The sequence below is a fragment of the Sabethes cyaneus genome, chromosome 3 (assembly GCF_943734655.1).
Source record: "Sabethes cyaneus chromosome 3, idSabCyanKW18_F2, whole genome shotgun sequence".
NCBI lineage: Eukaryota > Metazoa > Arthropoda > Insecta > Diptera > Culicidae > Sabethes > Sabethes cyaneus.
This window is the reverse complement of record NC_071355.1, coordinates 251,077,322-251,365,679: the sequence shown is the minus strand read 5'-3', so window position 1 is coordinate 251,365,679 and position 288,358 is coordinate 251,077,322. Positions and strand designations below refer to the sequence as shown.

Genomic DNA, 288,358 nt, shown 5'->3' with positions numbered 1-288,358 from the left:
GTATGTATTACGCTTTTGTTGATTTTGTAGATGAACCCTGGCGAAGAAAATAGCAACGGGTTTAAAAGTGCCTTGGCGCAACTGCAAGTCGTGGGAAGTGAGTATATCAGTTTTTGTATTATATAAATTAATCCTATAGCCTATGGTCCTATTTTCACTGCAATCATCCATATCTTCAATAAATGGCTATATTAACCATGTTTCAGGGTATTTTGTTTGAAGCATAGCTGAAACTTACCATTTGATCATTTTATTTCGTCGGCATATTAAAATTAAATGCAGATTAATTCATGAGAACTTTTAATTGTGATGCACATAAAAGTTACTTAGTAAATTTAAAAAACCAGTTCAATTTTTCTGGGGGAGCTTAAACACTTCTAGGGGGGGCTTAGCTCTCCTCCCTAGTTACGCCAATGGGTGCCCCTACCCTATAGTACACAATTTTTCAACAGTTAAATAGTCGCCTCTATTCTACATACCGATCGGACCCGGATCCGATCAGAAATTCGCTTCGATCTGATCGGAATGTAGAATTGAAGCGAGTGCATTTTTAATAACTGTTAATTATTTGTGATTGTTGTAATATTTTCAGCTTACAATACAGGAGCAAAACGCTAAAATCAACTCCCAGAATGAAAAGTTGAGAGATTCTGAAAAAAAAACGAGTCACAAAAAGAACACGTTTCGAGACATATACACAAAAACAAAAATCTGCACAAAAAAGCTGCTGTGGTTAGTTTGTTTTTATTTTAATCGATTTTATTTATTTTAATATATATATTAAATTTTATTTATAAATTATTACAAAATTTCCAGGACCGTAACATCGCAGTTTTGCGGAGGGTGTTAAACCTGGTCCAATTTGATGTCTGTGTTAGGGAAGTGTGCCTGAAAAAATGACAAAAGTTCTTTGTTCCAACAGATTGTGAATTCTTTACGGCGAGACGATTAAACCTAGACGAATTTGATATCTGTGTTGGAAAAGTGTGCTACAGCTGTAGTGTTTGGTTATAATATGATTTTGTATGTGTTAAAATGGGATTGGATTGGTAAATTCCCTTCAACGTAGGAGAACCATTGGTAATAAAAATAATCTTTAATTTATGTAAGGTAGCAGGAAAGCAATAGTTTGTGTTTTTTATTTTATTTTATTTATTTATTTATTTATTTATTTATTTATTTATTTGCGTACTGTCTTCAGCTTAATGCTGTTCAGACTAGATTCAAGCTTGTATGTTAATATTTTGTAAAACGGTGGTTCTACAATTGAAGAAGGGACGGTGAGGCCCCCTCCCCTCACCTTTCTGCTCTTTCCCCACCATTCCAAAACAAATTTTCATTACTTTCCCCTACCATCCCTTCATCAATTGTAGAACCGCCGTTTCAAAAAAATATTAAATTATTATGGCTTGGTATTAACAAAAAAAATTGATGTTTTAAACTTGTTTTGTAAACCGTAATTATCTAGGTTGTCCGGTTTGGTTTTTCGTACTAAAATTTTCACAAAAATAGTTCATTACGTGAACTTTGAATTCTTAAAAAAGAAAAATGTACTATTTTTTTGTTGATTAATTGTTAAATATGCGACAAAAATGTTCATAAACTAAAAAATTTAAAATAAAAATCAAGGCATATTTTCATCGAAAACTTCAGTTTTAATAAAAACTAAAAATTCGGATCGATATACGAATTCATGTGGAAATTTCGAGTGGCAGTTTTATTTAATTTAAATTATAATTTTTTTGATTGTAACCCAATTTGTTGTCTTAGTATGATTTTACTTTTTCAGTAAAATTGGTGTATCGTTTTTGTGCTGTTTTATACGTTTTATACTTGAATCCCAAGGCTATCACGATTTTCTCTGAAAGCAGTACGTTCTAGTTTCAATTTCACCTTGACGTTATTTTCATCATCTTCATTTTGAACTGCGTCGCCAGTAATTAATAACACATGACAGCGAATTTGAAAAAGAATCCAAGACATCTGTAGTTTTTCTATTCAAAATATATCAAACTTAACGGTGATGAAGCTTTAACAAATTTAGAAGCTTTTATCCAGATAAAATATTAGCTGTAATTTCGACCACCACAGCGAATGCCACTCCGATACACGTGCTGCTCTCCGGAATTCCACCGCCGCTGGGAGAGCACAAACCAACGTGCTTTCGGAGCGTACACCCGAACACCCGGTTACTCACAGCATCATCCACGGATCAGCTGCTTCTCGCTGAACACGCTGCTCGGTTCGTTGGTTACCAGGGGCAACTATAACATCCCATCCGGGGGATAAGCGAAGCGGGGATTTATTTAATGTGTGTTACCATCGAACACAGTAAATTACATTTTGGTTGTTTTACGTATATCAGCTCGACGGAGGGGATGGCATGGCACGGCATGGCTGGGCTGTTGGGATGTTATTGCTATCACGGAGATGGTAGCTTTTGCATTGCTCCGTTCCGTTCGGCTCACCCTGCTGCCGTACGTACGTACATGTGCTTATTAATAGCCAATTTGGAATGCTAGTTAAATCAGCTCGAACCGACCGGCCGCTTTGCGGCTGGCATAGAATTTGATGCGGCCGCAGGATCGGATAATCAATGGAACTGAAGAGTGGAATATGTTTGCGGCGGCTTGTGTGATGCGATGGAAGTGGCGATCGGGCATACGCATTATTGACCGCGAAGCGAAAAGAGGTTGCGTAAAACCCAAATATCATAACCGGCGGAAAAAGGATCGGAACAGTAGTGTGGGCGGATTCGATGTTAGTGATGGGTTTTTACCCGTGTTCCGTGAGATGACCGTCGGGCTCTCCGGTTAGGGTGGATTTGGTTTCGATTTATCTGCTGGTTCAGAGATTGCATCTTATCCCTGGAAACTGGTATCGGGCCTGGCATGGTCGGCTTATCCTAATAAGCTCCTTTTCGACACGATATATAAATGGGTCTGGTTGGATCGAATCCTGTTATAGCAACGGCAATCGGTAATCTTAACGCTTCATTGTCATTTTTATCATTGAATTATGATCAGATGATTAAGGACGTATAGATTTTGCACGTTGGCCTCGATAAAAGTGATATTTCTATTAGTTCACCTTTTTCACTTTAACATCATAACAATATTAATTACCTCACTGAAATAAATGTTCGAGTTGAGATCAAGTGTAAAAGTGATGATAAAACAACATTAAGGTAAAAGTTTACCTTAATCGACTCTACTGCACCTGTAATTCACTTGAACTGCAAAATTAACCAAGAGAAATTGAGTGGAGGCGCATTGTTATTTGTGACAAAAGCTACTAGAAACTCCCCTTCAATCATGCATGCATTCTCTTTGATGACTGGATTGTCAATTTTAGACTGTGAACAATGACAATTCATACTGAATACCTAGCAGCATAATTCCAGTGGCATTAAAATGTTTAGTACCTACCTAAGTTGAATTCCGTCGCACGAAAATGTTTATGTTCTGTTTTAAACTCAAAATTTAAATAACATCACTCATAAACCTGCACATGAGCTCATAAAGTATGTGTTCTATGCCACAGTGATACCAATTTTACAGCCCTCGCAGTACTTAATTAGAAATTAATTAATCCTTGCCATAATCCGCAACCGGTCGCGTTAATGTTTCGTCATTTGCATATCGCGTGAACAAGGAGTTGTTTATTTTCATCATCATATCGGGTTGATGCAATCAGTAATCAGCTCACTGAGCATGTTTTGAGAAAATAACAAACCATTTGGGAGAGCAGAAAGTTAAGCTGCGAAATTGTTGCTTCCGCTTTTGGGACACGGGTTAAGTAACCCTGCCAGCTGCGGCAGAGCCGCAATGCCTCACCACAAATGAAAGCCGCACTGGGTGAAGAGCTAAAATATCGTTGCCACTTGCCCTTTTTTTATTTCGGCCTTGCGATGTGCAGCCGTATTGTGCTCGAGATTTCTCGAGGAGTAAAATATTAATGCGGAAAAGCAGCGTAAAGCGAGAAAAAATCTGCCTGGGAAATGAATAATGATTGCTGTCATCGGAGGGAGGCTGCAGCCAGCGGAGGCTGAACGAGAAAAAAAGCCATCACCTGGTGCCAGTAATAAAGTGCAGAAATGACTTGACACGGGGGGATAACAACTTGTATATGAAGTAGCGGGAAAGAAATAAATGGAGAAAACGAAACATTTGAAAAGTATATATTCAGAATGACATATACGTACGGTTCGAAAGCAGACAAGCATATGTTTGGCGTAAATTTTTGATAGTCTGTTCAACTTTAACAACCCCGTCAAGCCGGTGACCTTTTCTTTTGTTACAATTGTTATTTTTATTGCGCAATTTTTGCACTCGTTTCAATGGCAAAATCGGTGTTTGCAACAATTTATAATAGGCAGCAATTGAATGCGACCTGGCCCTGTCACCGAAACGTATTCAAATTATAAGCAGTTGAATAAATTGCTCTCAATTTTTCCTGCTGTGAAAAATCAGCGGTGCTTTTGAACAGTTTTTTGGTTGAATGAAACAGCGATCTGAATCCATGTAGTGGTGTGCGCTGAACTTTCTTAAAACTAGTTTCAAATGGTTAAACTTACTTTGAAAATGTATTTGATAAATTTGAAGAAGATGCTGAAACCGTTTTTCTGTCAGAAAGGTAACCAAAACCAACCAACTCCCACGCCAATTTTTCCCACCTCTATATAAACGCAAATGATCGACCGAAAAGAATCACTTCAGTTGGTGCTTTAATTTATATACTCGACCAAAAACCATCTGGCAGACAGGCAGCCATGATGAACTGTAGCAAAGTTCGTCCGATTGTAGTCCTTTTTGTAGTTGCGTTGCTGTGTGCTACGCTCGCTGCTGCTCAGTTCCGTGAAAACTGCACCATTATCAACGGTCAGGTCAGTTAGGCGTTCGATGTGAAACTCCTTTCTGAATGATTCACTATTCTTAAAAACTTTTGAGCTTTTGATCGTAATTGAAACAGTTCAACTGCACACAAGTGGATGGGACGGTGTTCGGTGCAATGGGACCCGGCGGAATGGGACTCGGTGGAATGGGATACGGCGCAATGGGGTACGGAGGAATAGGATACGGCGGAATGGAGAACAGATTTCCGATACTACAGGGCCCACGTCACGATATTTTTAAAGTATTCCTAAAAGCAGACGAAAAAGAAAAAAACGGATGAAAATTTTGTGATGCAACTTGGCTTTTAGTTTTCGCATTTTTTCTGGTGAATATAATGAAGTCTGTTGCACCGTTGAGGTGACCCTTTAGGTTTAGTTTGTCTGGAAACCATGAATTGTGTGCTTTACGAATCATAATTTAAAGGTTAAGATCAGATGCAGTTCCATTACGATTAAATAAAACTGTATATAAGAATTACAATGCTTATGGTTTCAAATTGTTACGATCTCTGCTAAAAAATATCACAAAACCGATTGACAGAATAAACATAAAAAAATGAGTATTGTGCTCTTTGTATTAATTTTCAGAACTATTTTTATCTTAAAATTGTCGTAGAATTTAAAGCTAGATAACAATCAGTTCTGGCCATATACAGCAATAGATAGACCGAAATTGAAAAATATGCCGACTTTCTGTGTTTGTGTGTTTGTGCCTTTCTCAGATAAGACGATTTTTTTTGTCGGAAGGTTTGACCACTGCGACCATCATTTTGATCTATTGTGGTATTAAGACGGTTTCATACATCGTTATTTTCATCATCCTTTTTTTTAAATTCATTGCTATGAACCTCAACAAAAGCGCTGTTTCTTCACGCTTTCATGGTGTGAGGTTGAAAGAAATCCTCATTTTGTTTTCGGAAAAGTAGGTGTGATTCATTAGAATTAGGATAGCTTTAATTTTCCCACAAAACTTCAGGGGCTATTTTCTCCAATAGCGCTTTTTTCAAAAGTATAAAGAAAATGTATTTATATTAGTTCTACGATGGTTGGCTTAAGAGTTACCAACTTTTAGAGAATCCGAAAAAAAAATTGTGTCTAATTTTCTGGCAAACTAGGAGGTCTAGATATTTTGAATATTGTTTTCCTTAAGTAACCAAAAGATATTTTTGAACGTCTTAGTAGAATCGTGAATATGAGTAAAAGGAATTTTATTCCATTTAATTCTACAGCTATCACAAATTACTAAAATAATTACACGCGAGTGATCCGAAAACAAACCTCGGATTCAGATCACAATCTGAGTATAGCAGAATGATCATTTTATAAGCTATATCACACGTGACAAGCCAATAGCAAATTGGTCTTATCTATTTCTTACAGTAGCTTTATCAAAGCATTACAGAATCTATCAGGTTTTATAATAGTTTAGTACAAGCGAATTTTATCTTAATCTTTATGTTTATCAATAACAGTGCTGAAGAAGACTTGAAGAAACACCCACAAAACTGCCTTTTTAATAACTGTAATTCTGCTTATAAGCGGTTTTAAATGATACTTGATTCCCGTTTGAAAACGACATTTTACAATTTCTTAAAACTTGACAATAGCTTTGACGACTTTCTTCAGCATGATGAGTTTATCTTAACATTAATTAAATAATTATCTAATAGAGATAATAGAGAAGAGATAATAGAGAAAAGAGATAATCGAGAAGAGAGATAAAAGAGAAAAGAGATATTAGACAAGAGAGATATTAGACCAGAGAGACATTAGAGAAGAGAGTGAAAAATTTAAAGTAAATGCTTTAGAAGTTGACTAAATATCATTAATCAACGATTGCAACCATTTTATGTTTAAAAAGTCCGACAAGAGCTATCCGTCCGGTGCAAATAACTTATTGACACCCTGCGGTAAGACGTAGTCCTCCGGCAATAAAAATATTGTTCGAAACCACATAATTTTTTTTTTATGAACATACTCAGGGCATCATTTTTTCGTCATTTAAAGCATGTATGCGGAAAATGATTGATATTTAAGCATATTTTGGGCAGAGAAATATCTTGTGTTGCCAAAAACGGATACTTTTGTTGCTAAAATCGAGGCATGCCAAAATCGAACCATGCCAAATTCGAAATCCAACTGTATAAGAGAACAAATATATTAGAGTACACATATTAGAAAAGAGTAATATTAAAGAAGAGAGTTATTAGAGAAAAGAGATAAAAGAGAGGAGAGATAACAGAGAAGAGAGATAATAGAGAAAAGAGTTATTAGAAAAGAGAGATATTAGAGAAAAGAGATGATAGAGAAGAAAGATAATAGAGAAAAGAGATATGAGTGATTCTCGTTCAAATGGGGCCACTGACACGAAGTCTTCAAATATTGAAACTTTTGTACTTAATGCGTTAAAAATGGTTAACAATTAAGAATTACACTTTTAATATCTCGAAACAGTGAACCTCTTCGCCGTTTCAAAAAGAGTTGAATTTTGAGTAAACCTTAACATCTATGTCATGTGATATTTGCAATGAAAAAACTAACAAATGGCCCGGTTCTATAAAGAAGAAGAACAAGGTTTTCAACTACAGTAAACAAATTTTTGGCGGCCATCTTGGATTTGGTCGCCATATTCGATTTTATCAAAAAATCGCCGTTTTCACCGTTTTGCACCCCCAAGCGATTTGCATTTGAAAACCACCATTGGAAAGTTGAGAAAAAATGCTACAAGAAACATTCATAAAATTAGGTGTGCATTATTATTATCATAATGAACCAATTATCTGCATCAAGATTCACAATTTTCATATAATTATTTTGATATCTCCAAAATTTGCTATGAAATAAACTACAAACGGCACAGTTTAGTAAAAAAGAAGGATAGGGCTTTAGAATGGAGTGAAAAATTTTTTGGTGGCCATTATGGATTTGGCCGCCATGTTCAATTATTTAAAAAAGACCTCCGTTTTCACCATGATCTCTCTAATCGACTTTAATTTGAAGACCAAATGCTATAAGAAACATTCATCAAATAAGATCTGCAGTCGCATTAAAACTAAACAGATTGACGGATAGCCCTAAAAGTAAAACAGAAAAAGAAAAAGACAAAATGACGAGAAAACGAACGAAACGTCTCAAAAAGACGACAAAAATATGACATGAAGGTGATAGGCGATGAACCACGAAAAGGCGATACAAAACGACAGAAAGATAACAATAAATCACGTAAAGACCACGTAAAAACACAAAAACGCGACGGAAAAACAGCAAAATTACAGAAAGGCGACAGAAACACGACCAAATGTCGACAAAAATCAACAAAAAGACGACAGAAAAATAACTGAAAAACGAATGACAGACGATAAAAGCCGACAAAACGACGACAGAAAGACAACACAAAGATGGCAGAAAAATGACAAAAAGACAGTCGAAAAGTCGTAAAAAACGGCAGAAAGACAACCGTAAAACGACAGAACAAGCAGTTTCACAAAAACGACAGAAAAATATCAAAAATAAAACAGAAAGATAGCAAAAAGTAGACTAAAAAAAACTGAAAAATATGACAGAAAAAGTAGAAGAAAAACAATGAAAAATTTACTAAAAACAACAGAAAGTCGATAGAATGGTGATGACATATAAAAAGATGACAAAAAACAACAGAAAGGCCGTCCAAGAAACCTACAAAAGACAACAGAAATGCGACAAAAAGCGATTAAAATTTGGAGCGTCTTAGTAGAATACTAATAAAAATTAAATAAAATTAAAAACACTGAAGTCGCTTTTTACGCGGTTTGTTTTTTATTCAAATTTCGGAATTTACGCGGTTTTCCCGAGCAGGAGCAAAGAGCAAAACAATATCAAAATGTGTTATTGGAAATCGAATAACTCATATCAAAATTTGGTCTTGTTTTGGCTGACATAGTTGGTAAGATAACAAAAAATAATATCAAAATTTTACTCCTTTGAGGCCAAAAGAATAACTACCTGTGTTATTTGAATAACAAAGTAATAACTTGACTGTATTCAGAGTTTAGAATAGCATATTTTAGTATTATTAAGGTATTGAATAACAAATGCAGTAGTATATAAGATATTAACAAGTCATCTTATAAAATATTTATAATCTACAATCTCTTTAATCAATAAAAAAAAATGTATGAAATATATCGAATGTCATTTTAAGGGCAAAATAAGATATGATAACAAAATCAGTTATTAAACTCATCTTACAACCACTGTTTTAAATATCTACTCAATAACAAAATGTGTTATCAATGTATCTCCAAATCTATTCAATAACAAAATGTAGTATTATAACACAGTTTGATATTGTTTTTATATTATTTTGCTCTTCACTCCTGCTCGGGTTCTTACGCGAATTTCGTAATTTACGCGGATGTACTCAATTAGTCTATTTTTGCGCGTAGTGTCGAAAACCACATAATTTTATTTTACGCGAATTTTTGGTTTTTTACGCGAATTTTGAAATTTACGAGGTTTTTTTACGCGAATTTCGGAATTTACACGGGACGTGTCCTTCGCGTAAAAAGCGCCTTGAGTGTAAAAAGAAAACTATTCCAATTAAATTCTCCTATCTACTTTTTCGAGTTCGAAAACAGACACTGATGAAGCCTGCAAGTCGTTGGCGAAATACGTATCTGGCGCAAAAATATAGATAGTGGAATTTAATTGGAATAGCTTTCTTTTTATTTAACTTCAGGGAACAAAAAGACGACAGAAATACGACAGATATATGAAAGAAATATGACAAAAAGATGACAAAGAATAAACGACAAAAGACGATGCAAAACGACAGAAAGATGACAAAAATTACAAAAAGGCGACAGGAAGACAACAAAAACGATAAAAAGAATGATAGAAATATGACAGAAAGCCATTGAAAAACCACAAAAATTCGACGGTACAAACAGAAAAATGACAGAAAGACGATAAAATACAGAAAGACCACCAAATTCCGACAAAAAGAAACAGAAAGATAACTGGAAGATGAAAGAAAGAGGCCGACAACACGACGATAGAAAGACAACGCAAAGATAATAGAAAAACAATAAAAACAGTCGGAAATATGCAGAAAGACAACCGGAGGAAGATAGAACGAAGATGCATGACAAAAAACAACAAATAAATTACAGAAAAATATTAAAAAATATTTAAAAAAGAAAAGAAAGACGGTCGACCGAAAGATGACAAAAGGCAATAAAAAGACTATAAAACGACGATAGAAAGAGAACAAATAACGACAGCAAGGTGATAGAAATATGCCAGAAGAAAGGACAACTGAAAAGCAAAAGAAATATGATAGAAAGGCAATGGGCAACAGTAAAAGCTATATAAAAATGATAGAAGAAAAACTACACAAATACAACAGAAATACAACGAAAATGAGTCGATGAACGTAAGCGGAGGAACGAGAATCGAGACGTGTGACGATAGGGAAAAGAGATGAAAAATTAGCAAGATGAAACACGAAACAAAAGGGATATAAATAAAAGGGAGTTCGGGAAATCTAAATCTGACTACTTTTAATGTGATAAGAAATAGTTTCTACAAAGTAATTTTTCCGTTTAATAGATTATAGGTATAAATGAACAGCACCTACTCCAAATGAATATGAATTGATGTCATGATACTGTAAAAGTGATAGCAAATATTTGCAGTACACATAAATTAATTTATGTTACATAGCCGCCAATTTGCGTCAAAGTGCTCAACAGTTGATCCGTTAAACTAAATTCCAGGTAAGACGAATGTTTCCAATGACAATATTTTAGTGTCTTTTGTGAATTATCAATCCTAACTAGATGGGACAGTGTTATTTTGCAAAAATAACAAATAAATAATAATTCAAGGCCCTCATAACAATTTGGTCAATAAAAAACATAATAAGTTTGTGTGCAGGAGATGAAAAAACGAACCTTGATGAATAAACTGAATAAGCTAAAAAACCTGAATTACAAAAATAAATTGGTTTGGTTGGATTGGAAACTTGTTTTCCCCCTTTTTCAATTTTATTGCCTTATAAAAGCACTAGATAAATTTTTTTCAGATACTTTCCAATAGGTAGTCAAAACATAGTTTTTAATGGCATATGTGACAAAATATCGGAAAAAACGTACAGCGCGATATAATCAACATTACGCTGCCAAACAAACTCAATTTTCTTCGTGGGACGGAATCATGCAATCACTCCGGAATTCAACTTTCAATCGACTCTCTAGTGATAGGTAGTCATTGCGATGCCTATTTGATACTCGAGAATAGTAAATAGACTAGATGAACCTGGTAGGTGGGACAATTTCACGGCTGGTTTAACTTGGAATGCCGCACTTGTTGAACCGTAATTTTTAGTAGTGAATAACCCTAGTTCAAAGACGTTACAAGTGTGGAGCACAATTCAGTATTACAAAATTAAAAACCAAAAGCAGAACCATCATAATGTTTTCTGATGTTTTGTCCAAAAAAAAAAAACAATCACAAAACCCCACACCAACAACATGTGGCACAACCGACGAGGCCACTCCACCGAAAGGCCAGATGAAAAACTCCCCGAGTTGAAATAATAGAACAATATACAACCTACCTAGCATACCGTGGCATGGCGGTGGTGCGGTGTTTTTGTTTTCCCTGACCGTCCGTCCGGCCATCTATTAGGCCCATGGCGAGCCCCAAGCGCGGTGGTATATAAACAACGGTTCACCACACGGGTTTCGGTCAAATAAACTCTCGACTCTCATTCCTGCTAGCAGGTGGTATCACGCGGGCGCCCGAAGATTCGAGTACACTTGTGCTAGGTGTCACCTCATCCGAAAAGTTAGTAAATCACACGGTTTCTGCTGGCTGGAATTTTGGTTAAGCTCTCCATATTTTTTATTCTGCAGATTTTCTGTATACAGTTGAAACAAACAGCGGAAACATGAAGCTCAGTTTTCCATTTGTGGCACTGCTGTTGCTTGTGGCGGTCTGCGCAGTGGCCGTTTCGGGACATCACAGAAACTGCACCGCCGTCAGCGCGAACGGCACAGCGGTTGGTGACGACAACTATTCTTATTTAGCATATCAAGTTTCAGTGTTTGTTTCCGTTTTTTTTCGTGCTCTCTAGATTCCGTGTCCACCACGAAACGGAACCCACAGAGAACATCCCGGTAGAATGCCGCTCGAAGGACGTCCCCTAACAACCGTGCTGGTTGATGAGACGGAAAGATCTGAATCACATTGAAAAACGGACGCTAACGGACGAGCTTTGGACAAACAGACCTGCATCGAATTATTGACCTAATGCTAATGGAGCGCGGACATTTGTAATCGAGCATTTTTCGGGATTTTTCTATTACAATATTTGTTAATATTACTGGTGCTGGTTAAGTTTTCTGTAGGGTTCAGTGAAATATAAAAATGGCTTTTAGAAATTAGCATGTTTATTTGAAATCTGAACCCATTAGAAGATACATTTTCTGAAAGAACGTTAACTGGAATAGTTATTCTGTTATCCACTATATTTTTTTAACTCTGTCCTCTTCTGTTATACATTGAAATGATTTTACTAAAATATATTTGACAATTTTGCATTATTCTATTTGTTATCAAATGTATCTAAGTTTTATTTCTATATTTTCATTTTTTTTGTCTCGTATAGTAACGAGGTGGATTTAGCTTATTTTTAGTGCTGATTTTTGGTAATTTTTGGTATCCGGCTATTCTTTTTACTTTCAGCCATAGACCCCCACTAGGAACTAGCATAAAACTTTTCGTTTCAATTTCCGGTGGTACGATGCACTTTTCACCGATCGAAAATTCGAAATTTTTCAACAGATAAACCAGCCCGATGCGAGCTTGCATCAAACCAAACCGATTGCCTATGCACTTCCTGCGACCCTCGCCGAAAGGTGTCCATGCGTACCGGTGACGTTTCTCTACCTCTTCCGGGCTGAAACGATTCGGATCAAACTCTTCTGGATTCGGGAAAATGTTCTTATCGCGATGAATTCCCAAGACCGGAACAAAGAGCTTGGTTCCTGCTTCGATTATGGTGTTGGAATCCGGTAATTGGTAATCCTTTTTGGCTTCACGAATATGCACGGGAACGGTAGGATACTTTCGCAGAGCCTCTGTAATAAAAAAAAATTGAATTGGCGATAACCGTCAAGAAATCAGAACACCGACCGGTTAGTACTTACCGTTAAAAATTTGGTCTAGATATACCATGTCTTTTATGGACTCGTAAGTTAGTTGTCCATCGTGTTGTCCAAGTATATCCTGAATATGCTTGCGACACTGTATTTGAATGTTATTATTCGACGCCAGTTCATAGAGTGTCCAGGTCAACAGTGCCGAGCTGGTCTCAAACCCAGCAGCGTAAAAAACATAAGCCTGAGCAGCAATCTCGTTGAACGATAGCGGCTTATCATCACCATAAGGCTTCAGATTGATCAATAACTCCATAAAGTCCTTTTCTTCATCCTTCTGTTTGTTTTGTTTTTCCCTTTCTTCCTCTTTCTTCTTTATACGATCGATAGTTTCTCGGACGGTTGTCATAAAAAAGTCGGCAACGTCTGGTTTAGTAGTTTTTACTCTGAACTTCCTTGCCAATCCCGGTAAAACATTTATGAGGCATCTTTTCAGTTTGTTTGAATTCGATTGGAAAATTTTCCTTCCCATCTTGCGAAACATTACGTCTGGGTCCTTTATTGAATTGCACTCAATACCGAATGCACACATTCCTATGACGTCTGTCGTGTACCGCGCTAACAGATCCTTCATTTCCAATTCACTCTCGTTATTTACATTATTATTCATAAAATCATAAAGCTGCCCTGCGGCTGCCACGATCGTCGGAAACATCTTATCAATATTTCCGGTAGAAAATGTCGGTAACAGCTTATTTCGGAGAGCTCTCCACTTGTCTCCTTCCATATTAAAGAGGTGTGCCGAAAGTGGATCGTCTTTTTCATTATAGTACTCTCCACGGTTTTCAAAGTAATCGAAGTCTTTCGTTAATATGCGCTCTAAAAAGTCCAAATCGGTCACAACGGCTACAGGTCTCATATAGTAATAGACCCCACCGAAAGGCCCCCGGCCTTTCAGGGTCAGTTCATGGTAGAAACGTTGGAACATCATGCCAATCGATTCCGTTCGGTGCATGTTACCAACATTGCCGTAGAATAATTTCGGTGGAAGATACGGAATTCCCCGATCGACCCAGTACCGGTAAGTATCGCGCAGGAAAACATAGATGGACATTGCGACACATAATAACAATGTCACGGAACAGATCCAGTCCGAATCTTTCATCGCCGCCCGATTTGATTGTTACACTTTTGTTTTGAGTTGCGTACTGTTCAGTTACAAATAGAAGACTGATTGTTCCTATTGTTCCGGCCAGCAGCGGTAAGTTATTCGTGTCCTAACGGACACTGTTTGACAGTCGACTTAACGAAGAGCGCTCTATTGATGATAGTTTCGATGGATGTGCGTGAGGAAAGAATCAGCATACAAAACACGACCACATTGTTTGGCGTAGGACTACGTTGGTTTCGGTGGCATAATCCTAATGGCTGCAGCTAAATATTTACAATCAATCGAAGCAAAAATCTTTAAAACAAACTAGGAAATTAGCTCAACAGAAACATGCAAAAACTGTTTTCTTCAGTTTTCAAGAAAATTTTGCGCATCTAAAAGGTGTCTTCTATGATTTTTCGGCTCAAGGCTGTCCACGATAAAATTGCAACACGCTTAAATTGCTTTAACTTTTTAACCGTTCGTTGGGTCAAATTAATTTAAATTTTAAGTGCAGAAAATGCAAAGCCTGAGAGTCTCAACGGTTTATCTCTAGGATATTTGAACAAAATTTCTTCACATTTTCCGTATTTTGTTTATCTAATCAGCGTGACTTGTTGCATCGCTCTCCCACGTCTGTCCATCACAGGATTATTACTTCTTTTGATGTTACTTTATGGCCGACACTATTTTGCACAGCTTGCGTTTAAGCAATGGTAGGGGATCCCTCTTCATGGCCAACAGGATTGATGTTTCGGCTATTCATTAACCAGCCAAAAAACCTTCGGGTTTCCACCAGAGGCGAGTGTATTTATTTGACTAAAACTGACCTGGACGACCGAATCAACTCCCTGCAACTATTTGGGTCGTCATTCACCGTATTCCGTTAGGACCGTAGTCTCTGCAATAGCAATAATTCCAGCTTCGGTGGTGTGTTGGTTGCTGTAGCGCAGTGTCATCCCAGCTCTGTCATGGAAACTGTGAATGGTAAAAATCTGGAACAAAAATTGTGTGAAGGCTACTGTTAGAGGCACGACCGTGTTACTGTGTGGCGTATATATACCTCCTGATCGCAGCCAGATCATCGACGTAATTGAAGAACATATCTCTTCTGTTGGTGAGCTTCATAGAAAATGCGACGATAAGGATGTTTTATTGGTTTGTGGTGTGATTTTAGTCAACCGCGACTTGTTTGAAATGTTGACTCGAATGGTATTTCTACTCATCCTTCTTTAGCTGGCGCGGCGTTAATAGACGGCATGAATTTTTTCAATTTACGCCAAGCAAATTTCCAAAAAAATCACCTTGAACGTACGTTGGACTTAGTGTCATCGATTGTTACCTGAGGGTAGCATCGCCCCGCTACTTCCTGTCGACCCTCTTTCACCCACCCTCTAAAACGATCCTACTCAGCAGGCCCCGATTGAATTCTTGCTGTCGTTTTTAATAAATGCGCTTCAACAAATAATTTGCGCAAGGGAAATTTTCCGGAATATGGAAGCAATCTTTTATGTTTCCGGTGCTGAAATCTGGGGACCGGCAGAACGTTAGAAATTACTGTGGCTTCACTAGTCTGTCGGCTGGCTCCAAGCTATTCGAGATTATAATGAGTGGCGTTGTTCTCTACCGTACAAAGAATTACATCTCTACTTCTCAACATGGATTCGTCCCCGATCGCTCCGTTTTTGCTACAATTTACTTCGTCGTGTACATCGATCGCGTGTATATCGAACGTATTGATTACAAGATTCTTCTGTGTAAAATATCGCGACTTGGTGCTTCTAGTCGATTCGTTGAGTGGTTGAGTTCGTACCTATGCAGTAGAATGTTACGCTTTAAGCCCGGCGCATTGACTAATAATTCAGGAGTACCACAGGGAAGTAACATGGGACCCCTGTTATTAATGCTCTTAATAATGCTACAAATTGGTGTATGCCGACGACCTTAAATTGTATCTGGTAGTTCGAACCATACATGATTTCCATCGTCTGCAAGACATGCTGAATGTCGAAGAAACCGGCTCGTAATCAGTATTACCATGTGTGAGGTCATGACGTTTCGCCGCATTTTAAAGCCAGTGTAAGTGATAAGTCGACCGTGTAAGTGATCTCGGTGTTCTTCTTGATGTAAAGGTCACTTTTCACTTACATCACGCCGCATTGAGCCTCACGCCAGTTTGGTTTTATCTCCAAAATCGCCCGCGGTTTCTAAGATCCACGTTGCCTGAAAGCTCTCTATTGCTCTCTAGTTCGTCCAATACTAACTGCAATTTGGTTTGATTTCCACATCAGTTGACCTGGAATTTGCGGATTGAGCGTGTTCAAAAAAGGTTTGTCTGACCTGCATTACATGAACTTCCCTGGCGTGACCTCGTAAACATGTCATCGTATCCGGATCGAGCGCCGTCGAAAATAACAACAAGCAATTTTTATAACAAAACTGATCAATGGTAATATTGATTCACCGACACTTTCCTGAACTTTCGCGCATCTCAACGTACTCTCCGTTCAACTGGCATGCAACAAACCACTTGCCACCGCAAATCGTTTGGTTATCAGGAACCGATTGCCGCATGTATTAGGACCTTCGAAATGGTTGAACAATTGTTTAATTTTAATGAATCAACGCAGAAATTTGTCGCGAAACTAAAAGGATCGAATATCTTATAACATTGACGCACATTTATTAAGATTTGAAAAATTAAGATAAATGTTTTGTAAGAAATAAATGAAAGACCCAGTTGAGATTCGGAGCTACGATGACTGGCTTGTTAGACCAGCATCATACCGCAGAGCTAACTGGACGGACGAGCAGTTTCAAAACCTGAGGCGATCTGAAATCAGAAACTCCACTTGTGTCTATGTACATTTCTGTTAAACTGAACTTGATGAATTTACTCAGGCAGTATACCTAGTTTCATTTTTTGTATGGTCATTACGCTATTGTAGTTTATTTGTTGTTTCACTGACATCCATTGGAGCATAACGAGCATAAGAGTTATTGGTGTCAAAATGGAGTAATATGACTGATTTTACATATATTAATTTACTCCAAAATATTAGATCTGTTTATTTGACACAATCCTCCGTACTTTATAGCTATCTCTTTTATTACATAATCGTCATCCCTGCATTACATTCGTCTCCCTGCACTCCGAGATACTTGCTATCATTCACTCTCTCAATTACGTCTCCACCTATTCTGAGTTCGACATTAGAGTAAAGAGGGGTAAAAGTGCGATGCGGGTAAAAGTGCGATTCAGTGATTTATCGGTGCAAATTCCGAGTAAATTTTCTACATTGACATGGATGGACGACTTTGACAGCTTGAATCTAACGTAAACTTTGGTTGCTTACGAAGCATAGTTGCTGAGCTATGTGCAAATCTTATTTTAGGGTGGTTTTGATGTAATTTTTCGTTATACGGCAAATACGATTTCAACAGGAGGATATTACTTGTTGAATATTTGTAGCAGCGTTTTACATCACTCACATATCTGTTTTGAAAATATGGCGAAAATAATTTACAAAATATATTTCGCTTTTCCGTAATTTAGTCAAGCCCCGTCAAGCGCCTAGCGGGGTAAAAGTTCGATTCACGAACGGGGCAAAAGTGCGATTCATGGACGAGGCAAAAATGTAAAGCTAATTATGTACAACTTTAAGCAATATATTACAGATACTAGAAATGAAAGATCTGCAGAAAACTTTGTGCTCTACAGATGTTGGCCGAAGAAAAACAATGTGTTTCCGCTGATGAAACAAAAAACAAACGTTTGGAAAAGTTTCGATCTAACGGACGCTGCAATACACCAGCGCAAAATAGAAAAGGTGCAAATTGAGAATATTCCTTACCGAAACATAACGCAGATTAAAGATAATATGGTTTTGTTAGCTACTGCTGGGCTAATTTCGAGGATTCTAGCTTCGAACTTTTGCCCCGCGGTATTCGCACTTTTGCCCCGCTAGTGGGGTAAAAGTGCGAATCTACACTTGATCAGAAGAAAGAAGAATTTATTTTGTAAAACACTATTACCTCAGATGATTTATAATTGAGTGTGAAGACATTGAGCTACTGCATCACTATAAAATATATTATGTTGTTGTCCTTCTTTATATCTCACGAAAATTGATGACAACTTCAAACATCGCACTGATGCCCCGCTCTACTCTATTAGCATATTTCCTTTTTCAATCATGCAGCAAAATCTAGTTAACTTTGGCAGGTTCTGTGCTACCTGTAGGTTATTAGTTATAAGTTTACAAGGAGATCAGCGCCAATTGTGTTCAAGTATGGCTACAAAGAAACAGTTATACCGCGAGTAACAGTGATATGGAACTTAGGATTTGGGGTTTAGGGTTTAGGGTTTTATTAACTTGAATTTAGTACAATTTCATTTCGAATTTAGAAAATTCTCTCTTATACGAACGTCTGAAACAATGAGTTATAATTCAATTTTTACTATTTTTAGCTAAATTTACGTTGCATATAAATAGGGAAAGTCGAAAAGTCGAAAGTGGTTGTTTAAGAATTACTACGAAAAATTTTCCATATTAATACGATAACGATAAAATCTTATTTTATTTTCTCTACTCTGAGCCACAGACCTCCTTTTGGGGCCACTATGAAGCTCTTGACGTCAAATTCGAGTGGAACGGTGCACTTTTCACCGATCGAAAATCGGAAATTTTTCAACAGGTAAGCCAACCCAATGCGTGCCTGCATCATACCGAACCGAAGCCCGATGCATATTCTGGGACCCTCGCCGAAAGGAGTCCACGCGTACGGGTGCCGTTTTTGTACCTCTTCCGGGCTAAACCGTTCGGGATCGAAACGGTCCGGATCGGGGAAAATATCCGGATCACGGTGAATGCCAAAGACCGGGATGAACAATCGTGTTCCGGCTTGGATCACTGTTTTTGAATCCGGCACCTGATAGTCTTTGCTGGTTGTACGAAAATGTACAGGCGCTGGTGGATACTTTCGGAGGGCCTCTGAAATAAAAACCTGAATTGAAGGAAATCATTAACATAATTGTTTTGTATAGGTTGCTTACCATTTAAAATTTGGTCCAGATATTTCATATCCATCACGGATTCGTAAGTCATTTGTTCGCCGTGTTTTCCAAGTACCTCCTGAACATGTTGGCGTCCCTTCGTTTGAATTTCTTGATTCACTGACAGCTCGTAGAGCGTCCAGGTTAACAGTGTCGAACTGGTCTCAAAGCCCGCAATATAGAATACAAATGCCTGAGCAGCAATCTCATTGAAAGAAAGTAGGTCACCGTCACTTTTATGCTCATCTGGAGATCTCATCTGAATCAGTAAGTCCATAAAGTCGTTTCTTTGAATATTATTCTTCACACGATAATCGATGGTCTCTCGAACAGCCGCCATAAAGAAATTGGAAACCTCCGACTTTGTAGTCTTAACTCCTAACTTTAGTGCTAGTTCCGGAACAACAGTCATCAGGAATCTGTTAACTTTGCCGGTTGATGATTGGAACAGTTTCCTTCCCATCACACGGAACTGTGCATTCGGATCCTTCATTGAATTGCATTCAATACCGAAAGCACACATTCCTATGACATCTGTCGTGAATCTCGCCAAAAGATCCTTCATTTCCAACTCACTCTCTTTTTTAACATTTTCTGCCATGAAGTCATTAAACTGCTTCCCAGCTGCCACGATAGTCGGAAACATCATTTTCATTTTTCCCGAAGTGAACGTCGGTGATAACTTATTTCGGAGAGTTTTCCACTTGCTTCCTTCCAGATTGAACATGTGCGCCGAAAGTGGATCATCCTTTTCGTTGAAGTATGTTCCACGGTCATGGAAAAACTGGAAGTCTTTCACGAAGATACATTTTAACAGCTCCAAATCGGTCACCACGGCTACTGGTCTGGTGAATAAATAGGCACCGCCGATTGGGCCTAAACCCTTCAGCTCACGGTAAAACCGTTGAAACATCATGGCAAACGATTCCGTCCGGGACAGCGTTCGACTATTGCCGAAAAATAATTCCGGCTTAACGTGTGGGACGCTCCGATCGGCCCAGTACGAGTGCTTCTTGTCCAGGTAGAAGTAGATGGCCAGACAGATCATCACCACCGTGATGATCGCGTCCAAAATTTCCATCGCGCTGCTGTGTTAATCGTTCAATTGGACCGGAAGTAACAAATTGATTGCTCCACCACGCACCGCCGTGAGTCCGCTTTTAGCCGGCTTGTTTGTTATTGTTTTGGTTTGAGTTGAGTTGAGTTCACTGCTCGGCTACGAATGTGTGACTGACTGCTCCGCTGAATGCTGGTGCTGATTATATCAGCCGCGAGAACAGGGAACCCCGGTACCTATCTAGGTGACTGCGTCTGTCTGGTAGAGGCAGATTAATCTACAATACAGTGACAAAAGTTGACAGGCAATGATGACGGTTCGTTTTTGTTGTGTTTTGATAGAAGATGTTTCTATGTCTAGATTAGCAATGGCACTGGCATCGCTCTATTAAAACACATGATCGAAAAGAGATAATAGGCGTTGGAAGTAGATTGTTAAAAGATTTAGATAAGCCTGAATTTAATTTATTTATGATGTGTCGTATCTAGAGGTTAATTGTGTCTTGTATAAGATGATTCATTTTTGAACAAGTGGCATACTAGGGGCACAGTTTATTTAGAATACAAACTAATCTCGTGTTAACATGCTTTTCAAGCGCTGTGTAAATAATAAAAATGTTTTATTTTCACCCGCGGAGAAGTGGAACCGGTAACGCACGCATATCACCAGTAAATCACATTGCTCTCATAATCAAGGAATGGCGATGCATTAGCGCCATTAAACGCATTGATGATAATAATTTACCATAAGAGGAAGTAAGGAACCGTTTCTTTAAATATGAATCTGCGAGACATGCAAATATCACGTTAGATCTGTTCTGTGTTTTTAAATTTATTTATTTTTAAATTAAAATGTAAATGCCTATCGGATTTCCTTGTCAATTAGCTGTGTTGTTAACACTTTGCCAAGCAAACTATTTTAACGGGGGACCCCACTCTGGAAAGTTGGAAAAATCTAATTGTATTTGCAACATTTTCAAGACACTTATACCTTCAGAAAGTTCATGCCAAAAGGGTCAAGGCCTCAACTGGAGTAGTAATATAAATCAACTTCTAAAAATTGACAATAGAAGAAACTGTTATGTTTTATTATCAACATATCAACAGAAGTGGCGCCACGGACTAACGAATCGCCTAAACTAACGAAATCGAGCAATTGTTTGAACGTGAACGAGGAACGGACGTTACAAATTTACCCAGGTTGAGCACCCTAGCTTGGATGTCAAGACTTGGATAATGAGACTATTACGCGTATCCTAACAAAGATTTTAGGATAAGTTACATTTTCTATTTTAGGTCGTCATATTACAAAACGGATAGCAATTTTTTTACAGGCTATGTGTAAGAGTTAACGAATTTCAATATTTAACAAGCAAGAATAATTTAACTAATATTTATGCATGGGGAGGATGTGGCATCCTGGCATTTATACTATTAGAGGCAGCGCCGTAGCGTGCAGTTGGTCAGACTGGCCCCCGCCAAGGGCGCTAGCTCTAGGGGGCGCTAAAAACGACCTGAACCTCAATAAGGCACTCTTGAGTGTAGCGACGTACCGGATACTGGGAGGTGTACGGATTATGTATAACAGTCTAAAAAATTATAAATTTCAAAGGAACACTGATGAGTGGCAAATCGGGTCTTCGCCAAGGCCGCCATAATGTCACGCTACGATGCACTGATACCAGGTCTAGAATCTATTCCAAAACCTGATAAAAAATGTAAACCAAAACATGGTCCACTTTCTAGTCCAAATCTGTTCCAATGTTTGTAAAACAAAATTTGACAAAAAAAATGTGGTCCACGGTACAGTCCAGGTCAAAATATGGTCCGGATCCAGAATCTAGTTCAAAATCTGATCCAAAACCTGGTTTAAAATCTGATAAAAAATGGGGTCCAAAATCTAATCAAACATATAGTCCAAAATCTAGTTTACAATCAGGCCCAGCTTGAGAATCTAGTCCAAAATTTGATACAAAATCTGGACCAAAATCTGATTAAAATGTGCTGCAGGATCTGGTCCAGGTTCAAAATTTGCTCTAGGTCTAGTATGTGGTTCAAAGTCTGGTCCTACATCGGATGCAAAATCTGATTAACAATGTGGTCCTAAATATTATTCAAGACCTGGTCCAAATTTGATAAAAATTTGGCCCAGAATCTGTTGGAGGTCCAACATCTGGTTCCAGTCTTGAATCTATTACAAAATCTAATTAAATATACTGTCCAAAATCTTGTGCAGAAGCTAGTTCAAATCTGTTTCGAAATTGTTACAAAATCTGATGAAAAAAGTGGTCCGCAATCTAGTCCAGGTAAAGAATCTTGATCCAAAATCTGGTTGGTGGATTAAAATCTGATAAAAAATGGGGCCCAAAATCTGGTTTATAATCCATTCAGAGTCTGGACCCTAATTTGACGCTAAAACCAGTTCAAAATGCGATTAAATAAGTGGTCTACAATCGAGGTAAGGTCCACAAACTGGTGCTGGTCTAGAATTTAGTCCGAAATTTGATAAAAAATGTGGTCCAAAATATTATTCAAAATCTGATCCAAATCTGCAGATCTTGTTCAGGTCCAGTATCTGATCCAAAATCTGATCAAAAATGAGGTCCAAAATGTGGTCAAAATGGTGTCCAAAGTCTTATTCAAATTCTGGTCCACATTTGACAAAAATGTTGTCCAAAATTTAGTCTAGAATCAAGTCAAAATCTGTTCTAAAATCTGAAATAAAAGTTGATAAAAATGCGGTTCGCAATCTGTTACAAAATCTGGTTGCTGGTTCCAAATCTGATCAAACATATAGTTCAAAATCTAGTTTTTAATCTGGTCCAAAATCTGATAAAAATGTGCTGTAGAACCTGGTCTTGGTCTAGTATGTGGTTCAAAATCTGATCCCACATCTGATCCGAAATCAAAAATGTGGTCCAAATTGTTATCCAAAAACTGGTCCAAATTTGATAAAAATGTGGTCCAAAATCTGGCCCAGAATCTGATGGTCTATCATCTGGTTCAAGTCCAGAGTCTGATACAAAATATGGCCAAAACCTAATTAAAAATTTAGTCTAAAACCTGGTTCAGAATGTAGTTCAAATCAGTACCAAAATTTATTACAAAATCTGGAACAAAATTCAATAGAAAAAAGTGGTCTGCAATCTAGTTCAGGTACAAAATACGGGCCAGGTTCAGAACTTGCACCAAAATTTGGGTGGTGGATTAAAATCTGATGATCAACAATGTAGTATAAAATCTGGTTTATAATTCCGTCCAGTTTCAGAGTCTGGACCCGAATTTGATTGATGTTTTTGGAAATTAAATAATTTAATTTACGAATTTGATGCAAAATCTGGTCTAGAATCTAATCCAAAATTTTATAAAAATGTAGTTCAAAATATCATCAAAAATCTGGTCCAAATCTGATAAAAATATGATCCAAAATCTGGTCTAAATGTAATAAAAATATTGTCCAAAATTTGATCCAGAATCTGATGCAGGTCCAGAATATGGTCCAGACCAGATCTAGAATCTGGGTCCAAAATCTAATCCAATCCTGGTCAAACATCTGATCAAAAATGTGCTTCAAAATTTGGTTTAGAATCTAGTCCAAATCTGTTCTACAATCTGAAACAAAAGTTGATCAAAAATGTGGTCCAGAATCTAGTTCATATCTGTTCTAAAATTTGTTGCAAAATTTGGAACATAATCTGATAAAAATGTGGTCCAGAATTTCGTGTAGGTTCAGAATCTGGTTTGTGGTTTAAAATCTTATCGAAAAGAACACAGATTTAGGAAACGAGGGAGCGCTAAATCTAGTCTTAGCCAAGGGCGCCACAATGCCACGCTACGGCTCTGATTAAAGGATTTGCCTGTAATGTCTGTTTAGTTGCCGGGATCGTGAAACGGTACAGAGAGTAAGAATCAGAGTGAGTTGGCAACTCCCCGTGTTAAATAGGGGGTCAGTCAGTCAGTCGTGAGATGGTGATCAATCAAGATATCAGAGCATCGTCAAATCATCGTTATATTCTGAATATGCCACTGCCACTGCTTGCCGATCTTTATGAGCCGGTAGAACAAATGCTTGATAAGCTAAGTAACGTAACAGTTAACAATGACCGTTACGCCACATGGTAACCGACTTTTGGGTACCACAATTGAGCGCTAGTAAGTTACAGTAACTGTAGTTGCAACAAGACGGCGGAACATGTCACACTGCGCTTAAAACAATTAATTCATTGAAACCTTTGGCGAACGAAACATTTCGCGTGATGAACCCATCAGTTGGCCTCCAAGATTAACGCCATCGGACTGTTTTTTGTTCATCTGGCTTACTCTGGTAACCTTGGAAGATGACATTCGTTGTGCTATCAACAATAGATGACCTCGATTGTTGCAAAAATTAATCGAATATTAGATTTCCTCCAAACCAGCCGTGGGAACCAGCCGTGTCCCTAGAAATCATTCAATTGAAAGTGGCAACGGGGCCAAGTTCTATGGTTCCTTAAAACAGTCCTTGATCTCAGCTTGGATACTACTCGCATTGACGAAGACATTTTAGGGACTTCCGTAAAAAACTAATAACAAAACCACTGTGATTTTTGCTTATCAGCTTGTGATGCATGTGATGCACTCTAAAAACAAGGTTATTTAATCATTGTCGTACCTCGAGGTAGAAACAAAAAGTCTTATCTCAAATACATTTCCCAAATAATCTGTTTTGAGGCCACGGAGTGATCTTGCGGTAACATTTAAAATGAGTTGGGTGCAAAGTTGTCCACAGTTTTATCTGGATCGCGTATATTGTCATTTATTGTTTATTGTTATGATATCGACTGCCCCGAGTTGCTGAGCCGTGCTCCTATAAACGTGCCTCCAAGGTCTACCCCCGCTAGCCTCATTTCCTCCAGTTTCCTGTGTACTGTACTCAACATGCCCAAAAAAATCCGTTTAATGTTCGTTGTTGAGAGTTTGACAATATCTCAGGGTGCTGAATTGAGATCAGTTTCGTAATACAGTAATCAATCTAAACCAAAAGTACACTCAGGCAAATTTTGATCGCTAGAATATAATTACTTTTTTTTATTGCAATGTCATGGGAAATAGAAAACACGTGTAAATCAATACCAGAACACACTGGTAGTTTATCGCCACCCATTGATAGCAGTTGTTATGTTGCTCACTGCTCATTTCTCACCAGCTACCTCATCAAAACAAACCGCTCCAATTCTGCTTCATGCTCTAAATTCGTAACACAACAGTGTTTGCGCTGCGTGCGTTCAAAACATAATAAAATGCAAAGTCACGATGAGTCCTTTCAGCAGTTTACGACCCATTCTGCAATAGGTACTGCAAACTTTGCTCCACCACTTGCACAGTCACCGCGATAACAGGTTTCCTGATCCGGTGGCTGGTACTACATAAAACCAGTACTGACATCCTCCGGAACAGTCAGTCTTAGATTTTTAGCTGAACAGTACGCAACTCAAAATAAATTTCCACTTCCGACCGTCTCAGTTTAACGATCAGCACAACAGCTCAGCGATGGAAGCTCTGGACGGAATCATCACTGCGGCCTTGATGTGCCTCGCCATCTATTTCTACCTGCACCGGAAGCACTCGTACTGGGCCCGGCGGAAAATTCCGCATCTTAAGCCGGAGTTTTTCCACGGTAACAATCGCCCCATGCACCGGACGGAATCGGTTGCCACAATGTTTCAACGTTTCTACCGTGAGCTGAAAGGCCTGGGACCATTCGGTGGTGCTTATTTGTTTACCAAACCGGTAGCCGTTGTGACCGATTTGGACTTGCTGCGATACATCTTGGTTAAAGATTTTCAATACTTTCATGACCGCGGAGCGTACTACAATGAAAAAGATGATCCACTTTCGGCGCACATGTTCAATCTGGAAGGAAGCAAGTGGAAAACTCTCCGCCACAAACTATCGCCGACGTTCACTTCCGGAAAAATGAAAATGATGTTTCCAACGATCGTGGCAGCTGGGAAGCAGTTTAATGACTTCATGGAAGAAAATGTAAAAATCGAGAGTGAGCTGGAAATGAAGGATCTTCTGGCGAGGTTCACGACAGACGTCATAGGAATGTGTGCTTTCGGTATCGAGTGCAATTCGATGAACAATCCCGATGCAGAGTTTCGCGTGATGGGAAGGAAAATTTTCCAATCGAAGACAAGCAAAGTGTATCGATTCCTGATAACCGCTGCACCGAAATTGGCACGGAAGTTAGGAGTGAAGGCCATAAAACCAGAAGTTTCCAATTTCTTCATGGCAGCCGTTCGAGAGACTATCGATTATCGGGTGAAGAACAATATTCAAAGGAATGATTTTATGGATTTATTGATCAAGATGAGATCTCCTAATGAGTTTAAAAGTGATGGCGAGCAGCTTTCCTTCAATGAGATAGCTGCTCAAGCGTTTGTTTTCTACATTGCCGGGTTCGAGACCAGTTCGACTCTTTTGAGTTGGACACTTTATGAACTGGCATTGAATCAGGATATTCAAGCGAAGGGTCATCAGCATGTTCTTGAGGTACTTGGAAAACATGGTGGACAAATGACTTACGAGTCCGTTATGGATATGAAATATCTGGATCAAATTCTTAACGGTGAGTATTAAGCTGTGAGCTGATGGAGAAACCGTTTTCCTCAATGCAGTTGTTTATTATAGAGGCCCTGCGGAAGTATCCTCCCGTTCCGGTGCACCTTCGCATTGCTGCGAAGGATTACCAATTACCGGATTCGGAAACCGTTATCGAAGCAGGAACACAACTCTTTGTCCCGGTCTATGGAATTCATCGTGATCCGGAAATTTTCCCGGATCCGGAACGGTTCGATCCGGACCGGTTTAGCCCGGAAGAGGAACAGAAACGGCACCCCTACGCGTGGACACCTTTCGGCGAAGGTCCAAGAATATGCATTGGCCTTCGGTTCGGTATGATGCAAGCTCGGATAGGGCTAGCTTACCTGTTGAAAAATTTCCGATTTACGATCGGTGAAAAGTGCACCGTTCCACTGCAGTTTGAAACGAAAAGTTTCATACTAGTTCCTAGGGGAGGTCTATGGCTGAAAGTAGAAAAACTATGAGATTATAGATTAGGCCTAAGGATTGAGATATGTAGTATGTAGGGTAGTTCTGTGTTAAATTTGCCTAGAGTTTAATATAATATTTATTCACTGAAACAGCATACAACGTGTGTTTAAATTTTTCATTCTATACCGTAATAGCTTTGAAAAGATTAAAAATTCTGGACTGAGGCACTGAAGGGTTGATACAACGTGACATACGACTTCGTACGGGACAGGTTGCGACTGTTACCAAAAAATAATTCCGGTTTAACGTGAGGAACCGTCGACGATGTGTTAATCGTTTAATTGATCGGAAGCGAGAATTATATTGCTCCACCGTGAGCGGTTCAATGGCTTTTAACCGGCTTATCTGTTATTGTTTTGGTTCGGATTAAGTACTGGCCAAGCTGATTATATCAGCCCTCAGAACAGAAAACCTGTTATCTAGCTAAATGACTGTGTTTGATGGAGACAGATTAATATACAAAACAGTAGCAAAAGTTGAAAGGCAATGGTGACGGGCAATTTTTTGGTCTATTTTGATAGCAGTTGTTTTAAACTCTAGATAGTGCTTATTTACAGAGGAAATAAAGTTTATCGGTAGGAAGTAAAATAAAATTCCGCGAGATGATTCACTTTCATGTTTGCACACAAGCACTGTGTCATCGTGTGACGAAAAATACTAGCTGACCTGTTGGTCTACACCCTAAGTGAAGTGGGCGCGGTTTGTTTAGGTTCGGTGAGTAAAAAAAAGTGCGCATGCCAGCTGTTACATCATAGACTACGCGCACCTCTTAGTGACAATACGTTAGTTGTTGATAGCTTTCAGGTGGGACGGTTTGATTTTTCAACCGAAATTGGTGGAAAGCCGAACAGTTATTAAATATATTTATTTTTAAATTCAGTGGACGATTTGTTTTATTTACGCCAACGTTTCGATCTTTGGTTTAGATCTTCTTCAGGGCTTAAAGTTTAAACCGTCTTTGTCTAGTAACATTTAGCCTATAGTGTTGTCTGTCTTTGAGTTTGGATGTATAATGGTTCGTTTGTCTATAATGTCTAAAATATGTTAATTGTGTCACAAGTTCACTCATTTGTAGCTGTTTTTGATCACGATATTTTAACTCTTGGTTTGATTTTTCCTATTGTATTGCCTATTCGCTGTTTTTATTCTGTTTATTTTTATTTTATTTTGTTTAATACATTTATCTGACAGTATCTTAAACAAGGTCATACAACAAATATTCATAAGCCATCATTTCTCAACAATCTTTGAACAAATATTCGAGTAGCTTCTCCAAACTCGAACAGTTCTTCAACTCAAATGAATATCCGGTTGTATGCTGTCATCCTAAGTAGCAATTTGGGTTTTATTACACTCTTATGTTGGCATTTAAGACCAAAATTGGCCTTGGAAACCGCCACAAGAGTATAATAAAATTCACATTGTTGCTTGGGATTGGTTCATGGTACCCAAACGAATTTAGAAAGCGGCGTTGCTTGCTGAACTATCCGGTGCCCCGTTCCAGTGTATACACTAGATACCACTGGATACCAAGTAAAAGACAACATTCCCGTTACGGAGTAAGATTTTCTGATCTCTAAGGGCAATACGAATAAATCGTCTTTGGATGCGTTCAATTCTTAGAATCAATCTTAGATATTTTCAAGCAAAGGACAGACAATACCAAGATTTCAAGCAGAGTTCAAGGCACAATATAAACAGTGGCTTACCCAGGCTGGGGCACACTGGAGCACGTGCCTTACCTTCTCTTTAAAATTTCCTATAAAACAAAATAATTTCTGGAACCCAGAAGGTCGCAGTTTTTAGTTTAATCTGCCACTGTTTTTGCAATAAATAAATAATCCCTATCCAATTTTAAAGCTTTTCAAATTCAATTTCAAGTCCGATTTCAAATCCAAGTTTGAAGTTCAATTTAAAACCAATTGAAATTCATTTTAAATTTAAAATCTTATATTAAGTTAAGTAACAAAAACTGGACAAACGGTTGTATCCTGTTTCTAAAAGGAAAAGCACTCGCTAGAGAGAGAGAGAAGAAAACGAACGTAAAATCGTGCAACAAAAATGGGAGGGAAAACGTGACGTAAAAAGAGAATGAAGTGGAAAACGAGAAACGAAAAAATAGTAAACAAGAACGGGATTGTAAGGAAACCACGAGACTAGAAAAGCGGAATGGCAGGCCTGAAAATGAGGTAAAAGGAAAAACAAAGGACGAAACACGGATCAGAAAACAGCAAAACAAGAGGAAAGTCTGACCTGTAAAGGGTAAGAACGGAACAGAAATAGGAAGAGAAGGAGGACTGCAGCAGGTAGAAAAAAAGAAAAACAAGAGATAAAAGGATTGAAAATGTGAAAAATAGAGGTTAGACGGGATAGAAAAACCAAAAAAAATGTTACACGAAAGGGGAAAAAAAGGCAGAGAAAAATAAGAAAAACAAGAAACGGAACATAAAACAAGAAAAATTGAAAGGGAAAATAAGTACACACAAGTCGCTTTTTATGCGAAGGATACGTTCCGCGTAAATCAAAATCGCGTAAAAACACGTAAAATGAATCCAAAACTCGCGTAAACAAACTTTGTGGATTTCAACACTACGCAAAAAAATTGATTAAATTGAGCACATCCGCGTAAATTCCGAAATTCGCGTAAAACCGCGTAATTTCAGAAATTCGCGTAAAAATAAACCTCGTATTTTCCGAAATTTGCGTAAAAAACAAACCGCGTAAAAAGCGACTTCTGTGCACATGCACAGTGAAGAAGAAAAAGAAAAACCGATAGATGAAACGAGGAAAACGCAAAAAAGAAGTCAAATGGGAATAGGAAATGGAACTCGAAAAGAAGTAAAGAAAAAGAGGAAAAACGGAATAAACAAAAAGGTATAACTCCCTACAGAAAGAAGAAAAAAGGAAGGTTAAAAAGGAAATTCGGCGAGCAAAGGAAACAGAGAGCCAACAACAGAATAAACGTGACAGAAAAGAATAGAAAACGGAGCATCTAAAAGAGGAAAAACGGAACAGTTGAAGATGGAAAACGAGAAGGCAGAGAGTTAGAAAAAGATAAAAGCCGGAAAAGAAAAAAGGAAAAAGGTAAGAGAAAAAACTGAACATGGGAAAGTAAATTTCAAACCTATTAGTAGTAAATAAGAGGGCAAACAGGACTAAAAACAAAAAAAAGAATAAGACAGGAAACGAAGAAATACGGGACAGAAAAAAAGAAAAACGAAATAGAAAGAGAAAAGATAGAAGAAAAAGACGCAAATTGAGCGCAAACATTAAGTAACCGGTACAGAAAAAAAGAAGAAGAAAAATTAAACGAAAAATGGAAAACCGGGACTGGTAAAAAGAGAAAACGGAACATAAAAGAAGTAAACGTGTTTGAGAGCAAGACGAAATAAGTATGTCAATCCTAATTTCAAGTAAAATTTCGTGTCTAATTTCATGTCTATGTCCCAATAAAAAAATTTAATGTTCAATGTCAAATTCAATTTCAAGTCCAATTGCATGAACGATTTTGACCTCAATTTCAAGTCCAATTTAAACACTGATTTCAAGTCCAATTTGAATCCAATTTGCGGTCAATTTCAATTCGAGTTCAATTTCCAGCATAATTTCAAATCATATTTCAACTTCAATTCTATGTTCAAGTGCAACCCTAATTCAAGGCCAATTTCAAGTTCAATTTCAAAAGTAAACTTCATTTCTCTTTCAGGCTGGTATTTTTAGTAGAAGACTTGCCATCATGTGATTATTCGATTGTTTTTTCATAACAAATCATTCTTTTGAAAGGTTGGGGCCCCACCTTTTGTTTATTGCTGGACCCTAAAATTTCTTCCGATTTTAGCGGTAAATCCTAGCCCAACAGCATGATTTGGAAAGAATAGCAGAACGGTGAGCGTTGAACATAATTTTAGAGTCGAGAGCTCTACCCTCCAGATAGTAATTTCATTTTTATTGTAATTTCATTTATATTGAGTTATGGGTGCAATGGAACGTAAATATCTCACATTTTGCTATGCTCACTATTAGGTAGCTGAACTTGCACCAGTTCACAAAGGCATCTAACATTTCTTGGAGCTAATAACAATCCACGGTGAGAAACAAATTAAGATCGCCAGCATTGATAATTGTGCATGCGAGTTCTAGTAGAATATCTACATCGTCGAAGAATAATATGAACAATAAAGGACCCTTATTGCTTCCTTGAGGAACACATAATGTTAATCAAGTCAAATCAATAATTGCTGCAAGGCTCCCAAACAATACTTTTTCCGCAGAACACCAACTTGTGCTTTTTTTAAGTTGCTTGATGAAAAAGGAGGTAAAATCGCGTGGGTTAATATACCAATATATTCTTTGGCAGGAATAGAACTAAACTTGCGTTTCGAGTTGACAAAACTCCAAAAAATAAAAAAAAAACTCATAATTCAGCAAGCATGCACAACAGCAATGGGTATTTGGTGATGCTTGGTGGATATGCCTAAATCTGGAATTGGCAATACTAACGACCGCAACATCGGAATACTATACCGAAAGTGCTGAAGTGAAAGTCACTGGTAGGTGCAGACAAGTTGTTATTTACAAGTTTTATCATCTAAAAATGATTAACATTATTTTTTTTAAGTTGTTTGATGTATCTACTAACGTAAAATTCTCTACAATAATTTAGGCCACCTTTTTGTTCCGCATACTCCTTTGTGCGCTGGTGCAAGTTACCAAGGAATTGCGATGGATTAGCACCATTGGACGCTCTGCTGGTGGTTCACCTGACTGTAGGGGGAGGAAAGAACCATTTATTTACCTATGACTCTGTGAAATATACAAATATTAAGACAGATGTATTCGAATGTACTTATTTTCTAAACTAATTTCTATAGAAATTTTCACAATTTGAATTTATTTGCACAAACAATAATTTATGTTGATAAACAAGATACATAATCATACATATACATGTACATTTCACATATACACACATGCACAGAAATGCTCAATCACGATGAGTCTTTTCTTTATTTACAACCATTCCGCAGTAAGTATTGCCATCTTGCTCTACCAAGCGCTCAGTCACCACGATAAGGGATTTGTTGATCCAGTTACCGATATAATCAGCACTGTCATCCACCGGAGCAGTCAGTCGTGTTTTTGTGGCTGAATAGTACGTAACTCAAAACAGTTTATTAACAATTATATTTTCACTTCCGATCAGTTAAAAGATCAGGAACAGCGGCAATGGAAGTTTCAGATGGAATCATCTCAGTGGCATTGATTTGTCTCGCCATCTATTTCTACCTGCACCGGAAGCACTCGTACTGGGCCCGTCGGAAGATTCCGCATCTTAAGCCGGAGTTTTTCTTCGGCAACAATCGCACATTGCATCGAACGGAATCGCTTGCCACGGTATTTCAACGTTTCTACCGTGAGCTGAAAGGCTTGGGGCCATTCGGTGGTGCTTACTTCTTCACTAAACCTGTAGTCGTTGTGACCGACTTGGACCTGTTGAGGAATATTCTGGTTAAAGACTTTCAGTACTTCGAAGACCGTGGAGTGTATTACAATGAAAAAGATGATCCACTTTCGGCACACATACTCCATCTGGAAGGAAACAGGTGGAGGACCCTCCGGAACAAGCTGTCGCCGACGTTCACTTCCGGAAAAATGAAAATGATGTTTTCGACTATCGTGACCGCGGGAAAACAGTTTAATGACTTTATGGAAGAAAATGTTAGGAAACAGAGTGAGTTGGAAATGAAAGATCTTTTGGCAAGATATACGACAGACGTCATAGGAATGTGTGCTTTCGGTATCGAGTGCAACTCGATGAAGGATCCCGATGCAGAGTTTCGCGTGATGGGAAGGAAAATTTTTGAACCGTCGAGAAGCAAAATTGACAGATTTCTGATAACCGCTGCACCGGGATTGGCGAGAAAGTTAGGAGTGACTGTTACAAAACCAGAAGTTTCCACTTTTTTTATGAGAGCCGTTCGTGAAACTATCGACTATCGCGTGAAGAACAATGTTGAAAGGAATGACTTTATGGATTTATTGATCAAGATGAGATCTCCAGATGAGTCTAAAAGTGATGGTGAGCTGCTTTCCTTTAATGAGATCGCTGCTCAGGCATTTGTTTTCTACATTGCCGGGTTCGAGACCAGTTCGACTCTTTTGAGTTGGACACTGTATGAAATGGCATTGAATCAGGACATTCAAGCGAAAGGTCATCAGCATGTTCTTGACATACTCGACAAACACGATGGACAAATAACTTACGAGTCCGTAATGGATATGAAATATTTGGATCAAATTCTGAACGGTGAGTATTAACCTGTGATCTAATCAGGTAAAAGTTTTCGTCATTTAGTTGCTTGTTCTAGAGGCCCTGCGAAAATATCCTCCTATTCCTGTGCATTTTCGCGTAGCAACGAAGGATTACCAATTACCGGACTCTAAAACCATTATCGAAGCAGGAACGCAACTCTTTGTTCCGGTCTTTGGAATTCATCGTGATCCGGAGATTTTCCCGGATCCGGAACGGTTCGATCCGGACCGTTTTAGCCCGGGAAAGGAACAGAAACGTCATCCCTACGCATGGACACCTTTCGGCGAAGGTCCCAGAATATGCATCGGCCTTCGGTTCGGTATGATGCAAGCTCGCATAGGACTAGCTTACCTGTTGAAAAATTTCCGATTTTCCATCGGAGAAAAGTGTACCGTTCCAGTGGAGTTTGACATGAAAAGTTTTATACTAGTTCCTAGGGGAGGTTTGTGGCTGAAGGTAGAAAAACTGTGAGATTATAGTTTTAGCTTTAGGATGGTCATCGTTGTTAAATATTAAATATTATATTTATTCACTAAAACAAGGTACACTTTCTTCTACATAACTTTCTTCTACATCCGTTGTAAACGAGATTGTGTTGGAAAAACTTCGGTTTTTGCTGATGAATACCAACGTCTCTGTGAAACACATTGTTTACGAGGAATTTTAATAAGTTTGGATTTATACTCTTTAAAGTCTTTTGTCTGAACATTCAATTAGCCTCGCTAAGTTTTTATAAAATATTTAAATACGCTCAGGTTCATATACCAACTCGAACAGACATGCCAATAAAACTACTTGATCTTCTCTGCTCATTAAAGTTGGTCATAAGTTTTCAATACATATTTTCTTTTCTTTCATATCGATTACTTTTTTTTTTTGGAAATACTTCATGTGACAAATAAAAAATTTTATGAACTCAAAAATCTTGAAAAAAGTCTTGGGTAAAAGTGAGGGGTATGTCCAACTTTGATGAGCGTAACAAAACTTGATGTTAGATTATGGATTACCAGACGGCTTAGTGGTATATTTGGTTAAATTAATACGCTCAACTAGAGATTGACAGCATTAGCTCTTGCCTCGGCTGTGCCTTTCCGAGAACACAGAAGGGGACTCCGAATCCTGGTCAGCGATTCGTGGAGTGGGCACAAAAGGCTTTTTTTGGCTTCCGAGTCCTAGTGCGTTGTTCATATGAAGGAGATTTCGGATGTATGGTTTGACCTATACACAAAACGTACCTTTTGAAGGGGGTGGTTGCCGTTAGCTGCACGTTAATTAGTTGTCCGGTGAATCTGTGATGTAAGTGAACGGCCCACCGGCGCGCCCTCTGCATGTCAAAATGCCAAACGTCGACCGTTTTCACCATCTCACGCAATCTGATTTTAAGCTAGCTGTACATAGTTAGGCCCTACATTCACACACAACAATTAAGGTTACCGACGAACGGTTACAAGAGCTGTGAGTTCGACTCTCACCTTCGCTTAGTCAATAGTTTCAGTTTAAGGTCAAGTTTTTCAGCACATCTAATTTTTCATTTTTCACATGAAGCATTTACTTTTCCTAAAAAAGTAAATAGCTAAGCTACTTATTCCTTGTTTCGCAAGAGAATCTGCCTCTTCGTTTCCGTTCAAGCTTTCGTGACCCGGAATCCATTGAAGAACTGCACCAATTGATTACAGGTAATTACATATTTCACCGGTTAATCTATCCCATCGCTTGTTTGAATGGTGCGACTTTAATAACTTGCAGGCTGCAAATGAAACAATTAGAATTACAGTTCTTTCTGGTTCAAGTTGTTCTACCTCGTTAGGTGCCTCCCGAATTGGTAGGAGTTCTGCAGTCATGCTGCATGAGTTTTGCTCGAGTCTGATGCTAATGCTGACATTGTTGTCCTCCTCGTAGATGCCAATTCCACATCCTGCTTCAGACCTGGAAGTTTCTGTAAATACTTTTCTCCATAACTGAAATTTAGTGTTTATGCCTATATGCATTGCATATATTTCTCATAACTATGGTATTCATTTATTTTTGTTTATTGGATAATCCTCTATCTGAGCTATTATTTCAATGGTCTTAGAGTTTTCTATTTGTATGTTTTCGTAAACTTTGGTGACCTCTACGCTATCCATATTGTTAAAATTAAATTTAACGGTATCAATATAGACCTAATCCATATAGGAGTAGTCCGTAATACACTTCGAGAGAATATAAGATACTGGAGAGTATTTTCAGCACGCTACTAAACTCAACCCAAATTTCCCTTTTTTGCTACGCTTTCCCAAATAAAAACTTCGCCGCTATATAACAATACTGAAACGAATGTAGGCTTTAATGTGTCATAATTCTTTCTTTAAAGTGTAAGTAGTTTGCTATTTTTCTGCTACTCCACTAACACGTTAAATTAGGCCGAAAAAATAGAAGCAATCACTTACGTGTATCCGCTTTCGATGATGGTTTTGAAAACACTCAATTATGTTCACGTTTACTTATTCTAGAAATTAAATAGCTGTTAATACGGTATTACAGAGCAATTCTACTTTCTATCACGGAGGAACACAAAAATTTCCCTCTGATATGAAAATATATATCAATTTTCATTCACTAGCTAAAAACTACAAGGTATACATCCTTAGCGGTTGTACAAAAGGGTGTCGTAGGACTATATCAGATCTTCAGATCAAAGACTAAGAGTGACTTTGAAAATACATGGACGGGGGTTCATAAGTACAATTTGAGATATAGAAATTTCTTTTAAAAATCACTTGTTTGCATCATAAAGGTCGAAATGGTTATGAATTATCCTCCTACCACAGGGGTGAAGGGTCTCAAACCATCATAAAATAAATAAATTCATGCTTCCAAAAAAAATTCACACGTCAAATTTGGTGCCATTTGCTTGATTAGTTCTCGAGTTTTGAGGAAATTTGTGTTTTATTTGTATAGGAGCCCCCCCCCCCCTCTTACACCCCCCTTAAAAATGCTCTCTTACCCCCCCTCAAAAATTGCTGGTCATTTTATCTATCCAACGACATATAAATTGTTCACTTTCGTTCAGTAGTTTAGTAGTTATTAACATTTGAAGCCTTTCATTCAAACGTTACACTTCTATTTTCGTTTTCACAAAGTACTACCTAGTCCCAGTATAGTAAACAAAGACGTAGTTCTGCGTCAAAAAAAAACAGGTGCTCCATCAAATATGCTAGGCAGATGCGCCTGGAACGCTTCTACCATGTTGTAATAGCTAGTTTTTAAGTGACAACTACTTGCTTCTGGTGTTAGAGTATATGGACGTTTTAATGTACACTAGCACCAGAAGCAATCTGTTGACACTGCAAAACCACAACAAACCTGACGTAGGACTACGTCTTTGTTTACTATCTGGGACTGGGTAGCACTTTGTGAAAACGAAAAGCGAAGTGTAACGTTGGAATGAAAGATTTCAAATGCTAATAACTACTAAATCACTGAATGAAAATGAACAATTTATATGTCGTTGGAAAGATAAAGTGGCCAGCAATTTTATGGAGAGAGCGAGAAAGCAATTTTATGGACGGCGTAAGAGGGGGGGCTTCTATACAAATGAAACACAAATTTTCTCAAATCGAGAACTAATCAAGCAAATGGAACCAAATTAGGCATGCAGGGGTTTTAGAAGGTAGGATTTTTTTTTCTATGGTGTACTAAGCTCCCTTCCTCTTCTAAGGGGGGGGGTTTCCATACAAATGGAATACAAATTTTCTCATAACTCGAGAACTAATCAAGCAAATGGAAACAAATTTGGCATGTCAGGGTTTATGGAGGTATGAATTTATTTTATGATGGTTTGACACCCCTCACCCCTATGGTCGGAGGATAAGGACTGTCATACAAATAGAACAGAAATGTTTGCGTATGTGCCATATTTTCTGCTATGTAACAAGCGGTAAGCTGTGAAAGTAAACTAGTAAAACCTTCTCGGAGCAAGACAGTGAATCGAAGCCGTTAACTTTCATGCCTCTTGCCATTCATGTCAAAAGAGAAGGGCATTCGAATTTCGTATTTGCGATGAACGTGCTTTGGCCTTAATATTATTTGTAACCAATGGCCCTTTTAAAGGCCACAAGCGAGTAAAAGTACGATTATTGAAATATGTCGAGCTACGCATAATCATATTTAATACAATAATCTGTGGGCTGGTCATTCATTACTATTTCAACTTTTATGATACACACAAGAGATTTTAAAAGAAATCTTCTATGTCTCAATGGCTGCAGGCGTTGTACTTATGAACTCCCGTTCACGTATTTTCAAAGCCACCATTGCATTCAATGAAGAATTGAATCTGAATATTCCGCTCTTCTTTTTTAAACAATGGCACTCATAGATTCTTATAAACATATAGTCCTACGTCACCCATTCGTACAACCCTCACGGCTGTATACCTTGTAGTTTTTCAATTAGATCTAGCTGGTTTTTGATAGACGATAAGCTTTTGATAAGTCCCAACAATATGCCAAAAATCAGCTTTATTGTTAATTGCGCAACTAAGAAACTACGGTGGGCGATCGCGCAGTAGCAATCATTGAGTTTTTCGGGGGATTGCTTTATACCTGCTATGGTCTGTATCATACAGGTGCCTTCGGCCTGTCGTAAATTTAAACAACAATAAAAATTGGGCCTAAAATAGTTGCAGGAACTTCTTCATTTCTGGCGAAATTTGAGTTATATTTAATAGCGTTTTACTAAGACCAAAATGCATTCAAATATTCGGTAAATGTTATTTTACTAATTGGTATAAAAATCTTGTCTCGAATAAATATAATTTTAACGTATTTCCTGAATATTGTTCAGGCTACCGCTTAATGGACCGAAAATACCCTCCGGTACCCTACCTAAAATTGACTAGTGCTACAAGTCACATAAAATTTTTAGAATGCGATTTCGTCGCCAATCACTAGAAAGAAGAATGATTGTGGCCTGATGAAATTCTTAGTCGTACTATAAACTCTAAGAAACAGATAAAACGAATATGTAACGGGGAACGGGCTTCAAATCACATTGGCTTGATAAAATAATACTAATAGAAGTACAATGGAAATGGATACAAAATTACCATTTCACTATCGGTTCCGGACTATCCAGTATCCGCTTTTGGGGACATTTTTGGATTGCAAGGTAATTCATCTGCTCTGAGTTACCCCGTTTTACGGTTCATTATAAATACCGGGTACCGGATTATATGCGACTAACACCTCATTGTACTTCCATTATTGTTATTTTACCAACGCGATGTGATTTGCGGTGCCGCATGGTGAATTATCTTAAAATCCAAAAATGTCCCCGAAACTGGCACCGGATGTTCCAGAACCGATGGTTAAGTTACCATTTGGCTTCTAAATGACACTGTTTACCTTCCATCAGTATTATTTTATTATGCAAATGTGATTTGATATGTCGCATTATGAGTTATCCTAAAATACAACAACGTCCCCAAAAACCGGGTACCGGATGTTCCGGAACCGATAGTGATGTGGCCATTCGGGTCCAAAATGTCCCCATTGCATTTCCACTAGTCTTATTTTATCAAGCCAATGTGATTTGATGTGCCGCAAAATGATTTACCTCACAGTATAAAAATGTCCCCGGGACCTGGTGGGGGGTGTTCCGGAACCGACACAGAAGTGACCATTAGTCAACAAATATTCCCTAATATACCTTGGGTGCCAGGTTTTGGCCATACCTTTCAAACGAGGTAAAGAAAACGATTCAGATTGAAAATGGATGAATGAAAGCAATTTCAAAACTTGGGTCGTTTTCGACTTCCATGCGTAATACGTAATTTTTTTGCTGTGGCACTTCTAGATGTCGCTGAAAGCTGAAACTCCCCCACAATGCTAGTTTTCCAAAGTTAGGAAAAGTCAGAAAATTTCAAGCCTCTAGCTCGTTCCGTTACTGAGTATCAAGCTTTATAAGTATGCCGATGACTCGAAAACGACCCCAATGCACTAGGAAGGTTAAACGCATGTCATCTGTCTATCACAAATCCAAAAGAAGCATTTTTGACTAAATGCTATATTCGAACTAGATTTAGACCATTTGCGTATTAGAGGAATACTCAAAAAAATCTCACCCAAACAAAACATTTTCTGATAGCCCACGTGTTATTTGCATTTTTTAGCAAACTCATGCGCGAAGAAAACATATACTTCTCCGCAGCGCACTGACATGACGGCCAGGTGTAAATCATAAACAGAGCGTCCAACGGCGCTAATTTATCACCCATGCTTGATAGCAACCATGATGTGATTCACCGCTCGCTGCTATTCGCAATACTCATGCTTTGCTAAGCAGCTCCCACTTCGCGTCAGAAGCAGACCAACGGACAGCACCTTTCGTGGCAAAGCTCTACATTAATGATACAACAGTGCTCACGATGCGTACAATCAAAACATAAAAAAATGCACCGTCATCATTGCCTTTCAGCTTCTGTCACCATTCGCCGCCGTAGAGTAGATGAATCTTGCTTTGCCAATCGCACAGTCACCGAGATAACGGGTTTCCTGCTCTCGGGGCTGATACATAACCATCGCCGGCATCCACCGGAGCAGTCAGTCAAACATTCGTAGCCAAGGAATAAGCATCTCAAGATCAAAACAATAACAAACCAACCGCACCAAGAGCGTGTTAAGCTCCCACGGTAAAGCAACCAACTTCTTCCTTCCGGTCAATTAAACCATCATCGGAACAGCAACGATGGAAGTTTTGGACGGAATCATCGCTCTGTTGATGATTGGCCTCGCCATCTATTTCTACCTGAACAAGAAGCACTCATACTGGGCCGATCGCAAGGTTCCACACCTTAAGCCGGAATTTTTCTTCGGAAATGGTCGCACGATGTCTCGAACGGAATCGGTTGCCAATCTGTTTCAACGTTTCTATCGAGAGCTGAAAGGCCGCGGGCCTTTGGGTGGCATTTATTTGTTCACCAAACCAGTAGCGATTGTCACCGACTTGGAACTGTTGAAGTGTATATTCGTGAAAGATTTCCAGTACTTCCACGATCGCGGAACGTACTACAATGAAAAGCATGACCCACTTTCGGCGCATATGTTCAATCTGGAAGGAAGCAAGTGGAAAGCCCTCCGAAATAAGCTTTCGCCGACTTTTACTTCGGGAAAAATGAAAATGATGTTTCCGACGATCGTGGCAGCTGGAAAGCAGTTTAATGACTTTATGGATGAAAATGTTAAAAAGAATAGTGAGTTGGAAATGAAGGATCTGTTGGCACGATTTACGACAGACGTCATAGGAATGTGTGCTTTCGGTATCGAGTGCAACTCGATGAAGGATCCCGATGCACAGTTTCGTGTGATGGGAAGGAAAATCTTCGAAAAACCACCAGGCAAAATTAATAGGTTCTTGGCAACCACTACACCAGGATTAGCCAAGATATTAAGAGTAAAGAGTACAAATCCTGAAGTTTCAAACTTTTTCATGGCGGCTGTTCGAGAGACTATAGATTATCGTGTGAAAAACAACATTCAAAGAAATGACTTTATGGATTTGTTGATCAAGATGAGATCTCCAGACGAGCTTAAAAGTGAAGGTGAACTGCTTTCATTTAATGAAATTGCTGCTCAGGCATTTGTATTTTATATTGCTGGATTTGAGACCAGTTCGACACTGTTAACCTGGACACTCTACGAATTGGCATTGAATCAGGATATTCAAGCAAAGGGTCGCCAACATGTTCAGGAAATACTTGGAAAACATGGTGAACAAATGACTTACGAGTCCGTATCGGACATGAAATATCTGGACCAAATTCTGCACGGTGAGTATGAACCTCTGATCCGACTAACAAGTGGTTGTCATCAATGCAGTTGCTTATTCTAGAGGCCCTTCGGAAATACCCTCCCGTTCCTGTACACTTCCGTGAAGCATCAAAGGATTACCAAGTACCGGACTCTAAAATCGTTATCGAAGCAGGAACACAACTGTTTGTTCCGGTCTTTGGAATCCATCGTGATCCGGAAGTTTTCCCGGATCCGGAACGGTACGATCCGGACCGTTTCAGCCCGGAAGAGGTACAGAAACGTCACCCGTACGCGTGGACACCTTTCGGCGAGGGTCCCCGTATTTGTGTTGGTCTCCGGTTCGGTATGATGCAAGCCCGAATCGGGTTGGCTTACTTGTTGAAAAATTTCCGCTTTACTATCGGTGAAAAATGTAGCGTTCCGTTGGAGTTTGCCGTTAAAAGTGTTGTTCTAGCTCCGAAGGGTGGCTTGTGGTTGAAAGTGGAAAAAATATGAGATTATATTGTTGGTTTTGTATTTTAGTTAAGATAAAATTGTACATTTATTTATTAAAATAATCTACATTAACTAAAAGCGAATTCGTTACTGGTGAAATTTTTCTGTATCTGTTTGCTCAATGCCGTTTCCTCAAAAACATTTTCGAAAGACGCGAAATTGATCCGAGGACCTCAGATTCCGAGGTCTAAATAGTTGAAGGGCAAGTTTCGACAAATTGAGTTAACGCCTAAACCTATTTAACACTGCTTTCAGTTGGATGTTCTTTTTTGGGGAAATGACTGAATTTCTTCTTTAAACTTGCTGGACTGAATCATGAGCTTGATGGATCTGTGTCAGCCACCATACATGTTATTTTAATAAAATTTATGATGAGCCATATCTCTTTATCCTTACCCTATCCCCCAATCCTTGCAGTTTCCTACTTAAAATGCTCTTTCCGCAAACCCTAGGAGTATGTAAGACTTCGGGATGATTGTACTGCTTCTCTGTAAGCCTGCCTTTCGAATAGCATCCTCCAATGCAATGTTGAACAACAAATTTGATAGCCCGTAAGCTTGCTTTTAACTATCTAACGTCATCTTATCCGCTATTCTGATGTTTTATTTTGAGCCACCAAGGGCAGCACGTGTCAGCCTAATCAGTTTTGTTGGACAACCTTGTTCAACCATAATCCGTCTCAGCTCTTTCTGTTTATCTGAATCGTACGTCGCCTTGAAGTCTAAAAAATAGATGGGGAGTCTGCAAGTTGCCTTCCCGGAATTTATCGAGGATTTGTCGCAAGGTGAACATTTAAATCCGTTGTGGAGCATTCCTCCCGAAAAGTGCACTAGTATTCGCCAACAAAGGTTTTCTTCGACGGCCTCAGTCCGGCAGAATTCAGGAGAGTTATGCCTCGATCATTGCTGCATTCGAGTCGATTACCGGTCTTGTAAATAAGTATATGAGACCTTCCAACCCGCCCGTAGTAAGTTTCGCCTCAGTCCATACCTTTAGTATAACCTAGTGGATTGCACAATACAGTCGTTCGTTCCTGGCGGGCATGCCGTCCTTTCCAGCTGCTCTATCGTTTTTCAAATTTCAAGGTCAATTTTAAATCCAAATCCAAAAGTCCAATTTCGCGTTTGATTTGGCGTCCAATTTCAAGCCTAATTGTAAGTGCAATTTGCAATCCAACTGAAGTCCAATTTAATGTCCCAATTTAGAGCGAATTTCACGCCCAATTTAATTACAATGTTAAGTCCACTTAAAGGTTCAGTTCTAAATTATATATGACTTATCCAATCCAATCCAATCCAGAGACCAATTTCATGTCTGATTTTAGGTTAGATTTCAATTTCAATTTCACGTTGATTTTCAAGTCCAATTTGAAGCCCTTTTTCAAGCGCATTTTCAAACCCAATTTAATTTCGATTCAAGTCCAATTTTTAGTTCAGTTTTGAGTCCAACTTTAAATGAATCGTCAAGTCCACGTCGATGTTCAAATTAAAATCAAAATTCTAATCTAATTTCAAATCCAATTTTAAGTTGAATTTGACTGTAAATGGAACCTTCATGGTGGACCTCGAACGTGCTTTGTTCTCTTGTTGTAAATTTTACATTGATGCTGAGCAGCATGGATTTTTTCAAAAAAAATTGGTTACCACTAATCTGATGCGGTTTGTTTCTCGCTGTATGCAAAGCTTGGACTCCAGCGGTATGAAATGGGGAATGCGACTAGAAAGAAGCGCCCAACATAGCCATCTCAAGCCCCTATCTAGCGCCTCCACGTGGCCACACCTGGAAATACTTCAATTTGTATAATTGAGTAGCCAAGCTAGGAGGTGCGGGGTCGTGCGGTTTTCAGTTCCTAACCGTACAAATGTAGTATTATATGATTTAAACTAATATTTTTGGCAAATTAATCTATTTTCAGAGAGCGAAGTAAGGCGCTATATCCTTGGCCAATTGCAGCTTGGCGTCTGGTCTAAATACCATTAGTTCATCCCTGAGGGTCCGGAGTATCACTTAACCTTTATTAGCAAAGATACTCCCAACGACTGTAAATAAATTATTATCTATGTATATGGGAAGCGTTTAGTACGGGAGGTCCACGCTTTCTTGATTTCAAGGAGTTTAATGGAATTAGGTATTTTCTCTGATTCCACTTGATTCCTTGGAATTCTCTCTGCGGTACATGCTGCGCAGTTGGCCTGGCCGTTGACAAGAAAAATGATTGATTCGAGTAATCGTTATTTTCCAGGATGCCTTCAAGAATTGGTTGCGTTAGTGTGAGATTAGATTAGATTAGATTAGTATGCAAAGCTTGGACTCCAGCTTTCCAAACGATACTATCTATTTAGACCTGGCCGCTGCTTTCGACCGTGTAAAACGCTAACTAATACTGTTAGTCAAAATGAAGCGACAAAGGTGTTTCGACGAACGCCACCTGCTGGTTTAGAGCTTACTTGACTTGTCGAAGTGTATGTGTCAAAGTGGAATCCACAGTTTCCAACTGCTTCTCCAATTGATCTGGAGTCCCGCAAGGCAGCAACCTGGACCCGCTTCTTTTCTCCAGGAATACTTGAATAGTTTTATCGACTAGTGTGCCGCAAAGTGCTCAACGTTAAGTATTGACAAGTGGAACATTGCATCTTTTTGTCACAAGCGTGCGCCAATCAAATATAACTACACTATTTCCGGCGTGATACAGTGTGTCAAATATTTTGGAGTCTTATTAGATAACTAGTTAAGCCCGAATGTTACGATCTGGAAAATATAAATGTCTGTTCAGAATTCCGAAAACTGCGGATACATTCCACTGGCCAGTGTTTGCGAAGATGTTTAATCTTTGTATTAGTTTTTTGCGTTCTTATATTGCATAATATAGCTCTAAGATGTTGTACATAAAAGAGTCATAGCCGTAAACTGAAACAAATAGCTTTTATGGTCGTATTGGATTTTATTTAACTGAATAAAAACTTCTGGCTGTTTGCAACATTTATGTAGTCTGACTAGAATAAAATGTTTCTTAGAAAATTTTTGATCGATTGCTATCATTACCTCATTTTTTAAAATTTTACGATTTGGTGCGGTCTGATTTAACACCGACCATCTGATATCGCGACAAGCAATCGAGTTGAGCAGGCAAGTCAAGCAGTCGAATCAAGCAATCGAGTCTAGCAGTTGGGTCGAGCAGTCAAATCAAGCAGTCTAGTCGAGCAGTAAAATCAAGCTGTTCAGTCGAGTCGAGCAGTCAAGTCGAGCAGTCAAATCGAGTAGTCTAGTCGTGCACTTAAGTCGAGCAGTCGAATCGAATGGTTTAGTCAAGCAGTCGAGTCAAGCGGTTAAGCCGAGCAGTTCATTCGTGCAGTCGATACGAGCAGTTCATTCGAACAGTAGAGTCGAACGGTGTATTCGAGCAGTTGAGTCGAGTAGTCCATTTGAGCAGCCGAGTCGAGTATTCGAGTCGAGCAGTTGAGTCGAGTAGTCCAGTCGAGCAGTTAAATCGAGCAGTTAAGTCGAGCTGTCAAATCAAACATAAGTCAAGCAGTTAAGTCGAGTAGTCAAATCGAGCAGCCTAGTCGAGCTGTTGAATCAAGCTGTCAGTTGAGTCGAGCAATCAAATCGAGTAGTCTAGTCGAGCAGTTGAATCGAGCAATCGGGTTGAGCAGTTGAGTCGAGCAGCCGATTCGAATAGTCTAATCGAGTAGTTGAGTCAAGCAGTTCATTCGAGCAATCGAGTCTAGTTGAGTCGAGTAGTTCAGTCGAGCAGTGGAATCAAGCAGTTGAATCGAGCAGTTGAGTCGAGCGTCGAATCGAACAGTTGAGTCGAGCAGTCTAGTCGAGCAGATAAATCATGCTCTCCAGTCAAGCAATCCAGTCTAGCAGTCGAATCGAACAGTGCAGTCGAGCAGTTCAATCATGCAGTTAAATCGAGCAGTCGGGTCTAGTAGTAAGTCAAGCAAATGTGTCAAGCAGTCGAATCGAGTAGTTAAGTCAAGTAGACCACTCGAGCAGTTAAATCGAACTGTTCAGTCAAGCAGTCAAGTAGTTGATTCGAGCAGTCGAATCGAACGGTTCAGTCGAGCAGATCAGTTAACCAGTCCAGTCGAGCAATCAAATCGAGCAGTCTAATCGACCAGTCCAGTCGAGCACGAAAGCTACAAAAGCATAACGTCCTACCAGGGGCCTGTTTTTAGTTGCCGATAAGCCTCTTGAGACGTCCTATCAGAGACCTGGTTTTCGGTACAGACATATGCCTCTTATATAAATAGATTACATAAATAGATGAGCTGACATTCAGGAACCACTATGGCAGCATCATATCCCGGCTAACCGCCACCTAGAATTCATCTTTAAAAACACTGACGAGTTTCACGATTCTTATGCCTCAAATCGCTTTACTGCTCCCTTGTCATATCAATCCTCGAAACGAATTCCGTTGTATGGTGCCCATTTTTTGCAAGTTGGACGCGCTTAGTCATCTACCGTGGAGAGATCCGCTGAGCCTGCCATCGTAAGAAGTTCGTTGGCGACTTCTTGGCATCCTGTCTTTGGAATCGAGACGACGCATTGGCCAAGTAATTTTTGCCGCGAAGTTATTATCCAATCGTTTCAATGTGCCATCGTTTCAATGAAATGTTTGATATGTTTGACTTCAATGTGCCATTCAACATTTTCCGTGAGCGCCTAGTTAATGTTTTTAGTAGAAGATAGTTACTTTGTTCTTTCAGGCTGTGAGCCAGATGAATTTTTAATAAACAAGTGCGGAACCAGCGATAAGTTTTTAACTTTAAAAATTCAGGTTAGGGTAGAATGAATATTATTAGCTTAATTTCAACGGTTTATAATCGTTAATTTAATAACGATAATATCTGGTCAATTTCTTGGTCAATTATTCAAGCTGGCATCACTTCATTTCCACGCTCGTTGCCTTGGTTACGTGTCAACAAACGACTGCCGTGAATTCGCAATAGCATTCGAAAAGAATAGTTTTTCCCGTCAACGGCGGTAAGTCAAAGTTTTATGTGCATCAAATTAACTTTTGCGAGTGCATCGACGAGTGGATGGGTCGAAAAAAATATTAATTGAAAAATCGACGGCGAAAAAGGTGAAAATATAGTGATGAATTTTAATTATGAACAAATTTCAGTTTTTAATGAAATTTATGGCCCAAACAATAATACAATTCATAGAGTTGCAAAATCTTCTTACTGCTAGCAGGTTAGTAGAACCAATATTGCTTTGTGATGGTTTGCTGAGGCTTTGGAAAAGATATTGGGTCTCATACTGACTGCCATAAATATACTCTGACAACCTTGCCATTAAATTATCATTAAAAAATATTTGGATCCTGACATATGAATTTTCAAACCAGGTGATCAGGAATATCAACTCTTTTGGTCGTAACTCAAGAATAAACAATAACGCTATTTTTAGGGAAGTTTTTACCACTAAATGATTATGACATAATTTTCCTTAAAGTTTTTCTCTGCTGTGGAAAAACCTTTAGAAAAAATATTTCCAGAAAATATTTTCTGTAAATTGTTAAAAAAATTCAATTACTTTTCATAAAAGGATTTTCTACGATGCCTAATCATCGCATTTGAGACTAAATTTTTGAAAAAAACAATGTTTGAGGAAATAAAAAAAAAATCCTTTGAAGTTTTCTGGGAAAACAGAAGACCTTAGATTTTTTAAATATTTTAAATAATTTAATGAGTACATTAACTGTGCGCGTCCACAAAAATTCATAAAAATTTGTGTTCCTTCGACCCAAATCTGACGATAATTCAGCAGATCTCGAATCAATACCGCGAACACTAAATTAAATGGTCGTACTTACTAAAGTTAACTTATATCATCAATCTCTCATTCCCGAAATCGTTTCCAAAAATCGAAAATCGTTTCCAAAAATTTCATTTAAACATCAGCCATGCTTTGTTTCGCCCGTTCTTCCTCTGTCTATCAATGAAACTAGCTTGTAAGGCAATCTAAACTATTATTGCTCAAGATGAGAATCTCACTAGCTCTAAACAACTGTAGGCGGTAGAGCATGTGATGAATGAACACACGCGAAAAGCTCGTGTTTAATGAATGTGACAAAATAAACCATCCATCAAGTGAATGTGTATCGAAACTGCACAATGTATTGGTGATGCGGGAGTTTCGTGACTAGGGTGGTTTGATAATAAATATTTCTATATAAACAACTTTTCTTAAGGTAAATCTTCCTGCATAAGAATATCTCACAGTTCCATGTCAAGGATGACCGGTCACGGATGGTAGACTTTGGTTTCTTATTTTATCTGATATGAATCAGATCCAAACCAATTCACGGTGTCGATCAAAATCGGTTCTCAAATCATAGAATAAGACTCGCATATCATCCTCCAAAGATTGTCAAGTGACTGATGAACCGTAGCGCAATGATTCACTACGCTCGAGCAATCAATCTAGACTACGATGCGTGCGAGAGAACCCCCCTGAAAATTACTCAGAAATTCCCACCCAACCGAGAATGACAATTCATTTTTTCACTGATTCGCCTTATCGCAATCATCCAAAACATATTTATTATTACAAGCTCACATGAACCACTTCAGTTGTCGTTTCATCGCCGGTAACGATGTTTCTCGCGTTGCTGCTTGCTGCCTTCGGGCTTCTGCTGGCCTACGGCTACTATCGTGTGAAAAAGCTGATCAACTTTTGGGCCGATCGAAATGTGCCCCATAATCCGATGAACTTTGGCAAGAACTTGAATCCTGCCGTTCACATGGGTAAAAAACTGCAGCAATATTACCACCAGTTTAAGGGCCGGTATCCATTCGCTGGCATTTACTTCTTTATCAACCCGGTCATGTTAGCAATCGATTTGGAACTGCTGAAGTGCATATTCGTGAAAGATTTCCAATACTTCCACGACCGTGGAACGTATTACAATGAACGGGATGATCCGTTGTCTGCCCATTTGTTCAACCTGGAAGGCAACAAGTGGAGAAACTTGCGCATGAAGATCTCACCGACGTTTACTTCGGGCAAAATGAAAATGATGTTCCCGGTGATGATTAAAGCGGGTAAACAGTTTAGTGATTACATGGAAGAGAAGGTAGGAGTGGAAAGTGAACTGGAACTGAAGGATTTGCTAGCGAGGTTCACTACGGATGTGATCGGAATTTGTGCTTTTGGAATCGAATGCAACTCGATGAAGGATCCGAATGCCCAGTTTCGGCAAATGGGACGACGACATTTCGAGGAGCCGAGAAATCGTCTGAGGGATACCATGTGCTTGGTTTTACCTAGGCTTTCGCGGTTTTTGGGCTTGAAGATGATCGTTCCGGAGCTGTCGGAATTTTTCATTAATGTGGTTCGTGAAACGATTGATTTCCGGGTTAAAAATGATGTTCAGAGGAATGACTTCATGGATCTGCTGATTGCGATGATGAAGAGCGAGAATCCAGACTTAGGGACGCTTACGTTCAATGAAATAGCAGCACAAGCGTTTGTGTTTTTCGTTGCCGGGTTTGAAACCTCGTCGACAACGATGACCTGGGCTTTGTATGAACTTTCGGTCAACCAGGACATTCAGAGCAAAGGCAGACAGTGTGTGGAGGAGGTTTTGGCAAAACATAACGGGCAGCTAACCTACGAAGCAATTATGGAAATGACCTATATTGATCAGATACTGCAAGGTATGTTTGACCAAAGTTATTTAAAGAATTGCTTGATTTTCAATTATATTTCATATTTCAGAAACTCTTCGAAAGTATCCCCCGGTACCAGTTCATTTCCGAATCGTAACCAAAGACTATCAGGTACCGAACACAAGTACGGTTCTCCCAGCGGGAACCAACGTCATGATACCGGTGTATGCTGTTCACCACGATCCGGAAATATTCCCAGATCCGGAACGGTTCGATCCGGATAGATTCACAGCGGAAGCCATTGCACAGCGTCATCCGTACGCTTGGACACCGTTCGGCGAGGGTCCTCGAATTTGCGTTGGCATGCGTTTCGGCTTGATGCAGGCTCGAATCGGGATGGCGCTACTGTTGAAGAGCTTCCGATTCAGCACCGGAGAAAAATCTACGGTGCCACTTGATTTTACACCGAAAAGTTTTATTCTCAGTCCGGAGCAGGGCCTCTGGTTGAAGGTGGAGAAAATTAAGCAATAAGGGTACCGATGTAATTACCTTTTCAGTATGGTTTCAAATAACTTTAAGTTAAACTGATGTTTTAACGAATTATATTTATTGATTTTCAGTTTACTTGTTTTCGATTTGTTTCTTCTGGTAGGTTGGTTATCTGTTATGTTCTCTGCTTGGTCGTATATAAAAATAGCCCTTTTCGTTTTTGACCAAATGTGAGGTGAATATCAGCTGAAAAAGCTGAACTGTCCGCAATTTGGGAGTATTGTCTCGAAATAGGTGCGACAGGGCCCACCTACATTATTCCGGTCGCCCGTTACATTACAAAATATTGAAATTACGCAGCTTGGAAAAGCGATAAGATAAGCCTAAAGTGTAAGAATGCCGACTAAATGAACATATGAATGACTGGAACCACACTTGCACTAATAACATTTTTAATCGATTGAGAATAACCAGTTAAACATATGTCACATTCTTATCTGCGTTGCACGCTGTGGCACCGGAAGATATCAGTGCATTAAAGCTAATGAACGTTCGTGCAGTTGGAAAACGGCAATAGCAAAATCGTGCATTGTTTATGACGCTACGGGACACCATCCACACTACGGAAATCAGCTCCTATTTCACCAAGTTCCTGTCAAAAGGTCTCCTTTAGTCACCTATCAACAAGACTAGCCATTTGATGAAACTGGAATCCGTTTATATAGTAAAAATGGTTGTTGGTTAAACATTCTCTATGGTTATATAACAACCTGCATGCTTTTCGTTTGATAGTCAGTGGGAGGGTATGTTCAACTTAGTTATAAATTCACCCTATTTTCCTTTTCTTTTGCTAAATAAATACTTTTCCGATATAAATTTCTAGCCAGAGCCAAAGCTACACAACAGTATGGAAGCCTAAAAATAAAAAATAAGAAAACTTATCCAATTTAATTCTACTATGTGTATTTTATTCACGACAGATACGTATTTCGCCTACGATTTGCAGGCTTCCTCAGTGTCTGTTTTCGAAGTATGGAAGCTGGCATCTATTACTCCTATACATAAAAGTGACTGTCGGTACAATGTAGAAAACTACAGAGGCATTTCAGATTTGAACTGCTTGTCAAATGTGTGAAAAAATAATGCATCACTCGCTTTGTACCTCTGGACGAAATATCATCAACGAGTGCCAACATGGTTTTGTAAAAAATCGTTCCATCACCTCGAATCTAATGTCTTTTTCAACTAAAGTACACAAGAGTATCGAAGAACGTCATCAGGTAGATGCAATTTATTTCGATTTCTTACAAGTTTTTGACAAGATGCCTCATAAACTATAGCAATTAAAAAAATGAAACGCATGGGTTTACCGGATTGGATTGTCAATTGGATATCGTCATACTTGACCGATCGTAGTGCATTCGTTAAATTACATGGAACCAAATCGCTCTGTTTCGGAATCTCCAATGGAGTGCCTCAAGGCAGTATATTGGGGTAATTAATTTTTGTACTGTTTGTAAATGACATTTGTGATTGCTTGAAATCGGAAAAGTTACTGATAGTTAGATAATCTCAATAATCAGATGTTCCGGACAGTCAAATCGTCGCATAATTTCAATGCTTTGCAGCGGGACGTGACCGCTATTCAACACTGGTGTGATATTAACGGTATGGCGGTGAATACTTCGAAATGCAGGGTCATCTCTTTCTGTCGCTTACGAAATCCGCAGCATATTACTTACCGACTTGGCAAGGCACTGACTGTGTTAAAGATTTAGGGGCGACCGTTGAGGGCAAAATGAGATTCGAAAAACACATAAGCACAACCATCTCTAAGGCCTATGCCATTTTAGGTTTGATTAGAACGAATGCGTCAGACTTTTAAGACACATACGCCTTGAAAACGCTGTACTGCTCCTTGGTTCGAAGTGTTCTAGCCACTGAGCATTGTCGTCGGATTAAGAGTGTTCGATGTTCTTTCATAAGGTTCGCACTTCGACGTCTGCCATGGCTAGATTCAGTACACGTACCTGAATTCGAAAATCGATGTCAGCTGATCAATCTAAGCCGGTGGTGCCCAGATATAGGCGTGATGCGGGCCAAATCAAATCGCCTCATGAGTCCGTGGGCCGCAGTGACCTCTGGCCATTCTTGCGCATACCAAAATATAAAATAGGTGGCAGCAAAAGCTGATCAATCGTAAGCAACGGTAACGGCGGATCCAGCAGTTGCACACGGCTATTATCGTTGATGAAAGCTAGATCAAGAAGCCTTCCATTTGAAAAAGTTCAGTTGATAAAATTGATTCGACAAGGACAGTTTCCTGTTCGCACGAAGCATTAATTGGCAGCATACAATTCAAATCCTCATCGCGTGTCCAACATAAGTGCGGAAGATTATAGTTTTCAACCACCAAAACTAAATTATGATCGCCCGCAAGATCGATCAATTTTTGCACGCATAATACATGCTATTCATATAACGCGGGTTCACTGTTCGGTGGCAGATAGATCAAACAATCAAATCAAAATCCGGCAGTGCAATTCGAACAATAAGTTGCTCCAGCTGATCATTACCTGCGACACAAACAGCAGTGCTACGAAGTTCTTCATTCACAGCAATGAGAACTCCTCCGCCGCACCTGTGCCAGCTGGTCCGTTCATTTCTATCGCACCGATAAATGTTATAGGGTAAGTTAACCATTAGTGGACCAGTTAGTATTTGAGTAGTTTTCTTCAACGAATTATTAAGAACTGGTAACGCTAAACACGTGGCCGATGGCACTTACAATACGAGCAACTTTCGATTAAGCCTTAAAAATATCAATTTATGTTGAAAATCTCTATATTTTACACATTTTTTAAAACTGATTGTAATGTCCGTTTTCCTTTAATGGACCTTGTGGTTTACAATATGATAGTGACCGGGTCCATTATAGGAATTCCAGTGTGTTTTGCACGAAAAGGGTCCACTAAAGGCGACATTTCGCATTATTAACCATAAAATTGACCCTTACTTGTTGAAAATGTCGATTTTATGACATTAATCATTAAATTCTGTAAAAATTTTATAAACTGAACTGTGTAATATGTTTACTACTTTCTGTTTCATATCATAAATCCTCGGAAATAAGAAGCACAAGCTAATAAATGCCGAAACTGTACCCGAGGTCCATTATAGGTAAAGGGTCCACTATAGGTTAACTTACCCTAGTTGTGTGCAAGTTCCGAATTGCGAATATCGTTGTTTAACCAGGTTTCTGTAAGGGCGATGACGTCATAATCGCATTGGGACAAGGTTAGCAGTAAATCATTTGTTTTTGTGCGAATCTTACGAACATTCTGCTGATAGAGAGTGAATGAATGTAGGGCGGGAATGATCTGATCTCATCTGTTTGGGATTAAAGAGCGATTGTCACGGCATGACGCGCTGTTGTGTAAAAGTGGTTCTTTCGGAGATCGTTCGTTGCTAGCAGCAGAATATTCCGTGCGGTGAAGAGTAGATAACGATAAAACTTGATTGTTTTTCAGACAAGTATGCGAGTGCAATCAGCAAAATTCACATTACCAGTAATTACTCCTTTGATTGTTGCTGTCATGTACTTCCAGGACGCATTGCCCACAGTACTAAGGGAGTTCTCCAGCCACACGCCCAAGTCCAGTTTTCTGGCACTACCTGTTTATATCTTCATCTAGTTCCCGATGGATCCAGCCAACAGAGTCATCCAGGTCCTTCGGTCGAAGATCGTGACGAGATCTCCCGACAACCACTTTCAGGAAAGTGCGATGTAGTTTTGAACAATATAGAAGCCCTTGAGTTCCGGCTCCTAGCTAGCAGTCGTGTTGTTTTTCCCGCATTCAGTTCAGGATCTCCACGTGCAAAGAGTACTTTTTCGGAACTCTCAACATACATCATGAGATGGCATGAGAGCGTACTATCAGAAAGTGCGAGGTTTAAGAACTACAGTATACGACCTGTTCCTTGCATCTAATGACTGCAGCTATGATGTAATCATATTAACTGAAACTGGATGACAGCATCAATTCCTTTCAGCTGTTTAGATCAGCCTTCAACGTTTATCGATGTGATCGTAGCTCAAAGAATAGTCATAAAAGCTCTTTTGATTGTCGTTGCTCAACAGTTACCTAGTTTGATGGTCGATTTAAACCATGGAAATTGTCTCGAACAAGTCTGTGTTTCTGCTGTTATCAAAGGCACGAAATTTTTCCTTGTAACAGTTTACATCCCTCCCGATAGAAGCAAGGTAGTCAGGTTCATGGACGAGCATATCCTCCTGATTCGTGAATTACGTGAGAAAGGGGCTTCTGACCACAGATCATTCATTTGCGGTAATTACAACAACACAATTCCCTCCTGCTTCCTGCTGCTAGTGCTGCTGTGGTTGATGGATTCGAATCGGTGCACTTAAAACAAGTAAAATCACTGAGTAATTTCGTTGGACGATCACTCCAGCTCGTTTACTGCCTTCATGTTCAAAAGATCCCTGTGATTGATTTGCGCAATATCTCCACTGCTTCCCGTCAATACTCACCATCCTCCACTGGATTTATTCTTGCCCATAGTGGTACATCCCGTTGACGCTCTAGCTACCCATGTTTGAATGGCACTTCTAAATTATCGTCGTATAAATTTTGAAGCACTTGATGAACACCTTTCTTCCATGCATTGCTGCATTGTTGAGCGAGCAGGACGTGGATGATATGCAACTGCAGTTTTGCAATGCTGTCTGCACTGGGCTGAACGGAAGTCCACCTAGAGTTAACCTTCCTTTAACCCCTGCCTGGAGTAATAGTGACTTGCACAGATTGAAATTAGTAAATAACACCGGTAAACAAACGCGCATTAAAACATGTCAGTGACGCTTACGGTAGGCTGAATAGTGTTTTCTACAAATCCTATGTACTGCGGGTAAAATTGGGTTTACGAAATAATCCTAAAAGCTTATGGACATTCGTAAACTCCAGCAGGAAAAGCTCTTTCATTCCTTCTAGTGCAGTGTGATCCCGGGTGGCACGGAATCCTCAACAATTACCGAATGTTGCGAATTGTCTGCCGCTTTTTTCTTCTCTGTTCGCTACTGGCTGTACTACACAATCTGATGCTGAAATAGCCGCGTCGGATGTTCCTGATGGTGCTGTTGATCTGGATATTTTTGGAGTCACTCCAGGTATGGTTACTGCTGGTGCCAAGAAATTAAAGAGCACCTACTCACCTAGTTCCGATGGTGTTCCAGCTATTATTTTTGTCGAAGCGCTACTGCTCTTTCCCTGCTCTTCAGCTGGATTTTAAACAAATCGCTAGAGTAGTGGAAGTTTCCTACGCTATGGAAACAGTCTTACATGTTTCCTGTATTCAAAAAGAGGGGAAAACCAGACGTAAGGAACTACAGAGGCTTTACAAGTCTTTCTGCTGGATCAAAGCTTTTTGAAATCATCGTCAGTAGTGTAATTCTCAACAGCACCAAATAATATATTTCAGTAGACCAGCATGGTTTTATGCCGGAACGCAAATGGATGCTGTGTACACAGATATTAAGGCCGCGTTCAACATGATGGATCATCTCAATACTCTTGCACGAGCTCTCTAAACTTTGTGTATCTGATAGACTGACTTCGTGGTTTAGCTCATATCCTACAAACCGTATTTTACGCGTCTACCTAATAATTTTCCCCGCTACGAAGACCGATGCCAACTTCTTGATAGAGAGTGATCGGAAGATTCAACAAGCGACTTTTGTGGCTAAACTTTCCAATACTGAGCTTGATGGCCTGGTTTTGATGTCTCGCATTGATTTTCGTTAGATTTGTCAGATAAATCGACCAATATACAATACAATACAAACAAAGAGATCCAATCCCAACAAAGAGGGATCCAATCCAAAAGATCCAATCCCAACAAAGAGGGAAGGTCCAAATAAATAAAAGGAGTTGCGTTTCTCTCGCATTTGAACCAAGAGCAGTTGCCCAGCTAACAATTTCGTTAGTACCTTTCAAGTGCAATGGCATAAAACGATTTACATATATTATTATTAAGCGGTATGTGGTGCAGAATATTCATATGAACATACTAAAGTGGAGGAGATATACATACTTTCACCCGCGAACAAAAGACAATTACGACAAAAATTATTCTCATGACGATTTATCATCGTGTTTCTAACGACTTTTTCTAAAGGCGAAAGCTACAATGTACCTACATACATTAGTCCCTCGATCGATTAAAAATATTACTACAGGCCGGACTCGATTATCCGGGGATTCGATTAACCGGGGATTCGATTATCCGGGGATTCGATTATCCGGGTTTTTAGACTCAATTATCCGGGTGAAAAAAAAAATTATTTTTTTTCAATGATTTATTTTAAACCTGAATGTTATAGTTTTCATGCTACATGATGATTCCAACTTGATAAGTATTGATACACTCCCTAAAGCTACAAAATTCCTTTCTTATATTCCTTTTATCGGCGAACAAAACAAAAATAAATCCTACGATGATGGAATCAATTTTTTTACTTAAACATCATCATCATCATCACCATTACCATCATCATCATCATCGTAATCATCAATAAAAAAAATTGCAAAAAAGGAATTTTATGGCTTTAGGGGAGATTGATCAATAATAAAAAAACGTTTATAATACCTAAATATTGAAAAACATAGCAAACAAAAAATAATATTGTACCAAAAAAAAATTATCAGTGGAAAAAATCGTAAGAAAGGAATTTTCTGACTTTTGGGAAGATAAATCAATAATAAATAAAACATTTCTGATACCTAAAAGTCAAAAAACTTGATATGCCTAAAAAAATTTTGTACCAAAAATGATGATTCGATTATCCGGGTGATTCGATTATCCGGGCTGAAAATAAAAATTGTCACCCGGATAATCGAGTCCGGGCTGTATTAGCAATGCAAGTGTGATAGTGGGCATAAATGCATCGATTGTTTGGAGTTATTTTCCGCGCAATTTTGGGATTCCGCAATGTCGAAAAATTACCGGAACAATGAGACTAATCCCTTTAGGACTCATTTTGTGCGATAATTCAAAAATTCTTAAGTGATTAGAAATGGGAATTAATATTCATCAAGTCAGAAGTCATCGAAAAAATTTCCCATAAGACTATCTTTTATATGCGGAAAATCGGAACCAAGTTAAAAAAAATCAATAAACAAATTTTGTTAAAACATTAGTTTCAGCTAGAGTTCTTTAAAACCACACTAAAAAGTAATAATATCGATACCCTCATTGTTTAATTTTCTCCACCTTCAACCAGAGGCCCGCTTCTGGACTGAGGATAAAACTTTTCGGTGTAAAGTCGAGTGGCACAGTAGACTTTTCTCCGGTGCTGAAACGGAAACTCTTCAACAGTAACGCCATCCCAATTCGAGCCTGCATCAAGCCGAATCGCATGCCAACGCAAATACGAGGACCCTCACCAAATGGCGTCCAAGCATAGGGATGACGCTGTGCAATCGCTTCCGCTGTGAATCGATCCGGATCGAACCGTTCCGGGTCTGGAAATATTTCCGGATCGCGGTGAATGGCAAACACCGGTATCATAACGCTAGTTCCTGCCGGGAGAACAGTATTTGTGGTCGGTACCTGATAGTCTTTGGTTACGATTCGGAAATGAATCGGTACCGGGGGATACTTTCGAAGAGTTTCTGAAATATATTAATTGAAAATCAAGCAATTCCTCTAACAACTTCGGTCAAACTTACCTTGCAGTATCTGATCAATATAGGTCATTTCCATAATTGCCTCGTAGGTTAGCTGTCCGTTACGTTTTGCAAGAACCTCCTCCACACACTGTCTGCCTTTGCTCTGAACGTCCTGGTTGATCGAAAGTTCGTACAAAGCCCAGGTCATCGTTGTCGAAGAGGTTTCAAAACCGGCAACGAAAAACACAAACGCTTGTGCTGCTATTTCATTAAACGTAAGCGACCCTAAATCTGGATTCTCGCCCTTCATCATCGCAATCAGCAGATCCATGAAGTCATTCCTCTGAACATTATTTTTAACCCGAAAATCTATCGTTTCACGAACCACATTAATGAAAAAATCCGACAACTCCGGAACGATCATTTTCAAGCCCAGAAACCGCGCAAATCCGGGAGCAACCGAGCACGTCATATCCCTCAGACGATTTCTCGGCTCCTCGAAATGTCGTCGTCCCATTTGCCGAAACTGAGCGTTCGGATCCTTCATCGAGTTGCACTCGATTCCAAAGGCACAAATTCCGATCACATCCGTAGTGAACCTTGCCAGCAAATCCTTTAGTTCCAGCTCACTTTCCGCACCCACCTTCTCTTCCATGTAATCGCTAAACTGTTCGCCCGCTTTGATCATCGTCGGGAACATCATTTTCATTTTGCCCGAAGTAAACGTCGGCGAGATCTTCATGCGCAAGTTTCTCCACTTGTTGCCTTCCAGGTTGAACAGATGGGCAGACAGCGGATCGTCTCGTTCATTGTAGTACGTCCCACGGTCGTGAAAGTATTGGAAATCTTTCACGAATATGCACTTCAGCAGTTCCAGGTCGATGGCTAACGCCACCGGTTTGATGAATAAGTAATGACCGGCGAATGGATACTGGCCCTTAAACTGGTGGTAATATTGCTGCAGTTGCTTACCAAAATGAAGTCCCGGTTTCAAATTCTTGCCAAAGTTCATCGGATTATGTGGTACATTTCGATCGACCCAAAAGTTGACTAACTTTTTCACACGGTAGTAGCCGTAGGCCAGCAGAAGCCCAAACGCAGCCAACACCAGCGCGAGAAACATCGTGACTAGCGATGGAACGACAACTGAAATGGTTCATTTGAGTTCCTGATAATAAATATACCTAACTTGGATGGCTGGCGATAAGGCAAATCAGTGAAAAAATGATTGTCATTCTTGTTGGATAGGGAATTTTGCTTTAGTTTTGAGGGGGTTCTCTCCTATTACAGTCTAGCGATGTTGGTGAATGACAACTGGCTGGTCGAGTGTTACCGTGAGTCATTGCGTTGCGGTTCTTCAGTTAGTTGACAGCCTTTGGAGGATGATATGCATGAAACGGATTCTGTGATTTGAGTAGTTGATGAGTTGATGCGATTTCGAACTTGATACAACACACTCTGGCCTGATGCTGATTCAATGGTTTAATCGCATTTAGATTCTATGATCTGTCAAGCTTGAAAATTGGTATTCAACGGGATTGATAACAGCATCAACTAAAGGATTTACCAATACGGGCGATACATTTTGATATCGAAGTAAAATGCAAAAAATTTGATCAGTTTTTTTCTCGTTGACTTTATTTGGCGGGAAACGTTATTTAAAGTTTCTTTATTAACTAAAACTGCTTTGTTGAGTAATGTATTTGAGTAACATTTTCTGAAAATAGTGAAAGATGAAATTTTCCCATTTCAATTTAGTTAATTAGTTTATTATTCCGAAAAATACGCTTTTCACCGGAAATTTTAGGTTAGGTTGTTTAAATGATTACCAAGACTTTTTTGCGCTGGTGCGTTCTAGCAGTCCAATTTTTGATGACTTTGTGCAGTATAAAAGTTCAGTTTATGGTATGTATACATATGATACGTTTATAAGCATTTAGCGTGCTTCGTATGGTGAAAGAGGAAATGACTTAATCTTGTCCACTGTCTTCCCCTTATTCCTAATCTACAACCATTAGCGCAAAGGTATTGTATCGAAAGAAGAATGGTGAGTTATGCTTGTTCTCTTTTATATCATTCCTGGTGGTTGCAGCCACCGTCGTAGGGTGCAGTTGGCCAGAATGGCCTCGGCCAAGGGCGCTAGCTCTAGGGAGCGCCAAAAACGGCCTGAACGTCAGTAAGGCACTTTCAAGTGTAGCAAATACTGGATATAGAGAGTTGTACGCATTATGTATGACAGTTTAATTCAAAAACATAATAGACTCCGAAGGAACACTGGTTAAGGAAATGAGAGGGTGCCAAATCGGGTCTTCGACATGGCCACTACACTGTCACGCTACGGCTCTGGAACCTCTGGGTTCAAAATTTGATAAAAAAAATGTGAACCAAAACATGGTCCACAATCTAGTCAAAATCTATTGCAAAATCTGGAACAACATTTGATAAAAAAATGTTGTCCTCGATATAGTCCAGGTCCAAAATATCTTCCAGATGCAGAATTAAATCAAAATCTGATCCAAAGTCTTGTTGGTGGTTTGAAATCTTATAAAAGATATGGTCCAAATGTGCTCCAGGCCAATAATCTGGTCCAACATTTGATCTAAAATCTAACCAAAAATGTGGTCCAAAATATTTAATTATTCAAATCCTGGTCCAAATTAGCTAAAAATGTGGTCCAAAATTTGGTTCAGAATATGATGGAGGTCCAACATATGGTTCAGGTCGAGAATATGGTTCAAAATCTGTCCAATATCTAATCAAAAATACAGACCAAAATGGGATCCAGAATCTAGATAAAATCCGTTCCAAAATTTGTTACAAAATCTGGAACAAAATTTTATTAAAAATGTGGGCCGGAATCTAGTCCAGATCCAAAATGCGGTCCAGGTCCAGAATCTGGTTCAAAACCTGATCCAAAACCCGGCTTGGTGGTTTAAAATCGGTTCAAAAATGTGGCCCACAATCTGGTTTGTATTCTGGTGAAGTTCCAGATTCTGGACCCAAATTTAAATCAAAATCTGGTCCAAAATCTGATAAAAATTGTGGTCCAAAACCAGGGCAAGGTCCGCAATCTGATCCAGGTCAAGAATCTGATCCAAAATTTGAATAAAAATGCAGAATCTGATGCACCTCCAAGATCTGGGGTGACATAGCGATTCTCGTTTCGAGTAATTTTGGTTCGTTTCGTCCATTCGTTTAACGTGGTCGAAACGAACCAAAATCACTCGAAACGAGAATCGCAATGTGACCCCTGGTTCATGTCCAGAATATGGTCCAAGTTCAGAATCTGAGCAAAAACGAGGTCCCAAATGTTATCAAAAGTTTGGTCCAAAATCTTGTTCAAAATCTGGTCCAGACTAGATCTAGATTCTGGGTCCGAAATCTAATCCAATATCTGATTCAAAATCTGGTTAAAAATCTGATCAAAAATGTGGTTCAAAATTGGGTCCAGAATCTAGACCAAATCTGTTGCAAAATCTGAAACAAAAGTTGATAAAAAATGTCTTGTACGATATAGCCTAGGCCCAAAATATAGTCTAGATCCGGAATCTGTTTCAAACCATGATCTAAAATTTGGTCGGTGGTTTAAAAACTGATCAAACAACTGTGGCCCAAATTCTGCCTCTTGTCCAAAAAGTGGGGGAGTAAAAGTGTTTTTTTTTTGTGAAGAACGAGCATTGGATGAACATTGGAAACTGCCCCAAGAAATCTGATCAATCATGTGGGTCAAAATTTGATTTACAACTTGGTCTAGTTCTAGAATCTGGTCTAATCTAGCTTTAGTGCAGAATGTGGTCCAATAGCTGATCAAAAATGTGGGTCTAGTTAAAATCTGTTCCAAAATTAAAAATTAAATCTAAAAAAAAAGTGTAGGTCCTGAATTCAGTCCAAGTTCAGAATCTGGCTTCGCCAAGGACGCCACAATATCATGCTGCACATCAAAATACATCAAAAAGTTTTGTTTCTCACTTATGCTATGTGCATGTGTATATGGAGATGATAGTATTGGATTGGATGATAGTAAAACAAAATTAGGTGTTAGACTACTTCATAACAACATAAATATGACCAAAGTTGGGCCATGATATGATTTTATTAATTGTTAAAGATTGCTTATGGATAATTGGATTGGATCTCGTTTTTTTCGGAAAATATTTTCAAATTTAACTGTCTGTGAAATAACCAAAAGACAACTTTTATGCGAATATTGAGTGACGAGAAACAAGTTATACATCTTGTATAACTATATAAAACATTACACACATTTGAAGCAAAAATCTAACTTTAACCTCGCGTCGACCGGTTTCGAGCCTTATATAGTTCATCATATGGACAATGCCGATGTCCTGTTTACTGTTTGTACTGTCTACGAGCACAAACTCTTAGGAAAGATTGAAAGGAATTTAACTTTCAACGCGTTTAATGTCCCGTAAGAGTGATAAGTGTTGTGACTTGTCATTCAATATTCGCTTTGTTGTGTTCTCTCACGTTGGCACTGAAGCTAAAAATATGAAAACTGTTATATTAATTCTCTTTTCGTTGTTTTTTTTGTGTTAGAACTTTTATTTTCTTCATAACACGTGAAAACTTAATTCGATGAGTTTTAACATTTATTTATTTATTTTTCATTTCAGGCAAACTTCTAGGATATTTTTAATCATGGTAAGTTAGAACCATAGCTTCCCAGATGTCTAGAAAATAAAATAAAATCCTCGCAGAAATCAGCTTTCTTAATTAGTTTTAACAATTTATAAAACATTTATTCTTCATCGACTTCCACCTGGCATTGCCAGGCTCAAGATTGCAATTTCTCCACCTTCAACCACACGCCATTGGCCGGTCCGAGAATGAAGTTAGTCCTCGAGTACTGCACCGGTATCTGCGTTCGATCGCACACCGTAAACCGAAAACGTCTGAGCAGACTGGCCAATCCGACGCGAGCCTGAATTTGTCCGAAGCGCATCCCGATGCAAATGCGTGGTCCCTCGCCGAATGGCAGGAAGCAGTACGGATCGCGCTTCGCCACTTCAGTCGCTGAAAACCGATCCGGATCGTACTCTTCCGGATTCGGGAAGTAGTCCGGATCGTGATGCATGGCATAGGTCGGAATCATAATCTTATGGCCCTTCCGAATGATCAGGTCACTGTCTGGCAGTTGATAGTCCTTATCGGCGTTGCGTTCCAAAATAGCAACCGGTGGATGTTTGCGAAGTGTTTCTGTAAATTAAACGCGATAAGCTCTACTGCAGATGGAAAAACGAATGATAATACCATTTATACACTGGTCGAGATAACCCATGTTGGAGACAGCTTCGTACGTTAGATTGCCATTGTTGGCGGCGAAAATGTCTAGAACGCAGTTGCGTGCCTTTTCCTGTACCTCTGGCTGGCGTGCTAGTTCGTACAATGTGTATGTCATCGCCGTTGATGAAGTATCGTAACCAGCGGTAAAGAAAATAAAAGCCTGAGCAGCAATCTCCTCAAAAGAAAGTTTTCCAATTTCCTCCCCAGCATCCTCCAGTCGACCCGTGTTTTTCAATCTCAGCAAAAGATCCATAAAATCGCTACGAACAATGTTATTCCCTTCCCTGTACTGAATTGTATCCTTAACCACTTTGGAAAAGAACGAAGACACATCCTCGTGCAGTTGTTTCATGCCAAGAGCATTCGCGTACTTCCGGAAAGCTTTCATCAGATACACAACCAGCGGCGAATGAGGCAGCTTGTCGAAGGCGAGCTTCCCGTACCGTCGGAACTCGTTATCAGGATCGCGGAAACTGTTGCACTCAATACCGAACGCACACGTTCCAATAACATCGATCGTGTACCGCGACAACAAATCATGCATCTCAACTTGATTCTCACTTTGTATTGCCTCATTTAGATGATCGCAAAACCGCTTACACACCTCCACTACGAAGGGAAAGGTCATCTTGATTTTGCCACTCGTGAACGTGGGCGAGAGCTTGTTTCGCAAAGTCTTCCACTTGTGGCCCTCGATCGCGAATATGTGCGCCGATAGTGGATCGTCTTTTTCGTTGAAATAAACACCCCGATTAGGGAAGTAATTGAAATCCTTCACCAGCAGTGTTTTGATCAGTTTCACATCCAAAATGTACAACAGCGGGGAGGTCAACATGAACACACCTCCATACGGTACGCCTTTTTCTTTGAAGTAGTCATAGTGCCGTCTGGTGATCGGAGCGATATGTTCCACCTTACCCAAGGTTTTGAAATTTCCGTACGGAAACTCCGGTTCAATGCATTGCACTCCACGATCCTTCCAGTAGTTGAAACGTTTTTTAATCAACAAATAGGCCCCGACTAGAAGCCCTACCACGAGCCACACCAATCCCAACAACGCCATAGTTGGAATGGAATCTCTTCGCCACAGCAGATAATAGCACACTGATCGCTGCCTACAGGCTGCAGCATTTGAACACCGAAGAGGACCGGTTAGTTCAAGCTTGGCTGAAGTTGTGTATGTCTCGCCTCTCGTTGACTCTGCTCGGGCTCGCTCTGAACCTACTCAATGGAACTTGTTAACCATTAATGTGTTAGGGCTACAGTTAACTGTTGTTTTGTACGGTTTATTAGTTGTATTTTTTTCGATACCAAATCTTCTTTATTTATTACTTTATTGTAAGCACTTTAACACGAATATTGTCATTTGTTTTTGTTTTCAAATTTACAACAGCATTTTGCCAACTGCAAAATACTTGACTGTATTCTGCGTGTGGAGTTGGTTTTTATAACAGAGTAGTGGTTACACATGCTATAGCAGGTTGTTTTGGTTTGAACACATTTCCGAGCTGCTGATAAGATGCTGGCAAATCTCGCCGAGTAAATTGCTTGTAAATGTTAACTCTTTTTCGATTGTGTCGGTACGAGATTCGCAACTAGGCCACGGTAACGCTGTCGTGCATAGTCGTCGCATTTGATTTCGTGAATTTACGGCGTATCTCTAATGCTATTTAGATCCTATTTTTACAAAACAATTTCCAAGCTTCTATCGATTATTTTTTATAGTTTCTTTTTCTCATTACAATGTTATGGAATGAGTACATGTTTAGTCTCAAATGTGAAACATCCCGATAAATGCATAACACCTGTCAGATTCATAACTGATAAAGCAACCGGCATACAGTGGTTTCAAGTCAAAGCGCAGCGACTTGCCAGCGAAGATTATCTCTTACAAGATTGTTGTTAACCGTCTTAAAAAATAAATACTCAAGCATGTTTTGGCTTCGCAAATCGCAAACAAACGCACAAAATAAGTATGTATTGCCAATTCATTGTTCTGCGAAAAACAAAACATCTTTCAACCACACCGGTCAACAATATAGTTTGTAGTTTGGTACTTAATAAATTTGTAGGTCTTCTTATCAAGAAGAATACGAGCTAAGATATCGCAATCAATGAAGTTACCATGATCAGCAGTCATTATTATTATGCCAGTGTTTGGTCGTAACTTCCTGAAATCATTCCAGTTCCTTGACTGATTCATCAACGCTTATTTTCATGTATACAACATCATACTTCAAACTTTGATCACTTGCGGTACCGTCATCCGACGGCAATTTGATCACGTTTTGTAGAGAATTAATAACATTTACTTACGTCATTTTTAATTTAATTTATTCTTAATTATTTTTGAAAATATGTTGATTTTGCCATTTCCATTTCCAGCAGTTGTGCTGGTGTTAATTTATTTTTTGTAAAATTTTGAATTAAACACGATGGTTTAAGAAATATATCGTGAAAACTACCCTAAATTTTGTCAGGTCATAGTATTTTCATAGCATAGCATAGCATAGCATAGCATAATGTATCATCAGAGTATAACTAAACGAAATTATTTTCCGCAAAAAACCTAGGTGTGTGTTTTTAATTTAATCCTCGGATCGGTAGTTTTTACTATGGTTTTTCTTTCTGTGTAGAAGCATTTCATAGAAAATTTTTTTAACTTCAAACGACACCGTATTCTGTCGTAATTTTCTCTTGCGTAACCTTAGATTAAATTCTTTTGCATAATGTAGCACTGAGAGTAGCTCAAGCATCCCCCTTTCTTGATTAAGGAGAAGTTTAAACTTATATCAGAACATGCCCGAATAATTCTCATGTTTAGTAGAAATTTGCGCTTCATTTGTATGAGAGCCCCCCTTCCAAAAGTGGGGGACCCCTCCCCCAAACAAACTATCATAGAAAAAAATCCTGCCTCCAAAAACCCCCACATCTCAAATTTGGTTCCATTTGCTTGATTAGCTTGAGAGTGGTGGGTTCAAGTCCTATCTGCTGGGCAGTCAATTTATTTTTCATAGTTTGCATATCATTTTTCCCAGTTTTTCCAATGTTCGTTCGTCACAAAAAAATTCATTTAGGGAGTAAGAAGTAAGAGTAAGAAGTACAAATTAACGTGACCAGTATGTATAAGTCAATATCAAAAATGATAAAAAAAATAAGTGGTTGGGTTTCAGTAAATATTTTTAAGGGCCATTTTAAGTTCAATTTCATGCAGGGATGGCACGATCACATCTTAGCCCAGCAAAATTTGACAAAGGTGTGTATGGAACATTTGTAGAATTAGTTATTATCTACAATTTTGCTGAATTAAGTTTTGCTATATCTTTTGTAGTTACGCGCCGTTCTCTTAGTCACTAAAGAGGTACTAGCATTGTAGTACCGTAAATACAAAAGATACAGCAATACTTTATTCAGAAAAGTTGTAGATAATAACTAGCTCTTCAATCGTCCTATATGTAACTTTTTCAAATTCTGCATGACTGAGACGGTACTGTGAAATGAATGCGAATTGAGTCAAAGTTATTGTGCCATCCCTGATTTCATGTTCAAATTAACTCCAATTTGATGCAAAATTTCATGTTCAATTTCAAGCGCAATTTCCAGTTGAATTTAAACTTCAACTTTAAGTTCAACTTTCAGTTCAATACGGTGTAGAGCTTCAAGTCTGAATTGGTCCATAATTAAGACCAATTTTATGTCAAATTTTATGCCAATGTAAAGTCCACTTGCAAGTTAAATTTTAATAGAAATTTAAAGTTGAATTTTGAGACGAATTTCTGCACTAATTTAATTTCTGTTTCATCCTCAATTGACATCCAATTTCATGTTCAATTGCTTGTTCCATTTCGAGTCTTATTTTATGTCTAATTTCAAGTTCAATTTGAAGTCCAACTTCCAATTTCATTTGAAGTAACGCTATATTGGTCCAAACCAAAGTTCAATTTCAAGTTAAATGTTATGCATGATTTCAAGTTTAATTCTCAGCCCCATTAAGTCTTACTACATCTAAAACATCAAGTTTCATTTTAGGTAAAATTTTAAGTTTAATTTCGAGCTCAATTTTAAGTGCTATTTCTAGCTTAATTGACAAGTCCAGTTTCAGCAAAAATTTAAACTCAATACTTTTATGAAAAGGGAGGAAGTGTTAGTGGCAGTTTGTTTGTGGAGCAATAGCAGGTGGGAATCGCACCCACGCTTTTTTGGTTGCCGGCCTAATGTTTTAATGACTACTGCCGCACCCTTATATTAGGTAGTCTAATATCTACTTACTTACTTTACCAGCCGAGAGCCGGGGTGGATCTTGTCGTATCAAGAATTGCTCTCCATTGCATCGGTTCTTGACAACTCTTCGCCAATTCGTTGCGCGTCTCGACACACGCAAGTCGTCTTAAACCTGGTCGAGCCATCGGGCCCCTCTATTCCTAGTGCTGGTGGGGTTCTTGAAGAGAGCGGGTTTCACTGCACAGTCGTCCGGCATCTTTACAATGTGGCCGGCCCACCGTTGTCTCCCAACTTTCGCCAGGTGTACGATGGGAATCTTTCCAAGTAGTCTAATATCTAATTTTGGTTTATTTTCCCAATTCTATCATTCCAGACATTGATGGTAGTAATCACTAGACTTGCCGGTGCGACGTTGGCAACAAGACTGCCTGTTTCTACCGCACTGACCGAGTAGATAACAGTCTATCTTCTCGACGGCAGAAACAAACAGCATTCATGCAAAAAATAATATTCTCGCCAAGACGAGTTCATCGATTCAAATAAATCTTTTCTTCGCAGATCTCCAACCACTGATTATGAGGGTGCGGCAGTAGTTTAATCAGTAAAACATTCGGATACCATTCGGTGTGAGCGTCATCTGCCATCGCACAACCCAATATATTGTTGGTTTATACATCGAAATTTTCCAGTTCACCCAATTAATCATTCTTCGCATCAGACACTTCCTCCCTTTCCAAAACAGAGTTTACGTTAAGACTGCGTATAGAGTCATCTACAAGTAAAAGAGACAAATTAAAATGTTAGTCCGATTTTATGTCTAATTTCAAGTTAAATATCGTGTCTCATTTCAAGCTCCGACTTTAAGATCAAGTTCAATTTTAAGTCGACTCGAATTGTACTTGTTGACACAAATTTGAATCCAATTTTAATTCCAGTTTCAAGCCGAACTTCTAATTCGATTCCACACACTTAAAAAACTCGGCAAAATTTACCGAGATTTGGACAACCGAGCGTTCGGTGAAAAATGGTGGTGCATATCGACGTTTATGGATCTTTACTAACGTTTTGTATCATAAAAAATTTCACCGAACGCTCATCTGTCCAAATCTCGGCCAAATTTTGCCGAGTTCGGTGCTCTTTTTAAGTGTGCAGGTTTTTAGGAATTTAAATCCCATTTCCAATCTAATATCAAGTCCACAGTGCCCAGGCAGGGGTACGTGTCTTGTATCTGTGAAATTTAATGTAAAAAATAATCCTCATGGTAAGTCCAGAATTTCTAACCTTATCGTCCGGTATTTTTGTGTTAAGTTAATTAATTAATTAATTAAGTAAAGTAAATATGAACAACCGTTCATATTAATGCACCAGGGATGGAAAATCAGTGATTTGAACAAATCTGCGAGTTATCGCCACACGCACAGATCTGTACATTTCATGACAAACAGTGACTCTTTAGCCTTAATCACAATGGTTTGCTTTCTTATTAATTCTCGCAGTCGATCACAGTGTAACAATTCACCTAGCTGTGAGAAAAAGAGTAACTCGTGTTGTTTGTATTGAGACTCATGCACTGCACACAACCGATCATCTGTGTTTGTTATATTTCTCAACACAATCAAGGAATGAATATGATCTGATCTGATGTTTGTCATAATCTGTACAGATCGCAACAAAGTATTTGTCGCTTACAAGTATTGATGTCAATGAATCTGAATCTGATCGCTTCTATGCTCTTGATCGCTAGAAGTGATATTTTTCCATCACTGGTCCTGATAAAAGACATTGTACATACTTAACTTAACGAAAGTTATTACAATCACGAGGATGCTTATTTTACGAGTTCTGATGAGACATAGTTCTTAAGAAGTAAGCTATACGTGCAGCAATTTTTCAAATTTTCTTCTAACCTTGCTTTTTTCGATGATTTTTGAACATCCATTAGATTGAATTTGTCTCACCTTAATGGTGTCCTCTGCCAATTTGGAAATTAAAAAAAAGTAAAATTGTTGCTTTCAGTACTACTTTTTCATTACTTCTTTGGGGACAGGCATAGCACATTTAAGGCAACAAATAATCATTGATCCTAAACCGATGGTTTAACGAACTTTAGAACCTACATTTTTAATACAAAACTAGCTGATTACCCGATCTCCCCTACGATAAAACTGAACCTTGTCGTGGTGTAGGGCTTTTTAACTAATCAGTAAATGAACAGCGGTCACGTTTACTTCTGAATGTGGGTATATATCAAAATACTTTTGTGATTTCAAGTGGGACTCGGGGTAAAAATTTACCAAATGTGATTGTTGCGTTGTTCAGAAAGTGCTTTTATTCCGCTTAAGAATAAGGCCAGCATGGGGATCTCTGACAATAGATGAAGTTTTCTGGGATTCATCCTTATTTATCACAACTGTCACAAATATCTCCGAAAAATGTCGGATTGATTGAGTTGGTCGGGGGCTTAGGGTTAGTAAGGGGATGTAAGCGGGATACCAGATCCGATTGGATGCCGAAGGACCACTCTGTAATGATTACGGGTAATAGCACTTCTTAGGTAGCAGATGGGAAAATTAGGTCAATTCGTGTCGCGTGTTCGAGTTTCGGCTAGGCGGTGCTGCTAGATAGAGTAGGATTTTTGCACTGGCCCCGTGGCTGTCCTGAGCTCTGATGGCCGTCCGCGGGCTCTGTCGATGGGAAGGGGTCGAGTCTTAAAGAGACGTTTAAGCCCAGAGCTTTACAGCACTTTGGTCTCGAGGGTTGGAAGGCGGGCGAGTCTCTATATTTTGAAGCTTCTGTCGACTACCGCGAACGTCCAGCTTGTGCTGCGCTCAATTTACTTTGTATCGTGGGAATGCACTGTGAATACTAAGGGGATGAAAGATTAAATTTGCCCTGATAAGTTGATAACCACTAATGCTCCGAAATTTGTTTTACCTATTGGTTCATTTGTGGTTGTTTGTGTTGGAAAACTGAAAGCGGGCGCGCGGTTGAAGACCGGTGTCAGGCGGGGCTGACGAACTCTCCACTTCTTCACTATACCACATATTGCAACTCGAGTGGTACAAAAAGTCCAAAGCACATTTACAAATTCGATCTATTATTTTTCTTCTCATCATCATCATTATCATCATCATCGTCATCATCATCATTATATTTAAAATATGACATTCCGGCCTTTGGCAGAGAGATCTTAGAGTCAGTTCGTGGAGTCCGCGCAGGGCCGAAACGCCTCCGCCTGTGGGTATAGGCGTGACGGCTATGCTTGGGGCTCTACCTGTGTTTTAGTGGGCGCCAGTGCCTGTCTCGTCAGGTAGAACTGATGTTTGAGGTCTCCCTGACACTTTGTTGACAACACAAAAGGGCCCAGCGCAGAGTTTTATACGCTATTAAGCGACCAGTTGGATAACCCGAAAAAAAGGAAAAAAAAAAAAGGAAAACTAGCTGATTACCCGATCTCACTTGGGACCCCTGCGGGTCACTCAGTCACTTGTACATCTGCTTTTGTATCGAAAACTCTCATAATGCAAGAAACAAAACCCTGTTGTTAATTTGAATATGTCTTCTTCCTTTGTCAGTTCCTCTCACGTTGTCCCCCAACCACTTGTAAATCTGTCTTCTTCTCGGTAATCCCTATAAATGGACACGAAGCCGTTTTTTACGTTTTTGAAACTCTTCCTATTTAATGACCACCCTATTTCCCCTTTTAGAAATAGAACAACTTGTACAACTGCTATCGTTTCAAATGCAAGAGAATCGCACCCCTTTACTCATTTTAACCTTTCTCTCCCCTTGTAAGAGACCGTCTTCCTTCTTTTGTCAACCCCCCGGCATAAAAGAATCATGCCAAAAAACATGTGTTTGACAAACGACGTTTGATGAAAAACAGTCCAGTAGTTCCAGAGCTATGGCGGAACATACATTCACACTCACGTTCCGTGTCCTGTCCCTCTACATGTTAGTTGCTTCCTAGTCAGCTCCCCCTTCTGTCACGTAGCTAATTATGCATAGGTTTGCTCAATGAAAAATGCTGGAAATGAAACAAAGGTTTATTTACCATATATTCCTCCTCGGTGGAACCACCCTCTTTTCTCAAAGTCAGTTGCACAACTGCAATCGATTTAAATGCAAGTGAAACGCGTTCACCCCTTTTGTAAACTTCCCAGTGCTGATTCCCTTATGTCAAGGAATATGTGTTCCAAGTTTGGAGGAGATCGGTCAAGGCGTTCTGGAGTTATTGTGAAACATACAAACATACTCCCGCTCACTTTTATATATAAATGTGCCAAAAGATCATCGTTTTTCCAAAACGAACAGTTCAGCTTTAATCGGCTAATGTCCAGTTATACGCCATGGTTGTATAATAGAGATAAATTTACACAGTAAACAAACAAACAGACAAATTTACATTATCATTTTATTGAATTAGTAGGAACTGTTTCCATGTTTTACGCTTTCTGTTATCGAAGTACTTGATTTAACTTAATTTAACATCAAGAAAGTCGTTTTCTGTTGGATGGAAAATTGAAATCATTTCTAGACAGTTGTAAACTAAAGCAATATTTAAAAAACAAAATAACAAATTCACATCCTCAAATTTTTTCTACTTTAAGCCACAGACCACCTTTCGGAGCCAATACAAAACTGGTCACGTCATATTGCAGCGGAACGGTGCACTTTTCGCCGATCGCAAATCTAAAATTCTTCAACAGGTAAGCCAATCCGATGCGAGCCTGCATCATACCGAACCGAAGACCAACGCAAATACGAGGACCCTCTCCGAAAGGTGTCCAAGCGTATGGATGGCGTTTTTGCACCTCTTCCGGGCTGAAGCGATCCGGATCAAACTGCTCCGGATTCGGGAAAATTTCCGGATCACGATGAATTCCATAGACCGGGATCAAGAGACGAGTTCCTGTTTCGATGACTGTATTGGTGTTTGGAACCTGATAGTCTTTGGTAGTTATACGGAAGTGTACAGGAACAGGAGGGTACTTTCGGAGGGCCTCTGAAATAAGTAACAAAATATGAGTGATTAGTTGCTCCATTCATAAGATGAAACCTACCGTTCAGAATTTGCTCTAGGTATTCCATATCCATTATCGATTCATAGGTCATATTTTCACCATGCTTCCCAAGTATATCCTGCACGTGCTGGCGACCCTTCGCTTGAATATCCTGATTTACTGCCAATTCGTACAGAGTCCAAGTCAGCAGGGTCGAGCTTGTCTCGAATCCAGCTAGGTAGAATAGAAATGCCTGAGCAGCAATTTCGTTGAACGAAAGCAGCCCATCATCACTTTTAAGCTCATCTGGAGATCTCATCTGAATCAGCAAATCCATAAAATCATTTCTGTGAATGTTGTTTTTCACACGGTAATCGATTGTTTCTCGAACGGCTCCCATAAAGAAGTCAGATACTTCCGGATTCACAATCGTAACTCCCAATTTTCTTGCCAATTCCGGCATGGAGGTCGTTAGAAATCCTTTCACTTTGCCACTCGGTTTAAAGATTTTCCTTCCCATCACGCGAAACTGTGCATCGGGATCCTTCATCGAATTGCACTCGATACCGAAAGCACACATTCCTATGACGTCTGTCGTGAACCGCGCCAGTAGATCTTTCAACTCCAGCTCACTCTCTTTTCTAACATTTTCTTCCATAAAATCGTTGAACTGCCTTCCAGCTGCCACGATCGTCGGAAACATCATTTTCATCTTGCCGGAAGTGAACGTTGGAGAAAGTTTGTTCCGCAGTGCCTTCCATTTGTTCCCATTCAAATTGAACATGTGCGCCGACAGTGGATCGTCTTTCTCATTGCAGAAGTTTCCTCGGTCATGAAAATACTGAAAGTCTTTCACGAAAATACGCTTCAACAGTTCCAAATCGGTCGCGATGACGATCGGCGTGGTGAACATAAAAATTCCACCGAACGGGCCCAAACCCTTCAGCTGCCGATAGATCCGTTGAAACAAGTCTGCAGCCGATTCTGTCCTTTGCAAGGTGCGGCTGTTGCCGTAGAAAAATTCCGGTTTTAGGTAAGGTACCTTCCGATCGGCCCAGTAGGAGTGCTTTTTGTTCAGATACCAATAGATGATGAGCAAGATCATCACCGCAGCGATGATTCCGTCCAAAACTTCCATCGCTGCTGGGATGGTGGTATATTTGAACGCAAATTAGCGGATCAATTCCCGGTTGGTGGCTGGTTTGTTGTGGTTTCAATTTAAGTTGCGTGCCGTTCAGCTACAAATCTGCAACTGATTATTCCGAGGGATGCCGGTGTCGGTTTTATCAGTCACGCGAGCACGAAATACTTTATCTTGGTGACTGTGCGATTGACCAAAAAGATTCATCCACGGTACTGTTGAATGGAAACAAAAACGGAAAGGCAATGGTGATGGAGCTTTTTTTCGTCGCAAGCTTTCCAACGGAAAAGAATCTGAGTTGCTTGATAAATGGACGGATGGACAAAAACACACGCAGCGAAGTGGGCGTGATTTGCTTTGGTTCGTCCTGGTCAGAAATGATATGACTAGGCCAAAAGCAAGCAGTCAATCATTGCGTTATCGTCGGTGAGGCTGAAATGAATTTGTGAAAATTTTTGCGACACGTGAGCTTCTGAATAATACGCAAATGATTTTTTTGTTTGGATTGATTGCATCTCAAAGCAAAAGTCGATTTTGTGGAAATGATTGACATTGTCAAGTCACAATATTTTATTTAACCAATAAGAGTCCTATTCTCCTTGCTGTTAGCTAGAAATCAAACAAAACAACAAAAGTAAAGCAGCATACACATTAAAATTCTAACAAAATAGAATGTCTATATAGCCACAGTCGTACGGACTACGTGAGTTTTTCCACCCGCAGCCAAAGTCCTCCTTGCGAAGTGAGAACAGCACTGCCGGGGGCAATTTTCAGCGGTACCGGCATTTTACTCGCCAGAGTAAAGCGAAAGTCCTTCAACAGATAAGCCAACCCCACGCGGGTCTGCATCATTCCGAAACGCATTCCGATACAGAGCCGAGGTCCCGCGCCGAACGGAATAAAGCAAAACGGATCGCGACTAGCCAACGCATCGGAAGCGAATCGTTCCGGGTCGAACTTTTCCGGTTCCGGGTAGTAATCCGGATCGTGATGAATGCCATAGATGGGCACAACCATGGTCGATCCTTGCTCGAGTGTTATGTCGCTATCGGGAATTCGGTACGGTTTGGAGACCATTCGTGATATTATACTTATTGGGGGATATTTTCGTAGTGTTTCTGTTGGGAAGAGAAAAAATTATGACATCTTCACCCACTTATCCACAATAAACACCTACCATTAATACATTGATCGAGATAGGGCATATCTTGAACTGCATCGTAGCTTATGCTTCCGTTTCTCTGAATGGAATCAAGTACGTCCTTGCGAGCCTTGTCTTGAATTTCAGCATTCAAAGCAAGTTCATACAAACAGTAGGACATTGCTGTTGAAGAAGTCTCGAATCCAGCCAAAAAGAACACAAAAGCTTGAGCAGCTATTTCTTGTAACGTGAGATTTCCTACTTCTTCATCGGTTGACCCCTCCGATGCTGTAGGTTTCGCGTTCTTCAACTTAATAAGCAAACTCATGAAATCGTTTCGTTCCACGCCATTACGTTCACGATACTCGACCGTACTCTTTACGACGTCGTAGAAAAATTTAGTCTCGGTTTTGTTGAAAAAAGAAACATGAAGAGCACGGGCAATGGACCGAAACTGTTGTGCCACCATAATTTTCAACATCATCCAGAAACCGAACTCGAAAACTTTCTTGCCCATTCGTCTAAACTCGACGTCGGGATCGAACAAACTATTGCACTCTATTCCGAAAGCACACGTTCCGATCACATCCGTGGTGAATCTTGCCAGAATGTCTTTCATCTCGATGTCTTCTGCCTTTATCGCCTCACGGGTCATGAGTTTACTCAGCTCTACTGCCACCCCGGTAACAGTTGGAAACATCATTTTCATCTTCCCGGACGAAAACGTTGGCGCCAGCTTGTATCTCAAATTCTTCCATTTTGTCCCATCAATTGCGAACAAATGAGCAGACAGGGGATCATCCTTCTCATTGTAATAGAACGAACGGTCATGAAAATATTGAAAGTCCTTCACCAGCACGGTTTTCACAAAGTCTAATTCCAACGCGATGACCGCCGGTTTTGTGTAGAAAAACATACCTCCGAAAGACCGTCCGCTACCTTTCAGTGCCGCGTAGTGACGTGCCATGACCGAGGAAATGTGCCTCTTTCGGCCCAGTCCAAGCAAATTACCAACGGGAAAAATCGGTTTCACAAACGGTACTCCACGATCCTTCCAGTACGAGTAACGTTTCCGAATCCAGAATGTTAGTAGAGCAATCACAAGAAGGACGAGATAAAGAATCATCGTGGTAACGGGTTGTTGGCGAGTTTCTTTTCGGACACTGAATGGTTTCCACCGACCCGGAGCTGATTTCGAACTAGATTTGCACGTGCCGAACACGTGCTGCTTATATTTAAAGAGTTTAGCAGCGGAATCGATTCTTTTTTTGTTGTAAATCTTTTGGCCGGCATCTTAATGCGCCATTCACGCAACAAGCAATTCAGTTCACCCGTGCTTGCTACGAGTTCTATTGGACTTTAAACAAGCTCCGTTGGATTTAAGTTGATGATTTTTGCGATTGTCTGTTTTGCTTGCTTTAATAAAATTAATTCCAATATTTTTATTTTTTATCTTGCGATTTCGGAAATTCAAACTGAAGTGCCCAAAAATTATTATTTTGTGAGAAATTCTCGTTGAAACGAGGACCACTTCTGACACGAGGTTTTCAAATATTGAAACTTTTGTACTTGATAAGTTGAAAATGGTTAAAAAATGAGATTTACACTTTTAATGCCTCAAAACAGTGGACCCCTGGTTTATCAATGGTCCCGATAGAAAAATAAGTTAATTTTTTAGTATACCTTGACATTTTTTAACATTGCGTAACATAACAAATAACAATGACATAATTCTCTGAAGAAGAAGAATACGACTTTCAAGTGAAGTGAAAATTGTTTAAACGGCTATCTCCGGTTTGGTCGCCCTGTTGAATTTTATCAGAACTCTAGCTGACCCGGTAAACTTCATATTGCCACAAATTAAACTGTGCTGTACAGAAGGTCTCGAATGATCTTTGTCACGATCTCTCGAGTTTTGCAAGTTTCCGGGAGTTCAACCTTAGATGATTCATTTTGGCAGTTACGTAATTATGAAACCATGGGTAGTTTAATATACAAATTTTCAATTTTTCCTCACAGTAAAGTAAAAAATATCTCCCACCATTACTACGCCTGATAAAATAAAGCTGATAAAGCTAATAGTGTTTAAATATTCGCTTCCGAATCGTCTAGTATTGCTATAAGTAGTTTTAGGTGATTTTTGAGATATGCAAAAATTTCTGTTTTATTTGTATGTATAAGCCCTTCCAGAAAAGGAAGGGGTCTCAAACCATCATAGAAAAAATTCCTGGCTCCAAAAACATTTATGTACCTGCCAAATTTGGTTCCATTTGCTTGATTGATTCTCGAGTTATACAGAAATTTGTGTTTGATTTGTACGGGATCCCCCCCCCCCCCTCTAGAGAGGGAAGGGGTCTCTAACCATCATAAGAACCATCATAAGGCCCCTAAAACCCTGCATGCAAATTTTCACGCCGATTGGTTCAGTAGTTTTCGAGTCTACAAGTAACATACAGACAAATTTATAGGTATTCATTTTTATAGGTATAGATTGCCTTATTCCTCTTGAGCGCACCCACCAGTTTTTATTCTAGAATCGCCATTCGAAAGCTGAGAAAAAATGTTATGAAATACATTTATCAAATCAAGAGTGCAATGACACCGACTAAATGAAGCGACTACTTATCTTAAGCAGGGTCCTTACTCAGACCCCTTTGTCTCTCAACCACTTGAACATCTGTTATTTTAACGAAAATTTTCATAATGTAAGAAACAGTTTTTCTTGATTTGAATGTGTCTTCTCCCTTTGTCATCTACTCTCCTGTTGTCCCCCAGCACTGTAAATCTCCTTCAGAAATCCCCTCGTATCATTCAGCCATTTTTACAACTGAGTAATTCTCGCTGAAACGGGGCTTTCTAATATTGGAAGTTTTGCGCTTAATTGGTTGAAAATGGTTAAAAAATAAGAATTACACTTTTGATACCTCGAAATAGTGGACCCCTCGTCATTAATTGTTAGCATTTTTTCTCAGCTTTCCGATAATGGTCTTAAAATGAAAATCGGTTGGAGGGCTCATGGTGAAAATGGCGATTTTTTGATAAAATCCAATATGGTCACCAAATCCAAGATGGCCGTCAAAATTTTTTTTACTCTATTTAAAAGCCCTGTTCTTCTTTACAAAACCGGGTCATTTGTTAATTGTTTCATGGCAAATTTATGAAATATCACATGATACAGATCTCAAAATTCAACTTTTTTTGAACCTGTTAGGCCCCTTGGCGAATGAGGGGTCCACCATTTCGAGGTATCAAAAGTATAATTCTTATTTTTTAACCAGTTTCAACCAATTAAGTGCAAAAGTTCCAATATTTGAATACCTCGTATCAGTAGTGCCCCGTTTCAGCGTGCATTACTCAACTGCTATCGTTCCAAATGCAAAAGATACGCATCCCTCCACCCATTTGAACCTGTTTTCCCCTTTCGTTAACCACCATACGGTGATTCTTTTATGTTAAAGAACATGTGTGCCGAGATAAGACACCGTTTAGGTGTTCCAGAGTTATAGCAGAACATACACTCACAGACTAACAGACGTAACACTGAAGGCTCATTCCATCACCAATAAAAACGATCATTTCAAATGTTCATTTAAATCAAGACGCAAACAACAGTTGTTGCGCGAGAATGCCGCTCGCTTGCGCTAGCGCTGTTGTCAGTTAATATACAAGCAAATTTATAACATTGTAAATTCATATCGACTCAATCTGCTTAGCGCGGGTGACCTCGAGGCCAGGTGATTCTAGTGTTTTTTCCAAGTCATTTAATTTAATGAATGTTTCTTATAGCATTATTACTGGTGAGCTTGAAATTGACATATTGTTTGTATTTCTTTATGAATAAATAAGTGGATCGAGCGCAGCAAACTCACTTTAAAGTGATGCAGCTGTGAGTAGTTTACCAAACCAGGAACGTTTTCGGCAAGTTCGATCCATTTTGGAAAATATCCAACGATTTATCCGACCTTGCAACAGGCTTTATCAATTAATAAATTGTTGTATTTATTTGCTCGCATCAAATAGATGAAATTCTGAACAGTTGGACAGTGATATATCTATAGATTAATAAATATTGATGAAAAACTTTCCAGGATCACAATTTTTCCACCCGAAGCCACATACCACCCTCGCTGGAAAGTACCGGTCCACCGGCAGCTATTTTCAGTGGCACCGCTGTTTTGCTCGACAGGCTGAACCGGAAATTCTTCAGCAAATAAGCCAACCCAACGCGAGCTTGCATCTGTCCGAATCGCATCCCAATGCAAATGCGTGGTCCCTCGCCGAACGGCATGTAACTGTACGGGTTTCGTTTAGCCACCTGTTCCGGCGTAAAACGATCCGGATCGAACCGTTCTGGATTTGGGAAATATTCCGGATCTTGCTGAATGGCATACAGGGGAACAATCACTGTTGAACCTTTCTCCAAAGTAACATTAGTGCCGGGAACTTTGTACGGTTTGGTTACTAGTCGAGTTAGCGTGGTTGCAGGCGGATACATGCGAAGTGATTCTGAGAAAAAAAGTGAATTAGATTTGTGATCGGAACATATGTAACATTATTGGCTGGCAAATGAGTGAACATGTGCAAATATATCACCTCTGTTTTCTAACTCCTATCTCTACCTCCACGAGGTGCCGGCTGGGGTACGGTAGCCAAAGTTGCGCACCTGGTGGTGCGCAACCTTGGTTGTCGTATGCAGACAGAGAAGGTGGAACACTCGCCGTGTGGTTTCCGGCTACCTAATCGTGCAGTTCGGCGCAGGATTTTCGGAGGGCGCGGCTGCGGGGTGTGAGCACACCGGGAGAGAGTTATTTTCTCAGCTGGCTTAGCACAGAGAGAGAGAGAGACTCTTAATCGGTCTGTTTTACACAATCTGCACTTACGCCCTTTGGCGGTTGGTGCCGAATTGTACGTTTGGGCAAAAATTGAGCCACGGGACCTGATCCTGCCGGGAGTCGGCAAATCAGGTGCCCCTAAGTCAAGGTCTATCTCCGTGCCGATGACTGAATGGCTGGAGGGGTGAAAACATGCCAGTCGCGAACGGAGTGCTTTGGGCATCTTGCCCCTACTGTGCCATGCGGGGCTCTGGTACGGTCGATCTTTGTTGTCCCTTGCGTTTCGTGGGAACAGCATAGTAGTCCTGCCCAATTTCCCTTATGGGTTTTACGCCAAGTGCGTTCTGGCCAACTTAATTGGCTTCGCTTACAATTTGCTGTCTGATCTGTGTTGGAGATTGTTTGTGCATATACTCCGCTAGTCAAATAGTTAGAGTCGCACAAATAAATCTTCAACACAAACGGGCAGCAAATTTGTATTTATGCGAAAAACTTTTTAATGGCTCTGTCACCATCGCATTGGTCCAGGAGCCATATTTTCGCAAGGGGTACTTTCATTCGACGGATATTGGAAACCAGAACTTTGCTGTTTTCAGCAAAACTGGTATGACAAATCCTCGTTTGATGCCCAGGGCATGCATATTGTTGCATAGGTCAATTAGTGCATGCCTTATCTCTGAGTTGACTACTCGAGATATTTGTGCAGTCACAGTAGAACTCGTCGTGGATGATGTCCATAGGCGCTATGTCTACTGTTCTGCATACTTACCACACGATGAACCGTCTCCCAGCGACGATTTCAGAAATGTGGTGAGATACTGCCAATCTAGTGGGCTTCCGCTCATTGTAGGCAGTGATGCCAATGCCCATCACATCATTTGGGGCAGCTCGGATATCAATCTGAGAGGCTCTGATTTGATGGAATATTTGAGTGGTACCAACCTTGGAATACTCAACATTGGCAATTGTCCAACTTTCATACGAGCTGGTAGAGAGGAAGTGTTAGATATAACACTCTGCTCTAACAGGATCAGTCATGAGTTGGCACAATGGCATGTTTCAAATGAGACACCAATATCTGATCATTGCTTTATATATTTTGATCATTTGGGTGTCTCCTTGAACGCTGCAACATTTCGCAATCCGAGATTTTCTGACTGGGAACTCTTTGAGGAGGAACTGGCGACGAAATTTCAAGGATTCGAACCGACGATTGAGTCATCGATCGACTTGGATGTGGCTGTAGATGTCACAACATCTTTTATTGCGGAAGCTTTTGAAGTAGCTTGCCCACTAAAAACTATTAAAACGACTAGAGGAACACCATGGTGGAACTCTCATCTCGCGGAACTAAAGAAACGATGCAGGAGAGCCTGGAATAGACGTCGGAGGGATGGCGTGGAGCCTTTCAAGCAGGCCCGGAAAGCCTATACAAAGGCTTTACGATCTTCAGCACGCACGAGCTGGCACAGGTTCTGTAGCAACGTTTCCAGTTTCGGCGAGGCAAGTCGACTTAATAAAATACTGTCAAAATCGAAAGATTATCAGGTTAATAACATTCGAAGTTCGAACGGTGAATACTGTTCGAATGACAATGAAATCCTGGAATGTCTCTTTTATAGTCACTTTCCGGGCTGTGTGGAACCTGAAGTTCGAAACGATCCAGAAATCGTTTTAGGTGGCTTAGACTCATGGGCTTTTGCTCGGAGACTTGTCACAACTGAAGCGATTGAGTGGGCCGTGAACAGCTTCTCTCCATACAAATCTCCTGGAACAGATGGAATATACCCTATTCTACTGCAAAAAGGATTCAAGTACTTCAAACACATTCTGAGAAGGATGTTTGTGTGTAGTATTGCTATTGGGTACATCCCAACTCAATGGCGTGAAATAACCATTAAGTTTATTCCTAAAGGTGGACGCGCGACATACGAGCAAGCCAAAAGTTTTAGACCAATCAGTCTAACGTCTTTCTTGCTTAAATCACTTGAGCGGATTGTTGATCACCACATCCGCGAAACAAGCTTAGTAGAAGTTCCTCTTCATTCAGCACAGCATGCTTATCAAAGTGGCAAGTCTACAACCACTTTATTACATGATGTGGTGGATAAAATTGAGGTTGCTTTTTCACAAAAGGAATCTTGCTTAGGAACTTTTTTGGATATTGAAGGCGCGTTTGATAACGTATCTTTCGCTTCCATTTTGGAGGCTGCTCGTTATCATAATGTGCCTTCAATAATCATAAAGTGGATAGAACAAATGCTTAGTAACCGATTGCTTTTTTCGTCCTTACGGCAAGCAAGCATTTGGAAGCAAAGTGTTTGTGGATGTCCACAAGGTGGCGTTCTCTCGCCTCTTTTATGGAACCTTGTGGCGGACGGCCTATTGAGGAAACTCAATGGTCTAGGCTATCCGTCATATGGTTTTGCGGATGACTATCTCATCCTTGTAGTTGGAAAGTGCATAAGCACATTATTTGACTTAATGCAGCAGGCACTACGTGTCGTAGAAACGTGGTGCCGAGAAACTGCACTTTCGGTAAATCCGAGCAAAACATCTATCGTCTTATTTTCAAGACGTAGAAATACCAATAGAGCTCGCGCTCTGCGCTTTTACGATTCGGATGTTGATGTTGTGAACGAAGTGAAGTACGTGGGGTTGATTCTCAACTCCAAGCTTGACTGGTCCACAAATATTGATTTCCGAATTAAAAAAGCGTGCATGGCCTTTGGGCAATGTAGACGAGCAATTGGCAACTCTTGGGGGCTTAAACCCAAATACATACACTGGTTATACACGGTCGTTGTCAGACCAATACTGGCGTATGGTTGTCTTGTATGGTGGCAGAGAGGGGAAGTTGTGACTGTCCAGACAAAGCTAAACCATCTTCAAAGGATGTGTTTAATGGCAATGTCTGGTGCATTTACTACAACTCCTACTGCCGCCCTAGAAGCTATTTTCAATATTAAACCTCTACACTTCCACCTGAAGCAAGAGGCACTAATATGTGCTTATCGACTACACGCGATTGGCCTTTGGCAGTCTGTGGACGGTTCCACTGGTCATACTCGACTGTGGTCGCAAATTGTTGCTGAGGACAAGTTTGCCCTTGCTCCTAGCGATGTAACGCTCATGCGTACTTTCCCGTATAGGACTTTCTCAAGTGACTTTCCTCCTAGAGAGGATTGGATGTCAGGCTACATGGAAAGGAAAATTTCCGACTATGTGGTCTGTTATACCGATGGTTCCTTGTACGAAGGTCGCGCGGGTGCTGGTGTTTACTGCCGTGAGCTGGAATTGGAGGAATCCTATTCGTTGGGTAGTTACTGCACCGTTTTTCAAGCTGAAATCTTTGCAATTATGTGCGGAGCTCAGTTTGCACTTCAGAAAGAACTGATAGGCAAGATTATCTACTTCTGTTCTGACAGTCAAGCCGCTATAAAAGCCCTTTGTGCGGCTAATTCTAAATCTAAAACAGTCATCGCCTGCCACACCCAATTAGAAGAACTAAGCATTCTAAATGCCGTTCATCTGGTTTGGGTTCCTGGCCATTCTGGTATAACCGGAAATGAATGGGCTGATGAACTAGCAAGATCTGGAGCAGAAAAGTCGGTTTTCGGACCGGAACCTGCTTTACCAATTGCGGCATGTTGGATAAAACAAAAGATTCGATCTTGGTTTTCATCTGAACATGTACGTTATTGGGAAAATCTTGAAACTTGTCGTCAAACGAAAAGTTTCATTGTTAAGCCTTGTGAGAAGGTTGCGAAATTTCTTTTGCAACACTCAAAGGTAAATTGCAGTATTCTTGTCAGATCACTGACTGGTCACTGCAGACTAAATTATCATATGGCTACGATTCAGCGAGCTGAATCGTTTCATTGTAATTTATGTGAATCCGACTACGGTACACCATATCACGTAATTTGCAACTGTCCTGCAGTAGCACAATTGCGTCATAGGATCTTTGGATCCTACGTCTTAAATGAATCGGATTTTAGGAAACTAAAATTACGAGACATTTTGATGTTCCTTACCGAAAGCGGTATTGAGCTATAAGCTCTTATTTATCATGAGTATACCCCCCAGGGGGTGTACTTTTGATAAGTTAACTACCAAGGATTGCAGTATCCCCTCGGGGGTACAAAAATCTCTCGGTATATATATGTTTGTGTTTGTCCAAATTCCTCATCCACCCCTTCCTATTCCTCCTGTTTTCCTTCCCGTCCTCATCAGGTAAATGATGACACGGGCAAGATGGGCAAGGCACAAATCTTCCACATGATTGTGAGGAACGTGCTGCTCGAGCCAAAGATGCTGATACCTGATACCTGAACATTACGAAACGTACCACTAATGCAGCGGTCCAGCATTTCCATATCTTTTATCGCTTCATATGTAATTGAACCGTGTTTATGGATTGTCTCAATAACATCTTTACGAGTTTTCTCTTGTAATTCCGGATTCCTTGCTAATTCATATAAGCAAAACGACATGGCTGTTGAAGAAGTTTCAAACCCAGCTATGAAGAAAACGAACGCCTGTGCTGTAAGCTCTTCCAAGCTTAATGTTCCGGAAGCGTTATTATTCGTGGCACCTTCCTCCAACGACTCTGCGTTTTTTAGCTTAATCAGTAAACTCATGAAATCGTTTCGTACAATATTGTTTTTCTCTCGATATTCGACAGTGTTTTTAACAGCACCTAGGAAAAATTTCGAAACATCGGGATCAATAACTTTTACATGCAACATCCGGGCAATGTTTCGGAATTGTGTAGCCAGGAAAAACTTGACCATCCTTCCAGCTCGGACTGCAAACACCTGTCGACCTATTGTACGGAACTCAGCATTTGGATCTCGTAAACTATTACATTCCAATCCAAAGGCACAAGATCCAATGACATCCGTGGTAAACCGAGCGATGAAATCTTTAATCTCAAGCTCCTCACTTTTCACGACTTCTCGGGAAAGCGTTTTTTGAAATTCATCCGCTACGGCCATTATCGTCGGGAACATCATCTTCATTTTTCCGGAGGTAAACGTAGGAGTAAGTTTGGCTCTTAAATTTTTCCACCTCACCCCATCCAGCGCAACTAAATGCCCGGTAAGGGGATCATCTTTTTCATTATGATACAAAGCACGGTCGTGGAAATGCTGAAAATCCTTCACCAGCACATTTTTGATTAAATCCAAATCCATGATCATCGCGACGGGGTTGATGAAAAAGAAGATTCCGCCCATCGGTCCACGCCCCTTCAGTTGCTGATAACACTTTTGCAGGACCTTTGAAACATGCTCCTTACGGCCCATGTTTTGAAGATTCCCCAAAGGAAACGATGGTTCCACATAAGCTATGCCCCTTTCCTTCCAGTACGCGTACCGTTTGCGTATCCACAGCACGGCCGCCACTATCACCAACAGCACAGCGTAGAGCAACATTCCGACCTTGTTCCTGCAAAACACAACTCGAAACTGATTCCGACCGAGAGGTAGTGGTTGTTGTTTACAGTAGTCCCCCCAATAAGGACGCTAATAGGGACCGCGTTAATGGAAACCGTGTTAATGGAGTCTATGTAGCATATGGGAATTGACTTAATTGGTTCCAACATGGAATAACTCGTGATCCTGACCGTATAGACGGTTGGTGTCTTCGACAAAGTTGTTCAGTACATCAACGGGTTTTCAATAGATAATAGTATTGCGGAATTGTCTCACAACGTGGCGCTAGCGTATATGTAATATTTTTGTATAGGCTGTATCTGGCGCTGCAGGCTATCTAGAAAGTTGCGGCCTTCGGGAAGGTTGCTCAAATGACTGCCACCTTCAAGATGGCATGGGAAAAAGCGCAGAACTGACTCACTACGTGGCGCTAGTGTATATGTAATCCTCTTATGCAGGCTGTATCTCACGCTGCTGACTATCTAGCAAGTTGCGGTCTTCGAGAAGGTTATTCATATGACTGAGACCTTCAAGCAGGGATGGAAAATATTGCAGAATTAACTCACTACGTGGCGCTAGCATATATGTAAACTTCTTGTATAGGCTGTATCTTGCGCTGTTGACTGTCTGGAAAGCTGTGGCCTTCGGGAAGGTTATTCATATGACTGCCACCTTCAAGATGGCATAAAAAATATTGCAGAATTTCTTCACTACGTGGCGCTAGCGTATATGTAACATTCTTATACAGGCTGTATCTTGCGATGATGACTATCTGGAAAGTTGAGGTCTTCGGGAAGGTTGTTCATATAACTGCCACCTTAAAGATGGTATGGAAAATATTGCAGAATTGTCTCACTACGTGACGCTAGTGTACATTTAATCCGCTTAGGCAGGCTGTATCTCGCGCTGCTGGCTATCTAGTAAGTTGCGGCCTTCGAGAAAGTTATTGCAGAATTGTCTCACTACGTGGCGCTAGTGTATATGTAATCTTCTTGTGAAGGCTTTATGTTGCGCTGCAGTGAATACAAAATATCTGATAAAACCATGCAACCAATTCACATTCTAATAATAAGTTTAATAAAGCTTATACAAATTTGTAAAACAGTTTATGCCCTACTAGCACAGTTGTTATAAACTAGTTGTGGTAACCGATTAATGACTGATTTCAGTCATAAATAGGTTGCAGCAACCAGAAGTGACGAAAGTGTGCTACTTAGGTGTCCTGGTCTGGAAATTTTTTTGAAGAGGGGGGCAAGAAAAAGATAATAACATCAGACCGTCAATAACTAAACAAAAAAGAAAAAAACCAGTGTTTATTTTTCCATATATTAAAAATTAAATACAAAAATTTTGTACATTACTTAAATTTTTGTTGAAACCTAACAAAGCAAAATTTTTCGACTCATCCTGGTAAGCATCCTGGTAGAGATGAACCAGTTTCATAATAGTGGTTCAACGGTAACCACGAAATAGTATCGTGATCTAATCATCTTTTGAAAATGGCAGTTTAGGTCCCTACAACTTTTTTACATGGAACGCATCTGCTCATCGGCGTGCCCAGAGGTGGGGCTCCGCAATTGCAAATCAATGCTGACCTTTATGTTTATGCTATTATGTTCAGCATGCTTTTTTTTAGAAGAAACTCGTATATCTCCCACAGTCCTCGCAAAAATAATCCATCGGGTTAGTCTACCATCTATCCGTAAATGCTACTTCCTAAATGGCCAGAAAAATCTCACCGTCATTTGAATAACCTTCTCGAAGGCCGCAACTTAGTATACAGTCAGCAGCGCGTGATACAGCCTGCTTAAGAAGATTACATATATGCTAGCGCCACGTAGTGAGGCAATTCTGTAATATTTTCCATCCTTTCTTGAAGGCCTCAGTCATATGAATAACCTTCCCGAAGACCGCAACTTTTTAGATAGCCTGCAGGGCAAAAGACAGCCTGGTTAAGAATGTTACATATACACTAGCGCCACGTAGTGAAGCAATTCTGCAATATTTTTCATACCATCTTGAAGGTGGCAGTTTTATGAATAACCTTCCCGAACACCGCAACTTTCCAGACAATCAGCAGCGCGTGATACAGCCTACTTAAGAAGATTACATATATGCCAGCGCCACGTAGTGAGGCAATTCTGCAATATTTTCCATCCCTTCTTGAAGGTCGCAGTCATATGAATAACCTTCTCGAAGACCGCAACTTGCTAGATAGTCAGCAGCGTGAGATACAGCCTGCATAAGAGGATTACATATACACTAGCGCCACGTAGTGAGTCAGTTCTGCGCTTTTTTCCATGCCATCTTGAAGGTGGCAGTCATTTGAGCAACCTTCCCGAAGGCCGCAACTTTCTAGAAAGCCTGCAGCGCCAGATACAGCCTATACAAAAATATTACATATACGCTAGCGCCACGTTGAGAGACAATGCCGCAATACTATAATCCAATGAAAACCCGTTGATGTACTGAACAACTTTGTCTGAGACACCAACCGTCTATTAGGTCAGGATCACGAGTTATTCCATGTTGGAACCAATTAGGTCAATTCCCATATGCTACGTAGACTCCAATAAGGACGTTCGACCGCGTTAATGGAATCACTCGAGACCGTCCTTAATGGAAACGTCCTTATTCGAAACCGCGTTATTCGGGGGACTGCTGTATATTGCACTGTTATCTTTTGTCGAGCAATGACTCTTCAAAATTTGACTTTGCAGCTCAAAAAAAAAACTTTTCGCTATGATTTATTGACGGTGATGAATGACAAATCGACGATGAGCGTGCTCTCCAAGTGTATCGGAAGCATTTTATTAGATAAGTCATCTGATAGTTAACTGATTATTCCCAAATTCAGCACACGCTTGCAATTTAATTTGGCAGTTTGGCGAAAAGTGAGGGCTATGATAATATGATTCTAGGAGCGTCCACTAAAATGCAAAACCGACACAGTGTCGGCGACACTATCAGCCATGAAAGGTCAGTGTGGTTATGCGTAACCACATAAATAGAATAATTGCCCAAAAATAGCTCCAGCTTCAAATTCAGTTATACATTAAATTTTAAGTCTTGCTTCAAGCCTTATTTAAGCCTGATGTTAAATCCAATTTAATTCGAATTTCAGAACAGAACAGGAACGGTTAAAACGGGGGGTGTTAAAATGAAACGTGACAGAAAACGAGGAAAAGCAGGACCTAATAAGAGGAAGAACGGAAAAGACGAAACCGAAAAAAAGAGAACGGATGAAACGATTGAAAAGTAGTTCAAGAGGGTAAAATGTCGAAAACCAGGACCGAGAAATAGCCTGAAGACAGAAGTTTTCGGAGCGTCTTAGTAGAATACGAAACCTCACATTAAAGAAAAGAAGAAAACTTTTTCTGAAATGAAGCCGTAGGCGAAATGCGTATCCGTCGGGAATAAATATACATACCTACTAGAATTTAATTTAGAAAAAGTTTCCTTCTTTACTTTAATTTCAGTGTAAAGACAGATAAAAACGGATAAAGACCGGACAGAAAATGACAAAATATGCGAAATAAAAAGGAAAAAACGGGCCTGAAAACAAGGACAAACAGAAGGATGAAAAGAAAAACAAGAGGAAAATCAGGACTGAAAAGGGCAAAAAACGAATAGAAGTACGGAACAGAAAAAGAGGAAATAGCAGTTAGAAAATGGACAAAAGAGAGAGAGAGAAAAGCGGAGAAAACGAGACAAATAAAGTGAAGACGGGACTGAAAAACAAAGGTGACAGAAAAGGTGGGGAAATGGGAAAGAGAAACAGGGAAAACGGAAAAAGGGGTCGAACGAAATATGAAAGGCGAAAGATGAGACACAAAACAGGAAAATAAGACCGAAAAAGAAAAAAAACGATTGGAAAAATAGACCAAAGGAAAAGGTAAAGCGAGAGAGAGAAAATGGAAGATTAAAAATCAAAAACCGCAGAGCAACGGAAAAAGGGAGCCAAAATCAGTACGTGTAAATTACGTGTAATAGAAAAAAGAAAAAACAAGGCTGATGCTTCGAAAAAACGTACAATGGCACAGACAAAGACGAAAAGCTCAAAGGAAAGGAGATACAAAGAGAAAGCGATAAAAAGTTCAAACGAAAAAGAAAGAAGAGGTGAAGAACGGCACGATTTCCTTTCCGTTGGAAGGAAAGTAACAAAAAAACGAGTGAAAAATAAGAGGAAAAACAAGAGTGAAATTAAAAAATGGGACAGGAAGTGAAGAAAAACGGAACAATCAAATATAAAATATAAAAGGAGAAAGACGAGACGCGAAACGGAAAAATGGGAAAAATAAAGAAGAAAACACAGCAGTGGCAAAATAAAAACGGTGGCAAAAATGAAAAAAGAGCGAGTGAAAACAAAAACCAAGACAACGCACAGTGGGCAAAAACCGATCGAAAAAATGGAACTTTTTGTTGCCGCTATTTTTAAGGGATAAAAAGTAACTTTTCGTATGTAAAAAATCACGAGAAATCAATTCGTGATGGTCTCAACGCGCGGAAATGACGGAAAGTAGCCTATTTTGCCCCATTCACCCCAATTTTTAATAGTTTTGAAAGAATCATCTACAAACTCTTTCTAATTTGAGATTCTTAGGCAAGAAAAAGAAGAATAAGGTTAGGAAAAACGTATGTGAACAATTTATTTATTTTATCAGGAAATACGTATATCAACCATTTATTTACATTTATTTTTTGTTTTAATACAGCATAACTTAGAATTCTGTTTTGCTCCATTTTACTCAAAGTTTTTGTACTACAGGCAAAATGCCAATTCGATACTTTTACCAAAGTTTTTCAAGAAGCTATGCCTGTTGGGAAGGTTGAAAAAGTCAAAAGAGCGAACGACGATCAAACTTTTCTTAAAAATGTCGTGTAAGGGAATGTTTTGCCTTGCTTTACCCTACAACTTGTATTGAAATCTGAGAAAGTATTTATAGAAAAACGAGCAACTGTGAAAGTGCTCCGATTTCTTTCAAATTCAATTTTCCCAACAAGCATGACTTCTTGAAAATGTCTGGTAAAAGTGTCGAATTGGCATTTTGCCTGTAGTACAAAAACCTTGAGAAAAATGAGGCAAAACGGACTTCTAGATTACGTTTTATTACAATAACATTGTTTCCTAACATTCTTCTTCTTTTCCTTGCCTAAGAATCTCAATTTAGAGAGGTTTTATACATGATTCTTTCAAAACTATTAAAAAATAGGCGTGAATGTGGCAAAATAGTCTACTTTCCGTCATTTCCGCGCGTTAAGACCATCACCAATTGATTTCTCGTGATTTTTTATGTAAGAAAAGTCACTTTTTACCCCTTAAAAAAAGGCGGCAACAAAAAGTTCCGTTTTTTCGGTCCGTGCTGCCCACTGTGCAACGGTACAGAGAAGGTAAAGAACAGAACAAAAAGTGGAAAACGGAACTGGAAAAGAGAACCATAACAGGTAAAACGTAGTGGATGTAATCCCATGCGGAACTGTTGGTGATGGAAAGCTAGGTATACATAGGACAAACAGGCAGAAAACTGGAAACGCGAATTACACAAGAACGACGCAAAGAAAACAGAAGCAAAATTGGGACTGTCCCAGCATACAATACAAGATAGACATCACTTTAATTTTGATGATACGCGAATATTAGAACGAATTGTTAATTAGGAGAGCAGGCTGGTAGCAGGGATGTTCCAGATCAAAATCCTCGGTGAGGATAAAACCGTGAACCTACAGAGTTTTCGAACGAAATTTCCGTCAGCAAAGTCAAATGGGCAAAACATCTCGTTCGAAACAAGTCGAACGAAATAAAGATTCATTCGAAATACAGAAAAGGGGTGCGAATGTTTGGAATTTTTAACCTAATCGGCTGGTATTATTATGATAAACAGGAATACTTGATTTGTCCAGGTTAAAACGTCTGGTGCCCCACCTTTTGATTATGTCTGGAAACGCTAGTACTTAGGACGCTAACAACCCAAAGTCGGTCTCCATAAGCAGACAGTTTATGTTTATGTAATTTATATTTTATTGCACTTTTGTGAAGATATTTAGGAGCAATTTTGTGTATAGGTCAATATCTATTTTTCCCATTCGCAGAATTGCCTGACGTAAACTGCGAAAAAGCGGCAACAATTTAAATCTGTTTTCTACCCTCAATGATAGATGTGTAGGATTATATTAAATGCTTTGGAATGTAAAAGAAAGATCATTTATTAAACCAATCATTGTTCTTTCATTAGATAAAAGAAAATCTATACCAAAGTACATTTTCCACAATATCGTTATAGCACCGATTTATTGGGCTAATTTATGCTCATAAACTTATTAATTCTCGTTTATAAAATCGTTTAGTAGTATTTCGGCACATCTGTGCTATATGAACTTATGATTCTGTTTGTCAATAACTGTTATGCAATACAAATCATATAAATTTAACAAACAAAAAAAAAGCTAATAATTCGGAGATTAAAAAATTTAAAATATAATTTAAAACATATCACAGTTTACCTCCACTACGCTACTTTTTCCAACTTCTCCACCTTCAACCACAAACCACCCTCCGGTGTAAGTACTGCATGCTTCGGGGAAATAACCAACGGCACAACGGATTTGGAGCATTTGGAAAATCGGAAATTTAGCAGCAACGTAGCCAGGCCGACTTTGGTTTCCATAATTCCAAACCGAGCCGCAATGCAGATCCGGGGTCCCTCTCCAAACGGCATAAAAGTGAACGGTTTCCTCAGGGCACATTCCTCTGCACTGAAACGCTCCGGATCGAAGCGTTCCGGGTCGGGATAGTACTCGGCATCGTGGTGAATCGCGTACACCGGAACCATCACGTTCATTCCCTTCTTGAATACCACATCGGAGTTCGGTACGGTGTAGTCTTTCGTCACACTGCGCAATAGGTTCGCTCCGGGTGGGTATTTTCTGAGAGATTCTGCAAAAAACCGGTTTGAAAAAATCAAGATTTTTTTTCCTAATTACACATACCATTAATACACTGTTCAATGTAATCCATATCCATCAGTGCTTCATAGTTCAAGCCTCCATGCTTCGCGACGGCCTCTCGCACGCACTGTCGGGCGGTATCTTGCACGTCCTCGTTCAGAGATAACTCGTACAGGCAGTAAGACATCGTTGTGCTGGACGTCTCGAAGCCACCCAGGAAAAACACGAAAGCTTGCGCAACCACTTCGTTGAGACTCAGTGTACCCACCTGTTCGCCGGAGTCATCCAGTTCCCCCTTCTGTTTGAGTTGAATCAGCAAATTCATAAAATCATTCCTTTGAACGTTGTTCTTCTCTCGATATTCGATTGTCTCTCGGACAACCTTGAAGAAGAAAGATGAAACGTCGTCCGCTGTTCCCTTGATGTGCATCTTTTTCGCAAACTCTTTAAAGGTGGCCATGAAAAAGAATTTTAGAATTCTCCCCCTTCCGGATAATTCGAAAACTTTTTTTCCCATTCGCAGAAATTCCACATCCGGATCGTTCAAACTGTTGCAATCGATTCCGAAAGCGCAGCTTCCAATTACATCGGTGGTAAATCGAGCCAGCAGTTCTTTCATTTCCACCTCGGGCTCGTCGACGATGCTCCGCTCGATGCACTCTCGAAAACGATCCGCCACGGACACTACCGTTGGGCACATCATTTTTATTTTGCCGGATGAAAACGTAGGGATCAGCTTCTTTCGCAGATTGGTCCACTTGGTTCCTTCAATGTTGAACAAATGACCCGAAATAGGGTCATCCTTCTCGTTGTAGTACATTCCGCGATCGTGAAAGTACGCGAAATCCCGCACCAAAACGTTTTTGATGAAATCCAAATCCAACGCCAACGCCACCGGATTGGTGAAGAAAAAGATCCCACAGAAGGAGTATTTTCCTTTCATTTCCCGATAGAAGCTTGTCATCAGCTGGGAGGAATGCATGCGGCGTCCGAAAGCCTGTAGGTTTCCGAACGGAAACCGTGGCTTGATGAAAGGCACTCCCAAACGCTCCCAGTGGGAGTATTTTTTCCGCACGAACCAAACCGATAGCGTAATAACAGCAATTACCAGGTAGATCCACATCTTGTGCACGAACTAACCAGTTCCTATGAGCTCAATCCGGCCGCACTACGCTCTCGAACGGAAACACCTAATTAAGCTCGGTTCATAGAACTAACTTTCTGCGTCGTTTGAACACGAAACGATGCACGGTACGTAGTTAGATAAGAGAATTCTATTTGCTAACCGCGGTTATTGCGACTTCTGCTTGCGACTGCTCGAAAGTACGGCGAGAAACTGAATGAGGCCACAGCGGCATTCTGTTGAGATTTCTAGCTGTAAATTAATTGCAACCAACACATAGACGTAGCCGTCGGTTGGCACTGGCGTAGGCCTACGCCCTAGAAGGAGGTATGTTTTTTGTCTTAATCTTTTCTTGAGTTTTGTAATAAGTTCGTTAAACAATGCTTACAGAAATTTGTTACTTTAATTTTGCTGAATTTTATTTTTACGCTGAACTAGGTAGTTTTGTCGGTTTCTAGAGTTTTATTATGTAAATCGTTCATTGTTTTTTTAATCAAATTTGACTCATTTGTGTGATGACTTAAATTTTTAATAACTGGTAGGATATGTGCCCCAGCGTGCCCCACCCTGCTCACGTCAATGTCCGTCGAGCAAACACGATTATTCTCACACCAACGTGCAGGGAAGGAATGTCATATCATTTCTGTTTTTGTTTATATAGCGCACCGGCAACTGTTTGATTCATAATTCAAAGTCTTACTTACTGAATCAGTCATCGCATCATCAAAAACACTTTTATATTGTGAAGTGGAGGATGTTTATTCGATAAAGTAGATATCGATAACAACGTGTTATACACTTTGTGTCATAAAAATACCGCTGAAATAAAAATCGTGTTAGACACTTATATCACTAACGCTTATTAGTTTGGTAGTATAAAATAGTAGTTGTGAATGTTTCGAAATTGCTTGTTATCTCTAATCACAGATTTTACTTTTTTATTAAATTGCAAATATGGCAACCCTGACGATGAGCAGTATCAGCCGTGTATGTGTATTGCATGCTGTTGCCCAGTGTTATGCTTCAGTAGCCATCATGCCGACAAGGTCGAGGTATTCGGCTTCTTGTTTATAAACAAAATCTACGCCCAACCATACCATAGACATTCCGATAAGAACGCACTTCAATTGGAAACCGAAATCCTATTGTATGCTTTTGATTTCCAACCAGACATCACCGGCCGGACCTTGTATCAAGGCAACCGGATCGATTTTCAGCGGAATTGGCGTTTTGGAGCACACTCCAAAGCGGTAGTTTTTCAGCAGTAAAGCAATTCCCATTCTGCTCTGCAGCATGCCGAACCGCATGCCTATGCAGATCCGTGGGCCTTCACCGAAAGGAAGGTGGCAGAAATGATGCCGACCTTCTTTCTCCGCCTCTGAAAATCGCTCCGGTCGAAAGCTGAGTGGTTCAGGAAAATACGCTGGGTCCCGCTGGAATGCCAAATTCGATATCAACACGCCAGTTCCTTCCGGAATAACGGAACCATTTGGTAGTTTATATGGTTTCGATGTAATACGATGAATGCTTGCCACCGGTGGATATAGTCGAAGGGTTTCTAAAATAGATTTATGTCACCCATTAACAATTCAAACAAAATATTTCTATTACCTTGAATGATCCAATCAATATAATTCATTTCCATCAGAGCTTCATAACTAAATTTTCCATCATGTTTGCCCAAAACATCATTCACGCAACGTCGTCCATTTTCCTGAATCACAGGATGAGTAGCAAGTAGATACAACACGCACGTCATTGTTGTGGCCGAAGTTTCAAAACCAGCAAAAAAGAACACAAATGCCTGGGCAGCAATTTCCTCAAAGGTCAGCTTCTCCAGACGGTCCGCGCCCGCGTCACCCACCTGTGCCTCACTCTCACACTCAATCACTCCCTTGTTTTTCAAATCAATCAGCAGCTGCATGAAATCATTCCGCCGAACATCATTATCCTCTCGATATTTAATCGTATCTCTAACAACCGCGAAGAAAAAATCCGACACATCTTCATCGTTGAATCGAACTCGCATCTTTCTAGCCGCCTCGCGGAACATCATCGCAAAGAACAGCTTCAGTGCTTTCAGCTTCGGAAAGTTGATCATCCGTTTGCCCATTTCGCGGAACTTCGAGCGAGGATTCTCCAAACTGTTACAATCAATCCCGAACGCACACGATCCGATGATGTCCGTCGTAAATCGGGCCAGCAAATCTTTGATCTCAACCTCGCTGGTGCCCTTCGTGTATTCTGCCAAATACCCATCCAGTTGCTGGCCAACAGCCAAAATTGTATGAAACATCGCCTTCAATCGCCCGGAGGTAAAAGTCGGCGTCAATTTAGCCCTCAACCGTCTCCAACGGTGTCCTTCGAGGAAGAAAAGATTCGCCGAAAGCGGATCGTCCCGTTCATTACTGTACACACCCCGATCGATGAAGTAGTTAAAATCCTTCACCAACACGGTTTTGGCAAACTCCGGCGTCAACACCAGCAGCACCGGATCGCGAAAAAAGTAAATTCCCGCATAGTCACCGTGATGTTTCAGCTGCCGGTAGAGGCCTTCCACGATGTAGGCAAAGTGGACTTTCGATGCGAGCGTTTCACCGACGTTGCCGACCGGAAAGCGCGGCTTCAGGTAGGGAATCTGACGTTCCGACCAGAACCGATACCGCTGTTGAAAATGCGAATAAAGCCATCTTAAAAATAGCAACACAGCAGCCGCGAAAAGTAACAAAATCACAATCATTGCTTCGGTGGTGCACTGATAAATCAAGCTAGACGTAGAACTAGACGATGATAAACTTAAACAAGATGTAAACAATCCGATTTGAAGTTGATGGTAGTTAAAATATTGAATGGAACAAAAATATTTCACCAATACATTTACCACCCATACGATGTACGGTAAATATGACGGTACCTTGTTTAGTTAGTCTCGCACAAATTATGGCAGATGGCAGCAGCATCAACGCTATGTCGAAGAGCGTCACCTGGTTATTGATGCCGTAAACTTAAAATGTTGAAAAAATACTAAAACCGTAACAAAAGGTATTTCATCTTACCTGTACAAACATTTAAAAACAACATATTCCTGAAGGACAAGGTCGTCAGAGTCCATTTATGGCAGTCAGTATGGCACCGAATATCACCCTTCCCTTCCCTTCTTCAGTCTTCATAGACTCGGGAAACCATCACAAAAAAATAAAATTAGTTCAACTAACCTGCTAGCCGTAATCAGATCTTGCAACTCGAAGCACTAAATATTGCATTCAATAGGTTCTATTACTTTTTGGGGCATAACTTACACTAACTACTAAGATTTCTGCCCAATTAAAATTCATCACATTTTCACTTTTTCGCCGTCGATTTTTCTTTAATTTTTTTCGGCCGTTCCATTCATAACATCACTCGCGAAACTTAACTTGATACACAGAAAACTTTAATTTACCACCCGAACTGTTATTTGGTTTGGTTTGGTAGATATTATAATGATTTTGCACAAACTGTTCACTTGCATTGATATGAAAAACTTTACTTCGTTTCGATTGCAATTCCGAATCCGCGACCGTCGTTGTTGATACGTTACCAAGGAAACGGGAGTGATGCCATATTTACGTTGAGCGTGAAATTGGCCAATAATTTTCACTATTAAATTAACGGTCATAAAGTGTCGAAAATATACTTATAAAATTCTCTGATAATAAAATTCACCGCAAACAACATTTTATGTGATAGAATTACTTTCGGATCTAGTTCAACAGCAAAAATTGATACGCGAATCTGCGTTTCATAATTGTTCATAACAGATTATTCTACTAGGTACTAGCAACTTAGCATAAACAAAACGATAGTGGAAACAAGTACTGAAATCAGTAAAAAGGCAGCTGGCCTCAGACGACCTTCACCTTAAACCGCTTTTCTTACACCGCTACATCCAATAATCATTAAACTTCCAGATGTCATTAACCGTTTAAGTTTCCGATTATGAAACTGTCGAAACTCTTGAGTATTCAGCTAAACTATGCTGCTTTTAGGCTCCAAGCTACCAATTCTTCTGATCTTACTGGTTTTAATAATACAGTCTAACTAAACTATATTCGAAACAAGAAGGTTCAGTTTATGTTGAGAGCATGGTATATTTTCATGTACAAGTGCAAAAAATCATTTTCATGAAGTAAACTAAAATAAAAAGAATGGCAATGTAAAACTAGAAATATAAATTAAGAGAGAAATAGGAATATAATAAAAATAATGTATATGTGTAATTCAAACGCCAAGCTAGGAAAACATAATTACAACGATTGACAAAATGATCGGAACAGCTAAAGTTTTGGCCACAACTTTTCCAGAAAAAGATATGCGGAAAAGTTGTTAACAATGAGTAGTGTCCAGAATAAAGGTTATTTCTCAAAAATACGCAGTGAACCAGTGACTACCAATCTTCAACAGGCTTCATTTCGATACAAAATAAGCGTAAACTAGCGACAGTAAAGGAGTAAAACTGCACAAAAAAAGAAAAAAAACGGGTAAAGTAAGCCGAAAAAAAACGGGAGCATCAAAAAACGAGAATAGAAAAAGAGAAAATGCGAGACAGAAAAAGAAAAAAAATGAAGTGAAAAAAAAATTAAAACGGAAAACACAGATAAAGACGTCCTGAAATTAAATAAAAAAGAAAACTTTCCAATTAAACCAGACAATGATGAAGCCTACAAGTCGTAGGCGAAATACGTCATGATCTGAATCTGTCATGAATAAATATAAATAGTAGAATTTAATTGGAAAGTTTTCTTTTTTTAATTTCAGGTTTCGTGTTCTACTAAGACGCTCCAAAAACTTCAGTCAGATAAGACAGATAACAGAAATAGAAAGAGAAAGAAAAGGAGAATAAGCATGACTGAATAAGAGATAGAACGGATCAAACGAAAGCAAAAAACGGGATAAAGAATAGAATCGAAAAGGAGAAAATAGTCGTGATCGGACAGAAAAACGAAAGAAAAAAGATAAAAAACGAAACATAGGAAAATCGGGACTCAAGAAAAGGGCGAACAATGGGACAGAAAAAACGAAGAGCAAAGAACAGAGAAAAATGAAATAGCGGACAAAACCGAGAGACAAAAAAGACAAAACGAGGCAAGAAAGGAAATAGGCAACAAAAAACAAGAGAAAGCCAAAGAGAAAGCGCGAGAAAGAATAAAGAAAGGCAATTGAGAAAGAAGGAAAAAGGGGTCAACCGAAATTTAAAAACTGAAAGATGTGATAAACAACGGGAAAATAGGACAGAGAAAAAGGATAATAAAACAGGAAAAACAGATTAAAGAAAGGGGTAGAACCGAAAGAACAAGACAAAAAACGAGAGGTAAAAAAGAAAAATCGGCGAAAAAAGGGAGAAAGTGAACAAAAAAATAGAATACAGATATGAAACAGAGAAGGCAGAAAAACGAAGCTTCTAAAAGAAGTACATGGAACAGAACACAAAATAAAAACGGGAATGAAAGAAGAAGGAAAATCAAAAACTGGAAACAAAGAAATAGGAAAAAGAGAAGATAAATCATGGAAAACAGAAAAGAAAATAACAAAAAACTAGTGAAAAACATCAAGAAAAACAGGACTGAAAAATGAGACAGGAAAAGTCGAAACAACTATGGAGGTCTGTACCTACGGGAGCAAATGAGGGGTTCACGTAGGACTACAAACGCGGGTACAATTCGGGTAATTATCCTAAATGTCTGTGCTCTGTATATCGTTTTTATCAGTTTCTTAGAGTTTGTAGTTTCACTAAGAGTCAAACCATCAGGCCACAACTCACATTTTCTAGTGATTGATGATGATTTCGCATTTTGCATGACTTGTTGCAACTTTGAGTAGGGTTTACTCCTAATTCCCGTCGCAGTAAGGAAAGCCACTCTAATTTTCATCATTTCTTAGGTGGATTTAATGAGTAATCCAAAAGCTCTGCTGCTGATTTGACTCAAACACACTTACTTTCCGATCCGTATCCTTTGAATGCACTAAAAAGCGATTAATAAAGCATTTGATTCAAATTACGCAACTGACTTTAGATCTTAAATTCGTCGTACCGTTTTAAAATCCGTCCATCAACATTTTTCATCGTCCGAAATAAAAATCATAGCAATGTTTACGAAGCTAGCGCACATGTATTTGTGTAGGACAGCATGACAAATGTTATTCTGCTAAATTTCTGTAGGTTACGCAAATTTTCCCGGCTGCAGAATAACAACAATGCGTCGCGTGAGTTATTTTTATTTTATGAATGACGGAAATTGAAACGATTAGTCGACATTTTCTTCTTCGTCGCACGAAAAAACGTTGGAAATTTGTCTGGTAGGACTTCTTTAATGATAAAAAGCCTTTAAATAGATCTCAGGTCACTTTGATTGATCGCATATGATAGACAACAAACAAAAATATTAGGGAATAACTAGTTTTGCATTGTGTGTCATAAAAATGCTGATGTTTTTAATAATTTGTGTTGGATAGGACGGGAATAGGCAATTACAACGAAGCAGCAACATACCCTATATTAGACTAATCTCAAGTTTTTAGTCTTGACCTTGAAGTGCGGTCATACATATATATTAATTGTATTGCGGATTTTCGGCTTTCCAGTCAGTTTTATATTGAAAACGGCTTTTTTATACTGCCTGACGTTTCGGCCTTTGGTTTTGGCCTTTTTCAAAGGTAATATGGTTACGTTTTCTTATCTAATCGTTGATTGCCAACGGAAGGAAGTTCGAATTTAAACAGCTCCAATTGCATTGGTTTGGTGACAAAATAATGTACACACCTAAACCTTTTGACCATAGTGCACAACTGGTCAAAATGGTCTAGGTGGATGAGATGTTACATATAACAAAATTACAGCCGTGTTAATATAACAGTTTTTGCTAATTCTCGGTCCGCTCAAACTAATAACTTTGTCCTCGGTTGGAAAAGGCGAAACCGGTCAAAGCAGGAACGTCAATGATAGGACGTAGGGTCAAAATAAAAAATACATCTCTGCGGTTTTTTCTTAGTTGATCTAAAACAAAGCTTTCCTGAAAGTTTCAACTTTTTATCTCAGCAGGAAACAGTGTGGGGCTTAAGGGGGGACCATACTCTGGAAAATCGGAAAATTCGAATTTTATTTTTTTGCATTTTCGAGACGCTTATACCTTCAGAAATGTCATGCCAAAAGGATTTTTTGATATCTGATCTCGTTGAAAACTTACGACAAATATAGTGGAGTCACCTCAAGGGAAGTCCATTGCTGTACGAAACTTTGAACGCGTTTTCCCCGAAATCATGTTTCGTTAGCTGGCGGTACGTGTATCTCAGAATCTAGTGGACCGATTTGGCTGAAATTTTTTTTCAGCATGTAAAAATGAATTATCTAAATTGTTACGTAGCCGTTTTTGATACCTCAATTTTTCAATTTTTTATAAGCTCTTAATAGGCGATTTTTTGTGAAAAAATACTTTTCTTTTGGAAAAATTGCCGCCATTTTGGTAGTTTTTCGAATTTTAAAAAACCGCTACGTAACAATTTAGGTATTAACCTAAACCTTCAAAATCATCCTAGAAATCCGTTCTATGATCCTTTGATGGTTCCCGGCACGTACCGCCAGAGTGAACTATTTTTAGTAAGCATTTACGCGCCCACCTGCCACCAGCATAATAATCACTATTCTGGTTTGCAAAAAATACAAAATATATCTTCAAATATACCTTAACCAATAACCGAAATACCCCAACACTTAACTATAATTCTAGCATCTGAAATTTTTTTTACGAATATCTATTATTTTTCGGTCTTCCAGAGTAGGGTCCCCCCTTAACGGGTTCATTTAGACGCGCAATGTGGCTATAAGGTGTGTTTCGTCATCGATTTCTTAGAAGGGAATATTGATTATCCAGCACTGCTTAATCGCTTTGATATCAACATTATGAAACGTACACTACTATGCAAAAGTTTGGATCCACTTGGCCAACTCAAAACACGTCTTTTACCATAACTACTTGTTTGTTTTCAATAAAACTTTTATGCGGTATCCTATGCTATGCTAATAAAACTTTATAGAAAATTTTATGTTGACAATCAATTGGTATCATATGGTACTAAGATCATTGAAACCGGTTGTGGATTTTGGAAAAAATCGTGGTTTCATTCGTGGTTTTGGAGAAAAACGAAAAGAAGGAAAGGAAGCGGACAAAATACGGGAGCAGGAAAATGAAGAAATGATAGAAAAAACGGAAAGATGAGACAGAAAAAGCAAAAAAATGGAGTAGAAAAATGAAAAAGGAACACAAAAGCGATAAAACGGAAAAGAAAAATAGATAATATCAGAAAATGAGGGACGGCAGAGGAAGAATGGAACAGATGAAAGCGAAAAATGGGATTGGAAAATCTGACCAAAAAAATGTTGGGTAAAGAGTCGAAAACAGGACAGTCGAAACAGGATAGAAAAGCGAGGAAAAATGGAAGAAAAGAGACGAAAAACGGAACAAAGGAAAATCAGGTCTCAAGAAAAGACCTAAAAACGGAACAGAAAGAAGGGGAGAGAAGGTTCAGAGAAAGCGGAAATAGCGCGTAGAAAAAAATAAAAACGAGAGAGAGAGAGAAGTGAGACAAAAATGGGACAGAAAAAGGAAAAAAGGAAAAAATGAACTAAAGAAGAGAAAAGACATAAAATGCGAGATAGAAAAGGAAAATCGGAGAGAAAAGGGAGCAAAAAAAACAAAATACACGTGACAGAAAACAGAGAAAACGGTTGATGCTCCGTTGAAACGGACGACGACGAAAAACGAGAAGGAAAGGAGATAACAAGAGTAAGACAAGGACGAATACTGGGAACGCAAAAATAGGACAAAGAGAAGATAACATGTGAGATAATAAGACGAAAAATGTCAATTCATATTTCAAGTGTAAGAATGAGTAATCATACCAAATTTGGTTGAAATCGAAGGTGGTCGATTACAACGGATATGATCACTTGAGAATGGATGACCCCTAAACAAACTTAAAAATTGAATTTTGTAAAAAGCTCAAGATAGAATATTTTAAGGCTTTCTTTAAATTCATTGTTTTCGCCAATACTAACATCCTGTGAAGAGAAATCTAAGGTGCATGAAAGTTAAATAATAAGTGCCTTCGGATATAGCGTGCGTCATTTCGTGGAAGTAATGTCCAATATCAAGTTAAATTTCAAGTTCAGTTGCAAGTCCGATTTCAAATTTAATTTTAAGTCAAATTTAAACTCTGATTTCATGTTCAATTCTAAGCACATTTTTAATTCTAATTTTAAGTCTTATTTCAAATGCAATTCCAAGTCCAATTTAAATCCAACCTATGTCCAATTTCAAGTTCAATTTCTAGTCCAAATTTAAGTTCAATTCCGAGATCAATTTCAGTTGCACTTTCAAGTACAATTTCAAATAAAAATCTCAAATTCTGTTTTAATTCCGTTTTCATCTCTAATTCAAAGTAAAATTTTTACTTTATTTTTTCATAATCTGTTTCTCAGACATCGCATATTTAAAAAATCGCGATGATCACTAGAGGTGGGAGGACCCTTAAATAAACTTCAAAACAGAATTTAAAAAAAAAAACGAAGATAGAATATTTTAAGTCCTGTACTAATTGATCAATTCATTTGTTCAATTCGAACATAGCGTGCAGTTTATGCCCGGTCATTCCTAAGTAAAAATCTAAAGCTGCTTGGTTTTATTAATGTTTAGGAAGATTTTATAGCGCCATAATAATTTCCTATAGAGTTATGGCAGTTATTCACATTGCCAAGTAGAACGAATCATATGAAACACTTATAGTTGACTATTAAATTCGAATAAAACGACTCGTGAAATCGAATCACAGATCTTATTGCGGATGCTTAAATGACTAGGTATTCACATGAGAAAACGTATAGAGTAAGGAGGGGTAAAAGTGCGATTCAGTGATTTATCGGTGCAGATTCCGAGTAAATTGTCTACATTGGCATGGATCGGTGACTACTTTGACAGCTTGAATCTAACGTAAACTTTGGTTGCTTACGAAGCATTGTTGCTGAGTTATGTGCAAATGTTATTTTAGGGCGGTTTTTCGTTATACGGCAAATACGATATCAACAGGAGGATATTACTTGTTGAAAACTTGTGACGGCGAAAAGGATTTACAAAATATATTTCGCTTTTCCATAATTTAACTAAATCCTTTCAAGCGCCTAGCGGGGTTAATAGTGTGAATCTACTGGGGCAAAAGTGCGATTCCTGGACGAGACAAAAATGTATACCTAATTATATACAGCTTTAGGCACTATTTTACAGATACTAGAAATAGAAGATCTACAGAAAACTGTGTGCTCTACAGATGTTGGTCGAAGGAAAACAATGTTTTTCCGCTGATGAAACAAAAAACAAACGTTTGGAAAAGTTTCGATCTGACGAAGGCCGCAATACACCAACGCAAAATAGGAAAAATGCAAATTGCGAATATTCCGTACCGAAACATACCGCAGATTGAAGATAATATGGTTTTGTTGGATACTGCTGTGCTAATTTCATGGATTCGAGCTTCGCACTTTTGCCCCGCTAGTGGGGTAAAGGTGGGAATCGGCACTTGATCACAAGAATGAAGAACGCGAAAATTGATTAACAACTTCAAACATCGCACTTATGTCCCGCCCTACTCTATGTACGCGGACATACAGAAAAGCAGTCGTCAGACGTCAACAAATTAGTACACTGCAAAAGGTGAAATCACAAAAAACGCAACGTGCCACTAGTACACAGGAGTGAAAATAACCAGTAGAATAGATAGCGTACGTGTGTAACATAACACAGTGTACCACAGAACAATGGAACCACAACAGTAAATAAAATCTTAGGATAAAAATGAGTTTAAAATAAATTATACAGTGATATCCATAGCTGAAAGTGGCACTATTTTAAAAATAATTCAGATAACCAATGTTGGACACTAAAACAGAAAAACCTTTCAAATTTTCCTTGAGCTATAATATAATTTTTCCTAGTACTTCTTAATGAAAATTTTTATAAAAATGATATTTTTTCTACGTGATCAAATGTTTGGTCACCGACAAATGGTTTAGGATTTGTAAACTTCTAAAATTTGCGAGAAAATCGAAAAATTTCTTCTGAAGTTTTTTGGAAAACAGAAGACTTTGAATCTATTAAATTTAGTTTTCATTCATAACGCCATCAATCATGCTTGTGTACAAAAGTTCTAGAGACTCTAAAACAAAGATTAATTCAAACTCAATTAAAACTTAATGTTAGTGCATCCAGAGAATGCAAAAGTGCTATGCACTTGTTCTATTCCTCCAGACCTCAGATCCCTGCCAGACGTCATCAAAAATCTCCGAATTGATAACATTCATTATGATATGTATCTTAGCCGGACGAGTAGCTTAGGAAAACTATTATTTGAATAAATACTCATATGTGTGTATGTGTCATCTTGCGAGAATTTGCATTTATGACATCTCATTAAATTCAATAAACGAACTGTCTGCAATGTAAATTGGTATGGAAATCTTCTTGCACAGTTTCAATGTCAAGCAAGAAATTATTGTCGAGCGTCACTCGCACTGGAAAACTAACGTCATCAACTCCTGGAAAGGAAGAAACAGCAAATCATCGCAATCTCTCCGACGACCAAAGACTTTGCAGCTCGGCGGGACGTAATTATTTAGTGCAGTATTGCTGTATGATACTAGCAAACCAGCCACAGCTTAGTTAGATCACTAACAATCGGTCGTAAAACAACACTAACACCAAGCGATGGCGAATTTTCATCAACCCCTTGGCATCTGGAAACGGTGGGCTGGAAAGCAACTCTCGCTTGAATGCAATCCAGTTCTGTTTGCTGACACCAGGCAAATCATCATCGAGAAATCTTCCATATCGAATACCGCGCTCCCCCCCTTGAGTGGAGAGCTGCTGCAACCCCCGTTTGAAGGCCGCTGCACTGAGTCGTGCGAAAGGCGTCCGATAAATGCGCAGCTTTTCTTCAGTTGCATAAACGATTTCAACGGGGTTAGTAGTGACGAACGGAGGGCCAATTGGGTTGGGTTGGAAAATTGCACTTGTTGTTAGTCATGGCTGTGACGACGGCCGAACTTGTCCAGCTGGAAGAGGGTTCAATGGAAGAGCAGAAAATGCTTTTCCGCATGGCTTTGGAGTTTACCAACATTAGCTACCGGGGAGAGTTGAAAGGTGAGTTGAATTGTAACAACAGACAGGTTTTCGGAATGTTTTAATTCATTTTTTAGATGATAAACGTAAAACAATTCTGGATAATGTGTCCGGTCGCTTCTTACCTGGCCGTTTGACGGCTATTCTTGGACCTTCAGGAGCTGGCAAATCGTCACTACTAAATATTCTCTCGGGGTTTAAGTTAGTATAGCATGTGTCATTACTGAATGGTAAATGAAGGAATAAATTTTCTCGTAGAAAACATGGTGTGATTGGCTCCGTCATGGTGAATGGAGAATCGCTGAGTGACGAAGCGTTTCACAATAAGTGCGTTTACATCCCGCAGGATATCGATTTGTTCGAATACCTGACGGTTGTGGAGATTCTGAACTATGCTGCTGAGTTAAAAATGAGTAGTTCCAGTTCGGAAATGGTTCGCAAGAAGAAAGTGAACGACATTGTGAATGTTCTTGGACTGCGTCGTAGTATGGTAACTCTGGTGAAACATCTCTCCGGTGGAGAGCGAAAGCGCCTTTCGATCGGTATGGAACTGATCACGAATCCACCGATCATCTTGCTGGATGAACCCACCAGCGGACTGGATAGTGTTTCCGCACTGCAACTGGTAAGCTACATCAAATCGCTAGCCGCCGAGGGACGAACGATCATCAGCGTAATTCATCAGCCGGCGTCGAACCTGTTTCAACTGTTCGATGACTTGTTTCTACTATCGGCTGGCAAGTGCATCTACAGTGGACCGATCAGTGCGATGGTTAGCAGTTTCGCAGAGGCTGGCTTTAATTGTCCGAGGTACTACAACCGGGCGGATTTCGGTGAGTAAGTTGACAACAGAAATATTACAAACTTTAACAAATGGAATTAAATCAACCACAGCTCTTGAGGTGGCATCGACTTCGAATTCGGCCGGTATTGATTTGCTCGTTCTAAAATACAACAACTCCGACACCCGGAGATCCATCGGAGAGAATTTCAACGGAAGAAACAATATCGGTACGCCCTACAGAAACACCTGCCTAACTGTCAAATCTCGCCGAAAATATCCTGTTTCTCAGTGGAAACAATTCACCGTACTGTTGCGACGATCACTGCGTTCGACTTCCCGAGATTTCGTAAGAATACTTTTGTTCTGAGTATTAGACTAATTTACTGATTTATGATTTCATCAGTTTTTCGCCCAACTGCGTGTCATCGCTCACATCATCGTGGGTTTCCTGTTGGGAATCGTCTTCTACGATTCCGGGAAAGATGCTTCCTCCGTTATGACCAACACTGCTGGAATATTTTTCTTCAACATTTTCATTTTTTACGGTAACTCAATGCCATGTACAATCACCTGTAAGTATTAGTACTTTACAACTCATTAATTTGTCTAATCGAAAATCTCCATCCAGTTCCCCTCGAAGCCAAAGCGTTCGTTCGAGAACATCTCAACAACTGGTACTCTCTGGAGGCTTACTATCTAGCCAAAATTTTCGCCGACCTGCCGCTACAGTTCATCTGTCCGACCCTGTTTGTGTTGATAGCCTACTTCCTTACGGGCCAACCGATGGAACCGTTCCGGTTCGGCATGTTCTGGATCATGTGTTTGCTGTTGGGTGCTTTCGCCCAAACCGTCGGTCTCCTGTCGGGAGCTGCCTTCGACGTTCAGATGGCAACGTTTTTCGTGCCATGTCTCAGCATTCCAGCGATGCTCTTCTCCGGTTTCTTTGTGAAATCCTACGAAATGCCGGAGTTCCTACAACCACTGGCGTACACTTCGTACTTCCGATACAGCATGCAGGGCTCGCTGCAGGGCATCTACGGCTACAACCGTACGGACTTTCCCTGTTCGCAGATAATGTGCTACTACAACCGACCAGGAAAGTTTCTCAAATTCATGGACACTCCGGAGGAAGGAATTGAACTAAACATAGCCGCCATGCTGGGCTTCATCGTGCTATTCCAGGTGCTGTTGTACATGTCACTGCGAAAGCGGTTGAAAATTTTCCGGTAAAATCAAATTCAAAAAGTATATTTCTGTTAAGTAATAAAAGAAAGTTGATTTATTTCGACCTATAGTTTTATTCGGATTTCTATTATTTTATTATAATTATACCATATTTTAATCACATTTAATCAGTTTTGGCTACCTCGCTGCGTCTGACCTATTGTAATCGATTTTTTTCATCCTAGCTAATATTTTGCTTCGACTACCTCGAAGCTTAGATATCTCGGGGAAGGAATGTAAGCTTCACATTTGATCGAACGTTTTTGGAAAGAAACCCCTTACAAAAAAAAGTTAACAACTACTCGCGTTTCTTTGAAAAAAAAACTACTTAAACCTAGCCAAAGATAGCTCCTGACTCCTGAACTAGCTTCACACTTTGTTCTTCAACCGATACCGCATCACGTAGAAAGCACTGACTCGAAAGACCAAAAATATCACAACCAACGCAATCACAGCCTCGACGAAGTCCGCACTGAGCATGTCGATTTCCTTCAGAAATTTCTTTGGCAGCACAAAATGGCAGTAGATTTCCTCGTCGTTGCACTCCAGCCGGTCCCGATCGTAGCCGAAGATGGCAACCGTCGCTCCCTGCAGGGCGTACTTCAGGAACGATACGTGGAACAGCCAGTGCATGATCGGATGTGCGTCGTCCAGGTGAATGAAGAATCCGGAGAAAATCAAGAAAGGACAGATGAAGAAAGGTCCGAAGATGGCGCCGTTCTGCAATAAATTCAATCGTTAAAAGTTGATAACTAAACTAAACAACAGGCCAATTACCTTAACGTTGAAGAGCGATGCTACTAGAAGACCGAGTCCCTGGGCAACCCAAGCCACCATCAGACAGATGACGGTGAATAGACCCATCCGGAAGGCTTCCGGTGGTTGGCCGGTCATGTAGTAGGTAACGACGATGTAGGTTACCGTACACAGCAGCTGTATCGGTATGTCGGCCACTGTCATCGCTATGTAGTAAGCCCGCAGCGAATACCAGCGGTTGAAGTGCTCCCGGGTAATGATCGGCAGTTCCAGCGGGACTGAAAGGTGGTAATCCAATATAAGCATGAATGAATACGTGTAGCATAAGGAAATAATTGTTCTAGTTCTAAAATAAGCCCAAAAATAAGTTTAACACTAGATATACCAGCTATTTAGTCATTCTGACTGGTACAGTGCCAATAACATAAAAATATTTTTGTTTTTAATCTATATAAAGTAACATTAGGTATATAAAATGTACTCTCTACTTATGGCCACCAAAGTCATTACATTATTTCTGAAAGCAAATGTTACATGTCGCAGGAATTTGGAATTAAAATTGCACGACCAGTCAAAATTGATTGGTTTGGGATATCTAGTGTTAATATCGACCAGAATAGGCTATCGTTAGCGTTCAAAAATAGAGCTTCTTCAAAAAATATTAGTTGAAATAAAGCTGACATCCCAGAATGCCTTCTTCGAATACTAGCTATTCCAAGCCTATTTCAAAGGCCTTGCGGTAAATTCCCGGCTTGGTTTGGTGAATTCTACGCGAAGTCTCGTGATAAAATTTGAACGAAACTATGTTGACGATGAAACTTCGACTTTGATACGATATTGAGCGCATTGGAAACGAGACTCGTTCCATTTATGTTGGTTCTGCTCGTTTACCCCAACGTCCTCAACGCTCGTTGTGTTCAACAAAAGTGTATTTAATGATCTTTATAATACACTAACTGACAAGACATGTTAAACTGTGCTGTACATAAATCGTGAATTTCGGATGACCTTTGTCACAATCTCGGGTAGTTTAATGACACATTCCAGCGTTACGGGACACTATCCCAACTATGCAGATCGGTTCCTGTTCAATCAAATCATGGGCGTTCTACTGAAAAATGAAGTATACTTTAAACAACTATTTTACAAGCTATTCGCCAAAAAATTGGTGAAACAGGAGGCGATTCACACGATAACAATAGGTGCTAATTGTGTCCCGTAACGCTAGAATGTGTCTAATACATAAATTTGAAATTTTTCTTTACAGTAGTACAAAATAATTTCCCCTATTGCTTAGCCAGATAAAATAAAGCGGATAGGATTTAAGCTGAAGGTCGTCAGGGAGTCAAGTTGCATTTTTTACTGACTTCAGTACTTTCACAACGAGAACAGAGTTGCTAGTAGTAGGTAATAATCTGTTATGAATAATTATGAAACGTAGAATCGTGTATCTATTTTTGCTGTTGAACGAGATCCGACAGTGATTCCGTCACATAAAATGCTATTTACGGTGAATTTTATTATCAGTGAATTTTATAAGTATATTGTTGACACTCTAAGACCGTTAATTTAATTGCGAAAATTATTGGTCAATTTCATGCTCAACGTAAATATGGCATCACTCCGCATATACACCCGTTTCCTTGGTAACGTACAACAACGACAGTCGCGGATTCGGAATTGCAATCGAAACAAAGTACAGTTTTTCATATCAATTCAAGTGAACAGTTTGGGCAAAAATTCGGGTGGTAAATTAAAGTTTTCTGTGTCTCAAGTTGAGTTTCGTGAGTGATGTGACGACTGGTACGCCCGAAAAAAATTAATGAAAAATCGACGGCGAAAAAGTGAAAATATAGTGATGAATTTTAATTGGGCAGAAATCTCAGTATTTAGTGAAATTATGCCCCAAAAAGTAATAGAACCTATGGAATGCAATGTTTAGTGCTTCGAGCTGCAAGAACTTATCACGACTAGCAGGTTAGTTGAACTGATTTTATTTTTTGTGATGGTTTCCCGAGTCTATGGGAGCACGTTGGAACACTGAAGAAGGGAAGGGGAAGGGAAGGGTGATATTCGGTGCCATACTGACTGCCATAAATGGACTCTGACGAGCTTGTCGTTAAATATTCGCTGTGATTGTATAACATTTCACCGAATTTCATTGCGCAAAACCAATTCTCGGTTGACCATTACGCGGAATAAAGTGTTTCGCGGAACATCATTTCTAGAGACCGCCGAAATGTGGCACTTTTGACGGGTTCGTGCACTAAGTAATCCCCTCAGCAGCACAGGTTGAAACATTATTCTCGGTTTGTTGAACTTATCTTTGGATATGGGCAGTCCAGCTGCGGAAGGTGCCAAATCGTCGTGGTGCTAGTAGGGAACCTTGGATAGACTAATATCCGACAAACTTTTTTTTTGTATGTCAGAACGGCATTGGGTTAAAAAGCCACTGCGACAGTTTTAATGGTCGTCTTTTGTAACAGGCCCCGATTGCTGTTGTAATACTGTGCCGCAATTCCGTACTACATGGTTAATAAATCCAATGACCGTTTTGGGATTTAGGCTGCATACCTTATATGGAGTAAAAAGGAAACTTCCGAAGAAGTTGTGCCTTGATAATGCAAGAGCCCCGCAATTGCAGAGCAGATGCGCTGAACTTTCAAGTTCAGAGTTACAAAAGCGGCAGGTGTATGATGATACCTTGCCAATATTCTTTAAATGATAAAGAGCGGGCTGTGAGACCCATGATTGTGCGTAGTTCACCACGAGTTAAATTAAGTAATTTTTTAGCCACTACAAGATTAAGGTAGATAAACCGTTTAGCTTGTCTTCAACCCTATGTTTGATTCCAACGAGATACTATTGCTAGTTTTTTCCATGTCAGTAACTCGCCTTTTGTGGCGGATGCGGAGGTGCCCAGAAACGGTTTAGGGCCAATAAATTGCTGAGTCAATCCTCGTCTTGCTAGGCTGTGAGCAAATTCATTGCCCAGCCCTCGATCCCGCAGTGACCGGGCACCCAAAGTAATAAATCGTTGTTTCCGACGATTTGAATAATATTGACATTTATGTATCAGCCAGTATGAGCCAGCATCAAGGTGAGTACATCGGAAATTTTTTTGAATAGTTTTGTAAGTAACTTTGTGGCTCTTATGGTTATGGATACGAATCTTACTAGAATCTGGCCATTTAGCAACGAATGAACTTTTGCATGGGTTTATTCTCAGGCCCCTCGTCATATTTTCTTCCTGCTGAATTCTGCATTGACCCATAATGAAGCCTCTTTCTGGTACTAGTTATAAGAATGGTGCTTGTTCGAAGTGCCTCTTGATCAAAGGCGAATTATAATTATAACTAGTCTCTATACTTCGTGGCACTAGAATGCGAGATTGATTATCAAGTAGTAAAAACCATAAAGTAAAAAGGGGGAAAACACCGACTCTCAAGTACGGATAATAAACGGCAGCTCGCTCACTCTATAGCGATGCTGCAAACAGAACGAAGTGCGGAATACAGCACCTAGAGGGAATCACAATAGATCAAAATACTGATCACAGTGATAATGTCCATACACAAAAATATACTAAAACAAGCGACTTGTTCCGATCACTAGCCCTTATCTTCTCTATAACATAGCATAATGAGAGCATGTTCAATGCTGAACTCACTCACAACTACAAATGTCACCGTAATTAACAAACAAGTCGTCTTCTGAGTGGCGGTGGCATTTCGGAGTCGGAGTAAGTTGGGGCTAAATACTAATCATTAACGACGGTGCACGACTGGTCATTAGTTTTTTGGCTTTCGAGATATGATTGTTTAAAACTTCAACAGACAATAAATTTCATATCATTAAATTCGAAAAGCGTACAAAAAATTACAAACCCAAATTCCATCGGCGGAATGCGTAGCATCAAGACCTTGGTTTTTGGGTTAAATTATGCTACACATCGTTAATCATCATCGTCAACTCCTTTTTAATCTCGAGTAGGTAGTAATTTTTATCACGAATCCGCAGATACTGATAATAAAACTTGGAGAATAATCCTATCTCTTTTCAAATTTAGTTACAGCTCATTTATAGTGCTATGGACTTATTTATAAATAACTAGCTGTAACCCGCGTGAGTCGCCTCGCGCCTAATTGAGAGCAAATCGAAGGTACGCTACGTAACGTTAACGCTATGTAACCCAATGAGGCGCTACCACGATACTTTTGCTCGTCTTGATCGCAATCTGATGGTATGATTGGTTTGAGTCTTTGCCCAATGTGGGCGATTGATAACCACGAAAATATATTGCGCCCCTCGTTTTGGCTACAGACAAGGCTCTTATGTATATAGATAGATAGGATATTCGAATTAAGGTGAAATTAGTCATTATTAATTTTGTGATTTTCAAATTCTGTTCATGAAAATATATTCTCTGTGTTAAGATTGGCAAGAAGAATGCAGTGAATATATTTTTAAAACGGAGCCTCTGTTTTGGGCTCAAAACTGCTTCCGAAATTGGGCTTTCTGACGAAAAGTTAATCACTGCTAGTTTCCCGGTTAATAATCTGTTAACAAATATCGACTAATCGGCAAAGGATAGCATTCTATTTTGAATCAAATGCGCTATAAAAATACAATAACTAAATCAAGTAAAATTCACAGTCGTTCAAAGTATTGTCCAAAATATAGGTTAAAAGTGTAAGTTCTAGAAATAGATAACGGCTTTCGTGTATTTCACGATAAGAAAAGGAGAAGCATAAAGAACAAAATTATAGTATTTCGGAAGGTGAAGGAAGAAGGAATCCTGTATATTGCTTAACAATTGTGCAATCTCAAGTCAATCGTGATCTGCTGAACGTAAGTAGGAGCCTACCAAAGAAACCATCTTAGTTTCTCCCTTAGTCGTACATTAAATGTATATCTTTGAGGCTGTCATAATATTATATCGGAAGGATTAAGTTGTTGATAATGTGAAAATTGAACCTCACTCAATTCAACTTAATTCAAGTTCAACATTTTAAATACAGACATACCGTGAACATACCATATTCTGCGCAGTTAAGACATTTTTATGATTCTTCCGCTATTCGAAGTATTCTAGATTTAAATTAACAACGTGGATAGCAGCAACGTGTAGTGCTACGGTCTATAATATCTGGTAAAAAATATGGGAATTATAAGTCGACCAACAATTGAGTATATTTTTCGTTTTGTAAACTTATCCACGGTGCCTAATTCTGCGCACTTTCTTGTCCATGTTCCTAATTTTGCGCATGTTTGCTCCTAATTCTGCGAACCCAAAAAGTGAAAATGAATACTCCTACCATGCTGTTCTTTATCTTTGTCTTTATACGCTGAAAGCACACTAAAAAATCCGGCATTAGCCATTACCATAATTAAATCCATGATCCGGCCTTCTTGTGCTGTCCTTGGACCCGGAGGAATATTGTTACCATTTTGATTGCCTCATTTTAAATATTTTATTCTCGATAACGTGAAGGGTGAGTTGATTCGGGTTTTCTGCATAATGAGCATTACACTTTAGACTAATACTAAAAATTGTGTTTTTATATAGAAACCACTTCCACACTCTCTAACACCCCCATGAGGTTGGACATTAAAAAAATAGGAGACATGGTTTCATGAAGTGGCGCTCGTAGGGACTCCGAGACACAGCACAGGATTGCAATCAATGGAAGTTAAAGATTCTACTTGAATTTTCATGCCTCTATACCTCAGCCATTTGGGTGAGGTTGCGTATTCTTTCGCGATTTCTTCGTAGGATACATTACTGTGCAGAATTTGGAACATGAATAAAAAATCTGTGCCTAAATCTGCGCATTATTGCATCGCATTTTTCGAAAGAAAGCAACGCATGCAATCACTCTTTTTGTCTAAAACATTACTAAAACTAATTATTCTTTCTAATTATGCTGGATAATATGATCATTGCAAGTAATTTCGTTTTTACGATGTTGCCCGTTAGAGGGTTAATTTTCTAGAAGGACAATCTTCGCGTTGGTGCTAACGACGATGTTTTCTGCGATATAAAATACTTTCAGTTTCACGTTAAATTATTTCGCTCTCAAATATTATGGTCCGTTTGTGAATAATGGCGTAATATTCAACAGACATTTATAAAAAATAATGCAATGCACAATGTTAAAAAATTCTTATGTAATAAAAATGTGCAGAATTAGAAACGGTGACGGCATTTAGATTTAACCGGATAATTACTTTAAAAAGCTGAGTGGATAATTTAAAGCATATTACTGATTTTTTCCACCATGGTTGCCTACTTTCGCTAATGATTCCACTAATGATACCCATATAGCTTCGTCGCAAATGTTTTCCATTGTTTCTTCGTAGAAATCTATTTTATGATTGTAGGTTCATTTATTCAATGACGTCTAGAATGTCGACAGACAAAACGTTGATAAGAAAACTTATACACTATTTCTATCACATGATCAAATGTATACAGTAATTTGTACGTAAACTAGAGATAACAACAGCCATGAAAAAATTCTAAAACGATGAGTAATGTTGTTACACACTGTCGCGCCCTTCGTAGAAGGTGCGATATCAAACTTTCACAACCAATTAGTTTTTAAATTTTCCTTAAAGTTTTAGTCTCCGTAAGCTAAGTTTTAGTCGGTTTAATTAAAACCTTTCGGTGAACCGGAAATAATGAATTCAAAATGAAAGAATACTGCAGAAGTACTGAAACCGAAAAAAAGCTAGGAAAAATGTGATTGACGTAAACAATATCATAAGAAGATTCAAAAATCATTTTGATCAAGTTATTGGGAACAATATTTGATTAGAAACAAGTTGCAAAAAAGCAAGCAAAATGAACTAAAGTATAAACCAAATAACGAACAAGAAAATACACTATATCCAGGAAGTATCATCTTATCGTAGAACTTATAAATAAACGAGAAAAAAATTGGTGAGATTGGTGAGTACTGCCTATCTAAGCAGTATTAATTCGCACCGAGGGGAAGCTGAATAGAAGTTTTGGTAAAGCTATGACAATTTTATAGTAATCACAATCACAAGATTTAATACTATCATGAATAGAAATTTTTGTCATTAAAAGATGATCAACAAGAAATAAGAAATTTTTTTATGCAGGATTTTCGGCTCTGCAGTCGGTTATCTATCGAAAACGACTTTGTGCACTATCAGTCAAAAGGTTTAGCTGTGTACATTATTTTAACACCAAACCAGTGCATTAGGAGCTGTTAAAATTTGAACTTCCGTCCGGTGGTAATCAACGACTAGACAAGAACACGTAACCATATTTCCTTTGAAAAAGGCCAAAACCGAAGGCCGAATCGTTGGTCAGTATAGAAAAAACCGTTTCCGATAGATAACCGACTGCAAAGCCGAAAATCCTCAATACAATACACCCCAATCGATCTAATAACATTTTTTTAAGTTTTCAAAAAATTAGAACATGATTTTTTTAACTGTCATTGTGAAAGGTTTTTTGAAAAACTTTTTCCAACTGATATTTTTCCTAGATTGCTAAGAAAACTACCATGCTGCATCAAAATCCGGACGGTACCAATATCCGGACACCTTCACTAATTTATCCTTATTAAGCAATAACATATACAATTTATGAGGTGTAGCTATGTGGATTACTTTGCAAATATATCTAAGATCCTTTCAACATAATCGGTGGTTAAGTAGGCTGCGCGAAATAACTTAAATACCGTTCTGATTCAAACTTAGAACAGTCTCAAACTTCGAACACTTCAGAATAAAATGCTCGTTAGTATCGCTAATATTATAAAATATTATGTTTATTGTACACCACCGTGTTCGTTAGAATGTCCTCTATCCGGTGAGGTATGACATTGAACTGTAGGACTCATTGTAAGAAATCAGGAGGCGTTGGAAAAAAGTGAGAACTCAGATGTTAACTTCGTACGCATACTCTTAGCGTTTCGTGCAAAAGTAGCTGTTTTTTTCGTTTGCATTATTTTACCAATTTTAGAACATTTACCTTCCCACTGCGCGATTATTAGGTAAGTGCAAGATATATATGTACTAAAGCATAGTTAAAATACAATATTTCATGCATTATTTTAAAGATATTAGATAAATAAAAAGTGTTCGAAGTTTGAAACACGTTTTGAGGTGTGATTCAAACTTCGAACACCCACGAATAATATCCGGTTTTTTCTGGTTTTCCTTCGGGAAAATTAATTGTCTGCATTGATAAAGCTGTAGAAAGTAAACTTCCTTTAGATGTGGTTCATGGAGTTCGTAAATATTAGCAATTGACTCCAGAAATAAGGATTGAAACTAATTATTGTGTGAAAAATTTAAATCACACTGTTAGGTGGATTTAAAAGGACAGTGTTTAGAAAAAGGATGTAATTTCACTTATTTAAGTTGAATGACACTAAAAACATTAATACTTTTCAAAGTAATACAAGTATTCGATGTCTGAGACTGAAATATTCGAGCTTTGAATGTCGACCATGAAAGTGTTCGAAGTTTGAATCAAAACTGAACAGCAGTTTTTTAGTGTTTTTCATTATAAAATAACATTTTATCCTCATTTTTGAAATTTTCCCATGAAAATAAATAAATTGTCATGCTATTGAACCATTCATGGGGGTAGAATAAAGATGGTTTCGAGCATTTTACTTTGAAGAAAGTTTCAGCATGGCTTAAGTGTTCGAAGTTTGAATCAGAACGGTAAATCCAAACGTAACGTTGGTGTCAAACACTATCTTTTTTCTGCGAGTTTTTTCAGATTACTAAAAAGTAGTGCTTTCGCGATTTAAGGTTTTGGGAACTTATTATTACGAAGAAACCAACTTCTTAGGCTTAGTATCAACAAAGAAGGTCAGTTTTGGTTAATGGAGACGGTGTCATTGGTTAATGTGGTGAAATAAAGTGTATTTATATAAATAATTACGCTGTCCGGATTTAAAACTATGTTTTTAAATACGGACATGTTTGACAATTGATGGTAACTACCTAATGTTTTTCTTAGAAAATGCGAAAGAACACGTTCAACCAGGCAGAAGGTGTAGTAAGAAAAAATGTTTCGATCCATGGAACCGTCAAAATATTTGGAATTCCAAAATACTTTAAGGCATTTAATGCAGAAGTACTTAATCACTTTCGTTCTCTGGTTAGGTTAGTGGGTCAGTGTAGCACTTGACTAAAAGCGTACCGTTAATGACACCAAAGTGACATTAAAAGTAAAAAATTGTATAGAGAGATGATTATTTACCACTACATTTTACAAGTGATAAGTTGTTTACTTATAGGCATACATTTCTTAGACAAAATACTAGAAAGTTTTGCCTGTCCGGAAAACGATTCAAAAGTGTCCGAATATTGATTCACTGAGATGTGAGGTGTCCGGATTTATGAACAAGACAAGCCTGTTTATTTCTCTTATTTTAATATAGTTTATTGAGTTTCTATTGTAAAATTGACATGTTATTGAAAATTTAGGCTTTATATTTGATTATAGTACAAAGCAATTACTAGAATGTTGTGAAATTATTGTTTACGGAGCATATTAAAAATATGACCTGCTTAAGTGTCCGGATATTGATGCAGCATGGTATCTTACATTTTCATAAAAAAAAATTTCATTCTACAATGCTTGGTTCAAGAGTTATGAACTTTTGAAATAATCTATGTTTGAGGAAATCGGGAAATTTTCTGTGAAATAGAAGAGCCTGAATTTTTTGAATATTGATTTCATTAATAAGTCATGCTAGTTTTGTTAAAATTCTGAGATCCTTTGGAACCATTTGTACGATAATTTTGAAAAAATATATTTCAGAAAGCGAAATAAATTGTCAGCTTTTTTTTTCAAATTTAAGCAATACCTATTATTTTTCGACCACGTTACATTAAAACAAGCTTCAACTTACATGCCATGGTCATCGAGCTGAACGCGGTAAACATCAGAAACATGATCGAGAAGAAAACGTAGTTGAAGTTGTTGAAGATGTGCGTCGCCTGGTTTCCGATTCCGAAGTACAGCATTCCGATCAGTGGAGCGATCGCACAGTGAATGATGAACCGCATCGTCATCAGCGATCGGTCGCGGCTCAGAATGAGAAACGTCCTCAGGAGCAACAGGTAAAACTGCCGACAGAAGCTGGTCGTGTAGATTTCATCCCGACCGCACCACTTTTCCGGATTAAACGACAGCTTTTTCGCTAGTTTCTTTGGCTTGGCAAGCGGCGAATGGGTGTCCTCCTTCGGCGGCAGCGAAGGAAGATCCACCGAAATCGGTGATTCCAGGATCGGCATCAGAAAGGGTGTGAAATATTCACGATTCCGGTACGCTACGCTTTTGCCGTTTTCTGTCCTGGCGACTAGTTTGTCGTTTTGCCGCCCGTAATCGTGGGTGGCAATTTCAAGTACTAAAAAATATGGAAGTTTGTTTGATTAAAGTAATACACAAATAACGTAGTCTTACAGAAATCGGATGGACTGTAATGCTCTGGACAGATGATGTCCAACTCCTTCAAGAATGGCACAATGTTTCCGGTTGATCCGGTGAAGATGCACTCTCCCTCGGCCATGGTGAATAAATGATCAAACATATTCAGCAGCAGGGCTGACGGTTGATGAATGGTGCAGATGATGGTACGACCTTCCCGGGCTAAATGTTTCAGCAATTCGACGCACTTTTTGGAGGTGGAAATGTCCAAACCGCTGGTTGGTTCATCGAAGAACATGACCGGTGGATTGTTGACAATTTCCAGTGCAATCGCTAGTCGTTTCTTCTGTCCACCCGAAAGCTTTGCCGTGCGAGTTTTCTTATGGTCTTGCAGTCCAATGGCGCAAAGGATCTCATTCATCTAGAAAACAAAAATGATTAAAATGCTTACTAATAGAAAAAAGTTCGACTAGACGGTAAACAACATCGAGAGTCGTTATCACGTTTTTCAGTTAAGGTCCAAGGTTCCCTCCTAGCGTAAAACATATCCGAAGGACGTAAAACTCCGCATAATGACGGAATTCGATAACGAAAGCATTCCGATAAACCACTCGTAACTGATACCGTTTACACGTGTAACATTTCGTCATTTATCGTCTGCATATATGGTCGGTTATCGCAGCCCTTTGCTTACTTACCCTAATCTTTTTGCTAGCCGGGCTTAGTTCGGCACCGATTTTGAGATTGGCCGAAAAGTGCATCGCCTCCAGCACGGTCAGGTGCGGCTGCAAATTGTGATCCTGCATGATGTAAGCGGACTGCCGCCGGAACCGTTTCAGGTCTCGCTGCTGTCGGTTGACCAGAATCTCTCCGGTGAATTCGCTTTCGCTGCGGGGGATGAAAAGCAGACGTTTAGAACACCAAAATTAAAGCTATTTCGTTCAAATTCAATGTTTCTGATTATATAAATAATTTGCAGAACGATATCTTTCGCGCAGAAATAAATGAATCATGAGCATTGCTCATTCCAACGACCAAAGTTCATTGTATACTTCCTCATTGTAGGACTGCACGTTCATTTAATCATTTTTGTAAGAAAAAAAAAACATGTTCAGCTGGTTCTAGCAAAACCGCTTTATCCGTCAGTTCCCCCCAAACCGCCGTCAGCCACCAACCCAGTGGCCAATGACTCAGTAACATAAGCTTCCCACAACAACGGGGCAGCTCGTATTTAGCTCTCGCAATCACTTTGTTTATGCTTACAGCATACTCCCGTTAGCAGCCATCGTTACGTTGCGTTGCGTTGGAGCACCAAAGTTAAGTTCATATGCACTCTTTGTCCGGTGGAAACCCATCAACCAGTTGTGTGGGTGAGTTCCACCGAACGCCCTGAAAAGTTGAGTGAAAACATACCAGCGGGTACATGTGCACCGATGACCGGCACTCAAATGTACTGAAACAGCTGTTTGCAGTGAATTCGGCTGCTGTTTGAATGTATACAAGGTAGAAGGTAGAAAGCCCAGTTTGAAATCGTTCCAGCTGTGTGAGTGAATGACTCGGTGCAAATGCACTGCCAGCAACGATGAAAGAGGCGGAAAATAAAGCAAAGGAAATGGGGTTTAAAGTGGTCTTTAAAAGGTGTTTTTAAATGATAGTAATAGAACAGCATAATCGATTACTATCGATTAATTCAACGTTGAAGCTAATCGAAAGGATCGTTTCTTTGTTCGACCGACCACATTTGGTCAAGCTTGCAGTTCAGCCGGTCGAGTCAATGTGAAGAACCTTGAAGTCCCTGACTCACGGTGGCAGAGATTGTATTGCAAAAGTGCACCACTAAAAGCCACTGCCACAGCACTGACATTTTAGCTTCGTTTACTTTTCTTACAACAGGTATATGCACTTCAGTCAAGTATTGTTCAAGTGACAGCTGTATTTTATAGCTAATAATCAAACATCCATGAACGTAGCAGCGAGTGAAGTTCTGCTGAAGAAAGCTGAAACCCGTGCTGCGACTTTGTGCTCAATTTATGACTCGAATGAAATCAACAACAACAACGGTCGAATGTTGATGACTGATGTACTCTCTTTGTTCATTCAACCGCCGCTCGATCGAGGAAAGTTCAACTTTTCCATTAATGTCTGTGACTGAAAACATTCCTTCGAAGTAAATGAGTAAATCACTTTGTTCGATTTTTTTCCAGCCATGTCCAACTAAAGCACAAATCATATGCAGTTTAAGTGTTGCGTTCCATTGAGTATAACAGTCATGTGGAAGTTCAATAAACGGCCAACACAAAAGACTGCAACGAATCGTGATAAATGAGATGAAAGAAGCCACAATCCGACGACGAGATTGGAGTTTCGTTTGTTTGTTTGTTTACTCGATAGGCGGCGACGGTCGAAGCGATAAAGACGACCCAACTGTACACGGATGGTATAATGTTAATTACCCCTAGACAACTTATTACATTACTACTGCACTGGTGTGGCAACGTCTGATGGAAAGAAAGAGCCACTGAATGGTTTGTTTCGTTGATTCGGTTTGCTGGTCAGCAGATCGTATGGCAACAGAAATCAGATATACTCACGTATAGCCGGCCAGAATGTCAAGCAAAGTGCTCTTTCCTGCTCCCGAAGGTCCCATAATAGCGGTGAGTTCACCAGCTTGAAACTCTCCATTGATATTCTTCAGAATGTCTCGGCCTGTGGAGCAAATCGGAAACAAAAACAATTATTATTTACGTGAAATTTGACAGGTTAAAAAACAATTAATAAGACCTTTGAAGTCGCTTTTTCCAAACAACTTTCTCAGAACTCCAGGAGCACTCTGCCCTCTAAATGCTTCTTCAAAGGTTTATAAACCTCTGAATGGAGAGTAATTAATTTATTTTGTAGGAATCTGTTTAAAGAGCAGCACCGTCCTACGAAAATAGCTTATTTCCTTACTACTACTGTTTAATTCCGATTTCGAAAGTAGCATCAAAATAAATGCAATTTAAAAACTAGATATGAGACAGCGATGCCGTGAACATGCAACATTTCTCATAGAAGTATATAAGCATTTTAGAAGAATCTGTAAACTTAAAATTTTCCAATAAATTTGTCCTTTTCATTATTCAAATTCATGTTTCGTTTCTGACTTGGATGTTTCAGCCTCTAATCCGTAAGTCACGTCGAGTACGGGGTGAACGGTAGCATTGCGACTCAATGCCCGACCAAAACAATGCAAGCTTGGGCGTCATCTGCTAACCGTTTAGTAACTAGCTTTTTAAAGGTGGAATTAGTCGACTTACTCGACATAATACCAAAAGTCGACTATTCGCGCAAAGTGACACTCGACGTGACATACAGAATAGGGCCCTTCATTTGCAACAAACAATGATACAAGAAAAATTAGCCTTTTAGAAAAGTTCTATTCAACTGAATAGGAGATTTATTGTAAGAAATTGTGGATGGTATTTGGATTGGATATTTGGCTTTTGCAGTATACGAAAATAATTTCAAAACGGTTTTGGTTATATATTCGTCATCCGACGGCCGGTAAAGGCCAAAACCAATGGCCGAAACGTCGGATATGCAACAAATATTGTTTTGAAATTGTGTTCGTAGACTGCAGAAGCCGAATACCCAATCAAAAAAAACTTGTAAGAAACCTATGAGTGAGTTCTTGAAACGTGTTGATATAGTGGAGAATCATGCTCGGGAATTTTGCTTAAAAAATAAGCAAAAAAGCTTGGTCTGTTACAAATAAAACAGATGGAAAAATATTTTGAGAAATTTCAAGACTAAAATTGAACAGAACCGTAACGCAAATCAAAATATGGAGGGACAGAAATACTACGAGAATTTACTGACGAAATATGGTTGCATCGTTATGGACTATGAAACGTCTTCAAGGACTTTTTCGGACAAATTCCTGAACAAATATTTCACACCTTGTTCCATTAGAAATATTTTAGTAACTACAAAAACAGTAGAAGTAACTTAAAAATTGTTTGGCTTTCGTAGCATGTGGAAGCAGGAAATTTATCAAAAAGAGTGCCTTCAAAAGATGTCGCTGCCTTCTCTGGAGCAGAGTGAACGTCAGCGATTCGGTAAGCTTTCGGTATTATAATTGGACCAAACATGGAGCATAAACGATGAGTTCACTATGATTTTCTAGGAGTGCAATCCAGCCAATACCCTGGCACTGTGGAAAATCGAAGAAGTAGGGCGTAACTGCAAGCGATGAAAGGAGTTCAAAGGAAAATGGAATGGAGATTTCAAGGATATGGAAAAAACCTGGCGCTAAGGATGATAGACCTTGTTCGGGAAAAGATGAGCGATGGGCTATGGTAAGAAATATAGTTTACTTCTTACTTCTATAGCCGTTCTATTCTAGGTAGCACTTGTTGTATCAAGCATTTCTCGTTGCACGTTGCACGTAGGGCCCCTTTATTTCTAGTGCCAGTCGGGTTCTTGAAGAAAACGGATTTCATTGTACAGTCGTTCGGCATCCTTGCGACGTGGTCGGCCCACAGTAGTCTACCAATTTTCGCCAGGACTATAACAGAAATCAATCTAAGTAGAGCCTGGAGTTCGTGGTTTATACGTTCACGCCACTCTCCGCTTTCCGTTAGTACTCTGCAAAAAAAACCGCTGCACCTTTCGTAAAAATACGGCAAGTGCACGTATATCTTTGGTAAGCAAAGTTACAGTCTCACTTTCGCAGAGAATTACCAGACTGATGAGCGTTTTGTACACCGTCAGCTTTGGGCGTCGTTGAATCCCCTTACTCGTATTGTTGTCGGCAGTGACCAGACATCACAGACTCATCATCAAGTTCATCACCGTCAACAGTTGTTGTCCGTGGGAGACGAACGTTATTTTTCTCTCTTCCTACCGCAAATTTGTTTTTCGACGCATTGATTTATTTTTATATTTTTTATTTATTATTTGATCAGTCGCGTCAGTTAGCCCGGGAAACCTTTCTCGTACATTATCTGCCATAACTGTTCGCGCTCGACTGTATCGTATGCTGCCCTGAAATCCACAAAAATATGACGCGTGGGAACGTAGTACTCCCAACATTCCTGGAAGATTTGTTGGAGAGTGAAAAAATTTGATCGTAGTGGTACGGGTCCCCATAAAGCCCACCTGATACTGCCCTACGAATTGTTTTGCGTTTGTGACCAGATTTTCGCATAGATAGTTTTTCCAAGTTCTTTTTTCCTCGCCTGTTCATTCATTCTCTTGTTCATCAACCCAATCATTTCGTGCCCTCGTGGTTTCATCACCTATCACCGCAGTTGCGGCCTGATTGATGGCCGAGCGTATCCTGCTCCTTTGTATCAAGGTATAAACCGTTGATAGTTTTGAGCGCACATGTACTGACTAGGCAATAGGCCGAGTCGATATCTGCATCCCAAACCCTACTAGCACAGTTTTTGTAAAGCAGTGTTTACAACTGATTTAGAACCAATTTCAGTCGTAAATAAGTTTCTTCAACTAAAAATTCTAAAAGTGTGCTGCTTGGGTAGGGAGCGTACGTTGATGATGTTTGAGAAAAACCGGCCATCGATGGTCGATTTGGTTCAATGTTCATAGATCAAGTGATTTTCAGGTGGTTATCTTTGCGGGAAAAGAACGTGCCACTGACCACCAGGTCTCTGAAAACTGTAAAATTAATGCATCGCTGGCCGTTATCGTTCGCTTCCCTGTCGATCTGGGTATTAATATCCCCGATGAAGATCTTAATGTCCCGTGGCGAACAGCTTTCGTACGTTGCCTCCAGCTACGCATAGAATGCTTCCTTCTCGTCGTCGGGTATACCTTTGTTTGGACAGTGCACATTTACGATGGTGTAGTTGAATAAACGGCCTTTTATCCTCAACGTCGTTGATCGCATTCCAGTCCATAACGCGATCCTTCATAAAGCCCTTTTCCAGCTTGTTAGTTACTTCACTGTTCTGGTGACTCCACCTTCTTTCTTTCGTGACCTTCTCTTTTGCGACAAATCTTTTGCAGTGCCATGATGGCAAACTCAGAGTTCCAACTCATCGAGCAGCACCCTGTTGCTACCCACGAAACTCAGCGATCTGCAGTTCCAGGTACGAAGCATCCATTCCATATCCTTATTTCTTCGCCTTCCGAGTCAAACTACCTTGATATTCCGTAGTAATGTAGATTTTGGCAGGTTGCCTTACTAAAGCCAAAGACTTTGATGCTGGGACTACCATCTTAGTCATGGTTCGCAAAAATAGACAGCCTTGCATGAAGTATTACCCCTAGTAATATTATTTTATCAGTCAGCCCATGAATATGTCTTCTGAACTGCTGACGGTGTTTGTCTTTCTCAGTTTTCTACCCTTCAAAGCAATTCACTCGTGAATTGCAGTGCTGAATGATTGGTCGAATAACCTGTCAGTCAATTTTATTGCTCTTGACTGCTGAAATTTCATAATTAAGTTTGTTTTAAACTGCCTGCTATTCCAAATCAACCAATACTTAGCTGAAGGAAATTAATTAAAACTTCGGAACAATGTTTACGTTTATTGTAATTTCTTTTGCCGTTGTCGGCAGTTCAAAATAAATGAATGATTCACATTTGATTTCAATCACTATTGTCGAGAATGAATGAATGTAGAGAACAACACGAACATAAACGCAAGTGATTCGCTCGAATCGTTGATTTCAGGTTGGCAGGGTTGCTGAGTTCATTTCATCTGTAACAGAAACAGCAAAGAATGAGCAATATACTGCTCATCCATTAAGGCGTATTGCATAAATTAAATATGAACTTTCTAAGCACTGATCTTAGCTTTCGTACCGAGATAACACTATTTCTTAATTCAGCGGCCCGTTCCAGATCAGACGCTGTCGTGTGTCGCTCCTAATTTCGAATAAAGCCACGCCCTTGATTGAGGAATCGTCAAGCCATCAAGATCCTCCTCTGACATAGGAAAAGGCACTCAAGGCTGATAAGGCTATTCCTTCTGAAATCAAAGAAAAGAAGAAAAAATTCTCCAAATTAAATTCTAATATTATTATTTATTCCCGACAGATACGTATTTCGCCCACTACTTGCAGGTTTTAGTTTGAAAACAGACACTGATGAAGCCTGCAAGTCGTAGGCAAAATACGTATCTGTCGGGAATAAATATTAATACAATTTAATTTGAAAAAAGGTTTTTCTTTTCTTTAATTTTGGGTTTCGTATTCTACTATAAGACGCTTCAAAAACTTCAGTTAATATTCCTCGATGTTACACTCAGCTTCCGCACGTGTGCCTCCTTGCCTGTCAGTATACGACCTTAGTTTCCACCGGGCTTGGTTACCCGATTTAGGGTTGCTCGTATTCCGGTTGGTACCGTGGGAAGGTAGGGACAGACGCTGCTACTGTTTTACCTGACTCACTGCGAATATACGTGTTATTGAGATAAAACGTAACCATACGTTTTATTCGTTTATAACGCATATGCAGCTAATATCGATAACAAACGATTTTTTATAAGTTGTACTTTTGTTATTGCATTTAACTTGTAAAAAACATGCATAAATAACAATTCAGTTTCACAATACAATTAGTGCGTACTACTGCCACTTGAAATATAACGTTTAAGTACGTTATTTTTAGTGATCAAAATTAACGATATTTTCGATACAAGAGTGATATTTTTCGAAACCTTTCGAACCAACACGATCCCGCGAACATAACGCATATTCGTAGTGAGTCAGGTAACACAGTAGATAAGAGGCTAAGAATCACTATGACGTTTATTTAATGCCTGCAGGTTGCGAGGCAATTATGTTACGGATTATCCACCAACCAACCTGCAACCAGGTAAGTACAAAAGACAGACAGACAGAACTAATACAAAACTGTGACTAATTTGGTTAAATTTTTGGACATAAACACGTGATTTGAAAGTCCTTTTATTCCTTTTATTTTATTTTTTTACAGGCTAGGTACCAATACGCTTCTACGATCTGCCTAACCTGTACTTTATTATCATAGGTTTGTTGTCAATGTAAGTCTATTATTACTTTACTTTACTTTACTTTACTTTACATCATGACGTCGTTTCGCCGAAAAAAGTCGTTGCGAATCGGTTCTGCATGCTCACACTATCCGGATTATCGGATGCGTATCGGTCGAATTGCTAAATTATGCCAAATCTAGTGAAATTGCTTTCAGAAGAGGTTGCGGCCTTTTCCGAGGCAGCATGAGACTGGATACTTTTCTGGCCTAACTTGTCTGGCTGTCACTATTCTATCAAACAGGGGTGGTACATTGACAATCGTGTTACTGTGGCTCCCAAAGACTGGCATACGACCATTATCCTAGAGCTAAGGTCGATTGAGGGAAAGACAAACTAACGAAGACGGGTGGACTTACAAGTGACGAGACGGAGCGAAGCGAACGATTTTGTTATATTTATTTGATTCGTATTTCGTTTGCACGGAAATCCGAACGTTACATTTAATATTAGGAGCCACATTTCCAAAAGAAACGATATTTTCATTTGAATCATGAATTGATACAAAATAGACAGACAGAGTCAAACTTGAGGGAAAATATATTAAAATTCCGCAGTAATTGAGCCCTCCAAGGAAACTCGTAATGTACGTGCTCACAGCTTGAATACTCTCTCGTTCTGCAGTTAGCTAAAACATATGAAAATGATTAAAATTGAAGATAACTGATCCGTCGGTACAGCTTTAAGTAGCACTGCGAGTTGTTGTGGTTTTGCTCGTTCATGTAATAGAAACAAGGCTGACAGGCATTGACATATTTAGCAGACACATATTTAGCAGATTAAGTCGTTCTGGCGAAGCTAACAAGTGAGTGTGGAGTGGAAAATGTTATCTCTTTCTAGTTTATTTCAAATGGTTTTCATTCTAAGTCCATCTGGTCCTTATTGTACGACTAGTAGCACTTCACGTTCACGCACAGACCAAAACCCGTGAGTAAAAAATTAATCTATTTTTGAACTATTATAGTCATTATAACATTATAATGTATAACTATAAATAAATTTTAAAATCAAAATAATTCGTGTTACTTTAAATGCAAGGTTCAAGGTTTTCGCGTTTCCAAAGAACTAAAAATCTAACAGAATTTTATCGTTTACCCTCGATTATGCAAACAAACGCTTACCTTTCCGCATTTGCAAGTCAACAAGCCAACACGCGCATTCGGCATGAGATGCTTTAATACACAATCAAGCACGGACGGCTGCACAGTGTGCTCCTCCTCCCTCGTCAGTATGGACTGAATTTATGATCGAATCGATACCTAATCAAAACGTTTATTTACATTCAAATGATCCAGGCGCGTGTCAAATTCACAAAATTATTCATAAAAACAACTGCATTTCTCGACAGTAAATCATAACAGTAAGAATGGTTTCGTTGGTCCAATTTCGGCCGGCTAGACATTGATCACGGCATTGATTCGGTGCGCCATGCCAGTGTCTGTCACGTGCAGCGTTGGACCGGTTCGCAATAGTACGAGATCGCAACTGCTTCGCCTTCGACTTCATTTGCATATGGATAATTGACACACCTCAACAAAATTAACCGACTGAAATAAGTTCTCTAATAAAATATACAATTTAGCCGGCAGGATGTGTAACCCACTTCGCAAATTAGCGAATCAATTCAGAAGCACCGAAAACTTTTTCATTTCCAATCTTGAAACATTTGAAAGCGCCCCGTGTCTAGTGCCTCTGCCTCTATCTAATCTCTGGCTTGAGTTGACCGGTTACAGTTGGGGCCACCATCTGTTCATCTTGAATTCGACGGCGATTATTTGGTGCGTTTCGCGCGTAGGCCAAAATAGATGCACGCTGCTGGCTGCTGTCTTTCGCTGTGTTTCGTTCGTTGTCAAGTCGGTTTTCGGGCAGGCCGGGGTGAATGACCGTTTGATTAGCTGACGATAAATATCGTAAATTTTTACGCATGGATTTTTTTCCTGTCTGTTTGTGATGTTTGGAACTAACATTTGAGCAGCGCGCCGCGTTAGCTGGTCACATAAAAAATCTAGCAAATTGTGTGGGTAGAATAGCAAACTGGCTCGGGTTTTTTTTTGCAAAGATGCCCATTTTGCACATGCCGTCCTCCTGATACGCATACAAAGCTGAGTTTTTTATAAGTTGTATACAGCGCGGAATACAAAAAAAGAACATTGCAAAAACGTTTGTTAGAAACCTGGCCTTGAAGATTTCCTGTTTCTCGTCTAGTAGGATTCGGAGAATATTGTTAGGTCTATAAATATGCTTTCAGTTTCTGTTAGGCATTTGTTTTGCAGAGAGCAGTAAATTCTAGATTTATAAGATGTGTTTCGTGGGTTTAGACAAAACAAAACAACAAGCGGTTAACAAATGATCAGTATGGCAATCGGTGAACAAACGATTGACACTTAAAAAAATCGAATGTTTTTGTTATTCAGTTCTATTCGAGTGTTGATCAAACAACGTTTGATACCTGAGAAGGCGCTAAGCATTAGAATAGGATTTATCGCAAGTACAACCAATGGGATTTATTACTGTAGAAACAAAATGAACATGACGGGTGGTTATAAGACCTAAGATTTTCTTTAATAAATCATAGGTTCGCGAAACAACTGGTTGGTAAACAAAAGGTTTCAAACCAGGAAAGACCCCAATGTACGCAATGAATGTTTACTGATTAGAAGAAGGTGCTAACAATTAGATTCTTATTAAATATGTTAGAGCGCAGATGGACAGAAACTTGTGAAAATGTACGAGAAGGCGCTAATTCCAAGCACTGATGTGCGAAATGAAAACTCAATAGCTGACAAGGTGCTAACAGGTAACTTTTTCTGGATTCGCAGATGAGCAGAAACTGCTAGAATTTGTGATAGAGTAGGGAACCTATTTTAAGCAGTCTAATCGGATCACTGATTGACTAAGTTTTGCTATCCTGGAGGATATCAGTACACCAATCTTCTTGTTAACTTCAATTATAAAGGATATTACCACTGAAAGTCACCATTATTTAGCTAAACTTCTGATCTTTGCAATAAAAATTGAGGCGCTGGAACTAATTTTAATCAGCCGGAACGCATATTATTCACCAAGGTGCTTTCTTAAGCAGTCCTGAATCTTACTGATGTATTAAAACTTAATAAGGAAAAATTAATTATAGACGAAATTTCTCTAGGACTTGGCTTGCACTTGGACTTGGACTTGGAATTGGAATTGGACATGGACTTGGAGTTGAACTTATTTGACTTGGGCTTGTAGGGCTGGGGCTGTTGCGATACTGTCAAACGTAGATATATAAAGTCATTGGCATAAACAAAACATTGCACTGTTCGGTTATGCAACAGTAAACTGTTTGCAGTTAAACAACGCATGTCTATATTGTACTCTCACTCGAGCCCACTTAAGTATGCGTACAACGAAGGTCAAATGACGCGCATTGGATCTGGACCTGGACCTGGACCTGGACCTGGACCTGGACCTGGACCTGGACCTGGACCTGGACCTGGACCTGGACCTGGACCTGGACCTGGACCTGGACCTGGACCTGGACCTGGACCTGGACCTGGACCTGGACCTGGACCTGGACCTGGACCTGGACCTGGACCTGGACCTGGACCTGGACCTGGACCTGGACCTGGACCTGGACCTGGACCTGGACCTGGACCTGGACCTGGACCTGGACCTGGACCTGGACCTGGACCTGGACCTGGACCTGGACCTGGACCTGGACCTGGACCTGGACCTGGACCTGGACCTGGATTTGGACTTGGCTTTGGACTTGGCTTTGGACTAGGACTTGGACTTGAATGTGGATTTGGACTTGGGCTTGGGCTTGTTGGGCTTAGGTTTGAGTTTGGGCTTATTGGGCTTTGTTTTGGACTTGTTGAACCTTTTGTTGCCTTTTCTTTATATTTGTTGTCCTTATGTCGTCTTTCTATCGTATTTTTGTTGTATTTTCCTGGTCTTTTTGCCATCTTTCCATCGCGTTTCCGATGGTTTTGACGTCTGTTTTGTTGCTTGTTTTCGACGGCTTCTTGCCGTTTTTGTTGATATTTTGGCGTCATTTGGTCATCATTTTACCCCCTAATCTTCGTTTTTTTGTCATCATTTCATCATCTCTCGTCCTGTTTGTTGTCTTTTCTACATCTTTTTGTCGTTCTTGCGCCGTGTTTTTTTTGTCGCTATTTTGGTGTCTTTTCGTCAGCTTCCCATCGTATTTTCACATTATTTTCTTCGTTTTCTTCGTTGTCGTTTTTGGTCGTCTTTTGGTCATCTTTTTATCGTATTTTCGTCATCTTTTATAACTATTCCGTCATCTTTTCATTGTCTTGGCGCCGTCCCTCCGTTATATTTTCTACGTACATTAGTCATCTTTTCATTGCTCCCCTCCTGTAAGCCTTTAGGTTCAGTAGTTTTTAATTATCACATAAAAAGAGCATGTAGAGCAGCACATAGAACAAGTATTTCAGAGTTTGAACCTCTAAAGCGCCCCTCTCCCCATTGGCTACGCCCATGCCATGGACACTTGAACATAAACCATTAAGGTTCCCAATTTTCCCAGAAAACTTCCCTGAGAATTTTTCGATTTTCTCGTTCATTGCTTGTTTTAAGAATTCATAACTTTTGAACCAATCATCGCAGAATAAATTTTTTGTCTGCAAATGTTAGAAAACTTTCACAACCAATTTTCAATCCAAATTGGAAATAACAGAAATTTTATAAAATACTTTTTTCTTAGACGTAACCTCGTGTGTTTTGTTTACTAAGACGCTCCAAAAAACTTCACTCGTTTTGTTTTTGTTGACTAGTAGGTAATAATAAAACCAGGAATATGAATATTTTTTATGACGGTAATCTTTACATTAGATGGAAGAAAGTAATTAAAATGAAGACGTGAATACATAGTATCCTTAGGGAAGGGCAAGACAGGATTAAGCCTAAGCATAAGCATAGGATACCGCCCATGTGCTGCTACTCCGTTATTGACCAGAACCGATGAAAATTGCAAAATGATAGCTGGAAAACGCATACGTGGGACAGTACACTATTCCTCATTGTGCAACCTTATCAGGTCCCTGCATGCTGATCAATACCGACGCCGGCTACGTCCGAATGCGAGTCCTGATGGGATGGGAAGGAATGTTAGTCCCATGCTTGTTGCTACTAAAGACCAGGGAATCCTCTGCATCTTTACAAACATTTCGGGAAAGGAATTGTTGTTAGGAGAAGGACGAGCTAGATAAAGATGCAACTTAATGGATAATGTAATCTGTCGAAAGCTACGCGCGGTTTGGTCGGTGTGGTTTCATTAAAACCAAGTTAAAATAATAAATAAATAAAACAAAAAAAAAACACCCGCGAAGTCTTTTGCACCGGCTAACTCGGGTGTTCGATTCTTGCAGCCCAAAATGGGGTCACACAACAAACGTCATTCAAATATTTTATGAACAGCAGTTATCCCAGGTTGCTTCCCTGTGGAACTGAAGAATGATTACCAAAACAGTACGATTCAGCTGAGCCTAGTTTAACTGAGACTAGCCGATTTGTTAGTCTGAAGCCAGCAGACGAGTTATTAGGAGTTTCTTAGCGACTCAGTTTCCGAAGCATAATTTGGTGGTCAATGCGGCCAAAGCAGCTTTGGGATCTATGTATCTATGCCAAAGCGTAAGTAAAATGAACAGAACTGCTGTAGGTTCGTATTAATTGAGTGTTTGAAAAAAGCCATATTGCTCTATCGAAATATATGAATTCACTTTACTAAAAAAAGAGTATTTCGAACATAATTACACATAAATAAGTATTTCAAGCTTTGAACTTGGGCTACGTCCATGTCATGGACACTTAACCATTGAAGTCATCAATTTTCCCAGAAAACTTCCATGGACATTTAGGTTGGATATTCGACTTTTGCAGTCTCTAAATAATATCAAAACGTTGGTTTGTTGTTATCCGACGTTTCGGTCGTCGTTTTGATATTATTTTGAGACTAGAAAAGCTGAGAAAATCTAACCTAAATGCCTTTGCATAGTAATAACAAAATCAGAAATCTGAATAATTTTTATAACGGTAATCTTTACATTAGATGAAAGAAAGTATTAAAAATAGTTCCTGGGTTACGGAAATACTAACGGTCATTAGCTTTGAGGCCATAACTTAGAAATGGAAATTAATGCTATCATGAACTCTTAAGCATTAAAATATTAGAAATTCGCCATCAAGATTTTTAATTTTTAAAAAGTTACCGTAGTTTACATCTTTTCAGGATTTCTGAGAAAATTGTATCACATTTTCACTAAGAAAATTTGTTCTGTGATACTTGGTTCATGAGACAGAAACATTTGAAAGATGATACCCCGTTATAGACACATTTACGTGAAGCGTACGAACGCCCACCGCCCAGCTAGCTTCGAGGTACGATGCTGGTCTAACAAGCCAGTCGTCGTATGTTCGAATCTCGGCTAGGCGGTGCTTGCTAGTTAGAGTCAGTAGGATTGTTGCACTGGCCCCGTAATTTTCCTGTACTCTAACAGCCGGCTGCGAAGTCTGTCGATAAAGAAGGGTAATGTCTAAAGACGGTATAAACCCATGGCTTTTTTTACGAACGCTGAACATGTTCTACACACTTAAAAAACTCAGCAAAATTTGCCGAGATTTGGACAGCCGAGCGTTCGGTAAAAATTGCAGTTTTGCAAATCGACGTTTACGGATCTTTACTAACGTTTGGCATCATACAAAAAAATTTACCGAACGCTCGGCTGTCCAAATCTCGGCAAAATTTTGCTGACTTCGGCACTTTTTTTTAAGTGTGTATGTTGGTATCAGGGCCGAAGACTAAAATATAATGGAAAACTAACTAGAGCTCAGTAGACCTAATAAAACGAATAAATCTAAAAAGATGTTATTACTGTGGAAGGAAAGTTTGTGTTTTGTCTGACGGCGGGTCGCTGGGGAAGCTTGCCATTCTTCACAATTCTTCATGAGAGATGAGTAAAATGAGAAGTTATAAGTAGCCGCTGAGCAATAAGAAATAAATAATAAATAGTTCAATACCTTTGGTCTCGCTTTCGATTTAGGTACTTTCCAAGCATATGCCGTACGTCCATATGCATCGTGACCCGTCCCTTTTTTGAAGCATGTAATTTGCACCAAATAGTTTCAAAAGATTTTCACTCTGTTTTATTTGATTCAAGATTAATGTTTTTTTAATAAGCTGTGTCCATGCATATCGGCAAATTTCCATTGTAGTTTTCTAGGACAATAGAACACGCAACACCATAGCCAAGTATTATTCAAGGTTTTATTAGACTTTTATGATGGTTCTTATGACCAAAATGAATCATGAATACCATTATAAGCGTGCAATAAAACTCAAATTGTTAGTTGGGTAGTTACGTTCGTAATTGTGCAACGGAGTCTTGCCAATAAAACTTCGTACTTATTGTCCCCAATCATGAGGTACCGCAAGGCAGTAGCTGGGAACCGCTTTTGTTTATTACATTTTTTCAACGTCTCTGCGTTTGCTCTTGAAATTGGCCGCAGACTGAAGTGACTGATGACCACTGATAATTTCAAAAACCTGGTGAATTTTTGAGAAATTAATTTCACAAGCTCAAACTAGCAGCCCACCGTGATCTGGATGGACTAATTAGCGATTAGTTGAGAAAATATCGATATTATTTTGCGATTCAATTTGCAAGCTGTGGAATAAACACAAAGGATCATCGCACCCATCACGCTTGACAAGATCCTTGACCTCAATTGTGAATTGAATCCATTTTGGTCGAGTGCCAAAAGGTGCCCTGAATTATTATCTAATTGGCTAATATGAAGTCAGACAACCGTACAAGCCTAGCAGAGCCAGAAAGACCATGCCGAGAAATTTGTCTTGCGTTTGGTTAGAAATATAAATAAATGGAACTATTTGTAGTTTCATTAGCATCCACCTGTCAACCGGCTAGACTGTGAACTAGAAAGTGTACTTTTTTCATTAGTTGCACCTCCTAATTATAGCGTAAACAACCATCACCTTTTCGCAAATACACCTTATTAATACATAATCCATACTTTTCAGTCAGTTTCGTGTGTAAGGTCAGAAAACCTATCATAATAAAATTAAAGCAGCAATCAGCACTCGCACATGACGTAACGGTGAAAACAGCCGCACGCATGCCGATGGTCAGTCGACCATGAAAGCTGGCGCTGCCAGGTAGGTCCAGGGCATCGTGAAACTTTAGTCGAAAAAAAAAACTATGCAAACGAACGGCGGCCTGCCGCTGTTTGGTTCAATTAACTCAATTCAATTGTATACATTTGAATAGTTTGAGCAGTGCCGCACTTCAGCAAATCCCGCAGAAGAACTTTGATCATTCCGGCTGCTGTCCGCGAAGGAAGCACAAATTTGAATACCCTAGTAGGTGCAGCTCAGCTAAATCCGGATGGGAATGTCGGACCGCGTCCACACTTGACTGGCGTATGCTAAACGTGCTTGAATGTCAAATGACTGCACAGTGTCTGCGCCGGTTTAGCTATGATTGACCGCACGTGTGTTCTAAGTGTTAGTGATGCAGCTTCAATTGATCTAGTTAGGTAAGAAGATCGTTTCTATCAAACTAGGATTTTTAGATTTTTATCTGACATTTTCATTTTCATAAATACATGAATAAAGTCCATCAGCCCATCAGTGGATGACACGAAGTCTGCTGATCATCGTCCAACTTGAGCCAGCCGAAGAACCATTGCCAGTGGTGTTGTTATCGTACCGTTTAAAAACCAAAACAGCCACTGGTCTCGGTTTTGTGGCAAGTGATAAGACGTAAAAGTACTCAGGCGAAAATACCATTGATAAGGCAAGCGTGCTTATTCTGTATCCGAGCTGGCACGGAAACATTTATTGAATCTGTCAACGGAGCAATTCACCATTTTGTTTTGTGTGTTTCTTCTTCAATTTATAATCACTCAAATCAACTAGCAAAATTTAGTAAGTCTAAAGTATGATCCATTTACTTACCTTTTCGGAAAATACCGGTTCGCACTGAATACGATAGATCTTTGAAACTAATTGTAACCGGTTTGAACAGTCTAGCCGCAGCTAGTGACGATGCAGTAGAGGCACCACCCAGGCTGGGACTGTGATCGAATCGGATTGGCTCGATGGGAATCTTCAATGGTTCTAAAGCCAGTCTATTTGGACGTTTCTGCATCAGTGTCCCCTCTTCTAGCAGATGCAAGTTTACCACTTTCTTAGGATGTTTCTCCAGCTCATCAGCCTCCAACAGCGGATTGTTCCTATGATTGCCGTTGCTGCTGCCGGGGCTACTATTGGTACTACTTAACTCGTAAGCTTCTGTCATCTTGATACACTTAATGCAGACGAACCACTTAGGATATTGAACTTTCACTTGGTCGGTGCTCTCGGTTTAGCAAAAAACAGCGTCTTTCAACGACGGAAATTTCTCACCGCCTGTCACGGCGACGAATTCTAAAAATACATTTCCCGGTTTGAGTTTAACACTAAACCCTTCGTTTTTTTTCTCACAATGCAGAATGATTTACGTTTAATCAGCACCGAAAACAAACAGCAGCAAAACCAATTAGTTATTGAACACTTTTTACGCGAATCTATCAGCTATTCGTTTCGTGGACTTGAAACTTGATTTCTCTATAGAAGAACTCTCGATAAGTTTCTATTCAAAGACCACGCAAAACGCGTTGAGAACCGACACACGGTGCGGTGGCTTTTCTCGCTCTTTCTTCCACATGCACAGGAGTATAAACTTGAACTAGGTCACAGCTGTAAGGCCCGTTGAGATGATCGACCTTCGACGACTGGATGAGCTAGATTACGCGCAGTGCAAAAGAGCCGATAAGAGCTTCGAGCTGCAGGCAGTCGCAACATAGAACTTTCTTCACTACATGCTAGTCGAGGAAACGTCACTCAGTCAATGCGCCAAATGAAATAAAGTACACTTTAATTATTATTTTTGTAACAATTGCGCATCTCTCTAGCGACACACGACTGCGTTCGTTATTATGCAGCCGCTGCTGCTGTTGCATTTGCACACACAGGGCAGGACCGACGACGACGGTTCGAAACCGAAACTAGGGCCTTCCTTGAGCGGAACGCTGCTGTGGTACGCGATTGCGCGCAACTTCCGCACGACGATGCGCGCACTACCGACTCACGATGAATACTGAATGAGCTTGCAGCTGAAGTGACCTGCCCAAGCAAGTCCGACTAGAGCATGCGCTAGGCCAGCCGGCGGGTGAGTTGAAACGACGGGTGCGACGGCAAGCTGGATCACGTTCAGCCCGCGAATCCACGGAGGCAAACAAAGAAGAAAATTAAGTGAGTGTAGCGGAGGACCATCGTCGTTCGCGGTAACTCACCGATGCGTCTGTGTTGGGCGCCTGCTGCACGAGTGACTCAAGGAGAAAAAAAGTGCACTTAGCGCTTGTAGGTTGTAGCACTCAGGTACTGGTGGTTTTATTTGGAAAAGGTATTAGAATTTGAATATATAAAAAAACATATTTGATTTTGGAAACGCTGTAAAAGATTTTTACCAATTTTGATTTATTACAAAAAAAAGAATTATCATCTTCAAATTACCAATCGTCTAAATATCAGGCTAAAGAAAAATTTATTCTCATCTAATCTAATTTCACACTAACGTAGCCAATTCTTGAAAACATCCTGAAAAATGACGATTACTTGAATCAATCATTTTTCTTGTCAACGACCAGGCCAACTGCGCAGCATGTACCGCAGAGAAATTTGCAAGGAATCAAATGAAACTAGAAATAATGTCTAATTCTAACTCTTTGAAATCAAGAGAAAGGAAGAAAGCGTGTACCTTTTGTACCAAACGCTTCCCATAAAGATTATGATTTATTTACAGTCGTTGAGAGTATCTTTGCTAATAAAGGTTAAGTGATACTCCGGACCCTCAGGGATGAACTATCGGCATTTAGACTAGAAGCCATGTTGCAATTGGTTAAGGATATTGATTAGTCTACAAAAAATATTAGTTTAAATAATATAACACTTGAAAATAAAGTTGCGTGGTTCAATAGTTGCCTAAAACTACAGTTGTAAGGTTTGTAACTGAAAACCACACCACTCCGCACTTCCTAGCTTTCATAAAAATTGAAGTATTTCCAGGTATGGTCACGTGGAGGCGCTAGGTAGGGGCTTGGGATGGCTGAAGCAATGTTGGGCATTTTTTCCTAGTTGTCTTCCCCATTTCATACCCAAGCTAAATAAAAATCTATTCCGTTCTATTTTCCAACCTTCTTTACAAGAATTCAAGTCGGCTTCCAGACTGGCCTTCATATCATATGCATTACTATAGGAAAAACCCAATAATATTCGAAACATTTGAAAAGCTTTCGGCAAAAACATGATTTAATAAATAATCAATTTCACTTGAAAAGTCCGATTTCACATTGACAATGATTAATGCGTTTTTCATTAACTTAACTAAGTAGCGTTAGTAGCATGTTTTACTAATTTATTTTTATTGATCATTCTGATACATTCTGATAACAGACAAATTTCATCATAATTTTGAAATCACTCAGCAGAATCTAGCTACTTCCACCACATTATGCTCTTGTGCTAGAAGGTGTGAAAAGAATGCATCTGTTATAGTTAGCCAATACCCATAATATCGTGGTTTTATTATTATTATTTATTTAATACATCCATCTGACAAAGTCAGTGTTGGCATATGCTGAACCCAAGTTGAATCGAAGTCATTTTTCTTTGATTCACGTTCAACTCAAACTTGCCTCATCGCAGTGTTTAAAGTTTTTTGCGGACCGCATACTCTGATCAAATGGTTCACACTTTGGTACGAAACATTGGTAACATCATGCGATGTACTTCGACGATGCACGCGATGTACCTGCGATGAATTGAGGCGACGTGTTCAGCATGGATGGCTGATTTTGTGGGTGCATACAGCACAGCAAAGGTGAAAGAAACTGTGTCGATAATGTTCTTCTGACCGTTATGCTATTAGCAAATCTGATGTCAATGCGCTTTAATGAATATTTAAATTACGATTGGTGATTAAAATGTAATTTTAATTATTTAACACAATACGGCCATTAAATCATTCAAAAATATTTATTTTCGCGTAAAATTTTGTTTATTCACTTGTTTCTTTTTACTGCTTTGAAGCTTTTAAAAATTTTCCCGCTTGACTTTTGTTTAAAATTATAGTATTCGGTTTATTTAGCCAAAACTAAAACGTTTTTTATACATAATAAACAAAATTTAATGTTTAAATGCTTGTTGAACTTATATAATATGATTTAATATATCAGAATATATTCTATAATATATTCTGGACTTGGCATAACCTTGAGGAACGCTTAACTGCGGGGTTGATCTGTATCTTTAATTCTTTACACAAATGAAAGATGCATACTAGTGATGCCAAAAGTATGAAGTATTTTCAAATCAATTCAATGTAGCATAACTTTCAAAGATTTGACTTATGAATCATGATTTAAATTTTTCTATTGATTCAGGACTTTTGATTAGCGTTATTACAAGGATTTGGATTCCCCATCAAATGATTCTATTACAGAATTATAGCTCCAGTTGATATTTCTAACAAAGTTTGTTATAAATATGTTATGAAAACTTGCGGTACATAAAATGTTTTACAAAGATTCTATCTCTTTCTATTATTTATAACACGTTTTGTTACATTTTAGTTATAAAGCAGGGGCAGAATGCTGGTTTTTGATCTTGACATCTTGATATAAACTAGATCAAATAAAACCATAATTTGATATATTTGTGATATGCCTAGATCGGATTTTGTTACAATTTTTGTTATTTTAAACGAGCCTAAGTTTATAGCAAAATGCAAAGCAGATTTTGTTATAAAAAAATGTTATTTAGAACTCATCCAGTTAAATTTTTTATTTTCATTTGATTGGGTTGGCGTGTCCGAGTTGCAAGTTTTAACCACTTAGGGCAGCTGCCCAAGGGGTTGGTGTTTTCTCCCCTTATTCTTTCAGCTAGTTTTATTTGCCGACGGTCTGATAGAGCAATTGTCGACAATCTGAGACAACCTAAACCAGAAAAGAATCTCAGTTACAATAATAGGGTATTTTGCCTATCATTGAACGATTCCACCCGAGCAGGAGCGAAGAGCAAAATAATATCAAAATGTGTTATTGGAAATCTAATAACTCATATCAAAATTTGGTCTTGTTTTGGCTGACATAGTTGGTAAAATACCAAAAAATAATATTAAAATTTTGCTCCTTTATGGCCAAAAGAATAACTACTTGTGTTATTTGAATAACAAATCAATAACATGACTGTATCCAGAGTTTAGAATAACATATTTTAGTATTATTAAGGTATTGAATAACAAATGTAGTAGCACATGACTTATTAAAAATTGTTTTATAAAATATTTATAATTTAAAATCCCTTTAATCAATAAAAAGTTTTTTATGAAATATATCGAATGTCATTTTAAGATCACAATAAGATATGATAACAAAATCAGTTATTAAACTCATCTTACAATGTTTCAAATATCTACTCAATAACAAAATGTGTTATCAATGTATCTCAATATCTACCCGATCAGGAGGGCATAACAAGATAACATCAAATTTATAACACATTCTGATATTTAAAACACATTGTGTTACAAATCGGAAATAAACTGATCAGGAAGTGAAAAGAAAAGTTTCAAGTTTGTAACAGATTCTGATTGTTATAACTCATTGAGTTATATACGAGAATTAGGACTTTGGGCGCTACTAAAAATGTTACATATCATCACTGGTGTGCCCGGGACACACAATGGGGAACGTGCCATACCTTTTCTATAAAATTTAACGCAAATTTTATGTGTGATTTCAAATCTGATTTCAAGCCAAATTTTATATGCAATGCCAGCCTAACTTCAAGTAAAATTTCAAGTCAAATTTCATGTTTATTTTGAACTCAATTTGAATTCTACATTTAATTCGAATTTAATGTCCAATTTCAAGTTTAAATTTTGGTCCAATATCAAATCCAATACCATGTCCATTTGACATGCAATTTCAAATGAAATTCAAAGTGAAATTTCGTGTTTAATTTCAAGTGCAATTGCAAATTGCAATCTAAGTCCTATTTAGTTGTTCAGTTTCAGTGTTCAGTTTCATTGCATCAGAACGAAATAACGATTACATGTAGCGAATATCTATCTTATATCTATCAATTTTGCATTAAGAAAATTTTGTCGTCAATTCTAGACTTTTGTTTGTTTGGATAACAATTTTTTAAAGCATCCGACAACAGCAAGTGTATAAAATGAAAACATAAACTATTGCAGTTAGAAATATATTCGATTTTACTGTAGAGCACTCGTTCATACTCCACACTACGAAACTTCCGTATAAAGTACTACCGGAACCTAAAACTGGTCATTTATAAATGGAAAAATAATAAAGAAGTGTGGCTAATGACGTATTCAACTACGGGATTTTCTAAGACAAATTCTTGAATCAACATTTGGATGTTTTTTGAGCCAATCTGGACATTCCGGTGTATCTGTTGTATTAAGGTTAATAAAAACTTAACTTGCAAAATTTGCGTGTATTTCCATAGCTATGTAACGATCGTTCCGCTGCTTCAGAAGCTGAAGTTTATGAGCCTTGAAGCGATGATCCCGCTCTAAACTAAACGGGGTCAACCCCATTCATTTCTATGGACTTCTTTACACAAAATAATTTGGTTTTTAAGTTTTGTTTTCTCAAAGCCTGGCTTGATTTAGTCCAAAAAGGGTAAAAGATGTTAAAAATAGGGGAAAATGAGCGAAATAGGGCACTCGCCGATGACAAACGGGAAAGCGGTGGGCAATACTCGATTCTCCGGAAAATTTTACATTAGATTACCTACATTTTATCAGCTTGTATCAGCCATATCGCGTTTTTTCGGCTCGTTTTTGCCCATAGTGCAATGGTATAAGATTAGGCCGTGTGTATAGGTTGCCAAATTTTGCATATATTTATTGTAATGTGTAGAATACATTGGTTTTGTTATCTCGAGAGATAAAAAAAATTTATGTTGATCCAAAAGCCAAAAAGATTGTAACTAAAACCCTTCTAAGGATCAACCAGCATATGCTAATGCTAGCAACAAATGAACAAGCCAGCACTGGTTATTCCAAATTCGCCTGAAATTCGTTTCAGTTTCAATTTGTATTACCCAGGAATTTTGAATTATGTAGGACTATAGATTACCGAATTATAGATATACCGAAACAATACTACTATGAAATATTACATTAAAATTTATTTATTAATGATTTTGAACACAATACGCAGTATACACCCAAATTAGGGTAATATATGTATGTGAATGTACGTTTTACCAACAACCAGTTACATTTGAGTGTTGAAAAATAGTTTTCAACGTCACTCATAACTAGCGAACTTTCAATTTCAACACGTTGAAGTTTTATGTTTGAAGTTTATTCCAAAAAAAAACTTCGAGAGTTAAAAAAAAATTATCTTCTGTCGACCAACATACTTGAATAATATGCAATCATTAGATCATTAGAAAAGAAGATATGTACATGGTTGTTTCCCATTATTGAACAAAACTGAATCGTTTCCATCCGTTAGAAATTAAGCGAACTATAGCTACAGTAGTCATACCTAATCTGTAGAAACAAATATTCCTAGTAAATCATTTCTCAAGTGTACAGTAGGCAAGCAGGTTTTGCATTGCCTGCTGTTTCGATTTTCTCAGTGCGCATACAATCCGACCGTCAAACATCGCCTAATTCATCGCAAACATGTACTCAAGTACGAACCGAAGCACAGGATCCGCGCACAAAACTTACAAATGAGTTCGGGCACAGCCTGTTAGGTTTTGGCACAACCTCAGAATGATAGTTCAAGCAATATTGTAAACTTGCTTGGATGCGTGTGCAGAGTCACACTTCCAACATTGGACAAAGTCTTAATGAATTTATAGTCAGATGTAAGGTCCACAAATAAAAATTATATTAAATCAGTCCTCCATAGATGCTGCGTGAATTTTCCAGTTGGCTCTCCAAACTCGAAGAGTTCTTCAACCCGAGTGAAAGTCCGGACACATGCAGTCTTCGATTCGTGGAATCTAATGTGGTACGATGAAAAACGGCATGCACTAACGATGTAGTGCGTAAAGACCTTTGCGACGCACGGAAATTGACTTTTGCAAGTAACGTCGGTGAATCGATGTCGTTGTTTAAAATTTTTGCCACTAGCCAGTAAACGTCAACGTGTTCGATACGGTGGATAGGTTGTCAGGATCTTGCCAAGGCAAATCCCTAAGAGCCATACGAATCAACCTTCTCTGGATGCGTTCGATTCTTAACGTCCGCGTGAACTGATGAGGTAGCCAAATTACACTTGAATTTTCGAGTAGTGGACGGACTAATGCGCAATGCAAAGATTTTAGACAATGAGGGTCCTTGAAATCTCTACCAATTTGAGCTATGAATCCGAGCTGCCGGGATGATTTGGAAATGATATTAAAACGGTGAGCATTGAACGTAATCTCAGGATACTTCCGTCAATGTGGTCGTCAAACACAATCGGGCTGTGAGTGCGATGGAACGTGATTACCTCACATTTGGCTATACTCACAATCAAGTAGTTTAACTTGCACCAGTTCACAAAGGCATCTAGTAAATCCTACAACCGATGACAATCATCGACAGAGCGCACATTGAGATACAGTTTGAGATCGTCGGCGTAAGCAAGTGTGCAACCGGCTTCAAGTAGTAACGCGACGTCATTGAAGAATAGGATGAATAGTAAAGGCCCCATATTGCTTCCTTGGGGAACACCAGATTTGTTAGTAAACGCAGATGAAACGGTAGATTTTAACTTGACTGCAGTCGCGGCTCGCGAAATAAATATCGTCCACTTTTGTCCTCAATCCCCTGACATTTTAGTAATAAATGCAAATATCGTTGGAATGTGTGTCACAGTACTGTAACGTAGGAATGCTGTACACAGCGGTTGGATTAATCGTATTTAACAGATACTCGCCTTTGGCGGGAACACTAAGGCTCCCACCGTCCACAGATGATCGCATTATCTATAATTCATGGCAGTAACATCCTCCAACAGTAGAACATTGGCAGCACCAACGCGCAAATCCCTGCTTTTTATCTGATCGATGAACACACGGAACAGTAAAGCAGCAGGTCATGATGCGAGGTCTAAAGCGATGTCTCGCTTTTCAGAATCGAGTCCAATTTTAACGGATACAAATGAAAGAGTTGAAGCATCTTTTTCTCTGACGAACAACGTTACTTGGTTCGGCGACGTTCAGGCAAAGGGATACGATCGACTTTACATCAGTGCTCGAGATCAGTGGATTTAATTTCGACAAATAGTGCCAAAATTTTTCTGTAGTAGTGGATGTCACAGTAGCAACAGAAAAATCGATGATTTTTGTTCCACAGCTAGCCGGGACTGCTACAGTTGAACGTATTTGGCCATGGGTGCGGTGTTTCAAAGACCGTGCTGATCTGTACACTGGAACAGCTGGAGTAGCGGGGTTCAGGGACGGGGTACCCGAGCAAGGTTTGACAACAAAAGTATATCAAAATTATTACTAATTTTGCTGTTGATATTAACTAGAAATCAGGTTTTGCTACCAAGTCCAAGTGGCACTTTTGATGCATCAAACTTTGATTTCATTTTGTTTTCATTTTTAGTGAAAGAAAATATGTTGACATTTATTTATGATGTAAATAAACCTGCAATATTTAAATTAATCTATTTTCCAATAATAATAATTTTTTCCAGTAAAATGGTCAGTTTAAATTATGTGATTATGATATGATAGCAAAATGACAAGTAATTCAGCCTTCCCATTAATATTGTGTAACAGCAAATTAGTATTCCGTTTGATATTTTTGTTAGCAAAAGTAGTATTCAATTTAACTTCACGACATGGAATTTTTGCAATCAATTTTGATATTTTAACCGCTAAGTCGACCAAATCGAGATCACAACGAGTAATCAAAATCAATTACATCAAGGTATCACATTTTGTTTTGTCAATTTGCTCTAAAACTTTGCTTGGATAACGGGCGGGCACGAGTCAATTGATAATTTGTCTTAGTGAATGTATCGATGTATATAATTTTGTCTTGAGCAAATATATCCTTGTATCCGCGGCTGTTGAAGCCGCAGCACTGTTGACTGATATTGTAATATGTGTCACACAAACCACATTGTATTGGCACGAGATCATTGATCAACTGCTTGCATTCCCCACACAATGTTTTCTCGGTGACTCTCTGCATAGCTTGTCAGCACTGCCCCGGTGTATATACAAAATACAATCTCGATGCCGGATGTTATGCCGGATAGCGCACAAAAAAAATATCACGGGATCGAACAGGCGAAGACCTACTAATAATAAAACGGCCGTACAAAAAATCGTTTACAGCGACAATTAAGGTACGAATCGCGCAAATTTTTCCCCCTCAGCTAAATATACACTTTCACTTATAGAAATGGTTGCTCGTAGTGATTAAAACAAACAGTTTACAGGATAAAAATAATCAGTAATTACAGGCAATAACTAGCTTGCGTATACATCGCAGAACAAAAGCATAATAAGCAGAATGGGTTTTGCTACCCATCAAGCATATAACAATTTTTCAAGTTGCCTTCCATCAATCAATGTCATGAACAAAGCATCGTATGGTTTATTATCAGAATGTGAGAGGTTTATCCACAAAAAGTTGAAGTTTGCATCAGAGACACTACCGCCGTGTTAACGTAGGACCACGCAAAATTGGTTTTGGTATAATTAGGAGCTTGCTTACTGAAAATATTTTTGTGTAAACAAAAACTATGGCAATTTTACTCAAGAAAATTAATAAATTTATATGCATTTCATAAAGAGAAATCCCAGGTTTCAATAATGAGTAACGAGAAAACATTATTGATTTGATAATTTACTGAAATTTGTCATTTAGTATTTTTATATTGAAGATCTTATCAGGTGAATGCACGTTGCACCTGACCAGTAATGGCGCTATTAGCACTGTAGTTGGTGCGACGAAAAGGCAGGTTAAGCAGAGGAATCCTTGGCAACACTCTCAATGGTACGTTTAGATTGATCTGTCGAAGAATGTCGGGGCAATCAATATTGGAGGTTGTTCGGATATGAACCAGTTTTTGTAGCAACCGATTATTTTTCGGTAATGCTCAAACTAGAATATTATATTTGCGTTAGATTAATTATGGAAAATATACATTCGACTTACAAGAAGTGGTTTTACTGTCTATCCTTTACACCTTCTTCCTATACAACGCCGATCGCAGTATACCTATTAATATTCTAATTTCTTTATTTTATTTCACGTTACAATTTATTACAACTTACGGTTTGGTAAGTACGTTTCTGCCTAAGGTCAACTTAGGGTGTGCTACCCTACTTTATCTTTCGCGGTTGTAGATACTATGAACGGATTGAACCAGGTAAGTATACTTTTTTACACTTGTGTTTTATTTGTTTTAGACTACTTACAACGGATTTACGGTTGGTTACGTTGATTATTCTTTACAGGTAAGTATCCCAGGCTACTATGGTATTTCGACGGTTGCTATATCTGCAGGTAAGTATAAACAGGTATTGTTTACATTTTGGTGTACATTAATTTCACTGCATAACTTGTTCCTTACCACTCAAAACACTAACTTCTACCACTTATCAGGCGCTGTTTCGCGAACCCGGTGCTATTTCGCACGTTGAAAATGGTAAATAGTCGATATTAATCAGAATTAGCTTTGAAACACTTTCTATTTGTTTTTCAGAACACTTTTGCGATGGCGTTTTTTATTTATCTTCGCTCTTCTTTTACCCTCTAACCAACATAAACGTCATAAGCGATGTTGGCAGTGTTGCCATATATGCGGTATCGTAACAGAGGTCAGGATATTAGAAACTACAATGGCGCGCGCTGTTTCTCGGCTTAATTTGAGGGTGTCTATTCGAATGAGCGATCCTCGTATCGTGTATTCGTCATGGGCTGTCTCCAAGATAGCATTCGAAGCGCGTAGCGTGCGAATCGGTACTGTTATAGTGAGGAATCAATACAGCGGAGCAATATTCTAATGAAGACCGAACAAGCGACCCGTAATGCATTCGATACTGCGGAAGTCACGAGTCATGCGCATAATTAAGCCTAACTGCCTGGAAGCTTTGGCAACAATGAGCGTTATGTTATATGCTGCTTGAAAATTAGTTTAACATCTAATAACACACCGAGATTTTTGACATGATCGACTCGTTGAATTGGAATTCCGTTTAGATTATAAAACAATCATGAAGTAATAAGAGTAACTGATTATATAGATGATGGCAGTTTTCACTGTATAAGTTTCTCAAACTTAATATATTCAACCTTTTAATGGAATCGTAAAAATATATTTTTTCTTTAATTGCTCAGGCGAAAATGTGCTTTTGGAAACAATTTAGCAAAATGAATAACGAAACTTGCTGCCTATTATCTTACAGAAATCAAAGAAGTTGGATACAGAAGTTGTTTTTATTACCAATCCTTCCCCTGCGTTGAAGGTTGAAGACATTTTACCAATTCGATCCGTTTTTCTGAATTGCACATCCTTTCTACAACGCAGTACATTTTTTCACTACTCTTCCCTGATACAGATATTTTTTCTAGATTCTACGACGATTAAGTAAACTTATTGTGACGAGGAGATTCTGTCATTCATTTTTAAAGAAAATTAATCGCAATCATAGTACATAGATGGTGTATACAACCTGAGTTTTACCAAAAGTTATGCATATGTTGTTCCTGGCAACACTGCTGAGTGTCGTTTTTGTGTTTTTCACGCGTGCAAAGCAGTCCAATTCGGTCAATAAGCGGCTGGTCTAAAAAACTGCTACGTCTCGTCTCAATATTTAACTGCCGTCTCTGCCTGTGAAGACGAAAATTATAATAAAAACCGCATAATTGCTACATCTATTATCAATCAATCGGTATCCAAACTTTCAAAATCCACTTGTAATTGGCCTAGCTATTAGCGTTCAAAATCTTTTTTGTTTTAGTGGCAGTAACTAGAATCTAAACTTAACTGTTTGCAAACAGATAGGGTTTATTTCTAATTCCCGTTGTAGTAAGGAAAACCACTCTAATTTTCATCATTTATTAGGTGGATTTAAAGAATACTCCAAAAGCTCTGCTGTTGATTTGACTCAAACACACTTACCTTCCGATTCGTGTCCCTTGAATTCACTTAAAAGCGATTAATAAAGCATTTGATTGAAATTACGCAACTGACTTTATATCTTAAATTCGTCGTACCGTTTATAATCGGTCCGTCTGTCTGTCTGTTTGAAATCTTTTCCTCTTTGCCTTTGTCATATGCGAAAAATGCGTTTTAGGATAAATTCTTAACCGATTTTCGATCTGTTTTTTGCATTAGGTTTGTAAATCCTGTTAAATATACAAATGTTTTTTTTTATATTTGATAAGATGGCGGTCAGAAAACGTTAAAAGTTTTTTATTCCTTAAAATTTCAAAATCGGCCTTTCAGTTCAATTTTTTTCCCAGTGGCCAAACTCAAAAATATTTAGTTTTAAGCTGAAACTCATCAAAAAATCATACAAGGAAGCCAGAACAGAAGAAAAATTGAAAAATTTTTGCACGCTAGAAGACCTGACTTTTTAGCAAAGCCCAAAGAGCCGAGTGTCATTCATTGTTTAACTCAGGTCGATGAGATCGACAAATGTCTGATTGTATGTATGTACCTAGCTAGCACCAACTCGTATATCAATTTACGAAAACTATCGTAAATATCTCCTAACAAACACGGAATCGTAACTAAAGCTGGATAAAATGGGATCAAGTTGATTTTTTGTCGTATATAATGATAATGACTGACATACATACGATTTTCAGCACAAAATCGTAGAGCAGTACGGAGCGACTCGTGCTTAATCGGATATTATCGTATATAAATACTTATATAGTCGTAACGCTCAAAATTATTCTTAATCACGTATATCGCCTCCAAAATAGTACGGATATGCCAATTTTGTGCATGAATTACGATTTATTTAGCATGTATATCTGTACGTAATGCTGATTTTTACCTTTTTATACATATGAAAATGCTAGCTTGGTATGTATGTGTAGCTGTATGTAGCTTCAACGAAATTAAACTCCGTTACAATCCCTTGTTTGATGCTTTATTAATGTTAGCTTGAACTACATTAACACTCTAACTTAATTCCCTAACGAACCACCCTTATTATACTTAACGTAGACGTCCTATATCACACTAAACTCTATAGTAAAAGAACTAATTCCTTTCATCTTCCGTAACATGAATCTCCCTGGCTTAAAACACTAATAAACTCGTATATAGCTTAACTTTTCAACTCTACATTTTCCCCGAACAGCACTCCCCTCGCGGCGTTGTCGCCGGTATTTATAACAGCTTTTAATTGCTCGTATCAAGAAGTACTAGAGCAGCTGCTGAGAAAAACAAAGAGAGAGTAGAGCGGAACTTAAGTTCTATGAGAGTCCCAGTTGGCGCGCGAAACTTCTCACACATGTACTAAGCTAACTCCCATCGCACGTTCGACGTACAATGTTTGTTATTTTCCATGTGCAAACATTTGCGCGTGCCCCTGAGCCTGGCATAGAACTAAACCTTACGGCCGTACCGAAAGGTAAAACTTTCGCTGTCGCGTAGCTTCGGTCAATGGTAACCGTCGCGGCCACCGGTGGTCAATGTTACCCGTACTGGGCACTGACGCTGCATATGTATGTATGTATGTATGTATGTATGTATGTATGTATGTATGTATGTATGTATGTATGTATGTATGTATGTATGTACATATGAATTTATATATACACGTATGAGTTTCTCAATTTTGTACCAAAGTTTTCTCGGAGATGGCGCAAACAAATTTCACGAAATATGTTTCATTTGCAAGATACTATCGTCCCATATAAGCTTTGTAAGATTTACCGAAATTGGTTCATAAATTCAGCAGACCTAGAAAATAGATCTTGAAATAGGGCATAGGTCTAAGAATTCAGCCCACTCAATATGAATTGCAATTTTAAATTTTCGGAGATGTTTCTTCGATGAACTTAGTAGGAGGGGCATATGTTCCAATAACGTCGTTAGGAGGAAATCTCGATGGTGACTCCCTATGACATACTACATATTGAAATCTGCTTAACCCAGTTTCTAAATATGATTACACTAAACGCTGCTTCTGTTGACATCATTTCACGTTGACCATGTTAGCTGAGCGTGCCTTTGTGGTGTGTGTGTGTGTGTGTGTGTGTGTGTGTGTGTGTGTGTGTGTGTGTGTGTGTGATTCGCTGGAAATACATTTAGTCTTAAAATCTCCCATAGTGACTAGAAATTTTCAAAACATTATATTTCGCAGAGTGGCGCATGGTGGCACGTAATTCTTTCATAATTTGGTAGTATATACCAGAGATTGAACCAAGAATGTGGAATTTACCTGGAGATATCTGGAGAAAATAAGTTCTCGACTAACAAAGCAGAAAATTTTACTATTTTTGCATGTTTTTCTTCTTTTCATTTTAATTATTATTCTTCCTCTAGCTGTCAAAACCATTTGTTTTTCGGATAGTTCATTTCATTACCTTTCTAATGATATATATTACATAAGATTTAATTTTGAAAATGGTATTAAAAAATTGATTTGAAACTAAGCGTTTAATGGCAAAAATCGTATGTTTCATACCGTTTTTCAACTTTGACAGCCTCTATCTCAGAAACAACATCTTGTTATTTTAGATTTTTCTTAATTGAAGTGTTTACCATAAATAGAAAAATTCATTAGCGGATTAGTGAAAGTCAGTTTTCTGATATTTGTCCGCCTGATATCTCATAGTGGGATGGACGTAGAACGAAAGTTGATCTTGAAGTACCATCAAATGACAATTGCGTCCAAGCTCGCAATGTCGGTAAGATCCAGCGAGCAATCGGACAGTTGAACTCTAACTTAGCTGCCGGAAAGATCCGTCAACATCCTACAAACATGGCAACGAATCCTTGGTAATAGCACTTTATTGGATAATTTCTAGCATTCGAGAGGAGAAAAAACTACCGGATGAAGGAATGGAAGAAGTGGTTTGGTTTGACTTCTGCCATTACCTTCACATTACGCTGGTTAACGCAACCTACAAGGTGCTCTCCTAAGTCTTTTTAAGTCGTCTATTCCCAATAGGTAAAAAATTACGAAGAGAGTATTTGGCGTTTTCAGATTTTTAATCTCCTAAAAACCCTCCAGCAATGTCGGGCGGGAGTATAACGTGACCGCGCATCATATTTTCAAGGCAACGTACTATACAACCGAACTGGGACAGCCATGGAACGCGGCTACTAAAGCTAAGCTGCTCAAAGACAACTTCACGTACCTTCGGATCGAACAGAGAAAACTCAACTTCTCCTCCTATGCGCAGTGGATCGCAGATATAGGTGTAACTTTGAACCACAGTCCAGCCTGCTGTGGTTCAAAGGTTCAACAATACCCGCGATATTCCGCGATATCCGCGATGTTCTGGTTGAGCGTATTCGTTAACCTATTACACCACTAGGCTGTCTGATATTCCGTAGTCTAACATCAAATTTTGTTGCGCTCATCCAACTTTGTCATTCCAATCATATCTAACTACATTTTACTTCATGAAACATTAAATTTTGGAGCGAGCCTTGGCTCAGTCAGGCAGATAAAAACCCAAAAGTAGAAAATAGTTTAAATTTTATGAAGAAAATTTTAAATTTTAAGAACATAGACTTACTGAGTAGACTGAAAGGAATTAAACTTATTCCAAACAACTCGTAGAAAGTTCATAGCAGAGAAAAACGGTGTCCGCTACATGAATGAATCACACATGAGCAGCAGCTTTATGTGCTCTGCCCGGCACTCACAACAACGAAATTGAGTGCACTAGCTGTTTAATCAGGCGAAACAAAGTGCTAAGAGCTAAGTAAAGATAAGCAAAGCGAACGTTAACCGAACTCACTACGAACACCAGCTGATGATGTTGTCTTTTGTCTTGAACAGCCAGCCAGGTCAATCCAGAGCTTATAGTACATACCTACCTACATATGCCAGTTCCAGTCGAGCAAGCGATAAAACACCAATCCAACCGGCACGGTATTTTAGCACATCGAACTCCACTTCCCGAAACGAGTCACGAAGAAGCGATTGATTGAAGGAAGCCTACGCTAGTAGAGTACGACGACGATCATCACAAAGACAATGAATGAAACGGACGCAGACAAAACTGTTTTTTTTTCGTAGTTTACTGTCTCTCATAATGAAGTCACCAACCCAGCAGCGTCCATTTAATATCAATTGATCGGTGGAGTAAAACCCGATGAAAATTTGGATAAAATGCAAAACGATAAAGTATGGGAACCGTTAATTATTTAGGAATTAACTGTATGTAGAACTAACTGGATCGTGTTGATCAATTTTGCTTGTTGCCCAACGAGCTTGATCGTCTCAGAGAAGGATCTAAATAATATATGTATTTTTATGTTATTTTCTGTATTTAAGGGGCACTTGCTATAATATTTTTTCTGATTATTAGGATGTTGTTTCTACATTTTTTTTTTGATTGGTCAAAAAAAAAACTGTGAAAAAATGTAGCATGCCAACGTCTAAGACCCAATTATTATCATCTTCTATAAGGTATTATTTGAGCTGATCATTACGTCAAATTGGCTACATTTCGTCAACCCTCGGAATCCTGACGAGAGCAACGATAACCTATCATCAAATGTAACGAACCTGACCGACACTGTGTGGTGACGGTGCATAAGAATTTTTGATTATTTTGCTCGCGGAAAAACCAGAGCTCGGTTCTTCTTTCAGTAGCAGGCCCATCAGAGTACATCGACGATAACCGAAGTGGCCTGAATCGTGGTGGCACGATCACTTTCGAAAGAGAGACAGAGAGAACACATCGTTTGTTGACCTTGCCTGGTCGACAACGACGGTTAGCAACTGACAGCCGCGGTTTGTTTTGTCATTATTTTGTTTGGATTCTGATTCTGTGGCCAAAAGTTATTTTAATTTTAATTGAGAGAAATGACTTCTTTGTTTTAAAACCTTGTTTTGTTCAATAATTTACAGTGCCATTGTCATCCCATGCCATTGACCTAAAAGCACTTCGAACGATCCTAATTAAGCCTAGTCGAACAATTCTTCACACGGCTCTAATCTGTCACATATGTAACTCCTATCAGCAAGCGACACAAAAGAGTGAAACAAACGAGCCATTAACTTACTTTTGATTCCCCACCTGTTGAAGAAGGCTTCCACGATTGCGAAAAATGCTTATACTTCGGTCGTAGATAATCCTAATCTGAATCGGCGATTCCCGTTTCTTCTTCATACAGTACTTTTACCATCCTCGATTGAACCGTACTTTTGGTAATTTATTATTCGAATGAGGTAATAAGAAAAAAAAGCAAAACAACGTGCGTAGAGATAAGCCACTTGTGTAGTGCACGAATTTGCAAAATTTTGCATGATTAGACTAATGTCAGACAACCAGGATCGAAAGTTCAAGGAAATTTCATTCTGTCAAATCACTCGAAACAAAAATAAAAGAAGCCGGGCTCTTATCTAAAAAGTTTTTATTAATTGAAAATCAGCGCTGATGTCTAATAAATAAAATTATTCGTAACACACATTACCTTTCGCGCGAAAAAAGAGAAGAGATTGGCTTCTGTTTCCGACTGGGTCCTACTGGTGGTACAAAACTTAAATCTATAGATGGATTAAGATTCCTCGCGCAGGTGGGAACTTACCAGTTAATACGAAGGTGTATGAATATGATTTGCTTACATCTACCAGAATGGGCTATTTCGTGTAATCACAGACGTTTGCGCTTTTGCTTGTTTGGACACTCGCGAATGTTTCATCCGAGTGTAAGTGAATGTTTGAAATGATTTGATGATTACGTTAGCTTTTAAATGAACAATGAACTTAAGATCTGAGTTTCTGCAGAAATACTTCATCTGAAAAAGGGTGCTACGCTCCTTCAATATAAAATATCAGAATGTTAAAAGTTTAAGTCGAATGGTAAGAGACTCGCGCACTTATTTTTCTAATAAGCGGCGAAGATAAGGTAGGATGAGGACTAATTGAAAATATTAAATTCAATCGGCTTAAACTATCTAGAAGAGAGTTGGATTAGTTGCTTCAGTACTCGAAATGGTAACTTTAAAGTACATTGCACTACGTAATCGTTCCGGACGATTCATTTAAGCCGAACTGCTTTAAAAACCTGTTACCGCTTGTTCAGTTTGTACCACAGCACGAAGATGGTTCCGATGTACATCGTGATCACAATCGACACGATCAGCAGGAAGTTCTGCTCCATGTCCACGTGTTCGATGTCCATGTCCTTCTGGAATAGAACCGGATTCTTGAAGTGACAGTAGATTTGCGTTTCCGGACAGTACAGATCCTCCCGGTTCATGCCGTAGACGGAGTTCAGGATGCCGTGAAAGCTGGCCCGATAGTAGCTGATGTGCCACATCCACTTGAACAGTGGCGTGATGTCCACGTAGCGGGTGCAAAAGCCAAATACGGAGAACAGTACCGCCAGTATGGGACCGATGAAGACGGCCAGCTATGGAAGAGATGAGAAAACATCAAGAATCGTTAGTTTTGATGGGTTTGAGGGAATAGCTGAAACTTTATTAATAAAAAATTTGATTCTTTCATTACGATTTTAATCTACATTCCAAAAGTTAGTAACAAAACTGTATTTTCAGTTGACATAAACATTGGCACACTAGAGGGCGTGCTCAGGAACACTCCCAGCATAATCAAAAGGGGAACCCGACCATTCAAAAGAATATTTTGGTCTGAAAAATCGGGGAATCGTATGATGGCGAACCTATTATTACTTACAACAAAAATACCAGCCGATTAGGCTGAAAACTCCGAACTTTCGGGTGCAATTGGATTTAAAATCAAAGTTGAAATGACTAGAAATTACACTTGTTTCTAGACTAGAAATTAGAGTTGAAATGGGACTTGACACGGGGTATTAAATTAAACTTTAATTCGGACTAATTAAGGCGTGAAGGTTTATTTCATATTGAACTAAAATTTTGACCTGAAATTGGAAATGAAATTGGATTTAAATTGGTCTTGAGATTAGACTTGAAATTGGAATTCACAGGTTACTAGAAATCAGAGTTTCAATTTGATTTAAAATTGACATTAAATTAAAACTTGAAATTTGGCTTTAAATCGGACAAGCAATTGGACTTAAAATTGAACTTGACATTAGACATTAGATTGACTTGAATTTGGACATGGACTCGAAATCATCCACGACGTTTTACTTAAAATTAGGATTAACATATATCGTCTTGATTGAAGTTTTTAGAGCGTCTTAGTGGAATACGAAGATTGAAATTAAAGAAAACTGTTTTCAAGACTGAATTCCATGATTAGGTTTATTAACGACAGATGCTTATTTTTCCTGCATGCCATAGACGAAATATGTATCTGTCGTAAATTCACTTAACCGTCTAATGGGTAAGACCGTCTGTAGACGACCCTCGCTTTTGGAGCTCTAGAGCCACATATGCAATTTGTCTTGAATTGACAACATGAAAAATATGTTCAGAACAGATTTTCTGACATTTTGATATTAATATCACAACATTCTGACCATGCGTTCAAAAGTTATCATCTTTGAAAAACCTTTTTAAAATTCCGAAAAAATTATTTTTTCCATATTTCCATTTTTTCCAATATTTTTCCATGAAAATCAACACTCGAGCTTCTTTTGAGTGTACTTTCATGATAAACTAGTCATTTGCTTGATCGCATCGTTTTTACGATGTTGCCCGTTAGCGGAATTCAGTCGTGAACAAAGTTTTGTTTAATTTTACTATTCCGTCATACTCTCTCACATGTTTTATCTTTTCTGTTTCTTTACTGTTTTCAGTCCCGTTTTTTGACTTTTTGCTTCGTTTTTCCTCTTTTCTGCACCGATTTCTTGAATTTTTATTTCACTTTTCTCATTTTTCCTTCCATTTTCCTTTCTTTCTGTCATCTTTCTTTCTTCTGTCTCATGTTTTCTTTTTCATTCTTCCGGTTTTCTTCGTATCCTGCCTCATTTTTACGTATTTTCAGTTTTTGCTCTTGTTTTTCGTCTACATTTGTCCAGTTTTCCTCTTTCAGATTGACTGAAGTTTTTGGAGCGTTTCGTTTTCATCTTTTTCTTTACATTTCCCTTTACTGGGGTCAGTTTCTTTTTTTCTATCTTCTTTTTCCGTCCATTTTCTGTTTCCATTTGGTCTATTCTCCCACCCTCTTTGACCCGTTTTCCCCGTTTTCCACGTCTCTCTCTCTCTCTCTCTCTCTCTCTCTCTCTCTCTCTCTCTCTCTCTCTCTCGATAGTCTCCTTTTCCTTCTGGATTCTCTTGTTTTCTGTTGCGTTTTCTCTCTTTTCCTTTCCCGTTTGATTCGTTTTTCCTTTTTGTTGCCTGTTATTTCCTCTCATTCTTTCCTGTTGCGTTTTCTCTCTTTTCCTTTCCCGTTTGATTCGTTTTTCCTTTTTGTTGCCTGTTATTTCCTCTCATTCTTTCCTTCCTGTCTCGTTTTTCGCCCTTTCTTCTAGTTTCCGTCTGTTTTTGTGTTCCGTTGATCGTATTTTTCTTTCATTATCTGGCTCGTTTTTCCTCTTTTTCCGTCTGTTTTTTTGTTTTCTGTCCCGTTAGCCCTTTTTCTCTTTTTCTATTGTTTTCGCTTGTTCTGTCCCTGCTTTTCTGTCCCGTTCTGTTTCTCGATTTTATCCTATTTGTCTTCTGTTTCATTTTTTATTCTCTATTTTTCTTTTGTCTTGTTCTCGTTTTTTCTCTGTTTCTTTTCCTCCTTTTCTATCCTGTTTCTCGAATTTTATTTCGTTTTTCTCCTATTCATACCAGTTTGTTCCCATTTTTTCCTCGTTTCTCTTTATTTTTTTTCAAGTTTTTCTCTGTGCTCCCTCTTTTTCTGTCCAGTCTCCTCTTTTTTGCCTCGATTTACGGTTTTTCCATCCGTTTCCTTCTTTTTCAACTTTTCTTTATGTGTTTTATGTCGCGTTTTCCTTCCTGTTAAAAACTTAACTTAGACCAGGGCTTAATTTCTAAATGTTTAAATCTAAATCTTAAATCTACTTAAATCTACTTGAAGATTTGTATGCCACTTGCATGCAATTTAATCTAAATTCATTAAGGGGGCATAGTACTTTCTCAATTTAAAAAAATCGAAATTTTTTTTATTGATTACTAGCTGACCCGACAAACTTCGTATTGCCACAAATTAACCTGTGTTGTACATAAATCATGAATCTCGGATGATCTTTGTCACTTCTCGAGTTTTGCAAGCCCCCCAGTGGGCGGCGCTTCCGACGGCGGGTCACCGGCAACACTCGCGACCGGCTCGTCCTGAATGATCTAGTGTTACTATAGATAGTTTTTGTGGTCTTGTTATTGATTAATGTTTTATGGAAGAGTCTCGAATTTCTCGAGTTGGATTAGTTTTTAAGTTTCGCAAAAATTTCTGTTTTATTTGTATGAGAGTCCATATCCCCCTACCACAGGGGTGAGAGGTCTCTAACTATCATAAAATAAATTCAAGACTCAAAAATCTCCTACATGCTAAATTTGGTTCCATTTGCTTGATTAGTACTCAAATTATAAGGAAATTTGTATTTCATTTGTATGGGAGCCCACCCTCTTAAAAGGGAAAGGGGTCGTAATACACCACAGAAAAAAAATTCTGCCATCTAAAACTCTCACATGCCAAATTTGGTTCCATTTGCTTGATTAGTTCTAAAGTTATGAGCAAATTTGTATTTCGTTTGAATGGGAGCCCCCCCCCCCCCCCTCCTAAAAAGGTAAGAAGTCCTAATTCATCATGGGAAAAATGGTTGCCTCCAAAAACACCCACATGCCAAATATGGTTCCATTTGCTTGATTAGTTCTCGAATTATGAGGAAATTTGTATTTCATTTGTATAGAAGACCCCCCTCTTGAAGTGTGGAAGGATCCTAATTCACCGTAGAAAATATTTTTGCCTCCAAAAACCTCCACATGCCGAATTTGGTTCTATTTGCTTGATTAGTTCTCGAGTTATGGGGAAATTTGTATTTCATTTGTATTGGAGCCCCCCCTCCTAATGTGGGAAGAGGTCCTAATTCATCACAGAAAAAATTCTTGCCTCCAAAAACACCTACACGCCAAATTTGGTTCCATTTGCTGGATTAGTTCTCGAGTTATGAGGAAATTTGTATTTCGTTTGTATAGGACCCCCCTCCTAAAGTGGGGAGGGGTCCCAATTCATCATTGAAAAAAAATTGTCTCCAAAAACACCCACATGCCAAATTTGGTTCTATTTGCTTGATTAGTTCTCGAGTTATGCAGAAATTTGTGTTTCATTTGTATGGGAGCCCCCCCTCTTAGATGGTTAGTCTCTAACCATCACTAAAACCTTTCTTGGCCCTAAAAACCTCTACATGCAAATTTTCACGCCGATTGGTTCAGTAGTTTTTGATTCTATAAGGAACACAGGACAGACAGACAGAAATCCTTCTTTATAGGGTACTAGCTGACCCGACAAACTTCGTATTGCCACAAATTAACCTGTGTTGTACATAAATCATGAATCTCGGATGATCTTTGTCACAATCTCGAGTTTTGCAAGCCCCCCAGTGGGCGGCGCTTCCGACGGCGGGTCACCGGCAACACTCGCGACCGTCTCGTCCTGAATGATCTAGTGTTACTATAGATAGTTTTTGTGGTCTTGTATTGACTAATGTTTTATGGAAGAGTCTCGAATTTCTCGAGTTCGATTAGTTTTTGAGTTTCGCAACAAATTCTGTTTTATTTGTATGAGAGTCCATATCCCCCTACCACAGGGGTGAGAGGACTCTAACTATCGCAAAATAAATTCAAGACTCCAAAATCTCCTACATGCTAAATTTGGTTCCATTTGCTTGATTAGTACTCAAATTATAAGGAAATTTGTATTTCATTTGTATTGGAGCCCCCCCTCCTAATGTGGGAAGAGGTCCTAATTCATCACAGAAAAAATTCTTGCCTCCAAAAACACCTACACGCCAAATTTGGTTCCATTTGCTGGATTAGTTCTCGAGTTATGAGGAAATTTGTATTTCATTTGTACAGGAGCCCCTCCTCTTAAAGTGGGGAGGGGTTCTAATTCACCATAGAAAATTTTCTTGCTCTCGAAAACCTTCACATGCCAAATTTGGTTGCATTTGCTTGATTAGTTCTCGAGTTATGAGGAAATTTGTATGGAAGCCCCCCCTCTTAAAGGGGAGAGGAGTTATAATTCCTCTTATAAACAGGGGAGGGGTCTCAATTCACCATAGAATAAATTCTTGTCACCAAAAAAAACACCCACATGCCAAATGTTGTTCTATTTGCTTGATTAGTTCTCGAGTTATGAGGAAATTTGTACTTCATTTGTACAGGAGCCCCCCCTCTTAGAGTGGGGAGGGGTCCTAATTCACCGTAGAAAATTTTCCTGCCCTCGAAAACCTTCACATGCCAAATTTGGTTCCATTTGCTTGATTAGTTCTCGAGTTATGAGGAAATTTGTATGGAAGCCCCCCCCTCTTAAAGGGGAGAGGAGTTACAATTCCCCTTATAAAGAGGGAGGGGTCTCAATTTACCATAGAATGAATTCTTGTCACCGAAAACACCCACATGCCAAATTTGGTTCTATTTGCTTGATTAGTTCTCGAGTTATGAGGAAACTTGTATTTCATTTGTATAGAAGCCCCCCCTCCTAAAGTGGGGAGAGGTTCTTATTCATCATAGAAAAAATTCTTGCCTCCAAAAACACCTACATGCCAAATTTGGTTCCATTTGCTGGATTAGCTCTCGAGTTATAAGGAAATTTGTATTTCGTTTGTATAGGAGCCCCCCCCCACTTAAAGTGGGGAGGGGTCCCAATTCATCATAGAAAAAAATTTTGTCTCCAAAAACACACACATGCCAAATTTGGTTCCATTTGCTTGATTAGTTCTCGAGTTATGAGGAAATTGGTATTTCATTTGTACAGGAGCCCCCCCTCTTAAAGTGAGGAGGGGTCCTAATTCAACATAGAAAATTTTCTTGCCCTCGAAAACTTTCACATGCCAAATTTGGTTCCATTTGCTTGATTAGTTCTCGAGTTATGAGGAAATTTGTATGGAAACCCCCCCCTCTTAAAGGGGAGAGGAGTTATAATTCCCCTTATAAAGAGGGGAGGGGTCTCAAATTACCCTAGAATAAATTCTTGTCACCGAAAACACCCACATGCCAAATTTGGTTCTATTTGCTTGATTAGTTCTCGAGTTATGCAGAAATTTGTGTTTCATTTGTATGGGAGCCCCCCCTCTTAGTGGGGGGAGGGGTCTCTAACCATCACTAAAACCTTTCCTGGCCCCAAAAACCTCTACATGCAAATTTTCACGCCGATTGGTTCAGTAGTTTTTGATTCTATAAGGAACACAGGACAGACAGACAGACAGACAGACAGACAGACAGACAGACAGACAGACAGACAGACAGACAGAAATCCTTCTTTATAGGTATAGATTTTGCCTATCATTGAACGATTCCAATGATTGGACAGCGTCCAATAAAACGCTAATTCTAGAATTCATTTACGCTCAAACCCTATCGAAGTGCATGAATTACTCACTTTGATCAGTTGTGGATCATTTCATGTAATAATAACGTTACATAAGGCAAGATTTAATAACAAAAATTCAAGTTAAACATTGTCATATACAATATGGGCTATAATACTCAATTTTGTTAGCATTTCAGATAAGAAACATGTCTCACTAATTAACGTTTAAAACAATTATATTACCATATCATGCTGTACACAGCTAAAGATATTGATCTATGCACTATTTGTCAACATTTGCAAGCAAAATAATTTTTTTTTATAGTTTTTAAAGTATTAAAATTTGACTGTTTAATCATTGGACAATAAAGCAACGATTGTCCTAAGGTTGCACAAGAACTGAAATAGCATGAAAAACCGCATTACTTCTCATTATGCGTGTGTATTTGACAGTTTTTATGTTTATGGCACTGTTTACAAATGGTTTTCATTTGTACGCAAAAGTTTTCCGATGAAAATTTATGTAATGGTATTAATTTTTTATTTTATATACATACATGCTTTTGATTTTTTTGTTCTAATACAACAATTCCAAGAAAAATAGTTCTATTGCAAATTAAAGCTACTCCATATTTGTTGAAACTATTTGTACTTGTAACTTATCTGAGAAATTTTATTATAATTGATTTGGTGCTAACAGTGCCTGTTCCTGAATTAGGGTAATCACAAAAATCATCATTTTAGTCTAACGACTTTAGAAGAAAATTATGAAGTTTGAATCACCGAAACGTTACGGTTTTAATGGTACTGACAGCACACGTAAGATAATTCTATAAATATTGTAGAATAATATTGGGTTGAAACAATTTTTTTATATAACATTGAAAATATTTTGTTTTCTAAATGTTCGCCAACAATGGCGAACCAGTTTATCATATTTTTTGAGAGCTAAATAATTTTTTATCATTACTTTTGAAAAATTCTAAATTTTATAATTTTATTTCTTTTATAAATAAAGTTTCGATGATGAAACGAAGATGAATGGTGCATTTTTTTAATTGTAAGGAATCGGATATTCACAGTTTTTCAGATTATTATCTTGCTAACAAATTTGTTTCGAGTAACCAGGAGATAAACAAACATAGTTTCCCTAGTAAAAAAAGATCTTGCCATTAGGCCGCAGGAAATAGAAGAATAGGGAAAAGTATACTTCGAGGGAACCGTAAAGAGAGAAAAATTTGCGAGAAAGCAACAGAAATGAAGGAGAAGAGCATCGAACATTAGAAGTGGAATTTACCATCCCTTAAGAACTATATTAATAATTAGTAACATGTTAACTAATTGCTGATTATTTTTAATGGATATATTTTAAAGTTTGTTCATTCTTAATAGTAAGCTATCAAATTAACTTTGAGGTCGGTGCAATATATTGCATGTCCAACCATTGGACTATAAGTGTCCAACTATAGGACAATACGGTTTCAGAAGTGTTCAACGATTGGGCATTCAAGCGTTGTCAAAAAATCGCATATTTTTCCACGAAAAGCATATTTATTTCGTGAAAATGGCAATGTAATGTAAACATATTTTGTGTCTGATTCAGATTTTTATGTTTCTGTCTATTTGTAATTATTTGTTTAGAAAATATCGTTAAAACTCAAAACTCAGGGGCTTAGCTGTGCGATCATTGGCAAATTACCCTAGGTATAGATTTCGAAAGATTGACATCAAGTCAAGACATTCAAGTCATTTCGATGAATTCCAAAAATTAGCAAAGTTACAGCTATTTGTACCGCGCATGTCTGGAGCGATTACACGGCGAATAAAAACTTCAACGTCGTTTTTCTCGAAACCAGGTTTTAAAAGTCGGTACAATAAATATCTCAAACACGGCTCAAGCAATTCTCATGATTCTTTTTTTGTTTCAAAGCCAACAAGATTATCTAGTGTTCGACCCATCCTTTTTCGATTTTTGTATTTTTTAGAAATGTTTAAAGTCAATTTTTTCGAATAAAAACCTTACTTTTATGCCATTTTGTTATGCGTTCGAATAAAAAAAAAATGATGGGTCAAACACGAGATAATTTAATACACTTTCATGTCGTTTTGGAATTTTTCAATTCGGATAAGCCCCCAGCGCCAATCCATGGTACCGCAAATCATGTTTTTTTCGAATGATTATGTTCAAGGAGCCGTAGGGGAGATGGGAAGAGGTTCCCATATATAAACAAAATTGCAAATATTAGTATAAAGTGCAATGTTTAGAATGCAAAAAACCTGAATCAATTCGCTTTTCGCGTTATCGAAAAAAAAATATTTGAAATAAGGCAAAAAATATGGTGTAAAAAGTACTATGCCCCCTTAATCTCGATGGGTCGAACCACACCTTCCAGCATTGGACAAAAGGTAGGAGTCACAACGACAACTTGTTAAGCATAGCTACCAATACCACCGCCCCCCCTCCTCAACTTTTGCTTTTTCCCCTCCTTCACAAAAAAAAATTTCATTTCTATCCTCTACCGTCCCTTTATCAATTGTAGAACCATCGTTTCAAAAAATATTAATATTAATGTATGACCGCCTTTCAAGGTCAAGACTAAAAACATGAGATTAGTCTGCAGAAACTATGTCTACATTTCCTAGCTTAAAAGAGTTATTTTGACAGTTTTAGATTAAGGGGGATATTCATACGAACAAAAGTGCTGAAAATCTTAAATGATCAAATAAAATAATCAAAAAAGTTCCACTTTTCGCGAAATTTTAAAGAATTTCCAAAGAAAATGCTCTATAGCTCTGCACTCGATAGAGATAGAAATGTCATTTCTTCAGCAAAATTGTTTACCTTCATATTTTCTATAACTTTGCCGAATAAACCATGCGTCTATCTACGAACACAAAAAATGGACGTGTATCGAGTCTTTAGCGAACGCGAAGCACATAAAACGTATGCTTGCCGTACTCTCATTTGGGTGGCTAGGGACAAGCGAAACCAATACAAGTTTATAGTACTCGACTTAAGCTTTAAGATAAGGCGCTGATTACATAAATCCGCATGCCCCATTTTACCCCATGGGCTCGTTAAGCTATGGAAATATAAAGCTTGAATATGCGATAATTCAGCAAGCAAGGGTCCAAGAGATTTGAGGTCTTCTGCAAAAATATGTATTTTGAAAGCTTCGATAATTGCCTAGAGCATTGTATACTTGTAAAATGCAACTAAGAAAAGCTGAGTATGAAAAACTAATTTTTAAAGAAATTTTAAAGAATATGCCCTATAGTTTAGCACTCGATAAAAATATAAATTTAATTTCTTCAGCAAAATTGCTTGTTTTTACAACATTTACAACTTTGCCGAAGAAACTATGTCTATATTTCCTAACACAAAAAAGTTATTTTTTTTATTTTCATTATAGTAAGCGATGACTAACTTTTGACAGTTTTAGATTAAGGGGATATTCATATTCAGCGCCTTATCTTAAAACTTAAGTCGAGTACTATAAACTTGTATGGGTTCCGCTTGTTCCCAACCACCCAAATGAGTGTACGGCAAGCATACGTTTTATGTGTTTCGCGTTCGTCTTTAGCTCGATACACGTCCATTTTTTTGTGTTAGTAGATAGACACATGGTTTCTTCGGAAAAGTTATAGCAAATATAAAGGTAAACAACTTTGCTAAAGAAATAACATTTCTATTCCTATCGAGTGCAGAGTTATAGAGCATTTTCCTTGGAAATTCTTTAATAATTAGTTTTTCATACTTAGCTTATGTTGGTTGCATTTTACAGGAATATATGGTTCTAGGCGATTATCGAAGGACTCAAAATACACGGTTTTGCAGAAGATTGCAAATCTCTAGGATCTTTCCTTACAATGTTATCGCTTTTGGCTCGTGAACTTAAGGAAAAATAAAGCTTAAATAAGCCTAGTTATCGCTTATTTTTACAATATTCACAACTTTGCCGAAGAAACTATGTCTATATTTCCTAACACAAAAAAGCTATTTTTTTATTTCCATTATAGTAAGCGATGACTAACTTTTGACAGTTTTAGATTAAGGGGGATATTTATACGAACAAAAAGGCTGAAGACCACAAATGATAAAATGAAAACAAAATACACTAGGAAAAAGTTCCACTTTTAGCCCTTTCGGACTACTGTGCAACGTCGTCATTGTAAGAAGTATTACGAGAAAACCTCTTTCGGAATGAAGTTTGGCTTGGCTGTCCTTCACAAATGAGCCGAAAAAATTGTTCTTCAATTGAGGTGAAAATTGTTTTATGTCGAGGTTGTTTTATGTTGATCCCTGCAATCGTTTTGGGAAAATTGGTTTATGTACGTAATCTGTAAACCAGTGATCACTGTAAAGTGGTGTTAAGAATATTGGTCATTTTGCAATATTTGCGAATACTCGATACTGCGAATTTTGATACTAATTTTCGTTTAAGTAAATAGTTTCGATTAGGTTTGGTTTTGTGAACAGGAATAAAATTTGTCACGCCAAATTTCCCAAAATTTATAGCACATTAGACCTAATGTTTTGCTACTTTAAAGCGACATCAGTTTATCTTCTCACCATTTCTCATCCTAATCTTTGGCCTAGCGTTTTGTGATGCATGAATGATTCACAAAACGACATTCAGTTACATTCACAGTATTTTTCTTATGGCTATGTGAGCGCTAACAATAAGCCGTTTGAATGAAATTATAATCAACGTGAATGATCTGAACGCCTGAAAAACACTAAACCCTCCTTTTTTTAAATCAAATCAAAGAGCTGTGTAAGATTTATTTCTGTATTTAGCTTTCTATGATTTCGATGCTTCACAACCATCTTTAACAAGACGCCTCCATCGATTTCCTAGAAAAAGAAGACACTTGGTGTTTCAGCCTGCAATGCTTGACTCCTCTCTTACGATATAGTAAACAGAATGCCAGCAAAAATTTCGTTTAGAATGTTCACAAATGTTTTGGTGTACTATGGTTCTGGTTCTGTAATATCAATTTTGATCGTATATAGTTTGGTTGAAGTACAGAATAAACTTGCCTATTTTTTCTAACATTGCCGATGTTTCAGTCGCGATGGCATTTAAATACTTTTGTAGTATCTTTTTCGCTTAATAATCACCACATCGTAAAAACGAAGAGATCAAGCTAATGATTATCTTTAATCAGACTACATTCAAAAGAAGCTTTGATTTACATGCACGCTCTTCCCAGTTATTTTTTTTTTTCAAGTCAGCTTAGGTAAAAAGTTTCCCGAAACCGGTCGGCAAAAAGATAATTTATACTTTTATTGTAAGAATAAAAAGTAAAGTGTCCTATTTGCTTAAGATTCATGTTGGTTCTTACGTTAGCACAAATCAGTAATTGAAGTCAGATGTATTACAAAATTCAAATAATGCAACTAGTCACAGAAAAATTTTGAGGTCGATCATTTTGTTCTATATGTCATTTCTACGCGTATTTTTCGCAATTTACCTGATTTTTTTTAAGATAAGTCTTGAATGCACGGTTAGAATGTCGTAACATTACTACTAAAATATAAAAAAAACTGTTTTGAACCCATTTTTAATATTGGATATTCAAAACAAATTTCGCATGTGGCTCTGAGGCCTTAAAAGCAAAGGACGTCTACAGATGGCGTTACCCGTTAGAGGCTTATGCTAGGTATTCCAGAAAAAAATTTGCAGTTTAAATGTGCATATTATTAAAAAAATAGCGTAATTTTAGGGTGGAAATGTACATGCGAACTGTCTGATAACCCATTTGGAAGAAAATCTTTACGATTCAATTAAAATCCATCTTTCCTTCAGTGTAGATCACTACACTTGCAAGCAACTGTAACCGACAGCTTGCAAGCAAGCTGTTACGTAGCATTACCAGCATCGGTAACGCAAGCATGCAGGCACACCGTTACATCACTATAAGTCGAAATCATTCCATTCACGCCCACTGCCCGGACTGTAACGCTTACCTTCACCGACAGCGTGGCTCCGATGAAGAATCCCCAGGCCTGTGCGGAAATGGAACCGGCCACGCAGAACAACGCGAACAGCAGGAACCGCTCGAAGGTGTGGTAATTACCCGTCAGGTAGTAGCTAATCACGACGTAAATCATCGAGCAGGCGATCTACAAAAAAAAGCAAGACAACGAATTACGATCATAGGACGACAGGCTAGGGTGATTTCCGGTCGAGATAGATTCTCGCATTAAATTTTTTGGTCATTCTTAACCGTTTTACACTGGTAGATATTTGCATTCTGCAAGCGGCTGAAGTCATACAAAAAACTTGTTCCTCAATGAATGAAGTAATGAACGTGTTAAAACCGCAATAACTTGATTTTTTTTGTGTCTTTTGCTTTGACATCACAGCTTAGCAGACGGTCGGTTGCTTGAGGCAAACAATTAAAATGTTCATATCCTGATTCGCAGTGATTGAATTAACGCTTTCAAGTGGTAGGCAGTCAATACGAACCTGTACTGGTATTTCAATGACCAGAATCGATAGGAAGTACGGCCCTAGTTTGTACCACCGGTTGAAATGTTCCCTTGTGAGTGATTCCATTTCGACTTGGACTGAAATGATTGAATTACAAATTAGTAAATTATGATTACACAAAAAAAGGGTTTCATACATGATAATACTACTGCCATTTTCCCTGTATAGACCATCATCAGCATCGAACCGTAAAGGTAGACGTAGTTGGCCAGTACCTGGTTGGCATTCGGTCCGACGCCCTGGTAGATGTAACCGAACAGGGTTGCCACCGAAGCGTGCGCGAACACCCGAATAAAAAGCAGAAACTGTGAAAAAAAAGATCGGTTTAGATTAATGAGATTAGGGCAACTATATATAGCATTTGATGGTTTCGAGTTTAATTAATATGTAATGCTAGAGTTTGGAATATTTTTAGTCCTATGTTTTGGCATACAATGTCATGGATGGTAAAGAACTAAGTGATGTAATCACCCCTTCATTGTTATTCGTTTCTTTTTGCTTTGATTTGTTGAAATTCCACTTCCCGGTATTCTGACAGCAAGTTAGGTATGAGATTTTAATAACTACTCAGAATTGGATTGGACTCAGATCAAACAAGAGGATTGAAACTGGCGTCATAGCCTTCCCAACAATCCGTTTTTTCGCACTTCGTCATGCACAGAAAAATGTCTTTTTTTTTGTTCAATTCTGTGCATTGGAGTTTGCAATTTTTTGTTGTTACTGACAGGATTGATTACACTGAATGACCAAATAACAACAAAAAATATAAGAGGAACCTGTCTGAGAACAATAAAAGATATATTTGGTCTCAGTTGAAGTTTTTAAAAATAGAAGTTAGGAGGTGATAGTTCCACTTCGATAACTACATTCGTAGGAATAAACGATTGAATCAATCCGCCAGGTAGTAATATCAATTAATAATGTTACGATCATTAAATCATGAAATCTAACGAACGCATCGTAGTTTGGCAAATTTATATTACCACTGTTGTTTGCTTCCTGTTTTCTGTTTTCTGTAAACAATCTTTTCTTTGTTATGTTTCCAATCGTGTAGTCTTTCTTTTTTTGCTGTTTTAATTGTCGTTATTGGCTTTCTTATCTTTGTGATCTTTCTTGTCATGCTTGTTTTTCTTGTCTATCTAGTTTTTGGTAATTTTCTAAAATTTTGCTACAAGTTTTGGTCAAAGAATTTAAGAATTTCATCGAATTTTACACACGGGCATAATTAAATGACATATCTCTCACATCCCTTTTGAAATCAGCTTTAAAAGTCGGCAGGTAAAAAAATTGCTGGACATGAGTAAAAAAAATAAATTGATATAAAATCAATTGTTTGTGCTTACGCTCTTTTGTAAAAAAACCTCATTGGGTTTTTGACAACCCCTCCTCTTTACTTCCCCAACATCGGAGAGACATTAACATTATTAAATATTTGAAATCGCCGAACTGAGAAAATTATGCTAAAATTGTAAACCGCGAATATTTTAACAACTAAAAATCCATCCCCGTGACAAAATTTTATGAAAATCCGGAACACGTCGTATACGACAATTTTGAAAAATGGTCATATCGTTCTCTTCTTTCTTGTTTTATTAGCCTTTTCCGCTTTCTTAGTCTTTCTAACTTTATGTCTTTTTATTGTTATGTCTTTCCTTCTTTCTCTCTTTCTTTCTTTTGGTCTTTTCGTTTTTTGTTTGTCCTTCGGTCTATCTTCTACTTATTTTTGTTTTTCTGTCCTCTATTTGTTGTTTTTTGTCGGTTTTTTATCATCTGTCTCCTTTCTGTCGTCTTTCTGCTGTTGTTCTGTTGTTGTTTGACTGTCTTTTTGTCACTTTTCCGTCGTTTTTCTGTCGCAGTTTTTCTGTCTTTCCTTTGCCTTTTTGTCGTTTTTTGTTATCTTTTCGTGCTCTTTCTGTCGCCTTTGTGTCATCATTCGGTCGTCTCTTTGTTGTGTTGTGTTTGTTGTGATATCTCTTTCATCTTGCTGTCGTTATTTGTCGTCTTTCCGTAAGTTTTCGTCGTCTGTCTGACGTCTTTTTATTGTCTTTTTGTCTTTTTTTCTGTCATTTCTCATCTTTTTATCCGTCAATTGCCTTTCCAAGACAATTCGACCGTCTTTCTGTTGTTTTTCTATAGCTTTTTATCACCTTTTTGTTAACGATCGCCATTCTGTCGTCTTTCTGTTGTCTTTCTCTCATGGTTCTGGCTGCTTTTTTCGTCGTTCTGACATTTTTTGTCGGGTTTTATCGTCTTTTACTGTCCTTTGGTCGTTTATCGATTTTTCACGTCATTTTTTCTGTCGTGTTTTGTCGTTTTTCAGACAGCTTGTTTCATACTTCTGTCGTCTTTTAGACGTCTTCCTGTCGTTTTTTATCATTCATAGTAATCCTGTCGACTTTGTTGTTTTTAGTAATCTTTTCGTTGTCATTCTTTCGCTGCTTTCTACCACATTTCTATTATCATTACCTAGTATTTCTGCCGTCTTTATGACGTGTTTTGACGGCTTTTTCAATGTTTCTGTCGTCTTTTTTCTATCGTTCATCACCGTTCTGTCGACTTTCTGCTATTTTGTATTAACCTTTTCGTTGTCCTTCTGTCGCTGTTTTCTGTCATATTTCTATTGTCGCTTTCTAATATTTCTGTCGTCCGTTGCATTTCTATCATCCATCTGTTGTATTGTAGTCGGCCATCGTTTTCCGTTTTTCTTTTCTGTTTTCTGGTATTATTTTTTATTCTTTGTTGTTTTTTGGTTTTTGATCCTACATCGCCGGCGTTTTGTTGGCTTTTTGTTATCTTTTTGTCATTTGTCGGTTTTTCTTTCAGTCACCTTTCTGTGTTTTTTTTTCATTGTCCTTCTATCATATTTCTACCGCCTTTCTCTCGTTTTTTTTGTTGTCTTTCTGTCGTTTTCTTGTTGTTTTTTTTTGTCATCTTTCTGATGTTTTGAACCTTTTTTCTGTACCGCTCATCGCCTGTCATCTTTCCGTCATATTGCTGTCATCTCTCTGTTGTATTTCTGCTGTCCTTCTATCGTTTTTTTGTTTTATATCCTTTTTGTCAACCATCGCCGTTTATCTTTCATCCTTCTTTCGACTGTCTACCTGACTGTCTTTTTGTCACTGCCGTCCTTCCTTCGCCTTTTTGTTGTCTTTTCATCGTTTCTCTGTTGCCTGCTTCTGTTGTCTTTCTATTGTTTGGTTGTCATCTTTCTGACTTATTTCTATTGTATTTCTGTTTTCTTTTTGACGTTTTTCTATAATTGTTGACACTCGTCCAGCGCCTTTCTATCATTTTTCTGTTGCTTTGCAGTTGTCCTTTTTTCGTTTTTTGTCGATTTTCTCAAATATTTCCATCATTTATCGGTTGTTTTTTGTCATTTTTCTATCGTCTTTTTTTGTTACCTTTCTGTCGCTTTTCTTCTCGTATTTTTGTCCGTCCATTGACTGTCAGATGCAATTTTGCCCTCTTTCTCTCATTTTTTATCATTATTTTTATTTGTATTTCATTCTTCATTCTGACGTCTTTCTGACCGCCCGTTTCTAGTTTTTCTGTCGTCTTTTTGTCATCTTTCTGTCGTCTTTTTGTCAACTTCAAGCATTTTTCTGTCGCCTTTTTGCTCTCCTTTTCCTCTGTTCATCGCCTTTCTCTTATTTTTCAGTCAATCTTTTAGACATTTTTTATGTCGTCTTTCTGCCGATTTTTTGTTGTTTCCTTGTCGTTTTCTGTCGTTGTTTTATCGGCTTTTCGTCATCCATCACCTTCCCGTCGCATTCATGTTGTTTTTCAGACGGGTTTTATCATCTATTTGTTATCCATCGACCGTAAGGCGTCAATTCCGGTGATCTTTCTGGCGTCCTATTGCATCTTTCTAACTGTCGTTTTGTTGTTTTTCTGTCGTCTTTCTGCCGTCTTTTTGTCGCCTTTTTTTCATCTTTCTGTGATTGACTGTTTTATCATTCTGTCGACTGTTTGTCGGTTTCATTGCCAGCATTTTCCATCGTTGCTCTCTAATATTTCTGTCGTCTTTCTGACTCTTTGGCCATTTATTGAACGCATTTCTTTCACCCCTCGTAGTTTTTCAGTCGGCTTTTTGTTGTATTATGTTGTTTTTTGCCCTGCATCGTCATCGTTTTGTCAGCTTTCTGTCGTCTATCGTCTGTCCAATTTCTGTCGTATTTCTTTCGTCTTTTTGCGTATTTCTGCTGTTTTTCTAACGTTTTTGTCATTCTCCTGTCGTCTTATGTTCTTTTTGCCATCCATCGCTATTCATCTTACATCTTTGTGATGTCTTTCTTTCATTCGAGACAATCTTACTCTTTGTCACCTTATTGTCATTTTTTTTGCAACCGTTTGGTCGCCTTTCTGTCATCTTTCTGCCTTTTTCAAGACATATTTTTGTTGTGTTTCTGTTGTCGTATTTGATAGTTTTTCTATCATTTTTTACTGTCTTCCCCCGCCTTTTCATCATATTTCTTTTGCTTTTCAGTTCTCATTCGTTCTTCGTTGTTTAATTATCATTCTGGCATATTGCCATCATCTTGCTGTCGTTATTTGTCGTCTTCTGTAATTTTTCGTCATCTTTTTAGTGCTTTTTTTATCTTTCAATAGTATTTTTTTCTTATTATGTGTCCATCTATTGTCTTTCCGACGCAATTTTGCTGCCTTTCTGCTGTTTTCCAGCTGTTTTTCTTTAGTTTTTTATTACCTTTTGTGTTATCCATTGCCATTCTTTCGTCTTTCTGTCACTTTTCTTACTGGTACTTTTTTGTCGCCTTTTTATCATGTTTTCGTCTGTTTATTTGTTGGCTTTATATAGTCTCTAAGTCATCTTTCTGTCGTTTTTTTTGCTGTCCTTTGTCGTTCATCGCCTGTTGTTCTGTTATTTTTCAGTCTTTTCGTCGTTTTTTCTATCGTATTCATGTTATTTTTTGTCGTCTTTCTGTCGTTTAATGTCATTTTTTGTCGTTTATTGTTATATTTTGTCGTCTCTCTATCATTTTTATCGTATTTTTGTCGTTCAACGTCTTTTTTCACATTTCTATCGCCTTTCTGTTGTTTTTCACACGACTTTATTATCTTTCTGTCGTCTTTTTATTGTGTTTTTTTCGTTTTTTGTTGTCATTTTATCTTTTATTGCAATTCTGACGACTCTCGGTTGTTTATTTAATAATCGTTTCGTAGTTCTTCTTTCACTTTTTCTCTCATATATCCTTCATTTTTCTATCGCCGTTCTTTGGTATTTGTGTCGTCTTTCTGTTGTTTTTCAGTCGGCTTGTTGACATTTTTCTGTTCTCTTTTTGTTATTTTTCTGTCACTTATTTGCTGTTATTGTTTTTTGTCATCCATCATCGTTCGGTCGTCTTCCAGCTGTCTGCCTTATTTTTACATCTGCGTGCCTTTCTGTTGTTTTTTGTCGACTTTTTATCGTCATTCTGTCGTTTTCCAGTTACCTTTCTGTCATTTTTGATGTTGATTTTTGACTTGTTGTTTTCACGTCTTTTTGTGGTGTTTTCATTGTCTTTCTGTCATATTTTTATCGCCTCCTTTTTGTCGTTTTCGGTTCTGTTTCCTTCGTCTTTTCGTTGTTTGTTTTGTCGTCTGTAGTTTGTATTGTCTTTTTAACGTTCAGCCCCTGTCATCTTTCTGTCATTTTTCGTTTGTCTTTCTATTGTATTTCTGACGTTTTTTGTCGACTTACGAGAGCTGATATTCTGTTTCATCTTTTTGTCCTCATTCAGTCTTTCTCTTTTTCTGTCTTACTTTTGTGTCTATCCGTCTTTCTACCCTTTTGTGTCCTTGTGTTTTTCTCCTACTCTCCTGCAATTTGGTTGTGTCTCTGGTTTTAGATTTATGAAGTTCGGTTCGAATTTTGCTTTTGTATTTTGAATTAGGACAATAATTTTACAAACACACAATATAAGGAAACTTTAAAATCGCCAGTAAAAAAAAATAATTAGCTAAATGAAATTCGAATAGTTGAATGATACAATTCGAAATAACAATGGCAATCAACTTTCGTATATTATTCTTCTGCAAATCTCCAAAACTCCTTGAAATATATAAAATGTGGAATGACTATTAATCACTGGTTTAAACCAAAAACATTGAACCTGTTGATTGCAAGGCGCTTCACAGTTTCTAACGTAATAAATCATTATCGCAATCCGATGAATTATTGGTTGCATTATCGAACCTCAAGTTGTTGCTAGATGCGATGAATTTGCAGAAGATAAATGACTTTCCCACCCTGCCACGGTGAACAGTAATCCACTTTACGGTATTACTTACAATCTCAAACTTCCCATGCTCTGCCACCGATTGCACTTGCCTACCCCTTAAGTTCAGCAATATCCTATGCACTAATTAATCAATTGAAATAACATTAGATCATGAGATTACATCGACTCACCCTTCCGCGGAAAACCAGTTTTTCATGGATGTTGGCCATAAAAGCTTCACTTCTGGAAGCGGAAAATTCAATACAAAATTTAATAACCAATAATAAACTCCGTTCTGCTCTGATTGGCAGTACAGATGATTGAAGTTTAAATTGGGTATGAATAATAGCAGCTTTACACTATCATCTCAAATATGGAATTACTTATAAACTGGTTAAGTACTATGTTAAGTACGATGGATGCTGACGGAGCGGCAGGAAATCTCGACAGTTGATGTAATTTCCCGTGTTCCGTCTGTTGCTGGACAGTTCGATTAATACCTGTCGGTGTGGTATTATCAGAAGTGTGAGGTGATATTTCCAAGCCTGGCTCGTCCAACCAGTTTTTTCCGAGAAATCACCCTCTCAGAAATCACAGCCGCAGCATCTACACATGTTTTCATAATGATCATATCGTCCCCAGGAGTTGCCTTGCACTGTAATCACGTTATTAGCGGCCAGCTTAACAATTGTCATTTCAGCAGCGTGAACTGCTGGCGGATAACTACTTAAATCATTGCAACGACTTAGCAGCGGTGATAATATCTGAACAATAGACTGTTTGATCTGTCGTGTCGAACGGTCATTTTAACCCCATACCATTTAGGTGGGCTTAATTTACGACCCCATTTATCTTAAAGTCAGGCTAGTTTCAGTAACGTAGTGATTATTGTGACGCATTAACCAGAGGCAGCGGACCGAAGCGGAAAACTTTATCCTCCCTCGGGTGCTAATTCAGCCTAGGAGGACTACAAATACGTAATTAGTGTGCAAAACACGCACACCTTCCCTCCGAGACAGTCGGTGATAGCAGTCTGAGTCAGTGAAGTCCAAACTCAAGGAACTGTTGCAATACTGAACAATGACTTACATAATTCCGCCTGAGCTGGAGGAGATTCCGGTAAAGTAGTAGCAAAAACTGCATCACCAGCGACGCCGGCTCGGTATTATCGATGATCTCCGGACAGAGCACGTTGTCTGCGGCCAACAAGTCCCCTAGATTTCCGGGTCCGCCCTCTGCCGCCGCGGCTTGTTCCTTTAGTTGCAGCAGTTCCTCTGCCTTGCCACCGGTGGCCGCGGTGCTGCTCCTCAGGTCGACCGTGGAAAGGTCGTAACTTATCGTTTTCACTGTAAATGAAAAGATGAGAAACGGAAAAGGAACTACGTTATGGTACTCATCATACTTCAATTTGAATTTTATCGACTCGATTAATCAACAATTGAATTCATTTCTCACTTTCAACATTAATCATTCAGCAGGTCGAAAGCTGTGTCGAGTTTCTCCCTCCTGATATTTCATGGCAAAAAGTTTAGGGTTGTACTTTTTTGCTAAAACCAAACTGACGTAAATGACCAGTGCAAAAGCGATGGCGTAAACGCGTGAATATTTCTCACCCAACCGACCAAATCAAATATTAAACAATGCATTATTACGCCCAGCCTCTCTACCACCCCATTGTCAATAGACAACCACTCCCACGAACCACAGCCCACCTTCGCTTCGGCCAAGTCAACCGGCAACAAGATGACTCTAGTCGAACTTGAACTTGACTTTGACAATACACTTTGCTGGCTGACTGGCGGCTGAAGCCGGTGAGTAAGCGGTTGTGTGCATGAAGATCATTATTGTTTTCGCGTGGAAGAGGCGGTAAAGCAAGCAGCGGAAAATTAAGAGGCTTGTCCGAGACGCCGAAGAACGGTACTGAAATTAAACCAACAAAAGTCGATCATAAAGAGTCACCACCGTCTCTCGTTCGTCACTTGATTCATCACCGAAACCGGAAAGTCAACTGCTGCTGCAGGGTTCGCATATCAACGATCAGTCGGAAGCAACCGACTGCCGGTCACCCTGCGTTGTTGTGCGGCATGTTCCGATGTTTGTTTTGTTGATTTATTTTTATGTTAAGTTGTTTTATGTATCGTTCGTGAGGTGTAGGGTTAGTCCGGCTAGTGCAATGAACCGATGCGAACTTTAGAGACGATTAAAAGATGTGGCTTTTTGGTCTCAGGTTTCTTAGGAAAACTTTATTTTACGTTTTCGGCTGACGTTTCGATGATCTATGTCTTCATCTTCGGAGCAACTATTATTATTAAATATGTACACAGGTTTTTAACAAACTTTATCATGACTAACACAGATAATTTTATCTATATCAATCTATATTCTTCTATATTCTTCAAGGCTGACTTTGACTGAAGTGTATCAGATCAGTAAAAAATTCGAAATTTCGAAAAAAGCCATAATTTTTGAAAAAACTTGGATAACTTTGTTCAGTAATCACGACCAGTATCAATCATTAAATTATTAGACGTGGCGTTTTGGAACTGGTGATCTCCGTTTTGGCATATTATCGAAGCAACAGCATACTACCCGCGTAAAAACATCAACTGGCATTACTGGCATGATTATTTACATGAGTTTAGGAAAATTTTTGCTTTCTCTATACTTTCCCGTGCGTCCGAACGCGGCAAACTAGTCGATTGAAGAGGCAGCAAACTTGTTAACGCACCGGTTATTTTCCACGATACGCAATGATACCGACCCTTACTTGTTCCGGTCCGTCCATAGAAAGCCACTTTGAACTACGTTGAACTTGCTTGAAGCTACGCCACGTTGAACTTGCTGCCCGAATGCCCTTCGGCGCACGTGCGGTCGGCGCGCTCGAAACGCTCTAGGTCAGTAAATTAGTTTCGGATTGCAATTAATAAATGAATTTCATTTTCACAATCTCATCTCAATCAACCAAATTCTACCAATTCAACCAAATAAAATCAAATTAATCTTTAAATCACTGTTTAAAACAGCTGTTTAATAGTAGTAGAAAACAACTTGATAGGTGCTGCAACATGTTCGTCTATCGCGGCTAATTATGCAAAATTGTTAAATGCATAAAATAAAACGTTTTTATCCCGTATAGCAACGGAGACACCGTGTTACCCAAGCTACTAGCTACTAGCTTTTACCATTCGTATTGGCCCGTGAATATGTTAATGCGATATTTCAATCAACCTCCTGCTTCAGCTATTGATAAATAAACTGCGATCACGCCGAAACACATTACAACATATGCCAAACTGTTGCCGTGATCGAATGCACTTAGCATACCCGATTCTTCCATCAATTTGACGTGAGGCAAACCGTCAAAATTTGATTAGTTTCTTATTGAGATCAGCATTTGTGGCTCAAGCAGCACGTTCCTCACAATCGTGTGGAAGATTTGTGCCTAATTTATGTCTTATTGAGAAATACTATAATTCTACGTTTGAAAAATTTTCCGTGTGCACAAATTCTCAGAGCATTAGTTATGGAATAACATAACGAAATGATTCGTACAATATACAAAAAGATATCAGTCGGATGTCAGTCTTTTTAAGTTTGAACCCATTTTTAATATTGAACATCACAAAAATTCAGCAAAAAAACTCTTCATAGAATTATATTATATTTTACATTTCAATATTCAATTTATTATTGGGTTCAGTGCTTATTATAACGCCATTGTTCTAATTTTACTTCTTATCACATTAGTCATGTCAAATCGTCATGTCTGCATTCCAAAAGTTGAAGTTTTCATATACTTCTGGTCTCGATAGCATTCCGGTGTCCATTTCTTAAGTTATGCTCGGAGATGTTACTTGCTCCAGTCACGGTTTTTGTAACAGGTCACTGCAAGAGAGGAAATTTCCTGTATTGTGGAGATCCCCACTTATGTTCCCTGTTCACAAGAAAGGTTAGATGTTCGAAATTACAGAGGCACCTCCTTATGCTACTGTTCAAAACTTTTTTAAATCATTATCCGTGGGGCGCTTTACGAGCACATGTAAGAATTACATTTCAACTGATTCTATCCCAAGCATTCTGTTGCGACAAATTTGACCGAATTTGCATCACTATGCGTTCGCACACTGGAGGATGGTGGACAAGTTGATTAATGCTGTCTACACTGATCTCAAGGCAGCATTTTATCGATTGGATCACGAAATCCTGCTAAGCATACTAGAGAAACTTGGAAATTATAGATTCTCAATCGCCTGGTTCAGATCCTATTTGATAAACCGGTTGCTTTGCGTTAAAATCAGTGCTTCTTGCTCTAAAGTGTTCACGAATGTATCGGGCGTTCCACAGGGGAGTAATCTTGGACCTGTTTTGTTCTCACCATTTATCAACGAACTTTCTGTTATACTGCCATCTGAATGCCGCTTGTGTTACGCCGACGACGCACATTATAAAACATCATCAACATGTATATGTATAGATCGTATGCAGAGCTGATGTTCCCGGCATTTTTTGCCACTTATCATTGTCAAATGCAATGTGATAACCTTTCATCGCAGACAGAAACCGATCATGTTTGCTAGTTCAATTGCTGGACACAGGCTTGAGCAGGTTTACCAAATAAGAGACTTAGGGGTTATACTTGACGCCGAGCTGTCTTTTAAACTGCACTGCACCGATATTCTGACGAAAGCTAACAGACAACTTGGCTTTATATTCAAACTTCCGGCTTCCGCGATCCGCTGTGGTCACGGACGTTGTAGTGCCCGCTAGTCGGCTCAGTTCGAACCTAGCGTGTTTGATTGCTGGGTTCGAGAGAGTATAAAAAAATTTGTTCGTTACGTTCGTTGGCTGCCACCGCGTGATGCTACAAACCTGCCTTCCTACACTGCACTGGTCGCTACCAGCAACTTTTCATCGCATCGAAGATTCATCGCACAAGCTCTTTTTGTTGCTAAGATCATCCCTTCGGAAGTCGATTCGCCTGAACTACTCCGGCAGCTTTACTTCTATGCTTCAGAGAGGGTTATACGTTAACGCAGCTTTTTCCACCGCGCAGCTCGTAGTCGACAATACGGACAAAATGAATCAACCATTGTCAGTGCATTCGAGCTCGTTTAGAACATCTTTGATGTTAACGTTACATTGCATGTTTCTATAAGAAGACTATCATGATTCTGTGTTTGTTTCTTTCAATTCCACTTTTCTTCTTCCCAACCAACACCAACTGGTATATCAATGTACGAAAATTATCGTAAATATCTCTTAACAAACTCGTATTCGTAAATAAAGCCTTACAAAGTGCGCACCAGTTGATATTCTATCGTTTATAATGCTAGTAGCTGACAAACATACGATTTTCAGCACAAAGTCGTATAGCTGTATGAAGCTTGTCGCGCTTAATCGGATCTTATCGTATTGAAATACCTATATAAGTGTATCGCTCAAGATTATTCCTCAGTGCGTATATCGCCTCCAAAAGACAACGGATAAGCGGCTTTTGCGCGTCGAATACGATTTTGTTGGATACATCTCAGTACGTAACTCTTATTTGCAATCTAATTATACATATGAAAATGCTGACTGGGTTCAATCTATCCTTCACAATCGATCAGCATTCCTAAATCGAACTTAATGCAAAGCAATTACGGCTTCTTGAAAACCACCTGGGTGGCGCCATTGTCGTTGTACCACTGCATATCAGAGAGAATTTAACCTTCCTAGTGCATTGGGGTCGTTTTCGACCCATCGGCATACTTACAAAGCTTGATACTCAGTAACGGTACGAGCTAGAGACTTGAAATTTTCTGACTTTTCCTAACTTTGGAAAATTAGCATTGTGGGGGAGTTTCAGCTTTCAGCGACATCTAGAAGAGCCACAGCAAAAAAAGTTACATATTATGCATTAAGGGTCGAAAACGACCCAAGTTTTGAAATTGCTCTCATTCATCCATTTTCAATCCGAATTTCGTTTTCTTTACCTCGTTTGAAAGATATGGCCAAAAACTAGCACCCAAGGTATGTTGGGGAATATTTGTTGACTGATGGCCACTTTGCGTCGGTTCCGGAACACCCACTACCAGGTCCCGGGGAACATTTTTATATTTCGAGATAATTCATTTTGCGGCACATCAAATCACATTGGCTTGATAAAATAAGACTAGTGGAAGTACAATGGGGACATTTTGGACCCGAATGGCCACTTCCCCATCTGTTACGGAACATCCGGTACCCGGTTTTTGGGGACATTTTTGTATTTTAGGATAACTCATAATGCGACATATCAAATCACATCGGCTTGATAAAATAAGACTGATGGAAGTAAAACAATGCCATTTAGAAGCCAAATGGCCACATTACCATCGGTACTGTGTCATCCGGTACCAGTTTCAGGGGACATTTTTGGCTTTTGAGATAATTCACCATGCGCCACCTCAAATCACACCGCGTTGATAAAATAACAACAATGGAAGTATAATGGGGCGTCAGTCGCATATAATCCGATACCCGGTATTTATAATGAACCGTAAAACGGGGTAACCCGGGGCAGATGAATTACCCTGTAATCCAAAAATGTCCCCAAAACCCGGATACCGGATAGTCCGGAACCGATGGTGAAATGGTAATTTTGGCTCCAAAATTTTTCCATTGTACTTCCATTAGTGTTATTTCATCAAGCCAATGTGATTTGATGTGGCGCATGATGAATTATCCTATCCAAAAATGTTCTCATAAACCGTGCACCCGATGTTCCGGAACCGATGATGAAATGGCCATTTGTCTTCAAATGGTCCCCGTAGCTCTTGTAACTGTTTTATTTGATCAAGGCGTTGTGATTTGATGTGCCGCAAGATGAATTATTTCATAATCCAAAAATATCCCGCGGAACCAGGTACCGGATGTTTCGGAACCGATGGTAAAATGGCCATTTGGCTTCTAAATGACCTTATTTTATTTTCATCAGTCTTATTAAATCAAGCCGATGTGATTTGATGTGTCGCAAGATGGGTTATCCTAAAATACAAAAATGGCCCCAAAACCCGGGTACCGGATGTTCCGGGACCAATGCTGATGTACCCATTTGCCTTCAAAATGTCTTTATTATACTTTCAATAGTCTTACGTTATCAAGCTGATGTAATTTGACGTGTCGCAAGATAAATCATCCTAAAATTTAAAATTATCCTCAAAAACCGGGTACCGGATGTTCCAGAACCAATGAGGAAATGGCCGCTTGGGTCCAAAATGTTCCCATTGCACTTCCATTAATCTTATTTTATCAAGCCAATGTGATTTGATGTGCCGCAAAATGAATTATCTCAAAATATAAAGATGTCCCCCGGGACTTGGTAGTGGGTGTTCCGGAACCGACGCAGAAGTGGCCATCTGTCAACAAATATTCCCCAACATACCTTGGGTGCTAGTTTTTGGCCATAGCTTTCAAACGAGGTAAAGAAAACGAAATTCGGATTGAAAATGGATGAATGAGAGCAATTTCAAAACTTGGGTCGTTTTCGACCCTTAATGCATAATATGTAACTTTTTTCTAATGCATTAGGAAGGTTAAAAAAGTCGATTATTTTGATAACTTCAACCACCGCTGGACTAGATTTATGTTTCGAAGCTAAAAATACAGATTCTTTTCATAAGGACTTATGGTCTGATGCATGGCACAGGTCTTTTACTAGTAGTTTAGGCAACAATAAGTACAATTTACTCTAGCTTTCTCCATGTAAAGTATAAAGTCAACATATTCCGATGCCGACAGGACAAAATCCTTCTATTTAGGTTAAATAAAAGTTACATAAATTAGTTATTTCTTTACCGAAAAATATCAACAAAAAAAATCCCCCAATTATAATCGCACGGTGCACTATGGCGCAAAGCTGGCCAAAAGCCACAAATCTAATTTCAACATTTTGCCATTGTTACATTCTTATCATTTTATGGAATAGTTTGGGAGGTTAACCTGCACACTTAAAAATAAGCACCGAGTTCGGCAAAATTTTGCCGAAATCTCAACTGCCGAATGTTCGGTAAAAATGTCGATGGTGTATTTCGACGTTTACGGATCTTTAGTAACGTTTGACAACATAAAAATTTTACCGAACGGTCGGCTGTTGAGATTTCGGTAAAATTTTGCCGAACTCGGTGCTTTTTTTTAAGTGTGTGAAATTTGTAGCCAGTTTGAAGTTAAAATGAATTTTTGTCAAATGTTTGAAGTTGAACATGTTAAAGATTTTTTTTTGGTTGGCTTTCGGTCACGGGTTACGTGCGAAAATATTTATTTTCCGTTTACAGTCGACGTTTCGAGGGATATCCCCTCATCTTCAGGACAGAACGTATACAAATATTTCTTTTGTATACGTTCTGTCCTAAAGATGAGGGGATATCCCTCGAAACGTCGACTGTAAACGGAAAATAAATATTTTCGCACGTAACCCGTGACCGAAAGCCAACCAAAAAAAAATTTAAAAAAAACAAACGGTCGTTTTTTCATTATAATGTTGAAGAATGATATTTTGTTTTTCCATACAAAATGTATGGGAAACTTAACACCATTATTCAACGATCAAGAAAGTATGATAGGAAACGTCAGAAAATGATCACGTTAAATGCATCTTATACGAAATTTTCTCTACTTTTCGAAAAACTAGGTGACTTTTTGCGCTTAGCTGCGCTAAGGAAGGATCGATTATCGATTTTTTGACGGGTACCTATATTGAAAGTAATTTATTTTAGTAATATTAAGGAATGATGTTCTCTTTCATAGAAGCATTGAAATCACTGTAAAAATCATTTTTTCAACACAAAAATCAAAAAGGTTAGTATTATACTTCATTTAACTTTACTAGGCGCTTAGAGTGCTTCTTTTTGAGTTAGGGTGGTGCTAAAAATCATATTTTTTTCCAAATTTTCTTTCTTAAAAAATTCGTAACTGCCCAGCCAGCACTAACTCGTCTGTCTTATACGAAAATTATCGTAAATATCTCTAAGCAAATTCGAAATCATAAATACAGCCTAAAAAGCGCGCACAAGTTGATAAAGTTGTATAGCTTAATCGGATCTTATCGCATAGAAATACCTATATAAGTGAATCGTTTAAAATTGTTCCTTAATGCGTATATCGCCTCCAAAATGGTACGTAAAGACTAGTTTTGCGCTTCGAATACGACTTTATTGGATACATATCGGTACGTACTTTTCTTTTTTAACCTTAGAATACATATAAAAATGCTATCTGGGTCCTGGTGTTGAACTACTGAACCGGTTTGAATGATTGTGATATAAAAAGGAAGGTATTTCAATGAGCTTGTCAAAAATAATATAAGTAGGAAACTCAAAGATTTATATGATTGCTAAAACATTGAAAATATTCATTTCTTATGTTTTATGGTGACACAGACCAAAGAGTCCCATATGATTAGGTTTTTTGTGAAGCTAAGATTTTTTCATAACATTTCAAAAATTATTTCAATGTTTTGAACCAGCTATTTTTTTATAATTTTGTATTACAAAATTGAAAATTAGTCACTTAAAATTTACTACTACTAACTTTTTTTTGCAATACAGTTTTTTAATGGTTTGTGAACCACCCTTATGCATTCAAAATTTGCCATCCTTAAAAACAAAAAAAAAACAACAATAAAATAAGTAAAAAGCAAAATTATTTTTTTTAATTTTGTGAACCATCCTAATGAGTGATCATTTTTTTCGGTTTTTGATCCCTAATTTAAAATCAGAGACCAAAAATTAATTAAAGAGATTATTTTCAGCCAATTTGAAGTAACTTTTGACTTTTGGCCAAGCTTTGTATGGTGGAGCGCCACTGGGCGGTGATTCGAACAACGAAAATAACAGAAAATTGTTTTTATGTGAAACCAAATGGTAGGATGTTCGATTATGACAGGCTAGTTTGTCATATAGTTTTGATCAAATGAAGAATTTTTTTTGGTAGCATATTGATATTTCTTCCACAAAAAATGTGCTTATAGTTGTATCACAGAAGATACAAGGCGTGAAGGGCAAAGAGTGATAAATTAGTTATGGGAGGGTCATTGAAACAATGCTTCCTATGTTTGTATAACGTTCCTTTTTACCCAAGCTGGGTGATCCGCGGTTTGAACCAAGCTATAATACAAGCCAATTATAACCGGATTCGAACTAAACTTCTCCTTCCATGACCTGTCGATCGCAGATATTGGTGAATTTTTGAACCACACCGGAATGGATAAAAAGGAAACTCCACAACTTTCTTATCACCCTAAGCATGTGACGCATTTCAAACTCCAAGTTGAACTTATTTTTAGATACAAATTGAAACACGCTGAGTATAGCAACGAGGAATAGCCTTGTGCACGGTTGTACTCCATGCTAAGAGCGGCTCACGACAGCGTCTGATCCGAAGCGGGCGGCTGAATTAAGAAATGCGTCGTCTCGGCACTATACCTAAGACGACAGCTTCATCACGAGACTCGGTAGCATGGCTCCAGTCAGGCAATCTACCTAAATCCACCTTACTACGAAAAATCACGAAAATTAGACTCGCAGCATTAGACAATGAATGCTTGGTACCTGTAGCCGCAGATCGCTGAATTTCGGAGGTTGCGATAGGGTGCTGCTCGATCAGCTAGAAAGCCGAAAGTACGGCATCGTGGCACTGCAGGAGATATGTTGCAAAGGCAAAAAGGTGTGAAGGATCCGTGGGGCTAAGCCCAAATTTTATCAGAGCGGTAGAGTGACCAACGAGCTAGTAACAGGTTTTGTAGAGACAGCCAGAATGCACTTAAATGCAGGTTGGCGAGAGGATATGTATATTGAGTATAAAATATATAGACAGGTGATCGGGCCCAACCCTGCACACCGACACGAACGATTACGGTCAGTGTTGCATCAACTTCCCAGCTTCTCGCGACCGCGAGAGCTCAATAGCAGGATAGACGGGCGGTATCAGGTGAGCTTTAGGGGAGCTGGTGCTACAAAGTACCCAAGCATCACATTTGCGTTGATTTTAGGGCAGCATACGGTACAGTCGAACGCGAACAGCTATGGTAAATAAGGGAATAGACACCGTTGTTGAAGGTGTGATTCGGCAAGTGAGCATCGAAATGAGAGAAACGATCTACGGCAAAAGTGGCCCTACGTAGACGACCTTTGATATCATTACTATTACTGGAGAGTTGGTTTACAAATTAATGCGTCGAAAACCAAATATGTATGGGGTAGGAAGTACACCAGAGTAATTCTCGTTGAAACGGGGCCTCTACTGACACGAGGTCTTCAATATAGGAACTTTTGCACTTAATTGGTTGAAAATGGTTCAAACATGAGAATTACATTTTTTATACCTCGAAGTAGTGGACCCCTCGTTCGCCAAGGGGCCTAACATTTCCAAAAAATGTTGAATTTTTAGCAAACCTAGAGATTTATACCATGTGATATTTCATAAATTTGCAATGAAACAACTAACAAATTCCCCGGTCTTGTAAAGAAGAACAGGGCTTTCAAATGGAGTAAAAATGTTTTGGCGGTCATCTTAGATTTGGTCGCCATATTAGATTTTATCAATAAATCGCCGTTTTCGCCATGAGTCCCCGAACCGATTTTCGTTTTAAGACCTCCATTGGAAAGCTAAGAAAAAATGCTATAAGAAACATTCATCAAATTAGATCTGTGGTGGCTGGTGGCATTAAGTAAACGTAACAATTAGTTATCTGTATCAAGGTTTAAAATTCTCTAGTTAGATTCAAGCAAAGACGATAAAGCATCTTGGCCTTTTGTGGGCATATAACTAATTTACTGGTTTCCAATAATTACCAAACCCTAGTTTTAAGCCAATCCTTAATTTTAAGTTCGAATGAGCGACGGCGAGTAAGGACAGCATACACCACCCAAAGATCAAGCCAAATTTCAGCCCGTGCCCGTGAGTATTTATCGCACCCTGTCATTTGCTGTGTCAGTTAAGCAATCAAAAAATGTTTCTAATTCTAAGTATCATAATTGAATTTCAAGTTTTTTTTTCTTCATAAATAGGTGAGTGCTTTTGAAATATTGAGATTTATAAATTTAACAGAAATCTTAAAATATATGGAACTCAATTTGTTCAACTGATCTTGATGAAATCGAAAGTCCGGAAGCCAAGATTACTCCTTGTTGCAAGAGAACCAAAGTCCGATAATCCTATAAATAGCAAACTTAATTGCCCCTCGTAAGTGCCGAGCAAAACAACCTGCATTTCTGAGTTGCAGTTCCTGTTTCGCCAACAAAGGGATGTTTTTTGACATTTTATTTCAGAGCCGCTCTCGAACCGAACTGACGGGTCTTTAAGTCGTTTTAATTTTTTCGTTTTGATACACAACCGTTCGATACGTATTCAGTCGACAGCACCGAGACCGCAAGTGCACGTACGTATACATTTCATGACAAGAAGGTTCAATGTTTGCACCGAAGGACTACACCAACTCTATGCTCTGAGTGAGCGCATTAGTAAGCATTTTAATAGAGCTTCGGGTAGTAACTGGCAGATAACTGAGCCGTCAACGACGCGGTATTCCTAGCCAGCAGCCCTTTGCAGTCGGTCGTTGCCTAATTGAGAGCAGTTCAGTGCACCGGTAACGATGTGTAATTGATAGAAACCATTACCTTCGTCAGGCAGTAGCGAATTACCGCCGCGGCGGTACTGACAAAGAGCGCCACCGGTTCTTTTGGTTTAGCAAATCAATCGTTTCTGCAACGAGTGAGGTTACGCAACGTACCCACGTATGTGCGGTTGAATGCACTGCTGCAGTAACAGGTTGAACTTGATTATGTTAATCTTTGGCATACCGTGAGAAACACGTTATTCAATTCAATAACTAACGTACCAAGAAAAGCCAACCCGCCGAAGGTAACCGTTAGATTAGACAAGAGTCATTAAAGAATCTCAATGCTGTTCAAGTCAATTACACAATTTTATGGCGATCTAACGATTCGCAAGAACTACTCACCATTATCGTCAAAGATGGGATCGAGCTTAATGCACTCACTGCTCATTTCGTAGTACTTTTTTAGTGCAGCCTTGATCACTTTCCCCACGTCGGCTCCGTACTCACCGACGGCGATTTCCATCACTGTGAAAAATATTATGAAAAAAATACAATCATTCGTTAGAAATCGAATAATACAAAATGAACCGAAAAAAGTTGATCACTTACTAAAATCCGCCGGATTGTGATAACTGGGACAATTGTAACCCAGTCCGGACAAAAATGGCAGCAGCTCCCGTACCGGTCCCTGGTAAAAACAGTGTCCTTGCGTTACCGTGTAGAGCTTATCGAACATCTCGAACAGCAGCGCACTCGGTGTGTGAATCGTACAGACGATGGTCCGCCCGTCCTGGGCCAACCTCTTGAGCAATGAAATGCACTGCGAGCAGGACGAACTGTCCAGACCGGTGGTCGGTTCGTCCAGGAACAGAATCGGTGGATTGCTAATCATCTCCAGGGCGATCGCAAGCCGCTTTTTCTGTCCACCCGACAGACCGGCCGTCGGGGTGCTTCCCTTCTGCTCCAGGCCCAGCATGAAGAGGATCTTCTGGATTAGCTTTTGCTTTTCCTCGTAGCTGATGCTGAAGCCCAGCTTCAGGTGGGTGGCACAGCTCATCGCTTCGTTCACCGTGAGCCACGGACGCAGCGCATCGTGCTGCTGGATGTAGCAGGAGAGCTTTTTGAAGCTTTGCGAATTGTGCGATCGGTTTTTGCCGTTCACCTGCACCAGACCACTGACACCGGATGAGCTGGTGGGAAAAAGTGGGAACAGAGGGGAGAATTTTAGCTTACTATATTTTTTTCAAGGTCTTGAACAGTAGTAGAAAGGTAAAACAAATTATATTTGAGTTTGTCTGAAAAAGTCGGATGCCAAACAAAACTATGTCATCTCTATCGTCGTCACACAGCTGATGCTAAATCTCGCACGTGCAGCAATGAAAAACGCAAACAATCCGAGTGAAACAGGCAATAGTCTGCACTTAGCACATTTCATATTTGCTGTCTCGGACAGCGTACAAAGCACAGCTCTTCACCCTAGCAGTAGGAAGTTATTTAGAACGAACTACGTCTTGCGTGCTACGTTTCTGTGTGATGAATCATTCTACCGTTCAGATTCAAACTTTGAACAGCCAAAAGAACAACTTACTAATTAAAACGAGTGTTCAAAAATTCGATTAGAACGGTAGATTTACAGCGGGGTCGTTGGATCTACTATTCGCTAGCCGGGTGGGAACAGGTTTTTCACGATGGAGTTTCTACTCAACTGGCAGATGATTTTCAATCGTGCATTTAGTTAGCAAACTGCTAGAGGAATGAGCTTACATAGTTCCTTTGATATGGCACGTTGATTTACGATCATTATCTTCTTGTTTTAATTTCTCGAACTCGCGAGCTAATGAATTGCTGTGATCTAATCTGGTTTCCTTAGTAGATCCTACCGGTTCGAATAAAAAAGTATACTCACACGTAACCGGCCAGTATGTTAAGCAGCGTGCTTTTTCCAGCTCCCGATGGACCCATAATTGCGGTAATTTCCCCGGAACTGAACGACCCATTGAGACCGTGAAGTATGTCTTTACTTTCTGAAAGCAAAAATAAAAAAATGGAAAAAGTGATCGTTAGGAGAAAACCTCAGCAAAACAAATCGGCATGGTTGAGTAATTTTACCAAGATCTCTGGGGACGTGAGAAAACCAGAAAGCAAATCCAACCATGCGTAATAGACTGACACATAGGTGGCATGATTGCAACCTGAAGGTAGTCGGTTTCGTAATGCGAACCCGTTTGCAAAAAAATCACGTCGAGCGAACCAAAAGCATGACTACCTGGTACGGCGGCTTAGACTAACACATGGCTAGGCAGATGCAATAACCAGTCTCGAATGAATCTAGTTAAGTAGCTAAACCTAACTGGAACGTGACCGACCGACGGCTTCCCCACCCCGCCCGGTGACGACTGCCGGAGGAACGTATGGCTTCAACATAGTTGTTGTCTACTACGCTAATAGCAACCGCATGTTGTTTGTTTGTAAACGATAGTACTGCCGCAGCGAGTAGATTAGAATGCATGGTATATTGAGAGCAAAGCAAACAAAATTCTGCTAAGCCATCTGATAAGGCATACCATGCAGAGTGAGATTAGCAAATGTCACGTTTTGCTTGTCATCATGTTTTTTGTGTGCAATTGGCCCCAGAAAAGCCCCCAGGAATCTAAGTTGAACCTCTGCCTTGTTTTCCTAAGTACCGTCAAAGTTTTTCTGCACGTGCGCTTAGTACACTTGTAAAAAAGCAAAACATTTGTTCGAGTGGTAAAGAAATATTGATTGTTATTTTCGTTTTATTGCTAATTACTTAGTCTCGTTAAAAACTTTGAAAGTCTTAAAAGTGTTCACTGCACTGCTAAAAGATGGCAAACATAATACTTTTGCCATCGTTATGATTGGTTTAATGCATTATTGAAAAATTCTTCCAACGCCATTGAATGTAAATCACGCTCAATTATATGATGTTTTCTTTTTGTGTGAGAAATATGATTACTGATGTGCTGGGAAGTACACCAAGGAAACAAATGCTTTAGCAATTATGAAACGGATGTACAGAAAAGTTTGAATTATTCTATTTATTTTCGTCGAGAACACAGAATAACCCAGCAACCCTTCAATGGTTGTATAAATTAAATTGGTTTTAATTTAGTTGGTGTCCTCAGACATGATTTCGCGCAGGTGATCCAGTTTTTGCCATTAGTGAATTTCAAAGGAGCGTTCTGAGCACATCATGGGAACCAGATTTTCATTCTCTTTTCACTATTCATCAATCAAGAAAATTGATTCTATATAAATGAATTTTCAAACTAGAATAAGATGCAAAGCTTCTGGGAGTAGCGAGAACTAGGGCACAAGTATGGCAAAACTTATCTATACCTATAAAGAAGGATTTCTGTCTGTCTGTCTGTCTGTCCGTATGTTCGTTATAGAATCGAAAACTACTAAACCAATCGGCATGAAAATATACATGTAGAGGTTTTTTGGGGCCAGGAAAGGTTTTAGTAATGGTTAGAAACCCATCCCCCCACTAAGAGGGGGGGCTCCCATACAAATGAAACACAAATTTCTGCATAACTCGACAACTAATCAAGCAAATAGAACAAAATTTGTCATGTGGGTGTTTTCGGTGACAAGAATTTATTCTATGGTAAATTGAGACCCCTCCCCTCTTTATATGGGGAATTATAACTCCTCTCCTCTTTAAAAGGGGGGGCTTCCATACAAATTTCCTCATAACTCAAGAACTAATCAAGCAAATGGAACCAAATTTGGCATGTGAAGGTTTTCAAGGGCAAGAATATTTTCTATAGTAAATTAGGACCCCTCCCCACTTTAAGAGGGGGGGCTCCTGTACCAAAGAAACACAATTTTCCTCATAACTTGAGAAGTAATTAAGCAAATGGAAACAAATTTGGCATGTGGGTGTTTTTGGAGACAAAAATTTTTTCTATGATGAATTGGGACCCCTCCCCGTTTTAGGAGGGGGGATCCTATACACATGAAATACAAATTTCCTCATAACTGAAGAACTAATCCAGCAAATGGAACAAAATTTGGCATGTGAAAGTTTTCGAGGGCAAGAATATTTTCTATGGTGAATAAAGACCCCTCCCCACTTTAAGAGGGGGGGCTCCTATACAAACTAAATACAAATTTCCTCATAACTCGAGAACTAATCAAGCAAATGGAACAAAATTTGGCACGTGGGTGTTTTTGGAGACAAAAATTTTTTCTATGATGAACTGGGACTCCTCCTCACTTTAAGAGGGGGGGCTCCTATACAAATGAAATACAAATTTCCTCATAACTCGAGAGCTAATCAAGTAAATGAAACAAATTTGGCATGTGAAGGTTTTCGAGGGCAAGAATATTTTCTATGGTGAATTAGGACCCCTCCCAACTTTAAGAGGGGGGCTCCTATACAAACGAAATACAAATTTCCTCATAACTCGAGAACTAATCAAGCAAATGGAACCAAATTTGGCACGTGGGTGTTTTTGGAGACAAAATTTTTTTCTATGATGAATTGGGACCCCTACCCACTTTAGGAGGGGGGGCTCCTATACAAATGAAATTCAAATTTCCTCATAACTCGAGAACTAATCAAGCAAATAGAACCAAATTTGGCATGTGGAGGTTTCTGGAGGCAAAAATATTTGCTATGATGAATTAGGACCCCTCCCAACTTTAAGAGGGGGTGCTTCTACACAAATGAAATACAAATTTCCTCATAATTCGAGAACTAATCAAGCAAATGGAACCATATTTGGCATGTGGGTGTTTTTGGAGGCAACCATTTTTTCTATGATGAATTAGGACCCCTTACCTTTTTAAGAGGGGGGGCTCTCATACAAACGAAATACAAATTTCCTCATAACTCTAGAACTAATCAAGCAAATGGAACCAAATTTATCATATGGGTTTTTTTGTAGGCAAGAATATTTTCTATGGTATATTTTCTATGGATTTCCCCACTTTAAGAGGGGGGAGGGGCTCCTATACAAATGAAAAACAAATTTCCTCATAACTCGAGAACTAATCAAGCAAATGGAACCAAATTTGACATGTAAGTGGTTTTGGACGCAAGATTTTTTTCTATGATGAATTGAGACCCCTCTCTTCTTTAGAAAGCGAATTATGGCCCATCTCCCCTTAAAGAGGGTGGGCTTCGATACAAATGAAATGCAAATTTCCTCTTATCTCGAGAACTAATCAATCAAATGGAACCAAATTTGGCATGTGGGAGTTTTAGATGGCAGAAATTTTTTCTATGGTGAATTACGACCCCTTCCCCTTTTAAGAGGGGAGCTCCCATACAAATGAAATTCAAATTTCCTTATAACTTGAGAACTAATCAAGCAAATGGAACCAAATTTGGCATGTGGGAGATTTTGGAGTCTTGAATTTATTTTACGATAGTTAGAGACCTCTCACCCCTGTGGTAGGGGGATATGGACTCTCATACAAATAAAACATAAATTTTTGCGAAACTCAAAAACTAATCGAACTCGAGAAATTCGAGACTCTTCCATAAAACATTAGTCAATACAAGACCACAAAAACTATCTATAGTAACACTAGATCATTCAGGACGAGATGGTCGCGAGTGTTGCCGGTGACCCGCCGTCGGAAGCGCCGCCCACTGGGGGGCTTGCAAAACTCGAGATTGTGACAAAGATCATCCGAGATTCATGATTTATGTACAACACAGGTTAATTTGTGGCAATACGAAGTTTGTCGGGTCAGCTAGTAAACTCATAAATGATAGTTTAAATCCACTACACTTTCATTTAGAAATGACCATAGTTTGTCGCTACTCGAATCACAGACTGAAAGTGGCCATACTGTGAATTTTTGCGAAGATGCGTTTAGAGCGCTCCTTCAAAGATCGCATGATTCTATTACCGCGAAATTTGTGCGCGGGACATGTCAAGAACTCATACGGAGCCTCTTCATGACAGAAGCACTTTTCATCACCTTTTCCCAAGTGTCATCAGCATGATTTGTTCCGCACTTGTTCAGCTTGTCTTTTTGCAACAGTGGTTGGCAGTATGACCTAACTGTTTATATTTAAGGCAGTCCGTAATCCACGCCATTTAGAGACTGAAAGGTAAACGAAGCTTGCCCACACATACGTGGTCAGGTCGGACAGATCCGGCGAAAGTCTCTCGAAACGAGTCTGATGCGCTATACACTTTGCTACGGTTGTCAAGCGATCTGGTCGACTGGTCATTTGGATCGGGCAATCCAAAGTCCAGAAGGTCCTTGACGATCAGACTAGGATCGCTGACTATACCGCTAATCCCAACTACGCTGGTAGAAATGCACTCGCAATAGTTTCGCGTAAAGAGTTTACGAAGCCCACACTCGTGTAGTCTGATTTTCTTACACATGCGTACTCATTCTATCGTATACGCCGGCATAAACATCCCTTTCGGACTCTCGCTCGTACTTATTCAGGCACTGCAACGAGTTTTTGCGAGCGTGTGTTTAGCTAACAGCTATAGTCGTCGCTTTCGTTCGTCGTTGCAGCCCGAGCTGCTGATGCCGATTACTCGCAACGGCTCGCACTCCCGCCCGTGAGTAGACTCGATAGCAAGGATGAAGAAAAAAAAAAAAAAGTAATGGAAAATTTGTATCCCAGTGCGCCACCAGAATTCCACCAACTTCACAGTAGCGGGACAATAAGTTGAGCAGGTAGACACCTTTCAATGTGTTGGTAGCCAGGCAACGCCCGATGGTGATACCAAGACTGATATGGCCACACGGATCAGGAAGGCCTGGGGTGCCTTTGCAGGTCTGCGAAACATTTGGCGCTCAAACCAGATCACTCTACGTACGAAAACCCGAATCTTTAATTCAAACGTTAAATCCGTACTGCTGTATGCCTGCGAAACGTGGTGCGTCTCAGCGGAGACTGCAAAAACTGCAGTTATTCATTAACCGGTGCCTGCGATACATCATTCGTGCCTGGTGGCCTGATAACTGGATATCCAATGAGGAACTCCATCGTCGGTGTCATCAACGGCCGATAGCCACAGAAATTCGTGAACGTAGGTGGAAGTGGATCGGACACGCCTTGAGGAAAGGAGCGAACGAGGTTCGCAGAGAAGCACTCGACTGGAATCCATAAGGACAGCGTAGAAGAGGCAGACCCAGAGGCTCATGGAGACGGAGCTTAGCCAACGACATCCAGGCTGTAGACGAGAACCTGTCCTGGCGACAGGTAAAAGCCATGGCGGGTAACCGTCAGCAGTGGAGATCTCTGATTTCATCCCTTTGTTCTGCCGGACCGGCGGACATGGACACATAAGTAAGTAAGTAAGTGCGCTACCAGCCTCATGGGCAGCTGATTCTTTACGAGTTTTTTTATTCGCGAATAAGTTATGCAGGAAGACAATATGAGGATGAGCGTGCGCGATTGTGTGGGTAGCAGAATGTGTGCACACAGCGACGGTGGCTGTTTCTTTTAAGCCTACGTGTGCGGTGTAAGCGTTGAATGCTATGTTTCTCATTCTTTTTTGCATTTGAATAGGTACCGTTGACTTCTCGCTCGATTCGCAACATTTTTTGAGGCTCGAAACCAAAATAAGATGATAAATTGTATAGCAGAACTTTCAGAATCTCAGTCTAAATCCGCTTAAGCTAAATTGAAACACTAACTAGTATAGTGGCCTCAAATTTATCCATACACCGAGGCATATTGTTTAATGCCGTGGGATATTCGAATCGCTCGATCGGAATAAAAATTTCGGAATCAGAATAAAAATCGATCTGAGAAAACGATACGACATGTCTAACTATGGTTTTTTACGAGTAGGGAAATCTGCTGAGCACCTTAGAAGATACGGTACTATCAGACACCTTAGAACACAACTCAGGGAGTGGGGTTTGATATCCCGACCCCCCTAATGGGGCGTGAGGATCCGGACCCACTAAAACCCTACTCGAGTCTCCAGCCTCCATCCGCATCCCCCATGGCACCACCTCTTCGGTATTACTACAGGGTGGGGCTATTGTGCTTAACGCACCCTCTTAGATAACTACTGGATTATGGTAGTTAGGCTATTTAATCGCCGTTGATCGGCTCTACAGCGGTTTTGTAGCTCTAACTATGGGGGAAAACGGCCTCAAAGGGATCCAAGTTTCTCTTCAAATATAAGATCAAATCAGATATCCGAATTGAATTATATTGAATTGGCATCTCCGAAATTACCGGTTTTATATTCAGAAAATATTTTGTTATATATTAAAATTGTTATAGAAAGTTGGGCACGTCCAAAGTATGCCCCAGCCTGTGCCTGGCGTGGTTTCCAGCATTAAGACAACAGGTTAGAATTATTGGGTCAAAATCGGCATGGCAAAACAAAACCTAGGTGCTACATTCCGTTATCGAAATTTGACCATCTGTTTTTATACGACAGACTTCGCAGCCAGCTGTTAGAATGCAGGACAATTGCTACGATCCTATTGACTCTGACAGCCTCTTCCAGTCGAGATTCGAACATAGGATGACAGGCTTATTAGGCCAGCGTCATACCTCGAAGCCAACTGGGAGGTCGGCATGGCAATACTTCAAAAACTGCCTGGTTCGATGCCAAACCGAATTTTTGAAGTGATACAAAATGTTGCTGCGAATGAAGAGTGAAATATTAGCTACAAATTCAATATATGATATTTACGGCAAAAAAATTGTTTTCTTTCCTGAAGTTCTGAAGTGCGTGTAAACCAATGGTGCCAAAGTGCTGGTATGTCGCCTGCCAATTCAGATTTCTCCTTGAAAGCCACGGGCCGCAATGACTTCTGACTATTTCTGCTTATAACGAAATATAAAATGTACGGCCTCAACTGTCATTTCTTGGAACTCATCAAAGCATTTTTTCTGGAAAGCATTAATTCCATAACATGCACGTGTCATCACGACTAAACTGGGTACCCTGACAGTCATCGTTAAAAAATTTAACTTATAATTCTTCTACAGTATCTCTCAAATTAGTCCACGGGCAGCACAGATAAGCTCGGAGGGTCGCAGTTTGACCAGTACTCAACTAACTATCAAATTACTCAGGAATACGACATTACCATTTTAGCGGTACGGAAATTCATAAAAGAAAATTGCGAGGCCGAGTCATGGGTCGCAACCAAAAAACTAATAGCCAAAATCCAAATGACCGAAAAACCTGTCATTGTCTAAATACTATTCAATGAAAAAACATAAATTGGAAAGCAGTTAATAAATAACTTTAATCAAACAAACAACATAAGCACAACACAATTATTTACTTTAAAACCAAAAAAGGTGCTTCAAAAAATGACAGTAAGGACAACATATACCCAGTATTTGTGCTGGTAAAAGGCCGTGAATATTTTCGGCCGCATATCACATTTGGCCATTCGATTTTCGGTCATTTTTTATTCGGTCATTAGATTTATTATTAGATTTATTCGGCTGTTCGTAGGTAGTCCGTTCTCCAAGTGCCCTCAGAAGCGGCTGTAGAAACATCCGCTGTTTTGGAAGCGAAATATGTAGCCTGGTTTTAACTCCCTGTATTACTGATTGTAGCGCTTTATGAAGGCCAAATCGTGTTCCATTCGCCGCTACAATAGGCTTCCGATCAATAGACATTGACCTGTACTAGGAGATGTATGGACTAAGACTATATTATTAAAACAAGTTGCTCATTCCGGAAGCGTGGCGAGACCGCAAGTTTGTAAATAACAATTTAATCGATGATTAACAGTGAGTTAGTTAGTTTCACTTCTTCCATCAAACGAAATAAGTAAAATCCGAAATAGGGGAGTTTGATGATTAAATGGCATGCGAAAGTGCTTTCCATGATACAGAGAGCTATTCTTTATCAATTCCACAGGGTGTGCTGGAGCCTTGTCATGAAGTAAAATAACATCATGTCATAACACTTGAACTTGTATCAAGGCTAGATAAAAACAAATTATAAGACTATTGACATTTTATTGGAGTAATAATACCGGATACCGAAAAACCGCAGAAACCTTTAGAATCCTCCTACCACAATAGTCAGAAGCAGGGATAAAAAAATAAATTATTTTTATTCAACCTGCGAGTTATCGCCACTTGTACAGATCATGACATTCAGTGGATCTGCAGCCTTTGTCAGAAGACTTTATTCTCTTTACAATTTTAAGCAGTCAATCAGTGTTATATATGCTTTTGATCGCTAGAAACGATTATTTCCATCTTCGGTCAGAAGTCATTCCGGCCCGCCGCTATCATTGGGAGCCTCTGAGCACAATCATGTAGCATTTTGTAGCAACTTTACGCTATTGTTGATAGTTTACAATATATTGAAATCAGAAAGCGTTGAAGCAAAATATTTTTGTTGATCAGATTATGTGTGAGATTGATTATGTGGTTCCCGCCCAATAACAATCAGCATAGCTGAAGTCTCGCTTTTGTCAATCGGTGTCGTACAAACAGATTTTACTGAATCATCAGAAAAACAAAAAAAATCAGTCATACTGGCATGATCTGCAGTATTTCATATGTCAAGACGACAAAGATATCCTTTGTTCGAATAAAATGGATGTAGCACGTAACGGCGTACAAGACGCTACAGAATCATTTGTAGCGGAGGAATCTATTCAATGTTCACTTATCAACAAAACACAAAAAATTGTTTAGGATACTTTTTTATAAACGTAATCGAGTTTTTATTGAGACTCTGCTTATTTTCCATCTGATAATCGTGCAGAATTTCCTGCTGTCTACATTGTCGACCATAGAGAATAGTGTGCGATTGTTTTAAAAGATGAGACGGAACACCAGCTAAAAAGATACTTAAAGGCGCCTGCATTTTATTCCGTTGTTTCCATGTGCCACTGCAGATGGCTCGAACAATTGAACAATGAACAAATTGTTTACTTAATTTAATTCGCACCGAAACAAAAATCTTCTACTTACGTCAGGCAGAGATTAAATTGGAAGCGAAAAAAATTAAAACCATAGAAGTGTGCGAAAAAACAAACCCTCGAGGCATCCCCGTCGAGTACCGGCCGGCCGGAGCGTTCGAGAGAGCGTGCTTTCAAAGTTTCGAACCGTCTCGAAGTCTGTAGCCATTTGAAGGATGAGCTGCTGCTGTGAAGTGCAATTAAGTTGTCTGAGCGGAGTTGTACAGCAAAAAGGCACCCTTCAAATGTTTAGCAAAGAAGTCGGCACGGAAGCTGCTGAGATTCGCGCTAGCTTTCTCTCAAAATCAACCTAGGAATGAGGTTAAGTCGCGCTACCAGGGTTAAGCTGCTACCTGTTGCATTCACTTTACTTTTGGAAAGCTGCTTGTGTGAAACTTGGTTTGGTGGTGCGGGACTGCAGGACGAACAAGTAAGCTAACTATTGCTATTCTGACAACGTTAGATATAAGTTTGAATTGCAAAATATACGGGTAATGATAATAGTAGTAGTAGTAGTAGTAGTAGGGGAAAGCCACCATCATTTCAAGGACTTGCCAATGTATGTGGGTAGAATTACAGTAGATCCAAATTTGATTATCAAATGAATTTCACACTAATGCTGTTACAGAAGGGCCAAAAGGGATTGGGCGGACCCACAAGCAGAGGCACTTGTGCGCATTCCGGGGTTATAAGAGTCGCCTTCCAGCATTAGGATCCTTCCATGTAATAATCAATTTCGCTATACCAACTTTAACCCACGTGATGATTTGTTTGTTTTGAATTGAGAAGTGCCATATTTGCTTCAGACCTTAAGGATTCAGGTTGGCAATCCACTCCGTCATCCAGCCTTCCACATTTATGATATCAATAATAATACTGTTAATATATGATATTATATTAAGATGAAATGTGGTATAAATGATAAAAATAGAACAATCTCACCAGCAGTCCTTCGTATGGAATAGAGTAGCGTCCTTTGGGTTCCATAAATGCTTCTTATTTAATTTTAATTTTTAAAAGTTAATTTAATTTTTCATTCTGGTATCCATGTGCAGTATTAAAACTCGTTTTGGCCAGTTTTTACTATATAGCAGGAGATGCTTCATAAGCTAAAACGAAAAAAATAATTAAAATAACTTATTAGGCTTACCTATTAGCTAGGCCGTGTGGCTCCGCCGTCTGCCCAAAACCGCGGTTTTGAGACCAGGCAGCCCGGAACCACCCGGCAAGGCACCTCCTAGCTTGGCTACTCAATAGAGCATTACCAGGTATGGCCACGTGGAGGCGCTAGGTAGGGGCTTGGGATGTCTAGAGCTATATTGGACGCTCATTTGCCTTCCCCATTTCATACCCAAAATATACGGGTAATGATAATGTCTATGATCTAAAGTTTCACAACTGTTCATCGTCATGTCCATTTGCAATCGTTCTTCTAAGTCGTCTCCATCAATCAAATTTATGGCGGAATCCGTCAACGGTGATCGAACCTCCTCCGGTTTTCCGTCAACTATGCGTCTACTCAAGGAGTCTACCTGTCTACCCTGAAGTACCGCTGGCTGACTGGCTGACGATCACTTGACTCGGCAGATCATTGACACCTGCTCAGATGTCGATACAAGTGATTAATTTTTCTAATAAATTGAAAAGCCGCCCTGCGGTTGTAAACCTGCACTAAACAAACGAAAAACTCAATCAACTGTGAACCCAACCTAGGATCAACCGGTGTGGGGTGAATTCTAATTTACTACACAGCAAGTACCTACCCGATGAAGAGGTTAACTCTATCGTAAATATTGCGAAGGGCACGAGAAGTGTGCCTCACTATTGCAAATCGATTTACAACGCCGCCTTTTGCTCGTATCTAGGTAGGTACTAGCTTCCAATCAATTTTATGTTCAGTAGCGATGACGGCTTATTTGCGATTAGTAATAATTAACGTTTATTTTTATATTGCTTTGCCTTATTCTCACAATAGCGTATTTCATGGTCAATGTTCTAATGCTAGAGTGCGACCGAGCACGCGTGACTTGAACGTGCTCGGAATTTCCACATAATGGCTTGCGGAAAAACTCCAAGGTAAGTTCCTAGTCGCGAAAGATGCGCCTGGCATCTGAAAGCCCGCTGCAATTTGAATGGTTTGATGGAAGCTGATAGCTGATCAATTCAAACGCGATCCTCAATATGGGTGGAAAAATGACACTGTTGCGCCGTGTGATAGCAAACGGACCAATACTGCTAGGCGTCAATTTGCATGTAGTATAGGGTTGCATATGTGTTGATAACTGAACGAACTCTATGGTGGTATGGTAAATGTGGGTATGTCCCATTTTCAATAAAATGCGGTTTGATGCTCGATATTTTATTCAGTTAGTTAGTTCAGTTAGTATATGTCTGTGGAGTAGTTCACCTTTACCTGTTCAGAATGATAAAAATGTGTGACATATCAGCTGTGAAAACGTTTTATTTAATGCTTTGGTTGATATGTATTGAATACTTTTGCCCTTTTGGAAAAATCAAGTGCAAGGAGCTACAGCGATCTGCATTGTTCTGGTGTTCGATTTAAGTTTTTCGAATTACACGCCGAAAGACTTTCCAATTATTTCACCAGGTCAAACATTGACACGCAATGTTTGATCTCGATTTTTTGAAACCTCTAACCCTTTAGAGACCATATCTTTAATTATCATCTCTGTTCGGTTAGATCAAAGTGCCTGTCAAGAATTTAGCGCATTCTCGTGCCGGTACCACCGGCATCACGGAAGGCGCGTGTGACCGATCGACGACGGCCTCCTCACGAGAGATTCCCCATAAAAGTTTTCTACGTATTGTACAATAATAATATTGACCGAGTAAACGTCCATTCGAGAGCCGGTCGGTTTCACGCACGGTACGATTCTACGCCAACCGACAATTATCAACTACCGGTCGCATTCGAGGCGAAGGTGCAAACACCAGTTGACCTCATTTGACTTGCCTCGTTCTAGAGGCGGCGTGCATCGATGAGGCCGCTTTCAGTTTACTTTCAGTATGGGTACGTTAGAGTACCGATAGAACGTAACAGACAAATCACTCACATCACACCAATACGGCGGCAATGGCTTCAGCCGGTAATCAGTTATACGATGATAATGGCAAAACGGCCGGTCGACTCGACTGACTGCAAGCTCGGTAGAATTAAATACGCGATCGGCGTTCTTGAAAAGCTTCGCAAAATGATCACGCTATACAGCGGCCGGCGTTCGGGCGTTGCAATTGCCCGTGGATCAGCGAAATGCTAAACCAGAAGGGTGGCTCGCAGTTTAGTCACGCGTAAGTTACGCAAGACGAAACACGAGTGAGTGAGTGATCGGTAATTTGTGACTCGGCGAAGGTCCATCCACCATATTGGCTAGGTTTTAGCGATTTTCAAATTCACCTCAATAATGCATTGCAATGGTTTGATGCAAAGTAGATAGTTTTCGGTTTCACTGTTACTTAATCCATACACAAGAGGGTACACAAAATAAATCTACAAGTAAAATGTTAAGCTATAAAATTTAATATGACAAAGCAACATGTTTTTCTGCCGGGTGTCAATTTGCCTACAGTTTTGAAAATTCACGCAAATTAATTGAATCCTCGTAATATTTTAGTTGGTGTAGAGTAAAACTGCGCTACTGTCATTAGTTAATGTACAAGTTAAATTAATTGCTTACGAACCTATTACGCTGTTATCCACACTTGTTCTTAACATATCATGATTTTCCAATCCTCAATTACCAAAACCTGCTTCCCCTGTAATGGTGAATTTCCTGTTCATCTTCTCAATGATACACCAAGCTTAAAAACTTTCATAAAATGATGTACTGAAGATAAACGCAATAAAACGTGAGTCATACATAAAAATTGCGATGTGTTTAAAGGCATATGGGTTTGATGTTTATTACGGCAACTTCAAAACAAGCAGCTAATAGTAGCGCACGCGTTCAGCTACGTTTTTGAATCACGTACTTTTTTATTACCAGTATGAAAAAAAAACTTCTGATATATGCTCTTGGACATTTGTGGACATTTAATAAAAAAATGAAATTCAAAGATTTGTACATTTTCTGTGCTTGGCAATTTGAGAAATGGTGGAGAAAATGATACAAAAAAGGCTTCAACCAAATTTTCTAAAGCGGAAAAAACGCGCTCTTCTTCAAGCACGCATTTGTCTGCAGTTGGCACTGACCGTACCACTATGGGTCAGAAATTAAAATTTCGGGACACATATATTTGCGGTTAAGCGGCATGTCTCAGCTCAATGTGCTCTTCGGTAACTTTTTAAATGTAAAAATGATGCATCTTTTGAAGGGGTCGCCCAATATTTAAGCGTTACTTTAACAACAATTTAAGTAATAACTTTTTGAGTAAATTTTTTTTCACCTTTTTGGTTTCAAAATATTAAAGATAAACCAATTTCAAGTATTTTTCTTGAAGATATCAAACTTCTACCTTATACACATTTTCAGCAATAGACCTTTTTTATAAACGACCCCTCAAATCACATTTCTTCTTGTAACATGTTTATTTCAACAAATAGCTCAATGTGATGTTCTAGACAGCATTTTGCACATAAACGAGGAATATTTTTGCTGAAGACTATTGCTTTTTCTGCATTAATTTATAAAATAAGGTTAAAAACCGTCTGATGAAAAATTTGTATTTTTTCAAGAGTGGTGTCTTCGGAGAAGTAAAATAATAAAATATAGCGCATCTTCTTGCACTATTAGGGTGACCATGAATTCACCTATTAGGGTGATACAAACTTTTGTTTTCTTAAATATAAGGCCATTACAAATATTTTATAAAGTTTTTGTCCTTCCGGTGTTCGGCCACTGAAGGGGGGCGGGCGAAAAAAAACAAAGTGAATTTTTTAATCGAGCAAAAAAAAAACATGGATTTAAAGAATTTTTATTTAAGGTTTAAACGTGAAAACCGAATCTATTCTTGCTTATAATATATACGTTATTATTTTCTATGCAAAATTATACGAAAAAAGTCAAAAACGAAGGAAAATTTTTTGGACGATTTTCGGAAATTCCATTGTTTGAATTTCAATTTCTGTTTCGTGCTAGAAGCGTTAATTCAAATCGGAGACTCATTTTTCGAGTTTTTCAGACTATAGAGCCCACAGACAATTGATTTTATAAAAAGAAATTTGACTCATATCCTACAAATTATTTTTTGCCCCCCGATTTTTCAAGCCAATTTTCAAGGGGGGGTGACAAAAACTTTAAATATGATTTGCAATGGCCTAAATTAAAAAAAAAAATTTTTTCTCCAAAAGTTGCAGAACATACTAATATAAGCAACTTTGCTGAATGAAGTAATTATCTATCTTTTACCGGTTGCGAATAATGATGTGTTAAAAAAAGAGCACTTAAAAATCAATTACACTCAATAACTTTGCACACGATTATTTTATTGCTTTCAAATGTTAATCCAAGTTATTCATTATGTTGAAATACATATTTTCTGTGAAGACTGTTTGACGCTAGGACGCATATTTATTAAGTATAAAATGTATGAAAAAAAATCCGTACTATTCCCAGGTATTCCCAGTCATGGTATTCCCAGGTATTCTTTGAAATACACATTTAGGCAGATAGCTTTAATAATTCCCTACAAATTGATATGCAAACTAATTGCAGATGGCTAAGATATTCGGATTTTTCATCAGATGGTTTTTAACCTAAAATCAGTTATATCTTATTATTTTTTGCACATAAAGCAAAATAGTCTTCAGCAAAAATATTCCTCGTTTATGTGCAAAATATTTTCTAGAACATCACATTGAGCTGTCTGTTGAAATAAACATGTTACAAGAAGAAATGTGATTTGAGGGGTCATTTATAAACAAAGATCTATTGCTGAAAATGGGTACAAGGTAGAAGTTTCATATCTTCAGAAAAATTACTTGAAATTGGTTTAGCTTTAATATTTTAAAACCAAAAAGGTGAAAAAAAATTTACTCAAAAAGTTATTATTTAAGTTGTTGTTTAAGTAACGCTTAAATATTGGACGACCCCTTCAAAATATGCATCAATTTTTTATTCAAAAAGTTTCCAAAGACCACATTGAGCTTAGACATGCTGTTTAACCGCAAATATTTTTGTCCCGAAATTTAATTTCTGGCCCATAGTGCGTACTATGCAGGTCACATTTTTAATATGCACCGTAACAAACTTAACGATAATTGCTTTATATTGCTGCCAAATTTAGAGGTTAAGCTTGCAGTAACGTATCAACTTGATAACAGGAACTCAAAATCATTAAAATAAGAGTAATAACATGATTTTTTCTGTTCATTAATCCGGTAAGTAAACAATTCTGATCTCTGGCTATGCAATGGGGGGAGTAACTTGGAAGGAATGTCGAATTTAGTTCTGACTTTGTCAGCGACAAACAGCGACGTTCGATGGTCATATCTGAAAAGGAGGTGCGAAATTGAGCGCCTGTTCCCCCGGCTAGGGGCGGCTCCAACAGTGTCTGTCTCGGAGCAAGCGGCTGAATAAGAAATGCTGTACCTCAGATGGCAGACTCATCAGCGGGATGTCGGTTTCGCGCTTGATTGTTTGCTCGAGCTGGATCGACTCGCAGTGGAGTTCGGTGGCAAAATTCTGGAAAAAGGTTGTTCCAAGCATTAGACCCTATGGCAGGCACTTCTTACAAGTTACTAGTACCACATCTACTGTAGTGGCGGTAGAAAAGCAGAACATAGAGTCGATTGCGTAGTGTTGGGAAAACAAAAGCAACAAGTTATCCGAAGGAGGTGCATTACATGGCTGTAAATGTGTGTTGAGAATTAAGAGAAGTAAACGAACCGACAAATGACAAATCCAATGATGCTAAGGACGAGTTTTACGACCGGATCTAGAGGACTAATGGAGAGCGTCCAAAACATGACGTGAAAATTATCATCGCATCGGAGATGCAAATGCGCAGATCGGTAGGGAAAAGTTCTTCCGTCCTGTCATTGGAAGACTTAGTCTTCATCTATCGAGCACCTACTTTTCACGTCTGAATATTCGGAAACAGACCTGGAGACTCTAGCTCCCAGATCAATCATATTCTGATCGACGGTTGACACTTTTCGGATGTCATTGTGTCTTTTCGGGAACCAAATCTGACCACTATCTCGTCGTATGTAAGATTCTTGCAAGGTCGTATTGAGTGGACCCTACGTTTCACTTTCAACGGTTCCATTGAAACAATTGCGAGAAAGGTGGTAAGCACGACACGTGAAAGATAGCGTAATAGCTAGTTAGATACCGAATGCCAGAGAGTGACATACAAGAAGAACCAGGTCAGGAGTCGTGGAATAATAATTTTGAGCGATGGCTAAGCTGTGGAGCCAACACATGAGAGAATTAAGAAGGCAACCAGTGAAATGAAAAATGGTAAGGCTACTGGAAAGGACGATATCCTGGCTGAACTTGTAAAAGCGAGGAGCGGGTGGTTTTTTAGCGAGGGATCATTATCGGGATCTGGAAGGAAAAACAAATGCCAGAGGAGAGGTTGAATGGCCTCATTTGCCCTGTTTTTAAAAACGGATATCGACTCTAGTGTAAAAATAATCGAGGCATTACATTGCTCAATTCTACCTATTCCGGCCTGTTCCGTAGACTGAGACCTTTAGCGGAGCCCCTCGTTGTCGTGAACGAAGCTTGTTTAAGGACATGTCGCTCCACGACGGATCAGATGTTTACCCTGCATAAGTTACTAGATGGTCGGCACTTTTCAGACATTGTCGACGTCAGAACCTATCCGGGCGCTAACATTGATTCGGATCACTACCTAGTGATGGTAAGGATACGTCAAAAACTATCTGTTGTGAACAACATACGATACCGCCGCCCGCCACGGTATAATGTAGCGCGACTGAAGCAACCGGAGGTCGCTGAAAACTACGCGTTATCTCTCGAAACCACGCTGCCGGAAGAGGGAGAGCTGGATGAAGCCCCTCTTGAGGACTGTTGGAATGCCGTGAAAACAGCCATTAACAGCGTAGTGGAGAACGTCCTAGGCAGTGTGGCACCGAATCTACGTAACGAATGGTTTGACGAGGAATGCCGGCAGATATTGGCTGAGAAGAACGCACCGCGGGTACAAATGCTGCGTAGAGCCACCCGTCAGAATGTGGAGCGATACAAACAGAAGCGGAGGCAGCAAACCCGACTCTTCAAGGAGAAGAAGCGCCACCAAGAGGAGAAGGAGTGCGAAGAACTCGAACAGCTGTACCGCTTCCACGACACACGGAAGTTCTATCAGAGACTCAACGGATCTCGCAAAGGCTTCGTGCCGCGGGCCGAAATGTGCAGAGATAAAGAAGGAGTTATCTTGACTGACGACCGTGCGGTGATTGAAAGGTGGAAGCAGCACTACGATGAACACCTGAATGGCGTGCAGGCGGAAGACCATGATAGCGGAGGAAGTGACCACATTGGTGCAGCAAGCGACGAAGATGTGCCATCCCCATCGATAAGGGAAGCTAAAGAAGCCATCCAGCGGCTGAAGAACAACAAAGCAGCGGGAAAGGATGGCATTGGAGCGGAACTTATTAAAATGAGCCCGGACAAGTTGGCCGGCTGTCTGCATCAACTGATTGTCAAGATTTGGGATACGGAACGACTACCGGAGGAGTGGAAAGGCGGGGTTATCTGCCCTATCTACAAGAAAGGTGATAAGCTGGATTATGAGAACTACCGAGCAATCACTATCCTGAATGCCGCCTACAAAGTGCTGTCCCAAGTCCTCTTTCATCGACTATCGCCAATAGCCAATAGATTTGTGGGAAGTTACCAGGCAGGCTTCATGGAGGGTCGGTCTACAACGGACCAAATCTTCACCCTGCGGCAGATCCTCCAGAAGCTCAGAAGCTGTTCATCGATTTCAAAGCCGCATATGATAGCGTAAACCGACAAGAGCTATGGAAAATTTTGGACGAAAACGGCTTTCCGGGTAAGCTTACTAGACTTATCATGGCTACGATGGATGAGATCCAGTGCTGTGTGAGAATCTTGGGTGGATTGTCGGACCCATTCGAATCTCGCAGGGGACTTCGACAAGGAGATGGTCTTTCCTGCCTGCAATGTTGAATATTGCGCTTGAAGATGTTATAAGGCGTGCGGCGGTCGAAATGCGGGGCACGATTTTCAATAAATCCAGTCAATTTATCTGCTTTGCTGACGACGTGGATGCTGTCGGCAGAACATTTGAGGCGGTGGAAGATCAGTACACCAGGCTGAAACGCGAAGCAGAGAAGATTGGATTGAAAATAAATACGTCTAAAACGAAGTATATGCTGGCGGGCGGGACCGAGCGCGACAGGGCTCGCTTGGGCAGTACCGTGGTAATCGACGGGGATGAGTTCGAGGTAGTCGACGAGTTCGTATACCTTGGCTCACTGGCAACAGAGAACTACAATACCAGCCGTGAGATTGAAAGACGTATTATCAGCGGAAGTCGAGCCTACTACGGACTCCACAAACACTTGCGGTCGAACAATTTGAGCCCCCGTACAAAGTGCACACTGTACAAAACGCTAATTAGACTGGTTGTCTTCTACGGGCACGAAACGTGGACACTGCCAGAAGAGGACATACGAGCACTCGGAGTTTTCGAACGGCGGGTGCTAAGAACCATCTTTGGTGGAGTGCAAGAGAACGGTGTATGGAGGCGAAGAATGAACCACGAGCTCGCGCGTCTCTACAGCGAACCAAGTATTCAGAAAGTGGTTAAAGCTGGACGGATACGTTGGGCAGGACATGTTGCTAGAATGCCGGACAACTATCCTGCAAAAATGGTTTTCGCATCAAATCCGGTAGGAACAAGACGAAGAGGGGCACAACGAGCGATGTGGCAAGACCAGGTGGAGCGAGATCTGGCGAGCACTGGGTGCCCGCGGAAGTGGAGATCAGTTGCCATGGACCGAAACAGATGGAGAAATTATACTGCGCAGGCCTTGTCATAAGACGTTAGGCCAATTAAGTAAGTAAGTAAGTTACTAGATAAAATCATGGAGTCATCATTAGCTTGTGGACTTCAAGGCGGTGTACGATTCAGTCAAACGAAATGAGCTGTGGCAGATAATGTTAGAACATTTTTTTTCCGGCTAAACTATATAAGCAGATTGGTGTGATGCTGGATGGGTCAAAATCATCTGTATAGTAGGTGAGACCTAAGCCGCTTTCGTGACATTGGACGAACTGATGCAAGGAGATGCACGTTTTAACCTGCTATTCAACGTTGCCATGGAAGGTGGAATACGAAAGGCAAACGTGGAAAGAAATGGTATGAAATCTCACATGCTTCTTGGTTTTGTGGATGACGTCGATGACATCGAAATCAACCGAAATCAACCGAAGGAAAATATTTCCTGACATTTGGAAGCAATCGTTTATGTTTCCAGTTTATAAATCTGGCGACCGTCATGATGTTAGGAATTATCGCGGGATCACCAGTCTTTCTGCGGCATCTAAATTGTTTGAAATAATTGTAAGTGGTGTAATACTATCCCGCACTAAGAATTACATTTCAGCTGTTCAACACGGTTTCATGCCTGGTCGGTCCGTTTGTACTAATTTACTGGAGTTTACTACGACGTGTATTACGCAAATGGAAGGCAAAAAACAAGTAGATGTCATCTATACTGATCTGAAAGCGGCTTTTGATAGAATTGACCACGGGATACTTTTACGGAAACTATCTCGCCTCGGTGCTTCCCAAAAAATGATTGAATGGCTGAACTCATACCTCAGCGGTAGAGTATTACGTGTGAAACTCGGACCCAGTATTTCCTCGATGTTTCCCAATAAATCTGGAGTGCCTCAAGGCAGCAACATGGGGCCTTTGCTTTTTCTACTGTTCTTCAACGATGTGGCGTTACTACTGGAATCTGGCAGCAAGTTAGTATACGCCGATGATTTGAAACTATACGCGGTGATTAGTGATGAAGACGACTGCCGTCGATTACAAGGTTTACTGAATGTATTTGCCGATTGGTGTAGACAGAACTGGCTCATTGTGAGCATACCAAAATGTGAAGTTATTAGTTTCCACCGCATCAAAAACCCTATCTACTTTAATTATACTATTGACCATACTGAATTACGCAGAGTGGATCGGGTTAGTGACCTGGGTGTCTTGCTAGACGCTAAATTAACATTTAATTTACACCGTGAATTGATTATTTCAAAAGCATCTCGACAGCTTGGGTTCATTTCTAAGATTGGACGAGACTTTAAGGATGTCCATTGTTTAAAATCCTTGTATTGCGCGCTAGTACGACCACTGCTGGAGAACTGTAATTTAGTTTGGTCTCCCAAGCAGATCACTTGGAATCTACGCATCGAACGTGTGCAAAGAAGATTTGTTCGAATGGCTTTGCGACATCTCCCTTGGCGTCATCCCGATAACTTGCCACCGTATGCAAACCGGTGCCGTTTAATCGACCTTGACACGCTTGACCACAGACGCAAAATGCATCAGGCGATATTTGTGGCTAAACTAATCAATGGTGAAATTGATTCTCCGAAACTGTTGTCCTTGCTGAATTTCCGGGTATCACAACGACCATTACGATCGACGGGCCTACTACAAACTCCATTTCATCGAACGGCATTTGGATATAACGAACCAATCACGGAATGCATTCGGACTTTTACAAAAGTGGAGGAACTATTTGAGTTCGGCGAACCATCGCACGTGTTTGCACAAAAATTGAAGAGGTGTAATATGTTATAAGTTTCCATTAATTAAGACAATTTTTATGTCAGATTAAATATCCCAATAAATGTAAATGTAAATGTAAACCGTAAAGCAGTGTAAGCGGCCTTTAGGTCTTATGTATCGGAAGCAGCCAGATATGGACCTACCATTAACGCATTCTGGGCACATGGAAAGAATGCCCGATCCCAAAATTATTTTCAGCAGACAACCAGGAATAGACCGTAGACTTCGCGGTGGACCTCACACTCGATCAATGTGCGTTGTCAAGGACATTCAACTGCTGTTGGAGTTGATTGGATAACGACACACCAGGACCCCAGGATATCAATTGGTGGTCCAAAGATTCACCAATACCTGCAATCCACAAGTAGTGGGAGGAGAAGTGGGTTCGAATCCGGTTATAATTTGCTCCGATTATAGCATGTTTCAATCCGCAGATCCCCTAGCTTGAGTAAAGACGAACGGTACATAACTTCTTAAGCGTTGCTTTAATGAACCACCCTTACCTAATTTTCCGCTCATTCCCCCTTTATGCCTTGTCCTGTTCTGTTTGGATACTATCAACACCTTTGTTTCATTACTTTCTGGTACCGTCTGCTACGTCGATTGTGAAAAAAATTACCGTTAAAGTTCCCGACCAGGAGTGGCACCGCAGCGCAGACCGCGCCCCTTGCGCATTCATCTGGTTATACCTGGCAATACTCTAATTTGTATAATTGCGTAGCCAAGCTAGAAGGGTGCGAAATCGTGTGATTTTCAGTTCCTAACCTTAAAACTATAGTTCTAGGCAACCATTGAACCACACGACTTAATTTTCAAGAATTATATTATTTAAACTAGTATGTTTGGTAGATTAATCTATTTTCAGCGAGCGAAATAAGGCGCTATCTCTTGGCCACTTGCAGCCTGGCTTTTGGTCTAAATGACATTAGTTCATCCCCGAGGGTTAGGACTGTCACTTAACCCTTATTAGCAAAGATACTCCCAACGACTGTAAATAAATTATTGTCTAAATATATGGGAAGCGTTTGGTACCGGAGGTCCTCGCTTTCTCCGTCCCCTTGATTTCAAAGAGTTTAATGGAATTAGGTATTTCTGGTTCCAATTCATTTCTTAGAATTCTCCCTGCGGTACATGCTGCTCAGTTGGCCGTTGACAAAAACAATTATTGATTCAAGTAATCGTCATTTTCCAGGATGTTTTCAAAAATTGGGTGCGTTAGTGTGAGATTAGATTAGATTAGAATTGAAGGGTCCGAAGTATCACTTAATCACTTATATTAATAGGAAGCGTTTGGTACGGGAAGTTCTCATTTTCTTTCTTCCCGATAATTTTAATTCAATTGCATTTATCTTCGGAATTATTTGGGTTTCAAACAAACTTTTTTTTATATTTTCAGAGATCGAAATTTTTGGGAGAAAAGCACAATAATTTAAAAAAGTGATGGCTTGTTGTTGATATTAAAACACTAAAATAATGTGACATACTGGGCCGTATGAATAAAACAGTATGCTTTGCTTTTCGGGAAAATCTTATGGAAGAAGCATAGTTGCCTGGTGAATTAGCAACGGCAAAAAAAACGTAAGCAGCAGAGCCAGCAAAAAAGTTGCGTAAAAACTAAGTCCAGTTCTCACAATTAAATAGCCATTAGGTCAAATAAATAGTAAAGCAAAAGACCACCGTTCGATTTGTGATTAGTATCGGCCATGAGCATTCGATCGTCGTACTCAAATAAGTTATAAAAAGAGGTCTTCGAAGTGGTTTTACCTCGGATCAGGGGCAGTTTAGTTAGTTTTTGTGACCTCTGAAAGGTAATTAAACTTATCAATATTTAAGTTGAGAAACCCCGTTTCTATTTTCTGAATCATGCAAAAGGTGAAAAGTGAAATACCAATCCCTATTAATAATGCATGATTTTGTGTTGCATGTGGATTATAATTACTTTGATATTTATCGTTATTGATCCGTATGTCGTATGTTGTTCCATTATCCGGCGTTAGATTCACTTCCAAATCAAATACAATTCTAAATTATTCATAGATTCTGCATGCATAATTTTTCTAAACGTACCGAGGGAGTATCTTGACATAAAAACACTGGTCTTTTCGACATTTTTTACACAATTGTACTCACCGAACTTCACCTTCGTCACGTTGAACCGTTTCACCGTGTACCGGATGTCCCGAAAGTCAATATCGACCGGAGGTCGCTTGGGAAAACGATAATCGTCCCCCTCGAACATTCCGTTATGGTAAACCGTATTGTTGTTTCCCTGACTGTCGCTCATTTCGATGGAATCCTCACCGATGGAAGAACTTTCGCCGTTTGCCGGACAGCAACTGAACGTAGATGTGCCACCGGTACCAGTACCAGTACCAGTATTAGTAGTAGTAGTAGTTCCTGTGGACGGCGGAACGGTCGAAGCAGAACTGATCGGTATGCCTACCATGGCGAGCTGGCCCGATGACTGCTGGATGGTCATTATGGTTAATTTTCGTCAATTTCACGCACGACCGCAGCCCGAGGAAGATGAGCTTGCCTATCTGATCACGAAATCACCCGCACCTTAGGACGTTCGGTAAATGCTGTGAGAATTACAGCGAGCAGTGCATTGTTTCCGCTACCGTACCGGGGCTCTCTAAGCCTCCCAAATGCGATTAAACCTGGTGAAGATGTATGGAGAGAGAGAAAAAAAACAATTTAAAGGAATCTTTCAGACGAGAGGGTGTCAAATCAGATATGCGAATAATTGGTGTTATTATTGCCATAAAGCAGCGTCTAATTGCGAGTGTGAAGTACAATGTGGATCGACGCGGGTTATTTTAAAAAGTAAGTACATTAGTTGATGAGGTTTCTTCTACTCGTTAAACTACAATGCTAATCGTCACTTTTGATTGATACCGGTTGTATGCATCTGTAATTGTATACCTGAGTGCAAAGTCAAGTTTGACGGGTGATTTCTCACGTAGATTCAAGCAGGAAAATTCTTGACTGAAGTTCCGCAAATTGTTTATCACACATTAAACATAAGCTCTTTTTATTTTACATTCTTCATTCAAATAAATTACTTGCGTTCAAGTGCACCAAATTAGCTCACTAAGCCCGAAAACAGTTTACATAACCCATTTCGCATAAAAGTTTACTTATTCCGGTAGGAATTATGGCAGTCAAATATACAAACACATTGCCGCTGAATCTGAGGCGTATTTACTGTATCAATAAAAGTAGGTCTTCAGAGCGAACTTATCGCACAATGGCAGTAAAGCAAACATCCGTACTTCTCTGCGCAGATAGTAACCAAATTATGTTTTGAGGCTTTGCACGAAGTGAAATATGAGAAAAATAAAGTTTATAAAAAAGGTAATGTTAAAACATCGATGATCACGCACTGATTAGTCATGATGAGAAAGCACCTCTCAACTCACTACATCACGTATACTTGCTTCTATGATAGATAGACCTAGAATAGAGCGACCTTGAATTTGCATGATTCACGCAAACAAACAAATTAGCAGCAATTAAATATATACCGATGAGGAGCCCGAGTATATAAACGCTATCAGCTGTTTTGCTCTCAACAGCAGCGGCTTCATTACACTAGTGCATTCAATTCCACGCCAACCCGATTATCGGTGCGGCGGCGGTTGCATGTCAATTCCTTATCACTCTTCCCTTGAAATCACGGTACCGGAAGGTTCACGCAGCACCAACTTGTGGGAGTTTCTGTCGTATGAATTTCCCGATTAAAAATGTCTAGCTCTCTACGACTGTTTCGCTCTTGAACGATGACCGCGTTGATATCATCTGAGGCTTCGCGGAAACAATTTATATACAAACGATTTTTAATCGCCATTCTGTAATTCATGAGGCACTTGAGTCGAGTGGAATATCTTTTGATTTGCAGAACTGCGTTCAATATTTTACTTGTTAGTTGATATTTTTATTACAAAAAACCTTTTTTTTACTGAGAGCTGGGCTCAACAAAGCGAACTTATCTTTAATTTATTTGATTTTACGCTTGTTTTTGTGTTCAATATCAGATCGTAATTGTATTAAAAACTTAATATTTTTATGCTAGTGAATATTTTTAAATCAGTGAAACACTTTCCGATTCTTGTTAAAACCGAACTTTCTGTTTCCCTGTACAATGATTAGTGAGTAATGATCTCTGAAGGATATGTCAAAGTCCAGAAGTATCCCAAGACCCTTCTTCCAGAATCCAGATGTCGTTGCAGTTTAACACAGTCTGCTGTGGATCGTATCATAGAAAAAGTTTAAGATCATCCGCATAAAGTAGTCTGCATCCTGCTGGTATAATAAAACAGACGAGAATAACAAAGAAAAATGTAGAGGGTCGAGAATGCTTCCTTGAGGAACATATGATGAACTGATGAAGCTGTATGATTCATAGTTTGTATTCTTCATAGTATGAAAATGGTCAATCATCATATGTTACCAATGTTCAAAACATTGCATGAAACATGACGGAGAGCGCCATTGACTTCGAACGAGGTAGTAAAAGTAGCGGAAGTTTTACGAACAAATTACAAATATTGCTTTACGAACTCGAACGTTCATTATCAAGAAACAAGTTCCAACGAAGTCAGTTTCCTTTACGTTTTGCCTTTACGAAGGACCAGAAGTTTTTAGGCTTCGTTTGATTTTCCAATCAAATATAAGCGATCTCCGAAGAATGGGAAAATTTTGCGATAAGGTTTAAATTAAATTGGTAAATTTTCGATGAAGCTTTTTCTCCATTAATACAATGTCCATGTTGTAATTAATATAAACATGATATTCGATCCATTTCGCAAAGTTTACGGAGCAGCGTTTATTTTAAAACGCAATAAACCCGATTTTTAAAGAAATAACCACAAATCAACGGATTAATTAGGTACAAAGCAACAGAGCCGTTAGACTTTGCGTTAATTAAATGTATGGAATATGCTAAGGGTAACCTAACTCGACATTAGTAAGCAAAATTCCCAACAAATCATTGGCAAACCGGTTGGTTTTGTTAGAATATTTTTGCTCCCTCCGTCGTGTTTTTGTTCAGCTACAAAGGGGTACTCTGATCCAAAGTCCACATGTCTGATTTCTGGCAGCATAATGACTAGGTATGAGAAATTATCATAGTCATTCACTTGTGGAGATTTTTTGTTACAGGACGCCCATCGTCTGAGAAGGAATATTTATTGAGGAAATATTTGCTGAATATTTATCCTATGTAAGTATCATTTATGATATTTTCGTACAGAGCTGTTGAGAATTTCCCGCTCATACCTACTTGTCTGATGTTACGTGCTTGTTCTATCGGCAACATCATCATTGTTTTGCATTAAAAGTTAATCCACATGCATTGCCACGGGCACGTACTAATCCGATTAACCAACACTGACGACAGGAACTTGCATACTGTCGCGTGTATGCACCAAATGTCATCACAACGATTGAGTTGAGTAGATCAGAATCGAATGTTTGCAAGTTTGTATCAGCTGTGAATTGTCTTGATAAATTATTGAATATCTTAGGCCCATTTAGAACCGCCATTTGATAGCTTTCAAATTCTGAGAATAATTTGGACTATTATCTACCAATTAAATTGAGTTGAATGATCTGTCAGTAGGCGTATAGCTGGATCAAGGTAGCTTAGCAACGTGGAATCACCGGTGGGGATGATTTGCACTGTTGTGGAACAGGTTTTACTGGACGGCGAGAATTCATCGTCTATTCACCTGTTTCCGATTGTTTTTTTTTTCATTCTATTAAACTGATCACATAAAGATGCAATCACAATTGCCGCGAACAATCACTTTAGAAAACGGCTGCCAGGTATGATTTCAACGTTGAAATCTCGACTTTATTGGGAGACTGGTAAGTGAGGGTTTGCCACCAGAGACGTAAAGGGCGTGCGAACAAAGCACTTTGGAGATCAAATGAATACTAAAAATTTATACTAAATGAATATTAAAAATCGTTAGCCGACTAAATGCAGTTAAGAGTTGAGACTCTTCCATTGGTTAACTTGCGGTGGAGGCTCTTTGTACTTTGATTTGAATGTACTTCGATTGAGCTGTGGGCAATTAAACTTGGTTTATAAGATTAAGGTCAGATATCTGAAAAATATCTAACATATCAATGATATGTGTGTCGATAAATACCGTAGTATGAGTGAGTAGTAAATTAGGTACAATAATAATTTAAAAATCAACTGTTTTTATAGTCTATCAATTTGTAATCATTTTTAAGGTAGATAAATAAATGGAAGTTCAACCGTTTAAAATTTCGATTCGATACGAGGAAACAGCTGGATTCTCGAATAATCTACAACCCTATTGGTGTGTATGGAGAGGAACTACCATTCATCAATTCGATCAATTCATCAACAGCTGAGGTTGTTTGATTTTATTTTTTTTTTTTTGCCTCAAATCACTGGAGCTGGGACTCCTATTGAGGTACGTCATTTTCAACACGAGCTTTCAATATTTCAACCAGACAAACGAGCATGATGAAGTTGTAAATCATTCGGCCCATCATCACAAGCGGCGACACGCCGGTGTTGTAAATTAATGGAAGTCACGAAATAAAAAGATGCATTTTTCTGAGAAATCCCCCTTTTAAAGTCAATTGCTCTAAACGGAATCGTCTGTCAGACATCAGCTGGCGTTTCCAATGCTGCATGGAAGATAATTTAACGTGGATTTCGTCTCGGTAAGCAATCTCGAAATAAAAGCAGCATCTCGTGAAATAATTGCTACTAGTTTCTAGCAAAAAAAAGTCGAGCTTTTTATTGCAGAGCGTGCCTGCAACCATTCAGGTGCATCGAAATGCGCCCATAAATTAGATTTAATTTTAGTAGACTGAACTATTGACTGGGAGCTTTTTATGAGTCCGTAAATACCACTTTTCCAGTTAGAATCATCTAAATTGTCAATCTAAATCTATTGTATATTTTAGTTAAGTTCTTTTCTCCCGGTTAGAAGAACTCACGTAGAATAATTAGTTTTTATTGCATCAATTAAGTATGTAATGTCTAATGTAGTAATGTAGCGCCTTAACTTTTTTTACAACGTTGATGTGATTGAGACAGACTCGACAGTCACTCGTTTTTTCAACCGAAAACAGTAAAAGTATGTTAAACTGTAAATGTATAATGAAAAATCATAAAAAAATTTCTAAAATTTTAAAATGAAAATAAAGTTTAAAAGTTAAAAAATTATTGGATCGTAAAAATATGCCCACGTTTAGTGCTCTTGCGGCTTCAACCTACTTAGGGCGAAACAAAAGTAAAACCACACTGAATTGACTGTAAATATTGTCACAAACATATCATTTAGCTACCGGCGGCGTGGAATAACATAGGTACTTAGTGAGAGGCTTCCGAAACGCATTCCGCAGCAAATTAATCGGTTGTTTTGCCGTTTTGGTTGTTTGCAACAACAACAACAATCAGCGGTATGTCAATTTATTCAGCAGTGGTCGGGGCATCGAAAAACAAAAAAAAAAAGTCGCCGCCGGTAGGCTAAATGAATGTATTAGCATATTTCGCGGAACTCATAGCATATAGTTTACGATGTCAACAGTAGGTAATTCACATCTGTGATCTCAGCATGCAAATACGGCGAAAACATTTTCTGCTATTAACTATGTTGGCCAAATAAAGAGATTTATTGAAAGCAAATACACATTTTTATGTACTTTTTCGTTTTGATGATCAACATCAATTATCCTACCTTACAGTGTTAAATGAAGCATACCAGGATCTTATCGGTTTATCTTCGGCACGAGAATTCCCCTGAGCACTGTTTGTGTAAACAACAACCGAAGCATTTAACTCAGCAACTAAATTCTTATCCAAAAGATAAGCCATTTTGAAGGAACCTGAATTAAATCGGAAGCCGAGCAAACAACTCAAAATGACTCAGCATTTAAATAACATTTCTTCCGCGACTGGCACGTTTTTCGCGGTTCTCTCGGTTGCTAATTCGCTGAGTCATTCTTTCAATGGCGAAATTTCACGTTTATTTTCGTTGAATAGGTTCTTTTTTTGTTGCTGATTTAGGTATCAATAAAGTTGCAACATTCTAGAAGTTCACAGCGCTAAACCGATCCTAACCTTCAGCCGGATGAAATATGATCCGCAAACAGAAGACCGTTGTAAACAATTACCGAGGCATGTCGAAGTGGGTTTTCATAGGAAATTATCACCAGTTCACGCTTGAAAAAGTTAGCGTCTCCCCAACGTGACGCCTCGTGTGGCACGCTTGTCAAGCACATGAAAGGTGATTATGAGACGAAATTGATCAATTAGCTAGTAGACAAAATTGACAATTAAATTTTGAGGCCGATTTTGAATTATTTTGGAAGAGCTATTATTATTAATCGTTACTGTATCTTCAAAGCAGCTTAAAAATCCAGCATCTTTTCAACAAAGACTTTAGTTGGTACGCTGTGTTCCTAATCGCAGAAGGTGTTGAAGTAATTGAGGTCGTGTTGGGCAATGCAATTGAAGCGAAAATAACATAGCTGGGTAGTCATATATTCCCGCTAGAATTTTATGGGTCATCCTTGTTCAAGCGAAGTAACACCGATCAATGGGCAAAGCTCTTCATAAGGTGGCAAATATTCCGGATTTCTCTACAGCAATGTGCAGTATACACTTCGCACGAAGCGTTTCTGAATAGTTTCAATCCACCCAGATCAAAATTCCAACTGTAGATCTCATCAAACACGGCTTGTTTCCAGGACTGATCGCACAAATGAGCAATAAAGGGTTCGCAATATACCTGCCCAAGCAACAATGTGTGTTTTGTTGTACTCTTATGGTGGTCTTCAAGACCAATTTTGGTCATAAATGCCATCATAAGAGTGTAATAAAACTCAAATTGTTACCTGGGCTGGCTCCCCCTTTCCAATCCTGATCATGAGCCCGTTAGCGATTAACTTTGCTAATTATTATGCCATAATGCGGTCGGAAGGTTAACTGGTCATCTAGCACAACGCTGAAATCAGTTACAACATTACTACGTTACAGAGGTAGTCATAGATCAATGTTTACTTTTTCCGAGAAAGACTAATAACTGTACAGTTCGAGATGCTAATCGTCATATGGTTACTCTCGCACCATTCCGCAAACGTGTTGAACAGCTCTTGCAGTCTCAAGCAGTCCATTTCGATGTGGATGTTTATGTAAATTTTAGTGTCGTCAGTATAAAATAATCGCTCGCGAGGCGGTATACGAAATAACTCATTTATAAACAGCGGAAACAGTAAAGGTCCTAGAGTGCTTCCCTGAGGTACATCTGAGCAATTTCCGAACCAGTCAGATAAAGATGAACCCAATTTCATAGCCATTATGCGGATTGTTAGATTAGAGACAAGCCATGTTGTAAGAGCTACTGAAGCTACAAAATACCATGATTGACTCGATCAAATAATGCCATCAGGTCGGTATAAATGGCTTTAACCTAATCCAGCTGGGCTATAGTACGAAATTACAAAAAAGACGCACTTCTTATGACTAGAAAACTGCCGACATTGCAGAGAAAGATTGAATATTAAAGCAATCAGTTATTTTAAGACATTGCGACATCTCTTCAGCAGTGCAGCAGAAATACCATCCGGGCCAGGGCTGCAGGATTGTTTCAGTTTACAAATTGCCTCGAAGACTTCATCTGCAGTCACAATAAATGTTGTGGTTTCAATCTCACTGCTGGGTTCAAATCTCAATGCTTTGGCAATAATATCACCCGTTGCAGTTTCGCTGTTTAAAACTCCCGAGAAATTTTCAGCTAACAAGTCATATTTTCTATGTAGAGAAGTCGCTTTGTCGTCATTTAGAAATACGCTTGAGAGTAAGGCCATCCTCCTTACGTTTCGTGTCTATGAATTGCCGAAAGCGAAAGCTGATTGAACGGGAAGATTTCGCTTAGTTTTCTGAATAACTGAGGTAGAGCCTTGTTAAGAATTTTGTATTTTCTATTAGCCGTGGTAAAACGTACTTGGTTAGAAACTTTTTTGTCCTCTGATAGACGCGAAGAGATGATTTACATTTACGGTTTAGACGGAAGAGTTTCCCCAAGCGAGTTTACGGCGGTGTGGAGCAACTAAAGAAACATGTCACTCGATGAGATCATGACAAAATTGACAATTGGATTAGACTAGATTAAAATTTTGAGACCGATTTTGAAGCATTTTAGAAAAGCTGTTCATAACGGATAAACGTTTCAACAGTTTTAAGAATGAGAAGAAGAAAGAAATAGAAAGAGGAAAAGGAAAGGGTTGAGAACGCGAAAAGAGGAGAGATGGAGAAAAAATACAAAGAGGAAAAGAAAGAAAAACAGCAAAAAAGTAAGAGATGGAAAGAACAAGAGGTAAATAATGTAAACGCAACTCAGTGATACAATAATTTTTCTCTCTCTTTACCGTAGGATTCGTTGAGTGTGTTTTAAATAATTTCTCTTGTTTTTAGTATCACTTTAGCAAATTCAAGAATCTTTTAAAGTGGTAACCCGAGAGAGAGAGAGAGAGCACTGAAAGGAGCAGTTCAATGCTAGCAAGTGTTCAATCGTATCGTTATCTAGGAAGAAGTGACCGGTCGTTTTTGACTATATTCTCGGTGCTGCAGTGAACTGTTTAACTCCGCATCAAAGACATAGGAATCCTCCTTGACCTCCAGCTCACGTTCGCACGTTTAAAATATATTTTTAAATAAAATGCAAACTTTTTATCGTATTGGTTTCGACTGTGGATGGTATTTGGGTTGGCAATTCGCAGAGGTGGGCACAATTCCGCTAATCCGCTAACAGCTAATTAGCTCAGCTAACATTTTGGTTAGCGGTTAGCGTTTTCGCTAATTTTTAAAACCGTTAGCGTTTTTGTTAGCTTCCGCTAAATTTATGTGCCGCTAAATAAACCGCTAACTTTTTTTTAGCAGGAGGAAAATTGTTATGAAATATGAAATTTTTCTTTTAATTTAACTGTTTAGCTATTATCTATCAATATTATCGCATAGATCTGGATCGAAAGATCCCAAGACTTAATAAACTTTTGTATGCGAGCACGGTGGATGGACTCATGAAATAAATTAATAAGTAAAATAGATATATTCTTAGAAAACCTCAAGAGAAACTTTCCGATTTATTTACTTCGTTTACATCGCATACATTATTTTAAAAATTCATAAGTATTGAAGCATCATTTCAGAAATATTATAAAAATGAAACCATTTAATTTTTTTAATGTGGTTTTAACCAGTGTGTCATTCACCACGCAAGAAAATGTAACCAAGTTTACACAACAATCCAGCAAAATTATTATCTGGAAAACAGTTTTTCACAAAATTTTCCGTGGAAGCGAAAAACTCCTTGGCAAACTTAAATTTCCAAAATATTTTTTTTTTTGTTTCTTATTCTTGTTTTACAAACTGCTTGTAAGGGTTTAAAATTTCACGATAGTGTTATTTTTTATTTCTGAGTGATGACCAAAAAGGTCGATATTCATAGACAGCAGTCCCCTAAATTAGGCGGTGAGTGGTGCTACATGCCCATTGTATTTTCCTAGTTTCCTGCTAGTCAATTTATTTGGTTTTTGGTAGTTAACAAGCTCATAACGGGCTGTAATAATATACCCAGAATCAGTTTTTGATGGGCGAACAGCATCACGCATCGCCTTATTCGGAGAATTCCTGTACCACTGACAATTCATATCTCAGGAACCAAATGTGTGGTAGAGCAAACATTTTTAAATGAAATAAATTTTTTTTGGCAATCCAGAAAAAATATTGTTTGGAAAAATCTTTTAAAAAAATTTCCACAGAAAAACACTATGTCCTGCCTCATGGAAATTGCCCTCGTAATTTCATTTCATCCATTTTAAATGCGGTAATGTTCTTCAAAAAATATTTTGTGAATGCCTGCAATTTTTTCACGAAATTATTTCATGTTTTTCCAGGGTATGAAATGGGGAAGGCAACTAGGAAGAAGCGCCCAACATAGCTCTAGCCATCCCAAGCCCCTACCTAGCGCCTCCACGTGGCCATACCTGGAAATACTTCAATTTGTATAATTGAGTAGCCAAGCTAGGAGGTGCGGGGTCGTGCGGTTTTCAGTTCCTAACCTTACAAATGTAGTTTTAGGCAACCATTAAACCACAGGTCTTTATTTTCAAGTATTATATGATTTAAACTAATATCTTTGGCAAACTAATCTATTTTCAGAGAGCGAAATAAGGCGCTATATCCTTGGCCAATTGCAGCCTGGCTTCTGGTCTAAATACCATTAGTTCATCCCTGAGGGTCCGGAGTATCACTTTACCTTTATTAGTAAAGATACTCCCAACGATTGTAAATAAATCATTATCTATGTGTACGGGAAGCGTTTGGTACAGGAGGTCCACGCTTTCTTCCTTCCCCTTGATTTCAAGGAGTTAAATGGAATTAGATATTTTTTCTGGTTCCACTTGATTCCTTGGAATTCTCTCTGCGGTACATGCTGCGCAGTTGGCCTGGCCGTTGACAAGAAAAATGATTGATTCAAGTAATCGTCATTTTCCAGGATGCCTTCAAGAATTGGCTGCGTTAGTGTGAGATTAGATTAGATTAGATTAGAGAAATTATTTCATGTTTTTCCAGTATATATTTTACCTTTGCAACGAAGATTTTCTTTTTTTCAAAATTGGTTTTTTTAAGTATTGCTAAATTTGTGCTGCTAACAAATTTAGCGGTTAGCGGTTAGCGTTAGCTTCCGCTAAATTTTTGGTTCATTTAGCAGTTAGCGGTTATCGAAGCTAACATTTTGGATTAGCGGTTTAGCTGTTAGCGAAGCTAAAATTTCGGTTAGCGGTGCCCACCTCTGGCAATTCGGCTTTTGCAGTCTAAATAATATCAAAACGATGATTTGTTGTAAATCCGACGCTTCGGCCTTTTGCAAAGGAAATCTACGAATTTCCTGCCTACTTAGACTGCAAAAGCCGAATTGCCAACCTAAAATGCAAACTAAAGATGTAGCAAAATCTAAAAAATTATAAACCCGTAGCCAGGCCTGTCCTGCACTGCGTGCACCTATTTTGCTTATTTATCTGTAACACATCAGTCAAGCAAAATACGAAAATGTTATGTATGGGTATTTTATAGGGTCAATTATTATCCACAAGATTGCTGAAGATTGCTCTATCTTAAGTATTTACGGCGCACTCCCAATTCACACTGGGCGGCGCACCAAGAGCGCTCTCTGTGCACCACCCAGTGTGAAGAGAGAGTGCGTCATAAGTACTAAAGATAGAGCAATACTTATGGCGAATTTGTTTATTCAATCCGGATTGGAACTGGATGAACTTTTTGTGTTCATTTGCTCCTATCTGACAGATAAAATTCATCCAGTTTCAACCCGGATTGAATAAACAAATTCGACATTAGTTCAGCAATCTTGTGGATGATAATTGACTCTATAAATCCCCATACATAACATTTTCAAATTTTGTTTGGCTGAGGTGTTATAGCTAAAAAAAGCGAAATAGGTGCACTGAGTGCAGGACAGCTCTGCCCGGAGCAATACTGATCCACCGATTTGATTTTTCCTAATTGAATCTCAGTTTCCATGCAACTTTTAACTCCATTTTAGTGTTCTTGCGGTTTCCGACGAAATAACAAACTTTACTAAATTGCTGGTAAATATTGTCACAAACATATCACCTACCGGTTAGCATAACATAGAAACGCATTCCGCAGCAAATTAATCGGTTGTTTTGTCGTTTCGTTTGTTTGCAACAACAATCAACAGAGGAATCGAAAAAAAATTAACTGCCGGTAAGCAAAATACATTCATTGGCATATTTCAAGGAACTCTTAGTAAAGCTTAGCTTAGCTTTTAGCGATGTCAACAGCATTTAACTTACATCTGTGATCTCAATGCGCAAATACTTCTTCTAATTACCTATAGTTACTAAATTTTGACGATGTCTTGGCGATCAACATCCTACTCTTCAGGGTCAAATGAAGCATACCAGGATCTGACCGGTTTATTTTCGCACAAGAATTCCAGAGCACCCGTTTAAGTAAACAACAACAAAGACATTTTTATCTAAAAGATAATCCATTTCAGCATGAATTTAATCAGATTCGCAGCCAAACTGGAAATGATACAGCATTAAACATATCTTCCGCAGCAGTCACTTTTTTTTCGCGCTTCTTTCGGTTACTAATTCGCTAAATTCCGAAATAATCAGTTACCGAAATAATTGTCCTTCCGATTAACATGCATAATTAAATTAGCCGGCAACGCAACTTTACATAATTACATATTCATACGGGAGGTGAGGCCCTGATTGCTCATCAATTATTGCTGGTAACTTGCAACATTCTAGAAGCACACGGCACCAGATGATAGACAAATTCCAACCTTCAAACCGGTGTAACGTGATCTGCGAACCGAAGATCGTTGTGCTACAACCAAGACATAACTAAGTCGGTTTTCGCAGGTGATTATCACCAGTTCACGGTTGAAAGATCCGGCGTGTTCCACCGTGACGCCTCGTGTCGCACTTGACGAGCACACGAAAGATGGTTATGATATGATGATGATCAATTAGATAGTAGGTGCAATTGGCTGTAGAAAATTAGATAACGCACTTCCCAGAATCAAATTATCCTTTTGACTCGGACATGCGAAATTCAGTTCAGTTTAAATATTTTATTAGTCACTTGAATAGAAGAATTAAATTAAAGATAAATTCGACTGCTTGTTTAAGATACCATATCAATTAAACTTAAGTTATTCCATGAACCTTCTAATTGCATTTATACCGATACATGTATATGATATGACTTCAAGTAGCTTGTGCTATGCGAAAATAGCTTAAATCTAGCTATCTATTATTATTCTCGTGGATATTTTCGTGGAAATAATCGTAATTCGCTCCCTATACGTATAGCAGTGCACATCATTCGATATTTATGTGCAAGCACTGACTATTTTGTATGTAGAGTTTGTCTGCGATATCTGCATATATAACTGTATGCTATAATTTGGGTATGAAATGGGGAAGGCAAATGAGGAGCGTCCAATATAGCTCTAGCCATCCCAAACCCTTACCTAGTGCCTCCACGTGGCCATACCCGGTAATGCTCTATTGAGTAACCAAGCCAGAAGGTGCGATGCTGGGTGATTGATTTCCGGCTGTCGCGATTTTGGACAGACGGCGGAGCCACACAGCCTTGCTAATAGATAAGCCTAATATAAGTTATTTTAATTATTTTTTTCTGTTTTAGCTCAAGAAGCACCTCCTGATATATAGTGAAAACTTTGACCAAAATGAGTTTTAATACTCCACATGGATACCAGAAGATAAAATTAAATTAATTTTTGAAAGCACTTATGGAAACTCAAATGACGCAACTCTATTTCATTCGAAAGACTGCTGGTGAGATTGTTCTATTTTTGCCTATATATATCACATTTAGTTTTATTATTAATATATGCAGAAGCCGGAAGGCTGGATGACGAAGTTGATTGCCAACCAGAATTCTTAAGGTCTGAAGCAAATATGGCACTTCTCAATTCTCACAAACAAATCATCACGTGGGTTAAAATTGGTACCGCGAAATTGATTATTACATGGAAGGATCCTAATGCGGAAGGGCGACTCTTACAACCCCGGAATGCGCACAAGTGCCTCTGCTTTTAGCCCTTCTGTAACAGCATCGCTTGTTGTATGCATATATAGAAAAGCTTATAGCAGGGAAGGAGAATGTGCATTCAGCTGTAGAAGATTGCTAATTTGTGTGGTTGTGTCAGTGGTTTGCTTCCTCCCAATTTAAAAAATTCTACAACAGAACAATGGGAGAAGCACCAACAGCAACAACAAATTGCGTGTGCGCAAGGGGTTTCCAGTAAGGCGTATAGGTGTCACCACAATAGATCAAAGAACTTGTCGCAGTGGTCCAAGGACCCCAACAAGGCAAAAAAGTTGTATAAGTGCGTAGTAATTAGAAAAAATAATTTTGTAATCATTTACGTCTTAATTACGTTTCAACAACGGTACGTTCTTTAACGTTCATCGGTGGTTGTAAACATGGACTTAGATGAATTAAAATCACAGACAAATAGTTGTGTCACGAGGCGTTAATTCCATCGTCCATGCAAAGACCACTTATTTTTCAAAAAGGGATGTTTCGCATCGTGGCGCTTGAGTGTTGCTTCGAACAAGGCTTCGAATGTTAGGTATAAGATTTCACAAATGTGAAAACCCCACCGAATAAAACCCTACAAATATTGGTGTTGGCGACACTGGTACGTAAAATGTAAACGTCCCCATGCCGGCGCCGGAATAACAGGTTTCCTTGGCAACGGAAGTTGTTTGGTGATCGCAGTAGGCGAAATGAAAATTTTTCATTCAAAGCAATTTTCTCAAGCTCGTGAATTCTTTTAAGTTTTTTCTTTCAATATCTGCAAATAGCTAAATATAAATTATAGAATAGTTTAAATTGTTTAAATTATTTCGGTAAGAAGTAGTGTGCTGTTGACTTCAAATTGTGGCCTTGCCCAGCAAATAACGGAAAAATCAAACTTCTTCCGCAGGTGAGCATTGCCTAGGACATTTGCGACCAGGCAAAGGCTACATTTTGGTCCTTCTTCCGCAGGTGAGCATTGCCTAGGACATTTGCGACCAAGCAAAGGCTACAATAGGTTATTCCCCAACATGCATGATATAGGGTGTAAGTGGGGTTAGAGTGCTATGTGGCACGTTAATTCATCAGTGGTAAAGTGGCTCAAATAACAAAGAACCTCGGTAGAGCCGATTCAAATGAAAAATACCTTTACCTTCTGTTTTTTTATACGACAGGCTTCGCAGCCAGCTGTTAGGATACAGGACAATTGCAGGGCCAGTTGCTACGATCCTATTGATTCCAACAGCCTCTCCCAGCTGAGATTTGAACATACGACGACTGTCTCATTAGGACAGCATCATACCTCGAGGCCAACTGGGAGGGAAAAATATAGTACAGTAGGTTAAAAACAGTGATCGCTCTAAGTATCCAATCTTGTGGATTGATGGCAATGAATGGTTTCGAACAGTGTTGATTGTGAGATTGTCACTAACTGTCTACCTTACCGAGGGACGCATATGTTGTTATCATTATGGTTTTACAGTTGACAAGCATTTAAGTTTAAACTAGTTTTTGCCTCTTAACGGCTTAATTAGTGCTTTGGACCTCAGCTTATCATGCTTTCTAATCGTCATCGGATGTCGATACAATATTGACCAACATAAACCTGTTCGTAGATTGAACCAGTTATTGAACGAGTTATTTATACCGTGATATTGTTCAATATCAGCCCACACATATCGACTAACTGTGCACCGTTTTACATATCGCTCCATTTCATAAGTAAGTAACTAAAGTACTTGTTGTACTTGGTATAATAGCGGTGATTTACATCTTAGTAAATGTTTTGGAATTGCTGTTAACGTCCGATAGGACCCAATTTTTTTATTATTTCTTCACAAGAGTTGTAAAAACTACAGTCGATAATTTACACAACTTAAAATGGCAACATTCCACGCTATTATTATTATCGCTATTCCTCATACCTTCCTGAGACAGCCTGAGAGAATAGATACTATGAATGAATCAAACGGCAATACAACCGAAACGATTGCATTCAGCTTCTGCCCTCTAATTTTAAACCAGTATACGGGAGTCTACGCGCCGCACTTGTTACCATTCCTCCGGCGATACAAGATTAAAAACACATCGGAGCGGTGCGTGTCAACCGCAAATCGGCGTCACGTTCCAGTTCCAGCTCGTAAATAACGCACCGCAGAAAAGTTCAAAACAACCCATTAATTCCATATACAAGTAAGAACTTATTGTTCAAACGATCACTTCTGCCCACTGCACTGAGCTCTAACCAGAAGTCACGTAGAAGTCGCGAACCGGGCGACTCGTGGCGGCTTCATCCTCCGGCGTGAACGTCATTGCTGGCGTTTCCAGAATAAAAATCGGCCCATAATTTACCGTAAATCGCCGAACGACGTTTGCATAATCTAGCTCGATTTTACATATAGTTTGGAGTTTAACAGGAAAGTCTAAAGTCTAATTGGTTCGATGCTCTACACACCTAGTTCTCAGCATGATTTTATAAAATTTTACTTTCGTTGAGGGCAGATCTAAAACTAAACCAGATCTAATGATGATAGGGCGGTCAAACCCGGCTAATTTCACACAACAAAGCACAGTAGGAAGTGTATAGACTCCACGTTCATCTGTTCTAACATGCTGCAGATAGTAATCAGCCGTTTGTAATGACGGCAAACATTGTGGCTTGGTTGGTTCAATAGAATACATTTCGAAACACGCCTCGGACCGGACAGATTCTAATGGAAGGCAATAAAAAAAACAGCGCCGGTCGCTTGCGAGTTTGTGATTTTGTGATGCTTGCAAAAATTATTAACACCTTTACAGTCTACCGGACCGGCCGGCGGGCGGCGAGACGACTGGACGGTTCTGACGTCAGTCATCAATAGAGGGAAGCTTGCCTGTCTGTTTGGAAACCGATTTTACGTATATTGGCCCAAACATGGGCGATCAACGCATTCGATAGTTCTCTAGCAGCGAGCAGCGAGCAGCGTTTGCTTGCTTGTTTGAGTTGCGCATCAGTTTTGCTTGTAACTTAAGGCAATGTTTACAGTAAAAATATTGGTTTAATTTCTTGTTCTTGCTTCTATTCTACACATTTGTTTAACCGTTTATCCTTCATAGAAGCGAATTAAAAAAGTTGCGGAAAACCTAACAAGCTAAGCTAACAATTCAAAAGTTAAGTTTAAGCTTTGAAAAACTAAAAAAAAATTCTATCTCAGAAACTTGTTCCAATGATTTTCCTAGTCCAAAGGTAATTTTTGTTCAACACATTCTTTGTTACCCTAGTCCTGATTGAAGGAAGAAATGACATGTCACTGGTGTCTAACACTATGTATTGCAACCTACCAAAATTAATTCAGTTATTTGTAGCCAAAATGGACAGGTTCTCGAAACCAGTTTCTGCGAAACTGCCAAATATAAAAATGCAAATAACCGGCCCTGTGACCGATTGATATCGGGAATAGATTGAAATAGATTGTAAAAAAAATTTAAAACTAGAAAATACCGCACAAACCAGTTTGAAGATTTTTTAAAATTTTACCCTTTTCACATTGGAAATAACGGAAATATAAAACACTCTAACTCTACCGACATCGAAACAGTTTTGCTTCCGACAGTAAAAGCCGCAACAAATTCTCACTCAAGCGCGTAGTTCGTAACAAAATGGAACACTTCACTATGATGTCACTGCACTAATAATATAATACAAATGCCAACAGCTATCAAACTGCAAACCGACCAGAACCCGTGTACCTACGGTTAAATGGAACCTCTAGATATATAGTGCATAGCAGAGGTAAGTTCATGAAATCGATATTCATTCAACGCTTGTCGGTTCAGTCGGTTCAACTTTCAGGATGTCTGTTGTTTAGTCTACGAAAAACGACAATATCCGATGTGCCGGCTCAGCAGCACCGTGGTCTAATTACAATCCACCGGTGATGTATTTTTAATTAGAGCCGTACAGTAGTATAGTGCAAGGTTGGATTCACAGCGAGAGCGTAATTTAATCCAATCAATATACCTACGGACAAAACAATGCAGAATCTGAAACTCCCGGAAACAATCGTTGTTCACTTTCACCACATTGCGTTATCGGATGACACCATTAGTAGTGTGGTGGTTTTTGTTTTCAATAAAAATAGTATTCAATAGCAGCATCAGTAGGGCATCGAACTGTGTTAACCTTGATGTGCATACTATCGTATTGTCGTTTTGCTTCTTATCCTACTTGTTCTAACATGCAGTCACTGGATCAAAGCCAAAAAACAGTCGCTGCAGTAAACTAACACCGATTCAAACAATGTAGTTTTAGAATAAACTCTCACTCACTAAGATGAATCAATTTCAGCCAAGGATTGGGAACAGTTCCGGTTGCCGTTGAAATTTCAAAAAACCCTTATCTTCGTAACCGGTGTTAGGTGTTTGTTACTAACGAATTATAATTGGTGTTATCAACTTTCGCGATTCTAAAGAGGAAACCCCAAAAAAGGTCAGTGGAGGATGCAACCGACTATTGGAGCAAAAAAAATGCGAAATAAAAACACGTGAAATGTATTGAATACGCAAATACTCTCTGTTGACTATTTGTATGTAAAGTTTATCCGCAAGATTTGCATATATAATTGCATAGTACAATTTTATATTTCAATATAATGTTATAAAAGGTAATGAAAATGAAAAAAAAGTAATGTTAAGTCGCAATGCTACCCGATGTATAACTAAAGCGCTTTCTATAAGCATACGTACGAAAACTTAAAGCAAATCGAAACCATAAGTATGAATGTTCTTAAGAACTTGACCCTTCTTTATCGACAAACTTCAGACTTTGTAGTCACTTATTGAAGTACAATTACGGGGAGTACAATTGAAGTACTAAAATTTAACTGATTAAAACTTCGTATTCCCGAATTAAACGGATAATTTAATTCAGAGAAGCACGTTATCTAATTTTCTACATCCAATTGCACCTGCTATCTTATTGATCAATTTCATATCATTCCATCTTTCGTGTGCTTCAAAAGTGCGACACGAGGCGTCACGGTGGGAAACGCCGTGAATCTTTCAACCGTGAACCGTGGTGATAATTTCCTATGAAAACCCACCTCGTTATGCCTTGGTTGTATCACAACGATCTTCGGTTCGCAGATCACGTTACACCGGTTTGAAGGTTGGAATTTGTCTACCATCTGGTGCCGTGTGCTATCTAGAATGTTGCAAATTACCAACAATAATTGATGAGCAATCAGGGCCTAACCTCCTAAATGAATATGTAAATATGTAAAGTTTCATTGCCGACTAATTTAATTATGCATGTTAATCGGAAGAAAAATTATTTCGGTAACTGACAACGATTCACGCAAAATTCTGCGAATTAGCAGCCGAAAGAAACGCGAAAACGGCGACTGCCTCGTGGTGAATGTTTAATGCTGTGTCATTTCCAGTTTGGCTCGGAATCCGATTTAATTCATGCTGAAATGGATAATCTCTTAGATGAAAATACCTTTGTTTTTGTTTACACAAACAGTGCTCTGGAATGTTTGAGCGAAAAAAAACCAGTGAGATCCTGGTATGCTCTATCTGACTTTGCAGAGTAAGATACCCAATTGATTTTGATCAACAAAACAAAAAAGCACACAAAATTGGGTATTTGCTTTAAATAAGTCTTTTTACTAAACCAACATAAAATCCAACCTTAACGGCTGTAGTTAATTAGAAAAATTATTTGCGTGTTGAGATCACAGATGTCAGTTAAATGCTGTTGACATCGCTATTAGGGTAACGGCCCCAGAATTCGCCCCTTTTATCAAGTTTTTATACTGTAAAATGAATAAATCGGCATATTATTATAAAATCAGTCCAGAACTCAGACAAGTATGACTATATATTAATATTCTATCTATTTTGGCTATTCGGAATCGCGAAAATTGAAATTTGATAGCAAAAGACCCAATTTTGAGCAGGAACCTCTAGTACTACATTTCGCCCATAGCGATCCAAAATTCGTCCCCCATGTGACCCAAATTTCGCCCACTTGTTATTTGTTGCAAATTTCCCAAATAACCTCAATTATGTTATTAGAATTGTTTTTACTATTATTTAACGTTAAGATTATGTCTATTCAGTGATCAATATGGCAATCAATTTGTATCAGGAATTCGTTAAATGTAAATCTAAATTGAAATAAACTGATCATGATCACCTCCTGATACCTGATTCAGTAAAACTAAAAAACACAGAGAAGGTGGGTTTTTACTAAATGTTTATTTTCATTACAGTAAAATAAGGCTTTTGACACTCGTCAAAGATATTTAAAATGAATGGTACTGTTGGCGCTTTTTCTGGTCCTTTGTTGAATTAATTTTCACTATTGATATGTGGGCGAATAAATACAATTCAGTGTCTACAGATTGGTACAATGTTTATTTTAATAGTTTAAATAACCTTAATGGTTACTTATGTCATTGTTTAGTAATTTTTTGGGAAAGAGTAAATGTTTACTGTGAACAATAAAAAATTCTTAACTAGCATTTTTGGTTAGACCGGGTTTGTAATGCTAAGATATTAGAGTTTTCATGATATTATCGAAATATTCTATTTTATCACCACGATTATTTCTTTGTTGTCTGCATTGTACATTAAATACTTTTCAAAGTTTTATCCATGACAACAATTTTATTGCGCTTAGATGCTTTAAAATAGTAGACGGATTTTGCGAGGGATTTTCCAATAGTCAGATTTATTCTCATGACAAGAAAAATTGTGATTTTTGAGAATATTATGCGCGTCTTATTAATTCGTGCGGTTTTAATCTTATTATCAATTTCGATGTCGATTATTGCTAAAACACTTGGAACATTTCGTTTGGTAGCCCATGTTTAGCAAGTAATTCTTTTGTTAGATGAATTCAAATGAAGATATGATGTGCTTTCTGCATCAAAATATTATTTATTCGATACTTTCACTCACCATTTTGATAAACATAAATCAGCGGACAAACTAATCGATTGTGACTTGCTTTTGCTTATGTGTGGCATATTTGCATATATTTGATAGATGAGGGCGAAAACTGGTTCACGTAGTAAGTTCGGTTAAGTATATACAGATTCGACCCGGGCGAATTTTGGAACTCATATGATTTACAATACCCAGTTTTCGCCCAGTGCATTTATGTTCTATTTTCAGCAGAATTGCGATAAAATATTAAAACAAAAGCACAATTATGAAATTTGAAACAGATATAACCAAATTGATGCGAAAAAAGTGCAGAGAGATACGATTTTCCATTACTTTTCCTCAATTCTATTTTTCGTGCTCGTTCTTGAGAATGGAAAAATCGCGTCTTAAATACAATACTTATTTTTCAAACCACATTAAATCATTAAAATACATAAAACAACACAACGAATTCTTTTCAAATAACTGAAAACTGAGTTAAATTGAATATAAATTAAACTAACAACTTATAATTCAACTATATATTGAGTTAAATCACGGGAATACCAATGGGAGGGCGAATTCTGGGGTGGGGGCGAATTGTGGGGTTCTTACCCTAGCTATATTCTATGAGTTCCCTAAAATTCGCTAATACCGGTTGCAAACTTTTTTTTTGATTCCCGTGTTGATTGTTGTTGCAAACAAACGAAACGACAAAACAACCGATTAATTTGCTGAGGAATGCGTTTCTATGTTATTCTAACCGGTAGCTGATAAACACTATAATGGCGTTGAAAATTGCATGGAAACTGAGATTCAATAAGTAAAAATCAAATCTAGCGAAGAGTGTTATAAGTTTCAAAATTTAAATTGTCCGCGTCTGAACACTCTCCTCGATAGTCAGATAAATCAAACTGACTGAAGGATGTGAACAGTATAAGAAAACCAATTCTTCACTGGCTGCTGCTGCTTGGCTTTTTGGTGTATTAAGGAACAATGCGTCTCGACTATAACTATTTATTCCATCAGAGTGGAGTTATCGGTATCAAATTGTGATTTCGACTGTATGTGAGTTGTGAGGCAGCGCCTCTTATTTAGGTGAGCCGATGTCGATAAAAGTGGATCAGAAAAAGACAAATGATTAATTTCTAGAGAGTGTAGAATTCTGTTTGCGCACGCAACATGAATTTGTGAAGCATTATAAATGCCGGGACGTAGATAATGTACTCGTAGGTGAGATGTGAAGCAGAGTTAAGCAATTTAATGCCGCACCGAAATGATATTTAGTCGACTTCTTTTTGGAGAACGAAACAATTGAGCACTTGCTAGAGTTGAATACCATCCTATTTTCGTCACTCTCATGTTTTTTGTTGCAGGAATAAGGTTTCTTTGACCTCAAAATCGTTTTCTCCTTTCTCTCTTGCTACTCTTCTTTTTCCTTTTTGTTTCTCTTGTTTTCTGTTTCATTTTCTCTCTTTTACTTACCCATTTTTCCACCTTTTCTGACACGTTTTTTCTCCTTCTATCCCATCTTCTCTCTATTTGTTTGTTTTTCTCTCCTTTTCTCTCTTGTTTCTTCTTTTATTCTACCCGCTTCTCTTATTTTCCTGTTCCGTTATTCGCCGTTTCAGTCTGGATTTTCCGTTTTTCATCTCTTTGCTTCCGTTTTTCCTATTTTCAAATCCAGTTTTCCTCTTTTCCAGTCTATTTTTATTATTTTCTGTCTCGTTGACTCTTTTAATATTTCTTATTTTCGTCAATTTTCGTCTTTTATTATGTGCTGATTTTCATCCTTTGCTGTCTCGTTCCGTTTTTCGTTGTATTCCGTTTGCCTTCAGTTTTTATTCTCAGTTTTCCTGCTCGCATATTTTCTCCTGTTTTTCCCCTCTCTTTTGCTTCATTTTCCCTTTTTTCTCACGTTTTTTTTCTTTTCCGCCTTTTTCTCTTTATACGTCCTGTTTTTCCTCCCATTCTGTAACGGGGTTTCCTTCGTTTTTTGTACAAACCAGTACTTCTTCTCTCTATCTTGCATATTTTCCATTTTCCCATCCCGTTTGTATAGTTTTTGTCACTTTTTTGTCATGTTTTCTCCCATGCTCCATCTGGGTATTCCATCTGTGAATATGCTAAGAAATTTTCGAAAAAAGGGGCGACTGTTGCTCGTACAGCGTACTGCACATACTGTCCCACACTCTCTCGATTTACGCCCAAGTGTTTTGACAGTTAAACTACCAGCACACGACACCCTATATTTGATAGGATTACATCTAGTTTCGATCGTTCGAGTCTAAATAGTTGTACCGCACACACATACGCTCCACTCGCCGACTGTGAAAACACTTGGACGCAAATAGTTAGCGTTGGACCGCGACAGAGTCAAAGACAAATAAAACAGAAAAAAAGAACGATTATTGTAATTCGAGCCTTTTGTTTGCGTCGATCAAAACTAAAATATATTTGGATCATTAGTATTATTTTTATCTTTACGTTTTTCTTGCTTTCTTCTTACATTATTGTTTCCTATCTGTCACTAGTTATGCAAACTTCTTTTCCTGTCTGTTGTGCCGTTCCAATTAAACCACCCCAATAAAAGTTTTCCTGGCTTTAGTTTTCAATGTTATAAATCGTGAAAAATTACTCACAGTTCCGCACCGCTATTTCATAGTTTGTGTTTTTACTTTCCGTTTTAGTTTTTGCGTACCATATTTTGCGCAGGTAAGGCATTTTTATGATTCTCCCGCTATTATAAGTGTTCTAGATTCATACTACTAACGTTGATAGCAGCAACGTGTAGTGCTACGGTCTATAATATCTGGTAAAAACTATGGATATTAAAAGTCGACCAACAATTGAGTATATTTCTCGTTTTGTAAACTTATTCACGGTGTCTAATTCTGTGCACTTTATTACGCATGTTCCTAAATCTGCGCAAGTTTGTTCCTAATTCCGCGCGCCTAAAAAGTAACGATAAATACTTATGTCATGTTGTATATGATTAGTTAAATCCATGATTCGGCCTTCATGTGCTGTTCAGGTGGCACAGGAATAATGTTATAAGTTTCATGGTCTCATTTTAAATATTTTCTTCTCGGTAACGTGAAGGGCGCATTGATTCAGGTTTTCTGCATACTGAACATCACACTTAGGCTAATATTGAAAATTGTGTTTTCATATAGAATCCACTTACCCATTCCCTGACAGCTCCATGAAGTTGGTCATTCAAAAAAATCAGAAGGTATGATTCCAGGAATTGCTGGCGCTCGTAGGTTTGGGCATCGAGACGCAGCACAGGATTCCAATCAATGCAAGTTGGCGACGAGTGTACAATGTGCCCCAGCAGGGCATTACGCCCTATTTTGGTTTATTCTTAAATTAGTGTAAATTGAAATGCAAAACTAGCGAAAAACATTAAAATTCGATGAAACCAGCCTGCTATGCCAGTTTGTCAGTTGTCACTGGCTGTCAAACCAAGAAAAAAATAAATTTGTTTAACAACAGCATCCGATGTCATTTCTTGCGTCGCTTCCGTAAGCTTTTTAATGTGGTTAATATCTGTAAAAAATCCGGTTGCTGCGATTGGATTGCGTGAAGTGTAGTTCTAAAACATTATCTAAGGCGAAAACCCGGTGAAAACACTTAATTTGCTTATTTATTTATGTAGCTATATGTAGCTATAAATACAGAGAAATAGATATAAGGAACCGTCCATTGACACTGTTAACCTCAGTTAGTATTATAGAATGAAAATGCTAGGCATAATTCATCTACCAAGACTAAATTCCAGGATACTTAACTATGCGGGGCAAAATGCCTTAGCTGTAGCATAATATGCCACATATAATGATGTCCGTTAATCGTTCGATTAATTCAACTAATCGAATAACATAAGGAATATTCGAGTAATTTTTCATCGAATACTGCCAGCACGAGTAGTTGAATTAATCGAATAGTTCAATGAGTAAGAGTAATCCCTGAATAAAACTCGTTAATCGTTCATAATCGTTCGATTATTCGAATTAATCAAAGAAGTATTCGAATATTTTTAATCGCCACCACTAGCACGAATAGTTGAATGAATCGATTAGTGCAGACAACGCTCACCGATTAATCGGTAATCGAGTAATTGAAAATTTCGGACATCACTTGCCACATGCAGAAAAGAAAAGTTATCCCAGGAGACCGTAACTAGGTATATTTTATGTGAAAACACAATACGTTGATATTATCTAAAAAAGTTAAGTTTTTACAAAATAGGATGATTTATATATTTTAGACAGGCGTTATGCGTACTCTATTTTGGACTTTTACGGCAAAATCAAATGGAAAATGTCCAAAATAGATTAGACGTAACGTTTGTCCAAAATAGATAAATCACCCTAGAGTAGACATATCAATTGCAAAAATATTAGAAACACAACGTGGATATTACGCTCCACGTAAGCTGGGGCATATTGCACGCAAAGACGAGAAATTCAAAATTTAGATGCCGTTTTTAAATAATTCCTAGCATTTTGTTCTTCAATATTAGAGGAAGTAAACAGTTGCAATTGATTTTCAGCTTAAAAACTAACATGTATTCGTAGTTGTAACGTGAATCTTGGGAAGCTAGTTTAAGATATACAGTAATGACCCGATTTTGTCACCCCCAGGATGAGTTTAGGGGTGACAAAAACGGGACAGTGACAAAATCGGGTATTTTTTCAATTTTTATTTTTTTTGCAGATAACTTAGACTGAACTACATATATTTCATTCTGATCACTTTTAGGACATTACGCACTTCCTTCTACCTCTCTGTGGACATTTGTCACAGCACAGGCACAGAGAACAGACATTCATCTTGGCCTCGCAAAGTGTGTAAAAGCTCAGCCACAATTTTGAATGTATGTGGTAATGCCTCCGCTACGTGGCGCTCACATCACCAATAGAAAGAACTTTGGTTGTTAATATCTGTCAATACACATCAAAGCTTTCATCATATTATCATATTATCATCATATTATCATATCATTTGGTGATAACCAAAGCATTTAACTTGTTTTTAACAGTTGCTATAGCAACTAACGTATTGTTTACCGTTTACCCAAGCTATCGAACTTGAAATAAAGGTAAACATTTATCAATAATAGTAACTATTGTTGATTTATTTAATTCCATTTGGCCGGCCGCCAGCACAGCTAGGGCTATATGGGAACTATTGTAGAATTCCTGTTTAATTCTTCGGAGAAACTGTGTTTCTGTATCGGTCACGAGCTATTAGCAATTTTGGCATACAGGCCGAGAATAATCCGCGATTTTATCAGCCGCCACCTTCGAGAGCATACGATATTGGAGACTAACATTAGAGTTGCCAGTATTTCGAATATGTAGATTATGACAAGAATATATAATGAATTTGGCAACGTGGATATTGGGCAACTGGCGCACACTAAGAGAGATGTCGCTAGTGTCTTGCTTAAAAGCTTACACACCATTTGCGAAATATTTTATATGAACATAATTGTCTGTTCTCTGTGGCACAGGTCCCAAAGATATGGAAACACGCGTGTTTAATTGCACCGAAATGGTTGATTATACTGGTTAACTATGTTCAGAGAAATTTCACAGCGCTAAAAACTCTTTCTTATGGTATGAACGATTCTTTGATTAACCCCCCTAAAAGTAAGATAGAAAATTTATTTTTCAAACAGTAAGAGATAGAGCAAAATAATGTTCTACAAAATTTTTGAGACGATCATTATAAAGAACTTTGCCAAAGAAAGTAACCTTCTAGCTATTATAGTTGTGGAGATAAGAAACAACTTTGGTAGAAACTCCACGATAATCAACTTGTTGAACACAGTTCTTTTCACAGTGTTTTAACACATTTGACATCTTTCAAAACGACTTTCAAACTCAAATATCAAATCTCAAATATCAATTAATAAATCAAAAGCGTGACAAAATCGGGTAAAAAACGTGACAAAATCGGGTTACCTCTGTATAACGAAAAATGCACAGAATTAGGGGCGGTCACGGTACGCTCGTACTGTACACAGCATCCGCGAGTTCCTAAAAAATATTATAATGAAACGCCCAACACTTTGAAATATCTTACTTATTGAACCACATATGGGTCTGAGAATTTTAGAATTTTCATTTTTTAGTATTGTAAGTTTAAAAACCACTGCTGCTTGCCACGGGACGGTTTACACTTGCTACTATTTAGGCAAACAGGGATACGTCAGACACCGTAAATAGTAGCGTTAGTTTGTAGTATTCTTACTACGGAGAATCTGCAAATACCTGAAGGGCTTGGCAAATAGTATGAACAAAGTGTGAAATTTCTCACACTTCAGAATCATTCAGCGTTGTACTTACTCATTTGTAAAGCTAAAGCAACATTTCTATACTATTTGTTAATTAGAACAATCAGTAGTAGTGGCTTAATGTCTTTTCCGGGAAAAACAATTTTTGATGTTTTTTAAACTTTTTAGTACTCACTCAAAGACGCGTTTCATAAATAATGTTCGCTTAGGGTTCAGCAATAAACTGCTTTTAAAATACTTTTTCAACTTCAATTTTGTTAACACAAACGACGAACATTAGGATACAGAACTCAGTGAAAATACGATTCGGTCATTGACTTACGTGAGAGAAGCGGCAAAGAATTTGTTTTTGTATTGTGAACAACACAACCTATTTCACACTATCGGTTGAATCTTCTAACAGTAAACTGCGTATGGCTTGACAGACAGCCTTTCAGATGAACCAGGTATATAAACACAAGCTTCAGTTCACAATCACAAACCCACTCAATTCAGCCCTTCACGACATGCACCGTTTTTCCTTAGTTCTTCTTCATCTGCTTCACCATCAACAATAAAACAAACATTTCAATATCGTACATTGGCTTCGAAACCAGAATCATATTTTGCACATCAATTAAGCCGGATTAAGCACGATCGAGAGGCAAAATAAATTATGATCATCGTGAAATGTTTCTAAAAAAAACAAAACAACACTAATCGCAACCGCAAAACACTATCAGAATCCGAGAACCATACGAAACGCAAAAAAGCAACGATTTCGGTCCGCGGTCGAGCTACTACTGAACCGACCGAGCGAGCACGCTACGGCCTGCTACGACGGCTGATGGAATCGCACCCTGCATTGCATGCTGCTGGGCTGCCCCGTTGTTGGCTGGCGGTGTTGACATGCAGGCAGCTGCTGCTATCTCACTTCCACCCCAATGTTGCTACCGAACGAACCGAACGACGACCGGCATCACGACACGACGATGAACAAGCAGAGCAGACCGAACTGCGACGTTCACCGACTGACGCTGCGCTGGGCTGCTAGGCAGCGAACAGCTGTGCTTGCCTCGCGCGTTGTGTGTCTGTCCGACACACAGATGGGAGGTTCATGTGATTCATTCAACAGATGCTATTATGTGCTCTTTTGCCGGTCGAAAAATCGTATTAGATTGTGGCTTTATTTTGACACTACTTTCCCTAACGACGTCCACGCAATGGTTGAGTGCTTTCTTTCGAGTCCTGTTGTTGAACTTTGAGATTTGATCTTTGGAATTGAGCATTATTAGTCTGTTTTGTCTCTACCGATGGGTGATTTATACAGATTTGGCAGTTGAATTTTAATTTAAAAATTGTAGTTTTATTATCAAAGATCCTCTGATTACAGTCATGCATTTTAATACTGTTAAAATAATTATAAAGCATTTTAGAATTAATTTTGTACTTTTATTTCCCAAAAAAAAAATTCGGTTTCTATTTTTAAAAGTCGTAAGTCTCTCTGAAACTTATATAAAGACAATACTTCCGAAATAATTTTAAAATATTTTCATATCAAATATGAATGAGGAAGAAAAGTATATTTATTTCCCTCAAAGGTAGTTAATGTCATAATACACTTTCACTCAAATCGGAACGAGTCACATTATTTTATTTCTTCCTGATTCACTATGTAATTTCTCTATAGCATTTTACTACCTCCAGGTAATTATTTATAATGACTAACGTAGAAATAGATAAAAACATTAATTATAACCTGCCATTGTGTCCGTGACAGATAAACCGAACAAATAAAGGTGGAAAGTCGATCAACATCAGCCCGGCCCACACAACTTAGTTCAATCTGAATGAAAAATGTGACAAATAACCCGAATTAATTACCATCGTGAGGCCGCGACGGATGATATGATATTAATGAGGTATTACGGCGTGCTACCGCATCATCATTGCCATCGCATCGTAAGGGAAAATATCATAGCTCATTAATCTATAAAAGCCAAAGCGTTTGAACTACCTGCCAAGCGATTCCAATACTGTGTGAGTTACTTAATAAAGTCATCATCCGCACAGTAAAATAATTCATCATGATGAGCCAAATTCTATAATCATACATGCACGCAAACATTTCTGTTAATATTTGTTTTAATCATGTGCAAAACCTCTTTCCGTTATCAGTCACTCGTTTCGGTGTCGCGCCTAAGCCTTGCAGCTTAGACGAAGAACGAATCAAATTGAACGAACCTTGGAAACCCCAACCACCCACAGCCAGAGCAGAAAAAGCTTAACAATTAAGCCAGTCATCTGGCTTAAGCGTAGAATGACTGTCAGGCGCGTTTCCTATCAAAAGCTCGCCTATGAGCTTTTACCAGCGAAGTAACGGCACTGCTTACATTTGAAAGCGGCATAATGGAAGCTTGAACGATAATCGCCAAAATGATTTTTTAAGACAAGTTGTGAAACTAGTTTACAATTTTATGCACATATTTTATAATTTGTTTTACAATTATTCTTGTCATAATGTAAAAAGAAACGACAAACAAAATTAACAATTTGGAACCTAAATAGATAAGATTGAATATTTTTAAAAATCTGTTCGGAACTGGATTAAGCTTGGATATAAATAAAAAGTATATTTACTGTAATAGTGTAAATAGTGCAGAAACTTTAAACGTAAAACAGACATAAAAATAATAGAAATAACTGGTATAGCAAACTAGTTGTCGCAGTTTCGGATCTCGACTGGAAGAGGTTGTAAGATTCAATAGGATCGTAGCACTAGCCCGGTACATGACAATATCATGTACTTTAACAACTGGCTGCGAAGTCTGTCAAATAAAAACAGAAGGTCAAGTTCCGAAAGTGGAATGTGCCGTTGAGGTTTTGTTTTGCTTTGCTATGATATCAAAAAGTCGAAAATACAAAAGAATAAAAAAAAATGTCCTTGGTGGAATAATCACCTGCGCAGACTACAACAGCTGATAGAGCTCTACGAAGATACTGTTGGAATCGTTCTCACCTTACAAGACAGGAATTTAACCGTACGAGTAACGACTACAGGAAACTCAATAGGTTTCTGTACCAACGATCATATTTTCTCCATGCGCAGGCTTCTCTATGCAGGAATCCAAAGCGATTTTTGTATTTCGAAAATTCCTAGAAGAAGCTGCCAGTGTTAGTTCATCTTGGGGAACAAACACTTATACTGCAGGTTTTTCAGCTGCTGCAGCAACAGCAAAATTTCATAAATCAGCTCCTTACCAGCCACCGTAAGAATCAGCGACTCTTCATGCAGCAGAATAGAGACAGCCCGGAAAGGATTCTTGATTCAGTCGTTGCAAATATCAAGATATTTCGGTATGACATCGAGAAAGGTTTAAAACGAAAGGTTAAAAAGGTAAAGTGACGCCACAAAACTGAGGTTATTGGTCCGGAAGTTGGGAGCGACAGAATATAAACGCTTCGTTAGTTTTATTCTGTCAAAGGCTCCCTAGGATGTGAACTTCAAAAAGGTTATGAACAAGGTTAAGACTTTGTTTAAAGCAGTGAAAGCAATGGTCAGCAAGAGTTACTGTTATTTATAGACCACAAAGGCTCCGATGGAGAACTACATGTCGTATGCTTATCATGTTAACAAGAGCTGCGTACAATTAGAACCAGTTAAACTTTCAGAGGCGATAAATAGGTCCTTGATGACCAAAGAAAGAGCAGATGTCACCTTGAAGCAGTTATCAACCGATTGTCATCAGTTAATAAATCTATACGGCTATGATCGAAGAGAGTTCGAATGCGATTAACATGATCAACGGACGACAGTAGAAACTCCATGAGCTCCGAAAACAGTCGGTAGCGGAACAGGACAGTTGCCCGAAGTAGAATTCGTCCGCTGTGGAGAAGAAGCGAACCGGTCCATATTGTAATTGTGGGCTACTGCATGGCTTATGAGGGAATAAACAGCTTGGGCACATTCTGGCGACACATAACCGATGTTATGTGACTCTAGAAAGGCAAAGTTGATATAATTAAGCTAATCTGCAACTGAAAGTGAAAAAATAAAGCGTTATAATTGTTATAGCGTAACTATTTGTATTTGTATTTTGGTCGATTCATCTGCCAATTTTTCTATGATATGCATGAATATGAAACTTAAATCTAGAACAAAACTATTGCAGCATCCTAGACCTTGTCAGTCTACTAAAGTCTACTAAAGGCGCGTGAAAAAACGTCTTCAAAGTCAAAGAATTCTTCGACCAGCGTGAAGTTGCGGATGCATGACGTCAGTGGTTCATAAAACCCGTACATAGTCCGATGGAATCTGGTTGTCAGTAAATTCGATGAGCGAAGCTGTCTACGTGAATCACAAAAATCAATACGGGACAGCAGAGCCGGGGCATCGGGCATTTATTTCATTGTTAAGCAGCTTGACCACAAACGTTGCTTGTTGATTCCTTCGACGACTCTCTAATGGCTCCAAATCCAAAAGCTGGCGTCGGTCTACGCAGCGGGGAAGATTGTGAGGTAGACGCCAGGGTAGATGTCTCAGGGCGATACGAACAAATCTTTGTTGAACACGTTCTATTCTGGCATTCCAACACAGGTTATGAGGATTCCAGTTCCCGATGACACAGGCATTCTCTAGTATTGGCCGTACCAACGCACAGTACAATGCCTTCAAGCAATGGGGATCTGTGAAGTCTCGGGAAATTTTTGTTATGAACCCAAGTTGTTGCGAAGCCCTAGAGATAGAACTCCAAGATCGCTGATCTGATCGTCGCGTCCGAGAATAGCTCCGTCTATCCGGTAATCAAATGAGATGGGCGTATTACGCTTGCAATCGGTAGCAATCAGCGATAGATTTCACAACGAGGTAGATCTTTAGACTGTTGGCATATACCAGTGTGCATCCGGAACCAAGCAGAATGGCAATGTCTTTAAAGTTCAAGGCAAATAGCAAAGGCCCCAGGTGACTGCCCTGCGGAACACCAGAAGTATTACTGAATGCACGTGAAACTGTAGAATCCAGCTTGACACGTAATGTACGGTCTGTTAGATATGAGCTCAACCATGAAATCAATCTATCAGATGTAGTTTAGAGAGCTTTTGCAAAAGCATTCGATGATCTACTGTGTCGAAAGCGGTCTTAATATCTGTGTACACAGCGTCAATTTCAGTTCCAGCTTCTATCTGTGAGATGCAGATACTAGTGAAATCCATAACGACCTGGCATAAAACCATGCTGGTCGACTGATATTTAGTTTTTGGTGCTGTTCAGAATTATACCACTTACGATGATTTCAAAGAGCTTTGATCCAGCAGAAAGACCGGTAATGCCTCTGTAGTTCTTTATATCTCGCTTTTCTCCTTTTTTAAATACGGGAAACATATGGGATTGTTTCCACAGCGTTGGAAACTTCTGTTGCTCAAACGATTTGGTGAAAATTCGACTTAGAGGCACGGCAAGAGCAGTAGCGCAGCGACAGAAAATAATAGCCGGAACACCATCGGGACCAATTTCATTGCACCAGAAATGACCATGTCGGGAGTGATGTCAAAAATGTCCACAACAGCAATAAAGTAGCCCAATCCAGAGACAAAGGGTGGTCCACAAGAACATCAAAGTTAATACGGCGATAGTTCAGAGGCGCAATTTTAAAACTGAAAGCTGGAACTTCAACGCATGACATTATACGCAAGAGTAAATCCGTTGGATGATGGAGAAGATCAATAGAAAGTAGTGGAGAAATGGCCCGTCGCACAGCGATTTGTTGTTCAGGAAGGCAGTAAATGAGGTCCAGTGTTCGTCCGAGATTATTACGCAGTGAATTAACTTGTTTCAAGTTCAGGAATTCAAATCTATTGACCACAGTAGCGCTAGTAGCAGGAAGCAGAAGACAATTGTTGTTCTGTACTTCATCCTCTCAATTAAACCAAGAAATTTGCGGTTGGTTATAATCACCACAAATGAGAATTCTCTCTTCTGAAAACCCCTTGTCTCGTGATTCACGGATTGAGAGAATATGCTCATCGATAAACTTGACAACTTTACTTCTGTCAGGTGGGATGTAAACTGCAGCAAGCAAAAACTACTTTCCTTTGATGACAGCAGAAACACAGACTTGTTCGAGACAATTTCCATATCTTAAGTTGACCAGCGAACTAGGGAACTGTTGAGCAACGGCAATCAATACGCCGCCAAAACTACTTTTTTCACTATTCTTCGAGCTACGATCACAACGATACACGTTGAAGGCGGATCCAAACAACTGAAGAGAATCGATGCAGCCGTTCAAACCGGTTACAGTTAACATGATTACATCGTTGTTGCAGTCATTAGATGCAAGGAATAGGTCTAGTCTGTGACCATATTTTGCCACGGTCACAATAAAACCCTTTGGTCACTGAGCCAGCTTGATAATTACCGTAATTTTTATTGTTATTTTTTTGTAAATATTGTAAGTAAGTGTCTGAATGTAAGATAAATGTCCGTTCTCTGTGCTTGCATGTTTGAGAGACGTTTATTATATGTTTAATAGCCCAAGTTGGTGTCCTCGAATATTATTTATTAAAAATTGTTTTCCCTGTTATTTACTTAAATTATTTTCCTTTTTTTTGTTATTTATTTGTTGCATGTTATATTTTTTGGTTAGTTTAGTTTTGCTTGATATTATTTAGAATTTAAATTTAGGGTTAGGAAAGTAGAATAACAAATAATTTGCATGCAACTGTTAATGTTAAAATTATTATTAGGTTCAAGTTTGATCGGGACACCAACATAAAAACGATAAAAATTGTTAGAAAATAAGAAACATAAATGCTTGGAGCAAGGACAACAAGGGGAGGCGGAGCGATGCAGGGAGGGTCTAAGATGGAAAGCGGACAGATGATGAATAAAAGGGCTCGCTTAAGCGAGTGCGAGGGATCATTATTAAAAATCGAATTTGAATATAGACCCGGAGGTGACTAGTGCGCGTAGCCAGTAGTTGGCCGTTATTCTACCCAATAGGAAGATAAGTGTTGGCAAAAGTAAAAATACTACTTTGCCAGTAGTGAACAACAATCCTGCCGTTGAAATGTAGTGCCGAAGAGTGGTGTGCGCTGTGCCTCCGGATGTCTATCCGGCCGTTCGTCTTAAGGCCGTGTTTCGATTAAGTGTCGCCGTTCGTTATTAGGCCACGTTAAACCCAACCGTTAAATCTGGTAGCCGGACCTGCCATCCATTTTGTGGACCCCCTTCTGCTAAAGCGGGACGCCGCAGCGTACTTCTGACGATCGCCGTTCAACCCCGGAGCACCCCTCGCATCGCCGCCTGCCGCAAGTCGACCAACGAAGCAGAGCATCAACCATCCCGGCACACGGTGTGCCAGAACAGAGATTTCGTCGAAAATGCGCAAGTAAAGTGAAAAGAAAACAATACTAACCCATTTTTAAGAAAAATCAGAGGGGTTGTGTACAAGACACGACCGCATATATAGCTGACGCAGGACTACGTACCTCTCTTTGTAGTGATAGTAGCATGTATTCATGCTTGTAATCATTCGATTCTTCATGTATACATGCTATATGCAACATATATACATGCTACATACGCTGTATGTAACATTTATCAAAGTAGTAACATTGCATGCGTTCAATTCTCAAAATATTGTGCATTTGAAAACAATTTAACAAAATCAAGAACACAAACCATTGCTTTCCTGCTACCCCTCAGAAATTAAAGATTGTTTTTATTACCCATGGTTCCCCTCGTTGAAGGGATTTTACCAATTCAATCCTATTTTATCAACAGCACATCTTTTCACTACACTTCTAATGAAACGGCAAGCATGCGTATTCATACAGAGTCGTATTATAACCAAACACTACAGCTGTAGCACATTTTTCCAACACAGATATCAAATTCGTTGAGGTTTAATCGTCTCGCAGTAAAGAATTTGCGATCTGTTGGGACAACGAACTTGTATCATTTTTTCTGGCACACTTCCCTAACACAGACATCAAATTGGACTAGGTTTATTCGAGTTCGTAAGAAATCTGTTGGCGCGAGGGGGCTTAGTCACTTTTTCTGGCGTACTTCCTAAGCAAGGACATCAAAATGGTCTAGGTTTAACCGCGATGTTAAGAAATCTTGTTGAAATGAGGGAACTTTGTCACTTGTTTTGGCGTACTTCCCAAGCACAGATATCACATTGGTATAGGTTTAGATCATCGCAAAGAATCTTCCAACCAATCACGAAGCGAGAATTCTGGTAAAACATAGGTTCATTATTTTCAATTTTTCAATAGTTCATCATCAAGGATCCATACTTTTCTTTGGGTCAATTCTTAGAAGATTTACCGATCGATTGGTGTAAGAATATTGAAAATCGATCGGAAAACCGCTGAGCTATTAGCGTTCAAAACCTTTCATTTTTCGTGACGCTCGCATTTTTCGATTTTTTGGAATGACACCCTATCTCAAAACTTGCCGTAAGACGTAGTCCTACGTCAAAAATATATGTATGGTCTGTAATTCGTCAAGCTGTACATTCTTTCAAAATAGTGCTTCCTTTGTCTATTTATAAAATTTGCTTGTTATAAGAATTCCGCTCGGTGACCCTCGGTGTTGGCGTGGGTTGTAAGTCCGCCATTTTGCAGTTTTTTTTTTCCAGGAGACCAACCAAGACGACCCAAGCCGATAAGAACAAAGGCTATTGTGATATATGTATTGTGTTTAAAAATCTCCATTGTACAAACAGAATTGTAACAAGTCCTTAAACCTCGCACATTCTGATAGTATGCACAAATATCATCCACGTCATTGGCGTGTGCAGAAAGCTCCGAAACAAAACTCCCTGCACGTGGAGATTCCAAGCTGGAAGCGGGAAATACATCAGCGGAAGGAATGTCCGGATTACAATTGCACTTGCCTGCATAACTGGGTTGGAAGACCCTGTCAGCACACCAGCTCACAGGGCAGGGACGTCTGCCGGCCGCTGGCAGGGACGTCTGCCGGCCGCTGGCAGGCACGACTTGCACGACTGTGGCTGAGGGATCGAGGGCTTCCATAATACCAACTTACACGCGTCCCGCGTGACCTTTAGGTGATAATCGACGAAGGTAAACTGGGTGAGACAAACTGGACGCAATCGACGGATCAGGAGAAATCAAGTTCAAAACAGCATCATACTTGCCCGGGATTGACTGTCGGGAGATCTCGTCACCAACCACGACCGAAGGGCCAGGGAGCACTGAAAACATTTCATTACATCGACAGGAGCCTAACGGGATCTGGGGGAGTACCTTGAGGCGGCGTTTTCCAGTGTTATTCCGCGACAGCTGCAGCAGCCGAGCCGATCACAAGTTTTTTAGATGGGACAAATCACTCCTTCCATCCATTCCTCCGGTAGCTTCTTGTCCTCCCAAATTTTGGAAATACACTGAAGTCGCTTTTTACGCGTTTTTTCGCGAATTTTGGAATTTACGAGGTTTTTCACGCGAATTTCGGAATTAACGCGGTTTTTTTACGCGATTTTCGGAATTTATGCGGTTTTTCAAAGCGAATTTCGGAATTTACGCGGGACGTATCCATCGCGTAAGAAGCGACTTGAGTGTAACCCGTTTTTTTTTGTTGGTTTGATCATAGTCACTTTAACAGCTTGGGTCAATCGTGACCTCTGCGGGGTTGGGATTTGAACCCGGGTCCTCGGCGTGTGAGACGTGAATGCTAACCACTGCACCGGGATTAACCTGGCTGTTTTATTATTTATTAGTATTGAGGGGTTGTCAGCCATTTCTTGGAAATTTCTGTATTGTTCTGCCGGTGAATGGTGCTTACCGGCGACCTTGTTGATCTTCAGCAACCCAATATCTTGTTTGACTTGCACATCAGGTGCTGGGACATTACTATCTTCCACGAGCACTTCTAGGTTAATCTTTACGTCGCCGATATCAAAAATGATGGAACTTGCAGTTACTCTTTTGGCTCTATCTGCACTTATTTTTATTCGATTTTAATGCAACTACTCTTAAATGAACCACATTAGATTGGCCTTGAATGAAAAAATAAGTTGGTAAATTACGGTTCCATTTTCCAGGAGATATTCCGGATAGCTGAGGGATTTTTTTATGTCATAAGTAGCATGTGAAATAAAACTAGAAATCTGCTTAACAGAGTGCGCAAAAGTTATTCATTTCATTTGTGATCAATAAGAATGAATCTTACACTATCCTGTAGAGTGCAAGTTCATGTCCCACACTCCGGAACATCCGGTATCGATTCTACCAGAACTTAAAATTGACCATTTTGAAGTTTCTTTGGAAATATGACAAATGGGATATCAAATCACAGCGGATTTTAATACGAGTTCTTGGATAGACTTTTGTTGTATTTTGAGCCGACTAACTGCATAAAAATCGAATGGAAATAAGTGAAGATAGAGCCAAAAGAGCCAACTACAAGTACCATCAATTTTTATGTCGGTGAACTAAAGGTTAACATCCGTTCCGTCTCCCTCTGCAATTATGGATAAGATCGCTGTTGATGTGCTCCCGCTAACAGATTAAGTAAAATAGAACTCACTTTTTCCTGTGTAAAAGTATTTAAATCATTTCAGCTATCCTTACTCGGTGGTGGGATCAGCAATCTGACGTTTATTTGTGTCATCTGTACTCGGGAAGTTCCTCCAAAAGAGTCGTGAACTTCAAAGCCGCATATAATACCATCGACCGGAAAGAGCTATGGAAAATCATAGACGAGGGCAGTCGTGAAAAGGTGAAATAAGTTTCAATATTTTTTGATACAATTGATTAAGGGACGGTAGGGGAAAGTAATGATTTTTTTTAATGGTGTGGAAAGAGCGGAAAGGTGAGGCGGGAGGAGGGTTATTGGTAGCTACGCTTAACAAGTAGTCGTTGTGGTTCCTACCTTTTTTTTTGTCCAATGCTGGAAGAAGCATGGGTCGAACCAAGTTATAATAAGATATTATAACCGGATTCGAAAGGTCGAAAGGACTCAAGGTCAAAACACGAGGTTGAAATAAGTTTCACTTATCAATAATATTCACTATTAATCAAACTTTCTAAGATTTATCTGTCTGTCTGTCTGGAAAGTTGGAAGTCTGGAAGCCTGGGAGTCTGGAAGATCCTATGGAAGACATATCTAGAAGGTTGGCAACGCTAGGTGAGGGTAATGTTGCTCTGCTACCAGTTTTGCTCAGTTTCATGATTTCAGCCCAACCCATCCGGAGTTCTATTTTCACAGCCACATTACCCCACTTCTACTATCTACTATCTTCTACCCCTAAAGCTCATTTTTATTATCCAATGGATATAATTCAAATTACCAAAATAGCAAAAACGTTTCTGTTTCAACGTTTCAGAGAATGAATGCTTTAATAGCTTGCTCGCACCCCCTTCAATATTTAGCAAATTATGAATTCGAAAATGCTTTCCGGTGATACATTGAACTTCAATTGATGATAAATTAAAATCACGGTCATTTCCAATCCCTGATGAAACATCTGCAACACTACACTTGAAGTGAAAACAAAAACTTTTCAAGCCTCATTGATTACCGTGCATGATGACCAGTCGCGCTTTTCTGAGTTCTAAAGTAATCTACGAGCTTACTTCCAGTTGCTGGTAGATATATGCGATGTAAAACAACAAAGTCATTTTGTTCAGAATTTCAGTCACTAGGTACTAACAAAACTATGATAATCCTATGCAAAGAGTTTTAATGTAAAAATATAAACATATGAAAAACCTCATCTTCATTGAAAATTGAAACTTTTACTAGTATCTGGAGTATGCATATAATAAAATTGTCTTACAAAATAAATATCACTATCTATTGGCAAAATATCATCATTATATACACAATACAAGTGAGTCGAAATGGTATTTGTCTTTTCGAAATTTGGCAACAAGTTTGGCATCAATCATTTACACCTATCGCTTTGTAGCAGAAATGACCCCCACGCTACAGTCGTAGAAATATTCAAGGCTCATCGTACTGCCATAACCTTCCAGCGTAGGGCAAAGTAGCACAGACCACGCACCAGAAACAGCGTAAGCCCGAGCGCGTACAGATCCTTTCCGATTTGATCGCCCTCCATCGAAATTTCCGAAAGGAATTTAGCTGGGTACCTAAGAACGAACAATTTTTTTTAGAAACCTTGATTCCGGACAAGCGGAAAAAATCCCTGACTCACCGGTAGTGACAGTACGGTTTCAGTTCGCAGTCCATGGTGGCACGGTTTTCGCCGTAGATCGCATTGACGTAACCTTCGAGACCGTAGCGCAGATAGGAGATGTGCGTTCCCCACTTCAGATAGCCGGGTAAATCGCGCAGCGTTACGCCGAAACCGGCGAACATCATCATCGGGATGGACAGCACCGGACCGAGGAACGTTCCGTTCTGCAGGCAGGGGAAACAAGGTAAAAGGGGATGGTAAGTAAATGTTGTTTGATAGTGGGGGAGGTGTTTGCATTGCGGTAATCCAGATAACGATACGTTCATTGGCGTGCGACGTTGCTAAACGGTGCTTATCACTTTTTGATTGGTTTTGAAATGGCTGTCAAACTTAAGCCGGATTGCGGGATTTTAGTTTACATCATCGAATGTTTGCATTCCGACGATGGGAAGGTGGTGCTAGGGGGCCGTTACGAAGGCTAATGTTCAGTTTTAATTGCAAGCGGCCTGTAGATTTGTTTGACAGCTTTAAAATAATAATCAGTGGATTTCGTTTTAAAACAGCAATTGTATCGCATCTTTACTTACCAACATGTAATAGTTAGTCACATTTACTTACCACAACGTTGAACCAGGCACCAATTGTCAGTCCAATACTTTGCGCAATCAACACTATCAGGAAGCTGATGGCAAAGAACATTCCGAACCGGAACACTTCCATCGGTTGACCACTCATAAAGTAAATAATGCACGTGAAAACCAAGCAACAGCTAAACTGCAATGATTTGAATCGAAGCACGATTAGTTATCGTAAAACTTGATCCCTGTAGACCAACTTACCGAAAGAGGTAGATCGATTATATTCACAGAGAGGTAGTAACTTTTGAGTGTGTACCATCGATTGAAATGTTCCTTCAGGATGACTCCCATCTCAGTCGGGACTGTCAAAATAGATTGATTAAAATTTATTTGCTTTAACAATTTTCCTAAGTTACTCACAAGTAAGAACCGTCAACATCATGGTCGCCATCATGTGATGCATCAGCACCGAAAACAGCAAATTATAGTTATCCAGAACGCGAGATCCTTCGTTGCCGGCATCGATAAACAGGAAACCAAGCATAGCAGCGATCAGAACGTTAACCCATATCCTGAGATGCGTCAGGGTGGAATCTCGTTTCGCCTTGATGATCCCTCGACTGATTAGCACACGCAGTTGGTGCCACTGAGAGGTCGCGTGCAGCTTATCGCTCTGTTCGATGATCTTCTTCAGTGGATACTTTTTGCGAAGCTGCTCCAGCTTCAGTACCTTTCGCTTATCGCCGAACCAGTCCGTACTCTCGCCGTTGCCCATCTCCCCAACCATCGTTTGGATTTTCTCCATCCCGTGTTCGCCGCATGCCAGTTCGATGACTGCAATGGACACCGAAGGTGTTAAAACAATCGTCAACTAGTTTTTCTTAGGTAGGATTGAAAAACTTACCATAATCAGCTGGGTTGTGATACACCGGACATGGCATATCGACGGACTGAAGGAATGGCACTAAACTGGCTGTACTACCTTGGTACATACATTCCCCGCTGGACAGAACGTATACCTGATCGAACTCATGAAACAGTTTTGCCGACGGTTGGTGAATCGTACAGATGATCGTACGTCCCTGGTTGGCAAGCTGCTTCAGCAGAAGTACAACCTGGTTGCACGAGAAACTGTCCAAACCACTAGAAATTAGAATTCAAACAATGTTTAGTTTTAAGAATCAAACAGTTAGTTTCCATCTTACGTTGTTGGTTCGTCGAGGAACATAATCGTCGGATTGTTGATCAACTCCAGGGCAATCGAGAGTCGCTTCCTTTGACCGCCCGACAATCGGCTGGTGATCGTGTGTTGATGCTCATACAATCCGAGCACGGTCAGGATGTCTTCGATCTAAAACCATACAATAATTCAATTAAAATTGTACAATAATAGCATTGTAAGGGGTTTTCACCAACCAGCGATTCCTTCTCGTGCTTGGAAATATCCGAGCTAAGCTTCAGGTCAGCCGCGATTCGCATATTCTCCAGCACCGTGAGCAACGTTTGCAGCTGATCCTGTTGCGTGATGTAGCACGTCATCCGCCGGAAGCTGTTCAGGTTGCGGATCCGGCCGTTCACGTAGACCGCACCCTCAACGCCCGTCCGCCGGTAGCCGGAAAGCACGTCCAGCAGGGTGGACTTTCCCGCCCCGGACGGGCCCATGATGCCGATCAGCTGCGAGCCGGGAAACTTTCCGTTCACATTGTGTAGAATTTCCTTTTGACCTGCGGGAGAGTAATGAAAATATTCAGCATTTATTTACAAACGACAGAGCGGTGGTGCATCGTTGCATCAAGCAAGTAATAAAAATTTGTTTTCGATATCTTATCAATGCGAAATGTGCACTTTGCTACCCGCTGCAAAGGTCGTTTGGCAGCAAGCACAAGTAGCGATAGTTTTTCTGGTTGATAATCTGATTAGAGTGTGCAGTTGACATATTGACATGCCTGCTTCGGAAAACAAGTTTATTCATTCAAGTGGACGAGCCCTTCCCAGCCGGACTTCGATCCGGAAAAGTTTTACTCTGAACTCCGTGAACTTAATCTGCGCGGATTTCGTATGACTTTTGCACAGTCTACCGTGTAAAAACTGCGTCGATTGTAAATCGAACCAACTAAAGCCTCTAGTAGTGTTTAGGAACTTGGATGCCGGGTTTGCGCTGATAAGCTTCGAGGTTGACTAGTTGTTTTGAAATTAAATCGAATCGAAAACTTGTTTTTGCCAACTGAACTGATAGTAAACAAATGTGAATTATAAACTGAAATGTGTCTCATCTATTAACGTACGTATTACGCACCGACGGAAAACTGTTTGCCTTTTCTAATATGTCATGAATTGAAAATAAATTGTTAAAATGTGTTTTACCTCGAACCACCCTCTCCTGGTGATAAGAACACAATGAAAACTCTAATCTCGTAACCTTCATTTGGGAACCCACGAAATGCGCGAAGTGAAACCCTATGGACTTTCCAAAATCTTATCGCCACTAATCATCGGTTACTTAAAATTAAAAACAGATTAGTGAAATACCACCTCCATTATCGCCAGCTCGCCAGCCAGTAATGAATTGAATGATTGAACAAAACGCCAGTCATAAGGGAACAGAGCCACTTGGTAGGTAGGTGGTATTTATGCGATTGCCAACGAACGCATCCGTTCCAAAGGTTGTCATTTTCATTCATCCGGTCGCTAGCTGACGGGAGCTTAGGGCGTAGAGTATTTTAAATTATATTTATCAGCAGCAGAAATATCACGCGAAGGCCGATAATAAAAATTTGGCTTACAGTAAATGATTGATTGGTGAAGTGTTCTCTAAAATCCGGCAGGGTAGGCATTCACACCATATTCGATTTTGCTTGCTTTACTGCATCGCTTCAACTAAGCAACTTTTCGAAAATCTGCAATTATAGAGTTAATTATGATCCACAATAATGCTGCTTTACCTCTTATAATCAGTAAACAAAACAATGCTTACGTCGGCAATATTGTAGATTGGGACTAACTCTATGTCTCACAGTCCAGATGTCACAGTTCTGTGCGGTTCAGAAATGTCGAGGGTACAACGTGCCCATGCATCATATTTTCGTGGATTTCAGAGCAGCATACGATACAGTTGAATGCAAACAGCTATGGCAGATAATGCACGAGTACGATTTTCCGGACAAACTGACGCGGCTGATCAAAGCTACTCTGGAGCGAGTAATATCCTACGCGCACGTTTCGGGGACACTCTCGAAACCTTTCGAATCGCGCAGAGGGTTGCGGCAAGGGGATGGAATGTTATTCAATATCACTATTGAAGGCGTTATCCGGCGAGCGGGCATCGAAACGAGAGGAACGATCTTCAGCAAGAGTAGACAACTTCGCAGACGACCTCGACATCATTACTAGAAACCTTGGGACGGCGGATGCAATCTACGCCAAACTAAAAACGGAGGCTAGGAGGATAGGGTTACAAATCAATGCGTCGAAAACCAAATATATGGTACGAAGAGGCTCCAGTGAAAGCAACGTTTGCCTGTCAGGGAGAGTGACTATTGACAGCGATGAACTGGAAGTGGTTAATGAATTCATATAATTGGGGTTTTTGGTCACCACCGCCGACAATAATACGAGTAAGGAGATCCAACGACGCATTCAAGCTGGAAATCGACCCCACTTTTCCCTTCGCAAGACGCATTGATCAAGGAGCATACGCCGCCCTACAAAGCTAACGATGTACAAAACGCTAATTGGACCGGTAGTCCTCTACGGATTTAAGACAGTGACTTTGCTTACAGAAGAGATACGTGCACTTGCCGTATTTGAACGAAAGGTGTTGCGGACTATTTTTGGCGGAGTACAAACGGAAAGCGGAGGCTATGAATCATGAGCTACAGGCACTGCTTGGAGAGATTCCCATCGTACACCTGGTGAAAGTTGGGACACTACGGTAGGCCGGCCACGTCGCAAGGATGTCGGACGACTGTGCAGTGAAATCCGTTCTCTTCAAGAACCCCACCGGCACCAGGAATAGAGGGGCCCAACGTGCTAGATGGCTCGACCAGGTTGAGGCCGACTTACGTGTGTCGAGACGCGCAACGAATTGGCGACGAGTAGCCCAGGACCGAGTACAATGGAGAGGAATTCTTGATACGGCAAGAGCCACCCCGGCTCTCGGCTGAATAAGTAAGTAAGTAAGCAAGTAATCTGCAGAGATCTAAGTACGGTGCTAAACCTTCACGCCAACCCAAGTTCCAAAGTGCGAACCGAACAAATTTCTTTTGAACACGTTCCAACCGCTGTTTGTGGATATTATACTGAGGTGTCCAGACAATTCCTGCGTATTCAACACTTGATCGTACCAGAGTTGTGTACAGTGTCACAATTGTACACGGATCGTCAAAATCTTTTGCATAACGTTTTACTAAACCGAACATCGAGGAGACCTTCGAAATCACTCCATCGATATGTGCGTTAAGAGATAGTTTCTTGTCCATAATCACTCCCAGGTCGCGTACTGTGTCCGATCGCTGTAAGTCAAAATCTCCTATGCGGAAGTGATGTATGACATTAGATGACTTGTGTGAAAAAGTCAAAACGCTACATTTCGAAGTGTTGACCATCAAACCACATCTGTCGCAAAATGTCTCAAAGTTCAATGTTCAAATCAGTCTGGAGCTTGCAGCAGTCAATATTATTCTTCACCGGGTAAAACATGTTCACGTCATCAGCGTACACTAGCAAGAACGCATCATTGATGTACTCAGGTAAATCGTTCATTAAAACAATAAAGAACAAGGGCCCAAGGTGGCTCCCTTGTGGAACTCCAGAATTTACTGAGCAAGACTTACTTAGCTTTACTAATTGTTTCCTATTTGACAGGTATGTAGAAATCCAGTTCAACATATTTCCTGTGATTCCACTTTTGTTCAAACAAGCGAGCAAAACTTTGGTACTGACAACGTCAAAAGCCTTTGACATGTCGGTATATATCGTCTTGACTTGATAAACGTTTGCCATCCAGATCTTGGTTCTTGACACAAATTCTGCGAGGTTTGTCACAATTGAACTTTTCGTTAAGAAACCGTGTTGATAATCTTTAATCTCTGATTCCAACCATAGCTAAAGGCGGTCGTAGACGACGGATTCAAATAATTTTGGAATGGCTGATAAAATGGCTACTCCGCGATAGTTTTCTACGTTCAATTTAGTGCCCTTTTTGTGAATAGGAACAATATGCGAAATTTTCCAGCATCCGGGGAAATATCCGTGGTGCAGGGATTTTTTGAATAAAATATGCAGGGGTATATTAATCCGGATTTCCAAATTTTCAGTAGTTTATTCGGAATTCCGTCAGGGCCCGAACCTTTCTGTGCATTAAGTTTATCGATTTTGTTACTGATTTCTTCCAGTAACAATTCGAAATTCCCAGCTAGCACCAACTCGTATATCAATGTACGAAAACTATCGTAAATATCTCCTAACAAACTCGAAATCATAACTAAAGCTGGATAAAGTGGGATCAAGTAGATTTTTTGTCGTATATAATGATAATGACTGACATACATACGATTTTTAGCACAAAATCGTAGAGTAGTACGGAGTGACTCGCGCTTAATCGGATATTATCGTATTTAAATACTTATATAGTCGTAACGCTCAAAATTATTCGTAATCACGTATATCGCCTCCAAAATAGTACGGATATGCCAATTTTGCGCATGAAATACGATTTATTTAGCATGTATATCTGTACGTTATGCTGATTTTTACCTTTTTTATACATATGAAAATGCTAGCTGGGTTGTTTGGAAGAATTTGGTAAATGTTCGTAGTGGTCTAAGTTCTCGTTTCGGTAAAATTTTTTAAAATAAGTAGCGAAAAGATCCATCGCTTGCTGACTATCGTTCGAGTTTTTCCCATGATAAGTAACATTAACAGGCGTCCCCTTATCATTTCTTTTCTGATTAACGTAGCTCCAAAACTTTTTAGGATTACTTTTCAAATTTACTTGCACATTTCTAAGACGCTGAAGACGAAACGCACGGTGCCTAGCTTTAAACCTGTTATGTAAACTATTGTATTCCCTCTTGAGATTTGGGTTTGGATCCTTTCTTAATCGGTTGTGCATTGATTTTTTCTCGCGCTTCATTTTAATTAAATTCAAGTCGAACCATTCAGGATTCGTTCGCCTTTAGTTCCTGCCAGAAGTAATCTAGGACAGTTTCCCACTATCACCTGATATACTGTATAGTAAAACTTTATAGTATTATACTCAACAACGTTCGATACGTCTGTAGTCAACCATCCATTTGGTAACAGTTGCAGTGAATAATGAGAAGTGAGTAAAAATGATAAGTGAAGAGTGAATAAGAAGTGAGCAGTCAAACATGAACAGCAAGTAGTAAGTGTGGAATAGTGAGTAGTGAGAAGTAATAACAAGTAGGAAGTGTGTAGTGATTATTGAGAAGTGAGCAGTGAAAGGTGAATATTGATTTGTGAGAAGTGATTGGTGATTAATGAGCTTTGACCAAACTCGTGTTTTAGTCTTTGCGGTCAGGCATTAATATTAATATTTTTTTAAACGATGGTTCTACAATAGATGGAGGGACGGTAGAGGAAGATAACGAAAATTTTTTTCCTTTCCCAAAAAATTTTCGTTACCTTCCCCTACCGTCCCTCCATCTATTGTAGAACCATCGAACAGTGGGATGGCTTCAAAAAAAGGCGGACCTCAGTTTTGCGTAGAAACTACTAAGTTTTCTGCATTTGTGTCTTCACATCGAGCGAGGTGGCAAGACCAGGTGGAGCGAGATCTGGCGAGCACTGGATGCCCGCGGAACTGGAGATCAGTTGCCATGGACCGAAACAGTTGGAGAAATTATACTGCGCAGGCCTTGTCATAAGACGTTAGGCCAATTAAGTAAGTAAGTAGCATTTGTGTCTTCACTAAAGTTTCTTGATTTTTGAAGTACTTTTTTGTTATATCAATAAAACTTGCATTAAGGGGGTGCGTCAATACATAATCAATTTAGCTTTTTTATTTAAAGCCAATAATATACAAAGTCCGAGAAAAAGTTGTACAAAATGTTATTTAAGGAGTTTTTGTCGAAGAAAGAGAACTTCTACCTCTTAAGGGACAGAAGTTATAGTGCTACAAACTAATGTATCCCCTTAATACTAGTTTTTTATGATTTTTTTCTGGTTATTTTTACTTCCACGCAGTTTTGATGTTCCACGACGTTTAACATACTATGAAAATATACCTTTTTGCTGAAAGAAGTGCAGCTTTACCTTTCTTGGTTTTCGAGCTATTCCAGCTTTTGTCTAACTTTCAATCAGTTTTTAAGTGACTTTATTTTAAAAGGGCGCAGACATGCGCAGCCAATCTCAGCCACTTTACGTACTGCAATATAGTGAGTTTCATTTCATATGTATGTCACGGTGGATCACGGTAGAACATTAAAGAAAACTGTAGTTGTTGAAGACATTTCGGAGATACGAATTTTCGAAAATACGATTTTTTTTCGGCTTTTAATAGTAAATAGATCACTGATAGTTTTAACACAGTACAGAAGTAGCAAGACAGCGTAGACGAGCCACACTCAGAGGCTCATGGCGACGCAGCTTAATCAACAACATCCAGGGTGTATACGAGAGCCTGTCCTGGCGACAGGTAAAAACCATTGCGGGTAACCGTCAACAGTGAAGATCTCTGATTTCATCCCTTTGTTCTGCCGGACTGGCGAACATGGACACTTACTTATGTACAGAAGTAGAACTTATTATCTAAACGTGTACATCGCCTTGTACCCTTTTACAGTGTGCCAGCAAACATGACGGTGGAAGACGAATTTTTCCATTAAATCACACGGAAGCAAAGAAAGGGAATGAGCGTTTCGCTTATATTGCTTTTATTGCTTCCAATGCAAAACTCTTCCCGTCGATAGGAAAATTAATTAATTTTCGTCATTTGCGATAAGATATATCCCATTTATTGCACGCTGATGACCCGGACGAACAAAAATGCTTCATACAGAGTTCCTCGCAGAGAAACCGTGTGGAGGAATTCTGCAGAAGATTCGTACAGAATACCTTGCTTATAGAACCAGGATTTTTGTATGTGAGTCCAACAGTTGGAATCCCCGGGAAACCTCGGCAGAGAAATTGCTCTTAATATGAAATAGGAATGCTTAGGATTCTGAAAGCAGGAATCCTGGTGTGTTAGAAACCCAAGTAACAATTTGGGTTTTAATACACTCTTATGATTGCATTTAAGACCAAAATTGGTGATGAAAACCGCCGTAAGAGTACAATAAAACTCACATTGTTGCTTGAGGAGGAACGCGACTTCCGAGGAAATCGAAATTGATCTTAAAGTTTTCTGTAAAAAAGATTATTAGCTAAAAGCTTAAATCCTCTTTGCCCCAAACTGCTTTATCCTCTTCGTTAGCTTCTCCTGGATTTATCGTCTCCAAGCAATACAATTAATGGTGTATTCGTTCCATGAATCCAGTTTCTGGACACTGTTAAAGGCGGCCTTCTTTACGGAGCACATGATGTACTCTCATGCATCTCCTATATGGGGCGCCGATAGAGACATAGGTTAATAGGCGTATTATAAGACAGCTAAAGAGCGTCACTCAGTAACTTGTTAGTTGCATTACTAATGTTTAAAAGAAATTCAAGTCGACATAGGCGGAAGGCCTAAAGGATGAAGTTAATCGACCGAAAAGAAATTAAACCATGAGTGCGTGTGCCAAATGAGTCGCCGCTTGACTTCTCGCAGGTTAGACAAAAGGTACCGCTGATAATTCTCGTTTACCACAGTCTCCGAATTAGTATGCTAGAAGTTCCGTCTACTATTAAAGCTATGATTCCAAGCACTACTGAGAACTTCGTTTCGGTAATCGCTGGTGCAACACACTGCGTTTGGTCGATCTCGTTTGACTGGTCGGTCGGTCATCTCGATTCAGTGTACCTCAAGGTAGTAGGATAGGACCACCGCTGTTTTCGCTGTGTATCAACGAACTAACACTTTTTGTCAACTATCTGTCGCATTTCCAATGCTCTGAACGCTTTGAACTCCTACGATTGTTTCACGTTTTTGAAGATTGTTATATAATATCTTATGATGATTCCACGATGCTTCAATTTTGAGTTAGTATCCTTTCAAATACCTTTTTCGCATCACTATTCAATATAGAAGAACTTTGATCTTACAACACAAATTAATTAATTAACTAATTAAAACTAATTTATTAAAATGACAAAATTTATAACAACAATTTTAGCTGTAAATTAATGAGGACATAACAATATATTATTCATTTCGAGTATATTTATTTATAAATTCTTGCAGTTTTATACACCTTTTTAAAGCGATTAAAAAAATGCTAACAACAAATTGCATGGTTAAATGACTATTAAATGGACCATATAAATTTTCTTTTAATTTTGCAACCAAACAACAACTGGACTCATCACTAATTTTATCGTAAAATGCAGCACCTCTTCTCAAGTTCTGCTTTGTTTTGTTTCCAACCGGTGTCCGGTGGCAGTAAATCACCACCGGTTTTCTTTTTTATTATTTCTTCGAGTTATCAAGCACAGTCATTTCAATCACCATTATTATTACGTGGTGGCCGGGATTGGTCAGTGGTTGGTCGATTGCTGGCAACGACCAATTAAAATGCAATCGACAGCAAAATTAACACGACATCATTAAATTCTGCATCTCCGCCATCGTCGTCGTCGTCGTCGTCGGGTTCGCTGTTTTGTGTACCTTCCAATCCAACCCATATCAACACGCTCCGGTCGAATCGGTTATTTCATTTTATTATTTCTGACGGGTGGTCCGGTCGGTGTGTGCATGTGACTCGAATGTGGACGCAGTCATAAACGTTGTGCGTTCCGTCCGGTCTTCGGTCGATCGGTTCCACACCAAATGAAGGCGTGCTGTTGCGTTTTATCAGCTGTACACGTCCGATTATCAGCCGATGGAACTTCACTTTCTTTGTTTGGGTTGGTTGATATGTTTTTACATTCAATTTGCGCGTTTCAGGACGGCGAACACAGTCTATCCGTTTAATCGAGCTTACTCATAGGAAAATGGCAAGAATTGTTCGGCACCGACAATCGTGATGGGACTGTCGATCGAAAAGCGTCTGCCTTTAGTGATTTGGGATTTTTTACTTCGCCAAGGTCACCCATTCCACGTTTCACGCTGATTAGCGATTTTTAGCATGTCGAGCTTTAATTCTCTACCGGGTGACAGATGGGTTATACCATGAATAGTAAATATTTTGATAGTCTTCAATTGGACAAAGAATTACACTCCCGACAAAGCATCAAAGCAGTTATTCTTGGTTGTGAATTTGAACGGACAACAAAAATTAGAAATAGAAAGAACAAAAAGCCCGTGCCACCAATCTGTTAATTGTGTTGGTTTGTTTACATACATAAATCAAAGCAAAAAAAAATCACAAATATCCAGTTTCAAATCATGGTCAACGGGTCACTGAGGCAAGCAACTTCCTCAGCATCCATTAGTAGGTACAACGGACGCGAACAAAAACTGTTATACCTAATCGTTATAATTCGCACCCCCATGAGTGGCCCGTACAAGGAAGCGGTATCGATGTTCATGAGCCTGTATAAGCCGTATAAGGGCTTAAAACCGGTTTCAGCGTCTCAGTCTGTAGGTCGAAAGTTGATGGCACCGGATAACCTGTCAGGAATTACGCTGCATTGTTCTTACGCGAATAATCACTTTAATTGAACTAGCATGACAAGATGAAGGTTAAAAACGTCATATCGTCAAACATGACAGTTCGATTCTAAGTGCAATAATAACAACACATAAATCTTGGGGGGCATTTGCTGCGACTGACTTCGTGGTGTATCCTTCCAGTTAACGAAGCCGTCACGTTTCTGTCAATCACTTGTGAGGTGAGGGTGCCGATATTGATCCTGTCGCCTGTGTTAGACTGATATTTGCTTAGATAGTTTATGTATAAATATACAAACATGATTAAAACGACACCAAAAATAAGTTTAAGCTGTGCCTTCTCTTATCGAAGTGTATAAATCGTTGAAGTAATTATTTGATATAATTTTTACCGGTGTAACACTTTGCGTTAATACTTGTGAAGTAATCTTTTTTTTGTGTTACCTTTTCGCTCTAAAATAGAAAGCTAGAAGGAATGCTGTTATTATTTGTATAGCCACCTAACTTAAGTATGGCTACTTCAAAATTCCATTCTACTATAAAATTGAAAATTTCTTTCAAGTGTCTGGTTGCATATTAATAATCGTGAACTTCAATTGGCAAAAAATTTGCTCTCCAATTAGAGCCACCTCATTATTGGCGTATCTACCCCGTACACATTAATTATTCATAATGGAAAAGTCTATCGTGTATCAGTATCAACATGAGGAACTGGTTTATAGTGATTAATTTTTTTTCTTTTTCAAATCAAAACATATGCATTAGCAAAGTATAAAAATAATATTCATCATTCATTTATTGAATCGTAAACGTAACTATAATAGAATCAATTTACACATCCGATGTTTTTGTCTCGAGTAGAATAGAATAGAATAGTTTCGCTAGCGCTAATAATAGACTAAATGGCTATCTCTGAGCTATCTTTGCTATTGAAGGACAAAACTGTATTTGTTTTCTTAACCAAGCCACTGAGCAAAACATATAGTAAAGGGAAACTACCTCTACCCAAAATTGTTATACAAATGTCTATTTTATTTACAAAGCACAAAAGTTACAAAAGTCTTCTTCAAATATACGCAAAAGTGTGCGCCAAGAGTGCACCCTGCACACCACCCAGTGTTAACTGCGAGTGGGCCGTAAATACCTAAGATACAGCAATACTCAGTTCAGCATTTTTATGGATAACTAGCTGACCCGACAAACTTCGTATTGCCACAAATTAACCTGTGTTGTACATAAATCATGAATCTCGGATGATCTTTGTCACAATCTCGAGTTTTGCAAGCCCCCCAGTGGGCGGCGCTTCCGACGGCGGGTCACCGGCAACACTCGCGACCGTCTTGTCCTGAATGATCTAGTGTTACTATAGATAGCTTTTGTGGTCTTGTATTGACTAATGTTTTATGGAAGAGTCTCGAATTTCTCGAGTTCGATTAGTTTTTGAGTTTCGCAAAAATTTCTGTTTTATTTGTATGAGAGTCCATATTCCCCTACCACAGGTGTGAGAGGTCTCTAACTATCGTAAAATGAATTCAAGACTCCAAAATCTCCCACATGCCAAATTTGGTTCCATTTGATTGATTAGTTCTCGAGTTATGAGGAAATTTGTTTTTCATTTGTATAGGAGCCCCCCCTCTCTTAAAGTGGGGAAATCCATAGAAAATATACCATAGAAAATATTCTTGCCTACAAAAACACCCACATGATAAATTTGGTTCCATTTGCTTGATTAGTTCTAGAGTTATGAAGAAATTTGTATTTCGTTTGTATGAGAGCCCCCCCTTCTCTTAAAAAGGTAAGGGGTCCCAATTCATCATAGAAAAAATGGTTGCCTCCAAAAACACCCACATGTTAAATATGGTTCCATTTGCTTGATTAGTTCTCGAATTATGAGGAAATTTGTATTTTATTTGTGTAGAAGCACCCCCGCTTAAATTTGGGAGGGGTCCTAATTCACCATAGAAAATATTTTTGCCTCCAGAAACCTCCACATGACAAATTTGGTTCTATTTGCCTGATTAGTTCTCGAGTTATGAGGAAATTTGAATTTCATTTGTATAGGAGCCCCCCCTCCTAAAGTGGGTAGGGGTCCCAATTCATCATAGAAAAAATTTTTGTCTTTAAAAACACCCACGTGCCAAATTTGGTTCCATTTGCTTGATTAGTTCTCGAGTTATGAAGATATTTGTATTTCGTTTGTATAGGAGCCCCCCCCCTCTTAAAGTTGGGAGGGGTCCTAATTCACCATAGAAAATATTCTTGCCCTCGAAAACTTTCACATGCCAAATTTGGTTTCATTTGCTTGATTAGCTCTCGAGTTATGAGGAAATTTGCATTTCATTTGTATAGGAGCCCCCCTTCCTAAAGTGGGGAGGGGTCCCAATTCATCATAGAAAAAAATTTTGTCTCCAAAAACACCCACATGCCAAATTTGGTTCCATTTGCTTGATTAGTTCTTGAGTTATGAGGAAATTTGTGTTTCGTTTGTATAGGAGCCCCCCCTCTTAAAGTGGGGAGGGGTCCTTATTCACCATAGAAAATATTCTTGCCCTCGAAAACACCCACATGCCAAATTTTGTTCCATTTGCTTGATTAGTTCTCGAGTTATGAGGAAATTTGTATTTCATGTGTATAGGATCCCCCCCTCCTAAAACGGGGAGGGGTCCCAATTCATCATAGAAAAAATTTTTGTCTTCAAAAACACCCACATGCCAAATTTGGTTCCATTTGCTTGATTACTTCTCGAGTTATGAGGAAAATTGTGTTTCTTTGGTACAGGAGCCCCCCTTCTTAAAGTGGGGAGGGGTCCTAATTTACTATAGAAAATATTCTTGCCCTCGAAAACCTTCACATGCCAAATTTGGTTCCATTTGCTTGATTAGTTCTCGAGTTATGAGGAAATTTGTATGGAAGCCCCCTCTTTTAAAGAGGAGAGGAGTTATAATTCCCCTTATAAAGAGGGGAGGGGTCTCAATTTACCATAGAATAAATTCTCGTCACCGAAAACACCCACATGCCAAATTTGGTTCTATTTGCTTGATTAGTTCTCGAGTTATGCAGAAATTTGTGTTTCATTTGTATGGGAGCCCCCCCTCTTAGTGGGGGGAGGGGTTTCTAACCATCACTAAAACCTTTCCTGGCCCCAAAAAACCTCTACATGCATATTTTCATGCCGATTGGTTCAGTAGTTTTCGATTCTATAAGGAACATACGGACAGACAGACAGACAGACAGACAGAAATCCTCCTTTATAGGTATAGATAAATAATTGACTCTATAAATGCCCCATCTATATATATAAAAGTGAGCGTGAGTATAATTGTATGTTTCACCATAACTCCAGAACGCCTTGACCGTTCTCCACCAAAATTGGCACACATGTTCCTCGATATAAGAGAATCAGCACTGGAAGGTTGACAAAAGGGGGTGCCCTAACAAAGGCTAAATAAAGGGGGTTGCGTTTCTCTTGCATATAAACCGACTGAAGTTATGTAAGTGACTTTGAGAAAGTTCCACCGGGGATTCTACCGAAGAGGAATATATGATAAAAAGGCCTTTGTTTCGTTTCCATTATAGGGATTTTCATAGAGCAAACCGATGCATATCTGTTGATGCATAATTCTGTTACCTACGTAACACAAGAGGCAGCTGACTGGGAAAGAACCGACAAGACGAGGGGACGAGGAACGTGAGTATAAATGTATGTTTCGCCATAGCTCCGGAACTGCTGGACTTCTTCATTAAACATCGTTTGTCAAACACATGTATTTTGGCATAAAAAATCAGCGCAGGGAGGTTGAAAAAAGAGGAAGAAGGTCTCTTACAAGGGGAGAGAAAGGTTCAAGTGGAACAAGGAATGCGTTTCTTTTGCATTTGGAACGAAAGCAGTTGTACAAGTTGCTGGATTTCTGAAAGGGGGAATAGGATGGCCATTAACAAAGTGGATGTTCAAAAACGTGAAAAAGGCTTTGAGCCGATTTATAGGAATTACCGAGAAGAAGTCAGATTTACAAGTAGCTGGGAGACAACATGACATGAACTGACAAAGGGTGTAGACACAGTTAAATGGAAAAAGGGTTATGTTCCTTGTATTATGAGGATTTTCGTTACAATAACAGATGTACAAGTGACTGAGAGGCAAAGGGGTCCCGAGTAAGATCGAGCAATCAGCTGGTACATAATATTTTTGAATTTTGCTTAGTTGAGGTGTTACAGTCAGGGCTTGAAAAGGGATCGCAAGTTGAATGTGACTGCCGTGAATGCGAACTTTCCGCATTCAAACTCCGCTTTTTGAACGATCATTTGACTGTTTTTTTGAATCCAGTCAATCTGCCGCTTGCGCTGCTGCCGTCGTACAGTTCATGCGGCATCTCAGCAAAAGCAAACAGTCGATCTCTCGTTTTGCTTTGCGCTTTGAGAATATAAACTGCAAACTGACTGGAAGCATACGGTGACGTATTTTTTCGTTTCTCTTTTTGTCTCCAAATCGGTTGCTCACAGTAATTGTTTATCACCCGGACGTCGGTCCGACGCAAGCAAAATATTCGTTTGTATTGGACGGAATCCGACCGACTTCTTCCATGCACATGTAGTGGTTGTTTTGACGTAGGATTACGTCTTTGTTTACAATACTGGGACTGGGTAGCACTTTGTGAAAACGAAAATAGAAGTGTAACGTTTGAATGAAAGATTTCAAATGCTAATAACTAATAAACTACTGAACGAAACTGAACAATTTATATGTCGTTGGATAGATAAAATGACCAGCAATTTTATAGGGGGGTAATAGAGCAATTTTTAGTAGGGCGTGAGAGGGGGGGGGCTCCTTTACAAATGAAACACAAATTTCCTCAAAACTCGAGAACTAATCAAGCAAATGGAACCAAATTTGGCATATGGGGGTTTCAGAAGGCAAGATTTTTTTCTGTGGTGAATTGACACCCCTCTCTTCTTTAGGAAGGGGGAGGCTCCCATACAAAATATATACAATTTTTCTCATAACTCGAGAACTAATCAAGCAAAAGGAACCAAATTTGGCATGTGGGGGTTTTAGAAGGCAAGAATTTTCACTATGGTGTACTGAGACCTCTTCCCCGTCTAAGAGGTGGGCTCCCATACAAATTTCCTCATAGCTCTAGAGCTTATCAAGCAATTGGAAGTATATTTGACATGTTGGGGTTTTAGAAGGCAGGAATTTTCTGTATGGTGTACTAACCCCAACTGTCTTTTAACAGGGGAGGGCTCCTATACAAATGAAACACACGTTTCCTCATAACTCAAGAACTAATTAAGCTAATGGAACAAAATTTGGCATGTGGGACTTTTTAGATGCTTTAGGATTTTTTCCTATGGTGACCTTTGGCTTCTTTAAAAAGGGGGATCCCATACAAATGAAATCAAATTTCCTCATAACTCGAGAACTAAGCTACCAAATTTGGCATGTGGGGGTTTTTGGAGGCATGAATTTATTTTATGATGGTTTGAGACCCCTCACCCCTGTGGTAGGAGGATAAGGACTCTCATAGAAATGTTTGCGTATGAAAGTAAAATTAGTAAAACCTTCTCGGAGCAAGAGACAGTGAATCGACGCTGCTAACTTACGTGTATGTTGCCATCAAAAAGAGTCAAAAGAGAAGGACATTCGAATGGCACGTCATATTTGCGATGAACGTTCTTTGGATTTACCAATTATTTGTAACCAATGGCCCTTTTAAAGGTCACAAGCGAGTTAAAGTAAGATTATTGAAACATGTTAAGCTACGCATAATCATTTTTAATACAGTAATCTGTAGGCTGGTCATTCATTACTATTTCAACCTTTATGATGCACACAATAGATTTTTAAAAGAAATCTCTATGTCTCAATGGATGCAGGCGTTGTACTTATGAACCGCCGTTCACGTACTGTCAAAGCCACCATTGCATTCAATACTGAATATTTTGCTCTTCTCTTTTAAACATTCACTTAAACAACGGCACTCGCAGATTCTCATAAACATACATATGCCAGAAGTGCAGTTTACATTAGTATTTGATCTAATGATCTGATATATTCTTACGTCACCCTTTCGTGCAACCCTTAGTTGTTTTTTTTTGTAGTATTGAATCATACGATTGTGCGGTTGCTTTTCGTTTAGCGTGGTGATTACCAGTTATTTGACTGTTTTGCAGTCATTCGCTGTTCCAAACGGTAAAGGCAATTTGATCGAAACGAAAATGTCAAAAAGTTTTAGAACGCGTTCGTTTTGCTGCCTGCAATCGGCGTTTGACTGAGCAAACTGCCAGTTGTGTTATGCATAGCGTTCGTATTCCACCTCTAAATGGACGGTGTGAACTTGAATGCGCGTTGGTGTGACTGCGGTAGAAAAAAAGGACCGAAAACTAGACAATAGCGCTACTTATAGTTTGCTGTAACAAGCCCTTCTTCTTCTTCCTCTTTCTCCTTCGGTTACTTTCCACTGAATTGCGGTGCCATTCCGATCCGGTTTGCGTTGACTTGTCCTGCAGCAACTAATAGCACTGCGGAGAGGAAGCCCTTGTTTTATTCCAATAGATTTCAGGTACAATTTCAGTCCGTCCCATTTTTAAAGTTTCGCCATTTATTTCATTACTCACGTAGTCGCACCTTTTTTGCTAGACGTTCATAGTCAAAGTCTTGCATAGAATTTACACTTTTAATAACCATAACTGATAGTTCGTGGGGTACATGACATAGTGATTATAAAATTTTGGCGTCATGTAAGTTATCTTCATCCTCATTCTGCTTGTTCAAATAGAAAAGCACACATTAAGCTTTGCTCGATCGTCGAATACTAAGTTCATGGGAGTTCAATGGCCATCACGAAGTATTTCATAGCCAATTTTTATATAGTTCATTCTATATTAGAGCCATCAATTTATCATGCAAGAGTTGAATTTTAGTTCCAGAGCACATATTAGACGGGCTCGACCGTAGAAAATTAAGTTCATGCAGTCTTCACCACCGTCACTCAGTATTTCAACATCAACCAGTCCTTATTACTTAAAAGTTGTCATTGAAGAGTTAAATCAGCATTTTCGATTCAGAAAATTACAGAGGACATCTTTCAGATACAAAAATTCATTTGATAAATGGGATAAAGCATTTTTGCGCGTTTCTGGCTGAATCTACTGCAATACAGTAAATTATATATGTATTTTATTATTACCTGTATTGTACCGGATATTTGTGAAGAAGCAGATACATACAGTGTGAGTACTAATAACTGTCACTATTTTTTGGACGAGTTTAATTAAAAATGGGTTAATCAGAAATGTGTCCGAATATTTTTCGTTTAGAGTGTATTTAAATGTCAATACAGCTTGCAAGTATATTTTGAATTTTCATTCGCTTAAGAAAATTCTGAAAATTCGCTCTGTTTTTGAAAATTTTTCGACCGTGTAATATTTTAAAGAACCTACCTGAAGTGAAGCTACTTGGAATAAACGAACGATTCATCTTCTCAAACCTGATCGTAAGCGCACTACAAGGACACCGGAAGCCAATTCGGGAGCGAATTCATCGGAAACCAGATCAGTCTAGACGTAAGATGACCAAGGAACTGGGAATTTTGCAGTCAACCACTAAATTTTTTTTTGGAAGATGATCTTCGATTGATTCAATACAGAAAATGTTCCTGCCGCAGGATCACCACAACTAACAAAATGATCGGATATGTGCAGTACATCTTTCCGATGTTTCTCGGTACAAACTGGCTGTTGAAAGGTTCCGGAATGTTTCGAGGATGACGGTATGGGGACGTTTATCCAAAAATTTGAAGGTTCCATTGCTTTTCATTAAACTTGGTGTTAAAATCAACACTATCATCGTCAAAAAAACACTACAAGATTGCATCATTCTGCTTCCAACAAGATTCCACACCGTCTCACCAGGCCAAAGCTGCACTGGCTTGATGTGAGGTGAATTTTCCGGATTTTATTTCTTCGAAAAAGTGGCCTGTTTCTTTGCCTGATTTGGGACCACCTGAAGTGAACTCTTCCCCACCCATTCTATACTTCATGGATTTGCTCTCTTTACTTTTTGCAAGCTTACAGATTTTCGGTACGAGCTTTTTATTTCCATATCATGACTTTATTGGTTCCCATTATAGGAAAACAATCCGATGTCAGAGAACGTTAAAATTTTGTTAACCAACCGGAATTATTAATACACCCAGGCAAATATATTTTCAAAATATTTAAACAAGGTATGTCAGTACAACCAGGTTCGACTGTACCCCAACCTGCCAGGCAGAAATAAAAGTTCTTTGTCTTCATCGAATCATCATTTCCCCGCTGGATTTATGCGCTACAGTAAACCACACAAAGATCCTCACTATCGCTCGGCACATATTTAGAGCGTCACTATTTGCACACTGATCGATCGTCCCCTATCGTCGGACTGTCTCGCCCGGAGCAGCTGATCGCCCGGTTCCGACCGACGATGGATGGTGCGCAAAGGTGAATGTCTTTGCTTTCAGCTGAGCTCGGCAGCAACAAATAGAGCTGCACCTTTTATACTCGTTACAAATAAGAAAGAAACCCGGTGCAACCCAAGGCAAGCACGTGAGTGTGCATGATCGAAATCGAAGAATTTCCGCTGACTCGACCATACACATAGGGTTGAGTAGCTGTGCTTTATCAAAGACAATCCATTCAATTCAAGTAAGGCAACTTTAATACAATCTGATTACCGATTGGTGGCCTATCATCGTTAGTAAAACATTGCTTAAGGTCAGTAATTTTAAACACTCTTAAAACTAGAACTACAAACCTTTTCGGAATCCCATGCTAACACAGTAGGTAATATCCTTGAATTGAATATCTACCGGTTCGCACGGTGGCAGATTCTGGAAGGGCCGAATCTGAAGTGCCTCAATGTCGTTGTGTGACTGATAAATGCCGTGGTTGTTGTTATGCCCATGATTGGTATTGTTCAGTACCATTCCCGTCTCCATGTTTCGCGAATCCTTTCGGTTCAACGGTACGGTCGTTGGGTTGTAAACTGGTCCATTCTGATCAGTGCTGATCGTAGTCAAGGCTATACCACGCACCTCTTGCTGCAGTATATCCATCGTTTCGTTTCGTTGCTATTGCGCACTTGTTGTCCTCTGTTTGTGTATGCTACCTAGTTCCGTTTTTGTTTTGCTCTCCGCAAACGAATTAGCACAAAGAGAATTAACCACTTTAAATCAACAGCAGCCCGACGTTCACTATTTCATCTTCAAACGAAACCGACCGTCAATCACTCGCGAGTCTGGTTTAACTGCTTAAGAATTTCGCTGATTCGAACCCCGGAAAACCGACTTCAAGAACGTCCACTCTGACCGCCGTCCAGCAGACGATTGAAGACGACTCGCTGCCCACGACGAGCCGATGATGGACCTAAATGCTTATCAGACAAAAGCAGTGGCAAGCAAAGTGATTGATTCCTTGTGCGATAAAGAAATTGACGTTCGTTTCTGTGCCTGCAGAGCAGTCGGACTGGCTGGTAACAGGAGCACCGGACAGTGAGAACTCGCGATCTAACCCGAACCGGAGACAAAGAACTACTGCGAACTGACCGTTCGGTGGAGTTGCGCTGAGGTCCCTGGTCGATGCAGTGCAGCTCGTTCGCGGTTCTAAGTCCGCATCGGTGACTATTCATGAGCTCATCGATTTCATGTACACTTCAACAATAGCAGCAACAATAGCGACGACGACGACGATGACTTACACTATAGCTTCGCGCGCGCTTGTCTGTGACTGAATGTTTGCTTTCGAGAATATACACTTGCCCGGAGACGGAGAGGCAAATTAATAATTAATAACCACCCTGATGCGGCCGCCCGACGGTGCAGCAGCATGACGCGGCTATGCTAACGACGGCGGAAGGGTGCAACCGATTGGCGGTGCTGCAGGTGAGTACGGCGTGAACGGTTTACCTGCATGCTTCACCGTTTGCCGTCGTCGCTTGATCGGGATCGACTTTGCACGGTAAGTCATTCCACCGACGCTGTTATCAGCAACGTTTGATAGGGCGGGCGGCGGTTTCCTCTGACCTTAGTTGACTACCTAATACCAAGCATTATTTGGTAATAAATTTTTGAAAATTAAAACAAGGTTGAAAGTTTACAAAAAACATAAAAAAAGAGATTACAAAGAGACGCGCACGCAGAGGAAATTGCAACATTTAATATTTAAAATAGCAGAAAATCTTGGAAACCATTGTTAAGAAACAATTAAGTCTCTAAAACTCATGCAATTAGCGGATGCATAAATCAAACTTTTAGCGGGCAACCAAAGTTAGTGTATAAAACTTATTTACGATCTGAAGACATTTCAAAATGACCGTGTAAAATTATCGATCGAACGGTGCCAGAAGTTTATAAACTTTTGAACAAAGAAGATTTTTGAAAAATTCAACGTAACTAATTTTTGGAGAAAACTTTAATGGTATTTCACCGGTCTTCATGGATACCGTGAATTCTCAAATCAAGTATCATAGATCATACCTAGTTTTGTTCGTACATCTATAGCCGACTGTCAACTGCAATTTTAAATTATTTCCACCATTTGGTATTCTATGGTCATGAAAATGTTCAGTTGATACATTTTATCTATTTTCAAAGAGTGAAATAACTTACAAGTTATTATAACCTTGACCTGAATTATGACTGGTACAGCTTGGCATTGGCCTAAATCAATGTTGCCTACTTATACGCGAATGAGTATGAGAAACATAGCATTCAACGCTTACGCCGCACACGCAGGCGTACAAGAAACAGCCGCCGGTGCTGTGTGCAGACATTCTGCGACCCACACACTCGCGCACGCATATCCTGACTTCGCCTTCCTGCCTAGCTTATTCCCGAGTCACAAAACTCGCGGAGAATCAGCTGCCCGTCAGGCTAGTGGCGCACTGGGATACAAATTTCGCATTGGTTTTTCTTCTTCTTCTTCGCCTTCGATTCTACTCACAGGTGGGAGTGCGAGTCGTCGTGAGTAATCGTTATCAGCAGATCGGGCAGCAACGACGAACGACGAGCGACGACTGTAGCTGTTAGCTAAACACACACAGCAAAAATTCGTTGCAGTACATGAAGAAATAAGAGCGGAAGTTTTAAAGGGATTTCACTACTCTACTTTTCATCTAATTCTACTTTTCACTAATCATTACTCATTACTCACGATTCACCACTTACTACTCAGCACTCACCACTCATCATTTGCGATACATCACTCACGACTCACCACTCATGACTTACCATTCACGACTCACTAATCACGACTAGCCACTCACGACTCATCACTCACCACTTACGATACACCACTCACGAGTCATCACGAAATATTTTCCATTTCATAATCAATTTAGGGTCGAAATTTGTGTCAAGAACCGTGTTTTGCGAGACCGCCATAATGTCAATAATTTAAACACTCAACTCTCGTTTTACGACCTCTTTTGGAGGATGTTAAAAAATCTGCCGTGAACAAGAGGACCTAAATTTGAATGTTGGATACAAAACGAGGGGACGTTAATTCATATTTTGGAAGTAAAAAAAGAGGGAAAAAAATCAAAGCGATGGGTATTATAAACGTCCTTCATAACTTGACCCTTCTTTGTCGACAGACTTCGCAGCCGGTTATTGGAGTACAGGAAAATTACGGGGCTAGTGCAAAGATCCTATTTTAACTCTGTAGCGGCACCGCCCAGACAAGATTCGAACATATGACGACTGGCTTTTTAAGCCAGCATCGTACCCCGAAGAGGAGGAGAAGGAAGAGGAGGAAGTTAATTCGAATTTTGAACGTAAAAAGAAGATACACTATTTCGAATTTCCTGAAATTACTTCATGATATTTGACAAATACGTTAATGCAAATTTTGGACGTAAAATAAACGACAGTAATTGAAATTTCGGACGTTAATTCGTAAAAAGAGAGGACGTTAATTCAGATTTCACTTGGTCAAATTGAATTAGCTTCTAGTACTTGAATTAGCTCTAGTACAAAAAGTATACTAGATAGCTCAATTACTTTGGTTCCATTCGAAAGGTTCAATTCGAAAAGTAAATTTTGTACTGAAAATTGTCCTTAAACTTCCTACTTCATTAAATTTAGTAACTTTTCAGAAGCTTTGAAATAAGTGTTGTTTCATCAAATTTCTCCTAAAAAGCGTGATAAAATAGATATTTTATATCTACTAATTCAAAGCTCTGGTAGTTCTACAATTCGTTCTTTGACGTGAAACGGCTGTATGTTTTAGTTTCGTTCACGCATGCGTCACGCATAGCATACTAGATCACCGTGTGCGACGGGCACGGTTTGACACGTATGAAAGACAATAACAGCAACAATAATGTTAACCCTCTAACGGGCAGCATCGTAAAAACGATGCAATCAAGCTAATGACTGTTTTTTTCGTGGAAGTACATTCAAAAGACGCTCAAGTGTTGATTTTCGTGCAAAAATAATTGTCTGGAGGAGCGCCAGGTCAAAAAAGTTTTATTTCTCTTTTTATTTCTCCATGTCTAACGCTCTATCCAGATATTTGGTCAATTCAAAACAAAGTACATATGTGGCTCTGGAGTTCTAAAAACGAAGGCCATCTTCAGACGGTTTTGCCCTTTAGAGGGTTAACATATTTGAGAACCTCACAGAATGGTTAAAACTTCTCTAATAAAAAGTTACGACTGAGTTACGACGGGAAAACTCGATTTTCCTGAATATTTACTCAATTCAAAAATACATATCCATGAATCATACAACGTAGAATAAACAATTTCTTATCAATTCGTTAGAAAACTTTCTTACCACATTCGCAATTGGACTTTCGATGGATTTAGATTCTCTGCTCTCCAGAAAAAAACAGCAAAAATGAGACCGAAGAGGAAAGCTCAAGGATAAGCACGAAGGAAAACGAGACAAAAACTGGACAAACGAATCAGAAAAAGAGGAAAACCGTTTGAAAAAAAGCATAAAAACTGGTATGAAAAAAAGAAATACGAAAGAAAAAACACGACAGAATGGGAAAGAAAACGGGACATAAAACAAATAAAATGTGGAAAACAATAAAAAACCGAAAAAGAGAAAGAAAAAGAAAAAGAGAGGAAACGAGGCAAAAATAAGGAGACTGGGCCAAAAAAGATGAAGAAGGGAAAAGAAGACAAAATAAGATGAGAAAATCTTGAAGCAAACTAAGAAAATCAGGATAAACTGGACAGAAAAGAGAAAAAATGGGATAAAAAAACAAAATGAAGAAAAGAGAGTAGAAAAAAAGGAAAAGAAATAAATAAAATACGGGAGCAGCAGAATGGAAAAAAACAACAGAAAATGTGGGAAAACACGACAGAGAAGAAAATGATATGGAGAGAAAAAATGAAAGCGGAAGATAAAATTGACAAGATAAACAGAATATGACGGAAAAGAAAGACATAATAAGAGGAAAAATGGAACAGACAACTAAAGAATGAACGAAAAACGGGATAGAAAAGGATTTAAAAAGCGATCAAACGTTAAATAAATAGAACCAGCACCGAAAAAAATATAAACAATATTGAAGCGGGATATAAAATGACAAAAACACAAAACTGAGACCGGAAAAGTGGAGAAAAGGACCTAAAAACGGGGTGGAACGGAAAAAAAGAAGAAAAACGAAACAGAGCAAATTCAGGGAAAGGGCGAAAAAGAAAAGAAGAAACAGTGGAAAAAGCAAAAACGAGAGAGAAACAGAGAGACAATGAGATAGGTTCCATTTCCTACGGAACAGAAAACAAGAGAAACTCAACGGGAACAGAACAATAACGCTACAGATAGAATGGAATACAGATAGAGGAAACGAGCAAACTAAGAAAACGGGAAAAGTGGTCAAACAGAAAACGGTCTGAAGAATTAGGTAAAACAGAAGAGTGAAAGGTGCAAAACGAGAGACCGAATAGGAAAATAGGAGAGGTAAAAAAAGAAAAACCAAAAACAGAATAAAAAGCTAAAAAAGACGAAAAAACAGGGCCTCAAAATGAGGAAAACGAAACAGATGAAGACGAAAAACGAGAATGAAGGTAAAAAAAATTAAAAAATACGAAAACCAGAAACGAAAATAAAGGGGAAAAAGGAAGAGAAAAAACTGTCAACGGTAAAGAGAATAGACTAATATACGGGAAAGAAAATAACAAAAAACAAGTAAAAAGTATGAGAAATAACAGGACTAAAAACAAGAAAGAATGTAACAGGAAATGAAGAAAATGGAACAATGAAACAGAAAACGTGGGACTAAAATAAGGGAAAACGGGAGGAAAGTGAGAGCGAAAATCAAGAAAACGGTACAGAAAAGGAAAACCGTAACAAAAATAGGACAAAACTGGACTTTCTGCGGATAATAAGACAAAAGATAAGAGAATAAGACAAAAAATGCCAATTTCAATTTCAAATTAGCTTTGTTTCTATTTTGAAATCTATGTCCAGTTTAAAGTAAAATTGAAAGTTCAAATTAGTCTAAATTCAAGAATATTTTAATGTCCAATGTCAAGTTCAATTCCAAGGGCAATCAAATGTCCAATTTTATTCCAGACTCCAATTTTAAGTCCGAGCCTATTATCAAGTAATGTTGCAAATCGAGTGAGAAGCCTACAATGCTTACTCTCATGCAAAAAAGTATGACAGTCGCTGTTGCTGTGTACATACATTCTGCTACCTACACACTCGTAAACGCACACCCTTATATGGTCTTTCCGCATACGAGCCAAATAGCTCGTGAGTAACAAGCTGCCCGTGAGGGCCCTTCTTCATCTTCGCTCTCGATTCTACTCCTCCTCACAAGTAATCGGTATCAGTAGCTCGGGCTGCATTGACAAACGAGAGCGACGAACGTAGCTGTTAGCCAAATACACACACACACACACACACACACACACACACACACACACACACACACACACACACACACACACACACACACACACACACACACACACACACAAATGCATGAATAAATAAGAGCAGCGAGAGTCCGAAAGGGATGCTTATGCCAGTGTCTTCATTAGAATGAGTACATGTGTGAGAGAAAATTAGACCACACGCGTGTGGGCTTCGCAACATTGATATCCAACTGAAGTCCAATTTAATTCCAATTATTAGTTCAATTACAAATCATTTGATCTTGAAACTGGACATGATTTCAAGCCCAGTTTCAAGCTCAATTTGAAGTCCAACTTCTAGTCTAATTTGAAGTACAATTGCAATTTCAATTCTAAGTTCGGTTTCGAAAATTTGATTTAATTAAGTCGAATTTCATCTTTAACTCTACATAAATCCAATTCAAAATGAATTCCCCAGCAAACGTTTGCATTCATAGGTATTTGTATACGACGAGATCTAAGAAGAAAAACTTCCAGTTCCTAGGTTCCCGCGGATTCCCTAGCTTGGATAAAAAGGAGCGGTACAAAATTTCTTAAGCGTTTGCTTCAATTCTTTTCTTACCACATTTTCCCGCTCTTTCACTTTAACGTTTGGTACTATTCTATTCCTATCTATATCTTTGTTTCATTATTTTCTTCAACCGTACCCTATGTTAATTGTAAAAACTACTATGTATAACTAAAAATATGAAAAATAGTAAAGAAAAAAACAATGACTGTATTTTCAAGGTTATTATTTTTATTTTTGACATAAAAATTACTTTTGAAAACGCAAATCTCAATGGTTCGTGTTGAAGCATATAACAAACACTTATGACAATAATAAACATCATCTTAAAGCACAACCACATCGTTATGATGGGGTCAACCGGAAGTGCAAAGTGAACACCGCCCATACTGAATATCTTTTCTCACAAGCTTGCACGTTGGCCGTGCACAACGAGCGAAAAATATTCAGAAAATTTCCACCGTTTATCGACGTTAGTAATTAGATGAGTAAGTAACAATGGCTTTGACGACTTACTTCGTTCGGAAACGAACGAACGGCTATTGCAGTTTTGCTCCCAATGCCTTTCGTCTTAACTCTCAAACGGGTAAGACAGTCTTGAGAATTGAATTTTTTGTTTGATAGAGGACACAGGACAGTATTCTTGACAATACCTAACAACATAACCTAGCCAGCAATATAATAATCGGATGATAAAAAACTACTAACAGCTTGACCCAAACATTTTAACGGCGGGTACTATTCAAGGGTTAAGTTCTGGATAGACTTGATCAGCAATAAATACTAGGTGTTAATAAATGAGCGTTTACCCGGCTGACACCGCTAATCTGCTGTATTCTCCAGCTGGTCACTTGCGAAGCTCTTCAAAGGTTAAACTAATGATCGTTATTGACGGTGATAGTCGGTTGTTTTAATTAGTATGTAAAAGTCTATAATTGTAATTATATAACCTTAAAGCGCAGTGTTTAAGACCTTGGCAATTTAACAAACGTCATACTTCGGTCAGATCGATTACTCAATAATAACACCCATCTTGGCCCATGGTGTAAGCGGCAGTGGGTTGCGTCGTCTCGCAAGTTTTTCCACCTCATTAACACACGTTATTGCAGTCTTTATTCTCTCATAGATGAATCAGTCGCTACAGTCCGAAGCATACGGGAGCGATAATCTAGAGCGTGCACAGAAATTGCACAATTTAAGAATGTGTTTATTACCAATTTGTTCGACAGATACGAGATGTATCCTCATAATTATCCTCAATATAGACTTAGAATTTTGTATTTTTAAAGTGATCTTTACAAATCATTCCAACTTTGTCACGTTATCAGATTACACTCGAACGACCTGTCCGTTCGCTGTGGAACATTCGTAAGGTCTTCTCCTAAGGCAGTTCCTTTGAAAGTAGGGCACTGCTTAGGGCAGCAAAAATGCATTATCTCACAGCAATCGTCGGTCGGTCGGTGCGGGAAGCACAGCCAACAATCGTCGTCAGTGTTCCAATTGTCGGAGCCTTTTTCACTCGCCAGATCCTCGGTTCGGAGTGATGCACCAGTAGAAATTTACAAAACATGCCTTGCCAGGGGCTAACAACATTTGCACAAATGACCCGTAGGATGGTGCTGGCCGCTGGTCGTTCACTGGCGATCGATCGATCGCTGTTGTTAGCGAAGTATACGTGTCAATCATGCAAATGTGTTATCGCTTCGTGTAGAGATCTGTCTGAGCCATGCAGCTCCGTCGGGTGAGTGTTCTACATACATAGGGAGCTTTAGGGTTAGAGTATTAGCATTTAGGACATTTGCACCGAACCAATTAATAATTGACAGCGATTTATTATTCAACAAAAGCCACTCATACGAATGATGCATAATTGCACTCGAACCTGCGGAAAGTACGTACTTGCATACATTCAATGAATCATGCTCTGCTTTCGATGATAACGAATCTACATTTCGAATTAAAATGGAAATGAAACAATACAATGCAAAATATTGTCATTTGAATTTCGGTTTGAAAGTTATAAGCGCAAATGGAATACCGTACATAATTCCATCTATACCTATAAAGAAGGATTTCTGTCTGTCTGTCTGTCTGTCTGTCTGTCTGTCTGTCTGTCTGTCTGTCCGTATGTTCCTTATAGAATCGAAAACTACTGAACCAATCGGCATGAAAATATGCATGTAGAGGTTTTTTGGGGCCAGGAAAGGTTTTAGTGATGGTTAGAAACCCCTCCCCCCACTAAGAGGGGGGGCTCCCATACAAATGAAACACAAATTTCTGCATAACTCGACAACTAATCAAGCAAATAGCACAAAATTTGGCATGTGGGTGTTTTCGGTGACAAGAATTTATTCTATGGTAAATTGAGACCCCTCCCCTCTTTATAAGGGGAATTATAACTCCTCTCCTCTTTAAAAGGGGGGGCTTCCATACAAATTTCCTCATAACTCGAGAACTAATCAAGCAAATGGAACCAAATTTGGCATGTGAAGGTTTTCGAGGGCAAGAATATTTTCTATAGTAAATTAGGACCCCTCCCCACTTTAAGAGGGGGGGCTCCTGTACCAAAGAAACACAATTTTCCTCATAACTCGAGAAGTAATTAAGCAAATGGAACCAAATTTGGCACGTGGGTGTTTTTGGAGACAAAAATTTTTTCTATGATGAATTGGGACCCCTCCCCACTTTAGGAAGGGGGGCTCCTATACAAATGAAATGCAAATTTCCTCATAACTCGAGAATTAATCAAGCAAATGGAACCATATTTGGCATGTGAAAGTTTTCTAGGGCATGAATATTTTATATGGTGAATTGGGACCCCTCCCAACTTTAAGAGGGGGGGCTCCTATACAAACGAAATACAAATTTCCTCATAACTCAAGAACTAATCAAGCAAATGGAACCAAATTTGGCACGTGGGTGTTTTTGGAGACAAAAACTTTTTCTATGATGAACTGGGACCCCTCCTCACTTTAGGAGGGGGGGATCCTATACACATGAAATACAAATTTCCTCATAGCTGAAGAACTAATCAAGCAAATGGAACAAAATTTGGCATGTGAAAGTTTTCGAGGGCAAGAATATTTTCTATGGTCAATAACGACCCCTCCCCACTTTAAAAGGGGGGGCTCCTATACAAACGAAATACAAATTACCTCATAACTCGAGAACTAATCAAGCAAATGAAACAAAATTTGGCACGTGGGTGTTTTTGGAGACAAAATTTTTTTCTATGATGAATTGGGACCCCTCCCCACTTTAGGAAGGGGGGCTCCTATACAAATGAAATGCAAATTTCCTCATAACTCGAGAATTAATCAAGCAAATGGAACCATATTTGGCATGTGAAAGTTTTCTAGGGCATGAATATTTTATATGGTGAATTGGGACCCCTCCCAACTTTAAGAGGGGGGGCTCCTATACAAACGAAATACAAATTTCCTCATAACTCGAGAACTAATCAAGCAACTGGAACCAAATTTGACACGTGGGTGTTTTTGGAGACAAAAATTTTTTCTATGATGAACTGGGACCCCTCCTCACTTTAGGAGGGGGGCTCCTATACAAATGAAATACAAATTTCCTCATAACTCGAGAATTAATCAAGCAAATGGAACCATATTTGGCATGTGAAAGTTTTCTAGGGCATGAATATTTTATATGGTGAATTGGGACCCCTCCCAACTTTAAGAGGGGGGGCTCCTATACAAACGAAATACAAATTTCCTCATAACTCAAGAACTAATCAAGCAAATGGAACCAAATTTGGCACGTGGGTGTTTTTGGAGACAAAAACTTTTTCTATGATGAACTGGGACCCCTCCTCACTTTAGGAGGGGGGGATCCTATACACATGAAATACAAATTTCCTCATAGCTGAAGAACTAATCAAGCAAATGGAACAAAATTTGGCATGTGAAAGTTTTCGAGGGCAAGAATATTTTCTATGGTCAATAACGACCCCTCCCCACTTTAAAAGGGGGGGCTCCTATACAAACGAAATACAAATTACCTCATAACTCGAGAACTAATCAAGCAAATGAAACAAAATTTGGCACGTGGGTGTTTTTGGAGACAAAATTTTTTTCTATGATGAATTGGGACCCCTCCCCACTTTAGGAAGGGGGGCTCCTATACAAATGAAATGCAAATTTCCTCATAACTCGAGAATTAATCAAGCAAATGGAACCATATTTGGCATGTGAAAGTTTTCTAGGGCATGAATATTTTATATGGTGAATTGGGACCCCTCCCAACTTTAAGAGGGGGGGCTCCTATACAAACGAAATACAAATTTCCTCATAACTCGAGAACTAATCAAGCAACTGGAACCAAATTTGACACGTGGGTGTTTTTGGAGACAAAAATTTTTTCTATGATGAACTGGGACCCCTCCTCGCTTTAGGAGGGGGGCTCCTATACAAATGAAATACAAATTTCCTCATAACTCGAGAGCTAATCAAGCAAATGAAACCAAATTTGGCACGTGGGTGTTTTTGGAGACAAAATTTTTTTCTATGATGAATTGGGATCCCTCCCCACTTTAGAAGGGGGGCCTCCTATACAAATGAAAAACAAATTTCCTCATAGCTCGAAAACTAATCAAGCAAATGGAACCAAATTTGACATGTAAGTGGTTTTGGACGCAAGATTTTTTTCTATGGTGAATTGAGACCCCTCTCTTCTTTAAAAAGCGAGTTATGGCCCATCTCCCCTTTAAGAGGGTGGGCTGCCATACAAATGAAATGCAAATTTCCTCTTATCTCGAGAACCAATCAATCAAATGGAACCAAATTTGGCATGTGGGAGTTTTACATGGCAGAAATTTTTTCTATGGTGAATTACGACCCCTTCCCCTTTTAAGAGGGGAGCTCCCATACAAATGAAATTCAAATTTCCTTATAACTTGAGAACTAATCAAGCAAATGGAACCAAATTTGGCATGTGGGAGATTTTGGAGTCTTGAATATATTTTACGATAGTTAGAGACCTCTCACCCCTGTGGTAGGGGGTTATGGACTCTCATACAAATAAAACAGAAATTTTTGCGAAACTCAAAAACTAATCGAACTCGAGAAATTCGAGACTCTTCCATAAAACATTAGTCAATACAAGACCACAAAAACTATCTATAGTAACACTAGATCATTCAGGACGAGACGGTCGCGAGTGTTGCCGGTGACCCGCCGTCGGAAGTGCCGCCCACTGGGGGGCTTGCAAAACTCGAGATTGTGACAAAGATCCGAGATTCATGATTTATGCATAACACAGGTTAATTTGTGGCAATACGAAGTTTGTCGGGTCAGCTAGTAAATTATAAAAAAGCAGACATGAGTGAAACATTTTATGAAGGATTTGGAACAACATCTGGAGATCAGCAGAAATGCAACTTATTTATTGTCAGTTCCAGACACATTTCATTTCGAGTGATTCGAGCTTCAGCACCTGAAATCAAACAGCTGGTGAAATCGCGTGTTTCCAAAAAGTCATAAAAACGCCAACTTTAAAGAAGCGGTCGCACCGCTCGCTCTAGTCTCAGCGCGGGTTCTATTTTCAACCCATATCTTATCGCAAAATTCCGCAGTACGTCGGGTAAAAACAAAAAAAAAGTATAAAAGAACAAATTGATTACGGGCTGACAATCCCTCTGTGCGTCGTGCTCGTTCGATTTACTAATTCATCATCAATAAATTATTCTCAGCCCCGTGCTTGAAAGCGGACCTTGACTCTTCGTCTAAACGTAAGAGTAATTTTCGAGCCACGTGTACCCGTCGATAAGATCGTCGTCGCTCGTCGATCGTCTTTCAACATTTTTCAGTGCGTCTTTTCGGAAGCCAATCTAAAATCCGATGCCCAATTAGGTCGATTAAACACAGAAGGTCCCTCACATTTTAACCGCGATTGACGTCAGCAAACACTGGCTGGGGGTGTACTTTGACCGCACTGAACCGCGCACTGTTTGTTGTTGCTCCACTACGAGTGTGGCTTATCACCGCAGCAGAGCTGTCCGACTCTATCAACTCCCCAGTTGATTATGTCCTTTGGAAGTGCGTTTTGATGAGTGGCTCTCATTTAACCGGAACAGCAGAATGGCTTCAACTCAAGTTATGCAACTTGAACAATTGCTTTTGCAAACTGTGAGTTTAGAATCGAAGGTTTTCAAAAATTATGTCATGGGAAGCGTTTGCTGTGGCGATAATGGCACTGCAGTTTTGCATCACTTTTTTTTCGCAAAGTGCCATCATCTTCCACTCGTGAGCGATCATGGTTTGAACTTTGTACTCATTATTACTCAAGCGTGAAGTTGGTGTATATTTCGCGTGTTTCATAAAATATGTACTTGATTTCGCGCGAGAAGAAGAATATATGTAATCTACTTCGCTAGCGCTCATTGCCACCATCATAGGAAAGATGGAAGCAAAACAAAACCCACAGACTCAAAGTTCTACCCAGATAAACTTTCGACCTATTCCGGAGCGAAACCGAACCGGTGTGTTCCCACGATGATTGCAAGCTTTTCCGCATTTTGAATTTAATGTTAAGTTATCCCGGCATGTTGGACTTGAAAACTAAATGTCACTACCATTATGCTAGGACTTAGATCACCTTTTAATAAGGGGCGACAGTAAAACTTAAAGAAATGGGCAAGTTCAAACAATATTCTAAACTAGGCGAAACTGTAATAAAATTAGGCGCAACTGCAACTGAAACAAAATTAAACCTAACTGAGATACAATTATAACGCTTAACCGTAATCTGAAACAAAACAATCTTAAGTTAAGACTAACTTAAAATTGCCAAAAATATCAACACCAACGGATCAACTGAGTAATACACTAATGCGAAGTCAATACCAAATTAAGGAAAAAATATTAAAACAAAAATGGACAAAAATGCGGAGTAAATGCTGCTATTCTATTGACTTTTATAGTCCCCTGCCCTCCAGTCGTGATTCGAAAACGCAACGATTAGTTTGTCAGACCAGTGTTGTAGTCACTAGTGGTAGCTCGAGACCTACTGAATAACATATTTTTGGGTTAGTTATGTACTGCATTTTTCATTTTTATATTAATTTTGTTTATGTGACATTTTTATGTCCTTTTGATATTATGTCAATTTATTTTCGTATCCTTTTGTCACTTTTGTGATTTTTGTTGCTTCGCGATTTTGTTGTTTTTGTACCCAAAAAAACTTTTTTTTATAGTGCGTAAGTGTAGTTCGTTAGCAAAGATCGTGGTACAGTATCAAACTGTGTTAACTGGTTGAAATCATACTTAGTTAATCACCGTCTCTCAGTAAAATTAGGTAATACTGTAGTGGTTTTGCAGTCAGTCTGGCGTCCCACAAGGAAGCAATCTTGGACCGCTTCAACTTTCACTACTCCTATATTTTATCTACGGCCAATCAAAATTTGAACTTCATATTTCGAGCGTCGAAAGAGTTCAATGATCTGTACTGTTTACGCGTTCTGTACTACATTGTCGTACGGTCTGCCTTAGAATACGCTGCTGTAGTTTGGAGCCCTTACATTGGATTGTGATCTTCCAGACTAGAAGCAATTCAAAGGAAATTTTTACACCTTTCCTGGCAAAACCCTTCAGTGCTTCCGCCGTATTTAGACCGCTGTAAACTACTTCATATGAAAACTCTCGCAAAAAGAAGAAATATGGATACAATGAAGAGTATTCTATCCATATTTCTTCTTTTTGCGAGAAGTTTTGCAAGAAGTCAGGAAAGTTTTGCTGTACAAGTTGAACTCTCCAAATATCTTCGTTCAAATCAACATAAACGCTGCGCCTCGTGGCCTTCGAAGCGCAGAAGTTTATTATGCGCTGGTTGATTGTTAGTACCTAAGTATTCTAACGCTTAAAACCCCACCCAAAGTGTCGAAAAATCTATCCATAAATCGAATTGGTAATAAACCCAATAAAAATGTATTGTTTTTAACGAAAATACCACAACAAAACAGATGGTACAAAGTCCTCACTAAATCAATAATGCCTCTAAACTGTACCAGATCGTACAGCCAAATTTATAGCACCTTAGACTGCATGTAAAAGTAATATTCGGTGGTGATAACAGAAGGAGAGAGAGAGTGAATGTGAATGTGATTTTCACTTAAGGAACGAACTTGATTCATCTTTGGTTCAAATTTAGTCCCGTACAACATTCTTGCTGAAAAACATGACACTACATTTGTCAACCGAACTGCGTTCTTAATAAAGTATCTTTAATATTTGTAGCAACTTGAAAGTTCAACATGCAACTTGAAAGTAACCCAGAGTTCGGATAATGGTGTCTAAGGTTAACACGTTTTATGTCTATAGATCTATAGCTTGCTAAGCAGCTTTATTGTAATTAACCGAACTTAAAGTAGCCTTGAATTCGCAGATTCTAAAGAAACTTTGTCAAAAATTTTATACATTTCTAGTATTCACCTACTCTTAACTTCTGTAAATTCGTATCATGCGATTAAGATAGACCACATAAAAAACCTAAGCTATCACATACTGCCGCTGGATTGGAACCCGAGCGTTCCGCGTCGCAAGCCTATCCTGATGCATTACGCCTCATCTCGGACGCCACAAGTGACGTAAATTTTGCCAATGAGGTGTTCTTGAGTGTAAGTTCGTTTCGGGGCTGTTGGAAATGAAAAATTAGCATAGCGAGTAAAATCGATACATATCGCATATTTCAGCAACGTAGCAGTGGTATGCTTCTAGTTTACCGAAAGGAGGAGTACTTGAGATCCAAATCCCCGATGGTGTGTGTGTGTGTGGTAAGTTGCAAATATAAAATCTGAGGCTCTTTCATTAAATAATGAACATTGATTATCACTATTAACAGAAATAAATGCTTTAGTTAAGAAAATGTAATGAATAAATAAATACTAAACAAGTGGAAGTTTCGCCCCCCCCCCAACTTTTCAATTTTTTAAGATTGTTGAATTTTTTGAGCCTGAACAGTGTTCTATATAGCGACTTAAGGTGAACTTTATGCGAACTTTCTAGTGCGTGAATCTAGATGATTCCTTTCGAAGTGTAATCATCAAATAAGAACTTGAAAGTACGGTTAGTTACTTAAAAATTAGGCTGAGTAGAATTCTATTCATGATCGTTTCGTTGGCTGACTAAGCCAAAAAAACTCCCTTTTATCGGAACTTTCGGTTACTTGGGCACAGAATAGGGCCCTACGTATTTGTATTTGTATTTCTTTTATTCTTCTTTTATTTATTCTTTTATTTTTGGTATCAATTATGCGTTGTGTCCTATTACTTCGTTTCATTGCTGTGTTACTTTTGTATATTTTTGAGCATATTTGATTGTTATTTGTATTTGTATTTGAATATAGGCTAAGAGTAGGTTATAATCTATTAAACCTAGTTTACAAGCAAGTATTGGATAAATCCTACGTATTCTACAAGTTACATATAAAAAAATCAGAGGGGTTGTGTACAAGACACGACCGCATATATAGGTGACGCAGGACTACGTAAGTCTCTTTGTAGTGATAGTAGCATGTATTCATGCTTGTAATCATTCGATTCTTCGTGTATACATGCTATATGCAACATATATACATGCTACATGCGTTGTATGTAACATTTATCAAAGTAATAACATTGCATACGTTCAATTCTCAAAAGATTGTGCATTTGAAAACAATTTAACAAAATCAAGAACAGAAACTATTACTTTCCTGCTACTTTACTGAAATTAAAGATTGTTTTTATTATCCATGGTTTCCCACGTTGAAGGGATTTTACAAATTCAATGCTATTTTATCAACAGCAGTTCTTTTCACTACACTTCTAATGAAACGGCAAGCATGCGTATTCCTACAGAGCCGTATTAAAACCGAACACTTCAGCTGTAGCACATTTTTCTAACACAGACTTCAAATTCATCGAGGTTTAATCGTCACGCAGTAAAGAATTTGCGATCTGTTGAGACAACGAACTTGTGTCATTTTTTCTGGCACACTTCCCTAACACAGACATCAGATTGGACTAGGTTTAATCGCGTTCGTAAGAAATCTGTTGGCACGAGGGGGATTTGTCACTCTCTCTGGCGTACTTCCCAAGGAAGGACATCAAAATGGTCTAGGTTGAACCGCGGTGTTAAGAAATCTTGTTGAAATAAGGAAACTTTATCACTTGTTTTGGCTTACTTCCCAAGCACAGATATCAGATTGTTATAGGTTTAGATCATCGTAAAGAATCTTCCAACCAATCACGGAGCGAGAATTCTGGTAAAACATAGGTTCATTATTTTCAATTTTCAATAGTTCAACATCAAGAATCCATACTTTTCTTCATTTGGGTCAATTCTTAGAAGATTTTCTGATCGATTGGTGTAAGAATATAGAAAATCGATTGGAAAACCGCTGAGCTATTAGCGCTCAAAACCTTTCATTTTTCGTGACGCTCGCGTTTTTCGATTTTTTGGAATGACACCCTATCTCAAAACTTGCCGTAAGACGTAGTCCTACGTCAATAAAAATAACATCACCAAAGCAGTTGTCCTCTGTAGTATGACCTAAACCTATGTTTAATAGTATTCGAGTTCATGTCAGTGAGTAGTTATAGTAGTTATAGTAGTGTGTATATGGTGAAGCGCATTAAAGGCGTTCAAGAAAGCACTGAGTACAGTACAGTACAGTACAGTACAGAAAAAACGCGGTCAATTATATTATGGTAAAGATGTCTGTAAACCAGCAATTTGAAAAGCTTCGCAATAGTCGATTTAATAGCAACTCCACGGTGATTTCCTACATCACCTTTAGTGAGTCTATTTTTTGTATCGGAATGACGTGCTTAATCTTCCAGATTCCCGGAAAGTTACCGGTTGCCAGGAACATGTTAAACAAGCTTGTCATTTTTGTATCATATAGGTAATAATTTTTTACGCGAAGAAAAAGTTCAGCGTAAATCAAAATCAAAACCAATACAAATGAACCGCGTAAAATCCGACATTCGCTTAAAATTATTCTCGTAAAACGCGATTTCATTTGACATCATTTTGTGCTGTAATTTTTGTATCATTTTGATTTCATTCATACGTTTCAGTGTGATTCTCTCATGGATTTATGATGTTTTTTCTATTTTTTTGTATTATTCTGTGCTTATTTTGTATTGATTTGGTGTCATATTTGTATTATTTGTGTATCAATTTACATTGCTGTATCAGTTATGTTGTTTGTTGTTGTGCATTTTTGGTATGCTTTTTTGGGTCCTTCTATTTGTTTTTGTTTCATTATTGTATTATTTTCTTCACTTCTTGAATTCGCTTGTGTTATTTTCGTATCATTTAACAATTTTCCGTTATTTATGTAACACGCTATGTCCGAAGGTACTTATCAGTTAACTCACATGCACTTCAGATTTTTCTTCACAGGATGTTAGTATTAATCAAAACAATTAATTTAGAGAAGGTCTTAAAATATTCTATTTTGGGTTTTTTAAAAAATTCAATATTCAAGGTTATTTAGGGGTCATCCCCTCTCAAGAGATCATACTCGTTGTAATCGACCACCTCCGATTTCAACCAAATTCGGTATAATTGCCTATTCCGACCCCACATTTAATTTCTCTAAGTTTTGTATGGATTGAACAATCCCCCTTGCAGTGACATGCAGTGAAAAATGAGTATTTTCGAAAATCTGGGAAAAATGGAGAACTGCAAGGGGGATTGATCAACCCGTACAAAACTTTGGGAAAATGAAGGTGGGGTCGGAATGAGCAATTATACCAAATTTGGTTGAAATCGGATGTGGTCAACTACAACGGATATGATCACTTGAGAAGGAATGAACCCTAAATAACCTTGAAAATTGAATTTTTCAAAAAACCCAAGATAGAATATTTTAAGACCTGCTCTAAATTAATTGTTTTGATTAATACTAACATCCTGTGAAGAGAAATCTGAGGTACATGTAAGTTAAATAATAAGTGCCTTCAGACATAGCGTGGGGCACGTATCTCATTTTTTCAAAAAAAATCGAGCAAAATAAAATAATTCCTCATAGCGTAATCCGGAAATAACTGCTATTTTTGTGATGAGTAAATCAACTAACAGTAACAGTAGAACTTTCCAATTTCGTGTCTAATTTCAAGTCTAATTTCTAATTTAATTTGATATAAAACCTAATAAAATAAGTAGATCCGAATTTGACTCCAAATTCATACCAATTTCAAATCTAATTCAAAGTAAGATTTTAGGTCCAATTTCGAGTCTAATTGAATTTTGATTTCAAGTAAAAGTCCAATTACATTTATGAATCAGATTTCGAATTAGAATGAAGAAATGAAGTTTAATTTTTAGTTCATAATGGGTCTTTAATATTTAATAATGGGTGTTTAATATTCTATTTCAGCATTCTATGGAATCTATAGAATCAAAACCTAAAATGAAAAATAGTACTGCTTTTCATAAATTTTATTCGGACATGTCTAATTTAAAACAATATCTTTCACTGAATATAAACATTGTATAAGCATGTAAGCATTTTTGCTCAAAAAAGGTATGTGAGAATTCTATAGAATTAATTGGCAATTGAGAAAAATTATCAAATTAGACCACAACACGAACATAAGCGACAT

General features: G+C 39.0%; 14 protein-coding genes across 15 annotated transcripts; 4 read left to right on the top strand and 10 right to left on the bottom strand.

Moving 5' to 3' along the window:
• Positions 1-12,523: 12,523 nt before the first annotated feature.
• LOC128741081 (probable cytochrome P450 6a14) lies at positions 12,524-14,200 on the bottom strand. The gene is made up of 2 exons (XM_053836657.1): positions 13,087-14,200; positions 12,524-13,017 (listed from the first exon to the last, which is right to left on the bottom strand). The coding sequence occupies exons 1-2, from the start codon at positions 14,198-14,200 to the stop codon at positions 12,524-12,526; spliced, it is 1,608 nt and encodes a 535-aa protein (XP_053692632.1).
• A 4,560-nt stretch (positions 14,201-18,760) lies between these two features.
• On the bottom strand, positions 18,761-20,440 carry LOC128739176 (probable cytochrome P450 6a14). Its single transcript, XM_053834605.1, has 2 exons — positions 19,242-20,440; positions 18,761-19,179 (listed from the first exon to the last, which is right to left on the bottom strand). Exons 1-2 carry the CDS (start codon positions 20,320-20,322, stop codon positions 18,761-18,763), a joined length of 1,500 nt encoding a protein of 499 aa, XP_053690580.1. The 5' UTR covers positions 20,323-20,440.
• Positions 20,441-25,826: 5,386 nt separating this feature from the next.
• LOC128741080 (uncharacterized) lies at positions 25,827-34,176 on the top strand. Its single transcript, XM_053836656.1, has 6 exons — positions 25,827-26,907; positions 26,970-27,378; positions 31,818-31,942; positions 32,420-32,518; positions 32,596-33,699; positions 33,761-34,176. Exons 1-6 carry the CDS (start codon positions 25,827-25,829, stop codon positions 34,174-34,176), a joined length of 3,234 nt encoding a protein of 1,077 aa, XP_053692631.1.
• A 6,258-nt stretch (positions 34,177-40,434) lies between these two features.
• LOC128741408 (probable cytochrome P450 6a14) lies at positions 40,435-41,993 on the top strand. Its single transcript, XM_053837209.1, has 2 exons — positions 40,435-41,515; positions 41,578-41,993. The coding sequence occupies exons 1-2, from the start codon at positions 40,435-40,437 to the stop codon at positions 41,991-41,993; spliced, it is 1,497 nt and encodes a 498-aa protein (XP_053693184.1).
• A 6,610-nt stretch (positions 41,994-48,603) lies between these two features.
• LOC128741079 (probable cytochrome P450 6a14) lies at positions 48,604-50,149 on the top strand. Its single transcript, XM_053836654.1, has 2 exons — positions 48,604-49,666; positions 49,728-50,149. Exons 1-2 carry the CDS (start codon positions 48,604-48,606, stop codon positions 50,147-50,149), a joined length of 1,485 nt encoding a protein of 494 aa, XP_053692629.1.
• Positions 50,150-57,376: 7,227 nt separating this feature from the next.
• On the bottom strand, positions 57,377-58,918 carry LOC128744749 (probable cytochrome P450 6a14). Its single transcript, XM_053841963.1, has 2 exons — positions 57,856-58,918; positions 57,377-57,798 (listed from the first exon to the last, which is right to left on the bottom strand). Exons 1-2 carry the CDS (start codon positions 58,916-58,918, stop codon positions 57,377-57,379), a joined length of 1,485 nt encoding a protein of 494 aa, XP_053697938.1.
• A 3,478-nt stretch (positions 58,919-62,396) lies between these two features.
• Positions 62,397-64,186, bottom strand: LOC128744611 (cytochrome P450 6a8-like). Its single transcript, XM_053841744.1, has 2 exons — positions 63,067-64,186; positions 62,397-63,012 (listed from the first exon to the last, which is right to left on the bottom strand). Exons 1-2 carry the CDS (start codon positions 64,160-64,162, stop codon positions 62,591-62,593), a joined length of 1,518 nt encoding a protein of 505 aa, XP_053697719.1. The 5' UTR covers positions 64,163-64,186; the 3' UTR covers positions 62,397-62,590.
• Positions 64,187-71,909: 7,723 nt separating this feature from the next.
• On the bottom strand, positions 71,910-73,461 carry LOC128744476 (probable cytochrome P450 6a14). The gene is made up of 2 exons (XM_053841521.1): positions 72,384-73,461; positions 71,910-72,325 (listed from the first exon to the last, which is right to left on the bottom strand). The coding sequence occupies exons 1-2, from the start codon at positions 73,459-73,461 to the stop codon at positions 71,910-71,912; spliced, it is 1,494 nt and encodes a 497-aa protein (XP_053697496.1).
• A 702-nt stretch (positions 73,462-74,163) lies between these two features.
• LOC128741078 (uncharacterized) lies at positions 74,164-84,875 on the bottom strand. The gene is made up of 4 exons (XM_053836653.1): positions 83,789-84,875; positions 78,700-79,111; positions 74,642-75,804; positions 74,164-74,582 (listed from the first exon to the last, which is right to left on the bottom strand). The coding sequence occupies exons 1-4, from the start codon at positions 84,873-84,875 to the stop codon at positions 74,164-74,166; spliced, it is 3,081 nt and encodes a 1,026-aa protein (XP_053692628.1).
• Positions 84,876-91,144: 6,269 nt separating this feature from the next.
• Positions 91,145-95,683, bottom strand: LOC128741077 (uncharacterized). The gene is made up of 4 exons (XM_053836652.1): positions 94,555-95,683; positions 94,089-94,501; positions 91,863-92,943; positions 91,145-91,809 (listed from the first exon to the last, which is right to left on the bottom strand). Exons 1-4 carry the CDS (start codon positions 95,681-95,683, stop codon positions 91,382-91,384), a joined length of 3,051 nt encoding a protein of 1,016 aa, XP_053692627.1. The 3' UTR covers positions 91,145-91,381.
• A 9,366-nt stretch (positions 95,684-105,049) lies between these two features.
• On the top strand, positions 105,050-107,160 carry LOC128741075 (ATP-binding cassette sub-family G member 4-like). The gene is made up of 6 exons (XM_053836651.1): positions 105,050-105,167; positions 105,224-105,347; positions 105,405-105,979; positions 106,041-106,276; positions 106,334-106,502; positions 106,559-107,160. The coding sequence occupies exons 1-6, from the start codon at positions 105,050-105,052 to the stop codon at positions 107,158-107,160; spliced, it is 1,824 nt and encodes a 607-aa protein (XP_053692626.1).
• A 61-nt stretch (positions 107,161-107,221) lies between these two features.
• LOC128744153 (ATP-binding cassette subfamily G member 4-like) lies at positions 107,222-136,471 on the bottom strand. The gene is made up of 7 exons (XM_053840957.1): positions 135,341-136,471; positions 120,931-121,045; positions 119,038-119,227; positions 118,376-118,760; positions 117,822-118,319; positions 107,932-108,188; positions 107,222-107,874 (listed from the first exon to the last, which is right to left on the bottom strand). The coding sequence occupies exons 1-7, from the start codon at positions 135,681-135,683 to the stop codon at positions 107,524-107,526; spliced, it is 2,139 nt and encodes a 712-aa protein (XP_053696932.1). The 5' UTR covers positions 135,684-136,471; the 3' UTR covers positions 107,222-107,523.
• Positions 136,472-153,046: 16,575 nt separating this feature from the next.
• Positions 153,047-237,653, bottom strand: LOC128744152 (ATP-binding cassette sub-family G member 1). 2 transcript variants are annotated; one of them, XM_053840955.1, is made up of 10 exons: positions 237,220-237,653; positions 210,148-210,677; positions 187,259-187,376; positions 185,962-186,542; positions 185,755-185,877; positions 173,865-174,121; positions 166,694-166,862; positions 166,534-166,634; positions 166,032-166,187; positions 153,047-154,043 (listed from the first exon to the last, which is right to left on the bottom strand). In XM_053840955.1, exons 2-10 carry the CDS (start codon positions 210,494-210,496, stop codon positions 153,699-153,701), a joined length of 2,199 nt encoding a protein of 732 aa, XP_053696930.1. In that variant the 5' UTR covers positions 210,497-210,677; positions 237,220-237,653; the 3' UTR covers positions 153,047-153,698. The 2 variants fall into 2 exon arrangements, with proteins under 2 accessions (XP_053696930.1, XP_053696931.1); XM_053840956.1 differs by lacking the exons at positions 210,148-210,677; positions 237,220-237,653 and adding an exon at positions 187,462-187,595.
• Positions 237,654-248,653: 11,000 nt separating this feature from the next.
• LOC128744154 (ATP-binding cassette subfamily G member 4) lies at positions 248,654-269,991 on the bottom strand. Its single transcript, XM_053840958.1, has 9 exons — positions 269,130-269,991; positions 251,044-251,351; positions 250,833-250,978; positions 250,532-250,770; positions 250,048-250,461; positions 249,889-249,989; positions 249,668-249,823; positions 249,068-249,273; positions 248,654-249,002 (listed from the first exon to the last, which is right to left on the bottom strand). Exons 1-9 carry the CDS (start codon positions 269,428-269,430, stop codon positions 248,861-248,863), a joined length of 2,013 nt encoding a protein of 670 aa, XP_053696933.1. The 5' UTR covers positions 269,431-269,991; the 3' UTR covers positions 248,654-248,860.
• Positions 269,992-288,358: the final 18,367 nt, after the last annotated feature.

Coding starts and splice junctions, on each gene's coding strand:
- LOC128744749 (XM_053841963.1), bottom strand. CDS start 58,918: ATGTTTCTCGCGCTGGTGTTGGCTGCGTTTGGGCTTCTGCTGGCCTAC. Junction 57,799..57,855: donor TATTGATCAGATACTGCAAG/GTAAGTTTGACC, acceptor AATATATTTCAG/AAACTCTTCGAAAGTATCCC.
- LOC128744153 (XM_053840957.1), bottom strand. CDS start 135,683: ATGACAGAAGCTTACGAGTTAAGTAGTACCAATAGTAGCCCCGGCAGC. Junction 118,761..119,037: donor CGGCTAGCAAAAAGATTAGG/GTAAGTAAGCAA, acceptor TTTGTTTTCTAG/ATGAATGAGATCCTTTGCGC. Junction 118,320..118,375: donor TTACAGTCCATCCGATTTCT/GTAAGACTACGT, acceptor CATATTTTTTAG/TACTTGAAATTGCCACCCAC.
- LOC128741077 (XM_053836652.1), bottom strand. CDS start 95,683: ATGATTGTGATTTTGTTACTTTTCGCGGCTGCTGTGTTGCTATTTTTA. Junction 92,944..94,088: donor TGGAAATCAAAAGCATACAA/TAGGATTTCGGT, acceptor TTCGTGCACAAG/ATGTGGATCTACCTGGTAAT. Junction 91,810..91,862: donor CATTGAACAGTGTATTAATG/GTATGTGTAATT, acceptor GGTTTTTTGCAG/AATCTCTCAGAAAATACCCA.
- LOC128744152 (XM_053840955.1), bottom strand. CDS start 210,496: ATGACCATCCAGCAGTCATCGGGCCAGCTCGCCATGGTAGGCATACCG. Junction 185,878..185,961: donor TCACAATCCGGCGGATTTTA/GTAAGTGATCAA, acceptor TATTTTTCACAG/TGATGGAAATCGCCGTCGGT. Junction 154,044..166,031: donor GAGCCACGCTGTCGGTGAAG/GTAAGCGTTACA, acceptor TCTCTTCCATAG/CTGGCCGTCTTCATCGGTCC.
- LOC128741078 (XM_053836653.1), bottom strand. CDS start 84,875: ATGTTGCTCTACGCTGTGCTGTTGGTGATAGTGGCGGCCGTGCTGTGG. Junction 79,112..83,788: donor GCTGGACCGCTGCATTAGTG/GTACGTTTCGTA, acceptor TTTTTTTCTCAG/AATCACTTCGCATGTATCCG. Junction 74,583..74,641: donor TCTCGATCAATGTATTAATG/GTAGGTGTTTAT, acceptor TCTTCCCAACAG/AAACACTACGAAAATATCCC.
- LOC128741075 (XM_053836651.1), top strand. CDS start 105,050: ATGGCTGTGACGACGGCCGAACTTGTCCAGCTGGAAGAGGGTTCAATG. Junction 106,277..106,333: donor GTTCGACTTCCCGAGATTTC/GTAAGAATACTT, acceptor TGATTTCATCAG/TTTTTCGCCCAACTGCGTGT. Junction 106,503..106,558: donor AATGCCATGTACAATCACCT/GTAAGTATTAGT, acceptor ATCTCCATCCAG/TTCCCCTCGAAGCCAAAGCG.
- LOC128739176 (XM_053834605.1), bottom strand. CDS start 20,322: ATGGAAATTTTGGACGCGATCATCACGGTGGTGATGATCTGTCTGGCC. Junction 19,180..19,241: donor TCTGGACCAAATTTTAAATG/GTAAGCAACCTA, acceptor TTTTTATTTCAG/AGGCCCTCCGAAAGTATCCA.
- LOC128744154 (XM_053840958.1), bottom strand. CDS start 269,430: ATGGATATACTGCAGCAAGAGGTGCGTGGTATAGCCTTGACTACGATC. Junction 250,771..250,832: donor TTCCTCGACGAACCAACAAC/GTAAGATGGAAA, acceptor TCTAATTTCTAG/TGGTTTGGACAGTTTCTCGT. Junction 249,824..249,888: donor TAATCGATCTACCTCTTTCG/GTAAGTTGGTCT, acceptor AAATCATTGCAG/TTTAGCTGTTGCTTGGTTTT.
- LOC128741408 (XM_053837209.1), top strand. CDS start 40,435: ATGGAAGTTTTGGACGGAATCATCGCTCTGTTGATGATTGGCCTCGCC. Junction 41,516..41,577: donor TCTGGACCAAATTCTGCACG/GTGAGTATGAAC, acceptor TGCTTATTCTAG/AGGCCCTTCGGAAATACCCT.
- LOC128741079 (XM_053836654.1), top strand. CDS start 48,604: ATGTTTCTCGCGTTGCTGCTTGCTGCCTTCGGGCTTCTGCTGGCCTAC. Junction 49,667..49,727: donor TATTGATCAGATACTGCAAG/GTATGTTTGACC, acceptor TTCATATTTCAG/AAACTCTTCGAAAGTATCCC.
- LOC128741080 (XM_053836656.1), top strand. CDS start 25,827: ATGGAAGCTCTGGACGGAATCATCACTGCGGCCTTGATGTGCCTCGCC. Junction 31,943..32,419: donor TGCTGAAGTGAAAGTCACTG/GTAGGTGCAGAC, acceptor ACCATTCCGCAG/TAAGTATTGCCATCTTGCTC. Junction 33,700..33,760: donor TTTGGATCAAATTCTGAACG/GTGAGTATTAAC, acceptor TGCTTGTTCTAG/AGGCCCTGCGAAAATATCCT.
- LOC128741081 (XM_053836657.1), bottom strand. CDS start 14,200: ATGAAAGATTCGGACTGGATCTGTTCCGTGACATTGTTATTATGTGTC. Junction 13,018..13,086: donor TCTAGACCAAATTTTTAACG/GTAAGTACTAAC, acceptor TTTTTATTACAG/AGGCTCTGCGAAAGTATCCT.
- LOC128744476 (XM_053841521.1), bottom strand. CDS start 73,461: ATGGAAGTTTTGGACGGAATCATCGCTGCGGTGATGATCTTGCTCATC. Junction 72,326..72,383: donor CCTAGAGCAAATTCTGAACG/GTAGGTTTCATC, acceptor TACTTATTTCAG/AGGCCCTCCGAAAGTACCCT.
- LOC128744611 (XM_053841744.1), bottom strand. CDS start 64,162: ATGGCGTTGTTGGGATTGGTGTGGCTCGTGGTAGGGCTTCTAGTCGGG. Junction 63,013..63,066: donor TCTCGACCAGTGTATAAATG/GTATTATCATTC, acceptor TTTAATTTACAG/AAACACTTCGCAAACATCCA.